Source organism: Canis lupus, chromosome 2 (assembly GCF_011100685.1).
Source record: "Canis lupus familiaris isolate Mischka breed German Shepherd chromosome 2, alternate assembly UU_Cfam_GSD_1.0, whole genome shotgun sequence".
In the NCBI taxonomy this organism is placed as follows: Eukaryota; Metazoa; Chordata; class Mammalia; order Carnivora; family Canidae; genus Canis; species Canis lupus.
The window spans coordinates 75814477-76085355 of NC_049223.1; the positions used below are offsets into that span (position 1 = coordinate 75814477).

The window sequence follows — 270879 nt, forward strand, 5'->3', positions numbered from 1 at the left end:
AGGGCCCCTCGGAAGTATTATTTTCCTGTTTCTTCTCGCTATATCAGCTTTTCCGAGGCAGCCTTCATGCTGTGAAGCTAAACTCAAACTCCGGGTCTAGGGGGTCTTTCTAATTTTCCTGCAAGCTTAGCTCAGTCTGAACACATTCCTGAGGGTCAGCGCAGCCCCACTTCATGGGTCCTAATCCATGTCTGAGTTCGGGCATCTTGTCGGACCATGCCTTGCTGTTTTGCTAATCCCTGTCTACGCCTGACCCTCCCTCCCTGCAGGACACAGGTTGTCGTGGGAGATGTAAAGAGATGTCTGGAGGAATCTCCTGGAGGAAGTGGTTAAAAGTAGATACCCCTGGGCCTGGCCTCGGGGATTCTGATTTAGGGGGGTCACGACGCAGCCCAGGAATCTGCAAGGTGAGTGGCCCAGGAGATTCTAATCCAGGTGGGCCTTGGCAGACGCGTTGAGAAACCCCATGAGACGGGGAGGAGGGAGCATTAAAGGAGGATGGGTTGGTAGGAACGCTCTGGGAATCACTTCTGGGAATCTGTTTCCTCACTAGTAGAGAGGGGATGAGAACACCAGTAAAAGTCCCAGACGTGGGGCCTGGCGTAGGGACCAGCAATTACTGCAGTGTCTCTGGCATCAGGCTCCTGAGGCGAGCCTCCCACGGCGGCGTCCCTGCGCCTTCCTGTGTCACAGAGCAAAGGCCAAGTCACTGTCTTTGGTTTCCCTGAAGGGGAAACTGGCCAGTTTCAAGGCCACTCCTCATGCCGAGTGTTACGGCAGGAGCCATTTCATGGGAGGCTGGGGCAAGGCCAGCAAGTGGTATAGGCATGCTCAGTGTGGCTCCTGACTTCCCTCCAGGTGTCCCCAACATAACACACAATGGAAAACAGCAGGACCCCAGACCGACCCTCCTGACATGGCCGGGTAATCTCAGCAGGCCCAGGCCTCCCAGAGTAGGGACGGGCTTCTTGAGCAGGGCCCGTGCCACCCACCCAACCCCTCGCCTCTGCTTGCCCCTGCACTCCGCTCTGTTCCCCCAGGGCTCCGCCCTGATCCCCAACCTGCCTTCTCATGCCACCCCCGCCACCCACATCCACTCAACTCTGGTCATGACTGGCGGCTGTCTCGGTGCCTGGCACCTCTCAGTGAGGCCTGGCGGAAGTGGAGGTGAGCGTCAATTGAATGCAGCTGAATTAGGGATCAGGTAGCAGAAATCTAACCCTGCTGTTTTAAGCAGCTGAAATGACTCTTTGGATTATCTGCCTCAGTGAGTGAGGGTGGAAAATGAAGTGGCAGGGCTTGGATTCTCCTGGAAGGAACGAGGGCTTTTCCAGGGGGCTCTTCCTCCAGGAGGAGAAAGGGAGCGGTGAGGCATCTTGCCCCCCATCTGATGGCTGAACTGACTCTTCCACCCAGAACCCCATGCTCCTTCTGCTGCTCTTCTGCTCAAGAACCGGCTGTGGCTGGACTGGGCATCACGTTCATGCTACCTTCCCCTCCTCTTAGATCAGCCCCCACCTCCCACCACTCCTTTGGCTCATCCAGACGCGACTCTTGATGGTTGGACCATTCTGGCCTCTGTATCTTTGGTTACACTGTACCTCCCACCTGGAATGACCTTTTCAGCTCCTGTCATTTTCAAGACGGCCTCCTCCATGAGGCCCTTCCCTGACAACCCCAGCCCATTTGAGCTTTCCCTTCTCTTACCAGCCAGCATCAAACACTGCGTGCTTTATGTCATCTGACTGAGTGTGGTGGGGTGGGCATTGGGAACAGATGAACACAGCCCTGCTTGGCCCCTTCCTGGCTGTGTAATCCTGAGCAAGCTTCTTCCCTTCTCTGAGCCTCAGTTTCCCTGGTACCCATGGGAGGAAATAGTCCCTCCTCGCAGGACTGTGATGTATAAAGTGTTTTGCATGCCTGGCTCACCCAGTCCAAACTTCTCATTTTACAGATGGGAGATTGAGGCACAGGGAGGCCAAATGGCTTGCCCAGAGCCATGTGTCAACTTTAGTGCCAGGAGCTAGACTGCCACTCTGGGGTCAGGATGCATCTTCCCTAAGCATCAAGGGGCCTCCTATACTTTGAATGCGTTTACGTTATTTCCTGTGGCCAGAATCTACTAGGCTTTAGTCCGGTCTGGGATCCACAGGAGCCCAGGAGAGAGCCAGGAGCGCCTGAGGGCCTAGCCCCAGGGTGGGTGGTGGCCTGGATCCTGGGTCCCTCCTGTGCTTCAGCCAGGCTGTGGGGAGGGCTGGCGGGACATGAGCAGGGGCTCCGGGACATCTGGGAGGAGCCCCTGATCTGAGACGGTGCAATGCTAGCGACTGCACACAAGGGGGTGCTGGCAGAGAGCTCCCTGAGAGGTGGCGGCATGAGGACCAACCAGAAAGGACGGGGCAAAGGCCAGCTGATGCCACCTGAGCCGGAGGAAGCACGCTGCTTAGTGAACAGCACTGCCCGAGTCCCTAAGTGTCCCCGACTGCCCTCGCCACCCTAGCCCCTACTCCGAGGCCTTTCGGTCAAGCACTGAGACCATCGTCTATTCTGATTGATGGGCCCCCATCTTCCAGTTGACAGAGATTTTGAGGATCATCCCCCAGGAAGAGGCCCGCTGATCAACAATAACCCATTTTGGGGGCTTCTGGGGCAGTAGGGATACCAGCCTGGCCCTCCACAAATCTGCTTGTCACCCCCTCTGAGAGCAGCTGGTCCCCATTTCCATGGTGCCCTGGCCTGTGTTTACAAGGCAGCTTTCTTTCATCGGGACCAACTGTGGGCGCAGCAGCCGGAAACTCCTCTGACACTGCTGGGCAGGTGGGGGCTGGCACTTGGGGAGGTTGAGCCAGGAAAGGATTAGTAACCAGGCAGCGGGAGGCTCAGAGCTGTGTGCCCAGGCGAGTGGGCAGCGGCAGGGGAAGGCGCTTGGCAGCATGGCCTGCCACTCCCCGCCGAGAAGCGAGCGAGAGGTGGTGGTGGGGGGAGCTGCCCCAGCAGCAGGGAGAGGTGGGCATCCGCCCGAACCCCAGACAGTCACAGTGATATCCGATACCCTGAAGTGGGGGACACAGAGGGTCTGGGTTAGCACCCTCACTCTGAGAAGCAGGCACCTGGGGGCCCAGGACCCACTGAGGACTCAGCCCTCAAGGGGGGGTGGGCAAACGCGCTGGCTAGCAGACACCAGCCTAGCAGCTTAGGACAGGAAACCATCTGACAGGAAGCACCGAGTGCCAGCCCCCTGTGGGGCCCCGGAGTAGTGGGGGGTGGGCCGGGGAGATGGAGTTAATCTTTAGAGCATCAGGGCGGCTCCTTCCAGAAGGTGACCTTGTGTGCTAGGACAGCTGCCACCCGTGCGGGGCGGCTTTGGGGCACAAAGGGCGGCTGGCTGGGCCAAGGCTGGCCAGTTCGTAGGCAACCAGCCAGTGCCTTCCCTGTGGCTCACTCTGCTGTTCCCCCCAGGGGCCCGTGCTCCCCTCTTAATCCCTTCCTTCCCTTTGCATCTTGGGTTCTGGAAAACAGGTGAGTGACAGACGACAGGCTGGTTCAGGCTGCCCCCCTGGGGCCACCTGCAGCCGGGCTCCTTCCCACTGGTCAGTCTCCCATGGACAAGGGGGAAGGTCCTGGGATGGGCCATCTCTGCCTCTCCCTCCCCAGCTAGACCCGATAGCCACGGCACATCCGCCTCCCTGCCTCCATCCGCACAGAGATTTCGGATTACGTGTGAGTAGGAGAGCATTTACGCGGAGATTAGCGTTGACCGGGGTAAGGCGATCTTACCTGTGGCTTGGACTGGGGTCCCGTGGGTACTCCAGAACCCTTACACTACCACTGTCACAGCTCACACAACACCCTGACCCCCTTCCTCTGGCCCAGGAGAGCTGAGTGCACCCCTGTGGCCTCCCTGCTCCTGATGCCTCCCGTAGTGGCTCGCCCTGATTTGCAGGGGCTGGAACACTGAATTCGGAGCCACTTTCAACTCGCTTCTTTGGCTGCCTGTGCTTTCGACAAGCCAGAGCCAGAAAGGCCATATGGACCTTTGGTGTCCTCCATGTGTTTTCTCAGCCCTGGGCCTTCTGAACCCTGAGGAAGGAAGGGTCCCTTAGAAGAGCATCATGGGACACTTGACATGTCCCAGGGTGCCAGGGTCTCTCTTGGAACTTACAGAGGACAGGGGTCATTTTATAACTAAAGTGTTTATTTCCATTCAATTCACTAACCGATTGTTCTGCTCAGCTGCCTGCATTTGCTCACAGGAGGGAGTTTGTGGCCAGACCCCCTGGCTGATGGTCTTCCCCTCTGGCTAAGACCTTCAGACCTGGGCAAAGGTGGGGGGGGAGTGGTGTGGGAGAGAACACACTTTCTCCTGAGTGGAGGAAAGAGCGCCTGCACATGTCTCTAAGGGTGACACTCCGGAGGGCTGGGATATCACAGTGAATGATCCGGGGCCCGGCTTAGGCTCCCAGAGGCGAAACTGGGTTCTGGCCATCTGAGGGCACTCAGGAACCTCGAAGGGGCCTATTTGCTTGGGAAGCACTGGACAGATTGGGGCAAGGGGGTGGAGAAGTGGACGAAGGTGTGTGGTCCTGCAGCCTTAGGGCCCGCTTCCTTCTCAATCTGGTGCTTTCAAAAGCAGTCCTGGGTGGGGGCTCCTCCACCCGGCCCCTCATCCTCCCAAACCTCACTCAGTCTCTGAAAGGCCCAGATGGCCCCGTGGCAGTTGGCTTTGGTGAGGCCTGGCAGCAGGGAGGGGGGGAATCTCTCTGCAGGGGGAGGAGGGAGGAGCGTCAATAGAGACCATATAAAAAAATCCAGAAATGTGCATATAAAATCTCGCCCTTGGTGTATTGCCTAAGTCAGTAAGCAGAAAGCACCTTCTTGGAGAAGGATCAAGTCCTCAAAAGGTAGGAAATGTCAAAGTGTCACTTCATTGTCATAAAAAAAAACCCGACAAACAAACCCCCCAAACCAAATCCACCCCTTGACCAAAATACCCCCGAGTCCACGAATTGCTGTAAACAAACCCAAATGCAGGAGCAATCCTCAGTGGCAGTCGTAGCTGATGGCGGACACCGCAGCGACAGGCCTCCGGGCAGGGGCTGCTGGGCACCGCGTGCGAGATAGGGACGCGGAGCTGCAGTCTTGGGGGGCGGTCATCCTCAGGAAGGCTGACCCTTCCAGTGTCCCCATGGTCTCCCTGACTGAGGAGGACAAAAGCCTCCTTTCAGCCCCATGAGCCGACAGGAGAAAGAAGTCTTTTTTTTCATTGGAGTTTCTAAAAGATTCTCCAAAGACAGATAAATTCTTCTGTGTGCCCAGTGGCAGCGGGAATGGATTATTTCCCCCGTGTGGTTCCTGTGGCGGCTGCCCATCCGCCCGCCTGCCCCGTCTGCCTGGCGTGTGGCTGTTGCCCGAGGCCTGGAAGAGCAGCCCAGGGACGGGAGAGAAGGGTGGCCCCCGTCTCTCCCTTCACATTGGTTTTCCTGAAAGTGTTTCTTGGCTCTGGCCAGGTCGCCTTCCCAGAGGGAGTTGGAGAGAAACTGCTTTTGGTCTCCGATTGGGACAAACCGCGTGGATCTCCCAAGCCCTTTTGTTTTGTTTTGTCTTGTTTCCCTAAGAACAATGATCGCTTTCCTTATGAGAATCCTCTTTAAAAAATATTCCTTGTATTTCCCGCCCCCTCCCAGGATCTGTTTTCTTTTGTCCCCGTTCCCTTTTTTCCATCATTTGAGTTGCACATATTCTTGGTGACGTCTCATGGCTGGAGCGCTGCTCGGTTCTTCCTGCTGCCCGTGGCCTCCTGGCAGGTGGCTGACCCTGCGGTGGACGTGGACAGAGAACCAGGGGGCCGGCAAGTGGGGCGGTGGGGCGGGGGGGTCTGGAGGAAGAGGTGAGCCGAGGCAGGTGAACGTCAAACCTCCACAGACTGGATCTGGTTCATCTGTGCCCGCATCACCTGGATACTGTTCAGGATTTTTTTCTGGTGGCCAGCCAAGGTGACCCCAACCCGGAGAATGTCCCTTTGGGAGAGAAGCATGTGTGTTAGGGAAATGTGGGAGTGGGGACTCTGGGCCAGGTGGAGAGCTGTCTGGACTTCTCCAGGGGGTTCCTGCTGAAGAGAGCAAGTGGGGGGGGTGGTGAGGGGGTGGATTCCCGGTGTCAGAGTGACTAGTGGGGGAGTCAGGACACTCGGGTACACAGGTCTCCTTGGTTATAGGAAAGGGGAAGAGAACTTGCATTTATGAAGTACCGGTCACTTTACATCCCTTTGGTCTTCCTTACAACCTCCAGTTTACAGAAGAAAACTGGGTCTCGGGGAGGTTCTGATTTGCTCACAGTCACAGGCAGACCTGGGTGTTGATCTGAATGCGACTCCGAAGTTGGCCATCTGGCCCCTTGGTCCCACACATCCCTGCTGGGACACTATCTATTCCTCACCCTCTAGAGCCCCCTGCTTGGTGGGACGGGGGGTGGTGGGGAGCAGTATTGATAATGGTGGGTGGAGGCAGCCAGGCACTTACTCCATCATCATCTGTGATACGACATCGAAGGAGGTGAAGCCTGCGTTGGCGAAGCTCTCCTTGTACTGCCCCATCTTAATAGCCTCCAGCCACTCATCCACGGTGTTAAAGCTGGTGTAGTCGGGGATCGTGCGGTCCAGCAGCGGCAGGTTGATTCTGGGGGCGGGGGCGGGGGTGGACAACAGAGATAGTTAGGGCAGGTGCTGGGACAGGGGCGAGGGTAACCATGGGTGGGGGCACATCTGCAGGCTTTGTACCTGCCTGTGTGTATCCATCTGCAGGGTCAAAGGTGAGTGTAAATGTATGCATTTCTGTGTGAGAGTGGGGGTGAATTTGCACCTATGTACATGAGCCCACATATGTGTGTGAGTATGTGAGAGCGAGTGTGTGTGCAGAACTCAACGCTGAGGCCACCTGGAAAGTCCAGGGATGCCTCTGAAGGGACTGCTGGGGGGCGGGACCACAGTAGTGAGGAGAGAGATCCTTCTTCAAGCCTCTGACTTTCAGGAGGAGGGAGTTTGGCTGGACTAAGTGTGTTCCTGTTCGCTGTTCCAACCTTCTCCAGCCTGGGTGTGCTGTAGGAAGCTGTGAGTTGCACCTCCAAAGTCTAGACAAGGCTGGCGGTGCTCATGGGAGCTGGCCAGGAGGGAAATGGCCCTCATGGGGCTCAAAGCTCAGAGTCAGGAGTGGCTGACGCAGGGTCATGGTGGGGAACGACAGGAGAGGCAAGTGCAAACTGTCGGCCACAAAAACTTGGCAGGTGAAGGACTTGAGTCCAAAGAGTCTTGGGACAAAGCCAGCCCTGGACCCGGAGGACACCTGGCTGGATGTCCCCCAGAAACTCTGCGTGATAGGGTTCCGGAGATAAAGAGTGTGCATGGCCAGAAGAGACGGGGGTCTGGGACAGCTACTCAAGTGAGGCAGTGGTGGTCTCAGCTCTGATGGGAGCATGCCCGGGGACCACTGGGAAAAGGCAAGCCTCAGGGTCACTGGAGCTAACACTTGTCCAGCGGAGCCAGTCTTTGTGATTTGGGGGATGATGACCAAGCATGGGCCTGTGTGTGTGGTCCGTATTTCTGGACGTGGGTGCTGTGGGTGCCAAGGGAGTGTAGGCTCGAGGGCCGGAGAATGGGTGTGTATCCATGTGTGTGGGAGCATAAGCATGAGCTTTTGTGCCTAATGGTGTATAGGATTGTATTTGTGTAAGCGTGTGTGCATGCAGGTGCGCGGCTGTACTGAGGAGGACGCAAATATAAGTTAGAGAGGGTCCAGGCTGGAGTGTGAAGGTAGCTAAGAAGGAAACCTGGTGACCAGTATATCTGTTTGCCAACCAAGACGTCTGGCAATTTTTCTTAAATGCTCTCCTCTCTGGCCATGCTTTAAAAAGTCCTTTCTTTACCACCACTACCATGTTCTTCTCCTCTTCTCTGTCCTGGGCTCCTCGTACCCCAAGGCAGGGCAAATGCCCAGTGAACTCTAGCGCTGGCCTTCCCTGAGCACAAGCTGCACTGCACAGCATCTGCCTGAAGCAGGGGGAGCCTGGGGTGGGTGGGGGTGTGCAGGGTGGATCTGGAGAGAGGAAGGGCTGGCTGGGGATTGGGTAGTGGGAGACGTACTGGGAGGAGGGGGCAGGGCCAGACCAGAGCCATACCCAGAGGAAAGGGGTGCCATGGCTTTGAGGCTGTTGGGGTTTCGGATCATCTTGTCCAGCGTGTTGACAATCTGGCCGAACTTGGGCCGGTGGTTGCGGTCCTTCTGCCAGCAGTCTAGCATGAGCTGGTGCAGGGCGCTTGGGCAATCCATGGGTGGCGGCAGCCGATAGTCCTGCTCTATGGCGTTAATTACCTGGGAACAACACGGGGCAGAGTGGCGTTGGGTGGGTACAACCTCATATGCGCCCCCACTCCGCCGCCCTCTGTAGCGCAGGACCCTCCAGTGGGCCACGTTTTCCTTCTCCTTTCTGAGGCTCCTCCTTGGCTTTGGTGGCCCTGAGGACTGCTCTCTCTGGCCCTTCACCCCAGGGTGACAATCATTGCCATTTATCGCTCCAGGTGAGAGATGTCTCCCAGGCCAGGCCCCACGGCATGGCTCACACTGCCCCCCCTGGACCCTCTGATCCGTCCTGCCACTCGGCCCAATTCACCTTCCTCAGCTGGACTTTGGTCCCCCCCGCTACTTAAGAAGCTCCTTCAAGTCCTCCCTCTTCTGTGGTGTTGCAAATCAAAATGCATAGGGTTGGCTTTCAAACACTTTGTTATTGAACCTTATCGACCTTTCTGATCATCTTTCCTCTCTACTGCTCCCCAGCAGGATCCCTCAGCATCCCGCCTTCGGGCCTTTGCACAGGCTATTCTTCGCATTCAAAGTCCTCATGTCTCCAAGTCCTACTGCTGTGGGTCCCACCTGTTCTATGAAGACTTCCTGACTGATCTTGCCTCAACACCTACAGGACTTGACACCTGTCCTCTCCGATTTAACATCTGATTGTAAAATTCCTGAAATAATCGTGTCATCTCCTCCCCTCCCTGCCCATTACATGGAAAACATCTCAGGGCAGATACGGTCTCATTTGGGGTTGGCCACAAGGTGAACGCATCTTGAAGATTTGCTGAATTGTGGATGTGTAGGCCTTTCCTACTCTTGACCCCTGGAGAGTCCAGGATCCTATGCAGACATTTGAATTGGGCTGGGCCTGGCCACCTTGGATACTTACGTCCTGGTTGGTCATGTCCCAGTAGGGTCGTTCCCCATAGGACATCACCTCCCACATGACGATACCATAGCTCCACACATCACTGGCTGAGGTGAACTTCCGGTACTGGATGGCTTCTGGGGCCGTCCAGCGGATGGGGATCTTCCCACCCTGGGGAACAGAATGAGGAGGGTTAATGGGAGGGAGGCTGCCCTGTCTGGCCTCTGCTCTCAACACTGCGCTTCACCCTATGCCCTGTGCTGTACTAATCACATGAAGTGCCACATTCTTTCTCAAACGCACCATGTTGCTTCAGGCCTCGGGAATTTGCACAGGCTGTTCCCCTCGCACAAAATGCCTTTTCTCACTCTGCCATCTGGAAACCTCTTCTCATCCTTTGAGTATCTCTGAAAACCTTTCCCTAAGTCCCAAAGAGTTGCTTGCTCTTTTTAATCTTACAACTGTGTCCCATATCTCCCCATCCAGGAGGTGCCTCCCATACAGAGCAGTCCTCAAATCAGTCGCCTGTGTGCTTGGCTCTTCTTGTATTTATCTCTGAGCTCTTCGGGCAGGAGCTGTGTGTTATTCCTTTCTGTTTAAAACTCTTCAGCAGGAGAGAGTCCTGAGCTTAGGCATCAAGGGCCTCCACGACCAGCCCTGCCTGCCTCTCCCACGTTATTGTCACCACCTTCCCTCTGATAGACTGTGTTCCAGTCACATCTTGCCTCAGGAACATGGCATCTGACAACCTTTCACTGGCCTTTCAGCCGTCGGCTCAGATGTCACCTCTTAGCAAGCCTTCCTCGGCCTCCCAAGACTGATGTCCTGACTTATAGCTCTGTTCCTCCATGTTTCTCTGCACATCTGTGTCCCCCGCCAGCCTGTGAGCTCCAAGGAGGCAGAAACTGTGGTTTCTGTCTCTATGTCCTTAGGGCCCAGCACCATGCTTGGCATGAACAGTTTTCGGTGAAAATATATTTTAGGGATAGATGGACATCTACATCTTCTTGCCTGGCACCATGACCCCACCGTTCTCTGCCTTTATCTTACCAGGGCGCTGGTGTAGGTGGGGTCCGAGGTATCATCCTCCAGAAAGCGTGAAAGCCCAAAGTCAGACACCTTGCAGACCAGGTTGCTGTTGACGAGGATGTTGCGAGCAGCTAGGTCACGGTGGACGTAGTTCATGTCTGCCAGGTACTTCATGCCGGCCGCGATGCCCCGTAGCATGCCCACTAGCTGGATGACTGTGAACTGCCCGTCATTTTGCTTTGGGAGAAGTGGAGAAAGCATAGTCAACAGAAGGGCATGAATCAGAGCTCTGAATCATCCACACAAAGGGAAACCAGAGCAGGACGCTGCCACCCTGGCCTGATGCTCCCTGTGGGAAGGATTCAGATGCTGGGGGTGGGGTGAGGGTGCTCAGAGAGGCCTGCGAGAGGCCAATTTCAGGGTGGAGGAAAGAACATGGGCTTCAGAGTAGACCTAGCTGGTCTGACTCTGGCTCTGCCCTTTGCCCGCTGAGCAACCTTGGACAAGTGACATCTCTGTGTTAAATGGGGATAAGCTATACCCACCTCCCAGGGCTGTCTGGGTTAAATAAGAAGGTGCATGGAAGGTGCCTGGCACTTACTAGATGCTCAATAAATATTTGTTAAATGGCAACTGGTCTAGCAGCATGCTTCTGTGTTCTTTTGTCCAGCTGGTGGACTGTGATCTCCTGGTGGGGGGAGTCTAGAAACTTTCCTCTCTTGACTTTGTGCTCCAGATTCCTTTCCCCAGCCCATATAGCTTTGGAGAAATCCAAAATCTGGTGAAAACCTGGACCAGGGTTCCAGAAACCAGGTTCCAGTCCTGGCTTTCACCTTGACCCTCCAGGCAAACTCTGTCTTTGGGCCTCACTGTTCTCTTGTGCATAATGTGAAGGCTGGCTAAGAGCACAGGTGGTAATAGATTTCAGGTTGCACGCCAACTCTGATGGACTGCTTGTGGTTTCCTAGATTGAAAAGGATTCTGAGATTGCTTCCTGGTTTAGTGGGGCAGACTTCTGGGATTGATTAGCAATGCCTGCCACGGGTAAGGGAAGAGCAAGAGGCAGCATGCAAGCCATTCCTGACTTAGATCTTTCCCCAAGACCCCATCAGGCTTTGGCACCATGGAGTTATGTCCACCACTCCTTTTCCACCCTATCTGTGGGCCCCTGGCCCTCCTGGGTTCCCCTACCCGGAGGAAGGAATCCAGAGAGCCGTTCTCCATGAACTCAGTGATGATCATCACAGGTGTGCTCTTTGTGACAACACCCTCCAGGTGGATGACGTTGGGATGGTCGAATTGGCCCATGATGGAGGCCTCGCTCAGGAAGTCCCGGCGCTGCTTCTCAGTATAGCCTGACTTGAGTGTCTTGATGGCTACAAAGATCTCTCTCTTGCCCGGCAGTTTTAGGTGGCCACTGCAAACCTCGCCAAACTCCCCTGGGACAAACACACACACACACACACACACACACACACACACACACACACACACACCAAGAGAGGCAGGATGTCATTTGCTGGGTGGAAGTGCCACCTCCCACTGCTTGTAACCTCCACTCTTGGGTCCTGAAGGAAACTTTTTCTCCCCAGTGGTCAACACATCCTCTTAGACAAAGAACCCCTTTGTAGAAGGGGGAGCCCAAAAAAGTCCTAGCCACCACTAGGACGAAGAGTAAACTCTTCAGAGCTGTCCCACTGCATGTCCAGCTGGTATTTGGCTGACGGGGTGAGGCTCTAGGGGAGCCTAGGGAGAGGGAGAGAGGGATCTGGATGAGTTGCAGGGAGGACAGAGCACTAGACTGTGTCCAGAGAATGGGGTTCTAGAACTAGCCCAATCTCTGACATGATATGCAAGCTCCTTCCCAGCCCCGTGCCTCAGTTTCCTCATAGGTCGGTGAGGTGGTTTTACTGGATGACTTTTGAGGACTTTTCTACCTTGGGTGTTCTGAACATTCAGGCCTTGGAGGAGTCTCTGAAGTGCCTGCCCCCCATCCCACCCTCTGCCCCAAGGGTACTCCCCACTCATGGCTGAGGCCATGGAACCTGGGAGAGCATCAGCCACCTACCTGCTCCAATCACCTGCTCAATTTTGACACAGGAGATGTCAATTTCCTTGGCAAACTCCCGCACTGCCTCATTGGGGTCCTCATAGGTGAAAGGGTCGATGTAGATCTTCATGCCTGGGGTCACTGGGGGATAAGACCAGGCTTGGTCACATGCACAGACTCAAGATGTGGACAAATGGAAAGGCTAGAGCTAGTCCCTTGTGGAGGGAAATACACTCCCATGTGAACCCATAGAACTGGACAATCCTTTGCAGGTCACTTGACCTCTCTGGGCCTCGGTGAGCACTGGGCTGAGTAGAAAGGTGAGGAGATCACAGAGCTCAGCAGAGAGAACAAATAGGTCGTAGCTCTTGTTACAACTCTGATTCGTAATGTCTTCCTAAGGGAGCTAAGGGACTATCAGGATTGATAAGCAATGTCTGTTATGGGTATGGGCACAAAAGGATAGATTGTGTAGGGGAATCAGGGGGTGCAAAGTAAAGGGAGGGAGTAAAGGGAGAGGGAGTCAAGAAGGAAGAGAGATTTGGGATAAAAATACAGAAAGAGTAGGCAATAGCTCATGTTCTTGGGTGTCTGCTAAGGAGATCTCCCTGTCTTTGAGGGCCTAATTTAAGCATCCTCTCCCTTTAGGAAACTTCTTGGCTATCTCAGCTCTCTCAGGCAGGCCCCAGGGACTGGAGGGGCTGCCCACTCACCAGGGTCTGAGGACCCATGGCTTCTGGGTCCACTTCCCAGGTCTCCCATTAGCTAAGTCTTTAACCTTTCTAGATCTCAAATTCCCTGGTGATCAACGTGAGGCTGGACATGGAGCATATTAATTGGATTCTTGATTTGATTGTACATTTTTTATTTGATGTAGAAATTAAGGATGTAACTTGGATGCCAAAAACCTAATTCTGACCCTAGCACTGAGCCAGCAAAATACTTGGAAGGAAAGGATGATCTATCCCACATTCTCCCTCCCAGATAACTGGTCTTCTGCTGCCCAGGCCTCCTCCTTGCTTCCCCAGCTCCTTGCCCACATTGTCCCATTGCTCTAGGAGCCGTGACTTTGGAGGCAGTAGCTCTAGGAGTAGGGAGCTGGAGTCCCTGGGCCATAGGAAGGCTTGACTGGGGAGTGGGGCCATCAGCCCTACTTGCCTGTGTGGCCTTGGCCATGTTAGTTGACCACTCTCAGTTTCTGTTTCAGACATTCCGAGAACCTAAAGTCGGAACCTCTAACACATGAGTTGGCAAACTGGCCCACTGACCATTTTGTAAATAAAGTTTTATTAGAGCACAGCTGCCTGTATTCCTTTGCCTGTGGCTGCTTTCATGTTTCAGCAGCTGAGTTGAGTAGTTACAATAGAGATCATATGGCTATTGAAGCCTAAAATATTTACTCTCTGGTCCTTTTCAGAAAAGCAGCCAACTGCTGCTCTCATACATTAGGATTATTTTGGTCTAGCCCTTTATTTGATTAATTTATTATTAAAAAAGATTTTATTTTTAATTAATCTCTACTCCCAACGTGGGGCTTGAACAAAGCTCTGCACACAACATGCACCCCATGTCTGTAGAGCCAAGCAGAATCCAGGTGACAGAGATAAAAGAAGAATGACTGCAGCTACCCCTGACTGTGTCCTTTGTGCACCACACTGGGCAGGCTGCACCCAACAACTCGTGGAGGAAGGGATCATTATTTTCATTTCATGCATGAGGGAGCTGCAGCTCAGAGAGGCTGAGCAATCTGCCCAAGGCCACACAGCTGGCAAATGGCACAGCCAGGACTTGAAGCCAGGCCTGTCGGACTTGAGCCAAGGACCAATACTCTTAATCATGCTCATGGCCTCCTGCATGCAGTGCAACCAGATCTGGTCCATGCCTCCTCCTCCTGGACTGTTCAGCCACGACTCCTTCCCAAGTCAGCACTCCTCAGAGCAGGGACATTAGCTCCTGGGAGATGCTCCTGTGGTTCTTGGTGACTGGCTTATAGCCTCCCTCCAACAGAATTGGAGGAAACCCTTTCAGTCAGGCCAGCTGCAGAGGGGCGACGGGAACAGGTCAGCTCAGGGAGCTAAGGAGAAGCAGAGCAGGAGCTCAATGCTGAGTTGGGCACTGCCAGCCGATCAGATGCCACCTGCAAGCCTTGGCCGGGAGGGCTCTCTGCTGCTTGCAGGACTAAGGCGAGTGCCTTCACCTCGCATTCCACGCCTTCCATGTTGGGCCCCAACGACAGCTCCCTGCCCCTCTACATGCCAGCAAAAAGAATTATTCACCCAGACACACCTTAAAATTTCTTGCCTTTGTGCTTTTGTTCATGTGGTTCCCTCCACCTAGAATACCCTTCTCTTCCTTTTTGTGTCCAGATCAAATGCCACCTCCTCTCTGAAGCCTGCCTGGATCCTTCCAGTGGAGATCCATGCTTTCCCTTTAGGCTCCTGAAGCCCTGTCTCTGTCTGCACTCACTCCTATGGCCCTGACATCTGTATGGCTCTCCTGTCTTGTATTGAGTCTCCCAGATACGCATGCCCACAGCCTCCTGCCACCCCTTTCTGGAACACTCTGCTGCCTGTAAGGGCTTGCTTCACACTCTCTCTCAGGGGGACAGAGGCTGTGTCTGTCTAGTTCACGCTAAATCCCAGAACCTGGCACATCGAGGATGCTCACAAGATGCTTGTTGAAAGAATAATAGCATTACCTATTGAAATGTCCTCTTTTTCTCTTTCTGCCTGTTTGGGGTCATGAATACTTTTGAGAATCTGACAGAAGCTATGAATCTGCTCCTTAAAAAAATTATTCACGTGTGTGTCACACTTCCAGACTCAGTATATAATTTTGGAATGTTCTCTGGCCCTTGAAGCTCTCAGGGTCTGTGAACCCCAAGTTAGGAGCCCTTGCTCTAGAATGTTTTCTCTGTAAGTATGTGGAGGTGGTATTCAGTAGGTGCTTAATGTCCATGCTTCTGTGACCTCACTATTAATAACACAATCTACTTACAGTTCATTGTCAATCTACCAGGTGCCAGGCCCTGGTCTAGGTACTTTATAGATATCAGTGCGATTAGCCCTCCTGACAATGCTACCTGGTAAATGCTATCATTAGGCTGAGCCTTATGAAATTGTTAGTATTTGACTGTTTCTGACCTACAAAAATGGCAATATCATTTCGCCCAACCTAATATTACCCTCATTGTTTGGATGAGGACACTGTGGCATAAGAAAGCTTAGATGACCTGCTCCAGGGGACGTGGGCAGAGCTGATAAGTGGCAGACATGGGGTCTGAATCCAGGTCGTGTGGCTGTGAGTCTACACTTTTAACTGCCAAACTTTCAACTGGGTGTGTCCCCATCCTATTTCCTGGGATGGAAGGGGAGCTCCTTGCAGCTGAGACTCGCTCAAGGTCCAGCTCCCAGGATGGATATTTGCTGTCTGGAGGCTGGATAAGGATCTCTATAGTCAGAGTCTTCAGAAAATACTGGGCTGTTGTTTGGATGGCTTACCATTGTCAGGGCTACTACCTATTGTCCTGAACCCAAATGGGAAATTCAGGATGAAGGAGGGAAGAGGAATCAGATATTCAGACACCTGGTCTGAGTTCTGGATCTGCCAGTAATAACAGTCACAAATAAGCTGCTTTATGAGTTTGAATTGAGGATCAACCACGGTATTGATACAGCTGTGTGTCCTTGGGTAAGTTACTTAAGGTCTCTGTGCTTCAGTTTTTTCATATATATATAATATATATATAATCTCCATTGTGTGTGTGTGTGTGTGTGTGTGTGTGTGTGTGTATACACATAATGGAGATAATTAACAGCAGCCACCTCATAAAGGGACTGCAAGGATTAAGTAAGAATCTTTTTAAAGGGCTTAATATAATAGTTGGCGAATCAAAAACTGAATAATTGTTACCTGTTATAGAGAAGAGTTGGCTATTATTAAATATTATCAGGAAGCACTTTCATGTCCATTACATTAATTCATTTAATCCTCACAATTCTGTGAAAGAAGCCTCATTCTGGCTACTTCTCATGTAAAGATGCCAAGGTTCAGAGGGGTTCAACAACTCCCCCCAGGTCACATAGCTGGCCAGAAACCAGGTTGGTCCCTCTGGGCCACATCCAAGTACCATAGACCTTGGTCCTCACTCAGCACCTGCTGAGTGATGGGACAGGTGAGCTGGTGAGGGTGACTTCAAGCCAGTCACACACATCTCTGGGCCTCGGTTTCCTCCTCTGTCCTGGCCACACAGGGTACCACAGGGCTGGCAGTGGGACCAGAGGGCTGGTGGGTGGGGGACCAGAGGGCTGGCAGTGCTTTGAAAACAAAAAACAAAAAAACACCAAAGCCCTTTTTAGATGCAGGGAGTAGGAGCTTGACCTTGAGAACGTGTAGGTCCACGAACAAATCCTGGGCTCTATTTTAAAAATAAATCCCTGCTGGACGCCTGGGTGGCTCAGCAGTTGAGCATCTGCCTTTGGCTCAGGTTGTGATCCCCAAGTCCCGGGATCGAGTCCTACGTCGGGCTCCCTGCATGGAGCCTGCTTCTCCCTCTGCCTGTGTCTCTGCCTCTCTCTCTCTCTCTCTCTGTCTCTCATAATTAATAAATAAAATCTTAAAAAATAATAAATCCCTGCTGTCACTTATTTCCCTGTTCTCGATGGACAAGCTAAATAGTGATGCTCTCACATGGCTCCAGGTGGCAGAGTCCGTGAGCCCACCTTATCCCAGCTTAGTGAGGTGTGGACAGCACGGTGTGGCGAGGAGTGTGGACCTCAGCTCCGGCCCTGAGCTGCTGTGTGACCTCTCTGGGCCTCGGTTCCCTCATCCTCAAAGTTGACAAGTATAAGGATTGAATGAACCAATGCGTGTAAAGCATGAAAACAATTCTGGGCATACAGAACACACTCAATCCACCTGGCTCAATCTACAACCACGATTTCGCTACTTGGGGAAGAGGAGGGGGGCGGCACGTAATTTGTGATTTTTACTTTTGACGTACTGGTGATTTTTAATTAACAGGTGATTTTTAATTTCCATGTAAAGTGTTTCACCTCTTTCTCAGGAGCCTTCCATCGCTTTTATGCTTAGAATATCAGTTAAATAGTTGCCTAAATTGTCTTCTGGAAATTTTAATGGTTTCATTATTTTTTTTTTTACATTTATGTCTTCCCTGGATTGTTCTGACAGCCACCTCACAGGTCTCCCTGCTGTCCTGCCTGGCACTCTCCAGCCCCTTCACTCCATTTTCCACACAGTGGCCAGAGAAGTTCTGTAAAAACTGGAACTCAGAGCCTTTCAGTCTTTGGTTCAGATCCTTCTAGAGGTTCTCTGTCTCACTTGGAAAGAAAAACCGAGGCCCCTGGCTGACAGGGATCTGCATGCTGTGGCCCCTCATACCTGCCCCTCCTGCCTCCTGAATCTGCTCTCTAGTCACACTAGCCTCTGGCTGTTCCTGAAAAGCCTCAGGGCCTTTGCACTGGCTGTCCCTTCTATGAGGGAGGCTGTTCCCTCAGATCTGTCCATGCAACTCCCTCCACCAGCTCATTTGTCTTTGCTCAACTGAAACTCTCTCAGTGAGGCCAACCCCAGCTGCCCTACCTGAACAGACAGCCCTGACCCTGTAATTCTCAACCTATCACCCCATTCTACTTTGCCTTTTACTGCAGTGCTTTCATCTTCTAGCACGCCAGATGCTTTTCTCATTTACTACCTGTATTTCTTTTGTCCCTCCCAGTAGAATAGAAGTTCTGCAAGGGTGAGGATATGTAGTTTGTTTACCTGTGTATCCCCAGCTACCTAAAACAGTGCCTGGCATACACAGCAGGTCACAAAGACCGTGTGACAAGTGAAGGGCTAGGCCGATGGCCTCTCTTACCCAGTGGCATCCAAGAAGTCCTAGGATATCCCACGGAGGACAGCTTGAGAAGCCATATCGGACCCATGTGGAATTTGTTTGCTGAGTGAGTGGGTGTGAGGGTGAAGGTTGCCCAGCCACCCCCTACCCGCCCTCCGCCCCGCCTGCCCCATGTCGGTCTGCGAGGGTAAAATCAAGAGGAATCTATGCTCTGCTTTGGTCTCTGCTGGGCCCCTTGAGAGAGGACATCTGCTCTGGGTGTGTGGCACACGTGTCTCAGCCGTAGTCTGAGATAGGATGGGACAGTGGGGGAAACAGAGGCACTGGGTGGGGGGGAGTGGCTACCAGAGGAGTCACCAGGGAGGAGTGACAGGGCCTGCCACCTCCTGGGCTAGAGCCTGGAGTCCTCACCATCTCATTCAACTCATGGATTTATTGTGTGAGTACGTATCTAGTGTCCACTAAGTGCTGGGCAGCATGCTGGTGTTCGGGGGAAAGGGTGAGAGTCAGACATACTTTCAGGCCTTCAGGTGCTCCCACTATAATGTTGGGGAGACAAGGAAACGGCCACCAGCATGCAGCCTGGTAAGGGGGTGCTGTGCAAGCATAGACGGGGCCCTAAAGCCAGGTTGGGGTGGGGTGCTCAGAGCGGTCTGTATACGCTGTGCCTGATGGAGAGGGAGAGTCACACAGGTAAAGAGAGGGCCAGGGATGCTCCAGGGAGAGGGGACGGCAGGTGCAGAGGCCAAGAGGGGAGAGGGAGCTTGGCCTACTCAGGGAACAGCCTGACATTCACTCTGGCTTCAGCAAGGTGAGAGGTAGTAAGAGGGAGGATGGAGAGGTCGCCGGGGAACTGACAAGAGAGAGGTCCATGGATGCCGGCCCTGCTGGGGGGTACATACTGTGGCCACTGGTGTAGTGCTGCAGCTTGTCCGTGTACTCCGAGTCAGCACGCTCAAACCCCCGTCTTCTGGAACAAGAGCAAAGGGCTGGAGCCACCTGGAAGCCCCCGGGGAGCTGGGAGCCACAGTAGGTGATAGGGAGAGGGAGGGCAGGCCCTCAAAACCACACCCCTGCCAGAGGGCTCCCTGTCTGCCCCTGGCCTAGCAGCCTGACCTTTCCTAGCCACCTGCCCCCCAATCCTTCCCCACCTCTCCCACCTCAAATCCAGGCTCCCCATTGCCCCATTCTCTCTCTGGTCAAGCCCCTTTCAAAGTCATCTCCCATGGCCCCAGAAAGCCCAGGGGCTTCTGTCCATCTGACTTTATGGCCCAGTCTGTTCTAAAGTGGGGATCTAAGGAAGAAGAGAGTCTCTGCATTATGCCCAGCAGAAGTCAGGGAACAGGTCCCACCTCCTGTCTCCTGTGCCAGCCACTTGGGATGCCCCTTCCCCCACTTTCTCCTATCCACATTATTTATTTCTCCTGCCACCAAAGCCAGGGAGGCTTATCTGAGCTCATCAACCTCCCCTCGGACCCTCCACTTGTAGCCCTAGTCATGCAGGGGCCTCAACTAGTGCAGAGAGTGGGGCGATCTGGACTTCCTTTCCATCATCCCTTTAGTCCCTGCATCCTGCTGACTGTTCTGAGACATTCCTTCATGCGGAAGTATTAGTGTCTCTAAGGGCCACCTCCATGAAGAGCGGACTTGTCAAGGCAGCCCTAATCCAAAGGGATGGACTGTAGCTGATGGTGACCATTTAGGCAGGTGGGAGAGTATCCAGGCTTGCTTGCCTGGGCCTCTCTCTGGTCTGGGGTATGATGGGAATATCTTTTGGGGCTCACAGACTGTTCAGGAATGGTTGAAGAGACGGAGAGCCAGGCCTGGACAGGGCTGGGGATACCCACCCACCTGTTACACACGATGGCAATGACGACCACAGCAATGAGGAAGACCAGGCCAGCCGCCGAGGAGCCGATGATGAGTGGCAGCTTCTCCTGGATGCTTGTCTGGTACTCAGCTGGGGCAGAAAGCACGTGGAGTGTTGTCAGTCTGGCTCTGGGAGTCCTAATGCACCACCCCCCAACCGCCGGGTCTCGGGATCCCCAGAGACTCTGCTCCTGCTCCTGAGAGAGCACTGGAGAACTAGCTGGTACTCACTCATGGGTAACCTTGGACAAGTCCATGGACTGCTCCAACCCTTAGTTTCTCATCTATAAAATGGGCATAATACCTTAATGTTGACATGAAAATCAACAATAATAAGAAGCTGACATACAGAGAGGCAGTTTTTACCACGGACTCTGAGGCCAGCTCCCCGAGTTTGAGTCCTGACAGTGCCACTTCCTGTCCGTGATCTCTGGCAAAGTGCCTTACGTCTCTGTGGCTTAGTTTCCTTATCCGTAAAGTGGGGACAATAGTCTCCATCTCATAGGGTTGATGTGTAAAGCACTTAGAAGGACATGTGGCAGGAGAGTAATCACTCCGGAAATATGACCTATTATTGTTACTGAGTGTTTTATTTTTTGGTCACTGTGCTAAGTTTGTTATGGATCTTGTTTGATTCTCAGAATAATCCTATGATTCAGTGCCCATGACGCCCCCTCTCCCCATTTACAGATGAGGGCACGGAGGCTTAGCAATGCCATGACTTTCTTGCGGTCACACAGTTAGAAAGTGGCTAACGCCAGCATTTCAACCCAGGTCCGTGTATGGGCTTAAATGAAATAATGCATAAAATGCACTCATCATTGGTCTGGCTTTTGGAAACCACTCAGCACATTTTCAATGCCATCAACAGCATCATTGTTTTTAATTTTATTATTATTACTTCTCATTTGCTTCCATGACCAGACAAGAGCTTGTTGAAGTCAGGGACCAGGTAAGTGCTGGGTCCTTAGCACCATCATGCATTTGCCGAGGTGATAAAGAAGGATCTTGGGACAGTCCCTCAGGCCCCAGGTTAATGAAACCCATTCAACATGCAAGAGGGCCCAGAAGGGTGAAAATGCTGGCCACAAGGAGGTGGGGTTTTACAGAGGAGGTGCTGTTAGCACCCTGGAAGGATGGGGGAGCCATTAGGGAGGAGTATTGTGATAAGACAAGAATTCATGGGTCTAGGAGCCTCTGGGATGTTCTGCAAGGCAAAGACCAAGGTCATGACCAGAGATTAAAGCAGGTCTAGAGGGGACGCCATAGTCTGGTCATAATTAAAGCTGCCCTGGAGCTTGGCAGGTTGGTGAAAGGGCTGCCAGACTCACAGCAATAACTATGACCTTTAACTACACTTGGTGAGCGCTAACTATGTGTGCGACCTAGTGCCAACCCTGGGCCAGGCTATATGCGTTTAGCCCCCATCTTTACACAATTTGGATAAAGATGATGATGATAATGAGATAGTTATCATCCCCATTTATAGATGAGAAAACTGAGACTCAGAGCTGCTCAGGGCCACACAGTTAGGGCTGAATCAGCACTGTAATTTCCATCAGAGCCCATACTCTTAACTCTGCTGGTCTTCAAAGATTATTAGAGCAGGAAGGGCACTTAGAGACCATGTGGTCCCAGACTGGGAGACACACAGCATGTGGGCTGCAGCCTCCCACTCTCGCCCAGGGCAGACGTCACTAATCCACGCCAGCACTTCTTCCTGTTGAACTTCAGCATTCTTCTCAAGCCAACTGCAAGTCAATGCAGTAGTGAACAGACAAAATAGGTGTGCGCCCAAAGATTGAATATGATGCTTTCATTTTGTAGATGAGAAAAATTTGGACCATGGAAGGGAAGTGACTTGCTCAGGGTCTCTCTGCAAGTTAGGGCCGAGCTCCTGACAGTCCTGCGACATGATGGTGACAGAGGAGTCCACGTGCTTTCCAGCCACAGAAACAGTGCCTCTCTGTACGGCCTGTTCCTGCCCACCAGGGAGGGTTGACATCTACAAGAGGGGGAGCCTTTTCTTTTCTTTCTTTCTTTTTTTTTAAATTGGAGTTCAATTTGCCAACATATAGCATAACACCCAGTGCTCATCCCATCAAGTGCCCCCCTCAGTGCCCGTCACCCAGTCACCCCCACCCCCCGGGCGCCTTTTCTAATTTGTACCAAGGCACTTTGGAGGAATGGTGTCCCTTAAGTTTATTCTGTTTGTGGAGTCAGTGCCCTCCTCTTGCTCACCTTCTGTCATGGTCTGGAAGTACATCTTGCCGCTGTAGCGCCCGTAGCCCGCCACGGTGCGTGCCCGCACCTGGAAGACATAGATGGCGCCGGCTTTGAGGCCCTGCACAGTGACCGTGTTGGTGGGGCTTTTTATGGCTGTGGCGTTGTACTCACTGAGCTCCTGCCAAGGAACAGAGAAGACTGTTAGCAAGGCTGTTGCCCACAGAGGGCCCAGAGCCCACTCCTGCCACTTGGGGTGGGTTAGGCCACTGGATAACCATCTGTGGTTCTCAATTCTTCACTCCCTCCCTGTAAGAGAATTACACACCCATACTTTTTGCATGTGACTTCCCAGTACTTCCCACAAAAGAAGACAGAGTATATTTCTCTGCCTGGTGAGATGCCGAATTTGTCCATGTGGCTTGCTTTGGTCCTTGGAACACTCTAGAGGACATGATGCAAGTGGAGGCTTTAATGTGCTTGTGGAGTTGGCTTGGCCTCTTGTGCTCCTGCCTCTGGCCATCATGGGGCTGAACCTGGGGAACAGCTGGTTCCAGAATGAGAAATGTGTAGGGAAGACCTTGACCTAACTCCTAGGCTGAAATAGGGCCACTTCAGTTGACCCACAGACTCTAGCCAATGAGCAAGAAAAATAGGCACTTGGAAGCCACCTGTATTCTGGAGACTGTTTATTTTGCAGCAGCATCCTCAGTGATAGCTGACTAACGCACAGATGCTGAGTGGCCATCGTGTGCAGACCCTGAGGTCTGGGCTGTGAGTTCTTGGAGACAGCCAAGAAGAAGGCCTACCTTACCCACTCCTGCATCCTCATCCCTGCTCCATGCCTTGATACGTTGTGTGGAAGGGCCCCCCGTTCAGCTATAGCACACTTGAGAGAGGCAAGAATTAAGGCCCAGATGGGGAAAATGATGCTCAAGTTCATGTATTAGCTGGTGGCTTCCTTGGGACTCAAAACCAGGCACCTACAGGGACCTACCTCTAATGCCCAAGGCTTGAGTACCCAGGAACTAATGTTCCCTGCAGAGAGCTGCAGAATGCCACTTATGACCGGAGTACTGCCCAGGGTGACCCAAGGAGTACGGGACAAGATGGGAACGGAGATGCAGTTGAACTGGATGCAGGTGCCTGCCAGTCTAGATGAAGCCTGTTCCGGCATCTGTCAGCTACCCCACAAACCTTCTCCAAACACCCTCTGTGCACTAGGCCCTGGGGACTCCAAGGGACGAAGGCACGGGCGCTGGATTCAGAGAGCTCAGTTCAGAAAAACAAACAGTGTGGAGACTTCAACCCCTCAGAGAAGCTGATGAAAGCTAAGAACGTTTGTGCAGAAACAGGCACACCTGATGGTACATGCCAGTCACGTGCACGCACGGTCCACAGAGCCTTTGAAAACTCTCTTGAGACAATTAAATTCAGTGCGTGCAATGTCATTACGGGCGTCGTAGCATAGAGGTTAACATCACAAACTGGAGCCAGACTTTCTGGGTTCAAGTCCGGACTCTCCTACTTATTACCTCTGTGACCTTGGGCAGGTTTCCTTTCCTTTTCCCTCTTCTTCTTCTTTTTTTTTTTTTTTTTTTAAAGATTTTATTTATTTATTCATGGGAGACACACAGAGAGAGGCAGAGACACAGGAAGAGGGAGAAGCAGGCTCCCTGCCGGGAGCCCGATTGGGACTCGATCCCAGAACCCCAGGATCATGAACTGAGCCGAAGGCAGACGCTCAACCACTGAGTCACCCAGGTTCCCCCTTGGGCTGGTTTCTTGACTTCTCTTTGCCTCCTTTTCATCATCTGTAAAATGGGGATCATAGTCCCTACCACCTCAAGGGTTTGTTGGGAGGGGAAAATGAACTAATATGAAAAAAGCGCTGATACCAGTAGGATATGCACAGTGTGCTGGGGGCACATGACCGCGCCTGGGTAGGAAGGGGCCATCCAGTGAAGTCAAGCAAAGCTCTCTGCAGAGTGGCGTGATGCAATGGGGTTTTGAAGAACAAACCGAAGTCACCCGGGTCAAAAAGGGCATGCTTGGTAAGGAGCACCAGGTGCAAAGGCAAGGAGGTGAGAAAGAACATGGGATATGGGGGCTGACCCGTGAGGGCCTCCTCCCCCCCGACCCCTCACATCTCCCAGGGGGCAGCAGCACAAAGAAAGTCTCTTTTCCTGAGCGAGCCAGCTCATCTGTCCCCTCCTCCAGGTAGCCAGCTTGACTTCTTAGCCAGAAGTGCCTCCCCTCCTCTGAGCCCCAGAGCACATGCTGTGGATGCCCTAGGAGGGTTTCTTCCATGTTCCCTCATCCTGGGCACAGGATGATCCCACAGCCTTGACTGTTAACTCCTGAAGGAAGCGGCTGGGTTTTGCTCCCCTGTACCAAGCACAGAGGTGTGCACACGGAGACCTGCCCTGATTCCCACAGGGTAAAGGCTGTACTCCTTAGCTTGGCATTCCAGACCCTTCCTGACTTGTCCTTTGCCAGTCTTGCCTGTCACATCCCCAGGTCCTCCAAATGCTTCCCCTTCCTTTCTTGGTAGGGCTGCCAGACTTCGCAAATAAAAATACAGGATGCTCAGTTAAATCTGAATTTCAGATAAACAACGAATACTTTTTTTTGTATAAGTTTTCCCCATGCAATATTTAAACCATAATTATACTAAAAATTATTTAAAAAAATTTAAATGTAACTGGTGTCCTATATTTTATTTGGCAACCCTACCTTCCCCGGACACTCTGAGGCTTTACAAGTTGCTGCTTCCCCTATCTGAAATACCCTTTATCCATCTGCCTGGCAGTTCCTTATTCATCAAGACTCAGAACAAGTACCACTTTTGCTGGGGAGACTTCTCAGATGTCCCAGGAAGAGTTGCAGGTTCATTGTCTCCTCTCCCATCTGTTGTTCTGATATGCATGTGTGTTCTCCGAGGACTGTGGGTTTCCCGAGGGCAGAGACCTTGTCTTATTCACCTCGGGGACCCCCAGGATCAGCACACAGTGGTGCTCACTAACTACTGCCACTAACAAATGAAGGAACGTTGTAGACAAATTAAAAAATAATAATAATACGGGACGCCTGGGTGGCTCAGCAGTTTAGCGCTTGCCTTCCTTCCAGGGCGTGATCCTGGAGTCCCAGGGATCAAGTCCCGCGTCGGGCTCCCCGCATGGAGCCTACTTCTCCCTCTGCCTAGGTCTCTGCCTCTCTCTCTCTGTCTCTCATGAATAAATAAATAAAATCTTAAAAATAATAATAATAAAATAAATCCACGAACGTGGGTTGCAGTGCCAAGATTGTCCACTAGGTGCCCCCAGGCAACATGGAATCTGCTCTGGTTGATTCCACTTACAGAGGGTGAAAGTTTTCAGTTCCTGATTATAGGATGGAGATGGGGGTAACCGCCAGGGGCATAGGTGCCTCAGGAGAATGAGGAATCACTTCTCTAAAACAGGGAAGAGAACAGAGCGGGGGATTGGAAGCAGCTGGATGGCTCAGTGGTTGAGTGTCTGCCTTTGGCTCAGGTTGGGGTCCTGGGATCGAGTCCCGCATTGGGCTCCCCGCGGGGAGCCTGCTTCTCCCTCTGCCTGTGTCTCTGCCTCTCAATATGTGTCTCTCATGAATAAATACAATAAAATCTTTTTTTTTTTTTAAAGGAAGTCATGTCAATGCCCATTCTTCCCCTAACCTGCACTGGGACCTTGGGAAACACCCTTCTCTCTCCTGGGCCCCTGTTTTCTACTCCAGAAAAGGAACAGTTAAATGCCAGCCTCTCACAGTTGTTGTGATCAGGTAATGTCTGGCACAAAGGGGCTGCTCTAGAGTCATCAGTTCCCCTCCTTTTTCTCCCGTGGCTGGAGTACTTTTATCTGAATAAGGACTAAGCATCGACAGGTCAGGGAAAGAAATTTAGTGTGAAATCCACTAGTCCTGGGGCGCCTGGGTGACTCGGTCAGTTAAGCGTCGGGCTCTTGATTTTGGCTCAGGTGGTGGTCTCAGGGTCGTGAGGTCAAGCCCCACATCAGATTCTGCTGGAGATTCATTCTCTCTCCCTCTGCCCCTCCCACCTCCCCCACTTCATGCGCCCTCTCTAAATAAATAAATAAATGCAAAAGTAAATAAAATCTTTTTTTTTTTTTAAAAAGGAAAAAATCCACTAGTCCTTGGTTTGGATCCTTTTCCCAGAGACCAATGAGCCAGTGAGGCACTGGGTGCATTTCTTAAGCCCTATGCGCCTCGATCTTCTCATCTGTAAAGTGGGATAACACCACCATATGCCACATAGAGTGAGTGTGGAGATTCAATAGGAAAAAAATAGGTATGGCTTTTAGCATAGTCTCCAGGACACATAAGGACTTAATAAATACTGGTTATCGCCGTCATTGTTATCAACACCGTGACAGGGTAAGCCTTGATCGACATTCATGAAGTGGATGAGTGAGTATAAAAGGGAATGAGGGAGAGAACGACGCTCTCCACGTCCGCACTGGACAACCATCCACACTGCTCCACGTGCCCAGGACAACAACAACCTACGCAGCCCGGACTTTTGCAGCTCATCTCCCACGCCCCCAGCCCTCCTTCCCCTCCACTCTGCCAAGTAGAAATTCCTGTTGCATAAACACAAATCGATGAGGCCTACAGGGGCCCATCTGCCATAGGTGGCCCCACAAATAAATCTTCTCCTGGAGCGCTGGGGGAGCCAAAGGCAGCACGAACCTGCGTGCTTTGGGGCAGCTGCCAAAGGAGGCCACCTCCCCCAGGACGCTGGAGCCGATGGAAAGAGCCAGCGTGGGTCTGGCCAACACCATTCGTCAGCGGCATCCAGAAGCCTTCCAGCAAAGTGGTTTTTAGCTCCGGGCTCCGGGCAGGCTGGGAAATCCCCAGTGGAGCTGGGGAAAGGCCAAGCGGAGAGCTCGCTCCAAAAAGAGCCCTTTCTAAAGAAGGAAAGGAGGAGTGGGAAAGACAGTGGGGGCAGGGCCCACTCGGGACTGCAGGGCTGGCTGCCTAACTTCCCCACCTGGGAGGATGTGCAGCGTTCATTAAAGAAATCCATGGCAGGCCCCGGGAGGGTTCCGAGGTGTTGGGGAAGAGCCCGTGTCAGAAATCCAGCTCGCGCTCTGGTCGTCCCTCCCCGATGGGTTGGCCAGGCTGACCTGGAAGCCTGAGAGGTCGGGGACCGAGACTGCCCTGACCCCTGCGCTGGCGTCTCCTCCGACCCTTGCCATCAACTCCTTTTTCTTTCTCCCCTTAGGTCTGCCGTCCTCCTGATTCAGTCCATCCGTGTCCCTTTTATCTCTGCACATCCTCCTTTCTGTTCTTGGCCCTACCTTTCCACCCCTGGCAAGCACCGCACCTGTGTCTCCATATCACCAACCCACACTGGCCCCAGGAAAAGGTATCACCATCCACTGGGAGTTGTCCTTCATGCTTCCCTGGTCCCCTGAGTTTCAAAATGCTGTCTGAGTCTGTCGGCTTCTCACCATCTCTGCTGCCAGCCCCTACTCCATGCCACCGTCGTTTCTCACTTGGGGTCCCTGTGAGAGCCCTCTGAAGGGTCTGTGCCCCCAGGTCCCTCTATAGTCTATTCTCCACACAGCAAGCTTCAGGGATCTTTAACATAATCCGAGTCAGATCACATCATTCCAGAACCTTCCAATGATTTCCCGTAGTACTTTAAATTGAATCCAGACTCCAAAGGCATAGAAGGCCCACCACATCCCAGCCCTGCCTCCCTCTCTAACTCTTTCTCTACTAGTCTCGCTCTTGTTCATATTGCTCCTCCACACTTGCCTTCTTCCTGCCCCAGGACCTTTGCATGTGCCGTTCCTGCTGTCTGGGATGATTGCTCTCATCATTTGTCTGGTGAACTCCTAGCATCTTTCAAGGCTCAGCTCAAATGTCACTGGAATGAAGACTTCCCTTCACTTATATGCAGATCATGGGTCCCTCCTCGGTGCCCCTAAGGATCTTTGCTGGCCTTTCTGTGACCAGGTCACAACTTGTCTCATGGTAATTTGTGTCTGGATCTGTCTTTTGCCCTGGCCTGTGAAGGCCGTGAGGCCTGGGGATGTCTGGCTAATCTCAGCACTCCCAGTGCCTATCCCAGGGCCCAGCCCGGAGTTGGTGACAGTGGATATTGAATGAAACAGTGTCCATCTTCCACCGGCAGATGCCAAGCTGCCCCTCATGGCACCCCAGGACCTGGGAGGAGGGGCAGAGAGAGTAGGGCCATGTCTCATCACATCACCTCAGGCCTGTCCCTCTCTTGCCATGTGCACCTAAGATCCTTCTTCAGAGCCTCCCTTGGTCCACCTGTTAACAGTCATCCCAGAAGCATCCCTGAGAGAAAGCCAGTAGCCGCAGAGCCAGGTGAAGAGAGAGAGCACAGGCCCAGATCCTTGCTCTGCCACTTAGCAGCTGGGTGCTCTTGGACAAGCCACACAACCTCTCTGTGCCTCACTTCCCCCTCCCATCCAACCGGGTGAAAGGCACCGCCGTGAGTCGGAATGAGATGATGGAGGCAGTGCCCTTGGCACACGGTGTGCGCTCATGGAACATGCACAGGTGGCGGCCGCGGCCGCTGCAGGGGTGCTGGTCCTGCCACCTCGCCGGGGGCCCGGGGATGCCGGGCAGCAGCTGAAAGTAGGGCAGAGCTGCCTTCCCGGTTCACACCTCCATCAGCCTCCCTGGCTCCTCCCAGCTTGGTAGGAAATGGGTCGTAGGCAGGACCCGCGCCGGGATTCCTCATTTCCGCTCTAGTCTTCGAGGACAAACATGTTCAGTTTCATTTAATCATAAAGCTGCTTAATTAGTTTTTTTTTTTTTTTTTTGTCTTTTTTGAATTCTGAGTCACTAAGCTGTCCCCGCTAGAGGGGGTGGAGATGCTGGCTCCTGCAGGGCCTGGGGCCTCCTGGGGCTGGGAACAGCTGGTCTGGCTCAGGCTACGGGACGCCTAGGCTCCGTTAAGGCCCTCGAGGGCCCAGGAGGGGTGGAGCTGCTTCCCTCATGCCAGCCTCGGCTCAGGCCATCCAACAGCACCTCTTGAGCACCTACTGTGTGCCAGGCTGGGGAAAGAGCAGAGGTAAGGCAAGGTCTCCACCCTGGACAGGCCACAGGAAGGGATCAATTCCTTTATTCATTCAACCAGGGTGCTGGGGAGAAGATGGTGGATGGCCCTGGCCTCTCAGACAGCACTGCCTACAGCAAGGGATGAGCAAGGAAACAAGCAATAATAAGCCCACTGGGTGAGGCTGGATAGGAGTTGACGGCCCCCTGAGACTCACCAGAGTTGGGTTGAGCCGGCAGTTCAGAGAGTGGAAGGGAGGGGCTGGCTCAGAAGGCAGGGCTCCAGCAGGGGTGGCTGGAACTGCTTCCATCTCTCCTCCTCGCAGCCGTGAGGGAGAGCTTTTCCTATCCATTTCCAGTTCTCAACCCTCAACCAAAGCACTTCTTACAGTCATTCACACCTTAGTCTAAATGAGATTCCCCATGACACCTTTCCCAGGGGCCATTACAGCCTCTTTGGCTGTTTGGTGCCTCGAGACATAGGTAAGAAAAGTCTTCAGTCAAAAAGAGGGAGTTTCCTGGGCCTCTGATGTCCAGCTCCTCTATCCACCCCCTAGTTCCTACCCCAGGCAGGGCCCATGTTCAGATGTGCTGGCCTCACCTGGCCTCATATCGTGTAGCTCTTGCCCACCATGCAGCAGGCAGGGCGGAAGGGAGGATGGGAAAGCATACTCTGTTAGGACCGGGAGTGATGCTGGGCACCGTCCCTGCCTTTTCTCCTTGACCTGCGCAGCCCCCAGTCAGGAGAGGCAATCTCCTTTGGACCTGACACAGGAGGAAACTGAGGCTCCGAGAGGTAAGATGCCTGTCCAAGGTCACATGGCTGGGTACGGATGGAGCTGGGATCTGAACCTACAGTCTCTCACTCCTAGCCCAGTGCTTCTCTACGACTTCAGTGGCTTCCAAGCCCGGGTACCTAGGTCCTTGAGGGCCCCAAGGGAGTAACAAGGGTCTGATCTAAAAGCTCAAAGAGAAACCACTCTGCAAACAAACGGCGCCCAGGCAAATGAAAACAAGTATTTTAGCTGGAATCAGAGCGACACCGGGAAGGAAGGAGCTCTCCGCTCACCCTGTACAGAAGCCCTCTTGAGTGCCTTTACCTCTCTGCTTCAGAATGGGTGAAACTTTTTGGGAAACCAGTTCTTTCAGAACATCGGGCCCACTGAAGTCAAGAGGAATGGTGTTGGGGAGGAAAGGACCGTGACCGTCACCTTTTCCTGAGATTGCTGGCCTGATGCCCCAGACCCAGAGAGGTCAAGGCACCTGCTTGAGTCTCACAGCCAGGGAGGACCGGAGTCAGAGCTGAGCCTGGCAGCCTGACTCTGAGGCCAGTGCTCTCTCTCTGCTGCACCAGGGGGTTGGGTCTCATGGGATGATGGAACCCCAGGCCCCAGGGAGGTGCAGGGGGGGAGGGCACCCAGGAGCAGGGGTACCTTCTCATAGTACTGCAGCTCATAGTCCAGGATGACGCCGTTGGGCTGGTCAGGCTGGGACCACGACAGGGTGATGCTGTCCACTGTGCGGCTCACCTGGTGCATGATGGACACGGCCGACGGAGCTGGAAGAGAGGTCAGAGGTCAGGGGTCAGGGCAGGAGAGGGTGCAGCCTCTGGCCTCAACTTTAGAGGTACCCAGACGGACAGAGTGTAGGATCAGAGAGGAGAAGGCATCTGGCTGAGGCCACACAGCCTGCCCAAGGGGCTGCCAGAGGCGGGGCAGAGGGTCTTGTGCAGGACCATGGGCGCTGCTTTCATGAAGCACCTTCAGATTTTATTTTATTTTATACTATTATTATTTTTTAAATATTTTATTTATTTATTTATGAGAGACACACAGAGAGAGGCAGAGACACAGGCAGAGGGAGAAGCAGGCCTAATGCAGGGAGCCTGATGTGGGACTCGATCCTGGGTCTCCAGGATCATGCCCTGGGCTGAAGGCAGGTGCCAAACCGCTGAGCCACCGGGCTGCCCGCACCTTCAGATTTTAGAAACAGACAACTCTGGCCATCCCTGGGGAGCTCAAGTCACACCAGGGGAGAGACAGATGCACTGGACCCTTCTCCAGACTCCCTGCCCCAAGCAGCTAGATGAAAGTGGTCTATTCTCTCTCGGAGCTCACAGCCTCCCAGACTAAGGAACCTCCAGACCCAAGACATGATGCCAGATGGGGCTCTGGGAGAGGGGCGCGATGGGGCTCTGGGAGAGGGGTGTGGGAGGCGGGGAGATTCACTTGTCACTTCAGCAAATATGCATCCAATGCCTACTGTGCGCCAGGGGTATAGCACTGAATAAACACGACCACCAGAAATAAATTCCTAAAAATAAACCCATAGCTCCCTGTGGGAAAACAGCTTGGCAGTTCCTTAAAGAGTTAAACATAGAGTTACCACATGACACAGAACTCGCACTCCTGATTTCATAACCCAAAGAACTGAAACCAGGTACCCAAGCAAATACTCGTACACAAACGTTTCTAGCAGCACTCTTCACCAGGCCCAAAAGGCGGGAACCACTAAGGTGTCCATCAACGGATGAATGGAAACACACATTATGGTATACACGTTCCATCCCATATTATTCAGCCATAAAAGTAAATCAAGGGCTCACACAGGCTACAACGTAGATGAATTTGAAAAACATGCAAAGTGAAAGACAGGCACAGAGGTCATATATTTTATGAGTCCATTTATATGAAATATTCAGAATAGGTGAATCCACAGACAGCAAGCAGTTGGTGGTTGCCAGGGCTGAGGGCAGGGAGGGAGAATGTTCTGGGTCTAGACAGGGGTGTGGTCGCACCGCACAGTGAATGTACTAAATGCCACTGAATTGTTGTTACACATTAAAATGGTTAATCGTATCTGAATTCCACCTCAATAAAATCCCACCCTCCATCCCTCCCCCTTCTGCCGCTAGTGCCCTCACAGAGGGTAAATGAAGGAGACAGGAAGGCAGGGGCAGCTTGTTCAGTGCTAGGAGGACTCGGAAATAATTTAGTCCCATCCCTTCGTCTTACGGATGTGGAAGCTGAGGTCTGGGGAGGGGCTGGGAGCTGCCCTTTCCTGGATCCCTTATTTCATAATTCACCCGGGCCTGTGTTTCTCGCCTCCTCCTCAAATAGAATAAACCTATGCAAAGCACCTACTATGTGTCACCCACAGCCCTGGGCCCTCCGCATCTGTTTCCTGAGCTGACCGTTGGTGAGGGGGCAGTACTGGCTCCGCCGACGGGTGAAGACGCCGAAGCTCAGAGTGGCCAGGGGCTTCCTGACATCACACAGCCCCCACGTCCCCCGTAGGGGAGCTGGGATTTGAACCTGGGTCTGCCGTGGCAGTGCTCGCCCCGTGAGCGGGATGGGGCGGGGTGGACTCCTGATGTGGTCCCTCCCTACTGTGTGACTGGAGTGAGCCTCCTTGCCTCTCTGGGCCTGAGGTTTTCCTGGTCTCAGGAGGGGCTGAGGACTCCCCAGGGGGAAGGGAGCACCTATTATGGTCTCTCTTGTCTCCTGGGCAAGTCTGTGACAAGCAGATGCCCCATCTCGGCTCACACTGGGGTGTCTGGAGCCTGAGACTGACCCTCCTCCTCCTCATCCAAATCTTGCTTCCCAGGTGCTCTGTATGAATGGGAGCATGGAGCAGGGACCGGTAGGAGCTCATCGGGGCTTGAAGCTTGGCAATGGCTCACCTGTTCCCTGCTGTTCCTGTCCCTTCAGCCCCAGGGTGGAGGGGACATTGTGTTGCTTCGAAGACCCAGGCTCTGTGCTCTGGCCTGCTGCTCACTGAGCGAGTGACCTTAGGCAAGCTGTCCCCCACCCCTGGACCTGCTTCCTCCTCTGTACCACGGGCAGGCTGGAAGGTCCCTGAGGTCTTCAGCTCGAATGCCCCCTGCTTGTCCTTCCCGGGCAGCCCCTCGCCTGGAGTTGGATTGGCCCAGAGGCCAGCATGAGCCTAAGCAGGTCCATGGGAACTGACCCGAGATACCCGAGACAGGCTGGCGGCGCCTGCAAGAAGGACTTAGACCGTGGTCCTATCATCCCTGACAACCTCTGCTTCTTCTGCACCCAAGGGGGTGCTGCTTGGCTCTTGGCTTGGCTCCCAGCCCTGCCTCTTGGGAAGATCAGGTCCCTGCGCCCTGCAGGTTCCTCCTCAGTCCAACACGGGGACTCTGTCTTCCTTATTGCCTCCCAGAGAGTCAAGAGACCCCAACGTGAGCGAAGGGGCCCCACTAACCATCGTTTATTGGGCACCAACTACATGCTGGGCACTGTGCTAGGCCCTGGTCATGGGTTAACCCATTGAATCCCCACCACAGCCTCGGAAGCAGACCTCCTCCGGCCCATCTTGCAGATGGGGAAGCTGAGTATCAAGCAGTATCTTCCCTGAAGCTATACAGAGAGTAAGTGGCAGCACAAAGCAACACACTCTCACCAGATGCCTGGATGGGAAGTGATGTTTCTCAGGCTTCAGGAAGTCACTTGAAGGACTTTTAGGGCAGTGCATACATTTATAATGCTAGCAATGATAAAGCCATGAACCTAATACCTACTGAGCCCTTAACTTTGTGCGCAGCACTGTTCTAGGCTCTTTACGCCTGTTAACATAGGTGTAACAGAGAATTCTCACAATTGCTCCATGAGCTGGCGGCTATTCACATCCCCAGCTTATCATGGGGAAACTGAGGCTTGCAGCTGTTCTGTAACCTGCTCAAGGGTCACACAGCAAGGCAGTGCTGAGTTGGACTTGAACTCGGCAGCTTGGGCTCTTTACTAGCACAGTGCTGGCGACTGTGCCGTCAGCTCGGCTCCAGGAAGATGCTCACCGGAGATGAACTAGGTTGACTGCTAGAGTCCAGTGGAGGGACAGTCTGAGTGCTCGGTGACTCAGTTTCCTCATCCGTAAAATGAGCCTGAGGGTAACATGCCCCTGAGGGCTGTTGGGAGGAGCAGATGTGTGAAATCATGTCCAGTGCTCAGTGCAGCACCTGGCATATGGTCAGCGCTGGGGGCATTCACTAGTGTCACTGGGTATTTGCCACTGTGCCCTGAGCGGCTGACCCGCGTCACCTTTCGGTCCTCTCAACAACAATGTGGGATGGGGGTTTGCACAATTTGCAGAGGAAGAGATTGAGGCTCAGAGAAGCATGGTGACTTTCCCAAGGTCACACAGCTAGTGAGGCGCTTGAGCTGGGGCTGGAGCCGAGTTATGCTGCCCCACTATGCTCCCCTGCTGCCCCTCAGAGCAGTCCCTGCCACAGTCCCCTCATTCTCTGACCCCTTCTCCAGCCCAGACCCATCTCTCCCTCCGGAGCTGCCTTTGTGCAGAGCTGAGCCCTCTGTTCTGCACTGCTGAGGCCCTGGCTCCTCTGTGAGGCCCGGCTGGCCACCCTTCTCTCCCGCCTGCTGTAGGCCGCTTCCCCTGACAGTGCGCGCTATCGTCACGGGTCTGGCGTATCTGTGGAGCATCGGACACACGCTGCACCCACAAGCATGGGGAGCGGTATTGCCATCAAGCCACAACCATGTGAACCCAGTCACCTGGTGCTTTCTGCAGAGAACTGAACCCTCAGGGGAGAAGATTTCAACCAGCCCCAGAAAGGCAGTCCTGCTTAGTGGTCAGCGGCCAGAGGGTGGAATCAGACTTGCATGCAAACCTGCCCCCCACGCCCCAGTGCTGTGGCTTTCAGCAAGTTCTCTCAAACTCTCTGAGCCTCCGTTCCCCACTTGTCAAATGCAGACCCTTCCTGGCCAGGATGTCATGAGCACGAAAGGAGAAATGTGTGCAGATGTTTGACCATGGGGCAGCCCAGGTGGCTCAGCGGTTTACTGCCGCCTTCAGCCCAGGGTGTGATGCTGGAGACCCAGGATCGAGTCCCATGTTGGGCTTCCTGCATGGAGCCTGCTTCTCCCTCTGCCTGTGTCTCTGCCTCTCTCTCTCTCTCTCTCTGTGTGTCTCTCATGAATAAATAAATAAAATCTTAAAAAAAAAAAAAGAAGTTTGAGCATGGTGCCAGCTACCATCAGGAGGGAGATCTTATTAAAAACATTTAAGGGGTGCCTGGCTGACTCAGTTGGCGGAGCATGCAAGTCTTGATCCTGGAGTTGTGTGTTTGAGTCCCACATTGGGTGTAGAATTTACTTAAAAAAAAAAAAAAAGGCAAAACCAAAACAAAGCAACATTTCAAGAGGCAGGGGGCGGACGCCTGGATTGCTCAGTCGTTTGAGCATCTGAATCTTAGTTTCAGCTCAAGTCATGATCTCAGGGTTGTGGCATTGGGCCCGGCATCCAGCTCCACGCTGGAGTCTGCTTGAGACTCTCTCCCTCTCCCTCTGCCCTTCCTCCCACTCTTGCATTCTCTCTAGAATAAATAAATAAATCTTTTTCTTTTTTTTAAAGGACATTTCAAGAGAGTAGAATGGTGTCAGGGGCTGTGGGCTGGGGGAAAGGAGGAGATGTTGGTCTAAGGATACAAACTTCTAGCTATAAGAGGAATAGGTTCTAGGAGCTAATGTACAGCATGGTGACTATAAGAAACAATGCCATATCGTATAATTGTAAGTTGTTTAAGAGACTAGATCTTAAATGTTATAACCACACGACATAGAGTCGTAATTATATGAGCGGATGGAGGTGTGAACTAACCTTACTGTGGTGATCATTTTGCAATGTATACTTTTATTAAGACACCAACTCATATACCTTAAACTTTCATGTTATAAGTCAATAATACCTCAACAAAGCTGAAAAATATTTCAATTCACAGAGTTGCTATAAGGTCAGCATGATGCTGGGTTCTGGGGCTCAAGAGAGGAACCTCTCAGGTCCCTCTATCTTCCAGGGGCTTGGGGTTAATGGGAAAAAGCATATTTGCTTCACACAACAAGTGTCTGCTCCAGGCTGGAGCTCCTGAGTCAGGACTCAGCCACGGCGATCCAGGCCTAAGAAGGGCCGACGCCTTTCCCTTTACTTCTCTCCTGGTGATTTCACCTCCCAACAGTGAAGAAAAGTGGTAGAAAGTGCCCCTAAAGATTACTGCCCTTTTCAAACTTGAAGGGGCATAAGGAAATAAATCAGGAGACTTTATTAAAACTCATGGTGCTGGGCACTGCCCCTCCCCCCCAACCTTTCCTAAGATTCTGATTCAACAGATCTGGGGTAGGGCCTGAGGATCTGCTGGTTTTTTTTTTTTTTTTTTTTGAAGATTTTATATATCTATTCATGAGAGACACACAGAGAGAGGCAGAGACACAGGCAGAGGGAGAAGCAGGCTCCCTGCGGGGAGCCCGACATGGGACTCGATCCCAGGACCCTGGGGTCATGCCCTGAGCCGAAGGCAGATGCTCAACCACTGAGCCACCCAGGCACCCGAGGATTGGCAGTTCTAACAACCTCCCAGGTCATGTTGATGTTGCTGGTTTGTGGACCACACTTTGAGGAGGAGTGGATTCGGGACCAGCGAAGGAAGGTGACTTGTTCCAGGTCACACAGCAGGTAGGGGTGGGCCTAAGAGCCTAGACCAGCTGGATCTTAGTCGAATGTATTTTCCACCCATCACACTGCGTGTCACAGCCTGGCTTCTGCAGACACCACCCCTCTCATCTTCTGGAGCCTTGAAGCAGGGGTACAAGGGATGGGAGGGGAGGTGCAGGGCTGAGGCCACCCAGGAGTGGCAACTTGCTCCTCAAATAAAAAGCTTGTCATCTTGACAGCGCCTATATGCCACACGATGCCCAGTGGGAAAACAAAAGGAAGGTGAACATCTAACACTTACTCGTTCACTCTGAGCCAGGCGCTTTTCCAGATGCTTTACGTAGTGAACTCCTTTGACACTCATCTGAACCCTATGAGGCTGGTATTATTATTATTATCATACCCATTTTATAGACGAGGAAATGGAGGCACTCAGGTATGAAGTAACTCGCCCAGAGCCACACAGTTAGCAGGCAGTGGAGCTGGGATTTGAACCCTGGGCCCATTCAAGTCCAACGCATCCTTCCCTTGGCTGCGGCCGATGCAGGCTGAGCAGGGAGGTCTGGAAACCCGCGGACATCACAGGGCCTCTGAGGACACCCTGGGCCGGCTCCCATCCTATTGCTGCAAAGCGAACTCCACCCGGCTCCCACTGACTCACCTCACCCACCGCCGCCCGGCCCGCCTCGGCTCGGGGAGCTCAGCTGTTAGTGGGGGCAGGTCCCCCACGGCCGTGGGGGTCTGGGCTTGCTGGGCTTAGCTGGCAGGCTTGGGTTACAGGCAGCTAACCCGGGCCTGATCCCATAAGCCCCGTAACCCTGGGCGTGGCAAGGAGGCGGCATTTGCTGGGAAGCTGATCAAGGCGGCCGTGGGGGCCGAGAGGGCTGGCCTTTCTCCTGGAATCCGGGGGATTAATGGGAGAAAGGGGAACAGCTGGATGCTCTCCCATCCTGCCGTCCACCGCCCACCGCCCACCCTGGGGTTTCAGGTTTCCCTGTAAGTTGGTCTTCAGGGAATTCTGGTATTTTCAATTACCAGGCGGGCACGCCGGCAGGGGGCTGGGGTCAGTGGTGCCCCGTGACCCCTGCAAGGAGATGGAGCCCCGGGGAGCAAGCACAAAAGAAGCCTGTGGCCGAGAGGGGAAGGGGGAGGCCGGCCAGGCAGGGCCCGCTTGGCTGGAGCAGGTGGTCAGGGGCCCTGCTGCCCCCGCCCGCCCTGGGGGGAGTGTCCAGTCCCGTTGTTCGCCGAGACTTGGGGAAGCAGCCTTGGCCTGTGCCTCTGTTTCCCCCTCAGGGCATGAAGGGGTTGAGTGGGGACGTGTCTCAGGGCCTTCGGGGACAGGCAGGAAGACAGGAGGCCCGGGCACCCTGGCTGCTTCCAGAGGGCGTGGGTTTGGGCCTGGCCAGCTTCATCTCCGCAGCCCTGAGCTCCTGAGGCAGGAAGGAGACCCTGAGTGTGCTCGGCCTTTGCCCTTTCATGGGGCAGAAGACCCCAGGAGCTTGGAGGAGTAGGGAGGGACAGGTCGCTGGGCTTCAGCACTGTGGGACCCCACGCCAAGGCCCAGTCTCAGCTCCCGCTGCCTCTGTGACCTCTTCACTGCTGTCGATGGCCCGCTGTGACTTCCCAATGCCCCCCGAATGACGCCCAGATGCTCCACACGGCTTCTGGGCCCACCTGCCTGGCACCCACCACCTCTGAGCACCTGCCACCTCCACTCCCAAGTGCCGTCCACACCGGCCAGTCACACCAAGGTCATCATTCCTTTCTCAGGGCCTTGGCCTCGCGTGCGTGGTGTTTCTGCCTTGGACACCTCATCCCCCAGATCTCCCTGGCCTCCTCGGGAGCCCTCCCTGACCACCCACCCCATCCTGCCATCCCACAGCGGCTTTCTTTACTGGCACCATCCGAGGGACAGGGACCTTGTCTGTCTTGTTCTATCCTTTATCTCCAGTGCCCGGGACAGCGTGTGGCTCAGAGTCAGCACGTATCCACATTATTAGAGGAAGGAAGGAGAGGAAGGGCAGGCCCTCACCTTTTCTAGCACCTTCAGGAACCTGAGTCGCTGACCTTATGCAGTGTGCTTGTATGATGGGCACTAACCATTCACTCTCCCTCACACCCGGGGCTCTCGGAGATGGGACCTGCTGCTGTGGCTGGAGCCTCCCGCTGACCAACAGGCCTAGAGCCCCACAACAGTCCGTGACAACTGCGCCCGCATTCTCCAGGACCTGTAGCAGGAGCACTTTCCCCATGACAAGACTCCTGGAATTTCCGGTTGATAATGGGGGTCCCTGTTTTGACTGTAGCGATACAGTAAACTTCCAGAAAAATGGGCCTTGTTTCTTTCTGATTGGAGCAGACATTGGTGCTGTGGGCAGAAGAAAAGGAGAAGTTGAGAACTGGTGTCAAGGTGGCACTTTGCTATGAAAAAAAAAGGAGTTCTGTGGCCAAGAAACGTAGAGAAACACAGAGTTCTCTAGAACCCTGCTTGGAAGACTCACAGTGCACACTCCTTTGTTCAAGGCTCTGAGAAGTCCTGCAGGGGAGAGACCCAGTTAACCTGGCAGTTAAGGTCTCATTTGGCTTCAGAACCCCCTTTTCGCATAATAGTTAAATGTTGTTTGGAAGTAGCAATTTGTGGACATATTTTTTGGGGAAAAATCTTCCCAAAACAACAAAAATTGTTTCTAGGAGATACTATACACTTTTTCCTTGAACCCAAGAAAAGATTGTGTCTAGGGTGGCCGTTCATCCGCTCCTTCATGCTTCCTTTGATTCAGCTCAGATTTAACAGCACCTTCTAGGTGCTACACAATCATATGGAGTGGGGTTAATCACGTCTGTTTCACAGATAAGGAAAGGGAGAGTCAGGTCAAGTCTCCTGCCTTAGGTACCTCCGCTCACAGGTGAGATCGGGACCCAGGCCTGCCTGACTCTACGGCCCGGGTTGGTTTATCCCCCCCCCCCCCCCCCCCCCCGTTACGTGGCCTGAGCCCTGTGCATGGTCGGAGCAGATTAAGGCCAGGCCCTGGGCTTGGTACTATGGAAACACCCAATGGTCCACCTGCCAGACAAGGATGCTGAACACCTTTGATCTTACCTGTGGCTGCTGAATGGGACCCAGTTCTAACCCAGGATCTGGACCAGGAAGGTGGCAAGATCTGGATCAGGTAGCCCAGGCTGCATATCTCACCCCTCAGTGCCTCAGTTTCTCCTCTCTAGGTTACATGAAAACCTGCATATAAAGTGCTTAGCACAGGACCAGGCAGAGTCAGGGTCCGGGGACATCTGCCATAGGTAGCTGTCCAGGCTGCTCAGAATCTTTTGAATCTTTTTAAGAGAAATTATTTATTTACTTTATGTAAACTCTCCACCCAATGTGGACTCGAACTCACAACTCCCGGATCAAGAGTCGCATGCCCTCCGACTGAGCCAGCTGGGCGTCCCTGGGGTGCTCAGACCCATAAGCAGCACCGTGAGTAGCTAAGGGCTACTACTTTGCTCAGCAAAGGCCCTTGAACGGTGGTGGTGATAGTGGTGGTGGAAGGGAAAAGATGTAGCACTCAGGGTTCAGATCCCAGCTCTCATGCCCTGGCGACCCTGTGACCTCAGGTGAGTTACTTTGTCTCTGGGCCCTGTTTCCTCACATGTAAAATGGGATGTTGCAGACACGACTTACTGCCTGCCCAAGTATCCATTCTTTCTTTCTCAAATTAACAAAATCTTGGTTCTTAGCTAGGCACATTATGCCCAAATAAAATACTACATTTTCCCAAACTCTCCGGTAGCTACCAGTGGCCATGCGACAGCACGATTGCCAATGAGGTATAAAGCCAATGTAATATCTGGGACTTCTAGGAAGTCTCTCTTAAAGGGAAGGGCCTTTTCACTCTCCTTCTTCCATCCTGCTGCCTGGGACATGGATGTCATGGCTGTAGCTCTCATAGCCACGTTGGCCCATAGGACCAGAAGCTGTGTGCCGGGGAGCCCGGATCCCTGACGATTCCACAGAGTTGCCTAAACTCCTATCTTCTGACATCCTTTACCTATTGGAAAAATAAGCTTTCATTTTGTCTAAGCCACTATGGTAGACTGGTTGTATTATTAATCACCTCCTTGTATCTACATTCTTTGCCCTAGAACTTGTGTAATACCACCCCCACCCCACTTTCGGGTTAGCCATGTGACTTGCTTCGGCCAATGGAATATTAGCAAACATGGCATCAGCAGAGGCATGAACAAGCCCTTGCACATATCCGTTGCTGTCTTGCTTCCCTGTGATTGCCACAGAACCTGCCCAGGCTGACCTGCTGGGGAAGAGATACGCAGAACAGAGCTGTCGCCCTACTGGTCCCAGCCCGGGACCATCTTGACAATCTGACATCTGTCAACTCCAAACATGCAATAGAGCCCCGAAAATATCCAAAGATCTACTGAGGGCAAACACATGCGTGTGTAACCCGCCCCAACCCCCCCAGGATCTACCCGGCCAATCTGGGGACTCGTGGGCTAGATCAATGCTTCTTACTTTAATGCTGCAGGTATTGTGGTCGATTGTCAAACAGCATTACTGTGGCAGCAGCTATCTGCTATTTTTCTTCCTGTTATATGCAGCCAAACTCAATCCTAACTGACACTCCAGGCCGGCAGTGCCTCCCCTGCAGAAAGCTTGGAGTGATCAAAGAGGCCGATACGTGCAGAGGGCTTGGGCTGGGGAGGGAAGTGCCCTCTCCCTCTCCCTCTGCCTTCCTTTCTCCAGGTCTGGGCCTCACCAGAGGCTCTCTCGGCCCATCTCCTTCTGATCCTCTTGGCCCCCAGGGAGAGAAGTAGGTGAGTACATGCTCATGCCAGTTCTAGAGACTGAGCCACTGTATGCCTGCCCCCCAGGAGGGCGGGAGGATCAGAGGAGAACACAACAGCAGAAGGGGCTTTGGAAAGTTGAAAGTCTTTGCATGAGAAAGCCATATGGAGCGGTGTCATGGACGGAGGCCGTGATACCTAGCCAGGGTGTTGGAGACTGGCTGGGCCACGACCTGCTGCATCATCTTGGACGGCAGCTCGGGAACCTCTCCGGGCCTCCTTTTTCCTTTCTATAAGAAAAGAGGTTTGCATTCCAGGGCCCCTGAGAATGCTGATGTGCTTTAATTTGGCTTACATCACCTTCTGCAATAGGCAGGATAATGGCCCCCAAAGATGTCCACATCCTAATCCCAGAATCTGTGAATATGTGACCTTACACGGCCAAAGGGGCTTTGCAGACGCGATTAAAGTTATGGTCCTTGAGATGGGGAGATTATCCTGGATTATCCAGGTAGACCCAATGTAATCTAGTGAGTCCTTAAAGGAGGAGAAGCTTTTCCAGCCAAAGAGTCAGAGAACCAGAGGGCTGGAGCGTGAGGAGGGCTTGACGCCCCATTGCAGCTTCTGAGATGCAGGAGCCACATGCAAGGACTGGAAAGAGGGCTCCACAGGCGAAAGGCAGCTGCCAGCTGCTAAGGACAGGGGTACCTCACTCCTATCATCTCATGGCACTAGTTCTGCCGACACCTGAACGAGCTAGGAAACGGATCATTCCTCGGAGCCATCAGAAAGGAACGCAGCCCTGCCAACAGCTTGATTTGGGCCTGCTGAGATCCAGACTAGTCCTCTGCCCTACAGAGCTGAGAGACAGGAGCTGTGGCTCGTTTGTGCCATTTTGTTATAGCAGCAATAGGAAACTAAGACACCTTCTGATCTCGTTTGAAGCCTCGCTGCCATAGCTTATCCACTCACTATGTGCTGGGTGCTCTGTCTACGTGATAGCTAATCCAGCCACCATCCAGCAAAGCTGGAGTGAGAGATCAATGCCCATCCTCGAGGCGAGGACCCTGAAGCTGGGAGGAGTGAAGCCTCCCATGCAGCCTGGTGCTGGATGAGGGCTGAGCCTTTTTGCCCACACGACCCACTAGGACATGACAACAGGGGAACTTCCTAACATGTCAATCTCCTGTTCAGGACGGGTGATGCCAAAGACTGCCTCTGCCAGCCGGGCCGTGGTGCACATGGGCCCAGGCACACAGCTCGCCCCACCTCTGCGGAAGGCTTGAGTCCGGCCAGTGCTGGGTCCCGAGCACGCAGTGATAGAACTATTCACGCTCTGCCACTGCCTGCCTGCTGATTGCAGACAAGTCGCTTGACCCTCAAAGCCTTACTTTCCTTACCTGTGAGACAGGATAATAACAGGACCCACCTCATTCCGTGTTGTGAAGACTCATCATCAAGGACTCGAGATGGTGTCTGGCACACAGTAAACACTTGATAAATGGGAGCCATTATTATGATTAGGGGCAACGTAGGACGATCCCCGCGTTTTGAATGCCTGGATGTACCGGGCGGCCTGGGAGGCACCTTGAGACATGAGCTCAAAGCCTCCCAGCGGTCCCGCGAGGAGGGGTGGTGACGCTCACGAGGAGATGCATTCAGACGTGGGGTTAGTGACTTGCCTAAGGCTATGTGCCAGTGAGCAGCCAGGCTTGATTCCAAGCCAGGTTCGTTTGCCAGATTCCCAAACCCAGACCCTTCCCACCCCCTTCTGGAACTGGGCAGAGGTGCGGCTGCCTGGAGCTTGCTCCGGGTGAGATCGTGTCCGGCGCGGCCCTGGAGGGTGGCCAAGAGGACTGGACGCAGCGCTGAGGTTGAGCCCCACGTTACTGAAATGCGGCACACGCCCCAGGTCTGCACGGCTGTCTCTGCCTCGAGGTCTCGATCGCAGCTTCAACACCACCTCCCAGGAGAAGCTCTCTCCTGACGCCCGCCCCGAGGCTCGCCCTCCTTCCTCCCGTCCCCTATGCTGTCCTGTTTGTTTGTGTCGAGGACCACAGACTCCGGACAGCAGATCGAATCCTGGGTCTGCCCCTTGCCAGCTGAGTGAGCCTGGGCGTGTGCTTGAGCTCTTCCCACGCCTGTTTCCTCCTTCCTCAAGAGGGGATCTGCGGCCCAGCCTGGCCTCCCTTCTCCAGGGGGCCCTGGGAGGAGCATGAACACGGAGTGGAAAGGCGTTCTGGAATGGCGGAGTGTGGTTCGAAGGTGGCATGACGGCTTTATGAAGTCAGAAGACAGCTCTGGCCCCGATGAATGCCAAGGGAGTGTGAGCAAGGCCCAGTCACTTGCACAAAAGGAACATTTTTTCCTTTTAAGGCAACGAGCTAGATATTTATATATTGAATTTTAGGGTCTGATTAAAACCGACCACTGAATGCATTTGTCTGGAAATCAAGTCCCCAGCCTTGCTTTCCAGCCTATCATACTTCTCTACACCCCACCTCACTCCATGCTTCTCTGAGCCCTTCTGCAAATGTTCACCGAGCATTCGCTGTGGCGTGCCCCGCGCCAGGTGCCAGGAAAACCGCGGTAAGGAAAAGCAGACCTATTGTGTCCCACCACATGCTCATGGTGGGGCAGACAGACAGGGATGACATGATCGAAGACGTAAGGCTAAAACCTCAACCAGGGAGGCCTGCGAGGGCCATGGTGCTGAGGGGGTGTGACCAAGTCAGGAAGGTCAATAACGATGAGCAAAGGTCTGCAAGAAGGGTGAGGAGAAAAGCAACCCAGGTCAAGGGAACATGTGTGGAGACACCTCATGCTCAGGAGGAACAGAAAGAACTCTCCCTCCAGCCTGCCTCCTGCACTTCCTTCCCCTGGGACACCTTCCTCCCCGCAGGATTCCATCTGTGCTTCTTACAAGCTTCTCCATTCTCCAAAGCCAAGCTCAAGTGCCTCTTTTTCCAGGAAGCCTTCCATGATTTTCCCTTCTCCCATTCCCCAGGAGGAAATGATCTCTCCTACTGTGATCTCTCTCCCCTCCCCTACACCTCCTTGGGCCCTCATTCATGCCACCTTGTATGCAGATGACTGTCTGTGTCCATGTCGCTTTTTCCCAACCGGGGCATGAATCCTCAAGGGGAGGAACTCCAGTGTAGACTTGGCAATCCCATAGTTCTGGGTTTATTTAAATCCTAGTTGAGGCCACTTAGTCGTGGGGCTTTGCATAACTGGCTCCACCTCTCTGGGCCTGTGTTTCTTTATCTGGCAAAGGGGGATAATGTGGTGAGGGTGTGGGGTGGCTGCATGGTTCCCAGCTGGGCCCTGACCACCTGGGGAAGAGTCGGCTTATCAAGGGGCTTGAAACAAAGAAGGGAGGGAGAAAGAGTATTCATGATCCAGAAAGCCTCAGGGCTTTGAGGGTATACAGGGGCTTAGGCCTGAGTTTCCCAAATTTGCCCGGTGAGAAGAAACACTCGAGCCACTTGTTGAACATGCAGATTCCCAGGGCCTGCTCCTGGAATCCTGATTCCACAGGTCAGGGGTGGGGGCCCGGGAACCTGTGTTTTGGAGAACCTCTCATATAGTTCTGATGCACAATTTGGTGGAAAAATCGAGGCCCTGAGGGAGGCAGTGACTTTCATGAGTGTGATGGGTTGGATCGGTTTTCTCAGTTTTGCCTCCTGGAACAGGATTATGAACCCACACCCTTTGCCAAGTAGCTCTGCGGGGCTCATTTGCTGTGGGTGACTACGCCACAAGCAGAGGCATGTGTTTGTGTGGCATGGCTTGGCTCGGCCGCTTGTGCTCCCAGCATTCACCATGACATTAACAAGCCTGGGTGGCTGCTGGTCCAAGGGGAATGGGAGACATATGGAACAGACTGAATCCAACCCACATTCTGGAGTCCTGCCCAGCCCAGAGAGCCCTGCTGATGATTAGCTAAACCCTAGCTGCCCCACAGACTAGTGAGTGAGAAAATAAATAGTTACGGTTGCAAACTACTAAGTTCTGGGGTGGTTTTGTTATGCAGCATTATCGTAGCAATAGCTGACTGATACACGGAGGTCACACAGCAAATGAATGGCAACGTTGGGATTCAGACTTGGTCTGAATGCAAGCTTCTCACTGCTTCTGTCTTATGATCCTGAGGGCTCTCCCTGCATCTTCCTCTTTGGAAGCCCCTCACTTCCACTCTGTCCTATTTCTATTCTCTGGGAACTTCCAGCTCCAGACAGGAAGAATCCAGCTCAAGCAGCCTGACTCTACCCCTTGCTGCTAATAAGCTGAGGCTTCTTGAGTAGGCAGTTCCACCCTCAGGGCTCTCGAATGGGTGCAGAGGAGGTTCCTACAGCTGGGGGAAAGAAGGGGGAAAGAACTCCCATCGCTCCACCCCATGGAGCCTGGGCGGGGCAGAGGGAGGAGTAGGGAGCCCAGGCTCCCCCACCCCAGGGCCTTGTCAAGTTGGAGGCCTCGTAATCTGTTAGGTGTCTCTGCCAACCGCTGTTGGCTTTTGAGAGTTCTCTCAGATTGCTTGCCTTGATTCAACTCCATCCAGACCCCAATCTGAGTGGGGCTGAAATGCACCCATGACCCTGTAAGAACTGCAGACACATGCTCACAAATATGCCCTCTCAACCGCAGCAATACCACAAACATTCACAAACAAAACCACACTCTTTCTCATGCACGAACACACAGATAGGCAGGGCCACATTCAGACATACATACTCGTGCTCAAACACACCCTGTTCCAAGCCCCTCAGATTCAGACACACCCATGCTCATGAATGCATGTATAAATAAGAAGCCACATGGCCACAGAACATGCGATCACAATCATAAACACATGGTCACCCAAGCACATACAGTGAGTGACACACCCACACCACACATCCTCACAAATACACTCGCTCACACGCACCGTCAGACCCTTAGTCAAACTCAAGTTTCCTTGGCCATACCCTGGATTGTGCCCAAGCACAAGAATCTTTTAGACCTAGTAGATTCCTTCCCTTTCCTGCTCTGTGACTCGACTTCTCTGAGCATCATCGGTAAAATGGGGACATGGATGCCTTCTACTCCAGGTGGCCCGGGGCATGCAGTGAGGTCATATATAGACAGTACCCCTCAACTGGGTGGAGCTGGCTGACCCTTCTCCTTCCATGTCCTCGTTCATGCTCTTCCTCATTCTCAAAAGAGATCTCTTTGTATCGCTCCTTTAAACGTCTTATTAGTCCTTTAAGCTGCAGGTCAAATCCTGCGTCCTACAGGAAGCCTTCCCGGACTTCCATCTCTGGATCCCCTGAGAAGTTATTGTGTGGACCCCGCTGGACATCTGAAATATAAGGTGGGTAGCCCATTCACCTTCTCTCCTGGAGCCTGGCCTCCCTTGTCTCTTCCTTGGACAGGGCCCAGACCCCGCTTGCAGCAGAGCTTGGCAAGAGTTGTTGAGTGAATAACTGAGGGGCACACTCAGAATTTTCAATCCACAGGTACCATGAGGTCCTGGAAATCTCACATGGCCCTTGGTTGGGGGGATGAGGCTGGGAAATGTCTCTTGGACCTGGCCATATGGAAGTCACCTGGTGACCCAGGGCACAGTGGTCTTGGTGGAGAGATGGGGCCAGAACCTCAGTGGAGTGGATTGAAGAGGAAATGGTGGTAGTAGTGAGACTTCACTGTTTGGCAACATTTTTGCCATGAAGGAAGCAAGGCAGGAGATGGAGGGTGACATGGGGGTCCCAGAAAGGATTATGAAAGGTGAGCTGAGGGAGAAAAGTTTGCTGGAGCTGGACTGGAGTGGGCTGAAGGTGCCTGTGGAAACTGCTAGATATCTACTGGCTGTCTCCTCACCGCCTGCTGTGAGAGGTTTTGGTTAGGCTGGGAGGGATCACATCTGCCAGCCTCCTTTGTGGCTTGGCAAGGCCACATGACCAGGTTTTCTTCCAGGGGAGTGTGCACAGAAGTGATGAGTGCCAGTCCAGCTTCCCTGGGTCCTCTCTCTCCCACCATCCCTGCAGATGGACATCCCTGTGCCTCAGCTCCCACCACGCACGCAGGCGGGGAGCACGGGGCGGGGTGGGGGGGCGTTGACACAAACGTAAGAACCTGGACCTCCGCATCTCTAAGTGGATCCGCTCTACCCACGAATCTGCATTGCTGACCCCTGGACTCTTCCATGAGACAGGCCTGAAATTCTGTGTTCTTTTAACCACCGAACACTGAGCCTTTTTGTTCCAGCAGCTTCACGCTTACCTTCAACAACACACGTTCACCACGCGACAGCAATTGTTATGAACACCACAGCACCGGAGAGGGAGCGCTTACTCTCCCGGGTGAGTTCAGGCTTGGGAAGGTGGGAGCCAGTCCACGGGGGGTGTGTGTGTGTCTCCGACCAGGGCTGGCAGGATACCCTGCCTGCCCCCCACCCCTCCTGCCCCGACCTGGAGCATGCATTCGAAGTGCTCACCTGCCTGGTTGGTGGTGATGTTCACGGAGGCGAACTGAGGCGAGAAGGGGCTCTGGTCGGTGACGCCATTGACGGCCTGGATCTCGAAGGTGTACTGGGTGTGAGCCAGCAGGTCGCTGATGTAAATGCGCGGCTCAGTCAGGCCCAGCTGGCGGGGCGCGTACTGCACGTTGTCCCCACAGCGGGTGCAGGCGCCCCGGCCCGAGCCGCAGCTCTTGCAGATGATGTTGTAGACCAGGTCCTCGCGGCCCCCTGAATCGCGGGGCGGGGTCCACTCCAGCATGAGGGATGTCTCGTTGACACTGGAGATCACCGCCTGGGGCGCGGAGGGGATGGCTGAGGGTGGGGAGAGGTGTCGGTCAGAGGGGGCTGCGGAGGTTCATTCCCAAGAGACGGCTCTCTGCCCACTGCCCTGGCGCCAGCCCAGGCCCCCAAAGGCTTCCTTCAACTCCTTTCTCCCCTCCATCCACCTGAGAGATGCTTCTAGAATAGAACTCTCATATTGCCGCATATCGGTTTAGCCCTTTCTCCCTGGACTCCAGCCTCCTCGGTGTGTGTTACTAGGGCGAGTCTTTGTGTGTTGGAGACTATAGCCACCCGATTTCTCTTTTCCCTTCCTCTTTCTAAAAGAAACCAATTTTATTCAGGGTGGCAATATGTCCAGCTAGGAGACTAATTTCCCAGCCTCCTGTGCTGAAGGGCTGGCCACTGATATGCTGTAGAAGTTGCTGGCCAACACTTTTTCTTTAAAGGAGACAGCTGGGGGTGCCTGGGTGGCTCAGTGGTTGAGCGTCTGCCTTTGGCTCAGATTGTGATCCCAGAGTCCTGGAATCGAGTCCCACATGAGGCTTCCCACGGGGAGCCTGCTTCCTCCTCTGCCTGTGTCTCTGTCTCTGTGTCTCTCGTGAGTATATAAATAAACTCTTAAAAAAAAAAGAGGAGACAGCTGTAAAATGTCCTTCTGTCCCTTCCCTTCTCCTCTGCCTAGAATGTGTGTGATGGCTGGAGCTTCAGCAGCAATGCTGGACTGTGAAGTGACCCGAAGGCTAGGAACTGCACGCTGAGAATGGCAGAGCAGAGTGAGCCAGCCAGGTCCCAGAGAACTTCCTGGGTTTGCCTATCTTTGGGGTTCTGCTGTGTGAGAGAGTCCATCAGTCCTGTGGTGTAAGCCCCTGGGGTCAGCTCTCTGTTGCTGGCAGCTGGATTCCGTTCTTGCCTGATACAGGGGTTGTAAGATGGCCCTCCCAGCCACTGCTTTCTTAGAGAACCTTGGCCTGAGATTCAGGCGGCCGCTGCCAGGTTAGAACACTGGGCATCGTTGCTGTCACAGACACCACCTGTGTTGGTTCTGTTTCTGCCAAGCCTCCCATTCACCGTCCCTTTGTGAATCGAGACCTTCACTTTATCCTCCATGTGACTAGCGGGAGGAGGTAAGGAGCCAGATGCCAGCTCCACGGTAGCTGCCTGCTGGCAGCACAACTACCCCAGGATGGTTCTTTTCCAACCAGTTTTTCATTTCCCCTCCCACCAGGTAATTGGCTGCTCCCCACTCAGGAAGGGCTGGCTGGAGCCAGGCCGCTGCCCAACCCTTGCTCTGAGCTTTCTGCAGGGGGCCTGGGGACCCGGTGAGGCATCGCTCTGCAGGGGCCCCAAGCGTACTTGTACAGGGCATGTCCAGGGGGTCCAGGTCTGCTCTGTAGTAGCCGTTGCGGCAGACACAGTTGGTCGCCCCTTCTGAGGTGGTCCGGCTGTTGATGGGGCAGTGCGTGCAGGCCTCGTCCCCTTGGTTGGCCTTGAAGGTTCCAGACGGGCACCCTGGTACAGGAGACAAAGAGAGTCGCTGGGGAAACCGGATGAGGTTACAGAGGTTTCAGAGGCCACAAAGCATGGGAAGACCTTGTAGTCTCCTGGAGAGGCCACACAGCATCACGCAGGGGCCATGGAGAGCCACTGTTGGGAAACCCATCTCCTAAGGCTCTTGGGGATCTCTAGGTTCCAACATGGCAGTCCTCTCTGCCCAGAAGGGTCCAGGCTACCTGGTTTCTCATCTCTGAAGCTATCTATGGGCTCACCTGGGGCCCCTAGCAATCCCGCTTCACCGTTTCCAGGTTGGCTGTGCCACAGCTTCTAGGCTCAATCCTGACTTGTTTTGCAAACTCCGAAGGGGTCTGGGGCCAGACCTATATGGCCCAGTCTCACTCACTAATGGCTGGCCGAGCCCTGATTCTTATAACTAGGTTCCTGGCTTCCAGATGATTGAGATGATGACAGTAGACAAGTCCTAGCACAGTGCAGGCCATGCAGAAAGGCAATGTAGTAGAGCAGAAAAGAACACTGTCTTTGGAAGTAGTTAGACCTGGGTTTGAGTCCCAGCTTGGCCTTTTACTGGCTGTATGGCCATAGAAAAATGGCTTAATCATTCCTGAGACTCAGTTTCCCTATTTGTAAAATTATGATTCTGAGACTCATTTCTGAAGGCCACCGGGGGAATTTGGTATAGTGTGTAAGGCACGGGGCAGGAGGCGTGCACAGCACAGGTGCTCGATGAATTGAGCTGTTATTGTAGTAGGTGCTGGATCATTTTATTTCACCAAAGGGAGCCTGCAGTACCAGGGACAGCCTGAGCAGGGAAATGCTTGCACTTGATGGGCAATCAGCAACCTGGCATCTTCCAAGGGTATTGGCCTTCTTCCCTGTGCTGGGGTGGGGGGGACGCTCAGGATTCGGGTTCAGGCCCTGCAGCTCAGGGCTTAGGTTCTACAAGCAATGACCCTCCTGTGTGGACCTGCGTGCAAATCCACCCTACCCTAGGCCTGGGCTGGGCATCGGAAGGCCTGGGGTCCAGGCCCTGCCCCTTTCCTGCCTCCCTTTCTTCTTCTGCTTACTGGGGTTCATAATCCCAGCTCTGCTGTGGAGCCTGGGGAGGGGGAGATCATGCCAGGGGTAAGTGAGAAGGTGGACCGGGAAGAGCTTTGCAACAGGTAGGTTCCCCCCTGGGGTAAAAGGTGGCTAAACAGGACAGGGGAGCTCACCTGGATCACATCCCATGCCTGTGTGTCGTGGGACCGTCGGCAAGCAACCCCACCCCTCAGAGCATCCTTCTCCTCACATGTAAATGGCCAACATACATTTCCCAAAATCATTTTTCTAGCCCCAGTCTTCAAATTTATCCTCCAAGTTAAAATCTTAGGCAACTGCCCTCCCCTAAACCCCTCAACCAGCTCGAGCCTCAGAGATCCCATCCTCCTTGATGCTTACATTACTGGAGTTCAGAAAGATCTGCTCCCTGGTCATAATTATTCATCAAGGGGACCCCTGTCATGCTCTTGGCTCCCTCAGGGTGGGAGCCGTGTCTGATTCACAGCTCCGTCCCCTGTGCCTAGCACAGAACCCAGCACCCAGCACATGCTCCATTCATACTTCTTGAAGTTGCCTTCCAAAGTGGGAAGAGCTTAGGCTTTGGGGATCATGGGATTAGAAGGGCAGGGAAGAATGGTGGTTAGTGTGCAGGCTGCTTGGCAAATCCCCGCTCTACCTCGGGCCGGTCACTAAAGCTATTTCCTTATCTGCAAAATGGGGACAATTGTATCTACCTCCTATAATTATGGTGAGGATGACATTGATTAAATTTAGGTAAAAATGCCTGGAATAATTCCTGGCATTATTGAACTGTATCTGGTTTAAATACCAATCTGCTGGGTGACCTCAGACAAGTAGTTCAACCTCTCTGAGCTCAAGTTTTCTCATTGGTATGAGAGCATCTACCCCAAAAAGTGGCCACGAGGACTCCATGCGATGGACAGTGTCTGGCATAGGGGAGGCGGGGGGTTGTCATTACAGTCTCGGGGCTTGCTGGATAAAACAAGTACTCGGTATATACACCATGGACAATTCCCCCTGGGTTGCTAGAAGGCAGCGCCCTCCCCCTGGGGCCCGAGTTTGCCTGTCTTTTGGAGAGGGCTTTCAGGAGGTGGCAGCCAGCTAACAAACAAGCGGGCTGATGCCACCCTGACCAGGCCCTGCAGGGACCTCAAAGAGCCAGTTCCAGCCTAGTCCTTAAAGAACTGATCAGGCAAGAGCAAAGTCAGGACTTTGATATCACCACCCAGGTCATCGTGACACCACTCGTGTCATCCAAGGAGGATGACAATGAGTGCTCTGGGGAGTTATTAGCACTTCCACTGTACAGATGGGGAAACCAGGACTTCAGAGGGTGAATATGAAACAGCCAACATTTATGGAGTTCTTATGAAATGCTGGCAGCGTGCTAAGGACTTAACCCATAGCAAGTCATCCAGCCCCTACCCAGCCCTCTGATGGAGGGAGTGTTATGACTCCCATTTTCAGATGGGGGCAGGAAGGCACAGAGTCGAAGTAATTTGCCAGGATGTGAGCTTACAGTGGCAGAGCCGAGACTCCATCTCAGGTGGTCTGACTCTAGGGGCTCCCCTAACCACACATGACAGTGCTCCGTGAGTGCTGGACAGGGATTGGCAGCTCCTGTTCTGGGCACCTGCCCAGGGCTCTCGCCACTTTGCTGCACTGGTTTCGGGGTCGCTCTTGCCCTCTCTCTTCTCATTTTCCTCTCAGGCACCAAACTTTTGCTGCAGGCTGGATGAAGAGACAGCCCTGCCATGTTGAGACACTCAGGCTGCAGCTCTGGCTCTAGTTAAGCAGATGACCTCTCTGAGCCTCGGTTTGCTCCCTTGTAGAATGGGGGCACCGGGCTCCTGTGGGGATCTAGGATCATCCTTACAGATGCTGAAAGGCTTTGGTCCCAAGATCAGGACCCTCCCGGCTCCCATTCAGGAAAGAGCCTGCCCTGCTTAGCACACCCCTTCCATCTGCTGGCAATTCCCTGGGTCGGGCTGGTGGGTCCCCCTCCATCTGGGCCACCTTCCTGGCTGCATTCTCTTGTCACTGTGTCCTAGCCCCATCTCAGACTCCCCAGGCTGCCTCCTCCAGAAGCCTTCCCTCATTCGGTGTGCTGCCCGGCCACCCCTCCCTCCTCCCACTGGGCATCTGGGGCTGCTGTATCTATCAGAACCATGCTTCACAAAACCTGCTCTTTTGTCTTCGAAGGTGACATCACCCTCCACCCAGTCACTGGGAACCCTGGATGCCTCCTCCCTACCCTCTTCCCCCGCAGCCAATCACCAGGTCTTCCCCACCCCAGCAGTGCCCCATCCTGGCTCTTCTCTGCTGCCGTCCTTCCCCTGCGAGCATCCAGAAAGCTCTTCCTACCTACACCTTAGCCTTTCATGGCCGCCTGGCCTCCTCCTGCCCATCCTCCACGGCCAGCTTTCTAAAGTCCAAACCTTTCTGTGTCACTTAAAAACCCACAATGGCACACAATGGAATATTATTCAGCCATAAAAAGGAATAAAGTGCAGATATATGCTACAGCATGGATGAACCTTGACAACATTATGTTTATAAAAGAAGCCTGACACAAAAGGCTATATAGCATACGCTTCCATTTATAGAAAAGTGTCCAGAATAGCCATCTATAGAGACACAAGTAGATTAGTGGTTGCCAAGGACTGGAGAGCGCAGAGAACGGGGAGTGACTGCTAATGGGTAATAGGATTTCTTTCTGAGGTGATGGACATGTTCTAGAATTGACTGCGGTGATGGTCGCACAATGCTGTGCATACACTAAAAATCACTGAATTGTACAACATAAATAGCTGAATTCTATGGTATGCGAATTATGTCACCATAAAATTGCTGTGAAAAATATCCACAATAGCTCCCCAAACTCCTCAGGGCCCCCAGAACCGCAGGGCTGGCACCTGCCCATCTCTCCGTGCCTGCCACCCCAAGCCTCGTGCCTGCTGCTCCGCATGGTCAACCACATATGGTGCCTGCCCCAGGCCCACCTCCACATCTCTGGCCTCTGTCCACCCCGCCCTCACTCCCTGCCACTGCCTCCCATTGTCATCAAACTCCTCTTAAAGAGACTTGGTGCAGGTACCACCTCTTCCAGGAAGCCTTCCCTAAGCCACCATTCGGAGTCGAGGTGCCCATTTTAATTACTCACTCAGGAATCTGTAAGCGCCTGGCTGGACTGGAAATTCCCAGCAAGATTCCCGGGTACCCAGTGGGTGGTGGAGGGATGAAGTGATTAGCTGGAAGAGTACCCAGATCAACCACCTTATCTGACATTTGAGGAAACGGAGGCCCGGAGAGGAGCTGACACACATGGCTCTTTGGCAGCAGAGGCAGATTCTGATCGCAGGCGTAGTGTGTGACTGTGGGGTGTGAGGGGCCTCAGCTCCGGTCAGCCCCTCTTCGCCCACAGAGAGATCTGGAACAGCTGCCTGCCCCCAGTACCCTGTGCCCTGGGGACCACGCTACTCTTAGTTTCTCAGCTGGGAAAACATCCAGTCCTGCCAACGTCCAGATTTCATGCACAGAACTGGGAAATGAAGAGATTTGGCAGCTGTCCCTCTGATAGGCGCCCTCTCTGAGCCTCAGTCCCCTCCTCTGGAAAAGGGGCTGATGACACCTGTAAGGTGTGGGTACACTCAGAGTCTCTGAGTGGGTCTCCCTGCCCCACTTTGGCCCCCCTCAATCCCCTCTAGTCCTGGAGAGACCATTAGAATGAATGAGACCCACCACACCCCGTTTATTTTAAGCTCACCCGTGGCTCCCCATGGCCCTGAGAGCCACCCTACACCCAGTCCTGGCCCGGAAGCCCGCCAGGCTGGCTCTGTGGTCTTCCTGACGCTTCTGGAAGACATTGGCAAGAGCGCTGTCCCTGCCTCCCGTGGCTGATCTTCTTCCTCCTTCAGGCCTCCGCTTAAATTCACTTCCTGGAGAGGCTTCCCTGACCACCCCGGCCAGAGGGATCCTCTCACGACACTGTCTCCTCTCCGTGTCCCTCACTGGCCCTTGTCATAAGTGGTAATTATATTAGAAGCCAGCCTATAAACTTGCATGTTGTTTTTTCCCTGCCTTGGAAGTGCCTGCAAAGGGGAAGAGGAACGAGGTTTGTGGCTCTCAATGGGTCTCTAACTCCTGGCAGAGTGGTGGGAGCAGAGCAGATGCTCAGGGCACATATCTGTCCCATGAACGAATATGCCCCTTACAAGGTGTCCTGAGAAAACACGCGGCCAGGGAATGCCACCTTCGTGCCACCATTACCTGCGTGGCTGCTCAGATCCCGCTCCACTTCTCGGCTTCTCTCCCCGTGGGTCATCCCAGGGGCCCGTCCACTACTGTGACAACCCATCCTGCTGTTTTCAGACTGGAAGTCCCAAGTCCCAGGAATGCCCTCAGTCTCTGGTAACCCTATGGCACACTTCTCTGGCCCCACCTGTCACCTCTTTCACCTGCTTGCAGTTCCCTAGATGCCCTGGCTACACACACACACACACACACACACACACAGGTCCCTTTGCCTGAATGCCCCTCTCCCCTTCAACCTTTCCCCTGGGACGGGGGTCTGACGCCTCTGGGAGGCCCATCTCCACTTTCTACAGCAGACACCTTAGACCTCCACTCAGGACACCAGACACACGCTCTGAGCAGTGACGTGCTAACATGGCTGTCTGGGGCGGGGAGGGGGACAGCCCTGATTTGTTGTATTTGCCGACTTCTGTGGCGTAAAGGCTCCCACGAGGGCAAATTTCAAGGTACCAATCTCACATAACTGAACATTGAGTAGGGAAGAAATGTGCATCGTTGGCTCTTATAAGCCAAGCAGACACCTGCTCCATCCTACTATGGACCTAACCCACTGGTTGGTGAACCCTGGTTGGGGTAGGGGCTGGGTCTTTAGTCTCTACATCCCTAGCACCTAATGCAAGGTGTGGTGCATAGTAGGTGCAGAATGAAGGCAGGTCTATCTCCCCGAGCGGACAGTGAGGGGCTCAAGGGTCGGATCGGCTGATAGGCACCCAGAATACACAGCAAGTACCATATAAATGTCAGCTATTATTACTCATCCAGTATGCAAGGACAATCATAATTCCTTTATGATTTTCCATTTATCATGTGCTTTCCGGGTGCCGAGCTCAGTGCAGGTGATTCTCATGGATTCTGTCCTGAAATCTATGTGACTACCCATGGAGGTGGTACCATTATCACCGCACCCCCCCCCCCCCCATTTTACAGATGAGGAAGCTGAGGCCTGGAGGGGGCAAGATGCTGTGTCAAGGTCACACAGCTACTAAATGACAGAGCTGAGGCTTGACTCCAGGTCTTTGTGATTCCAAAGACCTCTTGCCCAGGTATTCCTGGATGTAGAGATTATCAGGTGGCTTGAATGTCAGTACTGGAGACCATTTGTCAGGCCTAAGAGGGGACAGGGCTTGCTGGGCCACTCAGCAAGACAGAGGCAATGCCTGACCCCCAAACACAGGACTGGAGACCAAAGCAGCCAGCCAGGACCCGCCTTCTGCCGATGCCCAGAGCCCTTGGCCAGGCAACTAGAGGCAGGGATGGCAGCAGGCTGGGAGAGGGAGGGAGGATTATGGGGAAACAGATTTTCTCCCCACCTGCCCCCTGGGCTCCGGGGATAGGTGATAATTGACCGAGTGAGCCCTGAGTCAGGCCGAGGCAGGGCTCCATCTGGACCTGGCACGGCGGGGCCGCTAATTGGCACTGGGTGATCCTCGCAGCCTCCCTGGCAGCCCTGCTGCTCTGCTCCTCACTCTCTTCCCAGAGACTCTGGTTTAATCCCCAGACCACTGATGGCACAGCGGGGTCAAATGCTCAGTCAGGCCCAGTGTGCCAAGCCTTGGGGGTGAGGAAGGAGCTTCTCTGCCTTCCTGGGGGTCCTGTGGAGCAGAGGGCTCTGTCTGGACAGAGGCGGGCTCACCGTCTAGCTCCTGGGAACCTGGGCAGGAGGTCTGATGAAAGTAGAGCGTGGAGCTGGCTGCCAGGGCTGAATCCCAGGCCTGCCTCTTGGTAACAGCATGACCAGGGGCAAGGTCCCTGGCTCTCCGTTCCCTTGGCTGTGTAATGGGGACAGTACATTTGTACTGTCTATTTGGTGGGAAGATCACATGAGTTAATCTAGAGAAAACACGTACAGCAGTGCCTGCCTGGTTCACACTGAGCAGGACACAGGTGTCTGCTGTCCTATTTCCATTCATTCTTGGACCACCACCTCGCTATGTGCTAAGCCCTGTGGATACGGAGACAAAGATGTGGACCCTGCCCTCAGGAGCGTGGGTCCAGCTGGAGAGATGTTGAGTTATGAGTTTACTCAATAGGCATGTGGGAAGGCCCTATCCCGTGTCAGGCACTGTGACATTAGACAAAGGCCCAGGCCCCGCCATGACTGAGCAGGGGGCTGGGACCATGACTGAGCAGGGGGCTGGGACATCTTCCTGCAACCGGGCCTGACTGCTGGCCACTGTGAGCAGAGAGGGAGTGGGCTCCAGGCTCAGCAGTGCCAGGTTCAACGGCAGCTGGCTCACTTTCCTGCCCTGGGATCTCCAGGATGTTTTGGCTTTGGGCTGGGGGGAGGAGTTTGGGCGGATGGAGAGTCCGGGGCCCAGGGAGGGAGGCTGGGCTTGGCTGCCCCGGTAGCTCCCTGCCCTCCTTGCTCCGTGAGCCCGGGGCCACTTCCTGCCCACTCCGGCCATGGCTGGGACCATCGCTATGGCCTCTGTCACCTGTGGGACTCTGGCCACGGACAGGCTCGGGCACTCAACCCTGGGTCCCACATTCTCCTTAAATTGTGGATAAACTGATTTGCATATTTTCAGGGCCTTGTGCCTTGAGGATGTCTGAGCTGGGCCTGTGGTACTCCTGTGGTGCAGCGAGAGGAGTCTGGGAGTCTTCCTCACGCAAAGTGGCTTTTGCAATTTTGCATGCCTCCCGCTTTTGCTGCTGAGGTTAAACCAGTGGAGTCAGTGGCCCTGGTCAGAGCTGGGAAGGGTGCCTGGTCCCCTGGGCCATGGGCACAGCCACGCTGGAAGCAGGTGGCAAGCTTCTGGGCTAGAAGGAGCTTCGGAACACTGTGTACCTGCCATGAGCCTGCGGGGTGCTGGGCCAGCAGCTTCCCTCGCTCATAACCTCATTCAGTTCTCACCGTCTCCCTGTGTAGTAGGTGGTGGTGTCTCCATTTTAGGGACGAGGAAACCGGCTCATAGAGCAGAATGCCGTGTCCAAAGTCACTCAGAGCCTGTGCGCCCACAGTCCATGTTCCTTCTAGCTCCTGCCTCCGAGGCCCTCAGTGTTCTAGCTTGACAAAGAGTGTCCCACCCTGCCTTTCTACCTCTTTCCCTCTCCTTCCCTGAGAAGGCCTCCCCTGCCCACCCAGCCTGGCCAGGTCAAGTCCAAGGAGTGCCTCAGGCTCATTCCCCTGCTGTGGTAGCTCCTCCTGGGACCACCCAGGGGATGTCAGTCATCCCGACACCCCCCCTCACCTCCCCCACATGCCCAGGCTACCCCTGCCCGCCCCTGCCGGGTCCCACGCTCTATGGATCCTCGCCAGCAGCTGGCAGGACTACAGAAGTCAGAAGGCAGCAGCAGGAACTGTGTTAACACGTCTCCTCTTTGCCTGAGGGGGGATCCCAGGGCCTCCCAAAGCCGGTCTCCACGCTGGCCATCTGTGGCATCCCTCCTCTGCTCAAGACAAGACCCTTCAATGGCTCCCTTGTGCCTGTGGCAAGCCCAGCCTGCTCTGGCCCTCCCCTCTACGGCCCACCTTGCCAGCACCTCTTAAGCACCTGCCAGCTCTTAGCACCTCCCAGCTGCACCCTGGGCCCCGGTCTCAGTAGACTGCATCCAGCTCCCCCACCAGCTGTGTTCCATCTCCCCACTCCGGGCCTTTGCTCGGCAGTTCCCTCTGCCCTGGTCAGCGCCAGCCTGGCTAACTCCTCTAGATCCTTCCAACCTTGGCTCCACCCAAATCACCTTCTGACCTTCCCCTAGGATGCCACCCCCTACCTGGTTTGGGGCCTCTTGCCTGTGCTCCCGAAGCATCGGCACTTTGCCTCTATTGCTGCATGATTATGTGGCTCTAAGTGTCTACCTCCTGCACTTGGCTGTAAGCCTGGTGCCAGCAGGAACCGTAATGTCTGGAACCTCCCAGACCCAGGGGCTGAGATGTGATGGCCAGGAGGCCTCAGGAAGTGTGTGTGTGTGTGTTGACTGACTGCTTGAGGCTCAGAAATACGGAATCTTATGCTGAAGGTCACTCAGCTAGTGTATGGACTGGAGACTTTGTTCTAGGCCTCTGAGTCCCCCAGACCACGTCGGAGCCCCCAGAGCTCCTCCCTGTGCCCCCAGTAATGGGGTCTCAAGCCATCCCACCTTCATCCTTCTTGGTACCTGGCTTATACCTGTCTCCACCTCCCACCTTTCCACTTGCTCAAGTATGAGCACCATGAGGCAGCTACCATGCCTGTCCTGCTCACTGCCTGCCACAGAGCCTAAATGATGGGCTACAAGGGGGCTGTAGGTGCCTCAGCCCCCAGGCCAGAGTAACCAGAACTTTCATAACCATTGGGTCTTTTGAGGTCTACCCTCTAGTTGTATATGTGTGTGTGTGTGTGTGTAGCAGGGGTGGAACTCACAGTATCTTGTGGATCCAGACCCTGAACCCCACAACCTGCGAAGGCAGGTTTCAGGCCCGGTGCGTCCAGCCTCTGGATCCTATGCTAGGCCCTGGTCCCGCTCTGGCCTGCCTCCCTTCGTGCCATCCCCACGCAGGGGCTGAGAGCTCCCGCACGCCCCGCAGGCAGCCCCATTCCTCCAATTTCCTCCCAATTAATCAAGCTCTGAACTTTTTAATTATCTGCCTGCAGGGTGACTCCCCACTCTGGTGAAGCAATTAAGGACATTTTCAAGTGCTGAGTGGCTGCCGGCAGGCAGCTTTGACCAGGCCCTGATGGAGGAGGTGAGTGGAGGAGCGGCTGGTGACAGGAGGGGTGGACAGGAATGCCCTTGGGCCATGGGGCTGCTGGGAGGCTGTCCCAGGGTCCTGGCCAGGGCCATTCCGGGAATCTGGGCTCACACTGTCCAGGGCCACCCCCCATGTTCGTTCAACGGCCGGGTCTCCGTAGCTAGACTCTGGTTTCACGGATCCCAGACAGTGACTACGTGCCAGGCACTGGGTCAGATGCTTTACAATCTCACTGAATCCTCACCTTGACCCCAGGAGTAGCAAATAGAATTATCTCTGTTTTCCAGGGGAGGAAACAGAGGTTCAATAACATTAGGCCGTTTCAGAGATGCAGCTGGGATTTGAAGGCAGCTCTGAGTTCACAACCACTTCATCTACTGTCTCTGGGAGATTGGCGTGGCCTGTCGGAGTGCCCCGGGTCCCTGAGGAAGGGGACTGGGTCAGGGGAAGACTCTGGAGATGCACGTGAGCTTGAGATATGCTGAAGAACACGGGCTCTCCATGTGCGGGGTGGCTGGTGGCGAAGGGTGCCGCAGGCGGAGGGGACAGCCTGCGCACAGGCGCATGGTGTGTGTGTGTGGGAGCTACAGATAGTTCAGGGTCACTGAGGCATGAAGTTCAAGGCTGGCAGAGGTGGGAGATGAGGCTGGGGAGGCCCGCGGGGTCGGGTCACTGGAAGTCAGGAGAACCTTCACCATCTTCTGGTCCAAGCTCCTCATTTTCTGACCAGAGAATACACAACCCAGAGAGCAACGGTGGCTTGCCTAAAGTCACACAGCCAGTTAGTGGCTGATGGAGACTGGGCTCCAGCCCAGGAATCCCGATACCAGACCGGGGAAGCTCGAGAGGCCGAGGTGTGGTGGCTGTCAAATCACTGCGGTAGCCTCCCGACTGGTTTCCTGGCTCTCACCCTTGCCCTCTTACCTCCCGACTTGCCTCTAGCTGCAATCTGTTCTCAACAAATCAGCCAGAGAGGGATCCTGCGGAACAGGAATCAGCTGTGTGTCGCTCTTCTGCTCAAAGGTCTTCAACAGTTCCCACCTCAAAGTAAAACCCAATAGCCTATAAAGCCCCCTTTACCTCCCTGGTTAAATTTATCCATGATATTTTATCTTTTGTGGTGTAACTGTATCCCCCTCACCTCTCTGAACTCACCTCCTACTGCTTTCCCTCTCGTCTACTGCACTCCAGCTACCCGGACCCCCTGGCTCTCCTGGAGCACATTAGGCCTCCTCTCACCTCAGGGCCTTTGCACGTGCTACTTCTGCTGCTTGGTTCAAGTCCTAGCTCGGCTACTTCTTCATTATGTCCCTCTCTGAGCCTCACATCCCTCTTCTATAATTGGGTTAATGCTGTACACCCCACCTCCCTCTCCAGGCTAACAGGATCCCGATGACAAAGCAGGCAACAGACGAAGCCCTCCCTCCAGCTCTAGGCGATCCCTGCAAGAGGGCTCGTAAAGGTCCTCACTGCGTCCTTGAGAAAACAGGCCCTTTGATGAGCAGTGGGCTCTGGGCCCCCAGACCTTAAGCTGGATCGACACGCTGGAGCCTCCCAGCCTGCAAATCCTTGGGACTTACAGATGCTGGAAAAGCAAGTGTTAAATAATAATCACGATGTGTCGGAGGGGAAGCCGGATGTGTTGGAAAGCTTGACACATCTGGCAGGGCCAGGCCCAAGTCCCCCGGCACATCTGGCTGCTGTATTGACAGGTGGTGCAGTGGGTCACTGAGGAAGGGCCTGGCGGGCCCAGTCCTGGTGCCACAAGCTGGGGGAGGGATTTGGGGGATGATGGCCGGATGTAGCCCGGGAGCATCTCCAACGCTGCCCATGGGCCATAGCCCTCCTGCGGGTCACCTCTGGGCCGTCCACTGTCCCTTGGTGTCTGTGCTCTAAGAGGCCACCTTGGGACCCAGAACCTGGTCTGCCAGATTCCCAAACCCCTGCAACATTGTGTCGGCGCCAGCCACCCCTGCGGGGGCTTGGAGAGTCAGGAAAGCCTCCCTCCCTTCTCCAGCTGGGGGGTGGGGTGGGATGGATTTTCGGGGTCACTTCATGTCGCACTTCCCTTTCTATGAGATCCAGAAATGTGGTCATAGCTCCACCTGAGGGAGCCCCCTGGGCTGAGGCTGGCCTCCCCCCTCCTCCCACCTGCCCTAAGAAAGCCATGGTCATTAATAAAGGACACAATTAGCTGTCAGCGGAGAACATGTCTGGAATTTCTTACCTGCTCTGTGTGCTCGGTTAAGGCAACAAAGCCCGGGACCCCCCAGGGAAGCAGCTACCACACACCTTTCAGGGGCCCCTGCGCCTGGGCCCGGGGCAGGAGGAGCCTGTGACTTTTGCAGCGTGGGCTCCGCAGGCCTGGGCCTGTGCGGGGCAGTTTTTTTTTTTTTTCCTAGGCTAGTGGAGAAAGTGACACAGTGAGAGAGATTTCCTGGCAGAAGTGGTTTTCTTCAACCCAATAGGGCTATACGATTCAATACGGTCCTTTCCCCCTTTCCGTGCCCCCTAGGAGTCTTCAGGGCTAGGAGGACTTTAGAGAAAAGCTAGCTCAGCCTCTCATTTCACACCTCATTTTACAGCTGGGGAAACAGAGGCCCAGGCAGGGGAAGTGACCCTGTTTGCGGTGCAGGGAAATAAATACGCTTCTCTTTCACGCAATTTGGATTTGTAGCCAAAGTCCGAAGGAATGTTTCCAAAGATCCTTCCAGTTGCTCCGCACACGCTGCCCCGTCTGGCTGTGCTGAGGCCGGGGAGGAAGGGCGGTGAATGAGGAAGGCTAGGGCCCTGTTCATGGAGCCGAGGGTCTAGGACAGCGACCGAGGGACACCGACACCATCCACGGTTTGTGATGGGCGTGGAGGTGACCACCAGGGGCTGAGGCAGGTGTACGGGGAGGGGGTCACTTTAGGGAGTGTGGCCTTTCTGAACAGTGGCATTTAAAAAGGCAATCTCGGGGATCCCTAGGTGGCTCAGCGGTTTAGTGCCTGCCTTTGGTCCAGGGTGTGATCCTGGAGTCCCGGGATCAAGTCCCATGTCGGGCTCCCTGCATGGAGCCTGCTTCTCCCTCTGCCTGTGTCTCTGCCTCTCTCTCAGTCTGTGTCTCTCATGAATAAATAAATAAAATATTAAAAAAAAAATAAAAATAAAAAGGCAATCCCTGGGGAGAAGCCCATTTGGCTGAGCAGGAGCAGTATCTACAAAGGTGGTATAAGCTCAGTGCCTCAGTTTCTCATTCAGTGTAATGGAGTAAGAGCTGGGCATTACTGGGCCCTTGGGGCCCGCTTGGGCCCCCTGTCTATGACCCCTACACAGACACTACTATGCCTGGAAGACACTCCCTGCATGGGCACCTCTGTGCTAACAACGCCATGAGATCAGGATTTGTCACCCCATTCTGCAGACGAGAAATGGAGGCTCAGAGTTATACAGGGCCTTTTCCAGGACATTTGGACATTGGGATCCTGGGCCTCCAATACTTGCCTCTCTCTCCGTGACCTTCTGGGTCTTTCCAGAACCACTGCTTTCCCCAGGAACCCACAGTTGGTCTGCTTGAGCTCTGGTGGCCTGTGACTTTAATGCTAATGAATTTCTCACTCAAGAGGTCCTGGCACTTGGTGCCTCAAGTGTAAGGGCTTAGAAACACAAACCAGGGGAGGGGGAGCTTACCCACATTTGCACAGAGGCTCTTGGGCTGGGGGCCTGCAATGGCTCTTTATCCTAGGGGTATGGACACCATCGCCTCCTCCTGCTGGCTTCTGGGGAGCAGGAGTGGGCCTTAGCTAACCCAAGCCATAAATCAAATACACAAGATGTGGCTTGGCAGCCATCCCAGTGAAAAAGATCTGGGGGTTTGAGTTGACCACAAGCCAAAAGCTGCTGAAAAAGCCAATGTGGTCTTAGACCGTAAGAGTAGGAGACTGACAGCCCAGCATCCTCCCTGCAGGGTCAGTCTTGAGTTCCACATTTTACAGAGGTCCAATGAGTGAGAGGGGACAGGCTTCCAGCTTGTTTGGCATCTGCAGCCTTCTCTGGGTTGTGCCTAGAGGTGCTTGGAGTAGGGTCCCAGGTATGAACTGTCTCAGGCAGCATTTTCTAGGCATCTCTCACAGAGTTCCAGAGCCCCATTGACCTGGATCCCTGGGAAGGATGAGTTCTCTCCTAGTCTTACTCAGCCCTTGCCTCCGTGTTCTAGCTCTCCTAGACACCAGAGATGTATGTGTGTGGTTTCACTAGGGCCTGCCCTTGATTTAAGGATGGATTTACTCAATAAAGAAATAAAAATAAAAAAAGAAAGCCCAACAAGTTTTTCCTAAGTAATGACTTTGTGTCCAGTTCTGGGTTGGGCACTCGGCCCAGAGTGGAGTAAGACACAGTCCCTAGCCTTGAAGTCCACTCCGGAAAGGGGAAGAATGAATATGATCGGCTACGGGTATCAAAAAAGGTTTCCCAGAGGAGGGGCTATTTGAAGTGGGTATCAAGGGATGGGTAGGAGTCCATCAGGGCTGGAAGAAATGAAGGACATTTGAGGCAAATGAACAGTGTGTGCAAACGTATAGAGGGGTGAAGGACAAGGTAGGGTGGCTGGAGCACAGGATGTGTGTGGTGGGGGAGAGGTGGGATACAGGGCAAGAATGGTGATCTGGGGTTATACCACTGTGGGCTTTGTGTGCTCAGTGATGGAGTTTGGGGTTTCTTTTTTTTTTTTTTTTTTAAGATTTTATTTATTTATTCATGAGAGACACAGAGAGAGAGGAAGAGACACAGGCAGAGGGAGAAGAAGGTTCCCTGTAGGGAGCCTGATGCAGGGCTCGATTCCAGGACCGGGATCAACCGCTGAGCCACCAGGGCATCCCAGAGTTTGGGGTTTCACTTTCTAAGAGCGAGGAAGCCAGTGGTGGTCTTGTGCTCAGATGGCCAACCTGGTGCAGCGCTTTCCCCCAGCAGCCTCCCAGGCCCCCGCCAACTCACGTCCCAGCCCTGCTGCTCTGGCCTCTGCCCGCCTACCCCCAGTCTCAACTCTTTCCCTGTTTCCTCTCCTTGTTTTCCCCTATTCTTCCCTTCTCCAGCTCTCAAGTCCTTCTTCTCGTGTTGTGACCAGTCTCATTTCTTCCATCTAAAAACGGACTACAAAAATGAATGGAGCTATCAACAACTGTCGACAATGGCAGCCACTGTCCATATGGAGAACCTACTGTGTGCCAGGTGGAGGGCTCCATGTACGTTGTTAGGGCTCCATGCATGATAGTGGTCAGGGGCACAGGCTCTAGAATCAGGGCCCATCTGGCCTTGAGCCCTGGTTCTCCCTACTGACCTCAGGCAAGTTACTCAACATCTCTTTGTGACTCAGCTTCCTCATCTGGAGAATGGGTTCTGCCAATAGGACTTACTTGTGAAGATTTGGAGTTAATACCATAGAGCCTGTTAGTGTCCACCAATAATTCTTTTTCTTATAGTTTAATTTTTAAAAGTAATCTCTGTGCTTAATGTGGGGCTTGAATTCATGACCCCCAAATCAAAGAGTCCCATGCTCCACTGACTGAGCCAGCCAAGCATCCCGAACAACTCTTAGATTAAGTCTATAAGGTAGGTACTACTGATAGTCCATTTATAGAAATAAGTAAGGTTCAGAAAGGATACGTAGCCCAACCCCAGGCAGGGTCAGGGCTGGGAGAGCAGTGGAGCACTACATTTGAGGCCAAAGTTAAGCCCTACTCTATCCCAGGGCCTCACGTCTTCCAGGCTCGTGCCTGGACCGGGCCTAGGAACCCAAAGCTCAACGGGCTCCTGGCCTGGTGGGGAAGATGCCCAAGTAAACAGGCAGTTTCCCCACAGTGTGATTAGTGCCAAGGGATACACAGGGGGAGGAGATGCTGGGCTTGGGAGCCCAGAGGAGGGGACCTTCCCATTGTTTCCTGGAGGTGATAATGCTAGAATTTTCGACGAAGGAGGACAAGACAAAAGAATGAAAGGAGGAGCGTGCTGGGCAGAGGAACAGTCTGCGCAAAAGCTTGAAGATGAGAAACTGTACAGGAAGACTAAGGACCTGCCGCTGGCACCCTGAGTCTGTGCGTGCAGGGGTGCAGGGTGTGAGGCTGGACAGACGAGCAGGGGTGGGCCGCAACAAGCCCCCCGCCCAGCACTGGGGGGTGTATCCATGTCTCCATGACCACCTGCAGGCCAGGTAGCTCTGGGCATGGCATGGGGATTTGTCAACCTGCAGAGAATCGGGAAGAAGCTTGCCCAGTCCTTGGACTGGAACACTCTTGGATCATAAAGAATGGGGCAGGGATCTACGGATCCTAGCCCCCTCTGCAGGGCTCCTTCCAACTTCCCTGGGGGTAGATGGCTTCTTAAAAAGTTATTTTAAAAACATCCTGTCCCCAAAGCTTATGGAAATCCTACATCTCAGTTTTAAAGGGTCAAAAGTTGAAAATTATGAGCCAACATCAAGATTTACAGAAAAAAATGATCTCTGGCAACAGCTAGAAATACTTCATGACAAATTGCCCAGACACGGTTGTTTTAGAGTGATCACCTTTAAATGATGCTTCCACCTTCTCCTAAATGTGTCATTTATTTGAACAGCGTGTTTATAGGACCGGGGGCTGCTCTTCCCAGCTTGCACTTTGGATTTTTAAAGAGGAGGAAACTGGGAGGGAGAGAGACAGAGGAAGAGAGAGAGAGACAGAGAGACAGAGAGAGAGAGAGAGAGAGAGAACACAAGAGAGACATCAAGGCGGAGGATGATGACAAACCTCTAATCTTATAAACTATTCTTATCTCAGTCTTTATAAAAATGGGGAGGCCTGGTTGTCTCTGAAAGCTCATAAACTTGACAAACACTTAGCTCTAGCACCCATAGGGAAGGACTCCAATCCTTGAAAAAAACCAGAGACATAAAGCGGAGAGGCAACTTCTGGTGAAGGGCAGCCTGCAGAGATAGCCCACGCTGTCACCAAGTGAGGGCTTGAGAGCACAGCTTCCCGGCTTACTTTCTCTGACCTCACAGCAGCCCTGTTGGACCGAGTCTCCCTGGTTACAAGAGAGGCCAGAACGACTATTTTAACATTTGTAATCTTCTGATAAATAACAGCTCACACGTAGAGCTTACTCTGGGCCAGGCACTGTTTTAAGTGCCTTATATGGATTAATTCATACGATCTTAAATTATAGTATAATTATCCTCATTTACAGGGGATATAGGCACAGGGCGGTAAGTCACTTGCTCAACATCACCGATTCACTGAGTGGTGACGCAGAGATTTAAGCTGAGGTGGGAGCCCTGTGGCCCCCCCTTACCTGCTGCTTGCTCACCACTTGAGAGGCTGGGTTCCAGGCTGGGTGGGGGCTTTACTCAGCTCTGTGTTCTCTTCTCGCCTCTCGAGACAACATCCTGATGAACTTCTGGCCCTGATTTACAGCCGAGGAATCCACGGATCCAGGCTGCAGGCTTTGTTTACTTGCCTGGGCTTGGGGTCCTTTTCTCAACCTGAGGGATCTGGAGCCCTGCCCGGCTTTGTCTCCTCAGGCAGGACAGTGCAGTGGTTAGGGCCCGGGTTTGACTCAGCTTCAACACTTCCAGGCTGGGTGACCTTGGTGAGTCCCATAAGCTCTCTGTGCCTTAGCTTTCTCACCTGCAAAATGGGGACAAGAAAGCTATCTCCCTCCTAAGGTTGTCGAGAAGATGTTAGCACATGAGGCATTTAGAGTGTTGCCACACATGCAGTAAGTGCTCAGTAAATGTTAGGTGTTGTTTTCCTGTCCTCTTCTCCCTGAGGGTGTGCTCTGTGCCCTGGACCCTGCTGTCGAACCACATAGCCTCCGCCCTGTCCTAAAGCCCCTTACATTACAGACGGCTACCTGGCTGGGTCCTGCCATCCCTGTCGCTATCAAGAAGGCCGCATGTGTGGGATCCCTGGGTGGTGCAGCGGTTTGGCGCCTGCCTTTGGCCCAGGGCGCAATCCTGGAGACCCGGGATCGAATCCCACGTCGGGCTCCCAGTGCATGGAGCCTGCTTCTCCCTCTGCCTGTGTCTCTGCCTCTCTCTCTCTCTCTCTGTGACTATCATAAATAAATAAAAATTAAAAAAAAAAAAAAAAAAGAAGGCCGCATGTGAGTTCAAATCCCAGCCCCACCTCTTCCTGGCCAAGGCCCTTAGGCACCTGGGCACATCTCTCTGAATCTCTGCTATCTGTAAAACAGAGGTAATAACACCTGTTTTAATAACACAGCAGTAAGAGTAGAGAGTTAGACTCAGACAGATCCAGGTCTCTGCTTCTTACTATCTGCATATGACCTTGGGACAGTTGCTTGAACTCCCGGGGCCTCAGTTTCCTCAGCTGCAAAGTGGGGACATGCCCCTGCAGGGTTTTAAGTGTGCGGACAAAATGAAGTTACAGCTGGATGAGGCCATGGGCCTGGCAGGGTTTCTCAAGTGGCTGATGGTGTTAACCATGCAGGTCTCCTGCACGGATCATTCATTCGACAGACCCGAAGCCCTACTATGTGCTACAGCCACTGCTCTGGCTGCTGGGAACAGAGCAGCAAACAAGACAAGCTAGTTCCCTCCTCGTAGAGCTTCTAATCAAGTGAGGAAGAGGGACAATCGACAGCAAATCAATACAGAGTGACACGCTAGAGAGTCTCTCTAGAGTCCCCTAGGGGGGACTCTTCTTGCTGGGGTGGTACGGGAGGGCTTCTCTCAGGAGGGGACACATGAGCGGAGGCGCCAAGACTGAGATCTGGTGGTGGGGAGCGCACAGGGAAGAGGATTCCAGGCAGAGGGAACAGCACGTGCAAAGGCCCTTCTTCAAGGGGGACTTAAAAAGGCCTTTGTGTGAAGAGCCTCCAGGATGCCTGTGTGGCTGGAAGGGGTGAGCAAGGGGCAGAGTGGGAGGAGGAAGCCGAGCCACGGGAGCTGGAGCTTGACTCTAAGTCCACGGGAAGCCCCTGGAGGGTTCTGGGCAGGGCTGTGAGGTGACCTGGGATTTGAACAGGTCCCCGTCTGCTGTGTGGAGAGGGGGCCACGCGGAGAGCCCCGGTGGGAAGGCTGTGCCACGGTCCGAGCAGAGGGGACGGTGGGTGGACAGGGTGATGACAGTGAGTGTGGAGAAGTGGTCGGGTTTAATGAGGACCTGTGACCACCTCTCCTGCCCACGGTCACACCCCATGTGGACAAGAGGGGTGCGGGGTGAGATGCTGCGCTCCGCTTCGCCATGTGAGCAGGGCCTCCTCCCCAAGGACTCAGTCAGCGGGCTGGCTGCCCAGCGAGGGCCAGTAATGAGGCTTCTGGGACAGGCGCCCGGGGGGCTGGCGGCGCCTCTCCTCTCCAGGCCGCGGGGCGCCCATGGCCATGCTGCTCCTTGGCAGACAGTTGAAAGGGAAGAAAGCTGCTCCCGGCAGTTCCTTGGCCCATTTTAAGGGTCCTCCTGTTGCCTCTCACTCAACCCCAGGCATGTGGCTCCCCAGGCTGCCCCGAAGTCACACAGGACCCCTGCTCCAGGTCCTTAGATCTCGCCCACCTCCCAGCGCCTGCCCTCTGCCCCCTGCTGCGCCTTGTTCCCTTCAACTCAGCTCACACTGAGAGGCCAAGGACGCCTCTTTGCCAGGGAATCAAAATGTTACACTGGCTGTACCCTGTGTGCATTCAAACAGGACCCCTCCTGGAGGCAGCAGGCCTCCATCCCAGGAGTTCATCAAACGGTGGACATTTCAGGCATGGTGACAGGTAGGGGAGGGGTGACCTTGCGTCTGAAGGTTCCCAAGGGGACCTATGGTTCCCTGCTGCTCCCACCTTCAAGACTGACCCACCTGCTCCTGAAACCAGCCTGTGAATCACAGCTTTCCAGAACAACCCCACCTCCTCCTTCTGTGTTTCCTGAGCGAGGCCACGGGTGAGCCCCTGGTGCCGAGGAGGAACACAAGACTCAGAGGGGGAAGTGACTGTCCGAGGTCACACGGATGGTGGTGGCAGGAGTGGGCCAAGACCTCCCCCTCCGGCTCTGAATCGAGTCTGGTCTCCGTGGCACGAGGCCCTCTGCCAGTCAGGTTCCCTCCTGCTCTCCAAAGACTGACGTGACAGGAGGAGGCCCTGGTTAGGATCAGAGGAGTAAGTGACAAGGCCACTCACGGGTGATGACAGACAGGAATGGGTAGCAGAGCTTTAAGTGAGCTTTAAAACTGATGATGACATTCACTTCGCTGTGACATGGCCATCCTAGATGATTTGGGCTCTAACCCACTGCCCTTTGTCTACCAATTAACAGCATGACGAGAGCCTGCCGCAGCGCTCTAACGGCGGGTGGTGTGCAGATTCATTCATTCAGCTGTTCATTCATTCACTCCATAGTGATTGAGAACCTGCCATGTGGCGGGCACCTCGATGGATAGAAAGATGCCGGACATAATCCCGGCTCTTGAGTGCTCCTACCTAGTACAACAGCTTGCTCTTTCCTTTCCTTTTTTTTTTTTTTTTTTAAGATTTTATTTATTTATTCATAAGAGACACAGAGAAAGAGGCAGAGACACAGGCAGAGGGAGTAGCAGGTTCCATGCAGGGAGACCAACGTGGGACTCGAACCCAGGGTCTCTAGGATCACACCCCGGGCCTAAGGCAGATGCTAAACTGCTGAGCCACCCAGGGATCTCTTCCCTTTCCCTTTCCCTTTCCCTTCCCTTCCTTTCCTTTCCCTCTTTCCCCCTCTTCCTTCCTTCTTTTTTCTTTCTTTCTTTTCTTCCTTCCTTCCTTCTTTCTTAGATTTTATTTATTTGAGAGAGTGAGAGAATGAATGAATGCACAAATGGTGGAGGGGAGGGCAGAGGGAGAGGAAGAAGCAGATTCCCCTTTAAGCAGGGAACCTGATGCAAGGCTCCATCCCAGGACCCCAGGTTCATGACCTGAACCGAAGACAGACACCTAACCAACTGAGCCACCCAGGCTCCCCCACAGCTCTGATTCTTCCACTGGGCTGGGAGCTTCCCAAATGGTTAAGAATGTGGCCTTAGGAGTCAGAACATGCCCTGGCTGTGTGACCTTGGGCAACCTGCTTTATCTTTCTGTGTCTCAGTTCACCCATATGAGAAATGGAGATGGTAACAAGGCCTACCACATAAGGCCGTTGTGGGGGTTAAATGAGTAAAGTGCTTAGAACAATGTGTCTGCACAAAGTGCTTAGCTCTGTCCTTCCATGTTCTCAAGGGCTTGTAGGGTTTCCCGACCAAGGTCTTACTGTCCTGATGGGAATCACTGAATTCTATTTCTAACAATGGTTACAAATAACAATTTCAGGCATCCTCCTTTTTTTTTTTTTTTTTTTTTTTTTAAGGATCCTAACAGAAAGCATGCAAAATTCATTTGTCAGGATCTATCTGCTGAGAGTACCTTTGCACCTGAGTTTAAACAGTCATCATTATCCCTTCAATAAATATATTTTTAAAATACCAAGCAATATTCTAAGGGCTTAGCAGCATCATCTTATTGAGTCCTAACGATATCCCTGTGAGGTTGGCACTATCTCCCCCATTTTGCAAAGGAGAAAACAGGCTTAGAGAGGCTCCATGACCATCCATCCATCCATCCATCCATCCATCCATCCATCCATCCACCTACCCAGACACCCAGCCATCCACCCATCCAACCATCCATTCAAGATTTATTGAGTACCCATAATGAACCAGGTAAGCACTGTGCCAGTGCTAGTCTCAAGTCCCAACTAGTAAGAAATGAGACACATCTCTTTCCTATCAGGACTTCCGGTCTAGCCTGGGAAGACCTACCTTTGTTAAATAATGAGCAGTATGATGAGGGCTGCAAGTACAGGAGCGCATGGGTGAGTTGAATAGGGCCTGATGGTATATGTTGTTAGGTTTCAGCCTAACTAGGAAAGCAACCTAGGAAATTCCCCTTCTCCCCCTAAGTCACTCCTCCTAAGCCCCATCTTTGCCCCATCAACATTGCAACATTTATCAACATTGCAAACTCCTATTCACCGGGGTCGGTGGCTCCTCCTGTAACACCTTCTTGTCACCTCCTCGGCCACAGATGTCATTGATCCCCAAGGAAGACCAATGTATCTGGACTCTCTACTGGACCTCATGTTTGTCATGTGTTTGGGCTGAGTGCTGACTGCAATGTCCCCACTTTTGGAAGTCTTCCTCAATCACCACCCAGTCCCCCAACCCTGGCCCTGAGCCATCAGGTTGCTCTCTTCTCTCCGTTCCCACAGAAACGTGTGTGTAGCTCCAGCTGTCCCCCTATAATTATTTCCCTTCGACTTTCTTCTGCACCAGACTATGAGCCTGTAAGCAGGCCCTGCTCGTCTTTGAGTCTGGCACAAAGCTCAGTATGTGGTGGGGACTCGATACCAGCTGGTTTCAGGAATAAATGGAATGGCAGAGTGGGTGAGAAAATCTAGGTCGGAGTCCCTACGTGGATGATTCTAGTCAAAGGCCTCACTAGTGAGAGATGAGGATTCAGGATTTGTATGCAAATGGTTTCGTTTTATGCTCCAACTTCAACCCCTTGCTCGGGAGCTGCCTAATATTGTGTTGAGAAGGATCCTAAAGTAGTGCTGGAATTAGCGGGTCTTCCCGAGTACAATGCCTGATCCTCAACGTCTGGCTTGGAATCAGGGAGAAATGGCAACGGGCGCTTCTCATTTCTGATATCCTGGGAAAGCAGTTTTCCTTTGTAAGGCTTTGTTTTTTCCCATCTGTGAAACACAGAGACTAGACTCAATTACATCTTATACTGTAGGATCTGAGCCCTGCATCTCTTCTAGTGTCATCTTTCTTCAGGGACAGGAGCCACATGCCAGCCTAGCCCAGGGCCTGGTATGCAGCAGGTGCTCAGCGAATGCTGGTGGGATGCATGGTCCTCCTTGGTCATTGTGAGACTGGAGGGAGAACAGCCTTTCCACCCAGACTGATATGAGGAAGGTGGGGCCAACAGAAGCGAAGTGTAGGTTCACGTGCAGAGCCAGCTAGAGCCTTCTCAAGTGCCTGGGTCTTCTGACTTCTAGGCCTGTGGCTCCTGCCCCTGGTTGGTTGCACGTACCCATCTGAACAGGTATTTCCCCTGACGCCAATCAAATAATGGTCCCAGCCATGACCTGTTGCGCTTTGACTCCACAGAGCATTTTCAGCATCATTACTGCACTTAAGCTTCACAAGGACCCTGGCAAAAGAGAGCATTTACCCTCACCCTCAAGTCGACAGATTGGGACACCGATGCTCAGAGAGGGCATGTGATTTGCTAGGTGGGTCTCGAGCTCAGGTCTTCCGCTCTAAACCTCATGCTCTGATACTTGCCCCTTACCAACCAGCTCCTCTGTCCCACTAGTACTTCCTCTCCTCATGGCCACCTCCGCATTTTCAGTAAAAATAAAAGAGCAGAGACACAAAGGAGGTGTAACAGGAGCTAAGCTCTCCTCTCCCATGAGGCCAAGCCCTACTTTGGGCCGCATCTCTGAGGGGGAGGCCTTGGAGGGGAAAGAAGGGGTCACAGACCCGAGCAGTGGGGTGCCAGCTGGACGACAGGCCTCCCAGGTCCTCCCTGTGACCCTGGCCTGAGCTCACACCAGCTGGGTAAACAGGAGCCAGCCCGTCCAGGGGTGGGGGGCATTCCTGCCCCTCTCAGACTGCCTGTCTGTTGCTAAGGATTCTGGGAAGGAGGCGGGGAAGGCTTAAGGTGAAGAGCTGACCCAGAGCAGCCACACAGAAGGAATGGTCTGGAACTGTCCTCAGGAAGACAGGGATGACCCGGGAACAGGTGGGAAAAAGGCTGGACCTGGTCTGGCATCCACCCTCTCCCCTCTCTCCTGCTCCATACAAGCCTGGTTTTATCTCACACTAAATACTCTACAACTCTGGGTACTTGGTCTCCTGTGACTCAACTTTCCATCTGTAAATGGGCCTAGGGAGAAATCCTTCAGAGACGCTCTCTTTCCTCCCACCGCCACCCTCTTTTTAGAGACCCAGACCCTCCAGGTGGAGCAGCACCTATGAACTTATGAGTCTGTAAACATCACACCCCCTATAGCAGCCTGCGGACCAGGGAAAGCAGAGGTCTCTGTGTGTCTCCTCCTACCTGTTGCAACGCTTTAGGACTTTATCTGTATCTCTGGGAACATGAAAAGCTTTCTGCCTTTCTTATCACTGCCCTGCCCTGCCCACCTGCTGGGACTGGTGGCTTTTAAAGGTGGGGCTCTGTGCTCTAGTGACTCTAGTGTTCAGCCCAGGGCCTACCCCCATAACAGGTACCCATTATGGGGTTGTTTGCTGGACAGATGAAATGGGAAAGCGGGCAGATCACAGGCCCTCCCTGGCCCTGGGTCTAAGTTCCACGGTGGCCCCGCAGCCCAAATCCCCTCCTTTTCTTGAAACATACAGAAATGGTGAGACAAAATGTGAGCCCAGGCAGAGAGGGCTGGGGTTTTGAACGATCTGGTGGGATCCAAGGTCCCAGAGCACAGGAAGGCTCCAGACGGTCAAGTTCAGTTAACGGGCGGCTCTCAGGCCTTAGCTGGTCCATCCCACGACGCACTTCCTCCTGCCTGCAGGATAGAGACGGGAGGAGGCCAGCCGTACACGGAGGCACCTGTCACCAAACCACGATGGTGGTCTTCCCCGCACCGTGCTCTCAAAGGATGGCAAAACGGGGACGTGCAGGGCGGCCCTGACTCCTTGTCGGGTTCATCTTGTGCCTCGAGTGCCTGGTGCAGAGCAGGACTCGGCCGGGCCCGGCGATGAGCGGCTGACCCCGCACTGCTGAGCGCTCAGCACGCCTCCCCTCGGACAACACAGGCTCTGTGAGTGCAGACGATCAGAAGGCTTGGGGGAATCCAAAGCAGCCACTCAGGAAAGGCCGGGGCCCCCGCCCGAGAGGCCGCTCTGCGGGGCTGCTGGGCCCCCGGGCCGGTGATTCATGTCTCGCTCGCTCGGGGTGGGAGCACAGGCCGAGTATGAGCTGAATTCATAAGACCTTCTCTGTTTTATCTCACAGATGTTTCTGGGATGGATGTGTCAAGGAAAAAAAAAGGCTGAAGTTGAAAAATCCCAACTCAGCACATGTCCTCCAGCCCCTGGAGACGTGACAAGGGATTAAAACGCCTTTCTCCTCATTTGCCCAACATCTCAGGAGAAAGCTAAATTGCATGCCCGTCAGGGCCGTTCTGGGCACCTGCTGGCTGCGGAGGCGACCTCCTCATTAGCGCAGCTTCCCTCTGGAAGCAAGCTCACAAAAACCGTGTTATGGGTGCGCGTGTGAATGTGTGGGAGCGGGCGTGGTGTCATGCACCCCTCGCTGTTTCTCCAGAACCCGTTCCCACACGCGGACACTCGAGCTTCTGGGTTCCTACTATGCCAGGCAGTGCATCAAGCATCCTGTCATTTTATCCTCACTGCCCAGCGAGGTCTATGTTCTTATTTTCCCATTTTCCAAAAGATTTGCCTCCAGGCAAAGATACATGCTCCTACACATACGTGTCTACCTGTGTGCACACAATGTGCTCATATGTACACCTGTCTTTCTCCATACATCCATGTGCAAACAGATCTACGCACATGCATGTGCCTTTGTGCGTACATGTATAACATGTGTGTGTGTACACATCCTTGCGGGATGACCTTATTCACAAGAGGGGCTGTCCACTGAGCTCATTCCGTATAAGTCACTTTGCTTCTATTACTATTCCTTACGTCATCCCTAATCCTGGCAAGGCAAATGGTGTTATCTGCATCGGGGGTTGACAAACTATGGCCCACCGGCCAGATTCGGCCTGCCACCTGTTTTTGAAAATAAAATTTATTGGAACCCAGCCATGCCCGTTTGGTTATGTATTGTCTGTGGATGCTTTTATGCTACAATGGCAGCGTTCAGTTATATATTAACTCTCTGGATCTTTACAATTTGCTGAGGGCTAATCTGCATTTTTCACATGAGAAAACTAAGACTCAGCTAGGGTATTTAACTGTCCAAGGTCATGGACCAGGTAAGTGTTTAGTTAGCTGAATACCTGCCAGACCCCAGGCCCCCTCCCTCCGCCTTCTGGGTGTCTTTGTTGGTGTGACACTGCAGTTGTGCCTACATACTTGTCACTCTCTGCCCCTGCGTGCTTATGCAGCTTATGCTTAAGGGCCGTGGGTCTGTGTGGCCCTCTCTGTGTGAGTGTGTCAGGAATAATTGCACAGTGTTTTTTTTTTTTTTTTTATGTTGGGTTCAAGGTTCTTATATGCAGGTCATTCGAGTCTAATAATTTGTGTCTACTTAGTCACTTTCTGAGAAAGCGATGCTACAATATCTTACTAAGAATGTGAATTTGACAATTTCTTCTTGCAACTATATCATTTTGAGTGTTTTTTAAAAACTGTTTTGAGAGGCGCGTGGGTGGTTCAGTGTGTTAAGCAGCTGCCTTCGGCTCAGGTCATGATCTCGGGGTCCTGGGATCGAGCTCCCTGCTCAGCGGGGAGTCTGCTTCTCCCTCTCCCTCTGCCCCTCCCCCTACTCGAGTGCACATGTGCTCTCTCTCTCTCAAATAAATAAATAAAATCTTTAAAAAAAAAAGCTTTAAAAAATAAAAACTGTTTTGAAACTATGCTTGGGAGTGCATGCAAGTTCAGGATTATTACATTTTCCTGGTGAATTATTCATTTTTTTTTCATTAGTAATGACCCTCTCTGCCCCAATAATGCTTCTTGTCTTATTCCCTGATGTTTATCTTGTTACCAGTTTTATTACAGAGAATATGTTCTGATACATCATTTTATATTCCTTTACTTATACCCTTTGCGCATCATTATTTTTTAGGTGTGTCTCTTGTAAACAGAGAAGGAATTTTTTTCCACCGAAACTAACAATCTCTGTTTTTAAACAATTGAGTTTAATCCATTTGTATTTGTTGTGATTTCTAATATACAGCTGACCCTTGAAAAACACAGGTTTGAACTGTGGGGGGGGGGGCACTTATACATGGATTTTTTTTTTTTAAGATACAGTACAGTACTGTAAATATATTTTCTTTTTCTTACGATTTCCTTAATAATATTTTTTCTCTGGTTTACTTTATTGTAAGAATACAGTATAGAAGACATATAAAATACAAAATATGTGTTAATCGACTCTTTATGTTATTGGTGAGGCTTCTGGTCAACAGGAGGCTATTATTAGTAGTTAAGTTAGGGAGGATCAACAGCTATGTGCAGATTTTTGATTGTGTGTGTTCGGGAACAGGGTTGGTGCTCTTAACCCTGGGGTTGTTCAGACATCAACTGTTTTTTTTTCTAAACAATTGTATTTATTTATTCATGAGACACACAGAGAAAGAGGCAGAAACATAAGCAGAGGGAGAAGCAGGATCCCAGTGGGGAGCCCAATGTAGGACTCGATCCCAGAACCCCGGGGATCATGACCTGAACCAAAGGCAGACGCTCAACCACTGAGCCACCAGATGCCCCTGACATCAACTGTATTTGACCTTATTTATACTCTTATGTGTTTTTACCTGTCATCAATTTAAAACTTTTTTCTCCTTTCTTGCCTTCTGTGGCACTGGTTGCATTTTCTTTATGTCTTTTAATTTTCTCTGCTGGTTCAGAAGTTATATATGTTAGTCTTTGATGGCTACCCTTACATTTTAACATGCGCATTTATTTCAACCAAGTCAAAAGTTACTTGATGTCTCCATCTGCTTCCCAACCAGCCTAGCACGCTTCAATTCCAGTCTTATTCCTTCTATATCTCCTTGTATGGCTGTATTTTTGTTCCACCTACTACTTCACAAAATCTCCTAAATTAAAAAAAAAAAGTAACCCAAGGATTTTCCTTTCTTCCAAGCTTTTGTCAATATCATCTCTCGTGTTGTGTGTTTGTATGCGTGTCGGGAGATGGGCTCATCCGTGTCAGCTCAATCTACCATATTCCAGAAAGTTCATCCTTTATCTGTACACATGTGTACTCGCCAACCCACATGTGCCTAACTGTGTCTATGCAGGACTAAATACCTATATGTGACAATATGTAGACCTGCATGCCCCTCTGTGTGGAAGCAGCTGCAGTTTTAATAAAATATTTATTGTGGCCCCTCTCCTTCCATAAAAAGCATGTGCTGGGCCCTCAGAGTCTTAGGTGGGGGTACCTAACAATGGTGACAATGTCTGATAAATGCTTTAACAGAAGTCTCGGGGCACCTGGGTAGCTCAGCGGCTGGGCATCTGCCTTTGGCTCAGGACGTGATCCCGGGGTCCTGGGACTGAGTCCCACATCAGGCTCCCTGCAGGGAGCCTGTTTCTCTTCTGCCTGTGTCTCTCCCTCTTTTTGTGTGTCTCATGAATAAATAAATAAAATCTTAAAAAAAATAGAAGAAGTCTGGAAGGCTGTAAGAGAGGAGGAGTACTTAACCAGGCTGTGTGGTCAAGGAAGGCTTCCTGGAGGAAGAGGTGCCTGACCTCACACTTGAGAGGAACAGACTGGAAAGGAGAGGGCTGGTGGGGGTGGCCCACTCTGTGACCATCACTAGGCTGCATCCCAGCCCAAGGGTTAGAAACTATGTGACCCTGGGGTGCCTGGGAGGCTCAGTCAGTTCAGCGTCTGACTCTGGATTTCGGCTCAGGTCATGATCTCAGGGTCCTGGGATCGAGCCCTGCATAAGACCTCCTGCTCAGGGAGGAGTCTGCTTGTCTCCCTCTTGCTCTGCCCCTCCCCCAGCACTCCTCATAAATAAATAAAACAATATTAAAAACAAAAAACAAAACTAAGTAATTCTGAGCAAGTCCCTGAACCTCTCTGATAAGAATCCTTGTACGGCTTGAAGAAATATTATGATGCCAATGAGAAGATGGATGTGAATGTGCCAGATAAGTTGAGAAGGGCTATCCTGGGGTCGTGATGTTAAAATCACAGCAATGGTAACAGCCACCACTTCTTGAGTACCTAACAGGTGTCTGGCATGGTATTGCCTCTGCCCAGCACCAAGAGGTGACACTGGTTTGTCTTTCCTACCAAGGGAGTACCTAAAGAGCAGAGAGTGATGTGACTTAGCCATGGCCTTCTGGGAGACGGGATAGGCACAGTGACTCAGGGCTCAGTGCTCTCATGGCCTGTACGCTGCCCTGCTGCTGCACCCTAGCCTGGTTTCTCTTATCCCTAATTTCTGGCTCTCCAGTCCTCTCCCCACTCTCTGCTCAAAGAGCCAGAGGCCTCAAAGGTCCTCCTGGACTACAAGAGAAGAAACTGATGCCATTCATTGGCTGCTTCATTCAGGGCCTGGGGAAGCCCAATTCTTCCCCTCCCCAGCTCCCCTCCCTCCCGGGGCTCCCTCTGCAGGTTTATGTGGGGCAGAGAATCAGGTTAATGGAATCCTGGCTGCCTCTGGCTAGGGGGGGGGACGGTGCAGATAGCCCCCCTCTGGAACCCATCATGGTCAGCCCAGACTAATACAACTCCTCCTGAGCCCTTGAAGAGCCCAGGGGATGGTGTCAACATTTCACACCTACCGGAGGAAGCCCAGATCAGCCTCTCCCACCAAGAGCTACCATGGGGATTTGATTTCAGTGTTCATTTTGGACATTCCCTTGAAACATCTCAGTCAGCAATTCTTGATATCTATGCCAGCACAGCATGGCGTGGGTTAAGGCTCTGGATTCGGAAAGCCCCAGATTCCTGTCTTGCTCCATGTGACCTCAGGCAAAACCCTCCCTGAACCTCAGTTTCTTCATCTGTAGAGTGGAAATAATAGTGGACTTATTCGTAAGAGTTATTGAGTTTAAATATGATTATTCATGCCAAGGCCAAGCAGGTTGCCAGGCACATAGAAGAAACTCAATAACTATGTGTTGAATAGATAATGTTATTATTCTAAAGAGTGTGCAAAGTGCTTGCAGCTGAATTTTTGTGCAAAATGCTGTCATGGGGGGGAGGTCAGCAGGGGGTAGTCAGTCCCATCTCAGTTTTGTGTTTGTAACTAGTGCTCACTTACCTGAGCATAATCCCTCCCAGGGCCTGCAAGACCCTCTGTGTGAGGTGCTTTACAAAAATTGCCTCAGTTAATGTCCATCACCCGCCCTGCGGCTCACCTTCCCCACTCGTGGCCCATGGAACAGCTGGACAGAGTGGAGAAGCTGCCAATCTGGACCTGCAAAGGCCGGATCAGTGCCTGCTGAGCTCATCTTGGGAGCCCTGGTGTTTATTGCTCATCTTGTCACCCCAGGTTCAGATTTTGGGCTTCACTCTACCTCTTTGCTTACCCAGCTCCCCCACTCTGGGCAACCAAATGATGGGCCACTCTGCCTCTGAGATATCTGCTACCGTTTTCCGGTCTCTGTTTGCCAACCTGTAAAATGGGGTTGAGTCCAACCATTTAGGTTGGACTAAATGCTTGCTGTCGATTCTAGGACTGCTGGCGTAAAGGGAACACACATGAACTGCAAGCCTGCTGGGGGCCAGGCATCCATTCCCTCCTGGCAACCCTGTGGGGGAGGTTGGGTCATCAACCCTGTGTTACAGCCGGGGAAACTGAGGCTTGAGAAGGTAACGTCACTTGCTCAACTAACTCAGCAATGTGCGGCCAGTCTGGAATTTGAGTGCAGAGCTGTCTGGCTCTTTTCCTGGTGTGCATGGCCTCCTGCTCTGAGAAAACAACCACAGAGACTGCCAAGAGCTGGAAGAAATTGCACGGTCCCCAAGCGGGACCTGTTCCATGCCTGGGGCCTGCCCCTGCCGCTTAGAGCACGGTGGCTGCTGCTGGCCTCCATGGACAAAAGCTACACAGCCAGCACCCCTTAGCACAGCCCTGGAATTCCCGCGGAAGCCCTTTCTCTGTGTTTTTGGAGCCCGGCCCGGGGTTAGCCCACCAGTCCTGGGAAGGAATTTGTAGTTTCTCATTTCTAAAGAAAGGAAAAGCAAACACTAAGTTCTCATCCTCCTTCCCGCCGGTCACACTCAAGCACTATCATGAACCTGCGTAGCCTTTTACCATTTACGAATCCCAACCTCCTTCGCCTGGCACTCAAAGCCTCCACCCAGTGCTCAACCTACTTCTCTTGCCCCATTTTCCATCACTTGGCACCTTTCACACAGCCTGAGCGAAAGCTCCCTGATGATTCTTGAACACATCCCACACACAGCTGTCTCTGGGCCTTTGCTCCTTCTGTTTTCCCTGCTTGGAATGCCCTCATCACTGTCTCTATATATCCAGATTATGCCTACTTCTAAGACCCAGCCCGGCCTCCAGGAAAGCCTCCATGATGCCCTGGCCATTTCTCCCACCTCTGACCCCATAGCCCATTCTCTGTGTTCCCAAACAGCCCCCACACATTATGCCGTTTCTGTGGGGGCTACTTCTGTGATTCATGTTCATCTCCCCGGCGCCCAGAACAGGGCTTGGCCCTTAGAGGGTTATCTGAAAACAGTGAATGAATGAACGGCTGAATGAATGAGGGAGGGAAGGGTGTTGGATGAAGATCAACGTGGTCATCAGTACACCAGACAAGAAGGTGAGGGTCAGGGCAGGTGGGGAAGGCCTTTGGGAATCAGGCACCCATGGCCCCGCACACCCTGGCTAGGAATCTGGGTGGGGCCTGCAGAGCCGACCCCACGAGGCCTCAGGCTTCCTGCCCACACACTGGAAGCTGACCCAGCAGGCCCTAAGACTCAAGTTAACAAAAGAAGAAACACCGTCCCATGCTTCCCTGCTCTGGGTATGTGCTGAGGGTTGTGAGGGGCCAAGCACAGGCCCAGGCAAAGGCTCCCACCTTCCCGGCCAAGACTCAGCGCCTGGGCGCCTTGCCCGTGGCTCCTGCCTCCCGGCCCCACCCTGCCCGTCCCGGAGCTGTGGCTTCGTGGTTGCTGGCAGGGGTCATGAGTTAGTGGGTGTCAGGACCCATGTAAGGGGTCCTGGGATCGAGTCCCGCATCGGGCTCCCCGCATGGAGCCTGCTTCTCCCTCTCCCTCTGCCTGTGTCTCTGCCTCTTTCTGTGTCTCTCATGAATAAATAAGTAATATCTTTACAAAAAAATAGACATTCTCCTAGTTCTCACATTCCTCTAATTCTTGAGTGTGACATAACACCTGAGGATTGAAGTATTCTGTGCTTCTCGACTGTGACATTCTACGGCGACAGCATTTTATGATTCCTGAGACGGCAAGGGGATGTACACGTATGTGTGTGTTTACTGGAACAGGCCACAGTTCCATGACTGTAACGTTATAAAATTCCTGCTTGTAAAGCTAAATTTTTAATATTCTATAGTTGTAAAGTCTGTAATTCTATGATTATGACCTTTTTATGCCTGCAACGTTCCAAAACTCTTGCTTCTTAATCTTTTATGTACTTAATTAGTCTTCTTAGCGCCTCTATGATTACATGATTGTAACATTCTATAATGCCGTGATTATAACCTTTCCAGGCCTGTAACATTCTAAAATTCTTGCTTGCCTGTGATTTTAACACTGCACAATGCTGTGGCCATGATGGGCAGTGACTGTGACATCCTGGGGGCTTGCAATCCTGGGGTGCCTGACCTCTGACATTCCGGACCTCCAGCCCCTGGCCGTTCGCAGTTCTGGCAGGACTCACGGTCCCTCTGAAAGGTCTCCTGCTTTCTTCCAGAGCCTGGGCCTGGGGGCCTGAAGGCCTCTTCCTGCCAGAACGAGGATCAGGTGAACTCAATGTTCGCCAGTGCAGATGTGAAAGCTCCTGGGGTGGGATGGGCAGGGCTTTGGGGCTTCTGGAGGAGGCCTGGATGCCTTGGCTGGCTTCCTGCCTCGCTTGTTGGGTCTTGGAGCAGCACAGGCCCTGCTGGTACGTCCCACCAGGGTCCATGAACAGGTGTGTGTGCCTTCTGAAGCCTTAAGTCAGAAGAAGTCAAACTACCATGCAGTCCCCCAAATGCCCGTGGAGCTGAGGTCAGGGTGGCATCTCTATTCCTGGTGCTGGCATGAGCAGGAAACAGCCCTGACCCCCTGGGGACTGGCTCAGCCTAGCTAGAACTGACCAGGTGTGGCTGAAACCCACCCAGGAAGCCTGGGGAAGCAGCGCAATGGAGTTCTCTGCCCCACGGCTCCTGCTTTGAAAGGTTTGCCTTTGCCTGGCAGCCATCAAAAGTGGCCTCTTTCTCCTTATCCTGAGTGTGTGTATGTGTGTCTGTAGACACACAGGATGGTGGGTACTCATGTCTGTAGCTCTGTCCATCTCTGTGGGTATCTCTGTGCATGTCCCCGGTATATAGGTCTCATGCTTACACCCCCTGGGACAAGGCCAAGGTCAAAGGTCTGGTCACCTTTAGGCTGGTTATCCCTACAGTAGCCTGAGTGAGGGTTACTCATTCATTCCCGGTGAGTGAGAGAGGGAAAAACAGGTCTCACACAGGGCCAGACCCTAAAGAGAGAACAAAGCTTCTTTGAACTCCCCCCTGGGTCTGTGTGGACCACTCTGCCACCAGATATGGGGGTGCCAGGGATCTGGCTTGGGGCTCACGGCCATCATTGTCATTGGCTGCTTCCACTGAGCACTTAGGACGTCCCAGGCACTTTACATGGGTTTCCTCAGTTAAGGCCTCACAGACACCCCAGGAGGCAATAAGTGCAATCATCACCCATTTTCCGGATGAGAAAACAGAGACTTCAAAAGATGTGGCCCAAAGTTGCCAGTGAACTGGCAGGAGAACTGCAGTTGAAACCCAGGTCTGCTGGGCAGCAGAGCCACCGCCGTGACTGCCATGCCATCGGCCAGGCTGGTGGCCACCGGCCCCTCTGCTGAGAACACAGCTCACGGAGCATGTCTGCCTGCCAGGCTGGGTGTGAGGCTCTCTTCGCTTGCTCTGCAGGCTCCCTGCTGTGAGCCAGACACTGGGTGGGTTGGGGTGGGGGGGGGGGGCATTGGGAGGGAGTAAGGGACACAGAACAGGAGCGATTCAGTTCCTGGACATGACTACCGACAGCACGAGGCAAGACCAGACCCGGAGTCCAGGGAGCAGCACATGTTCCAGGGTCTCCAAGATCTGACTGACACGCGTGTCTGGGGCAACCAGGGAGGGCTCTCTGGAGGCGGCGTGATCTGAACTGCGCCTGGGGAAATGTGCAGGGGTAAAGAAAGACGAATTTTTTTTCCTCCTTCCTTCCATAGGAGTTTTGTGCACCAGTGTGTATGTGGGGGTGGTGCAGGAGCTCTGAATTCCACACTAATTTACTGAGGATTTCAGGAAAAACTGGTTTGGCTCCACCGGACTGAAAACAAAGATCAACTGGAGGTCAAAGGCGGGGGTGGGGAGGGGGGCCTGTGGGGCATCCAGAGAGAGAATTCACCTCAATTCACAAACCCTCCTTGGGTTCAGACCTGTGTCAGGCCGCGGGGACGCCGAGACGGGCCAGAAATAGACTCGGTGTTGGAAGAGCTCGCTGTCCTGGGGGAAGGCGGGTCTGACAGCATTTCTCAGAGCTGGACAAGACTCAGGCCCTTCGGAAAGGGAAATGTTCTCTTGTGGACCTTGGAGACTCTCTCTCCAGACCTCAGGTGCCTGGCTGGGGAACGAGGATGTGCGAGGCCACTGTGAAATCAGCGCTGCTTTACAAGTGGTCAAAACAAAACAAAACTTTCCGGATCAGCATTAACATCTAAACATCTTAAATTCTCTCGCAGTTCCTAGAACCCCTGAGCATACATCTGGGCTCCCCCTCATCCTGGACTCTGCAGACCCAGTCTGCAAAAGCATGAGATACAACCTTGGAGCTGAGGCCACAGGGAAACTCGGAACATATTTGTGGAGCCCAAGGCCGCAGAGGGGGGCAGGGAGGAGAGGGAGGTGCATCCCACCTTTTCTACAGGGCACACACTTTACATATATTAGCTCCCTGCTTCTGGAAGTCTTGCTGAGCCGGCTTGACCTCTGCAAGACCTCACTGCCTTGAGTGAGACAGCAGCCTCATTGCAGCCCTCTCTGCCTCCCATCTCTTCATTCCACTTCACTCACCCCCTTGCCAGGGGCCAGTCTCCTGATCGTGCCACACTCCCACTCAAAACCCTGCCGTGGCTCCCCAGTACCCTCAGGGTTACAGCTAAACTCCTTAGCCGGCATACCTGCCTCAGAGAGGGCCTCCTCACTCCTCGAGCCTCGGTCCCCACTCCCTGCCCTGCACTCATAGCTCCCAACCAGGACAATGTGGACCAGGGGCCCTGACTCAGCTTCTCACTCCTCTCCACATCTTCTGCCTCCTGCCAGCCTCCCCTCAGATGATCCTCATTTGTCTAACTACCTTGGCAGGTGCTTCTCTGGCTCCCATCACGGGGGAAGGCGCGTTGATTTGTTTCCCACCTGCAGCAGGACCTTGTAACCTAGGCGGCCACACCCTCTCCGGTGGCGCCGACTTTGCAAGGCAAAGTTCCGAGGCCTCACCTGCCCCCCAGGCTGGCCCTAGCACCCAGTTCCCACCTGGACCCACCTGGACCTCCTGCTTCAGATTCGGGTTCTCTGAGCCAGCTGCACAGCAATTCTCCAACCCTGGTCAGAGCATGAGGTGGCTCAGAGCATCTGATTTCCCTCCCCTGCCTCTTCCAACTATGGTTGGGAGCCGGGGAGAAGCCCAGAGAGGCTGAGACATTTGGAGTTGTGGCAGAGCTGGGACTGGGACCCGGGCATCCTGACTCCTGCTCCAGTGCTCCCCTCACCCGATATAGGCTCCTTCTAAGTCCTCTCCATTCCTGCTGAAGGGTGGATCTGCCTGGACTGTGAGGGACCTGGGCGTGTAGCTCTCCCCCAAAAAACTGCATCCTTGGTGGGAACAGGGTGCAACACCTGGAGGATCGGCTCAGTTTCACAGGCACTCAGAGAGGTCAGGTGCTTTTCTTAAGGCCACACAGCTAAAAATTACCAGAACTAAGACATGAATCCAGGTCTTTCTAAACACAGAGCCCATGTCCAGGAAGTGTGGCCAGTCTGTGGAGCTGGATTGAGACCAAGACACGGTCACAGGCTGTGCTCCTGACCTATGAATGTTCTGGGAGCAACTGGTAGCCTGAGAACACTCCCTCGAGATGGGGAGGAGAGTGTCCAGTCCCCAAGTTCTCTGCCCGCGGGGCCGAGGAGGGGCCAGGCTCTCTGTGACCAGCTTAGCTCAACCCTGGGCTGCCTGGCAATGCTCCCCACGCCCCCCAGAACCTGGCTTTGGTCAGCCCACCCTGCCCTGGCCAGAGGAGCCCTGGGACAGAATGCTCACCGGGCTGCCATCCTGGGCAGGAGCTGAAAATTAAATTAAAACCACGACAGGGACAGTTAATTAAAGCAGATTAGCGCGAGACTAATTAGGGACACTGACACTGGAACTATCGCACTCCAAGATGTTAATTAGCTGTTCATTAATGTCAGCTCCCCGTTCAAGAGAGAAATATGAACAGCCCTTCTCCGGGGCTTCATTCTGGAGCTGAGTAAACGGGCGGCTGCCCATTGGCAGCCCGAGCCCCAACCATGTTCCCTCCCTCCCTCTGGCGCTAGTGTCTGCTCACTCCCTTTGTCTCCCTCCTACATCAGCTTGAGCACTGGCGCTGCCAGAGACCATGGACTCATGGGAAGGAAGAGCTCAGCTGGAGCCCAACACATGGAGGCTTTTGAAGAAAGGTGGCTTATCTGTTTTGCAAGCCAGCCTTGAGCACAGGGAACCCTCTGTCCCTGCCTTATCGCTCTCCGGTCTGGGTCAGGAGGAGGCCACTCCCTGTCCTTCCTCCCACCTTCCCTCCGTTCCTTCTTCTATACACCCATCCATCCACCTTTAGTCCCTCCACCCAGACGGTCTTTACCTCCCACACACACAAATGCACACACACATTCTGTGTACAATGCCCATCCATCTGTCCAGCAGCTCATCTAATCTTCAGTCTGTCCATCCAACCATCCATCAGTTCATCTATTCAAATATCCCATAATCCCCTATATGCACACATCAAAATTTGGTTCCAATTTCCATCCACCCATCTGCCCATTCATCTACCATCTATCCACCCTTCCTTCCTTCAAGCATCCAGCTATCCTTCTACCCATCCCTGCACGAATCCGTCTGTAAGCCACCGAGTCACGTATTCATCCTTTCCACCCATCCACTGATTCTTTCATTGAAAACCTACCTACTTATCCACCCACCCCCAAATATCTATCCTTTTCTCTCTGCTATCCATTCATCTAGACAGTCACCCATCTGCTCCTCTGCTAACCCATCCACCAGCCAACCTTGCAACCACTGGTCCAACCATCCATCCATGAACTTACCAGTCCATCTGCTGAGTGTTCACAGATAGCAGCCACTCCCCCACTCACTCATCTACACATGGATGCCGCCTACCAAATCACCCACCCATCCACTCCTCTCATACACGTCCACCTACTGTGCGCCAGGCACCATGCCACGTACTAAGGCAAGAAAAGGAATGCAGAAATGAGGAATACAGATACTCTCACTTCCACTTTACAGATGAGGAAACCAAGACAGAAAGAGGCCATCCACCAAATTATTCATGCAACTGGCAATTACTGCCTATTACATTCCACTTGAGGATACAGTGACAGACATGCTTCCTGTTAAGATCACACAGTCTAGAGCAGTGATTCTCCAGAGAACATGGTGAAAGCTGTCACTGTTGCTCCCCCAAATGCACATAAGCACACGCAGGAAACATTCTGTGGACAAATCTAGTGAGTCTATCAACCTCCTGAAAGCCCAACCACACTGCTCAAGTCAAGATCCATGGTGCTGGTTTGGGAGACACACAAGTAGAGATGATGTCAAATCCCAAGTTCTACACTTTATAGGGCTGACCCTTGAACAACACAGGGGGATTAGGGTTCTGACCCCCTGCACAGTTGAAAGTCCATGTATAATTTTTGACTCCTCCAAAACTATTAATAGCCCACTGTTGACTAGAAGCCTTACTAATAACAAACAGTTGAATAACATGTATCTTATATGTTGTATGTATCACAGACTCTATTCTTAATATGAAGTAAGCTAGAGAAAAGAAAACACTCTTAAGAAGATCATAAGGAAGGGGTGTCGGGGTGGCTCAGTCAGTTAGGCGTCTGACTCTTGATTACAGCTCAGGTCATGATCTCAGGGTTGTGAGATCGAGCCCCGTGTCAGGCTCCATGCTCTGAGTGGAATCTGGTTGAGATTGTTTTGTTTCCCTCAGCCCCTCCCCGCTGCTTACATGCTCTATCTCAATCAATAAGTAAAATCTAAAAAAAAAAAAAAAAAAAAAGGAGAGGAAAAGAAAATCATAAGGAAGAGAAAATACACATATTGTACTGTATAAAAAAAAATCTGCATATATGTGGACCCAAGCAGTTCAAACCCATGTTGTTTAAGGATCAACTGTAATATAGAAGTGAGGGGGGGGGTTGCTGAAGGCTTCCTGGAGGAGGTGAGCCCACATTAAGCTGGGCAAGATAGGCAGAGTTAGCTGAGTGAAGGCTAGCCCAGCTCTGTTCACGTGTTGTGTGTGCATGCCAAGCATGGAGAGGTGAGGCAGTGGAGGGTGCTGTCTGGGACCTGTGCGGGTGCTGGCTGCGATGTGACCACACCCTGCTGTGTGCGGGGATGTGGCAAAGTGAAGACTTGAACCCAGGTTCCCTGCCCAGTTCTTCCCAGGAAACAATGAGGACCCTCCTCTGGCCCCACTTTTACTGTTGCTCTGGGACTGGCTGGAGTTCAGGGGCTTTCAGCTTGGGGATGAGCCCTGACTGCTGCCAGACTGTGTCTGAGAGACCTCCAGGGCCTGCTGCCCTCTGCCAGGCAGGGGGACCTCCGCTCCAGGCATGAACCTCATCCCTGAGGCTCTGGGGGGCACATCTGCCCTCATCCCCAGCCTCTGCCTGAGGGCAGGAATTGGGAAGCGGGGGTGGGAGTCTCTGTGGGCACGGCCTGGAACAGTGCTGGGACCAGCTAAGGGCGGGCCTGAGTGGAGCACAGCAGGCACTCCGGGAGTCAGTCCAAGCTCTGGCCTGCAGGCTAGCACATGTTCTACCCAGGGCTGGTCCCTCCAGGGCCAATTCAGCCTTCCCTCCACTCTTGCCTACTCCAGCCTTGCTCTCTGATGGCAGGCACCTGGATCCAGATAGGTAGCCCATCAGGTCAAGGTCACGACACTGGTCGACTTCATTGGAGGCAGCTAGATATTCCCAAAGAAGTAGGAGTTTAGGAGAGAGAAAGACCCAGGTTCAAATCACACCTCTGCCAGTTGGGGCAGACATGACTTCAAGTGAGTCAACTTACCGTTCAGAGCCTCAGCCGTGAAAGAGGGATGATAAGGATATTGCCACTCCTGTATTCTTTTCCTGACTGGTTTTTAATTTGTTTGTAGCATTTGTTTTTGCTTGGTAGGCCTTTTCCCATCCCTTCACTTTTGATCTTTCACCATTTTGCTTTAGGTGCGTCTTTCAAAAAGAACATGGAGCTGTATTTATTCTATTTTTAGCTCTATGTAAGAGTCACTGTCAATTATTGGGAGATATAACCTATTCACATTTATTGCAGTACTGTGTTGGTGCCTAGCAAGTGCCTGACAAAGATTACTCTTTCCTCCGAGCATCATCCAAGGGCCTCATCCATTAGCCCGCATCCCTTACCCACTGCCCTTTCCATAGGAGCCCTCCCTCCCCTCTAGTACTGCCCCTGGAGCCTCCTATGCTGAGGAATGTGCAGCTCTCCTGGCCCTAGGGATATATTTATTAAACAAAAGCTACCATTAGCTTCTGAGTATCTCATAGGCTGACTGTCATAGCAGGAAAGATCTTCAAGATCCTCAGACCAGAATACCAACGGCCAAGGTCAGCCATCTTTAATATAGATGTTGGGAACAGAATAAAGTTCTTTGTTACTCAATCTTAAAAGAAGCCCCAAAGTGTCAATGACCAAAGGCCCCAGAAAGGGAGAGGGGGAAAACGGGAAAATGAGAGGAACAACCCAAGAACCAGAAGAAAGGTCCCAGAAAGTTGGAGAGACGAGGGTGTTGTGCCAAGAGCTTGGGTTTTGTTACTAAGACAGTCTTCTAAATTTTTTTTAAAGATTTTATTTATTTATTCATGAGGGATACACACACACACACACAGAGGCAGAGACACAGGTAGAGGGAGAAGCAGGCTCCATGCAGGGAGCCCGACGCGGGACTCGATCCCAGGTCTCCAGGATCATGCCCTGGGCTGAAGGTGGCGCTAAACCCCTGAGCCACCCGGACTGCCCTTAAGACAGGCTTGTAAATTTGGCTCTGCCTCAATTTTCTGCTCAGTCCTGGGCAAGTCACATCCCCTCTCTGGGGTTAGACTCCTCTTCTGGGCTACCAGGAAGTGGGGGTTTAGTGACTTTCCAGACTGTACTATAGAATTCTGCTTATACATCTAGAGGGGCAATTAGAGTGATACTAATGGATGTCACTAATAATTGTACCAAATCTGATCTCCTCTCTTTCCTTAATACACTTGATTTATAGCTGGGCACATGGTCTTCTGGAACCAAGTTTACATTTCCTGCCTATGTTACACCTGAGCACGGTCATATGATTTCGTGCTGGCCAATGAGATGTTACAAAAACAGGAGGTGCAATTCCCGGGAAGTGTCCCTGAAAGAAACATGCATGTCTGTCATTACCCTGTCTTCCTTCTTGCTGGCTGGGATATGGATGTGATGGCTGGAGCTCTAGCAGCCAACTCAGACTATGAGACCCAGAGAGAGCAGGGACCTTCCTGATGGTGGAGCTGCCATTCCAACGGTTAACTACTTACCTAGGACTTCACTTAGTTGAGAGAGGAATAAACATCTATCTTGTTTAAGTCACTGTTATTTGGCTTTCTGTCATTCACAATCCAAACTGAAACATTCACCATCCAAACTTGGTTAAAAGCAGATGTGGATTCAAACAGACCTAGTTGGAATTCTAGTTTTAACACCAGCAATCTGAATGATAGGATGTAAGTCACTTAACCTTGGAGCCTGTTTCCCTGTCTGAAATGGTTAAAACAATGCATATTTCTCAGGAGGATGCGAACTACAAATATAAAACTACTGGCATAATCTTTGTTTCATAATTAAGGGCTCGGCAGGTAATGGTTGCTATTGTAGTTGTCAGTATTAATCTCATCAGCCAATCTCTTCCCTAGGAGCTCTTGAAAGCTGTGACTTCTGCAGCTCTCTGGCTTTTAGGGGGATCCTCATCACTGTATATGTGACGTGATGAGAAGGTACAGGTAAGAATGGGAAGATGAAGGCTTTGATTCCAGGAAGAGCTGAGTTCAAATCTCAACTTTACCATTATTAACTGTGGGATCTTAGCCGAGTCTCCTCTTTTCCTGGGGATGGTGATGCAAATCACAGTAGCACCGTGGTGAGCTGCCAAGCTGGCCGCCTCAGGGAGGGCCTATGGCAGGGTCACTGCCGGAGGAAGTGGGATCCCCGGCTGTGCCTTCAGGAAGTGCTGAATGGACAAGACACGGGTAGTGTGGGTATGACCAGCCCTGCTCTCAGCTTTTCTGGAGAGTAAAGTCATGCCATCACTCATCTTTTGGCCTAACTAGCCCTGAGGGGGTGGTTAGGATGCAGGGAGAAAAACCAAAGCTCCATTAAAAAAAACCAATCAATTTGCAGCAATCCAAATAAAAGCCATTAGATGTGGCTTCCCCACTGGAGACACCCAGGGGCCTCTTCCCCACCAGGATCCCAGGAAATTGATTGGCAATTACTGACACTAATGGGGGCCAGAGAGGCCTGGTGACTTCCCCATCACTCTCTGGGGACAGTGATGACACGTGAAGATCTGTCAGGCTGAGCCCTTCCTGGGGTAGTCGGGACCCCAGATCTGGCCAGAGACAGGGCAGCCAGCTGGGCTCGAGCCCCCTGGGGACCCTCACCCCTTTACTTATTTATGGCTTCGTTTGACTCATAGTGAGTTAATGGCTCTACTGGGGCTGTGCAGATGGCAGATCCCGTGACAGGAGGCCGGTAGAGGGACCAGGGAGGCTTCTAGGCCTGCCCTTCGACCTGGATCTGGGGTTGCATAAAGGAGGCTGCAGTCCTTACAGGAAGTCTAGGGCAGAAAGGGAGAGAAAGGGTCACCAGACAGCCCGAAACAGAAGTTGTGAGAGGAAACGGCTGGAGATGGACTGAACAGGCACACAGAGCAGCAGAGGGAGAAGCATCACAGGAGACCCCTCTGTGGAACTGTGGGGCAGGCAGGGCCCTGAGCGGTCATCTAGTTCAGCCTCATGTCTTTGCAGACCCTTGGCAGCGAAGGCACAGAGAGGTGAAGGCACTGGCCCCAGGTCTCACAGCACAGCCCTGGAGATGCTGGGACTAGAGCCTGACCAGCCGTGCAGAGAGCAGGGAAGCGAGACTGGCCCTGGGACATTCACACTCACCTACTAGGGCCTTCTCTGAGCCTGGGGGTGGGGGGGTCCCGTCCAGTGGGCAGGGAGACGTGTAAATAGGCAATGACAATAATGAGGGATGGCAGCTAAGATGGGGGTGTGGGAGCTCAGGATGGCCCAGCCTTGGGGAGTGGTGGTTAAGGAAGGTTCCTGGAGGAGGTGATGTCAAAACTACCCCCTGAAGGATCAGTGGGCATTAAACAATTGGGGAGGACGAGGGAGAGGAAAGAAGGGAATTCTAGGCCAAGAGCACAGCATGTGTGTGCAAAGGCTCAGGGGTAGGTCCAAGCAAATCCAGCTGCCCAGTGGGGCTGGAGGCAGAGGGGCGCCAAGGGAAGAGGTGGGTGAGAGGGGGCTGGGACCAGATGGTGACAGGCCTTCCCTGTGGCATGGAAAGGAGTGTGAGCTTTCCTCTGTGTGCAATCAGGATGTGTTAGGTAGACATGACCAGCTTTCCATTTTAGGAAGATGGTTCTGGAACTGCCAGAGGGGAGGTGGGGGGGGAGCAGGAAGCAGTTAGAAGGCTGCTGCACAAATCCGGGGGAAAGACAACCAGGTCTGGACCAGAGCAGGGACAAAGAGGGGCCTGGTGGGGAGGCAGCTAAGCTGATATTCAGGAGGGAAAGTGGACAGGACTTGGCACCTGACCGCATAGCAGGCACGTGGGGAGGGAGCGCTGGAGGAGGCTGAGAGGTGGGGGGCTGGCTGGGCGCACTGGGCACACTGAGGGAGACAAGGGATGGGCACAGTGACTCAGAATGAGGAGGAACCACATGGTCTGGGGAAAAGTGAAAGGGAGGTGATAGAGCCTCAGAGAGGTTAAGTGTCTAATCCAAGGCCACACAGCCAGGGCGCGCCCAGGCGGGTTTAACCCCAAAGCCTACAACGTTTCCTGCCACTTAGGGAGAAGACAGGGCCGGGCCCTTCCCTCTCAGCAGCGCCACATCTCATGCCCGGACTATCTGTCCCCACTCCAGCCTAATCCCAAGAAGCTCAGGGCTGTGGTTTCTCCTGCTTCACTTGTGAGGTGTGGGGCTGCAAAACCTCAAGTTGGCCCATCCTTGGCTACGGGGATGCCATCCTGCGGCAGAGGGGCAGAGAGGCTGAGCTCACTGTGGTTGAAAGGTTTAGGCCCCAGAGAATTCATGCCAGCCACAGGGTGTCTCATGTCCAGAGTGACCTTGGGGGCCAGGCCTACCTTTAACCTGCCTGCTGTGATCTCTGGCAGAATGAGGCTGAGGATGAGCACCTGCTGGGTAGGTGCCTCCCTCAACCTGCCAAGGAGAACCTGGCCAAAGCACATTCTAAGCCCAGAAAATGTAGCTCTGGAGCCTATGCCCCAGTGCCCAGAGTACAGACAAGGCTGGACATGGGGCCCCAAGTGGGCATTCTGAGCTAGTAGGGGCCTGCTGGGTGTGTGCGTGGCCACAGAGCGCTCTGTATGACTAAAAATGCAGAGTGTCTTCGCAGCAGCACGGGCTTTGAGCCCAGCAGGTGTGGGTTCTGGTCCTGACTAGGATACCGCCTAAGCTGTGTGACCCTGGATAAGTCACTACACCTTCTGTGTCACGTCGTATCTATAAAATAGGTTTGATAGCAGTACCTGCCTCAGAGGGTGGCTGTGAGGATCCAGTGAGGTAGCACATGCTAAAAACAAACAAACTGGGCACACTGGGTGGCACGGTAATGCTGCCTGGGTACGGTGATGATGATGCCACAGGTGGTCACGTCAAATCCATATCATTCTGGTCTGGCCTGGGCCGACCCCATGGAGGGAGCAGGCCTGGCTCTGTTTATTCCTGGCCCATTCTCACCCTTGGGGGATGGCTGTGGCATCGAACGAGGCTGCCCGCCCTCCGAGGTATCGATCTTCCTGTCTCCCAGGAAGGCACGATGCATTTAGCACATCAGTCAGCACCGGCGGATCGTCCCAGCTGGGAGCCAGCCTGTCTACTTGCAGCTCCGCAAGTGGGTCAGGGAGTTGGAGGAAGTAAAACTTCTCAGAGGGGCCCTGAGGATGGTCCAGGGCCTCAGGGGGTGGAAACCCTCATCCATGTCCTTGTAGGAGCTGTGGACTGTGGACCTGGCTTGGCGCCCAGCTCCCCGGGATGACCTTGGGCGAAGCACTCAGCCACCACTGGCCTGGTCACTTCTGAGTTTATAAACCTTATCCCTGTCCATCACCTCATTTGACCCTCACAACAACCCTGAGAGTTGAACAGAGCACGACTTATCATTTCCCCTTTATAGAAGGGGACACAGAGGCTCAGGAGGGCTCAGCCACTAGCCTGCCCAAGGTCACGCTGCAGGTAAGATGCCTAGTTAGGCCTGGGGTCTGTCTGACTCCACTCCCAAGCCTACCCCACATGGTGCAGTGGGGAGTCAGCAGGCAGTAACAATTTAGCTGAGGAGGTGATGGACCCAGATGGTGGACCGCACCACTCTGCTCATGACATGACAGAGCAGCGGGGGCAGTGGAGGCAGCACAGAAAGAGCTGAGGGGATCCAGGAGAGCCATAGGGTGTGTGTGCATGCGTGCATGTGTGTGTGTGTGTGTGCATGCATACGTGTGCAACATGTGTCAGGGTGGAAACAGGCATTCTGGGTCGAGGGAATGGCATGAGCAAAGGCCTGGAGGGAAGTGAAGGTGAATCTGAGACATTAGGTATAGATGGGTGGTAATGGGGTCCTTAGGCCCCTGGAAGGAGCAACACCAGGGATGGCAGTGCGGTATGGAGAGGCCGAAAAGCAAGACCAGAGAGAGCCTTGCATGGGGATGTGGGCAGGTGTGAGCGTTCTGGTCAACCAAGGCCTTCAGCCCAGCTTGCAGCCCCTCCCCCATGACAGGACACTGAAGGGCTGGACCTCGGGGTCAGGAAGGTCTGGCTTGAGGAGGGCTGGGAGTCCAGTCACTGCAGGTCAGGCTTCCAGCCTGCAAATCACATCCAGAGGCAAGTGCGTACCAGCCCTGGAGGAGGCTGTTCTCTGACTAATCCCACATATGCCTGAGATGAGATGGGAGGGGGAGAGTTGGGCCTGCAGAATAGAATGAGTGGGAGAAAGGGGGAGGGGGCAGAGAGGTTAAGCAATCAGCCCCAGGTCACACAGCCTGTGAGTGGCAAAGCTGGATTCTAAACTCTGTCCCCCTGCTGCCAACACCCACGCTCCTTCTGCTCCTCAGAACAGCAGATGCTCCAGTGGACTCAGTGGCTTCACAGGCTGGGTCTTGGGAGAGAAGGCTGGGGGCTCGTGCTGCCGGGAGCCCCACCTCCAGTGCCAACCAGGGCTCCCAGCATGCTTCCAGCCCCAGACCCCCGCACTGCCTCGGGGACCTCCGCCCAGGACCTCAAACCACTCTAGAAACCATGAACAACAGCCTTTGTAAACACAACAGATTCTGGAAACTTTAAATAGTTTTTGGAGCCTCCAAACAGCTTCCACGACTGACAAATTGCTTCCAAAATGTTCAAATGCCTTTGGAATCTTTGAGCAGCCCCGGAGACTCGGACCAAAATTGAGAGCCAAGAAGGGCCCGGGGCCAAGGCAGGACTCAGGCCGTCTTCCCAGCCAGCAAGCAAGCCCTCCTCCAAATGGGGGCTGGCTGCACCCTGGCCGTGGCCTGCAGCGGGGCCCAGCCTCATCTCAGGCCTGACTGAGCAGCTTCATGGTGGCCCAGAACGAGCGCTGGGCTCCGAGGAGGAGGCGACGACGCTTCCTCCGGCCTCTGCCTTGCTGGGGGACCTCAATCAAATCACTTCTCTCTGGGCCTTGGCTTCCCCCGCGCACAGAACGGGGTGGCTGTGTGAGAGTTTCAGGGTGTACAGATGTGCGGCCCATCTCTGGGATCCACACCCGGTCCCCACCCCCACGGCTTCAGCCTGTCCAGAGTGCAGGGCAGTGGGCCGGGGAGAAGGCACCGCTTCTCCGGGCGGAGCAGGCCCGCGGGCCCGCGAGGGGCGCCCCAGCCCACGGGGCTCTGCAGCCAGCGGGGTGGGCTCGACCTTTCTGCTTTCCGTGGGAGCTGGATGCACACCCCCACCCCCGGCCCTCAACAAGTGCGTCTCAGGAAAGGCCTGTGCGGGTGCCCCACCCGGCGTGGCGCCGACCCCAGCACCTGGCAGCCTTTCCGCGTGGCCACAGAGGGCGGCCGGTTCCAGCCACCCAGAGCCGTCTCCATGGTGACGGGCGCCGAGCCGAGCTGGGCTTTTGAAGAAGGCTCATAAAGACGCAAACTTACCCCAGATGAGCCGTCGTGCGTTTGTGAGGCAAACATCTCGGGCCAGCCCTGTGCCTTGTAAACCCCGGCTGGCCAGTGGCCTCGGCGGCCTTGGCGAAGACGCAGCTGCTGGTGTGCCAGGCTTGGCGCTCCTGCCTCAGGCCCACCCACCCCATGTGGGGAGCTTCGGAGGTACATGCCGTCAGCTGGAGTCAGCTGCCTGTCTGTGGGACTCTGAGCGAGCGCCTCCACCTCTCGGAGCCTTGGCGTCCTCATCTGGAAAATGGGCAGGAGGCTAGACTGATGCAGATGGGTGGGATAGGGTCGGTGCTGGCTTCCCTCCGCCTCCTCCTCCTTTTCGGCATCACCCGAGCGCAGGTGCGTAGGGCCCCCTCCTCCTGGCAGTGTCGGCGGGCCCTCCTCCTGCTCCGGCACCCTGCACGTCCACCCGCGTCAGCACTCGGCGCACCGAACCGCAATAGTCTGTTCGCTCGTCTCCCAGACAGGCCCGAGTGACTGACAGCGGGGCCCTCCCCTCCCCGAGCCCGGCTCGACGGTGGCACTCGACAGGTCTTCAGTAAATGTCTAAGAGCAAATGAATCAGCATGGTGACCGTTGTTTGTGAGGCTCAGATCTAGGGCTGGGGCCTGGGGGTGGGGGCGGGCAGGGGGCATCCTGCAGGGTGGAAGGTGGAGGTGACGGTGGCCAGAATCAAATACTGGTACCTGACCGGGACACAGCCCGGTGCCCTGGGTGCTTCTGTGTGAAGGGCTCTGGATGCTGAGCTCTCCGACTTCTACTGTAGCTTCCGCTTCGCAGAGAAAGAAGCCAAGCTTCTGAGAGGTGAAGTCACCCGCGGTGGTCATGTGGCCGGTGGACAGTGATGTTGGCACCCACACACTTCATCCAGGAAAATCTGGGATGCCTGCCGGCCTCCTGAGGCCTGCGGTGTCTGCTGCTGGCTCTGCCACCACTCCTCATCCTTCCACCAACGCGCCCTCAAATGCCAGGCTTGAGGTCCACCTCCTGCGACACAGGCCCCCGTGGCCTCCACAGAGACAGACCACACTCTGGAACAGGCATTGAGCTGCCCCCACCCTCAGCCTCTGACCTGTGACCTCTCACCCAACCTCCCCTTTTCCTTGATCCTGCCCTCGGTGGCTCCCTTTCTCTCCTTTATTTCTTCATGGCAGGCTCCAAATTGCCTGGAATGTCCCACCCAGAATGATCTAGACAGTACACCGTGAACACAAAAGTCCCAAAGTTTGAATCCTGACCCTGCCGCTTGTGAGCTGTGTGACCTTTGACAAGTTACTGAACCTCTCTGAGCCTGGATCTCTCTCCTGGAAAACAGGAGGAGAAGAGGACCTGCCTGACAGGTTGTTGTGAGGGTGGAGTTGATGGGCGTGGACGTGTCTTATAACAGGGAGGTGACAGACTTTCATTAAAGAACTACAGTGACTTATTATATCAAACCAAAACATAAATACATAATATGCCTAATTCTAATTATTCACAAATAGTCATCGCAAAGGGTCGTGGCTGTCGGCAGCTGGCTGGGGGGTGGTGGGTGAAAGAAGAGAAACACACAACGCAGATTTAAGCTCCTGTGCCCAGTAAGCAGGGCTGCAGTCATTCATTCATCTCTTCTGTCCATCGGTCCGGCCGCCCCTCAGTCCACCCTGCAACCATCTGGCCGTCCACCAACACTCATCAAACCCCTGCTGGGTGCAGGGTGCTTGCAAGGCTCCAGACGGGGTTAGCAGTAGCACCGCTGCCACCCACCATGAAGACCAATACTGGCTACTCTTCATGGAGCCCCGGTGACACCAGACTTGTTCCCAGTCCCCCTTTAATCCTCATGCCCATTTTATAGACAAGGACACCGAGGCTCAGAGAGGCTGAGGCCAGGATCCAGTGATCGGGAAGCCCCTCCTCACCTCTGCGCCACATCCCTCTCCCCCACTGGCTGGCCCTGAAGTCCCCTCCTGTCTTCATCAGCTTAGGAGCACCTCACTCTCCAAGGCACCCACTCCCAACTCCTCTCATTCTGCCTGAAAGGCCTTCCTACTGTCCCCCCTCCCCACCAACATAGGTGGGTGGGTTTGGCACCTCTGGGTGCCAACCCCGCATCCCTTCTCCCCTGCTCCAGTTTCCAAGGCCTCACAATTTCCGCTTCCTTCTGTCCCTTATTAATTTTCTTTCAAAATGTGTTCTATGATTTCACTGCCATCACTGCTCTGACTGGAAGACCTGCAGAGAGTCCCCAGAAAGGCCTCAGAACGATCCCCTAGGGACACCTCCCTCAGCAGGGCTGCAGTTCCCCTGCTTCCTGCATGGCTGTTTGCCCCCCTCTGCCAGGCAGGGCATCTGGGGCCAGGCGGCACGGGCTGGTGGTGCCTAACTTTGCTGTTATTTCTTGCTCCTCCCAATACCAATACCCAGGCAGGTAGGTGCCACGTCTGCATTTTACAATGAGTGGTCAGGGGTGTGCAGATGGGAGCTGATCGGCCCAGAGCCACAGAGCTAAACCGGGCCCAACGCTGCAGGCTCATCCCCTTGGCCTGGGGTACCTGGTTTTTGCCCTCCCTCTCTCCCAGTGCCCTGGTGGGGTTATTTTTAGCTCCTTATCTTGGCCAGGCCACTCCTGAGGACAGACTGGCTGGGTGACCAGCCATGTTGAGCGGGGAAACTGAGGGAAAAGATGACCTTCTGGCCTGGATATCCTGAGTGTGGTGGGGCGATCGCTGACCTGCTCTGTGGTCCTGGTCATCACGGTGCGAGGGGTCAAATCTGGGTTAGATGGAGAAGCAGAGTTCACAAGTATTGGAACTGGACTGGGCCCTCGGGGATCTCCTAGGGCGGCAGTGCTCTGATGGCCGGGCCCTTCCTCAGATCAAGAGCATCGGAGATGAACCTGAGGCCTGGAAGATTCCCATATTCACTTGGGGCTTAAGGACCACTCATCTATCCGACCCCCGTTATCGTACAGATGAGAAAATGGAGGCTCAGAGAGGACAAGGAACTCACCCAGGGTCACACAGCAGTGAGCTATCAAGCTGAGGCCAGACCCTGTTTCTTCTGACTCCCCAGTAGGCCCTTGTCACCTCACCCCGAAGACAAGGAATAGGGCATTTTAATAACAGGCCACTCAGGGGCTGCCAGTGGGCTGGGTGGGGTGGGGAGGAGGACTTGGGCTGCCGGGCCCTTCTCTGGTGTGTCAGCATATCTGAAAGTCCTGTGTTTGAGCTTCTCCAGGCTTGGGGTGGGATGACAGGGGCTAAATGACACCTCAGGGGAGATTAGGTGACAAGGAAAGAGATGGGGTCCAGATGGGGTGGGTCAGGAAGGTAGAGAGGTTGGAGGACAAACTTCCTGCCTTGATAGCTCAGCTGGGGGCAGTTGTCAGGCGAAGGCCTTAAACTCCCTGCCCCCATCCCCACCCACCGGGCAACTCCCCAAAGGCAGAGCTTTGCACTCATTTTTCAGACAGCTCTGGGATGCAGAGGTGTAAGCACCTTTGGAGACCTCTGGTGTACTCCCTTCTTTGACTTTGGGGGAGACTATGGGCCAGAGTGAGGTGACTTGTGCCAGGTCACAGAGTGAGCTAGTAATGGCTTGATCTGGGGACTGAGGGAGGACAGATGGATTTGTAGCTCCTGGAGGACAGCAAGGAGGAAGTGGCTCAATGGCCAAGCAACCAGCTTGTTCTTCCTCTGGCCACCACGAGGCCCGGGGAACAGAAGAAAGGCCAGTGGGCCCTTTGTGCTGTAGGATGTGCCAGCAGCAGCCAGGCTCCTGCTCCCAGCCCGTGTCTCTCTTCTCTTTGGTTAGTGCCCAGTCCCACCTGCTTAGCCTTCAAGGCCCTTGACCATCTGTCTCCGCCTTCCCCACCCCAGTTATCTCACCAGACCCCAGACCACACTGGGCACCACTTCCCCGGCACACGGAACCCTGGAGTGTTTGTGCTGAACTCTGCGCCCTTAATGTCCTTTGGCACCTCTTCCCCTGGCAGGTTACTTACTACTCAACCTTCACGGTCAACACCATGGTTTGTTTCCTCAGTGAGGCCCTGGCTGCCTTCGGCTCCTATTCAAACTGCCCCGATCTTCCTGGGCTCGTGTATCGTACAACATATACCTCAACGACGGCATCTCCCGGGGCAGGGAAGGGGTCTCCTATTCATATCCTTCCCTGGGCCTGGTCGGAGTAGGTGCCCAGCACACACTGGGTCGTATCTTGCCAGTGGTCATCCTGGGTGCCTAACACAGGGCTACCTACGCTTAAAGACTGGGAAGGAGACCCACTGCATGGTAAGAAGCAGAGCCTTGGATTCAGATGGACCTGGGGCCGAGTTCCAGCTCCCCTCTGCGACCTGGGAGATGTCTCCTAATCATGCTGGGCCTCACTTTTCTTATCCGTAAAATGGGGATGACTATGTCTACCTTGCAGAAAAAAGGAGAGGATTCCACAAAGTAACCTGGGTAAGGAGCCTAGCACATAGAAAATGCTAAATGAATGGATGTGTGTATACACACACACACACAAACACACACACACAATATAGGTTATAGGTATTAATATATCATATACTAGTAAAAATGACTAAACACCCCGGTTCCCTGGAAACTTGTTCTCAGGCACTGATCCCTTGGAAAAACATCTTAGAAGGGTTTTCGTCTGATCTGTAGACATCTCTGCACCCCAGCCTAAGCTCCACTTAATTGTCTTGCTCTGAGGGTGCCGAGTAAATACTCCAGGCCAGCTGGTGCCTGGAAACCGCCAATTGTCGGGGAGCAGCTCGTTAATTTTCCAGTCTCTGCATACAGACCTCGCAGCTTCTGCAACTCATCTCGGGAGATTGAGTGAAGCGGGTCAGCCTGGGGCCAGGGGTCGCAGGAAGTGGGGCTGGGGGTGCCAGGGGACTTGAAAGGGCCTGCAGAGACACCACTGGGAAGCCGTCCAGGCTGGAGGAAGTGGGCCTGGAGCTGCCGAAAGGCAGATGGATCCCAGGCCCGGCCTGGCCCTGCCGGCTCTGACTGAGCTTTCTCGGGTCTCCGCTTGGAGGGGAGGAAGCCGGGGAGCTCGCAGTGACACTGGACGTGCATCGGCGCTCAGGGTGGTCAGCACTGGGGACCGGGAGGTCCCACGCCCATAGAGGAAGGCAGGGTGGTGTAGTGGTCCAGAGCGGGACTCCCTGCAAATTAGGGACCTGCGCTCTTGCATCAGGTATTGACTTTGTGGCTCAGCCTCTCCCTCTGTAAAATGAGGAGGAAGACGAGGAAGACGACTCACGTCAGACGGTGTTGTGGGAATCAAACACACATTAAGAGCTTTAGAACGGTGCCTTGCGTGTGGAAATCACTCCGTAAATGTGAAGCTATTAGTACTATTATTACCATCCCTTCCTCCCCATTGGGAAGCATCCTACTTGGAAATTCTCATCCACAGACTGTGGGCCTGGACTTGACTCTGCGGGCGCACTTGCGCGCGCGCACACACACACACACGTCCCCACTTGTGCCAGCTCCGAGGGGTCCGCCTGCATCCCCCTGGGTGGGGCGGAGGAATGCGACAATGGATCTGTGATGTCTGTCCTGCGCCTGAAAGGAAGAGTGGAAGCCCACGCGCCTATCCCACGCTGGCACTAGGAACATTTCATTTACTCAGCAGATATTTACTGAGCTCCTGCTCGGTGCCAGGACTGGGTGAGGCCCTGGCACACAAAGGTGAGCAAACACAGACATGGTTTTCCACTGGCAATCAAAAGTCCGGTGGAGAAGGCCCTCATTAGCTGGTCTCAAAAGGATGCATCAATTTAGATCAGTGGAAAGTGCCATAGAGCCTGGTGGCGGGGGACAGGCCCCCCTTCTGGCACTAGTTTTCCGTGTGACCTTAGCCCACTCACTCAGCCCGCCTGGGCCTCTGTCCCCTCATCCACAATGGGCACAGTGACTCCAGTCCTGCCTGGATGGCTCACCTTTCTTGAAATTTGCTTTTCTTTTATGCCCCAGCTCTCTGCCCAGAATGTTTTTGCCCATTGTCCTCTTTTTTTTGAGAATAACTATTAATCCCTGAGCATTAGCTCAAGTAGTCCCACCTTTCCCTGCAAACAGTCACTCTTCTCTCTGTGCTGCTAGAGGATCCTGAGGAGCCCTCTGCTACTGCAGGGCACTGCCACCACGCACAGGTCTCACTGGGGCATCTTCCCTTCGGTCGGGAGCTCCTGGAGGGTATAGCTATGTCTGTGCCCACTTCAATACCCAGAAAAACCAGAGATTGCCTGGCACATGGCGCAGACTCTGTCCCTGGGGGCTGAGGCAGGTGGGGAGTGGGACATGATGACCCCTTGACCCTAAGAGGTGGGGCCTCTAGTATGCCTCAATCCAACTGGTACACTCCAGTCAGGAGGCCTGGCCTTGCGTGCAGGTTCTGCTACTCCCTTATCATGCTCGGCTGAATTACCGAGCCATTCTGAGCCTCGGCATCTCTGCCTATAGAAAGGGGATACCTCGGAATTATGCTGTGCGGGCTCAGGGTCCTAGCATACAGCAGGTGCTCAAAAGAAGTCATGTCTCCCTTTCCTTCCTTCTTAAAGTGGCACTCAGGGCCACCACTGAGGCCAGCCCTCAGTGCCCAGATCGGACACAAGGTTCTGGAAGAAAACACATGGGTAGCTCGTATTCTAAGAAGCAGGGCCCAGAGGACCAAGGAAATGGAGGGGAGAAAGGAAAGCAGCAGGTCCCTCAGAGATGCCCAGCTGGAGCTGGCACTCACAGGCCGTCACAGAGTAGGACCTGTGGCCCACGGGTGACAGGCCACTCCGGGGTCCTCAGCAATTCCCACTGCCCAGCCTCTCTAGAAAGTGCTCCCATCCCTCCCTTGCGTGAGGCGCCCGTCTCTTGGTGCTGCAGCCTGAGTGCTGATAATAAAGGCACCTCTGTATGTCTCTGGGGAAGTGGGGCTAGGGGCGGTGGTGGGGGGGGCCCCACAAAGCTCCCGCAGCTGTGTGTTTGCAAACAGGGGAGCTGAGCTGTGCAGAGGGGCTGAAAGCACTGATTGTCTTTAATTAAAGGAGGTTGGAGGCAGCGCAGGCTTTGACAAAAGAGGTTTCCAGCCTGTTAGCGGCTTCAGCCTACGCGGAGGCTGGGCCGCCCAGGCGCGCCCCCGGCTTTGTCCCCAGGGGGCCTGGCCCCCGCAGAGGGCACAGCCGACACCTGCCCGGTGGGGGTGGGGCTTGGAGCCAAGCACACGCAGTAGGGCCGGGACGAGGGAGCTGGGCTCCAGGGCCTGGGAAGATGTCCTCGTGGCGAAGCCCCTGCTCACTCGCTCGCTTGCTCATCCACAAGCACTGCTGAGCACTTGCCATGTGCCGGGCCGCTGCTCAGAACTGGGGGCTCCGAGGTGGGCCAGTCCCCGCACTTCAAGGATGTCACTTTCTAAGAGGCCAAATGGTCCAGTGGCGGCAAGCACAGACTCCGGCACCGGCTGGCCTGGCCTTGAACCCTGGCTCTGCCGCCTATGAGGTGTATGGTCTTGAGCAAGTCCCTTCACCATCCTGTGCCTCAGTTTCCCCATATGTAAAAGGAAGATGATAAAAAACAGCACATGCTCTATGGGTTGCATGAGGATTACCGAGGTATCCTACAATGTCTGTCCCACCAGTGCACATCACAAACCTCCACCGTCATTGTTTTTCCTTCATTTATCCAACTCCATAGTTGGGAGTCCCCAGGAGTGGTCAAGTAACGAGAAGAACCCTGGTCTAGGAGGCCACCTGGACTCCGGTCCCAGCTATGTGGCTTCCCAGCCTCAGTTTCCCCACCTGTACCATTGCGGGCGGGCAGGTCGGTGTGTGAGGGAGGCTCTGCAGACGCAGACGTCTCAATGATCCCTCCAGTGCCCTGGGAATTGAGACTCCTCTGAAGAGCCCGCCTCGCGGGGCTCCTGCTCCTGCTCCTGCTGCATACAAATGGGCTCAGCTTCCCACCCCAGCGGCTTCTTCAGCTCACTCCATTCTTTTGTCTTCTCTCTCTTGCAGGCTTGCCTTCCCGGGTCCTCAGACACATCTGCAGGCCCCCTAGCAGGCACACGTGCACTGGCGATCTCCAGCTCTCTCGCGCGCACACACACATGCACACGCATGCACACGCACCTGCCGGATTCTCGCCCTCACTCCCGCCCCCCTCCCACCTGATAGAATCGCAGTCTCCATCCTCCTCCCACACTCCAAGGCTTGCTGATTCCCTGGGTCCAGGGTGGGTGGGAGTGGGGGAGGTGCCTCGCAGCCTCTGATGGCCTCGCGCCCAGCTGGCTGGGCTGGGTGGTCGCAGGGAAGAGGAGGGAGGGGGCGGAGGGCGCAGTGTCCAGGGGCCAGACTCCTCAGGCAGTAGGAGGGGAGGTCAGTTCCTGAAAGAGAGGGCCCACGTGGGGCCCCAGGGGGAGGGCAGGTCTGGAATCCGCCCACGGGAGGGGGCACTGCTGGAGGCTGGGGGTGTACCCAAAACCCACTCCAGCCCCACAGCCCTTTGTTTAATCAACTCGAAGGTCCTGATGAGGAAACTGAGGCTCAGCGAGGGTGATGTGGCTCAAGGACCACATATGGGGTCATGCCAAAGCCGGACACCACTCTGGCCCTTCAGAACCCATTTCCCGAAGTCCCTTCAGGAACAGGCCAGCCCCCTGCTGGAGACGCCAGGTGGATGATGTGGATTCTAGGGGCAGGTGACTCATCCCATACCTGCAGGGGATACCGTTCCAAAGCTGTGGGAATCCAGCCTTGGTGGGAAGGGTAGCAGACAGACAAACTCCCTGCTGGCCAGGCCCCAGTCTGCGTCCTCAGCAATGACTCCCACTGAGGCCTTCACCTCAGCATCACTCAGGACTGAGGCTGGCCTCTTCCCTATGACCCCTGACCCCCGCCCGGCCCCTCACCCTGCTCTCCTGTGTTGACCTCAGGGGCAAAGGGGGGCAAAGGGCTGCACCAGCCCCCCAGAGCCCAAAGGGGTGAATTCTCCCAGTTATCTGCCTTCCACTGGGCCGTGAGGCCCCTGAGGACACAGCCCAGAATTTCTCTCATCTTCCATGGCCACCCTGGAGCACCTGCTGTGTGTCAGGCAGAAACAAGGAGCACTCTGCCGGCTTTAGCTCATCTGCGCTCCACACGACCCTTTCAGGCTGACTCTCCTGTCCCCATTTTGCAGACAAGAAAGCTGAGACTCGGAGGTGGGGCTCCCGCTCAGGGCATGGAGGAAATCTGAACCAGGGCTATGTGAATCCTCAGTTCCTTGTTGCCTTCCTCCAGGGCCTCACCTGTGCTGGGCAGGGGCCCACATAGCTCAGTAAGTACGTACAACAAATAAACTGGTGAGTAGGGAGCGTGCCCAGCCTGGCCAGATGATTCCACCAGTTGGCAGGTGGGGAGACTGAGGCAGCCAGACCTCCTCCCCCACCAGTATGTGTGTACCACGCCCCTCCTGAAGGGGAAGGTGATGCCCGAGGGTCTGGGTAGAGGACACTCTCCAGCCTACAGCTCACTAGGTTCCTGGGGTCTGGGCAGGGGTACGTGGTCCCCTTAGGGCCTGAGGAGAGAAATGGGGGAGGGAAGGGGCAAGGCAGGGAGACAGGAGACGAGATGGAGAGGCTGAGGGCAGTCAGATGGTACAGCAGGAAGGGCAGACAGAGGACCAGGCCAGAGGGCGGATCAAGGCAGACACCAAGAGAGGAGAAGACAGGAGAACACAGAAGAGTAGGGAAGGAGGGACAAAAGGAGGGCGGGAAGGGGAGGAGTCAAGTTCAGAGGATGAGGAGGGGTGGGTGTGCCGCTATGCTGGGAAGGGCTGGCAGGCAGGGGCTGAGCCCAGAGAGGCCCACTCCGGAGCTGGGGGTGAGGGGCAGGGTGGGATGAGGTCCCCAGCAGGCCATCACTGGAGCTGCTGTCCTAGCCTGGGGCACCAGCTTGTGAGGCAGGGTGTGAGTGGGTCTGGGTGGCTGCATGTGTGTGTTGCAGGGTGTGCTTGTGCTTGTGCTTGTGCATGTGCAACCCAGGCCGCGGCAGGTGTGGGAAGCACACTGGGGTGTCTTTTCTTGCTCTCCTGAGTCCATGTGCCCTTCTCATTTTGCATTCACAAGAACTGAGCTGAAAGATTAATTCATTTAATACAGCCTTCACTGGCAGGATGCGGGTTGGCGTAGTTTATGATTTTTTTTTTTTTAAAAAAGGCACCAAGTAGGGGAGAATTGATCAACTGATTGATATGTTTTATCCATCCATCCACCCACCCACCCAGCCACCCACCACTTACTGAGCACCTACCATGTGACAGCCACCTCGCTGGGGCAAGAGTACGGAAACCATATACCCAGTGAACTCAAATCTGCACCGACTGCCATAGCCTGGAGGGGTGGGAGAGGTCCACAGGGTCCTGAGCTTAACTGTTGGTTCCATGAATTAACATGCTCTGTGAGACCAGGCAAGTCCCTTCGCCTGCCTGTCTGAGTCCACTTTCTCACGTGTAAAACTGGGTGGTGATTCCTGCTCCGTGGGGTTGGTGTGAGATGAGGAGATGGGGTGGGGAAGGCGCTTGGCTAGACAAATGTTGGTCCTCTAATACTGTGCTCTCAGGCACCGTGGCCTCCTAACTACTACCACCGGCCAGGGGCCGCCTGGGGACTCCCCTGGCTCTCCAGTCCCACCCTGTGGTGATTCTTACTGAAGATGCCGAGCATCCAGAAACTGCCAAGTGGGTCAGGGTGGGGAGGCGGCTACAGCTGTGCAGCCCCACTGGGGCGTTGGGGTGGGAGGGGGGGTCAGCCCTGCCCAGCCCAGGCAGCTGTGGAATGAGGATGGAGACAGGGGTGGGCAGGTTCCCCACCCTGGGAAGCCCCACACCTGCCCTGCCTCTCAGGCCCATAACAGCCAGGACTTCCTCAAGCCATTTCTGCTTGTCCTCTTAGCCCAGGTGTCCCTTCCTCCCGGAAGCCCTCTGGGGGCTCCCAGGCTGACTGCCGTCTTGTCCCTTGCCCTCTAGGCCCCCTTGTGGGTTCTCACAGTCCTCGGCTAACCCCTTCACATGATCCATCCTCTGGACATCAGGGTCTCATCTCTCCTGGTCTCTCCACTAAGAGTTCCTGGAGGCAGAGGCCGTGTCGGATCCCCCTGTGTTTGGACCCAGCACACTAGAGGTTCTGGCCACTTCCAGAGGCTCTGGAGCATTTGCTGGTCACGGGCAGAGGGTGAGACCATCCTCTGTCTGGTGCTCCTGGGGACAGGGATGGGGCTGCTGTTTTCCCAGAGGGCCTCAAATACACCTGCTCAGATACCACATGCCTGCCTGGGGAGGGGTCACAGGGACTCTCCTCACAATCAGGAGGTTGGGGTGGGGGCAGGGTGACATGGGGGTTAGGGATTCCAGCTCTGCCCGGACTGGCCTCATTATCCCTAGGTAAAGCAGGAGGGCAACTTGTGGTGGAAGGTGTAGAAGGGCAGGGTCTTGGTCTTTGCCTGGTGGCCATGCCCAGGGCTGGCTTGTGGTGGCCGTCTCTTTAGGTATCATGTCTCATTGGCTGGCCCCTCCCCTTTACATGGGCTCCCCCCTCACCCCATCATATGTAAAGTATTTAGACGGTGGCCCATCGTTGCGATCACATCGGCCCCAAAAGCCCCTCCGAGGTGGACACTCTGGTGGACACTCTTGTCCCCCACAGTAGGCAGACCCAAGCTGGGTGGCCAGCTCTACTTCAGTCGAGATTTGGGCCTTGTCCCTCCAACATGGACCGTCGCTTCCCCTAGCAGCCCCTCTAGGTCAGGGTGGCCACTCCTCACCCAGCCAGCCGGCCCCCTGCCTCCCTCCACCCTCCACTGGGACGTGACATTCGCCAGCGTCACTTCTGGTCCCATCTGCGGAGCACCCCCCACCCCCACCCCCACCCCGGCAGCTAATCCCCACAAAGCCCGGCGCAGGGCCCGGCATGACAAGCAGGCCCTGCGCGCCTGCAGCTCCAGCAGGCGTGCTCGGAGGGGCCGAGGCGGGATTCGGCGCGGCTGTCACTCTCTCTGTCCGCTCCTCTAATTGGATTCCCGACACGCAGAGGTCAGCAGAAATGCTGGAGAGAAGGGAATCAAAGGGAAGGGGCATTGGGGAGATAAAGAGAGGCATTCTTCTTGGGCCACAAAGACTAGGGCTCGAGGGGTGGGAGGGGACCCCATCTGGAGGGGGAAGGGGCAGGGAGAGCGGCAGACCCGGGGCTTGCCTTCCTCTGGCCTGGCCTGGCGGTGTGACTCCGGCCTGGCAGCGTGACTCCGGCCTGGTGATGTCCTCCGGCCTGGCACTTCCTCACCACATTCAAATAGTGTCCGGGGCTCCTGTACCATCCTGCCACCCCCCTGCCACTCCGTGGGGGTCTGGGCATCCTTCAAGGCCTGGCCTCTTCCTTCTGCCCACTCTAGGAAGTCTTCCTGGGATGTGGCAGGAAGACTCAGGAGGTGGGCAGACCTGGGTCCCAATTCTGACTTGCCACCAGCTGCGCCCCGTGGGGTGCAGGCAAGTCCTCACGATTTTCTGGCCTCAGTTTCCTCCTTTGTGGGATGAGGAGAGCACCAGCTGCCACAGAGGGCAGCGGCCAGTGACATTAGGGACACAGAAGTGACATGAGCAAAGTCCTTGGCGCACGGGGGCCAGTGCACAGTAGGGGTGCACAGTTCACGGGTGCCCTTCCTCCTCTCAGAGAAGAGCCGCGGCTCCTCCACTGGCCTGTCCAGGACCCGCCTGGCTTTGGGGTATTGTGTAGACACTGCTTCTCTCCCAGGAAGGAGAAAGTGCTGCGTAAACATAACACCCGAGACAGATGTGAGAGGAATGACAATCCCCGGCCTGGGCGGGGGCTCCGTCATCAGGCCTTTTCCACCCTCTTCTGCAGAGAGAAGCTCGAGGCTCCAGGAAGTGAAGGGAAGTGCCGAGGCCAGCCGATTGGAAAATCGTGGAGCCCGAGGACCCTGACCCCAGCCCAGCGCTCTCACCGAACACCCCCCGGGTCCCCGTGCTTTCCCGTGAATGCCAAGCACATTCTGCATGTACGTGTTGTCTGCGTGAGCGGCGGGGGAGGCGGGCAGGCCAGGCTCGCTACAAAACGGGTCCTATTTGCTTTATGAACATTGCTGACTTTGGTTCATGAAAGAGACATGAAGAGGACCTCAAAGGGAATTTCTAAGAGACAGAAAATCAATGGCCCTGACATCCTGGCCCCCGAAATGAGTGTGTGTGTGTGTGTGTATATTCCACACACATACACATACACACACGCACACATGTGCACGGTCTGCTAGTTGATCCAGTGCATGTACACACACACGTGCTCACAAATACCCATTTTCCAGAGCATGTACCCCTGGCTTGATACAGCATATATACGTACACATGAACATATGTGTTCTGGCTGGGTCTCCCGTGGGTGGGTGTGCACAAATGCACACAAAGCTATCTGACCCGGAGCACACACAGCCAGGGACACCGACAGGGACCCTCACATGCAAGGAGAGATGCACACACTTGTTTGATGTGGCACCCACATTCCTTTACACGCACTGGTCCAGCTGATCCAGCATACGCATGAGTGTGCTCCCCACTGCACACACATAGGCTGAGGCAGGTCAGAGAGACGGAGGAACACACAAATACCGGGAGTAGTGGGCTGTGGGGTGACCTGCTTGGATGAGAGTATGTACATGTCCCACCCCTGAAACGTATACATGTGCTTATATGTCCAGATATGTTCCAGCCACACAAGTGGATGCTGGGTCAGTGGGTGTACTTGTGCACATCCAGACACACAAACACACTCCCAGCAGGCCCAGCAAATGCTCTCACACACCTAATGGGGCCAGCGCACATGCACACACATGTGTGCATGCATGTATGCATGCAAGCGAGCCGGGGTGCTCTGTGCTGACCCAGCGCATGTGTGCATGCACAACCCTCCCAGGCCTCCAGGGAGCTCCCACAGACAGTTCTGACAGCAGGGTGTGGGGGGAGGGCAGCCCAGGGCTAGGGTTGCCAGGGATACGGTTGTGGGGCTCCTAAAGCTGCACGGCCGCCCAGGCAGCACAAAAAGGCCAGCGACCACTCTTAGGTCTTTAAAATGTTGCTAAACAGATGGCAACACCTTCAAGGGAAGAAACTCGAGGCTGGTTTCCTAGAAGAAGCCAGGGTACCAAGAGCCTCTGGGCGCGGAATTTGCTGAGGACATAGGGACAGAGGTGGGCAGAGCTCTGATAGCCCCCAGACCCCACCCGGCCCACGACCCATGCTCCACTGCAGAATAGGGTTATGGGGCCTTACGTGCTGTGTGGCCTGGAGCAAGTCACCTACGCTCTCTGAGCCTTACTTTCCTCCTCTGTAAAAGGGGATGGTAACAACCCTGAACATTTAGATAGCAAGTTCCAGGCTAGGATGGGCACCGACCACACGCCACCTGCTGGGTGCTGTGCCCCGTGCTCTACTTTCATTATCACTGAATCCTCACGGCTTCATCTATAATATTCCATTTATTATTATACCCACTTTATAGATGAGGTGATCAAGGCTTTGGGAAGTGAGTCACCTGTCCAGGGTCACATGGGGAGTAAATGTTGGAGCTGGTATTTGCACGTAGGCAGCTGGCACTTACCTATGTTACTAAACTTTCCTGGCAGGCAATGTGGGGTCATTGTCCTCAGGTCACAGACAGTCACAGCTGCCCTGCTGGCCTCACCAGGGGTGCCGTGAGGACCAGGCATCACAGAACCAGAGGCTGTTAGTGCAAGAGTCATTCTATAGGTGGTGATGCTGAGCCCCAGATGCAGGAGGGGAGGGGGCTGCTCTGCAAGAGCCCAGGGCAAGGGGGGTAGAGCCCAATTTGGACCCAGGCACTATGACTGTGAGCTGCTCCTGTGCTGCTCAATAAAAGCGCCCTGTCTGATTAATATGCTATTCCACAAGCATGTATTAGGCTCCTGCTGTTTGCCCAGACTTGCTTATAACCGAGAGAGGATTATCAACGAACCCCTGTCCCCCGAAGACATGTACAAACAGCTTGTTCTCCAAGAGCTCCGCCAGGGCACTGACTGGTGCCCGCCTGAGAAACATTCCTTCCTGGAGCAGAAGCACCCCCTGCCCCTCCCTATCGCTGTCCATAACTCCTCTGAGCCTCTCCCAAACCCAGTGAGGCTGGGGCTGCAGACCACATTTCACAATGAGGAAATTGTGGCTCTGACTCAGTGAATCAGGCAGCAGGGTCAGGGTCTAAACCCACGACCAGGAGACTTGGGGTGCTGGGTACATCCCCCCCATCTCCTCCAGCTCTCTGCACAGACCCGGGCACATAGTGGGCTCCCACAAGCTCCTAGAGAGAGAGATGGGCGCCTTGGCAGGCTCTGTGCAGGGAGTGCAAACACTATCAGGCCAGCTCAGGCAAGGGAGGAGGGGCTGGGATTACGTTTGGTAATGTAAGAACATGAGTAAGATGTAAAGATGCTCCCTGAGGCCCCCAGCTCCGAGAAGGATTTGGGATTTTATGAGAAATGCTGAGTATCAAGAATAAGGACCCCAGGGTGCCTGGGTGGCTCAGTCGGCTGAGCATGTGCCTTCAGCTCAGGTCATGATCCCAGGGTCCCAGGATTGAGCCTCGCATTGGGCTCTCTGCTCAGCGGTCTGCTTCTCCCTCTCCCTCTGCCTCTCCTCTGGCTTGGACTCTATTTATAAATAAATAAATAAAATCTTAAAAAAAAAAAAAAGAATAAGGACCCTCCATCCACACCTAGAAACATCTGTCCCAACAACAGACAGAGCTGCTAGGCATCTTGGCCACGTTGGTCTCCCCAGAGCCCACCGGAGGTGGTCGGAAGAAGCCCAGCCTCACCAAGGGCCTTTGTTTACGATCATCATGGGCATCAGGTGAACGGGCTCTGCAACAAACCTTTTCTGGGTAGCTCCTATGAGCTAACACTACTCTAGACACTGGAAACAGTGGTGGATAAGTCAGAAATGCCTGTCCTCAGGGAGTGCACACTCCAGCTGGGACAGACAAGTAGTAAAGGAACAAACACGTGAACGCACAGTATGTCAGAAGGTGGTTAGACTCACAGAGAGAAATAAGGGAGGGAAGGGGCAGGATGTACATAGGCCTGTGTGTACACACGTGCGCTCTTCAACACTAGGGCCGTGGGGGGCCTTGGTGAGAAGGTGACATTTGGGCAGAGACCTGAAGATGGTGAGAGGCATATCTGACAAAAGAACATTCCAGGCAGAAGAAACACCAAGGAGACCAGTGTGCCTGGAGTGGAGGGGGCAAGGACAAAGCTTGGTCAGAGGTACAGAACGGAGGGACAGCCTATAGGGCCTTGTGGGCTATTTTTAGGAACTTGGCTTTTGCTCAGTATAAGCTGAGGGGCCTCCGGGGGTTCTGAGCAGAGAAGAGGTATGATCCTCCTAATTTTTAGAGCTCTGGCTGCAGGGTGAAGAGGATATTATAGGGAGCAGGGGGGAAGCAGGGTGGAGATGTCCAGGAGGTAGTTGGGTATGTGAGTCTGGACTTGAGAGAAGGGGTCCAGGCTGGAGATAAGCCCAGGGAGGGCATTTGAAGCCATGGGGCTGGAGAGAAACATCCAGAGAGAGAAGAGAGAAGGGGAGGCCACTCAGCACTGGGCCCTTGAGGTGACGATGAGCTGGAACTGGCTATGGAGCACCCAGAGAAGCCACAGGGACACCAGGAGACAGCGTGGACCCAGAAGATGCAGCAGGCTCTTTGTCAAAGGCTGCTGACAGGTCAGGGAAGATGAGGCCTAGGAACTGACCATGGATTGGTGACATGATTTCACTGGTGGACCTGATTTTGAGCAGTTTAAAAAAAATTATTTATTTTAAAGAGAGAATGCAAGCGGGGGGAGGGGCAGAGGGAAAGGGAGAGGCAGAGAATCCCATGCAGACTCTGTGCTGAATGTGGAACCTGATGAGGAGCTCGATCTCACAACCATGAGATCATGACCTGAGCAGAAACCAAGAGTTTGACGCTTAACCGACTGAGCCACCCAGGCGCTCCAATTTTGAGCAGTTTCCATGGAATGATGGGGCAGAGGTGTGACGTGAGTGGGTTCAGGAGAGGCCCTGGAAGAGACTGAGCTGCAGGATGGGGGCTGGGAGGGCCAGTGCCTGGGCACCAGGGCCGAATGGGCATGGCAACAGTCTATGGTCCCACCTCTGTCCCTTCCCAGCCATGAGCCTTGGGCAGTTCACTCCACTTCACTGAGCCCTAATTTCCTCATCTGAAGAGTGGGGGTAATACCCTCTTATTTCCCAGGTTGTCGAGAATCAAATGAAATAAGAATTGTGAGGGCAGCCCAGGTGGCTCAGCAGTTTAGCGCTGCCTTTAGCCCAGGGCATGATCCTGGAGACCTGGGGTCAAGTCCCACGTCGGGCTCCCTGCTTGGAGCCTGCTTCTCCCTCTGCCTGTGTCTCTGCCTCTCTCTCTCTCTCTCTCTCTCATGAATAAATAAATAACATCTTTAAAAAAAAAAGAAATAAGAATTGTGAGAAAATCTTGCTCACAATGAAACACTGTACATATATTCCAGGGGGAAGAGGACCAGTTTTGGATTTCATTTCTGGCTCACCATCTATTCACTAGCTGTGAGATCCTGAGCTGGTTTTTTAACCTCTCTGAGCCTCCACTTCCCTCTCTCTAAAAACAAGAATATCAACCATAGCCAGCTCCTGGGGCCTGTAAGGATTTAGTAAAGGATTACACCCCAAGCTAGGACATGAGGCCTACTGACAACAGGTGCTCGACCCACCTATGTGTGTCCCTTCCTCCTTGGGCTTTTGTCTCTGTTACTGACAACTGGGGTCTGACAGGAGGTACAGGGAACGAGGGTAGGACCTGACTGGATGCTGGGCCCCTGGGCAGGCCATTGCATCTGACATCTTTGGGCCTCAGTTTTCACAACCATGAGGTTGGCGATCAGTTGCCGCGGGCCCTTCGCTTGAGGGAGCAGAGAGGACAGGAGGCAATGCGAGTGTGCTATTTGGGTGCTGGTGCAATGGGAGTGTGCATTTGTGGGCCTGCTGGTTGGCTGGGCAGACAGGTTACCAGGACTGGGAAACAAATCCATGTGATTAAAACAATAGCATCACGCAACCTCTGTGGGGCTCTGTGGGAAAAGACTGTTTCTCCCCAGGGGGAAAAACAAAGGGCCAGACATACCAGCCAGGGTAGGAGTCCCAAGGCCAGCCCACCCTCAGGGGGACCCTGGTTGGTCCTCCCGGCCCTGGATTGGTTTATCTGCAGGGTTGTCGGGAGCAGGTTGTCGTATCTCACCAAACCCACCCCCACATCCCTCTGCACACAAACCTTGCATTCTCCGAGCTGCAAGGGACTCTTCCCTGGGGCGGACCACCCCTTCCCACCTGGGATGGACACTGGGGTCCCCTGCGGTGTTTTGGGGGGGCCTTGGGGTCTCATCCCTGCAGAGACAGAGGTTAAGGATGGAAGCTGTCTCTCTGAACATCTCAGAGACGACAAGGGGCTCCACAGGGAGCCCCGGAGCACTGGGCTCTAGTCCTGGTTCTGCCCCAGAGTGCAATGTGACTCTGGGAAAGTCAGGTCTTCTCTTGACTTCAGTTATCCTTGTCTCTAAAATGGTGATAGTAACCTTCACCTTGCTTCTCTCATGTGGGTATCATGCAGATCAAAGTATCTCATAGGGTGAGACCAAATGCTATACAAAAGCAGCCTCTAATCTTTTCTGGAACAAGGCAGGGTGTAAGTAAATAAATACCGTACATATGTAAGACATTATAATTACAAATGGCATTTCCCCCCCAAGCTATGGAAAAAAACCCCACCAGTTTGGTAGAGTGCGAAGAATTCTCATTAGGGCTTCAGGAGGCCTGGGTTCTGATTGGAGCTCTATACCTGACAAGGTGAGTGAACGTGGGCCGTCACCCCACCCGCTCCCTGCCCAAAGCCTTGGTAGGGATGGATCCCATGTCAATCATCGAGGAGCTCCATTAGTTCTGCAGGTTCATGTCCCCCACCTGCCCAGGGAAAGCAGGCTGGGGTGGGGAAAGGGGCTCAGGCTTTGCCAAGCAGGTCACTTCAAGCCTCTTACCTGCTGTGTGGCCCCGGCCAACTCCTGGAATTCCCCTCTCTGGGCCTGTTCCTCCTCCGAGGCCGAAGTTCACACCTAAAGGTTCCCAGTAGGGGGAACAGGGCAAAGCAGCGGGATGGGGGCTGAGGACAAAGGGCCCCAGGAGGGGGTGCCCCGGCAGGGCGGGGGCGGAGGCCAGAGTGGGGCCTGTGGGGCCTGAGCCAGCTGCCGCAGAGCAATGAAAATCTCTTAACCACACAGAATTGTTAACGGCTCCCAAATCCTGTTGTACCACAGGCTTAGAAAGGCTTAAACTGTTAAATGCATAAACTTCCTCAATAAACGGGCCTCTCTCGCCAGATCCTGAAGCCCCGCCAGATGTAAAGGCAGCGGCTGGAGGGCGGGGAGCTTCCCCAGCTGTTTATGGTCTTGTTGGAGTGCCGTGGAGGCAGCCTGCCACCAACCCGTCACCCTGGTGCCTTCAGGGTCCCACGCCAGTCTGGGGCCCAGACAGGAGAGCACAGGGGCTCCAGGGGCGGTCGGTCTGGGTTCAAGTCCCGTCCCTTCCTAACCGAGTCACCTCAGACGAGCTGCTTACTCTCTCTGGGCCTCAGTGTCCTCTTCTGCAAAACAGAAATGATGATCTCCAGCCCTAAGGGGGCCTGAGAGTCAGGGAGACCCTGGGTGACCGCTGCCTGGGCCACAGGAAGCTCCAAATGAACGTGAGCCCCGGGTGCCTGCCACAGGGCCTTCCAGGCACCTTCAAGAAGCGGGAGAAATCAGAAGTGGGGGGCACGAGAGGGCACACCTGCCTCTGCCACCTCCAAGGAGCGTGACTGTTGGCCCCAGTCTGCTTCCCACTCGGACAGGGGCAACCAATAAGGTGAGTGCGCAGTGAGACACACAAGGTGAGCATTCGGTAAATGCGGTGTGGGGCGCACGGGACGGGCTCTTCCGTGTGGCCAGAGCTTCGCCGGGGTGCATGGGTCTCCCTCCTGGGGCCTTCTCCCCCTGAGCAGGAGAAGAGACCCATAGGGGCTCCTCCACCCCGAGCCTCCACCCTGGGACAGCATTCCACAGTGCTCAGCATCTCCAAACGAAAGCAGCTCGTCCTCCCGAGGCCCCAGCCACGAGCCTCCCTCTTCTCCTGTCACCTGGAAGCCCTTCTGGTTGCCCCACCAGGGCGGCCCCACAGTCCTGAGTGTGAGTCCCTTCACCAGTTGCGTGTCAATCCTTTCACTTCCCCCATTTCAGGGGCCCCCTAGTAACCTGGGAGGTGAGCAGGACAGAGTACATTCAGGCCTCGCCCCGTTCTGGTTAATCAGTTGTCCCAGCAGGTGGAGAAAGCCAGGTTCACATTCCGCTGTTTACTGGCCGTGTGGTCTTGGGCTGACCCTCCCTGGACCTCAGTCTCACCATGTGTAAGATGGAGCTAATCACATCAACAGGAGATCCGAAAGGGTGACAGAGCACAGCATGGAACGCAGCAGCACTGGGCACACAGCGGGGACTGCCCAGCCCCGGCCCGCAGGACTCCTTGCAGCCTCTGCCTCATTCAGCGCTTCGACAGCATGGAACTAAAAAGCCTGGCAGCCCCTCTACCTGTCTTATCTCCCTTAGCCAACGTTTCTCTCACCCCATCCTCCACCCCTCAGTTGGCTGCATCTTGTGTGTCAGCAAGAGGTCAGAGCTAAAAGTATCATTTCTGATCATCTCTATCTTGGACTAATTCCTGCCGTTGGTTTCTTCCATTCTCCAAAGTCCTGGGAAAATGGCTCCTCCTCCAGGCAGCCTTTCCAGCTTTCCCTTGACTCCCTCCTAAGTGCTCCAAGACAATAGTTACAGATAGAGCCATTTCCCTCACCCTAGATTGGAAGCTCTAGGAGGGCAAGAAGTGTCTTCATCATCTCTGCAGTTCTCACTTCTGGCCAAGGGTCTGGTGCATAGAAGGTGCCTAGGGAAGGGGGTTTTAGGGACTAAAGTTGTTCAATATTTCCTGCCCGGAGCCCTGAGGGAATATGAAGACCATGTCATCTCATGCCCTGATATCAAGATCCTTCCATTTGGTTGACTCAGAGAAGAAACTGGGTTGATGTGGCTCTCCTTCCCTTTCTAAGAACACCCAGTCTGCCTGCCTCTGGAGCTTTGCACCTCCTCCTCCTCTTCACCTGGCTAATTCCTGCTCCTCACTTGGCTTCCATTTAAACAGCTCCTCTTCCCGGAAGTCTTCTGACCATGGTGGGTTGGGTGCCTTTTACTCTTCCACCTCCACTATCTGCAGATACATCTGTCAACATCTCTAGACTGGGTGTTCCTTAAAGGCAAGGGCCATGACTGATCTTTCCCCAAACCCCAATACCTGGCACATGATAGGCACTCACTATGTGTTAGCCTCCTGGACCTCTATGATGAAAGACATCACTGACCCCTCCAAGAACCAAAAAAAAAAAAAAAAAATAGAAGCTGGTGTTTAGTGAATCTCTGATGGCTAGCTGGCGGGACAGGTGGACCAATGTACGGATAGAGAGATGGACAGTTGTAAATAAAGATGCCTTGAGAGCATATAGGAAGGGGAAGCGGGGGAAGGGGCACTTCAATTTTTAATAACTAAGAACTGAATAATCTGAGTGTGTTGGCCAGGCTCCCTATCCAATTCCCTTCTCAAAAGGCTGGTCTGTGTGGTCTCAGTCCTGGTCTGAGCCTGGAGGCCTGGAGGGGGTGTCTGTTAGCACCCCCCAACTCCCCTAGCTGGGCGTCTCCATCCCACCCTTGAAGACATGCAGCAGAACTTCTGTGTGGGGGCCTGGACCTCTCCTCCCACCCACCCAGCATTCCAACCCTCACACCCTTTCCCTAGCCAGCATAGGCCCTGCCAGCTGGCGGCCTCCCTCCTCCTCACCCCAAGACTGACCGCACCCTACCCCATGGATTTGCCAGACACATCTGGGCCACTGGTCCAGCCTCTATGGGTAGGGCTGGGACTAAGAGCAGGGTAGGAAGGAGGCCACCCCGAGCATGGCCCAGGCCCCAACCCTGAAGGCCCAGAGACATCCCTGGGGCCTCTCCCTACCTTGGCTGAGGGAGCACAGGATTCTGGGAGAAAAGCGAAAAATAAAGCGACAGATAGAACATCTCCTGCTGGTGAGCATACGGGGAAACAGGTACTCTGGATGTCTACTACCTGGAGGGTACCTGGGCCGTGCCTTTCTGGGGGGTAACTTGGCAGTATGTGTCAAAGCTCTAAAATACACACATGCCCCCCCCCCACAATTCCACATCTGGAAACATATCTACTCAAATACCAGTAATAGTGCACAAGAATACAGGGGCAGTGATGTGCATCCCGGCATTCGTGAAGACAGTGAAAAATGGCCAGCAATCTACATGTCGATCAACAGAGGACTGGCGAATGAATTATGACACATCGTTCCTCTGGAATTCCAGGAGCCTTCCACAATGACACTGGCGATCTAACATGACACGGAAAAGTGTCCACAAAATGTTAATCAGTCAAAAACCTTTGTGTGTTTCCTTAGTGGGAAGCCCCCTTTTTCTTTACATGTAATCAATACGCATAAATCCCAGAAGGATCTCCAGCAGCCTGTTGACAGTGGCTATCTCTGGATGATTTTAACTTTCTCCTTTTTGTTTCCTAGTACGTTTCTAAAGAGTCTACAAATAACCCACACTGCTTTTGTGATAAGAAATTTTTTTCCCCTCAAAATAAAAAGCTCATCAGAGACAAAAAAAAAAAAACAAAACAAAACAAAAAAAAAACCAACCCAAAAAACAAACCAAAAAAACCCCACAAAACCAAACCAAAACAAAACAAAAAAACCATTCACGGTAGAAGACAGTGTTGATAGAAATCCCTGTTCTTGTTTTTATAACAGTTTTCTAGGTATTTTCTCATTTATTCTGCACAGCAGCCTTTGTGTTTATCCTGTTTTGCAGATGGGAAGAGAAAGGCTGGGAGAGGGTCAGTTGCTTGCCCAAGGTCGCACTGTGAGGAAGAGCTGGGATTTGAAACCAGGTCTCCGAGGCCAAGGTCAAGGGGAGAGCAGGGCTGGGGGCTGTCAGGCAGGGCAGGGTGGAGGAGAGGGAGAGGCTATGAGAAGCCCAGCAGCTGGGAACTGGGAGTCTAAGCTAGAGCCAGAGGATCAACATGTGCGTGCAACCCCGCCCCCCATTCCCCTCCCCACTGGCTCGCAGCCCCTCTCCCTGTCCAAGCTAAATATTAAAAATCCCATTACGCCTCAACAGTACGCAGCAAACACGATCACTGTGGACCTGCCTCCAGATCTGTTATAGATGCCGGTGGGCCGTTAACAGAGAGGAGGGCAGGGGCCCCAACAGTGGTTTGGATGGGAATCTGATGGGCAGGGGCACAGTTGGGGCTGTGCTAGGGAAGGAGAGACCAAGAGGAATCGGGCTACAGAGACAAACTTGGGGAAACTGAGGCAGGGGCACATTCACAATCCAGTTCACGAACCTCTGGAAAGAGGGAAACAGATTTGGGCACTTGCGGCGAGCAGCTGCTGCAGGGAAGGAATTCCAGAGCCACCCTCCTGCCACCTCCAGCAGATCTGCTGGCGGCAAACCCCACTGGGGACTGTGATGCTGAGATTGGGGATTTGGGAAGGAGAAGGGGACAGAGTTCTTCTGGAGAAAGTCCCTGGAGTCCCTAACCTGGCAGCCGTACGGCCTGTGCGGGTCCTGTCAGGCATCCAACAAAGAGTGAAGAGACGAATAAATAGGGAGAAGTCATAGCCTAACACCCACACCCAATCAGGCCCTGGACACCCACCAAACACACCTCGGGGCCTTTAGTCATGCAGTTGGGTCCTCCCTCCTTTCACTCCTCCAAATCCTACTCACTCTTCAGGGCCTAACTCAAATGCCACCTCCTCCTTGAAGCCTTCCTAGACCTCCAGTCAGAAAAGATGCCTTCTTTCTCGTATTCTCAAAGTGCTTTGACGGGATAGACTTCATTTCTGGAAGGACCATTCCATGCCTTATTCTCTATGTGTCTGAGTCCCCTGCTCAGCCAGGAGCCAGTGAGACAAACTCTGCGTCTCAGGCGCTCTCCCGTCCAGCCTTCCCAGGGCGGCCGCTGTCAGCTCAAATGACACCTCTTCCAAGAAGCCTTCCCTGGCCCACCTGGCTAAAGCGAGTCTTCCTTTGTTCCCTCTTGCTGCATGCCTTTCCCCCTTGCATTCATCACAGCCTGTAACTATTTTATTTATCTGCTCACTGACTTTTTCCCTCCATCTTCTTCTGTCCACTGACCCAGACCAAAAACTCTGGAAGGGCAACGAACGTATCCCTCTCGTTCACCTCTGTGTTCCCTGGCACCGGTATGTGCTTGGCTCATAGACGGTACTCAATACCACAGATCTGCCTCGACGTGAGGTTACGTCCTGATAAATCCACCGTAAGTTGCAAATATTCTAAGTGGAAAACTCACTTAATACCCCTAACCTATCAGACATTAGTGCTTAGGCTCGCTTACCGTAAGCGTGCTCAGTTGAGCAACACTGTCTAACGCAAAGCCTGTTACATCTCACGCACTTGATTGAACCCAATACTGAAAGTGGAGAAAAGACTGGTTGCGTGGGTGCAGAATGGTTGCACGTGTATCGGTTGTTTACCCTCATGCTCTCGTGGCTCACGGCCCAGGCTAAGGAGGGAGTATCATCAGACCACCTGTCACCAGCCCAGGAAAAGATCAAAATTAAAAATCTGCTGTGTATGTATCACCACTGCACCATCGTTACGTTGAAAAATTATGAGTCTGACCATTGTAAGTTGAACCATCATAAATGGGGGACTGCCTGTATTTGCTGGAGGACTAAATGGCACACAGAGGGTGCTCAATACATGCTTGAGTGGTTGACTGGCTTCTGTACGCCCCTCCTTCTCCCACTATGCCCTGCATACGGTTGGCACTGGAGGGAGTTGGTCAGATTGAGTTTAGGCTACGGTTCTGTGAAACGCTCCGGGCACTGGGAACTCCCAGGCCTTCATTAGCCACCCTGCCCACCCCTGGGATGGCCGCGCCACTCCCATGAGGACTCACCTACTCGCCATCTGTCAAGTAGATTTTATCCAGCCTTATCTTCTCAAAATTGTATTAACAAAGCAATGGATTTTTTTCCCTATCAAATTATACTTCAGTATTCAATAGATCTTTCCAAACCACGCTCCTGGAGATTCTGCTGATGACCCCTCGCATTCCTAGGGGTGGATGCTCCCTGGGGTTGTGTGTGTGGTGGGGGCTGGGCCCGTGGTCATCCATCCGGCTTTGAGTCCTGTTTGTCTGACCAAAGGTATGTTACCACATCACGAGTCGGAGCTAATGGTCCTGCTACAGAAGCATCAAGGCTGCTTGTTTAAAAATGCTGATTCTTGGCCCCACCTCAGAGCCAAAGAACCAGACCTGGGGGATAGGTTTGCACCAGACCCAGGAATCTGCATTTTAATGAACTTCCCAGCAGATTCTGAGACAGAGTCAAGGCTGAGAATCCCTGAGCTGGAGACCAAGGAAGTACTGTGCCAACCACTCAGATGTGAGCTGTAACCACCATTCCCACATGTCCCAGGCAGGCGGGAACAGAGGCTGTGGGACTTGGGCTGGAACAGCCCCACATCTGGGTGGCTACAGCACAGGACACAGCATCAGCTGGTGTCCTTCTGGATTCCCTGAGCTCATTAATCACACCCGGACTGGCCTCCACTCACACCCCATGACTGACTGGGCTAGGCTGGGCTGCGCCTGTGCCTGGAGTGGGCGGGCTGTAGGTCTGGGGAAATGAGTTGGAGGCGGCCAGGGCCTCCTTGCAAGAAGCCCAGACTTGGAGAACCTGCCTGTGCCAGGCAACCTCTGTGATGGCCCCAGTGACCCCTACTTCCTGGGCACTCACAGCTCATGTAATTCACGCTCCTGGAATGGGGGCTGAGCTGAAGGACCGGCTTTTAACAAAGAGAATTAGCAGAAGCAATGAGATGAGGTCACAAAAAGATGGTTTCTGTTGTGGGTGCTCTCTTGAACTCTGGGGTCAGTTGCTCTGGGGGACACCACTGCCCACGTGGGTCCCTGTGGCCAGGGGCCGAAGTCTATAAACAACCATGTGGGTGCACGTGGACTCAGACCCTACCCCGGCACTGCCATCAGATGACACTGCAGCCCCCAGCCAACAGCTGGACCGCAGCCCCAGGAGAGCCCTTACACCCGAGGCACCCACCTGAGCCCCACCTGGATCCCCGACCCTCGGAAACTGTGTGATTACAGATGCTTGTTGTTTTCAGCTGTGACATTTCGGGATGACTTGCTGGGCAACAATGGGTAACTAATGTACCTCTTCATCTGGGCACCTTCCAGGGACAGTTCTTCCTCCCTCCCTCCCTCCCTTAGCCACGGCCATGCCAGGCACCGTACCAGACCCCACAATGGGACTGCTGCACACTGCTGCACGTCCCTGGATCCTTGCAAATCACTCATCCGGAAGGCCTGGGCCACCTATTTAACACATGGGTCTCCCAGGACTCAGCCCCAGTGGCACCTCCCCTGTTTCACCTCCTTTTCTTTCTGGGCCTACCACAGCCCAGGTGGTTCCAGCCAAAGCCAGCCAAAAGCATCCCCTCCCTTGTCCACTTACAGTCTGTCTCCCCTGCTAGACTGTGGCTCCTAGAAGGCAGGGCCGCGGTTGTGTTCTTCTGTCTTTACCTGACGCTAGGCACGAGGTCTGACACAGAGCAGGTGCGGGTGAGGTTTGACAAGTGAACAAATAATGCACGACAAGTGACTGTTCCTGCCCCCCATGGCCCACCACCTCCCAAGGCTGTGCAGTTTACACTCAGGTACAGAAAACTAGCTCTGTTATCTTCCCCTAGAAACCAGCCCTTTCTCCCAACTTTCCTGATTCTTTTCTAGGACCATCACCTCCCCACAAGCTGGAATCCCCCTGTTTCCTCCTTTCCAGCCTGTCTGCACACACCATCCTTCTCATTTATCCTCCTCATGTCCCTTGATCTTGGCACTGCGGCTGCTGCGTCCAGACAGCCACCATCTCTCGAGCGTGGCTGCAGCTTCCCCATGGGCCGCTGCTCCTGTCCCTCGTGCTCCCATTTATCCTCCCAGGAACCCCTCAAATGCTGCCTCAGAGCATGGAGGAGGGAACTGTGGGATGGTGGGCATGGCAGCATTTTATAAAGGGGAGGATCACGCAGCCACCTCAGGCCACGCTTTTATCGGCACTTCAGGAACCCTGGAATCAGGTCCAAACTCTTAGCCTGGCACCTGGAGGACCCCCAGGATCTGATTCCAACGAGGAAGGCAAGAGGAGGTGGTACAAGCAGGCTTTAAATCACCATCAGGCTCACACTGGGGAGTACCTGCCCCAGGCTGGGCTTCCTAGACATCACATATCATTTAGTTAATATTTATTAAGCTCTTACATTTATTAAGCTCTGCCCTCTGTGTACTACAAGCCATCCTAAGAGCTCAACGGTCTTGAATTGTTGAGTCTTCACAAGTACCCTGAGAAAGAGGGTTTCATGAGCAGCCCAGGACAGATAGCCAATAACAGGCAGGGCTTGATTGAACCCAGGTCTGCCTACCTTCACAGCCTTCTGACCACCATGCAGTCCCTCTTACCACCCACCTATGTGGTTGTTTGCCATAATCAAACATCACCTGTACCACCGCTTACTTAGGACTTCTTAAAAATCAACCCAAGTGGCTAAGGGGTGGGCTTGGAATCACACTACCTGGGTAAGACTCCTGGCTGCCCCACGTACTCTCTGAGCCTTGATTTCTTCATGGAAAATGGGCACCTTGCCTCACAGGCTTCTCATGAGGAGTAAGCAAGCTAGACATATAAAGTGCTCAGCACACAGTACAAGTGGCGGTCAGGAGGCCTGGCTCACGGTGGCCTCCCCTACCCCCTTGAATCAGAAGGAAGCATGTGACACCTCTGCCACTGAAGTGGCATGTGGGCCCCACCGCACGTACACTCGAGAGCCAGCACGCAATCCACCCCGCACTGCTTCTCTCCGTCCTCATGATCCCCACAATCCAAATGCAGGCTCCTCCATCCGCTTGGCTCCCCAAGGGAGGAATCCCGAGCCGACCCCCGATGGACAGGTAGCATTGCACGAGAAATAAATTGTGATTGTCTGGTCACTTCGGTCTAGCCTGGCCCTGTAGTCCCCCTGTGGGGACTGATGCAGCAAAGGTCCAACAAACGCTCACTTATAAGTGTTATTTACTAGGACTTATTTCCTTACCAATGAAACGACAACACTTTTGCCAATGACGACACACAGCACCGCTTGCTGTTGTTCATATTCAAGTAACAATTGAAATGAGAGACATTAATCCTCGCACCCACTAAAATCACCTGCACTCCCCGTAGGACATACACATACCGCCGTTCGAGACGTGATCTCCAAACGTCTCGCTCTGAGACACTGAACACCGGCTGCAGATTTGGAAAGCCTGGTCGGCTCCAGGCCACTGCCCTTGCCAGCCTGAGTGCCCGGGCCCACTTCTGCCCCCAGGCCCAGCTCCACAGCCCCCCGGGTGCAGGGGCACCTGCCCCGCTGCAGCCCTTACCTCTGCACACGGTGCCATTCTCCACGGCCTCGAAGCCCGCTTTGCACATGCAACGTCCGATGGGCACCAGCCACTCGCCGTCCCCGTTACAGTACAGCTTGATGGGCACGTCCACCTCCTCGGCATTGGGGATGCAGCTGCCCCGGGCAGCCACCAGCGAGGTGCTCTCGGCCCCCGACAGGGTCTCCTGGAAGACGGCGCCATTCTGGATGATGCGCGGGCACTTGCGGTAGAAGACGCGCACGGCGATCAGGGACATGCAGCCACCATAGTCCTGGAAGGCCAGATAGAAGCCGCTGCGGGACACGGGCCCAAAGCTCCGCACCTCGGTGTTGATCTTCATGACCCGGCCCCCCAGGTCCACCTGAGAGAAGCTCTCGTCCGCCGCGATGGTGTCCACCTTCACCCACGGATTCTCCATCCAGTTGGGGAAGGTCTTGGTGGCCGAGTCGAAGTCGGCCTCATAGTAATAGAGGTTGAAGGTCTCCTTGCAGGAGCCGGGCACACTGGGGATGCTGCTGCAGTCACGCACCGAGAATTTCATTTCCACATGGATGCGGTGGGCGCCGCGGCGCCGGATGAACTTGGTCCGTAGCCAGTTGTTCTGGCTCGACTCAAACACATTGCACACCTGGTACGTGCGGATCGTGTTCATGTTCTCATCGTAGCCACTCACCTCTTCCCACTGTGGGTGAAATGCTAGTCAGGTGGGGGAGATGGGGCTCAGCCCCAGGGGTCATCTCTCTATAGGGGAGACACAGACCCTGTCTCAGAGAAGCTTTCAGTCCAATGGGGGGTAAACAGGGCTCTTACCACTGGGGGCCTCCTAGTCTAAAGGGGGAGGCACAGACTCTACCTTAGGCACCTTCTAGTCTGATGAGTAAGACATGATTCGTATCATCAGAGAACTCCTGAACCGAGGGAGAGACGTGGCCTTGGCCCCTGAGGAATTCCCCCGTCTGTGAGGGAGACATGCCAGTCTGATGGGAAGGGCATGCACCCTGCTCTTGGTTTTCCCCTGATGAATACGGGAGATGTGACCCTCATCCCCAGGGTGATAAAGGACACAGGGCCCCTGCTCCTAGGAAGCTCCCACCTGGAAGGGAAAATGGGGTGAGGCCCACACTGAGGGAATTCCCTTTGCTGAGAACAGACATAGCTTTGTGCCTGGGGAGTACTAGTCTGATGGGGGAGTCAGGACTTCTGCCTACTGGGAGCTCCTAGTCTGACCAGGGAGACACAGTCCTTGCCCTAGGGGATTCCCAGTCTGAGGGAACAAGAGTCCTTACCCCCATGATGAGGAAGTCAGGCAATCCTGTTCTGGGGCCTTAAGTGGTTAAGATACCACTAATATAGTTAAGGTACTTGGACAGAGACTTCCCATCCTTCCTGCCTGGGGTAGGTGCTTCGGCATCCTCCCTGGGCCCCAGCCTGGCTCTCTCACACCCAGCTGAGAGTTCCCGAGCCCCACTGCTGGCTGGGGCTGCGCAGGGCCATGGGAGGCTGGGGATGAAAGGCACAGGCCCCATGGTGTCTCCTCACAGACCCTCATAAGCCAAGCTCACTCACATGCTGAGCCTTTGTTCATAATTTTGTGCCCTCCTTGAGTACCCTCTCGTCTTCTCTATCCATCCTTCTGGAATCTCTTGCAACAGGCTCTCTCCAGCTGCAGTGTTTGCATTCGCTTACTCTCCCATGGGCCTTTGGGGATTACTGGCCTGGACGAGGGCTGGGCATGCTTGGCCCTCTTGGCCTGGTCTCCCCAGTGGGGCTGAGAGCTTGCTGAGAGTAGCTACCCATCCCCTCCCTCCTTCTCCTGAGTCGTCCCCTTTGGTATTGAGCTAGCTTTTCCTAGGCTAGACCTAAAAGAGCCAAAACAGCAGAGCACCCCCTCCCACCCATGCTGGTCTGGGGTGGGTGCTATAGCAGGACCTCATTTCTTTGTTATGATTATCACACATTATCATCACCATTTTACAGATGAGCAAATAGAGACCAGGGAAATGAGGCCATTTGGCCCAGGTCACATTGACCCAGACCCATTCCCATGCTTGTGCACGCTGCCATGAAACACAATGACCCACAGGTACTCCAGGAGTCCTGGGTTTTGTCCCAGCTATGCTTAACTTGATGCATGGCCTTGGGCAAGTCACCTCCCTTCACCGGGCCTCTATTTCCCCAACTGCCCAATGGGACTGTGGGTTTGGGGTGGGGGGGAGGCAAGTGGTATTAGAGGTGTCACCCTCGCATGGGTGTTCTTTGTCCTTTTCCCTCTTCAGATATCTGGGCCGAGTCTATGCAGGGTGGTGTAGTGGCTGCTGGCCTGGGGTGGGTCGATGTTGTGAAAGGCCAGTGCCCGTGAGGAAGGCCAAAGTGGAGCCTGCTGGCCCAGCCTCTACGTCAATGGCGGCTCCGAAGCTCCCTACACTGCATTTTTTTTTTTTTTTTTTTGGTGGCACCATGTGACAAAGTCAGCCCCTTGTTACAACCACTGCTCTTCTTCAGAACTTAATTAGAGCACTTAATTAGAGCACTCTGCCTTTCTCCCCTCTCTCTAATTAACATGCGGAGGCCCTGCAGCCTAAACACCCCAAATAATTGCGTCCGGGGGCCCCACAGCCCAGCCTGGCCTCATTCCTGCTGGGGTGGGGCTGCGGGCCCAGCCGCCTTCGCAGATGGAAAACTGGTGACAAGAAAGAGCCACAGAGAGAGGCCTGACCCTAGGGCCCTGCCTATTGAGAGCACAGGCCTGGGGTGGGGGGTGGGGGGGATGCAGCTCCTTGGGGCAGCGGCCGAGTCCCAGGGGGAGGACCTGGGAGAGGGGGAGGGAAGGGACAGGCTGGGGGAGCCCAGAGCCCTCTCTGGAGCCCAGGGGGATGAGAAAGGAATGATATAAAAATTGATGACCGTGACAATGATGATGGTAGTGCAACTATAGCTACTCATCATGGGGGAGGGGGTTCCCCACTCTCTGCCAACACCATGCTAGGCGCGGTGCAGGAAAACCTCACAACAATCCGGTGCACAGGATGTGACCACCATCATTTTATAGGTGAGGAAACTAAAGCTCAGACAGGTTCAGGAACTGGCCCCAAATCACACAGCTGGTGAGGGGCAGAACTGGGACAGAATTTCAGGCGCATCTGACCCAATAGCCTGTATGTAAGTGCTGGGCCGGTTGGTGCTGGAAGAAAGAGGAACCTTAAATTGTGCCTGCACTTGCTCTTGAGCGACTCATAGCCTATATGGGCTCAAACCACCGGCCCCAGGGAAGTATGGGACTCATCGGAAGTGTGATGATAAGGGCTCAGGGAGGGGGATTCTTGTTATGGGGACCCAGGAGGGGGGCCCAGAGGACTCCATCAGAGCCCTGGATACAAACCTGAGCCCCATCATTAACAAGGTGTAACATCCGTGGCAGGCGGCTACAACTGTCTGAGCCTCAGTTTCCTTATCTGTAAAATGGAGGTGTTTCCTCCCCATATGATTGGAGATGATGTGTATAAAGGTGCTTCCGTGATACAGATATGCAATAGAATAGGTGCTCAGAAAATGACGGTTCACTTTCCTCATCTGCAAAATGGGGATAGAGCCAGTTCCTACTCCCAGCCTCGCCCTGAGGACACTGGGATAAAGGCTGAAAGCCTCTAGCATGTTGTCATGGTAACCAGCACTCCATCAGTAGTAGGGGACCAGGAGGGTGGGGGCCATGAGAGGCCAGCTCTGGGCCCTCGAAGCAGGGAAAGGGGCTGGAATTTAGGGGGCATCCAGGCCCTGCGGCAGAACCCGAGGTACTCTGAGGGTCCTCGCAGGGTTTGGGGACCACCGACTCACCCCTGATGGAGGATGCACGATCCAGCCCAGCTCCGCCGTCGCTGTGGTCGAGTCCATCAGCGTTTCTGTGAGGAAAGCAAAGAGTCACTGCAGCCCACCTACAGAGTGCTGCCCATCACCCCAAGACCCTCATCCCTTTGGGCCCATCAGCCATCGGGCTGCACTCCTGCAGACTGCCCTCCCTCGAGGTTTCCCACTCTATAATCCCACCCACTCCCACCTTCCGGGCCAGTCGTCTGATTCTCCCCAGTCAGGCTCCATCCCTCAAAGCCCAGACCCCAACCCTTCTATGCGTGGTCAGGCCTCTTCTCAGCCCACCATGTCCCACCAAACCTGGCTCCTGCCACTTCCCTCCCTTGCAGGTGGAGAAAAGTCTTAGCCCGGAGTCTCCTGGGTGGGCAACCCTGCAAATTTTACGTCAAACTCAGGGTGTCCGTTTGCTTTTTAGCTTGTGTCAAATTCTCAAAAACTGGAATGTGGCCCTTAGAAAGGCCTCCCTGTAGTCCCAGCTGAATCCTATGAGTTACCCCACCTTGGCTCTCTGGCCCAAACTTCCTATCAGCGACACCCTACCCCCTTCTCCTCCACAGTGTCCCCACACTGGGGCTCCGTCAACTGTCCTAGGATAGGGCCCCAGGAGGGGAGGGGGTGTTGAGGGTGAGCACTGTGCCAAGTGGGTCTAGTCTGTCATCTGCCCTCTGGGGGTTGAGGACATTCAAATGAGCTTCTGAACCAGCCAGCGCCCCACCTGCCCCTCACCCCACCCCACTCCAGTAGCTGGAAGGAAAGAGCCACACAACCTATGACAAAGGAGACCCCTAGGGCCAGAGGGAGCCCCGGTCATCCCCAGGTAAGGCCCAGGACCCCTTCCCACTACCCCTTCCCTGCCACAGGGAATTCAAAACACTTCTTGAGCTGAACTGCATTGAACAGATTGACATGGGTCCCTTTCAAGCATTCATTCAACAAATCTATCCTGATGCTCCTTCTGTGCCAGGCACCGGGTACCCTGAGAGAGAAAAGGGCGAAGAGCAAGGCCCTCCTGTGGAGTTGTTCACAGTCTGTAGTGGTGATAAGGCGTGAATACAAACAGCCATGACAGAGGAGACAGAGAGACCTAGAAGGTCACAGCTGGCGCTTCCACACCACCTAGCTCTGCTTGCTGCTATGCTCCACTGCGGTGCCCGAGCAGACCTCACTAATCGATCCCCACACCCTGTGGCTGCACGGTGGGTGCTCCTCGCCGCTGTGTGCCAGGAAACTAACACCCACCATCTGAGACGTCATCCCTGGCCCTGTCGTTTTGGAGACAGGGCAGCTGAGGCACAGAGAGGGGAAGTGACTTCTAAAGATCACACAGGAGTTGGTGGCAGAGTGGGAAGTGCCAATCTCCTGCCTCCGACCCTATCAACTCCTAGATCCTTACTTGGGTGGCTTGGGCTGGACTTGGGTGAGGATAACGGGAGCAAGGGACATGGCATCCAAGCCACCATGAAGGTTGAAACGGGGGCAGCAAGGTCTTGAACTAGGGCAGGAGCGGCATGGACGGGAGGAAGCACGCAGCCAGAGGTGACCCGGTCAGACCCGCGAGCTGATGACAGAGGATCCAGCAGTGTCCCCATGACCCCCCGTGGCTTCTGTCCATGGTCACTGTGTCCCTTTGCACGGGAGGGGGGCTGGGGAAGGGGGGAGGAGAGGTGCCAGGGACGGTGGAGTCCAGTGCCAAGGGCGTCCTTTTGATGGCAAATTGGAGGGAAGTTCTATTGTGCTGCTTTGGAGCTGAAAAAAAGGGTTCCTTTTCACACTCCGAATGCTACAGATTTTTCTTCCTGGAGAGAACAAGGGCTGAACTTTTAACCTGTTTTCTCTCATCGGCCTCAGCCAGAGACGCGCCAAGCCGGGCTCTCTGCCTGGGCCTGCGGAACAGCTGCTGGGAGCCGTGTGGAACAAGGGAGAGGAGACTCTGCTCAGGACTAGAAACGGGTCGGGTGGGGGAGGCAAGCCTGCCAAGCAGGTGGCCCCACCCCTTGGCTGGATTCTTGGGCTGACCCAGAGGCCAAGCACTAGAGGATTCCACGGCCCAGAGGAGGGGCTGCGAGCTGACATCCTCATTGTATGGGTGGAAGCTCAGGCCCAGAGAGGGCAAATGACTTGCCAAAAGTCACGGACTGAAGGCTGGTGCTCAAACTTGAGGCTCCCGGGAGCTCCGTCCGGGGGTGTGTGTGTGTGTTCCACGGCCCCCGCTCGGCCTCCCACCACACCTGGAACCAGCAAGCGGAGGCTTTCAGGAGGCTGGAAGTCAAGGGGCGAGTTGGTTCACAGTCAGGAAGGGACAAAGGAGTGGTGCAGTTTGCAGATCCCTCGGGAGGGATGCAGGAGGCTCCCTTCTCCCTGTGACAGTCCTGGCTTCGCCCGGAAGCCTGACTCGGGGAGAGCTGTCACCCCTCGGGGCTGCAGCAGGAGGACACCCATGGGGCCTTGGCTTTTGGCTTTTCAGTGTTGACCTCCCTTCACCCTCCACACACATGCGCAGAGCAGATAAGAGCAGGGGTCGGGAGGTCAGAGGGACTTTGATTCCAACACCTGCTCCGCCATCTATTGCCTTGTAACCTTGGACCTGTAACCTTCCTAAGCCTCAGTTTCTCCCCCTGGAAAATGGCCATAGTGCCTTCTGAGTGGAGCCAGGAGACTGAAGCACAGGGAAGCGTGCTAACTTGGAGCCCAGCACAAAGCAGAGCCTCGCTGAGTGGCAGATATTCTTTTTTTAGACGGAGCGTGGTGCTTTTTGGCTGACCCAGTGCCTGCATACACACACCATTTCCTTTGGGCTCATTAGGTGGCCCCTGAAAGTAAAGGCGGGTCCAAGAGGCTCCCACTACCCCCAACTCCAGACAGTGCTTGCCAACATCTGACAAACATCAGCCTCTTGCTCCAGCGCCGTAGCCTCTGGGGAGCCCTTCTTGGTCCGTCTGGTGCTGCTTCCCAGGGATGCTCTGAGTTTCCTCTGTTCCTCTCAAAACAAGTACAAAAGTCACATCCAGTTCCCTGGGGAATCTGGAGTTAGTAGTTCTTGCCTCAGGAACCCGGGTGGGTTCAGGAAGCCAGGCCTCTTTCTACCACCAGCATTTCCTTCCTTCTTCCCAGAACTCCCCAGACATCTCCCCTCCAGCCCCAAAAATCTGCAAAAGGGAGAGAATGCATGTTCCCTGAGATGGAGACCTGTCTACTAGGAGCCAGAGACCCTCACCAACGAAGACACAATTGATACCACCCCATTTCACAGATGGGGAAAACTGAAGCTTATAGAGGCTTAGGAACTTGCCCAGGGTCACACATCTTGCATTCACTGGCCGTGCTCCCGGTGCACAGACTGTGTGGTGTTCTCTCTCACCCCCATGCCCCACCCGGACGATTCTTTCTGACCGTCTCCCCCTCTGCACCTCCTCTGCCTACACCCGAGATCCAGCACGGGGCCTGGCACCTAGTAGGTCTACAGTCAGAGGCTGAAATCACAGCCCACCCCCAGGCTTGCGTTCTGCTCCAGCAGAACAACATTCCTGACTTCAGTCATTGCCACCTACAACTGTGCTATGTTTAGCTACTATTTTTATTCCAGTGGACTCTTTTTCTAAAGTGCATTTTAAAGAGGAAAAAGTGATCATTATTATAAATGGAAAACCAATATCACTTGCCATAAAGAGAAGGAAAATAAACACGCGACTATTACAATTAAAAATGTTCGTCTGCAAAGTACCTAACATCATTTCACTTCCCACACTTTGGGGACCGCGAGACTGCACCGAGCTGCTTCTGAAGCACTAGAAACGTCCCCATCCCATCCCCACTGTGACAATGACAGTCCCTCACGCAGGGGAAGCTGTTTTTGCTGTACACAGATAATTAATCACCACACGAGGTGACGGAGACTGCAACAGGGATGCGCGTGGGGTGCTGTGGGTATGGGAACTGGGTGGGTGTGGAAGGAGGAGAAAATGCTCAGTGTAGGGATGGCTTCCTGCGGGAAGGGACACGTGGATGGAGGCTCGAAGAATGAGTTCGAAGTCAGGAGAGGCTGAGCGGGAAGGGCCTGTGAGCCACAGGGCACCGCAGCGGCAAAGGCAAGGAGGTGAGCAATAGGACGGCCCGTGGGAAGAAGTCGAGGTTGGCAACGCTCAGCAGCTCTCTGAGGCCCCCTGGCTGGACCATGTCTGCCTGCCCACACCCCTGCCAGCTTCTCGGGTGCCCCCCGCCACCCCCCGGCCAACACCACCCGCTTCCTCGCCCCTGCACACTCCCACCCCAGCCAGCCCTGCGGAAACGGAGTGAGTCCCAAATGCGCTCAGTGACTGTCTTTGAAAATCCCAATGGCTAGATGGGGAGACTGAGGCTGGGCGGACAGAGATTCTCAGCACCCTGGACGAAGCTGCAACCAGGGCCTCCAGCCGCTGACTCGGACGGCCCTCCTCGGTGGGGAAACAGGGTTCGTGCCTCGGCAGAGGCTTTGGCCGTCACCCCACTGCGCCCGCGCCCCCTCTCCTTCCTGGAGACTGCACAGAAGAAAGCAATCAGGAGGCCCTGATTGCACGGGCTAGGGAGGCCCGCAGGCCCCTCTGGCTATGTGTGAACGAGCAGTGTGCATTTCAGAAATATTTGAACTCAAAGGGGAGACACACTGAAGTCGTTAGTGTGGAGCCGACAGCAGGGTGGCTGCATGAGGAGGCCCCGGCGGACGCTACCACCACCCCCTGTTTCAGGCCGGCGGACGCGGCCACCCTCTGCTCCCCGGTCCACCCCCGGTCAGCTCTGTCTGACCCCCACTGGGGCCGCAGACACTGTCTGTCCTAATGGCAGTGTGTGTGTGAGAGAGAGATTTCCAAAGAGACGAGCAGGAACTTTCACGAAGCGCCTCCTGTGTACCGGCACCGAGAAGGGCACCCTAAATGCAGCTTCAGGCTCATGACAACCGTTTTACAGATGCAGAAACTGAGGTCCGAGAGGTGAAACAACCTTCAGGGGCACACAGGCGAGGCTGGCATTTGAAACCACATCTGTCTCATTTTACATCTGTATGACTTTTTTTTTAAGAGAGAGAGAGAGAGAGAGAGTGCAAGCAGGGTGAGCAGGGGAGCCAAGAGAGAGAGCATCTTAAGCAGGTTTCGCACTCAGTGCAGAGCCTGATGAGGGACTTGATCTCATCACGACCCTGAGATCATGACCTGAGCCGAAATCAAGAGTCAGATGCTCAACTCACTGAGCCACCCAGGCGCTCCCATCTGCATGAGTTTTAAGATGTTGCAGCTGTGGCCTTAAAAAACAGACCACACACACACACACACACACTCACCGGGGCTCTCTCTGGGGCTCTCTCTACGTGCTAATTTTCTCCCTCTGTTTAGGCCTGAGTGAGGATGGGAGGGGAAAAAGGGGAGTGTAGCAGGGGACTGGGGCTCAGCCTGTCCAGGCTAGAACCCTGGCTCTGGTACTCTCCAGGGTGTGGCTATAGGCAAGCCTGTGCTCCTCTCTGGCCCTCAGTTTCTCCATCTGTAAAACGGGTTGTATGAGCATTAGGTGACATCAAGTAGGTGAGTCCTGCTGACCTGCCCTCCCCCAGGGTCCTCGTTCTGGGGGAGCTCTGTGTCTGCCTCCTTCACCGCTGGATCCCTAGCCCTGAGAACTGGTTCTGACCTGCAGGAGATGTGTTTGACCTCCGCATGGCAGCTGGATGATGTTTCTAAAGTCCGTGTCTGATCATGTCTTAACTGAGCCTAATGCCTGTCAGAGCTCCTGCTGATGGCAAGAGAAAGTTCTAGCTCTTAGCTCCTTGCCCCAAGGCCCCTGCTGACCAGGCCAGTTAGTTCTCTCCTAGCCATGCTTTCCTATGTATCCCAGTCTCCAGCCGTCCTGAAGTTCCTTCTGCTTGCAGAAGGCACCATGTTTCCATGGCCCTGGTCACTTGACCATTCCAGGTTTTTCTGCCTAGAATGCCTGGCCCTTCCAGCTTTGTTAACCTGGCTAACTTCTCTTCCAAAACTTCATTCATGGGCTCTTTCTTCCTGGCAGCTGTTCCTGAATTCTCCTAGGTTAAGTAACAAGATCACAGTCATTCCAAGAGCATTGAATCTACCTACTGTGTGCCAGGCCCTGCACTGGGCATTGGGGACGTCAAAATAGATCAACAAATCCTTCCCTCAAGGAGGTTCTAGATTAGTGCCTGACATGTGGGCTTTCTACAGAAAGTGGCAGGGGGAGAATGCTGGTCCAGGTCAGGGGCCAGGAAATCCAGGGGCAGAAGGCGTTAGCTTCGACCAGGAAATTCGCAAAGGCGGAGGTGGCATTTGAGCTGAGAGAAGATGACAAGAGCACGCCAGGTACAGGGCACAGCAGCGTCAAAGGCACAGAGGCATGACACTGCAGGGGCGCTTTGGACAACAGTAAAGCCTGAGGACTGGTCCGCAGTGGTGAGCTCTGGGCTGAGGGTTTAGCATTCATGATCTCATTTGGTCGCACTGATTCATAAAGTAGGTACTTTATTATCTCCCTTTGCAGATGGGAAAACTAAAGTCAGGAGAGATGGTTTGAGGTTTGCAGGGCCAGGAAGTGGTGCCATCTGTGTGTGCCTCCCATCAGAGCGCATGTCCTTAACCCTGCACCGTGCTGGAGTTTCTGTCCCATGTGGTAGGAGCAAACTGCTTCACGGAAGGATATGGGAGCTTAGGATGGGGCCAGAACTTATAGGGTCTTGAATGTGGGGCTAAGGAGTCTGGATCTTGTGCCCTAGGCAATGGGGAGTTATGGAGGATTCCTGAGAAGGGTAGTGACGTGGTCTGTACTGAGAATATGGATGTAAGAACATCGTCTCTCTTGAAAATGGACACCTAGTAGTTGTTCCCCCGAGGTCTTTGTTCCAGACTGGCCAGCAGCCCACAGCCCAGGTAGCAAACCAGCCTGGTACATGACCCAAGCAGCAGATGCTGCTCTGGATCCTTTCCAGAAGCTCCAGCTGTTCCCTGTCAGGGCTGTGGTGACTTGAACTCAGGCCTGTCTACCCTACCATGGGCCATGCCCACGAGGTCACTGGCTGGGAGTTGGAGCATTCTTTCCACAGTCCACATCCACATTAGAAATTCCAAGAGGAGGCAACAGGCAGGAACCAGGAGAAAAAGCTCAAGGCCATTGACAAGCTGGGTGACTTGAAAAAGTCACTTTGCCTCTCTGAGCCTCAGTCTCCTCATCTGTAAAATGGGGATCACAAAATCTTTGCTCTGTGTACTTCATGGGGTTGCTTTGTAGATCCAAGGAGACATTGGGTACAAACTTTTTAAAAAGATTTATTTATTTATTTGAGAGAGAGAGAGAGAGCATGAGTAGGGGTGGGGCAGAGGGAGAAGGAGAGAGAATCTCAAGCAGACTCCCCACTAAGCACAGAGCCTGACATAGGGCTCAATCGAACAATCCTGAGATCGAGACCTGAGCCAAAATCAGGAGTTGGATGCTTAATCGACTAAGCCACTCGGGCACCCTGCAAGGAGTTTTATAACATGCAAAGGTCACGTCATACAAAAGCAGCAGTGAAAATCGCTAATACTCATGGAGGCTGATGTTGGGCAGGTGCTTCATCAACACTGTCACCCCAGAGCAAGCCTGCAGGGAAACTGAGGCTCGGAGAGATCAAGAACTCCTCCAGGACCACGTGGCTGGTAAAGGGATGAGGCAGGATCTGACCCCTTTGGTCTGACCCTGAAAACCCCAGGCTATGCTGCCTCACAAAAGGGAGGGACAAATCACACTTTCACGTCCCATGCCCCGGGTGCCAGACCCTGAGGCACTCTGCACACCCTGCAAAGCCGGCAGTACTGTCCCCATCATGTGGATCAGGAAATCGAGTTCAGAAAGGCTAAGCAGCTGGCCCAAAGTCCCATGGCCAGAAAGCAGCAGAGCTGGATTTGAACCCAGATCAGCCCGACTGGCTTCCCCAAGGCCCCTCCTCTGAAAACCAATGAAGCTCGGTGGCGAAGCAAGTTGGCCCAAAGCAAGGTGAGTGGGGGGTGATGCCAGAGAAGGGCTGAGCGGGCTCTGGGAAGATCCAGGCTCCAGGAAGACCGTGGACTTTCTAAGGCGAAGCCTGCCAACAGGCAGCACGTTGTTTTTGCAGCTTGGCCCCCTGCTCCGCCCTCGGGCTCCCGGAAAGGGGACGCGGCTAATGTAAAATCCTTCTGCCCCAGGACTCTGGCCCCCACGCCCCTCCTGGTCCTCCTGCCGCTCGGAGGCCCTCCTCTGCCTCGGTTGCCTGCCTGGAGCGGCTCTTGTTTGCTCAGGCTCGGGCGGAGGGGTCCCCGCGACGCCGGCTCCTCCGCTCGGTCCCCCGCCTGCCCGCTGCTGGCCTGGGCATCCGCCAGCGCCCGCCGCCCTGCTGAAACCCAATCCTCCGGGCCAGCCGGGTTGCTCGCTAACAGCGGGCCGCATTGTGCGGCGGGGGCTGCGGGAGAGTTTGGATTCGCTGCTTGGGGACCCACTTAACCTCTGCAAAGGACAGGATGATGGATGGAGGTCTGGGAAGGGGTTGCTGGGGGTGGGGCGGGCGGGAAATGAACACCAGGACCTGACTGGGGAAGGGGAAGCGGGGAAGAAGGGACGGGAACAGGTCTGCACACAGAAGAGCTTCATCAGCCCTCAGGACGACTCTGGGGGATGCCCGTTACCGGCCCCACTTTACCCATAAGGAAACTGAAGCTCTGAGAAGTTAGATGACTTGGCCAAGACCACACAGCAGATCAGTTGAACCCAAGCCCATTGCCCTTGAGCCTTCCTGACACACCAAGCTGCCTCTCGCAGGCAGCATCTGCTCTGTGATTTTTTAATCTTTAAAGCCTCTTTCCTTAAGTGAATCCCCAGACCCTTCCCACCTACTGAGTAGGTAATAAAGATATAGTGATAGCAGTTGGCATCACTGAGCACCAACCGTGTGCCTGGTGCGGTGCAGAGAGCTCTTTGACTTCGTTTCATGAGATCCTAACAGTGACCATTAATGGAGAACAACTGTCATGGCCATTTTAAAAGGAGAGGAGAGAATGTCAACTATACTTCCATAACAAAAATTGAGAAAATAAATAAGAGGAGAGGAAATTTGTCACCCTGTCTTGCGACCTTGACTCATCAGCCCAACTGGATTGTGAGCACCTTGTGGGCCAGGCCGAGTCTGGCTTGCTGCTCAATCCATCTAACCCCCCACCTCATCTCCACCCCCAGCCTACCCAGACATCAAACGTTCTTTCCTGCTTACACCATCAGTCTGGGTGTCTGGATTTTTCCTCCAGGAAATATGGCCTCCGGTATCAAGATGACTCCATCTACTATATCATCCTAAGTGCCTACTGACTACAACCACTGTGCTGTCACTCCTCGGATGCTCACAACACCCCATTCGCTCATCCCCCCATCATCCATCTACCCATTCACCCACTCGCCCTCACTTACCCTCTCCATCTGTCTTCTATTCCACTGGCCCAATCACCCACCACCCGTTCACCCACCCACCTGTACATCTAGCATCCCACTTAGGTAATCCATTCATCACTACATTTCTCCATTAAACCAATTTCCCTTCCTTCATCTTTTCCTCCCTAGCTTCCTACAGATGTGGGAAAATGAGCTTCAGAGAGGTGAAGCAACCTGCCTGAGGTCACATAGCTGGCGAGCAGCAGATCCAGGACTTGAACGCAGGCAGGTATGCTTTTAACCACTCTGCTCTGTAGCCTCTCACTTTCTCACTTTATTTTGAACTGTCCTGTTGCATGCAGGTTTTAATATTATGTCACCTCAAATCCTTTTGGATGTGTGTGGAGTGTAAATTACAAATCAATAAGACACAGGTCACTGTAAGTCCAAGCCAGGGTCTGTCAGGTTGGAGTCAATTAGCAAGCCTGCTGCAGGACCTGCTGGGACTGGATCTATTTGCCTAATTGGCACTGGTTTCTCCCAGTGAAGGACAATTAACTCAAATCCCAGAATCCAGACCACCCCTCAGCTTCTGGGCAAGATGTCAGGCATTTAACCACATGAAATTTTACTGTTCATTCATCTACCCACTGACCTACACCCCCACTCATCCATCTTTCCAACCATTCAATCCTTGCAATCATCCATAAACTATTTTGCTATCTACTCACCCATCCACCTACCTATTTACCCACCTGCACACTCTTATCCTTCCATCCATCCATCCATCCATCCATCAATTTAGCCTCTCACTTACCCAACAGTCCACCCGCCATTTATCTATCTACCCATTCTCATACCCATCCATCCACTGAAACATCAAATCCAAAGAAATATTTATGAAATCATTCTGCCTTCTTGCCATTTGCCCATCCATCCATCCATCCATCCATCCATCCATCCATCCATCCATCCTTTCACCCTCTCACTCACCCCATCCATCAGTCTACAATTCCTTTCCCCAATAATCCACCATCCATTTGCTGCCCCATACATCTAGCATCCCTCTCAGGTATCCACCCAGCCGTCTTCCCTTCCTCCTTGCCTTTTTTTTCATTTGTCTATCCACCTGACCGTTCATTTACCTGTCCTTCTATTCATACCACTTATATATCTGAAATCTGCTACCCATCTATCCACTCCTCCTACCCAGCTAGGCTGCATTTATTGAATACCTACTATGTGTTAGGCCCATGCTAAGTACTAGGGGTTCAAAACTAGACATTGTCACTGACCTCAAGAGATGTTCTGATTTGGGACAGTCTCAGAGACTGAGAAGGAGAAGGAAGGCCTAGGAGAAAGAACTCAGGACACCACAAAGAGCCTCGAATGTCAGGTCAAATGGCTAAGATCATCCTGAGGGCAGCAGGGAGCCACTGAAGCGGGGGTGGGGTGGCCTGATTCAGCTGTCACTGCATTCTCTTGAGTAATTGATCCATTTTATAGATGAGGAAATTGCAGCCCAGGGGTCAGAGAGGTGCAGAGGACTGTCCCAAGCTACACAGCTGGTTAGGGACAGAGTAAAAATTCCACCCCAGTTTTGACATCTCCAAAGCCCTCGCTTATTCTGAGAGCAGCTGCTGCCTCAGAGGAGCTGTTTCCAGAATGCCTGCATCCCTCCTATGTTAACACTCCCACCTAGCTCCGCTTCCATGGCCCTCGGCAGCATGGGTGCAGACCCCCCAGGGCACCATCTCTGCTCAGTGTGACTCTACCTGTTCCCTCTTGGTCCCTGGGCTCGCTTGTCAACTGTGCCTGGCATCTCGGGCACGTAAGCAAACATGGCCCTGCTGGGGCATCCTCTCATGTGTTTCACAGGGGAGACATCCAGCAAGTTCCTGCCATCGTCTTCGTAATCAGAGCCTCCATGTCTTTGTCATCAGTTACTGTTCATTCCCCACGGCCCCTGACACCCTAAGAGATGATGCCAGACAAAGAGCCAGGCCTGGGAGCTTCTGGCATGAGCTACTTGTGACATGGCTGTGCACAAAAAGGTTGATGACAGAGAAAGACCTGGAAAGGTATGGGACTTGAAACAATGGGGCTCTTGGGGCGGAGAAGACTCTGGGGGAGGGGAGCTCCAAGCCAGATACAGGGAAAAGACAGGCCGAACGGGGAGGGAATACCACCCCCACCACCAACATCCCCATCATCTCAGAGGGACCATTCACTGAGCACCCATGCTATGCCAGGCACTGTGCCACACAGTGGACATCCAGGATCGCACCTGAGTTCGTCCAAGCTTCCCCCAAACCTCCAAGGGATGGATATATCACTGTCCCCACTTTGCGGATAAGCAAACTGAGGCCCAGTGAGGTCAGGCGAGTGGGCCTAGATCTCCTGCAAGTCAGTGGCGAATTCTGAGCTGTATGAGCCAAACTCCTTTTGTGACTTCAAGAGAAGTCTGGGGAGTCTGCGGTCTCGGGTGAGGGCTGAAGCAGGTGGTGGGGTCAGGAAGTGGGAGCTCCCAGGCCTGAGGGTGGCAGCATGGACTCAGGGAGTAGGCATGGGCTGATCTGGAGGTGGGAGGCTGCTGCCAGGGAGGGTGAGTGGGCAGGGGACAAGGCCACCTGACCCCGAGTCCTGAGCTCTTCCTACAATAACCTCTGGGTGCCTCTGCAGCCTGATGTGTGAGGAGCAGGGCGCTGGCTGTTCCAGGAGGTACACAAGGTGTGTTGTGACAGTCACATCACCTGCAATGGGCTTTCCTGGGTCTCTGACAGTGGATGGCGGCAGAGGAGACTTCTTGCCTGCATGAGATCGCTTCGTGTCATGAGCCTTCCCATGGAAGGCTTCCAAGGGGGAGTCGGCCACAAAGCTGGGAGGACAGGGCCCCTCTTCCCTACCTATGATTTTACAGGCCTCCGGGCTGGCGCTGCCCTGTGACCCTGACCAGGTACCGACTTGCCATCGGCTGCCCTCGGGATGCTCCAAACCAGTCTGACATCCAAGGCCTTCTATGCGCTGGCCCTGGCCTCTGACCCCAATGGCACCTCCCTCTACCCCACAGGGCCAGGCTGCTCACTGTGGGGAGGCCACACCTGCAGCTCCTCCACTGCTAAGTTTTTGCTCTTGGTCATACCCCTGCTGGGAACACCCTCTCTGAAAAGATGGGAGCGTGGCAGGCAGGCAGGCAGGCAGACAGCCAGACAGCAGGGGTGAGGCCCAGGGCAGGAAAGAGGAGTTCCTTAAATGTGCTAGACACTTCTTTTGTGCCCATTGCCTGCCTAAGCTGCTTTCCCCTTTCCCCCTCCCTTCTTCACCTGGAAAACTCCTCTTTACCCTTTAAGACTTAACTCAGGCATCTCTTCTTCCAGGAAGCCTTCCCTGACCACCCTTGACCCCTTCCCTATCCCTTTCTCTGGACCACAACTCACCAGAGTTTGTCTGACGCCCTTTCCTAGCTGGTATTTGGATGGGGCAGGGGTCCTGCAATGCTGGCTGCTGAGTGGAACATGGTGTCCCCGGTGTCCAGTGCAACCAGAAGCCAGCTCCCCACAGGCACTAGGAGAGGCTATGTCAGACGGTGAGCAGATGGCCTCAAGCTCACAAACACGGCCGGCCAGGCCTGCTGCAGAGCTGAGCCAAGGAGTAGACTTCCCAAGCTGCTGGCTGTGCCACTTGGCTTGTCCATCTGGGAGCAGGAGACCACAGGACCGCTGGCCACAGTCAGGCCGTCTCCCTGTCCTGTTCAGCTCTCCAGCCCCCAGCCCCACACAGGCCTCCTCCTCACTGGGAATTCCGTGGTGGTGGTAGTGGCATGGGGCAGCCAGGCAGACGTGTTGGATGCTGGGAGCAGGCCTAGGAATTCCTGTGCTAACTGAGAAAGCAGATCTGGAACCTCATGCATCTCAGCCGCCAGGTGTATACCCTGCTAGGATGGGGATGCTTCTCTGACATGGGTAAGGTGTGTAGTGGGCGGTCCTGTGCCCTCATGCTGACCGCAGCTCCTGACCCCTTCCCTGCCAGCCCTCTCCTTCCCCACACATGCCCCAGGTCTGTAGCCTCAGTGACTTCATCTGGGAAATGGGAGCAGTAAACAAGATGTACCTCTAGGTATGGTTGGAAAGCTCTGACCTTCACACAAGGCCTGGTACAGTCACCCTGGCTCGGGAGAAGTTAGTACCAGTTTTTATTACCCTCCTTGCCAGGAGGCTAATAGGACTGAGACCAGGTCCCAGAGAAACCTCTGGGTAGGGTGGGGTAGGCGTCTGGATTCGACCAGGAATAATCATCATAATCCGGATGCCCAGCTATCGAGTACCTACTATGTGTCAGGCACCACGCTAGCTCCTCTCTGGAGGTGATGCCCATTGGTCCTCACTTGACAGATGAGATAACTGAGGCTTTGAGAAGGGCAGTGACTTGCCTGCGGCCACTAGGGAGTTGGTGGCAGCCCAGGAAGCTGAGCGCGGTCCCCGACTTCCCACCGCCTCCCATCAACACTCAGGAAGTCCCCCGTGCTGGGCCTGGCAGGGAGCGTTAACTTGGCCTTATTTAAAGTTGCAATTATCTGCCCCATTTCCCGCTGGTGATAGCTGAGCTCTCTGGGGAGATGGGAAGACCCTGATGGAAGATGCCACGAACAGGGAGTTTCTCAGAGAGCCTCCCTTGAGCCTGAGACTAAGTGCGCCTGGAGGACGTGTGTTCCCTTCCCGTTCCTGAATCTCTCCCCCTCTGCTTCTGCCCCACGGCGCTGACCAGGCCGGCACGGGGACTGCGAAGATGGCTGGACAGGTGCCTTGTCCGTCCTGCAGAGGCTGCAGGGGCTCACGCTGTGGGCCGAGGCCCAAGACAGCACCCAATGTAGAGATGGGAAGACTGAGGCTGCAGTGTGTGTGGGATACAGACCCAGGGAAGGGCCCCAGAGAGGCCGCTGAGAGATAGAAAGATAGGGCCTGGGAAGGGCCCTGAGGACTGCAGTCAGAGTAACAGGCTCACAGAATAGATTTGGGCTTCTCAATGGGCCGGTGTCTCCTGCAGACCATACAGGGGACAGAAAGGCCACAGGAGCCTGGAACCACAGGTGAAAAGCCTCAGTGAGGAAGGGCTGGGCCAAGGCTGCATGTTGGCCCCTCGCTGGTATGGCCAGAGTCAAGCTCAGGGAAGACAAGTCAGTGGGCCAAGACCCTGTGCAAGTTGGTGAGGACGGGAGATTTTGGTTTCTGGGCTGTGTGACCCAAACTCCCTTCCTAACCCCAAGCCCAGAGAGTCTGGCTCCCAGTCCCCCTCTTCCCACTCAGACACAATTATTCAGGCACACACCCACTCCCCTTTCCTGCGTGCAGTCTCAATCCCACCCACCTTCCCTCCTGGCCCTCCCTGAGCACCTGCTGTGCAGCCGGGGCCCCTGCCTGGAGGCGCTTGGGCTGGCTAGAGGGAGACCCAAGCAAGCAGTCGTGGTGCTTGCCATCAGGGTGGGGAGCACGCGCCAGGCTGCGGGACGAGAGGGGCAGGAGAGCAGGAGCCCAGCGGTGGAATCCAGGTGTTGGATCCAAACACAGGGAAGCAGCATATCCTGCCTAGCCCAGGGAGCTGACGGTGTGGGCTCAGCAGCGAAATCTACATCTGAACCCTTCTTCCTACCCCAGTGACCTCAGGCAAGCCACTTCCTTCCCTCTCTGGGCTGCGCAATGGGAATAACATTAGCACCTTGCAGGTGGCAGTGGCAGTTAGTGAGATCATGCATGGAAGAAGGTGTAGCCCAGTGCCTGGCTGTAGTACATGCTCAGTAAAATATTGGCTGTCATTACTAAAACTCTGATTTCCACACCACTTGGCACAGTCGCTCAGGAAAGGAGTTTTGGTACCGTGACCATCACCAACATTAGCGAGGCCCCTCTAGAGCAGACTCTAGCTTTCCTGTCTGTGGTGGAGAAAACCACAGCCCCCCTAAAAGTGTCCATTAGTGTCCTAATCCTCAGAACCAGTGACTGTTAGCCTTACAGAGCAGAAAGGACTTGGCAAAAATGCAATTGAGGGTTTTGAGATGGAGAGTTCCCTGGACTGTCCAGGTGGGTCCAGTGTAATCACAAGGATCCCTGTGGGAGAGGCAGGAGGGTCACAGTTGGAGAGTTGGGGGTACACGAGCAGAGGGCACAGGGGTTACTCTAAAGATGCAAGGAGAGGCTACAAGCCAGAAATAGAAGCTGGAAGAGCCAACGAAACGGATTCCTCCTCTGATCCCCTGGGGAGATGCAGCCCTGTTGACACCTTGATGTCAGCCCAGTGAGACCCAGTGCAGACTTCTGACCTCCAGTATTGTAAGATAGGAAACTGTGCTGTTTTAAGCCACTAAGAGGGGGTCATTTGTTAAGCAGTGGTAGGAACCTACGATACCATCCTCAACAGATCAAGTGCTCTTTTCCCGCACACTGGCATCTGTTCCATCCTTAAGAACCCATCGAGGAAGGGCCTAGCCCCTCTGCTGAGAGAGGTGGGGCCTGGGGGCCCCACGGCTGTGGTGAGGACAGTCCTCCCCTCCAGTATTCCCAGTCCTGCCTGTCTGCCAGCAGCACGCGTGTCCAAGAGAGGCCCATGGCTGCAGCAGGCCACATGCTGGTCCCATGTAACTGGGCACCGGTGGGCCCAGTGGGTCTCTGTTCTGGACTCAAGAGCGAGCTGGTAGGGATGGGCTATTCTAGGGGCCACTGTCTATCTAGTAGGTATTTACCTTGCACCAAGCCCTGCCCAGGATCCAATCTTCCTAAAGCTTGGGAACCTATTTTACAGAGGAAGAAACTAAGGCCCAGAGCAGGAAGCAACGTGCAAGGTGGTCTGGCTTCCACGTGCACAGGCACAGGCATGGGCAGCCCAGCTCTGTCTGGATTCCCTGTCTGCACCCAGGCCATGCGGACCTGACACAGTCCTCCCAGGCAGCGGCCCTGTTACAGGCCGGGCTGTGGAACCTGGGGCTACTCCCTGCCCAGGCTCCCTTGGGGCCTCGGGGGGCGGGAGGGGGAGTAACTGTGCTTCCTTGTCTGCCCCATAGAGGTCGGCACGGTAGCCGAGGTCACAGCGGCAGGAGGCCCCCCAGAGAGCTGAGCCCCATGGGAGGAAGAGGCGCTGAGAGTCACGGAACCAGCGCTCCTGGAGGGGTGCCAGGCCTTCCTCATGGTGAGCGGCTGGAGCTTTGTGCAAAGCCCTCTCCCATATGACCTCACTCAGGCTGCCTACAGCTCGCCAGCACATTCCCATTTCACAGAAGACAGTAAGAATGAGAATGATGGTAGTAATGGCCATTTAGGAGCCCCTATCCACGCCAGGCGCCGAGCTAAGAGCTGGCCGATGTCCTCTCAGTCCGTCCTGTGACACAGCCCCTAGGAGGACACTCCTAAATCACGCTCGTTTGCATCTAGCCCCCTGGGGTTCAGAAGCCCATCCCTGCACCACTTCGGGGCCTCCGTTAATGTCCTTGCTGTGCAGAGGAGGGAGCAGGCCCAGAGAGGTTCCTGCCTGCTCTGTGCCCAGCACGTGAGCACAGGGGTGTGCAGCGAACCCAGCTCTCCAGGCCCCAGATGGGTCCGCTTTCCTTTGGGCCACAGGGCATCCCTCATGTGACATCCTTCGGGGGCAGGGCCTCCAGCTGAATGCCCTGGGGACCTGAAGGGGGGACGGATGGATCCAGAGTCTGCCCAGTGGGGTGGCATATGCCTCTACATGCATCTTCTGCCTCCAGCAGGACCCCATGACCCTGGACACAAACAGCTAGGAGCTGGGAAGCTGGAACTGAGGGGGGGGTCCCCAATGGCCCCTGGCACTAATGGGGACACTGCCTATACCCTGGCCCCTCCTAGGAGCAGTTCGCCTCAAATGACTTCCTGGTGCTGTCGGTGCCAGGCTGGGAGGAGGGAGGAGGCAGGCTGCGCATCTCTGCCACAGCAGGCCTCAGAGCCCCGCTCGGAATCCCAATTGAGCTATTTTTAATGTGCTTCAATTTTCATTTTCTTTTATTGGAAAACACAGATGGTGACTTGCTGCCCCTCACACACTGAGCAAGGCGCCGGCAGGGAGAGAGATGTGCAGCGAACACATGCACACCCCTCCCGTGGCTGGGGAACCGGAGCCAGCAGCCAGGGTCTGCAGCTGCTCCAGGCCTCAGTTTCCCCGGCTGCAAAGTGGGGATGGCTGAGGCAGCCCCCAAAGCCCCTCCCGGCTGCACAGCCTATGAGGGTCTGGGCTAGAGCAGGGGAGGAGGCTCCAACCGGACACTGGTGACAAAGGGTGTCCAACGCACAGGGCAGCGTAGCCAGGGAAAGAGGCAAAACAGACACTGGCAGGAAGGACAATCGCCGGCCGTGGGGAATGATCCTGTTTAACACTTTCAGCCGCGCTTTGAGGATTTCCTACTCCCATTTTACAGATGGGGAAGCAGAGGCCCTGCCCGAGAGCCCAGTAGCTGGGGAGGAGCAGAGCTGGCCACTCATGGACCCAGGTCTGGTGGGCACAGCTCCGGTTCTCACTCTCGCCCCTCTCCAAACTGCTCCTGTCCGCTGTTATTTATTTCTCCCATTAAAAAAGGCAATATATGCTCGTTACAGACTATTTGGAAAATGTAGTAAAGTCAGAAGGAAATGGGAAGTACAAGATCATAATCTTCCTCGTATTGGCCCTCCCCCGCTACATGACCTCCTGCTCACATTTTGGTACGTTCTTTCCACTCTGTTTTTTAATTCACATAATTTGTGATGCTTTTAACATCATCTGGTGGCGGCACAGGGCAGCAGCTGGCCATGCAACACAATGGACTCAGGTGCCTTTTAAAAACACCAATCCTAGCTGTCCCTTACCCTGTAAGACAGAATGAATTAGGATCTTGGGAGAGGCTGGCAGTTGGTGGCTGGGAATCTGTATTTTCAACCAGCTGCCCAGGTAATGCTGGAAGCAGCTGGCCTGGGTCTAGGCTGCAGACCTGCACTTACCAGGGCCATGGGCTCCGGAGACAGCTGGAGCCCACCTGGCTGGACCGTAGTCGGAGCTGTGTGGCCTTGGATGAGTGAATTCACCTCTCTGAGGTGCAGTTTCCTTGACTGGAAAAATGGGAACCTCCTCTGCAGGGTGGTGGCAAGGAGGAGAGAGAAGGGCCCAACAGGATCTTACACCCACTGGAGACACTGCTACCTTCCCAAGGCTGTCATCGTAACTGTCCCAAAGCCACCATCATAAGGGTCCTAGGGCGATTTTCCTGGGGTACAGCAGGTATGGTGGAGAGGCCCCCAGAGGAGAGAGGAATGGGTACAGCAGAGGAAGCAACCACCACAGTATTTGGGGTATGATCTGGTGTCTCACATCCCCAGGCTCATCAGCCCTCCCGGACTCAGGAGCATGTGGGACCCACAGGTCAGAGCCGTCCCTCCTGCAGCCAGGGAAGACAGGATGTGGATTCTTGGGGCCCAGGCTTTGGGAAGCATGAGAAGCCACTCCCTGAAGCCAGGGGTAAAGCCACCTGGAACCAGGGAAGAGCGGCACAGGTGGGGTAGGGCTAACTTTGAGAAGGAAAACCATAATACACGTTGATCAACACTCTGCCTCTGCCTCCCCAGAGCCTCCTTTTCCACGACACAACTCGGACCCTGTCACCCAAGGATGATCGGTGGGTCTCCATTACCACAGGGGAAGGTCCAAATGAAACTGGTAGTCAGAACCATTCACTTACCGAGAACCTACCATGTGCCATGCTTCCAGAATGAAGCTCCTGCCATTCCCTCCCCTGCTCCTCCCTGCCCCTCCTACTCCACGCACCAACCACTCTCATCCTTAAAAAACCAGGCTCCCACTGCCATGCATGGAATCGACCTTAGCCCAGCCCACCCTACTTCCCAAATTCTGTTCATCCTTCAGGGCCTGGCTCAAAGTTCACCTCCTGGGCTCCCTCAGCCCCCTTTCTGTGTGTCTCTGCTCCTGCACTCATGCTGGGACAGAAGGGTTTCTGGGCGCCCCGCACCCACCAAACTGAGGTTTAGGAGGGTTCGGTTGGATCAGATTCCATTCTATCTGAATAAACCAAGAGTGAGCTTCTCTGAGTCTGTTTTCCTAGCTGTAAAATGGGTGAATCATGTTATTTCTCTCACCTACCTCAGAGGCTTGTCATCTATAGCAAATTAGAGGGTGTGGATGCATTTTGGAAACTGTAAAGTACATAAGCCTTAAGCTGATGGGCAGAGAGAATGTTGCATGGGTGGGATTTAGAACAGGTCCCCGAGGTCGCCCTGCCACACACACACACCCGGGTCTGCTGTCAGCTGGGCCCAAAGTCTGGTGTTGCGAGCCAGGGGCTGCAGGAGCCATCAGGCAAATGTGGTTGTGTGTGTGGGGGGTGTGGCCCTCTGGAGGGTGCTACTGTCATCAGGGAGGTGAGCTGCTAATTGCTCCATGTGAGAACAACATTCCCCACACCTCCTCTACAGTGTGTCACAGAACACAGTGGGGGTGGTGGTGGAAAATACTTGGAATTCTCTGTCCAAAGGCTCAGAGACACCGAGAAGGGTAGCCCTGGAGGCAGAGCCATGGAGGGGGTGTGGTTGGTGCAGCCAGGGGCCAAGACAAGACTCCTTAGAGATGATGGCACAGTGCTCCACAGTTTACAAGGCACTTGCCCCTTCATCGTCTCGTGTTTGTCCTACAACCATTCTGCAACAGGGACATTCATTCATTCATCAGACCTTCCCTGAGCATCTACTATCTGCCTGCCTCGTGCTGGAGGAACGGGTTCCAGCCTCTGGGTCAGTGCAGATTACGAGGAGGTGGGGACAAGAAGAGCATGGGACAGGCCGACCAGCCTTACATGTAATAAAGGTTAATAGGTACCACAACGAGGAACACACGAGGGCACACAGGAAACAGGTCTCAGTGGCCTCATCTTACAAGTGAGGCCAAGGGTTTTGCACAAGGCCCATGGCGATCAGTGGCTATGCTACACTCTTTTCGAGATTCCTTGTGGAGGTGAGGGAGTGAACCAGGAAAACAACAGGAAAAAATATTCTAAGCGGAAGAAAGAGGAAGTGCAACGACCCTGAGAGGGAGTATGCATTATTTGATTCTAGTGTGTTCTTTGGCTACCTGGTGGTTGGGCACCATGGTGTCCTACTTATGGATGTCACGTACCCCCATTCGGGAGGCAGCGCCCATGCAAATGAATGCCAGCTGCCACTGGAAACCTGGACCTGCGGGGCTTGGATCCAAGAACTGACTGCCTGGTGCTCTGGTGAGGTGTGGCCAAACTCCCTGCCCTTGACCCGCTGCCTTAGGCAGGAAGCCCTTCCAGGAGGAACTGCCTCCTCTTCGCATTGCTTCACATAATCCTCCCTGACCCACTGCCCTTTCAGGTTGAGGTGCTGGACATCTGGCAGGGTGCTTTCAAGGTCTGCAAGGTCATCCCCAGGTTTGGGGGCCCCCATACCTAAAAATAATAGTTTACACATAGTGAGCACAGTCTTATTTTTAGTAACATTTAGGATGCCCATTATATAGATGAGAAAACCGAGGCTCAGAGACAGGACAAAATTTACTCAGGGTCCCATATCTGGTAAATAAAAGAGCAAGAATTTGCATTCACACTGACCCCAGACTCTGGTGTACTCCAGTCCTTCTAGAACATCCTCACTCTCTTTCCCATCTAGCCAAATCTTACCATACTTCAAGGGCCACTGCCTTTAGGAGACCCTCCTTGACTGGCCCAACTCATCTCAATGCTCCCTACAGCCTGTCTGCATGTGGATCAGTAGCATCTCCCGGAGTGGGGGTTCTCAGCAGAGACAGAATGACCCAAACCCTGAGCACCGTCGGGGCCTGACAACAGCAGCCCGCCCATCACCCAGAGCACGGAGAAGGTTCTCCCTTCTCTCTCTGACATCACACCCTGCCATTACTCTGAATTTTAAAAACATAGTTTTTAAGTGACAGACGTATATGCTTATTATAAGACATTGAAACATTACTGAAGAGTATAAAATGGAAAGTCAAAGCTCTTTCTCCAGAGGGAGTCACAATTAGGTATCATTTAGACATTTCCTGTGCATAAAATGTATAGAGGGAGAGGCATAAATGCATATTTATCCCTTTGAAAATCATAAGTGAAATCATACTCAACATACTGTTTGTAACCAGCTCTCAACATTTTATAGACATCTTCTGACCCTGGTACAGAAGGTTCCAGCACATTCTTTCTCCTGGCGACTGGTAATCTAGTGTGGGACAGCTTCTTTGTATCTAAAGATTGGAGTATGCAGCTCCTCTCTGCTCACCCCTTAGGGAGTCTGTGAGGAGAAACTGAGGCAACAGGTGCAGGGCCCTCAGGAACGGTGGGTGGAATGGGGCATGGGGTCATACCCTCTGCTGGGCCAGCTGGGGTCCAAGGTGGAAGTGGGGTCAGAGCAGGTCCATGGGCTGGAGAACATCCTCCCACTCTCCCCTCTTCCAACAGCTTGTCTCACGCGCCCACTACCCCCGCCTGCCCCGGCCCACTTCCCCCACACCTCATAAATCTGCAGACAGCCAGGCCTGCTCAACCCAGCCGGGACACCCTCCAGAGACTCCCAGATAAAGCGGCAAACTGGCAAAGGGTTGGGTCTCCAGGGCCCATTTGGCACCTCAGGCCCGGGCCCTGACCCAGCTGGGCCTCGACCCGGGGGCACCAGGGGTCAGTGTGAGTGAAGGTGGCCTGTGCCTGTCTCAGGGGACCTTTCCAGTCCAGCTGCCCCGCTAAGCTTCAGCCTCCCCTCTGGACCTTTCCACTGCCCATCCATCCTGAAACCGCAGCCACGCAGACCTGTCCTGAACACCCCTTTTATCATGTCACTCCCTGCTCGTAGCCTGCTGGTGGCTCCCCAGTGCCTGTGGGAGAAAGTGCAAACTTCTTCCCCCGGAATTCCATCCTGATGTCTCCCTACCCCCACCCCAGGGGCCCTCGCCTGGGCTGGCCTGGGCTGCTTCGGCTCCTCTTGCCGCTTGTTCCCGTCTCCCCACTCTGCCTAAGTCCACGTAGTGAATGTCCACGTGAACAGAGACAGATGTGGGCTGCACCCCCACAATGATGTGACCCTGGGCTCCTCACTCATGCTGTTGGAGCCCCACCTTCTTAGGGGACAAAGAGCTGCCCTTCTAGAGTTGTTGTGTGGATTGCAAAGAAGGAGCTATGCAGGGGCACCTGGGTGGCTCAGTCAGTTAGGTGTCTGCCTTCGGCTCAGGTCATGATCTCGGGGTCCTGGGATCGAGCCCCCCCATGGGGCTCCCTCCTCAGCAGGGAGCCTGCTTCTCCTTTTCCTTCTGCCCCTCCCCCTCAGTGTGCTCTCAGTCTCCCAAATAAATAAATAAAATCTAAAAATAAATAAAGAAAGAAAGAATCAGCTATGCAGATTAGAGGCAAGCACTTGGCCTGTGGAAGGACTAAATAAATGTTAGCCTCATCATCCTGCGCATCCTATCAGGATGGATAGAGCTTGTGCCAGGACAGATGGAAACATGTATCACTTTATGTAATCTTACTACTCCTCTAAGACAGGCACTGTATCATCCCCACTTTACAGATGAGTAAACTGAGGCACGGCACAGTGACGTAATTATCCAAGGCCATGTGACCAATCAGGAGCAGAATAAAAACTTGAACCCAGGGCCCCTAGCTCCCCCAGGAAGCCTCTGGAAGCCTAGCGAGATGGTCCCTGCTTTGTCTTACGTCATTTCTCAAATGGCAAGAATTCAGAGTCACCCTGGGGGCACTAAGCCTGGGTGGGGGCGAAGGGTGGGGAGGAGGGGGGAGGGCTGGGACACATGAGCCTTTCTTTCTGAGGCTCTGTCCTTTGCACACAACACAGCCTGGCTGAAGGCAGCCTCTTGCCTATTCAGTTTTGGGGATCCCCTGTCCTGCATCCATCTAAAAATTATTTTCTGGTCTTTATTTTTCACAACGCTGGCAAAGTGAGTGAAAATGAGTCTGGGGCCGGCAGGTCAGTGTAGTGAAAGGAGGAGTGAGCCTTCCAGCTTCCACGTGACTCGGACAAGGCCCTTTGCTTCCCGGACCCACTTCTCATGGGGGGTGAGTGGGGGGCCCCGTCTGCAAGAGGTGTAGCGGGACCTAACAGCGCTTCCTGGACCCCTGCCCAGTGAGACCGTTCCCTGCAGTGCCCTGACCTCAGAGGGAGAGCCTCCCCTGGGGGCTGCTGAGACTTTAACACCTTGCAGGAACCTTGGTCTTTTTAACAGTGAGCAGCAAGCAGCCTCAGGTGTGGGGCCTGTGAGGCGCAGCCCTGTGCTCTCGCTCTCCACATCACTGCACCTGCTCTTGCCTTACCTGCTGACCTCTCCTTCCCGCCCCAGAGCCTGAGGGGCCTCTACCCTGTCTGGCAAACAGGGAAGTGCTCGGGAAGCAGCTGCCCCGGAGCAGCCTTGGCCAGGGAGGGGGGCAGGCTGAGGCTTGGCCTGACATCCTGGGATGCAGAACCCCAGGTGCCCGCAGCTGCCTCCAGCCTCAGGACAGGCCCTTGCCTGGCCTTTGCTTGCTTCCTCGTGCCCCTCTGGTCCCCTAAACCCCACCGCACCCCCGCCTCGGACTCCCCTCCTTTCTGCCAGGGCCCAGCTAGGAGAGAGAGCGTCAGGCTGGAGCTAGACCACAACCATCCTATCCTATTGCTGTTTTATTTATCGCGGGGCTATGGACTTTCCTTCTAATAAGTTTCCTCCAGTAAACAGAAAAGTGAGTCATTTCAAGAACAGCGGTGAGAACGTGGTTCCAGCAGGTGGAAGTTGAGACGGGCGATGGGGACCCGTCGTGGGACAACAAAGGGTTTCTGAGGCCCTCGAAGCCCTACCGCTCCGGCTTGGCCTGGGGACACGCCTGATATTTTTGTGGGGTGAAAGAGCTTCCTGGCTGCCCCGTCTCTCCCCTGGGGTGGCCACAGCGGGCCCGTCATCTCTGGGGTGCCCTGGAGGGGCCCACCGACACCCCGGCATGCAGAGTGCTCGGGCCCAGGCCGCAGGGTCCCGCAGCAGCCTGGGGTCCCCATCCTGACCCAAGTGTCCTAGGCCCATGTGAAGATGAAGCCGAGGTCAGGGAGCAGACGAAGCCCTTCCAGTGTCCCCCAATCCCAGCACCCTCTGGGCTCGAGGCAGAGGTTCTGGGAAGGCCTCCTCACCACATCTGGAGCTCATTATACCGAGAAGCTGGAGAGTCTGAGGATATAAATGGGTCCAGCAAGGGTTTAGATAAATACGGGGATGATAGATCCGCACCAGGTTATTGAGGGGAAGTGAAAGGATGTTCGAAGAAGATCCTTAACCTTGTCAAGCTCCTCGACAAACTGTCCCCGGGGGGGCCGTCTACTCAGCAGCCTCATCTCCTGCCTCTCCCCCACACGCAGCCCAAGTGCGGCCAAAGGCAGAAACGGCTCCCCCCTCAAGACGCCAAGTGCCGGTCCCTCCGCCTGGCGTATGCTCTTCCCTTCCCTTCCCTTCCACTGGGCTCCGGGACGCCTTCGCTGGCCACCCAGGCTGGGTGTGGCGCCTGGCTTCCTCCCCCAGCGCCGGGACTGATTGACTTGTACGTTTGCCCAACTACTCGACTCGGCCACAAGAGTCTGGTGGAGGGCCCAGAGTGTAGTAACAGGACAACAGGGACCGCCACCACTTGGCGGGTGTCCACCACGGGCCAAGATGTACACCACGCGTTCCACATGCATCGACTCATCGAATCCCCACGACGACCTGGTGAGGCAGGTCCTCTGATCATCCCCATTGTACAGACAAGGAACCCGAAGCTCAGAGAGGTGAAGCAACCTGCCCAGGGTCACACAGCCAGAAACGGGGAGCAGCTGGCATGCAAACCCAGGGCAGCCGGACTTTGGAGCTCAGGCTCTTTATTCCACACTGCAAAGCTTCACCAGGGTTGTCAGTGAACAAAGACCATGGACTGGAAAGACGAATGGGAAACCAAGTATCTGCTCAGATTCAACTCCACGGGGTCTTTTTCAGAGCCTCTTACCGAAAAGAGGGTTTTAATTTCCTCGTAGGTCCTGTCTACGCGGTAGGAGTGCGGCACAGTGATTTTTCTGTCACACAAGGCATGCAGACGGTCATAAATAACATCTGTAGAGTGCCTTGGATATTATAGAGAACATTCATCACATAAGTCTCAAAATAACCCTGTGTGGTAGGCTTCATATGACAGACGAGGAGACGGAGACCAAGGAGGAGAATCGACCCACCCAAGGCCACAGGTGCTAGTGCTCACCCAGGGTCCAATGCCTGTGAGTGGGGCCCCTGCCCACCGGTGGCATCCAGACCACTGCCTGACTTTGGGAGAAGCTGCCCCCCATCCTTGGGGCCTAGCTCTGCTCGTCTCTATGATGGGGACAGTGACCCTCATTCATTCTTCTCTTCAATGGAGCCTTATGCCCCTTGTGGCTCAGTGACTCTGAAAGAAGCTGAGCAGTGACACCCACTCCTGTGCCCTCCCAGCTAACTGTCCCTGATCTTGTTCATCCTCATTTCATTTATTTTAAAAAATATTTTATTTATTTATTTGATGAGAGAGAGCACACAAGCAGGGGAAGAGGCAGAGGGAGAGGGAAAAGCAGGCTCACTGTGGAGCAGGGAACCCGATGTGGGGCTCGATCCCAGGACCCCAGGATCATGACCTGAGCTGAAGGCACTCAACCAACTGAGCCACCCAGGCACCCCTCATCCTCACTTTATATATGAGGACAGCAAAGCCCAGAGGGACTAAGCATCTGGGTCCATGGCGAGACCACAATGTGAACCCTGGTCAGCCACGTCCTTGTGAGGCAGAGGCTGTGGAACCTTCTGGAAATGTATCAAGGTGTAAACGTGAGCACTGACATGCAGCTGAGGACAGAGCTCCGCACTTGGGCTGTAACGAGTCCTGGGAGAGAAGGTAGAGAATGTGACGAAAGTCAGCTCAGAGGTGGCCAAGACGCCGTTGGGGCGATGGCCTGTCTGTGCCGGGAACAGCAGACACGGGAATTGTGTTACCAAGACACTTCCAGGCAGGGGAGCACAGCTCGGCACTCCCCCCTCCCGGCGCCCCATCAGCCCCCCACGTGCTTGCAGGAAGCAGACAGGTGTGAGCTGCAGGTGAGAGTTCAACCCTCCGTGCCCTGGTGGCTTACAGGCTCACCTGCTGTGTAACCTTGTCCTGTCCCCTCTCTGGGCCATCTGGCATAGGAGGGGCTTGGACTAGAATGGAGTTTCTCAAACCTGTCATTCTGGAATTATTTTTAGGACTTTGGCCACATCCATGTAACCACTTGACCTCGGCTTTACCTTTAAATTAACTCACCTATTTTTACTGAAATACGCTCATCAGCAGAGGAAAAAATCAGGTTGCTACTATAACTAGAAGCCAGCACTGATTCCTATAACCAGAAGTAGTTTGGCGAGGTGGTTGAGAACATGGCCTCAGCCTATTCATCTGTAAGACGCAGATAATAATAATGCTGATCTCATAAAGTTGTTATGAGGATAAAAGGAGTTTATATTTGCAAAGCACTGGCACTTAGTAAGTGCTGTCTATGTGTCTGTTAAATAAAAATAAGTAAACAAGCTATGCACCCTGGAAGCAAGACGACACCCTGGCATTCCAGCTCCCTAGTAGGGTCTGAGCCTGAGGCCTGCTTTTCCCTATTGAAAAGAGAGATTAGCGGCTGTCAGAGAGGTGTTAGAGACACGTTGGCAGGAAACAGAGACTTTCTCCGTGAGTAATCAACAGGCGTGCAAGAGAGAGGAAGGGGAACTTTCTTACTGGGTGATTCAGTGTTATTTAATGCCATTTCCATGTCCCCCCGCCCCCACCCAGAGTCTGCGCTGTTGGACACCCCGGTGAACACAAGGCACATCCATCCGAAGCCTGGCTCTGATGCCCTGGGGCTCCAGAAGGAGAGGAGAGCAAAGCTCTGACGGCACGCAAGGGTCCGGGCTGGGGCACCCTTCCACCCCATGCCCCTCTCTGTCCTGCCCTGCCCACTGAAGACGCTGCCACCACCTGCCCTGGATTTTCTTGGTCGGCCCCATTCAAACTGTTCCACTCCGCTTCCTTTCACCGGGAGGTGGTGCCCGGTAGGAGTTGAGAATATAAAGCTTCTGGACTTTAAATTTCATCTCTGACTTGCCTCGGGCAAGTCACATCCCTGGCTCTGCTGCATTTCTTCACCTGCCAAATAAGGATGAAAGTGCCTACCTGAGAAGGTTGGTGCAGGCGTCAAGGCGATGATGCAGCGAAGGGCTTAGCATAGCTCTGGGCACACACTGGCCGCTGCTGTTTCAAATAAATGCAAAATCTGGGAACGAAGTCCCTTGTCCAACTATGTGTGTTGATTATGGTCATCACTTCATGCTCCATGAGAAGCAGGGACCAGCTGGCTCAGGTCAGTACCCTCAGCCCCCAGCGCAGGGCTGGACCCCAGCAGAAGCCCAGCTGCCTAAGTGTTTGTTGAGCGAATGAATGTTGTAATGGCTCAGGTGGACTTAAGACACCCTGAGGATAGGGAGAGGTAGTGTCTACCCTTCTCCATCCTGGGCCCCATGCCTTCAGCTTCTTTTCCCCTCCCCTGAACAGAGAACAGGAAGGACAACTCTCCTCGGTGGGAGCTGATGTCACACCAGGATCTGTGATGTCAGACAACCCAAAACACCTTCTGTTGTCACCCACGAAATTGAACACCTTAATCTGAAGGCCTTGATTCACACCCACCTCTCTGCTGGAGGTCTAGGACGTGCCCAGCCCTGGGCTAGGAAGTGTGCGGGGAAGAGAATTCCAAAGGAAATGCATGTCCCAGGCCCTGCCCTCCGTTCCTCTCTTCTCCCAGGGCACCAATATCTGCTGGTAACCAGCAGTCACAAAGTACAAAAGAATGGGACAGGCCCTGATGATAAGGAGCTCACAGATAAGAGGCTCCATGGCATGGGTAGCCTACCCTGTTGGCTTTCATAAAATACTACATACTCAGTTGTTTCTAGAATTTGAAGGGAATTTATCATTTAAAAAAAATCTATACACGACAGCTAAATTACATTTATGTTAAAAAAAAAAAAAAAAGCATCCAAAACCCCATGGAGGTAAGGGAAAAGAACCGTTTCATGAATCTGGGATGAGATCGTGATTGTAATCAGGAAACCATGTTTTGCCCTGAGCTTCCTGGCAGCCAAAGTGAGAAAGGAAACAGGTTGAGAGCGGAAGAGGAAGGAAAATCAGAACAATAGTCAAAATTTAGGGAGTGTTCACTCTGTGCCAGGCATTAAGAGCTTTACGTGCGGAAACAAATATAACAATATAACAAAGTAACCCAATGAAAGAGATCTGCCTCATTTTACAGATGGAGAAAGTGAGGAAGAAAGGACTGAGTCACTTGCTCAAGCGGCTAGCAGACAGGGGAGCCAGGACATGAACCAGGAAATCTAGCTCTAGCAGCAGGCAGCAGTTCGCCCCCGTGCTGTTCCACCAGGCCCTGTACCCATGCTTGTCCGCTGGCTTCGCTCAAGCCTGCCGGGCAGCGTGATTATCTTCATCTGCCAAGTGATGTAACTGAAGCACAGAGAGGTAAAGTGCCCTGCCCAAAGTTACACAGCGTGCCAATGGCACAGTGGGTCCTGGCCAACCTCCCCGCCTTTCCCCTCTCAGCTCCACAGCACGACAGCTTTTAGGGTTCGTGCCACTGACAGTGGGAAGCAAAGGAGTTAATTCCAGGTGATGAGACAGGTCACCCCGAGTCCCCAAATGGCAGTGGAATCCTGGAAGCTCACAGGCCGCCCCTGCTGGCATGGGTCCGTGATGACTGGGGGTCTGGCAAGGCCAGTTCACAGGCCACAAGCCACCCTGAAGTGTCTGCTTTGCTCCCCTGGGCAGGTGAGGAGTCTCAGAGCCCCTGCCCCTTGCCTGTGGCCATGGGGTAGGGGTGGGCGGGTGTCCACAGAAGGGATCTGGACTCCAAGCCTCGCTTGATTTGCCCTACCAGGATCACAGAGCCCCTGGCATAGCCTGGTTGGTCCAGAATCCACAGTCCTTGACGCAGTGTGACCTTGGGTAAGTCTAACTTCATTACTAGGGGGTAACATCGAGGACCGACTACAATAATTCAGGGAAAGAAGTGAGCACCATGTTTGGCACACAGAAAGCGCTTAGTCCATCTTCGCTATTATTAACCTGGGCCGGGCCTATCTGGTGTCCGCAGCTGCTCCGACCGGGTTGGATAGACACAAGCCTGCCTCACTGGGACCCCAGCACAGCGACGGAGGTCAGAGCAAGAGGCAGTCCTGCCCTGTCTACTGCTCTGCCTGGGTTTCTGGTATAAAGCAGCTGGTATGGAAACCAGAGTTTCAATCCCAGCCAGCCCTGCTCCTAGTGGGCTGTGAGATCTGGGGTCAGCCCATCCTCCTCTCTGGCCTTCAGCTTCCCAACTCCTATAAAGTAGGCTTGGACCGAGGGGCTCACCCACCCTGATCGCTTGTCACTTCATCTGTTACTTCATCTGACTGCCTGACACCTCCCAGGAGGGAAGCAGCGTTGGTCCTGACCCCTCTCCAGAGAGGAGGAAAGCAAGGCCAAGTGAACAGTGAAGGGATTTAAACCCCGAGGCTGTTGCGGAAAGAAGGGCGCAGTGGGGAGCGTGTGGACACAGCCTCGGACGGAGCCGGGTTTGCAGCCCAGCCCCTCCACTCCCTAGCTGGAAGGTCATGAAGGAAATACTTCACACCCTCCTGACCCGACTTCCCCACCTTAAAGGGTGGGAGCGAGAACCCCCCACCCCTTGCAGGAGAGGGTCAGGAATAGGAGTGGGGCCAGAGGGTCCAGCACGGAACACAGCCCACACTCAGTGGTCAATGAGGAGGCTTTGTTATTCTTCTCAAAAGACCAATTTCACCATCTCCTCTCTCTCCTGCAGGCAAGTCTGGAATGGCTTCCTGTTGCTCCAAGTAGGAGGACACACAGGGTGGGGCTTGACCAAGAGCTGGAGGCCTCTCTCCTCTTCTCCCTCTCCAACCCCCAGGTCCTCTCAGCCACCCATAATCCACACTCCTGCTGGGTCTTTGCCCAAGCTCTGGCCCCCGCTTGGTGCACCCCCCCTCCCTCTGAGCCAGGTCAGTTCCCACTCATCTTTCAGGCCACACTTGTATGTCCCTTCCTCCAGGAAGCCTTCCTTGGCTTTCCTATCAGATCCAATCCTCCCTTACAACCTTTTCTGAAGCAGCGAATATCTGTTTGTCCCATGTCTGTGAGGTTCTTTGATGACCATCTGCTCTGCCAGCAGCTCTAAGTTCCTTGAGGGGCGGGCATCTCGCGTGGTCTTCCCATTGCTGTATCCCAGCCCCTGGCTCGGGGCCCGGCCCACAGCACATGCACAGTCATTACTGGATCTTGATCAGTGCAGAGCCAATCACTATATGGCTGGAGGTCCTGTTCACCAAGCCTTAGTGGCCTACTGAGGGGTCACACCGATCCCACTGTGTCCCCACTTTGCAGGCTGATTGCAGGGGTGTGGAAACGCATGGGGCGGGGAGCGGGGGAGAGACGTGCTCTGAAAGATAAGCTGCAGATCATCATAGAAACCAGAGGAGTGCCAGCTAGCCACTCCAGTCACATCTGTGGGCAGACACCAGACCCCTCCTGGGCTCAAGGCTGCCGGGCCGTCTTGGCCCAGCCTGGGCCCCACTGGACCCCATCAATAAAGGCCCCACTGCTGAGCACCCGCCGTTTGTCAGGGCCCTGCATGGGTCATAATTCTCTGCACCGTTTGGATCGTTTATCTTTTAATCGAGGTATAATATGCATACAGTAAAGTGCACAGATTCTACAGATACAGTTGATGAATTTCTCAGATGTCTATACCCACATTAACTACCACTCAGAACGCTCCTCATGTCCCCTTCCCCGGACCGGCCACCGCAGGCACTCGCTATCCTGACTTCTACCACCATTGATTAATTCTTTTTTTTTTTTTTAATTTTTATTTATTCATGATAGTCACAGAGAGAGAGAGAGAGGCAGAGACATAGGCAGAGGGAGAAGCAGGCTCCATGCACCGGGAGCCCGATGTGGGATTCGATCCCGGGTCTCCAGGATCGCGCCCTGGGCCAAAGGCAGGCGCCAAACCGCTGCGCCACCCAGGGATCCCGATTAATTCTGTTTGTTTGTGAAGTTGCCATAAATGAATCACTCAGATCAGATTCTTCAGTGTCTGGCCCTTTTTGCTCAGCATAGGGATTTTAAGATTTATCCACAACGCCGTGTTACCAGCAATTTGTCCTTTTTTATTGCTGTGTGGTATTCTCTTGTGTGGCTACACCATGATTTATCGACCCAGTCTTTGTGGATGGACATTTGGGTCTTTTCCAGTTTGGGGGCTATTATGAGCACAGCTGCTACGAACATTCTAGCCCAATACCTGCCTTGGCGAACACGTGCACTCATTTCCTTTAGGTACAGGCTGGACAGGGGAGTGGGACTGCTGAGCCACGGGAAGGCATACATCTAGATTTATCAGAAACTACAAAGCTATTTTTCCAAAAGGTTTATGTGCCTGTCTTCACATCATTGCCCCAATCTGTTTCTGAGGGGAATCGTGGTGTGGGGTGATTTTGTTATTTTGGATAAAGGTGCTCTATTGTGTTAATAATCACACGTTAATTGGACTCTTTGCAACACTACTGGTGATTTCTGTTAGAAATAAACTCATGAATCAATTATCAGCCCTTTATCAGACTTCTTATGTGCAATTTAGGGGTTCAGATAAATGGGGCTCCCTTGATAGCTGCCCCAAACATCAGGTCAGGCTCTTGGACTCAGAGCTGGGAGAGGGGCCTCCAGTCCAGAAGCAGATGAAGGGGCTTAGGGGTGTAGGAAGAGGCCAGGCACTGTACGCCAGGCTTTTAATCATTTCCTCTAATCCTGCCAAATGTATTTTAAAGAGCAGTCACGACTATCCCGTTTTACAGAGGAGGAAACTGAGGCTCAGAGAGGGAAGTGCCTCAGCCCGGGTCTCACAGGAAATAAGCGTATGGAAAGGGTGGCTTCCTGGGGTTGTAGGTCAGAAGCCTATGAGGACATTAGGGACAGCCCAACCGTCATCGAGCCCTGGGTTAATGCAACCATGAACAGCCACTGCATCCTAAGCCAACGACGCCTAGCAGTGAATCTGTGCTCAGTAAAGGCTTGCTGGTAACCAAATGACCAAACGAGTGTGGCTAATGTCAAGATAGAAACAGAACAAGGACCCTTCGGCAAAGTTGGAGGTTAACTTCTCTGCCTACAGACAATATCAAACCACTTGGAAAAAACAGTTAATAAACTGGATCCTCTTTTGTGCCGGGGGAGGCCCTTCCAGCTCTGAGAGCTATTCCCAGCTCCTGGTGTCGTTCCCACCCCAACCCTTGCCACAGACATGCCATCCATTACTCCTGACCGGTCCCCTAGGCCTGTCCTGACTGCAGAAATGGTCGTCTGTCTCCAACCTGTCTTCTTCTAGGTGGCCTCCTCGAGTGGCCTGGCAGCCTCGACGCCAGCGACTCTGGGACATGACCACACCACATGCCCAGAGCTGTGCAGGCCCAGGAAGGTGATACGCTTGGACCCTGGGAGCTGGGGCCCTGGGTCTGGCCCTGGCTCGACCCCCCACCCCCGACCCATCCACACACCCAGGGGCTTTAGGTTAGTCCTCCTCTCTGAGCCTGCTTTCCCATCTGTAACAGGAGGAGTCTGCAAGGAAACTAAAACAGTGCAGAGGGGATGTGGGGCAGTGATGATGTGCGTGGGCCCTGGAGGCTCTCACGCTGGGTTCAAATCCCCACTCTCCCACTTCCCTTCTGGGGCAGGTGCCTTACCCACACTGAGCTTCAACTTTCTTACCTCTGAAGCCGGGAGAAAACCAGAGCCCGCGTGGCAGATGGGCAAGAAAGGCAATCAGGCCAGCGCACGGCACGTTTTAAGCGCTCGTGCAGGTTAACTATTCCTGTTGCTCTCGTCATGACTGTTCTCCGCTCCGGCTGGAGCTGACATGAGAAACTGATCGAGTTTTTTACTGGGAAGAAAACCAGGCTGTCAGAGTGAATACATCCCGCCTTCCCTGAGGCTTTTAGATTTCATTCCAAATCTCTAAACAGGAGGAACAGATGGGCCACACGGTCCACTCACTCACTCAACAAGTATTTAAGTGCCTACTATGTGCCAGAAGTTATTCTGAGTGTCAGGCAGTGAGCGAGTGTCTGACATGTGACTGTGGTGTTGGGGGGCGGGGGGTGCAGGGAGAGGGAATCCCCTTATCTCTCCAGGAGAGACAAGATGGCTTGGGATTTAGATAAGAGGGAGCCTGGGGGACGTGGGCTGGGGGGGAGAGCGGCCAGGTGTCAGATGGGAGGGAAAACAGACGGCTCTAGGAACTTGGTTTTAAGGAGTTTTTACTTAGAAGGAGGATAACATGGAGGGGACAGACTCTCGAGGTATCAGTTTGGGGAGACAAGTCCCAGCAGCCCCGGGGTGAGTGAGGAGACATCTCCCAAGGCTGCCGCTGGATGGGTGATTGGATAGAAGAAGAAGATAAGAGGGTGGGGGGCTCTGAAGCCAGCGCCAGCCCCACTGACCACCGTTAGCCCACGCCCGCCGGTGCACACAGCACCCTATGCAGTCAGGCCGCTGTTGCTGGGTAGGAGCCTCTGGAGGGTATGACTGCCCCCCTCCACTGCTGCAGGGCTGGAGGGGGGTGCAGGCAGGCAGCAGTGAGCAGGGTGCACAAGCTGGGGTGCCAGTCCCTGCCTTCAGCGAGGGAAGGCATGGCCATGGCAGGGGCAGCTCACCTTTACCCGGTGCTTACTTGACCAGGCACCAAATTAAGAGCTCTGCACAAACCCTGCTCCACACCTGAGGAAGGAAAGTTCTATTCTGCTCCTCATCTTACTGCTGAGAAAAATGAGGCTCAGGGAGCTGAAGAAGAAGTCCAGGGCCACCCATCAGGAACGGTGGAGAAGCCACCATGCTGCCGACTGCTCTAAGCAGGGGCTTCTGGGGCTAAGGGGGTACGGGACTCTGGAAGAGAATGCAGAGGGTGGGGAAGGGCATTCCAGGGGAGGGAACAGCAGGAGCCTGGGCTGCAAGGCAGCGTGAAAAAGGGTGAGTAAAAGGACTAGCAAGACATGGAGGGTGGCAGGACACAAGGGCAGTAGGTCTCGACTGGGCACCTTCCCCCTGGTTGGCATTTGGAAATGTGTAGAGGCAGTTTGGATTGCTGTGTGGACAACAGAGGTGTACGGTGCCGTTGGCAACCTGCTAGCTCGCAGGGCCCCAGGGTCGTTGTGGGTCCCCCATTTTAGGAACTGTGGAGGCCCAATGGGGGCTGCTATTGGCATTTGCGGGGTGGAGGCTGGGGTGCAAAATATTCTGCAATGGGCAGAAAAGTCCCACAAGAGGAAGAAATGTCCTGACCAAAATACAAACAACAACCTTGTTTAAAAAATCAAAGTACATTAGGCTAATCATGACACCCGCCCCCCAAAGGGAGGACCATACCCCAGTGACCCTCTTTGAAGAGAATTACAGTGAGGCCAAATGATGGGGACATTACCCAGATGGAAAGGACCGGGCTGTGTTGGTACCACTGAAAGAGATCTCAGGGTCACTGGGGACCTCAGGCTGAGTACAAGGAAGCAACAAAAGGCTCAGGCAAATCGTTTGGGCCTGAAGCTTCAAAAACGGGGTTTATTTAGATAATCCCTCCCCAGGCCTCCCTGCCTCAGCGCCTGGTTTCTCTAAGGATTTATTTTGTGAAAATGTCTCTCTCAACAAGTAAGTTATCCTACCCTGAGCCGATGAGGGAATTCTTCTCTACGTTCAAAACCACAAACCCTGGGCAGCCCTTCTGCAGCCCAGCAAACTTTCTGCAGCGTCAGGTTATGAATCACTCATCAAATCCGAGTCTGATTCCAAGCCAGGCAGGGTGTGGGGGCAGGGAGCCTGCACCGCACTCCCCGCTCCGGGGCTGGGCCAGGGCCGGGATGCTGCGTGGGGCGGGTTCACACCAGTCTCTTCTGATTCTGACTCCCCAGGGGCCACCAGAATATCCCCAGACTGGCTTGGGTTTGACCCCTGGTACCAGGCCCTCCACACAGATGAGCTCTTTGGGGTCTTGGAATGGCCAGGTGAGCGGGGCAGGTTAGACCATTTCAGAACTGAGGCTCGGGGAAGGGGGGATGTAGTAAACAGGAAAAGGTGACAGCTAAGCCTAGAAGCTCTAGGGTCCAACTCCATAACCGCGAGGGTGCCTCCGTCTGCCAACCCAGACTCCTCCGCACGCTCTCTCACTGCTGATGTGCTAGGGACACCATCCCTAACCTGCCAGGTTGCAGGGATAGCCTGGCCCTAAGGATTTCTCCATCATGGCTTGAAAGCACCTCTTCTCTCTACCAATCTCTAAGGCCCTGCTCTTGCCTCCTTGCCCCCGGAAGCCTCTGCAGCAGAGCCCCGGCACATAGTAGGTCCTCAGTAGACATCTGCTGAACACAGGCGTGAATACATGATCAGAATGAACGACAATGGCACAATGACCTCTTGACAGTGAATGAATGAATAAATGAACAGATCCATAGCTGCAGTGTGGTCCCCGAGCAGAAAAGTAGAAGGAACGCATATGGACATTTGAATCCTGGCTCTGCCACTTACTAGCTGGGTGACTTCAGGGCAGTGACTTTGCTTCTGGGAGCCTTGGTCTTCTCATCTGCAATATGGGGAGAATGGTAGCACCTACCCCAAGCAGCTATTCTGAAGATGCCAAGGGAGAAGGGACCAGAAGAGCTCAGCACAGCACCTGGCACCCAGGCACGTTCAGAGATGGAAACTATTACTCTACTGACCATCATCCTTATTTACCACTGATGCTTGAAGGGTTTGAGACCAAGAACATTTAAGGTTTCCTGGCTTCAGAAAGATCATCAACACAGCCATGGATAGAGCCAGGCATATTTAGGAACAAGAAAATGATAACGGGAAGAGAGGAAGGGAAAGCTAAGACCAGACTCTCAAGTGAATAAAGCCATCTGTGCTTCTGTGAAAATCATCCCCAAAGAGGAGGCTGGGCCGGGGTGGGCCCCCAAGAATCCCTCCAGCCCCAAAGTGGAGATTTCTTATCTCTGAGATGAGTTGGTGTTTTTCACCTGTAAATAGCTTCACTAGGGACCTGCTCAAGGCAGGGCATGAACTCAATGGGCTTCTGAAGCCTGGACTGATAAAAGAGCCACCTTGTTCTGGCCCGAGACCCAGCTCCAGTCTCCTTCTAGGAGATGCCTAGTTTTCGATGCATTGGGAACAGCCTGTGCATTATGATCACTTCCTCCCACTTCCAAGGTCTTGAGAGGGCGTCACGCTGAGTTGTAAACGCTTCTAGGATAGAGGAGGAAGTTATTTTTATGGGCAGACAGTGTCTTCATTCATTCCCTCATTCATAAAGCATCAGTTTAAGAGCCTGCTGGTAACAGACCCTGGGCTGGGCATTGGCAGCCCAATGATGAATCAGATGAAAGTCTCTATATTCTGGTCTAACAGGGGAGGCCAACATGGTCAAAATTAGCTACACTTTGTTGTTATAAAGAGTTGCGAATAAAGGGCCGAGGGTGGGTGCAGAGCAAGATATACTAAGGTGGGAGGGGGCATTTGAGTTGGGCTTTGAAGGATGACTAGGAGTTTGCTGGACAGTCAAGAAGGGCATTCATTCTTTTCAGCTAGAGCCTGAACAGAGGTCTGGCAGGCACAGGAGTTTATGACATACATGTATGAAACCTAAAGCTTATGGATGAGAATGACAAGGACAGGCAGGGAGGTCAGCAGGGGCTGGGTCACCCAGCAGCTGGGTTATTAACACCAGGAGGAGACGTTTGACTTTGATTTTTTAGAACAAAGAACCCAAGGTCTGAGCGGGGGAGTATTGTGGTCTGAGCTGTAGTTCTGAAGACTCAGTGGGGTCCATCACTGAGATGGTCCAGGAGAAGAAGGGTACGGTGTTGAGCTCGGGTGATGGCTGTAGGGATGGACAGTCAGCAAGCAGCTGGAACGGCCAGGGAGAAAGGGAAGCACAGATGAAGAGGACTGTGCTCGCTCTGACTCGGAGACTCTCCCAAGAGCCGTAAGCTAGTCAAATTAGGAAACTGAGGCATGGGAGGACTGGCCCAAGATTCCCAGTCAGCCCAATGGCTGCAGATACCCGGAGGCCTCTAGGGGGAGTCTCCCTTCAGAAAGAGCCATTGCCAAGGTGGCAGCTGACATTTCTAAGCCAACCAGCCGCCCCCAGCCCCCACCCCCCCCACCGCCCCCCAGCTCTGATGAGGGGCAGTGAGGGGGCAGGCTGGGTCCTGTGTCTCCATCAACGAAGTTCCATTATGCTCCGAGGCTGGGTGACCCCCTGCCGCCACCCCACAGTGTGCTGGGAAGAAAAGCTCCTCTCTGACAAGAAAGCCCCATTCCAGGCTGGGCCCGGGGTCTGGGCAGCGCCTTTATCCACAGTGACCCTGCCACAGTGTCATCGGCACAAACGTGTCGGGCTGCAGAGGCTGCCCCCACCCCCAAAGGGCCTTGCGCTGAAGCTGTGAAGGGGCCTCCTATGGGAACCAGACTGCGGCCTGCAGGCCCCACTGTCACTCCCAGGCCCTGTCCCCACCCCCCCCAACCCCGGGGAATCATGCTCTGGCCGGCCTGGTGACCAAGGCGGGCTGGTGCAGTTGGGGGGGGCGGAGGCTAAACAGAGCCCCTGCTTATGTGCTGGGGGGGCGGCCGAGGGACTCTTTGTCTAGCCTCCAGAATTATTTGGGAGGGAAGCTGAAGGGGAGAGTCTTTTGTGCCTCTGGGCCCAGCCCCTGGGCCTCACTCCCCACACCAACCAGGCAAGAGGGGCCTCCTTGTCCCCAATCCCCCGCCCTCCCCACTGGCCTGCTCACTCCTCGCTCACCCCCTCCAGGTATAGTCTTGCCAGGGAAGAAAGGGAGCCCAGCCTCCTGCAGACACCCATCCGGACACCCATCCGGCCGACGTGATGCCTTATACACCCACACCCCCTCTGCTGTCGGCAACAGTAATGATGACCCCCTCATCGCCTTTATCCAGCACTTCCTCTGTGCCAGGCATGGTGCCATGTGCCTCTCTGGGCTATATTATCATCCTCAATTTACTGATGGGGGACTGGGGCTCAGAGAGGGAAAGAGGCCTATCTGAGATAACAGAGCATGCAAGTGGCTGAGTCCATCGGACTCCGGAGCCCACGCTCTTAACCATGATGCAAGACTCCAGTAGCTGCTCAGCTAACGAGGGGTGAACCGGCAGGGGCTCTGCTCTAAGGAGGGTGACCTTACCACCTCCCCGGCCGGGGGGCAGACTCATTTCTGAAGAGCTCCGAGCACCCTGGACAAATGAAGAGGTTATCCTGGGGTGGGAGAGGCAGTTTTGGGGAAGACAGGCTCCCCAAATTAGAGAAAGAAGCATTTGGATAAGTCCACAGGAGTCCAGAGGAAACTGCAGATTTTCTAGTCGTGTAGAACCGAGAGGAGCTGTCCCCAAATCAGACCCCTTGGAAGTGGATGAAGAGTCACCACGTGCTGGGAGTTCCCAGGGAGTTAGGGAACCAGGTGCTCAATCGGGCTCCCTGCTCTGGGGCCCCGGGGCTTCGGGAAGCCAGTGCTCCTCTTGCAAAGGCCCGAGAAGCTAACTATGGACTTTGAACTTCCTCAGAGCCTCTGCTTCTCCACAAGAGCCTCAGGAGGATGCTGCAGCACTGTGCCCCCCACCCCCCAACCCCAGGCCTGAGAGAATGGAGTACCACCTGTGGACCGGGGCTGAGCGGCCTTAAATCCCTGCTCTGCAGGCTTACTGAGGGCTATCCTCTCTGAGCCTCAGTTTCCCCACCTGGTAGGGCTGTTATGAGGATTAAATGAAAAAAAAAAATGTGTATACAGGGCATCAAACTCTCTGCCTTCCACGAAGGTGGCGCTCAATTAAAGGATACTGTCATCACGATCATGGGCACCATAGAGCAATACAGCAGGAGCTTTGAGTCCCCTACAATTGTACACAAAAGCATGTGTGCATGTGTCTCCAATTTTCTCGGAGGCGGGAGGTTCATAGCTTCTTGACGTTCTTAGTGACCCCAAGGAAGCTAAGAACTGTAATTAAAGACGTTGATGTTTCTGTAGCACTCTCCTGGGGTATACATATCTCCAGGGCCTCAGTTTCTCTAAGACTGGGGAACCCCGCCCGGCTGGTTGCAAGAGGATGTTTGGAATCTCAATGGAGAGTGGAGGTAAAAGGACCCTGAAAACTGTGGGGACTGCTCCAGAGCCCCTCAAAAAGGGGCCCGGGAGAGATACCAGCTCCCTGCCCACCCTAGGCTGGCCTCTAGCCGGGGGGGGGGGGGGGGGGGGGGGATATCCAGGGCACAGCTCTATCTTTCCTACTCAGGAGCTCCTGATGGGTGGAAGGGGAGCTCCTGAGTATTGTTTTATTTCTGGACGCCAGGAGGCCAAGAGTCCGGAGTCCTGAGTTCAACTCCTGGCTCTCGCCCCAAGGCCCACAGACCTGATATAGTCGTTTTGAGAATAGGCTGTGGACTCAGAAGATCATGGGCTCCAAACCCAGCTCTGCCACTTACTGGCCACATAGCCTCAGGCAAGGCACCACAGCTCTCAGAGATTCAGTTTTCTTTATCTTGAAGGCAAAGATAATAATAGGCTCAGCAGTTGTCTGAGTCTGCCTTTGGCCCAGGGCGTGATCCTGGGGTCCCAGGTTTGAGTCCCACATCAGGCTCCCTGCATGGAGCCTGCTTCTGTCTCTGCCTGTGTCTCTGCCTCTCTCGCTCTGTCTCTCATGAATAAATAAATTTCTTTAAAAAAAAAAAAAAAGACTATTATGTGAACCTACTTGATAGAGTCAATACCATTTTAATCCTTTGTGCCATTCCCATCATTACTCATCTCCGTGGGACCTTGCATAAGCCCTTTGTCCTGGGTCCTGTCTCACTGGGTCTTGCTCTCCCCATCTGAAATGAAAGGGCAGCGAGGATGGGACACACAGAGAAGGTGGACAATCCTGGGCTTGAATTGGAGCAAAAATCCACGTGGGCAAGGGCTATCTCCTCTCTGAGCCTCGGTTTCCCCATCTGTACGTGGGCTTCATGCTTCACCTGTATTCAACAGACACTGACTGAGTTTGAGTGTGGAGTGTGCAGAGGCTGGGGGGGGGGGGGCTACTGGCAAAAAAGATGACGGTGGCATGGTGCTCCCTCCGGGTGGCGGAGCACGGCGACACTCGCTCCCTGGATGAACAACCCAGACAGGACCTGTGAACACACCTTGAATACTGCAGAGAACTGCAGTGTCAGCCTTGTTAGAGGTCCCTCAAGGGCCTCTGATTGCAAATCAGAAAAAGAGGGGAGGTCCCCTAAATACTCACCTGCTAGGGAAAAAACAACAAAAAACCCAAAACAGAAAAACCCTCTAGCAGAGGCACAGAAGGCAGCATTAACTTCTAGTCTTTGTGTGTGTGTGTGTGTGTGTGTGTGCGTGTGCGTGCGCGTTGGGGGGCGTGGAATGAAATGAGGTCATATGGAAATGGACTATTTTTGTTTCAACACAGCATTTTAAAAATACTCTTAATTATATGAAGATGGGGGAAAGGTTTTCTCAAAAATTAAAGAGAACTGTTAGAGCCTCCCTCTGGCCGCCCCCGAGCCCTCCCCCGGTCCTCCTGACTCCCATCTCCAGGCATCTGCCCACCCCCTGCCCTGTGCCCCCCTCACTTTTCCCAGGGCCCTGCAGCTCTCAGCTCCCACCCCTGGGAGGCAACTGGCCCACACATCTGGGCAGAAGGGAGCCAGAGTTCCCTGAACCCCACCCTCTGAGCCCTTTCCAAACTGTCCTCACAGCAGCCCTGGGAGGCAGCTCTTCTTATCCCCACCCACAGATGGGGCCCGCTCATCACCCCTGGCGCCCAGAGAGGCTGGGTCCCCAGCCTGACACGATCTTGCAGATGGTCTCTGGTGCTCTGAAGCCAAGTCCTTTCTCTAGAGGGCGCTGGCTCCCAGGGCCACAGCAGCCGGGCTCTGCAAGGTCTGAGACCCAAGGGTGAACCCTAGGACTGTGGTCACTGAGGAGCACGCAAATTCTCCTTGGATGTAGGCTGGGTCAGGGCACACCGCCTGGACAGACGCAATCCCACCTCTGGCTTCGGTGCCCTGCCCTCTACACAGTGATGATGACCATTTATTGAGCACTTACTATGTGACACAATCGAATAAGGGAGATACCGACTATCATTATCCCCCATCTACAGGTCCAAAAGGCACTGTGCAGTCACCCTGTGGGTCCTGACCAAGGCGGGGCCAGGACGCAGGCCAGGCCTGTCCCCTGCCCACTGCCCTCCGGTCCCCCAGCACAGCTGCCAGGAGGTTGAGTTGTATTATTGTATAATAATAACAATAAATTATTAATGTACGTTAGAAACAAGAAGACAGGGACGCCTGGGTGGCTCAGCAGTTAAGCATCTGCCTTCAGCTCAGGTCATGATCCTGGAGTCCCGGGATCGAGTCCCACGTCAGGCTCCCTGCATGGAGCATGGAGCCTGCTTCTCTCTCTGCCTGTGTCTCTACCTCTTTCTCTCTCTGTGTCTCTCATGAATAAATACATAAAATCTTAAAAAAAAAAAAAAAGAAAAGAAAAGAAGAAAAAAGAAAAGAAAAGAAAAGAAAAGAAGAAAAGAAAAGAAAAGAAAAGAAAAGAAAAGAAAAGAAAAGAAAAGAAAAGAAAAGAAAAGAAAAGGAAGAAACAAGAAGGCAGATACTTCCGATAGAGCCTCCTGGAGCGGGTGGAGGGGTGAAGTCAGGACCAGGACAAATGCATTACGCTTCCTCCCCTCCCCATCCTCACCCCAAACCGAATGAAGCAGCTCAGAGAGCAAAAGGAGGGCAGTCTATCGACAGGTTCCCACCGCCCCCCTACCACAGTCCCCTGCCTGGACCCAGCCTCCAGGTGTCTCCAGGTCTGTACCCTTCACAGCAGTCAGGGCAGCGCCTTGTGAACACAGGTCAGATCCTGCCACTCCCTCAAAACCCTCCATTGCTCCTCTCTCACTCAAGGTGGAAGCCACGTCCTGACGGTGGTCCCTGTCTCCTCTGATGTCATCTCTTCCCACTTGCCGCCTGCCACCCCTGGTCCTCTTGCCCCAGTGCACTGGCCTCATTGCATGTTCCTGCCTCAGGGCCTTTGCACTGGCTGTCTCTCTGCCTAGAACACCCTCCTCCAGGTCTCCACCGTGCTCCTTCCCTCCCTCACTTCCTTCAGGCCTCTGCTCAAACATTGCCTCCTCTGAAAGGCCTCTCCTGACTCTTCTCCTCTGCCTAGTTCTCTTCTTAGCACCCTTACCACCCACCCTGCTCACTGGATACCATTTCCAGTCTTTCCCATTTAGAAGGAAAGCTCCTTGGGACAAGACAGTCCGTAATGCCTACAGTCATGCTGGTAAGAGGCTTGGATGTCAAGGCACCAGGATGCAGACCCCCAGAGGCCACGGACCTGCTGGCAGCACCTTTCTGAGTGCCAGAGAGAAGCAGGGGAAGGCTCTACAAGCTTGATGTCCACCATATCTGAGTGTACATCTGTCCCTACTTACCCACTATGTGGCCCCACCAAGCTACTTCCCCTCTCCGCATATCCAAAGCCTCCTCCATCCATCTAGGAGACTAGTCCCAGTGGGCTCCTCCTCCCAGGGGGCTGTGCACATCCAGCATGTGAGCTCCTGAAGGCAAGGCCCATGACGCCTGATTCACTGTCAATCCCCCCACCCCCACCCTGGGGCCTGGCCCTGTGCCAAGCCCCTGCAGACTTCAATACCAGTCTGTTCAATTAAAGAGAGATGACGGATGTCACAGCACTCTGCCAACTGTCACCCAAAAGAACAAACAGAAGCGTATCCTCCTTTCGTTTATCCCGAGAACTGTTCGTTCGTTCATTCATTCATTCATTCATTCATTCATTCATTCATTCTTCCCCCTCAGTACATATTTACTGAGCACTTACTATGGGCCAGGCACTGTGCTAGGCCTGGGGAATCTAGTGATAAAGCAATTCAACAACGGTCCCTACTCTTACGGAATTGACAGGCTGGTGGGAGAGACAGATGAGCAAAGAAGCACGCTAATGATTTTAAAATAATGACTTTGACAAATGCTACAAAAGATTGGCCTCTGGGGCTGTCAGGAAACTCAAGGAACCTTCCCTGGAAAAGTGGAGGATGAGTGAGAATTATCCAGGTGACAAGTGAAGGGAACAGCATTCCAGGGAGAGGGACCAGCCAGTGCAAAGGAAGTGCTGGAAGGGAGTGTAAGGGATGAAAGGTCACCTCTTAGATGAGGTGGGTGATGGAGACCAGCCAGAGAAAGGGCAGCAGCCAGACCGAGCAGGGCCTCTGGGCCATCGCAATGGCGAGTCTTTACCTTAAAGGAATAGGAAGTCATGGGAGTGTTTTAGAGAGACATGATGGGATCCAAAATCCAATTCCAGGTGATGTTCTCTTAACATAGGTCCATATGTGTCTGTGTCCCTGTGTAGCCAGGGTTGGTGGGGGGGTGGGGAGGTCAGGCTCAAATCCCCTAATTTGGAGGCTTCAAGGCAAAAGATCTTCTCCTCTCAGCATCTCAGGCAAAGGTGAGAACACCTGCCAGGACTGAGCGTTCCAAAGATGTCTAGGTGTCTGCCGCCTGAGGTCTACTCGCTGACTGAGGTCTGCCCAACAGAACAGTTGTCACAGAGAATTAAAATCTGCCCAGAAACTCAGGAAACTCTACGCGGCTCCCCCTGTGATCCTAACTGGGAGGCATTACCCCGAGTGAGCAGATTATCAGGATGTGTAATTTCTGGAATAAACACAGCTGTGTTTGTTTCTCTGAGCAGTGCTCCAGACAGAGCGGCAGCCCGGCCGCCGCGTGCAGCTGGAGCCTCGCACCTTGGGACAGACGCCATCGGGGAGAAAACACCCCTCCCGAAGGCCACCGGGTGCTGCCATCCAGGTGGATCTGTCTGGAGGCCAACTTGGGGCCCCTCAGGAAGCTAGCAGAGAGACCACGCTGGTGCCAGATCCCCAGGAGAGGAGCTGAGGGTCGAACAACCTCCAGAGGCCTTTTCTCTTTGGAATGGGAACTGGTCACCATCGGCGGGACAGCTGGCCATCAAGCTGTCAGCTGGGATGGTGGAGGGAAGGGGAAGGTCCCCCTTAGTGGGAGAAGTCCAGGTGGAAGGACCCTGAGAAGGCCACAGTCCAGCCCCGGAGCTTTCCAGATGGGAAAAACTGAGGTCTGGGGAAGGGGAATGGGGGAGAACAGACTACGAGACACCATATCCAGCTCTGCGTGGTGCCAGGCCCGGAGATAGGTCCCAGAAACACCAGGGGCTCACTCAGCTCTGGAGCAGCTGAGGCCCTGCAGCCTGCAGGGTCACACAGAGCAGGGTTGCAAGCCCAGCAACATCGCCCAGGAGCCCTGTGCCCACGGGCAAGTCATACAGACGCTCTGAGCCTCAGCTTCCTCACCTGTGAAGTGGAGATAATCATACCCACTCCGTGGGGCAGTGCTGAGATTAAGCAGAAGTCTGCACGTGAAAGCCTTTGTGCAGCATCTGGCACATTCGAAGGTGCCCTTAGTCATTCGTTCATTTGCTGATGATTGACACGTATTATGTCGCAGGCACCATGCTGGATGCTTACAAACGAGATACAAAAATCCCTGCCTTTACGAAGCTTATAGTCTTACTGGGAGAAAAGCAATGACTAACTGATGTATTGGGTCTCCCCCCGCCCCCCGTTATTATAATTCTCATTTTACAGAAGGGTAAACTGTAGGCCAAAATGGTTAAGTCATTTAAAAAAAAAAAAAGTCCATTATTTATTTATTTATTATTTATTTATTTTTTCATTATTTATTTTTATTTGACCTCGTTCTCAAAAGGGCTAGAGGCAGATGTTAAATGATTAATCCAAGTCTCTACGGCCCCCGGAAAGGGAGCCACGGATTTGCATGGTCTTATCTCCCTTGGGGAGAGTTTCAGTGGCTACGGACCCAGCCCCTAGGTCCAGGCCTGTGGCTGGCGTTGTGTGACCTCAGGCAGGTTGCTGTCCCTTTCTGGGCTTCAGTTCCCCCACATGTCCAGCTCTGGTATTTTGAATGTTGGGATGGTTCCCTGTACGCCGCTCAGCTTGTCTAGGCTGGGTCTGTGGAGGAGCTGAGCCCCAGCAGAGTGCTCACAACCCTTCCCCGGGCACAGAGGGATGAGGTGGGTGGTGGGAAGGGGCAGGATGGGATCCCAAAGAGCACTCTAGGAGCTAGAGGGCTCCGGTGAGGGAAGAAGGGGCCAGGCAGCTGTCCTCTCCTGACAGGTTCACTGTGTCTGGGTCCCCACCATCCTGGCCCACTTCCCCATTATATTTGCTACATCCTGGCCCCTCCTACAGCCAGAGTAGCTGGGCAGGTAGGACTGCCCTACACCCAAGGTCTGGCTTATTGGAGACCAGACCTGGGAGGCCCCTCCTAGCCTTGCTTCCCTGGATGCCAGCCTCTGCGGCCACCTTCCCGAACCCTTCCCTGCTTTTGCTTTCTTTCAGCGGCTCCCTACTGCCTCCATCACCAAGTCCAAACACTCTAGCTTGTACTCAAGGCCTCTCTTCCCTGGCTCAAACCTGCTCTCCAGCCTCACCTCCCATTTCTCTCACAGGCTTTTGTTCCCCGTGGCTTTGGAGAACCTGCCCTCTTCCAGCCTCCAGGTCTTTGCTCAGGCTGTTCCCATCGCTAAGAATGTCCTTCATTCCATTCCTTGTGTATCAAAAATCCTAGGTAGACAAATATGCCTCCCCCAGCAGCCCAGGCTGGAAGACATTTCCCCTTTGCACTCAATACATTCCATCATCTCCGAACCTGCTTTTTCATCTGTAAAGCAAGTGTTAATACTATTACACACAGTTGTTGAAGGGATTCAGTGAGAACATGTCTGAAAAGCAGCCAGTATGGTGCCTAGCATATAATAGGGACTTGGTGGTGGGAAGCGGTTATGATGATGTTGATGAAGGAAGAGGAGGAAGAGAACGAAAAGGGGAAAGGAATAAGAGATGGAACAGAAAGAAGAGGAAGCAGACCTGTCCAAGCCTCCACTTGGATATAACTCGTTGACATCAGAATGTCAATTGTATTTAATTCCTGTGTCCTTTAGCATCCTACAGGGTTTCATAAATGACTATTGACTCAATAGACAATGGATGGACGGATGGATGGATGGATGGATGGATGGATGGGTGATAGATGGATGGAGGAATGGATAGATGGACAGAAGGAAGGTGGAATATGAAAAGGAAGGAAGGATGTATGGACAGATGAACATAAGCATATAGGTCTGGAGGAGACTGAGTGTGCTATCCCAGAAGCCTAGCAGCATAGCATCCCACTGGCAGATGAGGATTCTGGGACCAGATGCCAAATCTGTTCCCCCTGGCTCCAAGCTCCTGTGCTCCTGGCCAGCATCAGTCTGCTCTCAAGGTTGAACGAGTGGAAGCTCAGGGCAGCTGATGCCCAGGGGAGTTTCAGCTCTTCCTCCACCTGTCACCAGCCTCTGAGAGCACCAGCCCCTGACAGCAGGAACATATCTCCAAAAGTACGAGCCAAGTCAATGGGAAAATAGGATTTACTTTACAGAAATTCACTTTGGGGGCCAACTTCTCCGGAACTCCTCAGTGCAGAAAGTTTGGCAAATCCACCGTCAATGGCTCAGAAGATTTTTCCAAACCTGGGGAGTATGCTGTTTGTCAGCTCTTTCCAGGGCCAGAAGCTGGAGAATAAGGAAATATCACAGTCTAGAGACCAAAGGGCATCTAGAGAGGTGGAGAACTGAACTCTGGTTTTGGCGTTTGTTAACTTTTCCATCCATCTATCTGCTCAACTATCTAAAATGTACAACTATGCTGCCATTATCCAGCCAGCCAGCCAACCATCCAACCATCCATCCAACCATCCATCCATCCATCCATCCATCCAATCACCCAACCAACCTTCAAGTTGTTCATCATTCATCCCACCATCTAATCCATGCAAATATCCATTCATTCATTGTCTATCCATCCAGCCACCCACCATCCAACCGCTAATCACTCAAGCACCCATCCAACTGTCAGCTGCTTTCCACTTATCCAACTGTATATTATCCAATCAGTATGGCTGATACAGTATGGTTCCAGGGAAGGCAAATATGTTGACACAGTACACATATGATCTAAACTACACATTATTAGACAGGTATGTACAAGGTGCCACCAAGGATAGTAGACTCAACACTGCATATAGATGCAGGAAGGACCAGAGAGAGAGGTCAGAGCAAGCTTCAAACAGGAGGAAATACTCAAGCGTGGTCTTGATAAGCAGCAGAAATTAGCCAGAGAGAGGAAACCCAGGCAAGGGAGTAACATGAAATAGCATGATGGATTCTAGAAGTCCAAAGGCCTGACTCTTCATAACCAACTGGTTAACTGTGGACCATGGGCCAGTCCCGTTTTCCCAAGTCCACTGGACTCTGTAATTTCCCCTTGATTCCTAGAAAGAAAGAGCCACCTCCTACTGCAGCTGGAAGCCAAGCTGCCACCTGCTGACCTGAGCTGTGTTCTGATGGTTACAATAGGGGTGCATCTGGGAGAAAAGTGGGTCCCCCAAAGTTGTGTGGAACAGGCTTTGCTGTCAAGCAGACACAGGTATAAATCGCAACCTCATATTTTGCTCCAACTTACTTAATCTCAGTCTTTCTTCCTTCCTCTGAAAATGAAAAAGCCACGACTTAGCTCCCCACTTGGTCATGGTGGAAAGTGAACAAGGCAATCCAGGGGAAGTACGTGGTTGCCCTATTTACTCTTCCCAGTGGCTGCCAATGTTCAATGTGTGATCTAAAATATTGGTTAAGGGGGTGCCTGGGTGGTTCAGTGGGTTAAGCGTCTGCCTTCAGCTCAGGTCATGATCCTGGGGGCCTTGGGATTGACCCCTGCATCGGGCTCCATGTTCGACAGGGAGCCCGCTTCTCCTCCCTCTGCCCGGTGTCTGCCTACCTGTGTGCTCTCTGTCAAATAAAAATATTTAAAAATTAATTAATTAATTAAGATAAAGCAAAATTAAATTAAATTAACATAAAATAGTGGTCAAGAATGTGGGCTTTTGACATACACGGATCCATTCCCGGTAAACACTACTTCTTTGTCCACGTCTGCCACTTCTGGTCAAATACACATATAAATGCACACATATCTGTACACATAGGGATGCAGATGGGGCGAAAACGTTCACAACTACTGAATCTAGGTGAAGGACACATGGGTGTTCATCCTACTACACTTTCAACATTCCTGTGTGTTTGAAATACTAAAGAGAAGAAGACAAGAAACCAGCTCTTTGTTGATCTGTCTTGAAGTCAGGGTCCCTGAGTACGGATTCTAACTCCATGATTTTCTGTAGGCAAAGTATTTAACGTCTGTAAGCCTTAACTCTTTCGTCTCTAGGATGCAGGTAACCGTTAACACCTAAACACCTTGCCTGGCCTCTAGCAAGCCCTCGATAAATGTCAGTTGAGAAGCCGAGGCTGGGAGAGGTTCAGTAAACACTTGCCTTTCATACATTATCTCTTTTAATTCCCCCCAAATGACACCACAGGGCAGGTGAGGTCATCTTATTTTACAGATGAGAAACTGAGGCTGGGAAGGATGAAGCGACTCAGCCACGGTGATACAGCTGGCGTGGGGAGGAGCCAGGATCGGAACGGTCTGCCTACCTCCAAAGTCTGGGATCTTCCTCCGCTGTCTCCTGCCTCTGCTACGTCCCTGGACCCAGGCCAACGAGCCATCAGAACCCTTTCAACTCCAGAAGGGAGTCCCAAGCTCTGCTGGCAGGGCTGGGCTTCCGGGCCGGCTCGGGGACACCCAGCGTCAGGGCCTCCTTGGCAGCTCGGGGGCCCTTTCGGCTGTTCTCCCGAGAGCCCCAGGAGCTGCCATCCGAGGCCGTGGGGAATGACAGCTGACGCTGACGGGGGACGGGCGAGAGGATGGACCGGCCCGGGCCCTGACTCGCGCAGACTCCCTGGGCCACGGCCTTTCGTGGGTTCTAGAAAGGCCCCGCGGGCTCTGGCCGACGCTGTTCCCAGGCTCTGCCTCCCTGTGAGAGGCGGAGAAGCCCCATTCAGGCGGGACGCATCCCACTGTGCGCTAAGCCGCTTTCTCCCCACTTACACGTTTCAGATGCTTTTTGTCCTTCCGGCTTCCCATGGACTCAGGCCAAGTGACAAGTTGGTGCTGTGGACATATGTCGTCGCCATAATGGGAATGTTGACCTCACGCTCTCTCCCCGCTGCGGCCAGGCAGCTCGCACCCCGCCCTGGGCCTTGGCGTGCCCCGTTCTCAGCCACACAGGACTCGGGCTCCCCGCGCCGCACGCTCAGAGGCCGCCCATCCGGACCCTTGCACATGCTGCCCCGCGGCCTGCAACGCCTGCCTTGCCGCTTCTTCCTGGCCCCATTTCACAGGGGAGGAAACGGAGGCTCAAGGAGGGAAGTTAGAAGGGCCAACGTCACGCCATAGGAGCCGGAGCCAAAGGTCCAACCTGGCCTGGAAGGTTCCATCGCAAGAGCGCGTGCTTTCCATTCCAACAACTCTGCCCCGAAGAAGAAACCCAAAGGAAGACATGCCCTCTGCCTCCAAACGCGGCCCACACCTGCAGGAAGGGGCTTATGCTTCTGGGTTGTTCCAGAAGGCAGGAAAAGGAACCGGGGAGGGAAGTTACGGGCAAAGAAATTCCCCCAATTCAAGGTTAAGAGGCATTTCCAGCAACTTCACTACCTACCATCTGCGTGACCGTGGGTGATTCACTGCGGCTCCTAGAGCCCCAGTTTCTCCATCTGTAAAATGGAGATAACGATGCTCTTGTTATTTCGCTCCCACCCCGACACACCTGAGCTACAGCTTGTTAACCGCCAGCCGGTGAGCCAGATCAAGCCAGCAAACACGGTTTTGTTTGATCAGGACAGTGTTTTAGAAGAAATTGAGCAAACATTTAAAAGCTCAGCTTTCCCATAAACACCAAAACTCTGAAAATCAGAAGATGTGGCAAAATTGAATCCCAATTCCAGCACGGCGACCTGGTCAGGAGAGGGTTGCACCTGGCTTCCTTGGAGGACACGCACGGGCTCCGGGGCACTGCTGTCTGTCTAACACGCGGCTCACACTCAGAGCTCAGGGTCTCCCACCCACCCAACTCACCACTGGCACAACATCTCTATGTGCTCTGGAACAACCTGGGGTCCAGACTTCGATCTGACAGCAACAGGCCAATGCCTCTAGACTTCTTCACTTCCACCACTGCTTCTCTACTCCTACGGTGGCCCTTGACCAAGGTGGGAGTGACAAACTGCAGTCACATCATTACAGGTTCTTTTACAGTTGAACGGAGAACACAGTTGCTCCTTGCCATCACCTTCTGAGGTGGGTGAAATCATGATTCTCCATTCACAGATAAGGAAACTGAGGCTCCGAGGGGTGATGTGTCCTGCCCCCAGGCCACAGGGGCACCTTGGTCCCATTCTGCAAATCTGGTCCCACCAGACCAGGGCCGCCTTGTCTGGCCTCTAGCCTCATGCTAGATCTTGACTTTCTATGATTCTGGCTGCCGTTTTTAATCATTCGTAATTTACTGCATAAATATCTATTTCGTGCCTATCATGAGCTTTGTGCTGAGCATGGGATAAGGTGAAGTGTGGAGAGCCCCTTGCCCCCTTAGGGGAGACAGATAACACTGGAAGCCAGTGCAGGGAGACAGTGCTGGAGGTGGAGTGGGAGGGAACAGAAGGTAGGGAATGAGGCTTCTGGCTTCCTGTTACCCGCACCCCTGCACCAGACTATAAACTCCCCGTGGCAGATTGTCTCCAAATATGGCCACCAACAATGCCTCCCATTGCTAAACACAAAACCACTCTCCCATTAAGGGGGGAGTAGTCTAAGACTAAGTTTGGACCATAGGTTGGCTCGCAGCACATGGAGATGTGTGCCCATGGTGAAGCGGGTGGGTGGGGGATACCGAGCTCTAAGCATCCCCTCCAGAGACGTGTTGAAGACTCTGGGCAATGAAGTGTCAATTTTTATAGGTTAAACCATTGAGCAAGAAATGGGGCTTTCCTGGGAGCACGTGGCTGGCTTAGTTGGCAGAAGGTGTGACTTTTGATCTCAGAGTTGTGAGTTTGAGCCCCACGTGGGGCGTAAAGCTTAAAAAAGAGAGAAAGACAGACAGAAAGAAAGAACAAACTGACTTTCCTTTAACAATTGAGCAGAAAATCAAGCCCACTCTATTTCCCCCCACCTGGAACCTGATGAAGAAGCCTGGGATGACCCTGAGATGGCTTTGTGACCTTTTTTTGGCAGCAGGGGTGATGTTTTGTGATGTTTGAGCCTGGGTCTTCAGAGGTCTGGGCAGTTTCTGCTTCACCGTCCTGGGAGCCAGCCACCATGGAAAGCCAAGTCAGTCTGGCCTGACGGGAAGAGATCCTGAGGAATGCGATGGCGGGCCCAGCCCTGCCAGCCCCATCAGGGTCTCAGAGAGGTACGGGAGGCCACCATGGACTTTCCGGCACAACCTAGCTGAGTATGGGCTCATGAGTGACCCCAGCTGACACCGCACGCAACAGACTGAACACCCAGGGGAACCCAGCCCATCTACTGAATCAGAAGTAATAAATCATCGTTTTAAGCCAGTACATTTTTGGGGTGACTTGTTATGCAGCAAAAGATAGCTGATACACTTTCTGGGAGCAGAGTCCTGCACTTTCTATAGCTCTCCCCTCCCCTGCCTGGAGCCTGGCACTAAGCATTGAATCTCAGAGCTGGAAAGGGCCACCCAGACCCCTGAGTCCCACTGCTTCACTTCATGGAAGAGGCAGGCCCAGAGTGACAGGCCTGAGAGCAGGGAAGCAGTTTACTCCAGATCACACGGAGAGATGGGGGCAGATCTAGGAGGAAAGCTTGAACCCACACAAATGTGGAATGCGAGTTGGTAGCAAGTTACCCCTAGCACTCCTGCCGTCTGCAGAGGCAGCCACTCTTCGGCTCCAGCCAACTGTGGCCGTGTGGGACGTGGGCCCAGCGAAGCCAGATTGTCTGACTTTTCACAGAAGCCAGAAAGAGGATTTCTCTCTAAAAATCTCTTGATTTTTAAATGTTGGCTAAGAATTCAAGTTGGATTGATGATCTCTGGGCCATTGAGACTGGCCCTGGGCTTCAAGCTTGATCTGGCTGCAAGCAGCATTGGCACCACCCCCACCGGCCTCAGTTTCCTCATCTCTAAAATGGGCCCCATGGCTCCTGCCCACTCACTGGGTTGCTGCGAAAACCCGATGAGCTAATGGATTTGGAAGTACAAGCTACAAATGGCCCTGCCGCTCAGTTCTCTGTGGAAGCGCCCCTTACGATGTAACGAGTTAACACCCGATTTGTCTAAGTTAGAACAACATTATTCTGGCCATTATGACAGAGATTGTATTTTTATGGCAGGTTTGTGAGTTCCAGAACCCTCTCGCTTGCATTATCTCAGGATGTTGATGGAGTCGGAGGCTGGACGACTGCCCTGGAGACCCTCACCAGAGCCAAGCCCTTCCACTGAGCTGGGAGGCACATTCCAGAAATGGCTGGAGTGGCAGTGAAGAACAAGGGCTCTGGAGTCACCCGGACCTGGGTTTGAATCCCTGACTCCCACCGCCTCATTTTATGTCCTTGGGCTAAACCCCTGAGCTTCCGTTTTCTCATCTGTAGAATGGGCATCGTAATAATACCACCTGGAGGGGCTCTTGGGGTGACTGCAGCAGATGACACACACACAGCGGTAGAGTGTCTGGCACAAGAATCGATGGCCCTGATCATTATCATGGCACAGAAGTTGGTGCCTGGCAGGCATAGGGCCAAAAAGGAAAGCATGGCTCTAGAGGATCCTACTACTTTCCTGAGATTAGGGAGGCAGACCTGGGGGAGGGATGGGTCCCAGAGACAGAGTCTGGGGGGGCCTCTCAACCATCCAGGAAGAGTCAGAGCCTTGCCCCATAAGGCTCAGGACTTACTACTGCATCTCCAGTCTTTCCCCACAGTTGAGTGAAGAGGGGTTGAGAGAGACATGGAGACGGAGTCCCCCTAGTCAAACAGCACCCACATTCCCCTCCACTGTGAAGCCAATCTCCTGTCGGTGTCCAGCAATAACAACCAGTTAAGATTTGCTGCACGCTCATCACACTTGAGGCCACACTCAGCTTTATCTTTTATGGATTAACACACTCATTCTTCACAACCACTTCCAGAGCTGGAAACTACCGTTCTCCCTGTTGTACAGAGGAGGGGGGAGGTGCTGGGACTCAGACAGGACACCCAGCAAAGGATGGTCTGACTCTGGAGGCCCTTCCTGTAGCCCCCAGGCTATGCTGTTTATGGAACAAGAGAAAAGCGGTCAGGGCTAAGCTAAAGGGCTATGGGATTTCGGAGAAAGGAGCAAGTACTCTGGCAAGGAGTGACATTCGTAGGACGTTTCGTAGGAAAGGACAACCAGTGAACATGGGCCGCGGCCACCGGGCAGGCTGCACTGCTGAGCATCTCATTTAATCCTCGCCAGGATGTGTTTCCATCTCCATTTACAGACGACGACGAAGCCGAGGCTCAGCACATCCCTTGTTCAAGGCCACAGAGCGGGCGAGGTCTCCTCCCTGAGGACACCCCCACCCCCAGGGGGCTGCAGCAGGGCAACAGGTGGTTCCAGGAAGCTCACCTGGCGTGGCCCGGCTAAGGTGGCCTGGGCAAGCTCTCCAGGTGACACAGGGGCGCCAAAGAGACAGGTGTCCCTTCTCCCACCCTCCAGAAGGCAGCTGCCTTAAGAGGCCCTTTAGGGCTTTCAAGCAGCCTTATCAGACTGAGCTGATCCCAATCAGGAAGCTTCCAGGTGCTGTCACATCAACGGCCCACCCCGCCCCTGGGAGCTGTGCAAACATCCTTCCCCGCCCTCCCCCAGCCCAGCCTCTGTCCACCAGCAGGCAGGCAGCCCGGGCAGGTGGTGCTAACTCTGATTGATTTCGCTTTATTTCAGTCTTTTCCAGTTTCCCGCTGCGGCGTCTCTTCCTCTTTCCCAGGAGTCCTGTGTTTTATCCTCTGGGGAACAAATCTGCCTGCCCAATGGACAAGCCTAGGGGAACGTGTTAAAGATACAGACTCCCAGGCCGTATTCTTGATCTACCAAACCTCCAGCAAAGTCAGGCAAGCAGGCCAGGCCCACCTCTGCCAGGAGGCCGCCCTGATCTCCCCCCTCCACCCAGGGAGGGAGCACAGCTCCCCTGCCTTACCCGGTCCAGGCCACCTGTCACCACCAGCTCCATCCGCACCTTCCGCAGGGGTCTCTCTGTGTGCGGGGTCCGACCTGTAGCCTTAACTCATAGGTGAGCTCTGGGTGGTACAGCTGCCCAGCTGCTACCCTGGGCTTCGCGGAGTGCCCAGCACGGCTGCCCGGAGACCCTCCCTCCCCCCCTGCTCTGAAGCTGATGCAAACCTTCATGAAGTTGGGGGGGGGCAGCAAAAGCACCAGGAAGGACAACCTCGTGGGAGGGATGGGGGGTGGGGGCACAGCAGAGCAGAAGGGCTGGCTGGCAGGGGTGGGAGCGAACCTGGGATTCCAGAATTAGGGGAAGCAAGCCCCCCACCGTGCGCCCTGGCATAGGCTGGTGTTTTCACAATGACTGAGAAATTTCTGAAACTAAGGACCTTCTTCCTGGAAAAATCTGTATTAATATCCCATGTTCAATGATCATTTCGGGCTGATCACAGATCCCCAGAACTAAGGAGGTCTGCGGAACCCTGTTGAGAGTCCGTCTGGTATAAGAACCCAAGTACCTGCTCCCAAGAAGGCCCTGGAGGAGGAGGCAGAGACGGAGCTCTGGGCCCACCCACACTTGTGGGGTTGCCATCCCGAGACTGGGGGATGCTGGGAGCCTGAGCGATGAGTTGAGAGAGACACTAGGGTTGATGTGTTGCCTGGACAACCCAAATGCCAAAAGGGGGCCCAAATTAGGACACGGCCATCACTGACTATGCCTACACTCCAAGGAGGGGGACCTCACAAGGGCCAAGAAGAGCATCTAATGTTCACGGCCGTGTGCCGGGGTGCCTGACGCTTCATGTGGGTGTCCACAGAAACCCCTGGGGGAACGGAGGTCCGGGGAATCTGAGTTCCTCGCCCAGGACACAGCACGCTGGCATTTAAACCCAGGTCCGACTGCCCTCGAACGCCGTGTTTCTTCTCTACCCAACCCTGTCTGTGAAGCCGAGCGGGCCCCGTTCCCCACCGGAGCTGGAATGCCTTCCCCCTCCCCGGCACCTGACACGAGCTAGGTGCCCACGGATGGATGGGAGAATAAATGAATGAATAAAGTCAACTTGCCTCTGAATTCTACAGCATTTGGGTTTTAAATCTAAGCCCGGATTTCCTGGCTAAGACGGATACATGAAAGGAGCCTCCTTTAAAAATGAAAAGCAGAAGAAACAAACATAAAAGGAAAACCAATTCCAAATTAATCCCACTGAAGGTCGCTGGGTCTTAGGGAATGCCCAAGAGGTGGACCCAGTAGAGAGCCGGGGTGGGGGTAGGAGAGACAAGAAGTGTGTTGGGGGGCTGGAGGGCGGGCTCCCTCAGCCCTCACAAGAAGGGGACCTGTCTAGCACATAGCCGCTGCTCACCCATTTGACTCCTCAGCCCTGGATGAACCGTGACCTGTGACCATGTCCAAGCCAGCCCCTTGGCTTCTCCCTCCAGGAAGACTTCCTTGGTCTCCTTCATCTCTGTATCATTCCCCTGATTCTTCACATAATACAATGCGATAGATCCGTTCACGCATTCACTCAACATACATTCAGTCAACGTTCCTTAGCTGACTGTGTCATTCAGTTCCTGGGGCCCCATGGGACTCGGCACAGCTCTAGGCACTGAGGATGATGCCATAGCAGACGTGACTGATAAAAGCCGCTTCCCTCCCCGAGTTTATCGTCTAGTGGGCAAGGTGGACTCCAGACCAGGAAACTAATGAAACTCTGAAACCGCTTCGGATGGCCATGGGTGTCAGGAAGCTAAACAAAGCAGGTGGGTTAGAAAGCGGCCGAACTAAGTCTGTTTTAGATGAGGTACTCGGGGAGGGCCTCTGGGGAGGTGGCATCGGAATTGAGCTCCTCTTCCCACAACTGTGGACATAAAAATAAGCCAGGGGAGCTCTCTCAGGGAGCTTACACTCTAGCAGGGAACAGACAAGCTGACCTTTTCTCAACTGTGCGGGGCCGGGTGTGGCTCATCTGAACATCCCACACACTGGATGTCAGAGATCTTTCCAGAGCAAATCTGGCCAGGTCCCTCAATGGCTCAAGAACCTTCAACGGCTCCCCACGGCCCTCACCATCAAGTCCAAATTCCTCAGCCTACCGTCCTAGCCTTTTAGGACTTGCCCTGCCCTCCATTTCCAGGCTCATCCCCCATTGCTGCCCTCGACACCCGGTCCCCTCAGATGCACCCAAGCAAGTCCCCAGTCCGAGCCTCCATGTCCCTGCACAGGCTGCTTCTCTTTCCAGGTAAAAGTCTCCTCATCCGCTAAGTCTTAAAGGCAATCTCCTTAACTTTTGAGAACACAGTTCTTTAGCGTGACAGGTGGCTGGGGAAGTCTCATTGCAGGGAGAATGAAGTAGTCAGAGGACGAGGCACAGAATAAAGCCATAAAAGAGGAAATAGCCCTCTTCCATCCTAAACCGCCTCTGCCACCCCAGTGGCACACAACTTCCTCCTGGCAGCACTCTGGGACACATGTATCACATTATATGTGCCAATGTTTTCCCTATCAGCTTGTCCCCTATCTCCCTGCTCAGCCCCACACCGGCCAGAGGAAGCTCCTTAAATATTTGGAGACCAAAGGAGCAAATGCACGGAGACCGATTTTCCCTAGACTTCAACCTTTGGATTCCATCTAGTGGCTGGTCTGTCACTGGCCTCTTCTCCTGTTGGATGTGTCCCCAGGGCGCTTCCATCCATCACTAAGCCCCCACTCCAGATGCTGCAGACTTGTGTTTCCCTGGAGCAGGGGGGGTGTCTCATGGTTCAGGGGAGACATTAGGTTCACCGTACCAACCCAGGAGTCCCCCATCCCCCAATACACATATACCTTCTCTCCCCTCTCTTGTTCTGGGGGTTTCCTAGGATCTCAGTGCTCGGGACAGCCTTGTTGCTACAGAGTCTGAGGAGCGGGGAGGGAATGGGGTGCTGGCCATGTGACTCAGGGGATTGGGAGCTTCAGGGGAAGCCCTTCCAACACCCCAAGCTTCAGACGTGAAGCCATACACTCTGCTGTTCCCAGTTGAACCCAGTCTTTTCTGGGATGTGCTACAAGCATCCCTGCCCAACCTCATCCTCCACCCCCCACCCCAAGGCCACACACAGTTCTTCAGGGTGGGCTTTTCTCATTCGTTATGTGGTCTGAATCTCACAAACACCCCCGTGAGATAAGGTGGGAAGAGAATGATCATTACGCCTTCATCTGACAAGAAAGAAACAGGCTCAGAGAGAGGAAGTGGGTGCATATATCATGGGATCCCAAGAGATCACCCAGACCATTTTACACACAGGGAAACGGAGGCCCCCGTAAGGGAGGGTGCTGGCCCAGAGTCCCAAGTATATTAGAAGCAGGGCCCTTGACCTCCACCTCACACCATGTCCCCATCCATCTGGCCAGCTCCTTGTTAACCCCTGACAGATTAGAATCCTTGGTGTCTTGGGGCTTGGGGGGCAAAGGAAGAGCCTAAAGCAAGGTCTGGGGTGCCCTCCCCCACCTGCCCCCAAGCAGCCACCTCCTCCTGTGATGTCAGGGGCCCATCGACCGGGTGTCCAGGGCCCACAGTCCAGCCAGGCCACAGCCCACCAGATCCCAACCATCCCCAGCCAGGGCCACGGCCGGACAGGCACGGGCCTTCCATCTACCCCACGGTAATTAAAAACACACCAGGCCTCTTCCAACGCGAGAGGGGCCAATTTTCTTCCCCTCCAGCACCGCTGACTGCAACCTAAATAGCAATATTTATGCCAAGCGCCCCATAATACTGTAAACATCCCAATGTATAGCGGGCCAACACATGAGTCATTTCCCCAAAGCCATAGTTAATAAGTGGTACCTCAGCCATATTCCTAGGGAGCTCCAGCCAGCATCCAGGCCTCAGGGCTGCCCTCCACACCCAGGGCCCCGGGGCACCCTCAGTGCCCCAGTGGCCCCACTCTGGGAAACCACAGGCAACCGCCAGATCCTCCAGGAGCCAGAAGACAGCTGCCTGCATTCGAGAAACTGCCATCTAGGGATACCCCTGCACCCCCAAAGTGTGGTCACTAAAGCACTCCTTTACCAAGAGAAGAACTAAAGTTATAGCACAGGGTCCCCCCAGACCGTTTACAGAGGCCACAGCCCCACGCCTGGTCTGATCAGGTTTTTGTTCTGGGGCTTGTTTGTTTGTTTTGAGTTGCAAGAGGGGAAGGGGCTCTCCACCATCCCAAAGTGGCCTGAGAGGAGGGCACATATGCTTCACTCCTCAGCCCGTGGGGGCAGATCCTGGAAGGGGTCGCCCTGCCGTAGGGGCCAGAAAAGCCAGCAGTATGAACAGAGCCCAGGCTTCAGAGACCTCAGACCTGGGTTCTGTTTTTACCACCCAAAGGCCATGGGTGAGCCACTGAGTTCTCTGAGCCTCGGTTTCCCTTCCGCTTAAAAGGGAGTAACAGTCATACCCACCTGGCTTCTGTGCAAGACTTATTTGGGAGAATCCAACAAAATTGTGGGTGGGAAAGCACTTTGCAAAGCTTAGAGTACCCTTGTCAACCGTACAGCACGTTGTAAACCACAGAGAGCTGCATATAGTGCGAAGTACTTCATAAACTGTAAAGCGGTTTGGAAACTGTAAAGTGCAGTCCACATGAGAACCATTATTCACATTCATTCCTTGCCCTACAAGCTTGGCCATTTCTGGTGGACACACCCAGATCCCACTAACTTTCCCTCCAGAGCGAGCTGGCTCGGGGAGACCCGGCTGCCACCGCGACGCCTTGGGGCCCGGGCGGTACCGACGCACGAAGCCACGGGGAGAGGGTGGCAGCGACCCCGGCCAAGCCCGACGCGGGGCAAGAGCATCTGGTCCGGCCCTGGCGGCAGCTGGAGAGTTCCCGGGGCTCCCGCGGCCACGCCGAGCTGTGCCGCCGGCGGGGCGGTGGCCGGCAGGGGTGCCCGGAGACCCGGCGCGGCGGAGGGATGCCCACGGACCCATCCCCCCGCGCCCCCCCGCGGTCCTCCCGGGGAGGGGACCCCATTGTACGCCGCGGGCGATGGGCAGGCGGCGGCGCGGGGGCTGGCGCGCGTTCGCTTCCCCTCCGCGGCTCCCCGCTCGTCCTGGGGGCGCCGGGCGCGTCCCGGGGGCGCAGACCGCGGGGCCCCCACCCCGGCCGGCCGCGGGGCCTCCCTGCCTCCGCTCGCTGCCAAACTTTCCAGCCCCGACCGCGCGCCGGGCCCGGGGGCGGGCGCCCCTCCACGCCGTGGCGAGCCAGGCCAGGCCCGCGCGGCGCGGGTGCGGGGCGGGGCGGGCGGGGCGGGTGCCCGGGCCGGGGCGGCGGGCGCGCGTGGGCAGCCCCCGGCCCTGGGCGGCGCTCCCCGGCTGGCTACAAAGCCTCGGCAAGATGGTCCCTTCGCCTCCTCCTGGCACAGTCAATCAGCGCCCGCCGCTCCCCGGGCGCCCGCGGGGCCCGCGCTCCCCGCGCGGCCGGACACACCTCCCCGCGGCCACCTGCGCCCGGCGCGAGCCCCCGGGCAAACTTCGCGGCCGCGGGCGGAGGTGGGCGCCGGCGGCCCCGTGCCCGGCCGCTCCCCGCCCCCATCGCCCGCCCGCCCGCCCGCGCGCTCACCTTCCACCGCGGCGAGCAGCGGCAGCAGCAGCAGCGCGGCCCCCAGCCTCCGCAGGGCCATGGCTGCGCCTCCCGGGGCCTCGGGCCGCCGCGCCGCGGGACCCGGGCGGCAGCGCGCGCCCCGGGCTCGGGGGGCCGGGGGGGGCGGCGAGGCGCGGCGCACACACAGCCGCCGCCACCGCGCAGCCAGCAGAATGAGCCATCCAGCCCGGGCAGAACGGGGACCCGGGCTCCGCCAGCGCCGGGCACGGCCCACCTGAGCCGCGGGCGCGGGGGGAGCCCGGCCCGGCCGCCGCCCCCCGCGCGCGCCCGGGACCCCGGCCGGCCGCGCGCGCCCCCCGAGCCCCGGCCCCCCGCGCGCCCGCGGAGCCCCCGGGGGCCACGGCGCGGGCGCGGGGGCGCAGAGACCTCGCGCGCCCGGGCGCCGGAGACCCCGAGCTCCCCCCGCGCAGCAGTGGTCTCTCCCGGCGCTGTGGCTCCTCCAGATAAAGCAGCGATTTCAGCCCAAATGTTTCTGAATTTTTATTGAATGCTGCAAAGCCGGAGAGCGTCTGGCGCGGCTGACAGGGGCAGGGAGAGGGGACCCCGGGGGGGGGGGGGGGGGAGGGCGGGGAAGGGGCTGCCCAAAGCGAGGGCTGGCCCTACCTGTCAGGGCCGGGAGTGCCACCCCCTTGCCTCAGCCCTGCCACCCGGGTCCCTGCGGCTCCGAAAGGGACCGAACTGCAATGAATGAAAAAAAAAAAAAAAAAAAGAGAGAGAGAGAGAGAAAGAGAGAGAGAGAGAGAGAAGGGGGGGTGGAGATGGGAACAAAACAGGCGGCTTTCCCAGGCGCTGGGGCTGGGCTGGGGCCTCCGCCTGGGAGAGAGGGCCTTGGCGCTAACACGAGGGCCTTGGGTGGGGGGGTCACTCCAGCGGGGGTGGGCCGGGCCTGGCAGACAGACCCCAGGCCTACCTCCCCGCCTTGTTCCGAGCCAGCCCGTGAGCCTCTCCCCGCAGACCCTTCTATCTGTACCTCAGGTTTCTCTCTCCGTTCGTCTTGTTCCTAATGCAGTTTTGGGGTGAAAAAGGCAGATGGGGGGCGGTATCTGGGGAAGCCTCATTCTCCCCATGGAATGGACCTCTCTCTGTGCAGCCATGGTTTTGTGCATGGCAGTCCCTTCAGGGAGGACACAACCCCTTTTCCATCCCTGTGGGCCCGGCCCTGCTCTGACAGCCTTCATCACCATCATCATTAACAGGCTTTGCGGAGGCCGGATGGTGGGCAGGCTGCAGGGGGCCTGCGGGAATCACCCAGGCAGGGCCCCTGGCCTTTGCGAGCTGCCTCCTGACAAACAAGACTTAACCAGGAGCTTCCTGCTCTGTGGAGTGGGTGTAAGAGCCCAGTAGAGGTACAGATGGTTTAAATTCGCTCTACACCATCCAGACCTCTCCTGTCCCTTTGTCCTGCAAACTATCAAAATGTCCCCGCAATCCTGCTCCCTTCGGAGCCCACCCTACAGTCCATACCAACGAAAGGGCCCCCCAGACTCTGAGACTCCATCTAAGGTTGGGAAAATTGGGTCGTCTTTTGAAGCCTTGGGAGCCCAACTCCTGGAAGGTCACCAGGAGGAAGTGGGCCCTGCCAGCTGGGAAAGACTGCTTGGAGAGGAAGAAGAAATTGGGAGGTGGGGGATGTCCCCCTCTCAAGCCTATAGATTCCTCCTTGACCAGGGTCAAGATCCTCTAGGGTAGGGATGGCCTTTATTTTCAGTTCTTGCTTGTCATACTTTCCAGGGGACCCAGGTTTTGAGAGACGCTGAGCTTGGCCCATCCTGGGGCAAGGAGTCCCTCTCCTGGGCAGAACGACCCCGAGCTAGCGCACATGCTGGAGCCAACATCCAGGTGCCCCGTCTCGTCTCTTCCCAATTCAACAGATGTTTCCTGAGCACCTGTTACTATGTGCTAGGTGGATCCAGCTCTTCTGCTCTGTTTCTCTCCACGGGGGCCCTTGTCACCCTCTACCCACTGCAAAGAGGTACCTCCCTCTTTGACCCAAAATGGGAACAGCAGTGGCATTGATTGCGGGTCTGGTACCAGGCACTAGGCTAAGCTTTGTGTATACATTGTGCCCTGAATCTTTTAACCCCGTGAGGCAGGTGCTGACCTTTTCAGATAAGGAAACGGAGGACCAGATAACTCGTCCAAGATCATATGGCAAGTCGGAGCTAGGGTTCAACCCTAGGCTTGTCTGATCCCGGTTCTATCCCCTCTCCGTACTTTCACGGTTGCATCAAACTCCGGGAGTCATTTATCAACTTCCCACATCCCCTCCGCCCAGATAAGGAAACTGAGGCCTATAGACGGGAGTGACTTACTCAACATTATATAACTGAATACAGAGCAGTCCAGGGGCTTTAACTGGCTAAAAAGAAAAATAGTGATAATAATCTTTGTCTCCCTAAACAATATCTTAGTCCCTATTTGGGATCCGACAGGGAGGCTGGGTTCTGCAGTCTGGCCGGGCCTCTCCTCACTGGTCTCTGGCAACTGCCTTCAGCCGGCCTTTGTCCCAGCTGCTCCCTCTGCCAGGGCGCCCCCTCCACTCTAAGAGCTTAGGTTTGGCCCCACCCCACCCCCCACCAAGAGCTTTAATTGACCTTGGCCTCACCCCCTCTCTGAGCTTTTGCACTTTTCTATTTCCTGAAAGATGGTCAGCCTCCTACCGCCCTTTGCGGGTGTCTCAGATTGTTTGTTTCTGATTTGCATCTTATCTCTGCAACCCCTGCAGACTGTGAGCCGCCTGCAGGCAGTGCCCGGACTCAGAACAATACACTGGCAGGACCGGAGGCCCCCAGAGAGCACCTGACCCAATCCCCTCAGCTGCGAGGACCAGGCGGCTTAACTTCATTTGTCTAATGACAACAGCTACTCACATTTGCAATCACGCTTTAACAGTTTACAAAGCAGTGTTCACACCCATCAGCTCGACTGATGCTAATTCAACCAGCCTATCCTGCCAGCCAGCCTGGCAGCAGTGGAAGCTCCATTTCTCAGAAGGGGAAAAAAGTTTCCAGGGAGAGGAAAAAAGTACTTACCCAAGGACACACAGCAGATTTGGGGGTAGAGGTACAGCTGGAACCAGCCTGCAGTGACCGGATTTGTCCAGATCTCTTTCAATCAAATTTGATTAATAAACACTAATTTGGGGGGCACCTGAGTGGCTCAGTCGGTTAAGCATCTGCCTTCGGCTCAGGTCATGATCCCTGGATCTTGGGATCAAGACCCGCATCGGGCTCCCTGCTCAGTGGAGAGCCTGCTTCTCCTTCTCCCTCTGTCTCTCCCCCTACTGGTGTCCTCTTCCCCTCCACTCCCGCCTTCTCTCTGTCAAAAAAATCCAAAAAACAAAAAAACATTAATTGGGCATTTCCTACATGCTAGACACTGGGGAGGCAAGGCCAGCTGTGAGAAGACGCTGCTCTTCTAGAACCCACCTTCTGTCGTATAAGACCTACGTGGACGCGAGAATTAAGATAGTGATAAATGCCAAGAAGACACTAAAGCAGGGTGATAAGACCTTGGGTAACTGGGGAAAGGGTTTCTCTAGCTGGGGGGGGATCAGAGAAATCCTCTGTGAAGACTGAAACAAACATGACAGCCAACACCTGGATGATGAGGGGCCCACCATGTAAAAGTATAGAAAAAGAGGGCTTTCTGAAAAGGAAATGTGTTATGCTGAGTGACATAGGGGTCACCTCACAGTGTAACTAGGTCTCAGGCTCCCATCCTAATGCCCCTTTTCTGCCCACAGGTAGGAACTGCAAATGCAAAGACCCTGAGGTGAGAATATCCTGAGCACCTTCTAGGAATAGTAGCTGGAGCATGGCAAGCAACTGGAGTGTGGAGAAGATTAGGTCAGGGAGAAAGAATATGGATTGTATTTTAAGCACAATGGGGAACCATCGAGAATTATTATTTTTTAAAGATTTTATTTATTCATGAGAGACACACAGAGGCAGACACACAGGCAGAGGGAGAATCAGGCTCCCTGCCGGGAGCCCGATGCAGAGCTCAATCCCAGGACCCCCAGGATCACACCCTGAACCAAAGGCAGACGCTCAACTACTGAGCGACCCAGGCGCTCCACCATCGAGGATTATAAGGAGAGAATAACCTGTGTGACCTCGGGCAGTGCACTCACCCTCTCTGGGCCCCACTTGCCACAAATGCAGAATGAGGGCATTGACCGAGATGGTTTTTCTGAGGCTGCTTTGGAGACAGCAAAACCTGTATCCTCATCCCCCCCACACCAGGGATGCCAGTTTCTGGGCCCCCTCCACTCCCCCTGAGGCCTTCTTCCTGAGGGCCTTCTGAAAAGGAAATGTGTTCTGCTGAGTGACAGACACAGGGGTCACCTCACAGCATAACTAGGTCTCGGACTCCCATCCTAAGGCCCCTTCTCTGCCCACAGGCAGGACCCATGGCGGGGGAACAGCCAGTTGTGGGTGAGACCACAGCTGGAGCTAGTGCGAGGCCTGGGGAAGTTCAAGTCCTAGTTCTGACACTAGTTTGCTGTGAGGCCTTGGACAGGGCCCTTTCCCTCTCTGGGCCTGCCCTGGCAAGGGCAGATCTTTCCTCATGAAACTCACAGACCAGCACTGTCCGGCAGCGTATAATACAAGCCCCGTATGTAACTTTTTAATTTTCTATTAGCCACCTCAAAAAAAGAAAAAGAAACAGGTGAAGTTTGCTTTAATGTATTTATCTACCCCAGTATGTCCAAAATAACAACCATTTCAACATGCAAATAATGAAATATTTTATACTTTTTTTCATACTAGGTCTTTGAAATCTGGTGTACATTTTATATTTTAGCATCTCTCAATTTACACCAGCCACATTTCACGTGCTCTGCTCTTGGCGACATGTGGCTAGTGGCTCGTGGTCACCATATTGAATAGCATAGATTTAGACACTGACGTCAGTAATTACCCTATGGAGCAAAACGTGCTCCTTAATACAGGCTGTCCAAACACTCGAAGGGCACAGAGGAGGAAGTCGCTACCTCCCTCCGGAGAAGGAAGGACTTCCTGGAGGAGGTGACCATTGAAAGACCAAAAAATCTTATTGACGGCTAGTATCTTTCCCCTCTCTTTTAAGAAAACTTTTTCTACCTCGTGATAAAAGTGGAACACATCCGCTGGTAAAAATAAAGAAGATATAAAGGAGTTCGGAAGGAAAACAAAAACCACCCATAATTTCCCCAGCCTGAGAGCCACTGTGCATGTTGTTTTGATCCATTTCCCTTCAGGCATTTTTCTAGACTCAAGTATTTTGCACATAATTAGAATCTTACCAAATGCACGACGCCGTGTCCTATTTTTTCTCCACCTAGCACTGTGGAGTGAGCATTTCCCTCGGTTGTTACAAACTCTCATGCAGCAGTATTGCTATCAGCTGCGTACTATTCCGGGGACAGGATGGCCATAAACCTGGCAACCTTTTGTGCCTTCTTCCTGCTTCACCTGAAGGTACCTGCAAACCCAGCTCCACTCTGGGTGCCCCTCTAGGGCAGAGGCGGGCCAGGAGCAAGCAGGAGGGGAGGATCCCCTGAAAGTCTCGCTGTGCTTCACTGCTCGCCACCGCCAGGCCCTGGGTCTTTGTGACTTGGAGCTGGAGGCTGGGCTGGGCCGAGGCTCCGAGCGGCCAGTCTCCCCACTGCCACCTGGCGGCCTCGGAAGTTAATGCACCCTCCGGAGCACGAGCGGAGGATAGAGACCCAGGCGGGAGGGGCAGGGCCCACTTGACCTCTGGGTCTCCACCAGACTCTGACCAGCCTTCTGCAGTGGAGGTCATCTGAGGGTCTATTCTGAAGAAGAGCTTCCCTCTTGCTCTCATTCTGAAGGGCCATGGGTTTGGGAGAGGAACGGTGAGTTCAAACCCAGCCCCACCTTTTATGAGCCCTGTGATCTTGGGCGAGCCACTTCACTTTTCTGTGCCCCAGTCTCCCCATCTGCAACCGAAGCTAACAACAGTGTCTATCTCCTAGAGTTGTGACATGGGACATTGCACGAGATGCTTACCACGGAGCCTGGACCACAGAAAGTGTGTTCGGTGTTTTTGAATGATTTGACGACAGAGGGAAACTGGATGCCAAATATAGGGGGTGGATCTTAATTAGCCTCATCTTCTTTTTCCAGGACCCTGCTCACGACCCTCCATCTCCTGGAAGGTTTTCCCGAAACTCTAAATCTTCGAGGGAGCCACGTTCCTGCTCAACAGTCCTCCATGGCTCCCCGTGGCTCCCTATTCAAGGTCCTTTAGAAACAGGACCTAGCCCATCTTCCTAGCCTTGCCCCCCATGGTTCACCTCTAGGTCCCCTCTGGTTCAGCCAGGGTGTTGCCCTCCGTACCCCAGGAGCCCCCTCATCCCTTGTTCCCCACATCCAGGCTCTTCTCACACACAGCTTCACCCTGGACCACAATCTCTCCATCCTGTCTTCAGAATAATCTGCGACTTCCAAAGTCCTGCTCACATGCCATCTCCTCCAGGGACCCTTCCAGGGATCAACTCTCCCTCTCTCAAGGTCCCCAGTGTGCTGACGACACACACCCCAATTTCCTTCATCTTAGGTTCTTACAGCCTCACAGAGTAGTAGAAAGAGTCTGGGCTTTGGAGTTAGGGAGGTACGTGTTCGAATACTGTGTGATCTTAACCTCTTTGAGCCTCAGTTTCTTTCTTTGCAAAATGGGTCTAATCCTTACAGGTTTGCTACGAGTGCAGAACGAGAGGGCGTGATGCACAATGCCTGCCCCGAGCAGATGTCTGTAGAATGTTACTTTCCTTTTCCTGCAAATTTATGCTCTCTCTAAACAGGAAGCCCATTTGGGGCGGACTGTGTTCTGTTCACCTCTAAACCCCCGAGGGCCAGGCACAGGGGTACTGAGTAATTGCTTGCTCTAACTGAATTGAAATTTCTCTCCAGGCAGCAGAAGGAACCTGCTTGGTATTGGAAACAGGTGGTAAAATGCTACTCAGTATCCATGAGCCAGAGTCAGTCCCTCCTGGGAGCCCTTCATAGGTCCTGGTAGGGGACGGTGGGTATGGCTTCCCATGAGCAGCCCGGCTCCACAGCCTGTTTCCACCCATCATCTGTTTTGATCCTCCCAACAATCTCATGAGCATGACGGCCTTCCCCACTTTACGGTGAAGGAAACAGCAGCCGGGAGAGGAAGTGACTTAGCTAAGGTCACTCAAGAGACTCGTGAATGCTGGGCTGGGAGCCAGGTGTCCTGACCACATCCCCCTACCCCCAGATGAAGGCCCTTTAGAAAAGGCATCAGATTAAATGTGAGGAGACCTGAGTTCAAATCCTGGTGCCGCCGTTTACTTTCTGCGTGGCTTTGGGTGGTTGTGTCATATCCTGCGTCTCAGTGTCCTTGCGGCGGGGCCCCTTCTGGGAGATGAAAGGCGCCAGGAGATGGGAACCGCCTCTGTAAACCGTGGGATGCTGTATCCAGGTAAAAGGTGGTTAGGGTTACCCATCTAGCCTGATATAGGATGCTTTGATCTTTGCGCCACCCGGGAGTACACAGGGTTTTTATGGCTGCTCACCAGGCCAGCCGTTTCCCGGTTTACCTATCTCTTGGGTTTTGAAAGAGCTGTTTGGGTGAGTGCCTGGCAATAGAGGTGCAGCAGGGAGGGGTTGCTGGCCCGGTGAGCTGGGCGCTGGGTGTGGAGGCATTGAAGACCGGGAGAGCTGCCCTCTTCCAGGCACACTCAGAAAAGACCCAGACTGGGCTGGGCACTGGGGTGGCAGGAGCACAGGGAAGGGTCAGGCAGTCTTTAAGGACTATTGCACATGACCAGAAAAAGTTATAGAACCAGGTGTAGCTCAACTGTCTGGAAAGATTTCGGGGAAAGAGTAGACCTGCAGCAGGGCAAAGATTATGGCTGGTTCACACTGAAACAAGACCAAGCACAAGGAGGTGTTCTAGAAGTATTTACCAACCAGGAGAGTGGATGGATGGATGGATGGATGGATGGATGGATGGATGGAGAGGAGGGAAGATGATGACAAGCAGGTATATTTCCAGGAGGTGATGACATAGGAGTTGTGACAATTCTCTTGATCATAAGAAATGGACTCAGGACACATCTGGCAATCGAAACCCAGGAAGCTCTACTCTGTGATCAGGACTTAATAGAATCCAGCAAAGGGAGGCCTGAATATGACTTGTGATAATTCAGAATCGAAGGCATCTCTAACCACTGAGATCATGAGAGTAATCACAAGAGTTGCCAAGGCCTGTGCTGAGCCTTTCACAAATGTTATCCCATTTACCGCCCAGAAAATTCTCCCAGGGTGCCTGCCTGAGGCTTCTGGGCCCTTCCTTCTCTCTGCAGATAGCTCTCCCCTGTGCTGTCCCTGACTGCCTGGCTTCGCTTCTTGGGAGAGTCTGGGGTTGGCCTCGCCAGCACATCCGTGTGGCATGGACAGAGTGTCACGGGCCCCTGGCCAGTCCAGAGTCTGGCTGTCCTTGGATGTTGTGCTGTCCAGGGTCTCAGGCAGGTCGGAGCAGTGTCAGGACTAGAACTCAGATCTCCTGGGAGCAGGCATCTGGGGTCTAGGACAGGTTCTGAGAAGAGGAAAAAGAGAGGGGGCTTTGAGGCTGTGAGCCCAAACTTCCCAGCCTTCTCCGACTTGCCTTGGATAGACTCCTTCTGAAAAGTGCGCTCAACACAAGCGATGGGGAGTATAGAACCAGAGAATTTCTAAATTCGGAAGAGCCCGGCATCAGCTTCTCCACCCCTCTCATTCTATAAATGAAGGAACTGAATCTCAGAGAAGGAAAGTGATTAGCTCAAGGTCACACAGCAAGTTAGTGGTAGGATGTTCCCCAGGTTATGGGGTGGAATTAGCAATTGGCTTCAGACTATGGGGCTGGGACAAGGAGCTCGAGGGGAGTCCAAGGAGACCAGGCAGGTGGCTCTCATCTTTCTAGGACCATCGCAAAGGCTGAGTAAGGTTCAGTGCCGTAACCGCCTGAGATGGCATTGGAAAGCAGCCAGCTTGTCAATTCTACCTATTAACTAATAGTCTATTATTTTCCTCTGGGATTAATTTTTAAATGCAAACGGTGTGTTTTATCACACATTTGAACACTTAATATCCACCAATTGCTGATCTTTGAGCGGGGGCCAGGCCTTCCTTCCTCCAGTGGTTCCCAGGGGCCTGAGCGGCCCCAAGGGAATCAGGAACGAAGGGACACACGGCTGCAGGTTCAAGCCTCTGGTTCCTGAATCTTGACTCTGCATCATACCCATGACATATTTGGGAGGGGCGAGCAGTAGGGATAGTGCGAGGGGACAATGGTTGGAAATCAGAAGCCAGTCTTCCCTGCCCAGGACATTTTCCTCCACATAATTAATATCACAAAGAGAAGCTGAGTCTGCATTGGATTGTGGGGATTATGCAAATGAGGCCACAGAAAGGGAGATTTCTGAGCTCATGGTTATTCTGGTTGCAGTAAAGGCCTGTCCAGAAAGCAACCAACACGGCCACCGCCAGGACTGGGGCCATGGGGAATGGGGAGGCAGTTGGAAGGACCCTGACCTAACCGGGATCCAGCCAAGGGCCAGAAATTCTAGAGGCAGGTTTTCCTGGCAGAGAGGAGCTTGGGCAGATCATCCTTGCAGGAGCCAGCCAGGCGACCCAGAGCTTGCTTCTTCTCCAAGCAGTCGGAGGCAGGGGAGAAAGGGTGAAGTCCTTGGAGCCACAATTGGGGCCAAGAATCCCTGCTCTGCTACTCGCTGGCTGTGCGGCCCTGGCCGAGCCACCTCACTCCCGGGAGCCTCGTGTCATCTATGCCGTGGGGGCAGGGAGCGTGCCCTCATGGGGTTGATGTGAGCACCAAATGAGATAAAGTCCATTAAATAGACCCAGTTATGCCCCCTCTTCCACCTGCTTCATGTGGAGTGAATACAACCATGATTCACATAATATAATAATAGCAGGATTGTAAATAATATAACATGTCAAACTGTACATATAGACGTACACACGTATGATATAACAGTGAACACTGGAAGAGTACCTGCAGGAGCTGGAGACGGTTCTGAGCTCCTTACATATGCTAGCTCACGTAAGGTTATAGCAGCCCTACGAGGCAAGTACTAATGCACCCATTTTATGGATAAGGAAACTGAGGCAAGTTAAGAAGCTTGCTGAAAGTCACACAGCTGGGGAGTTGCCGAGCTGGGATGGCTAGTTGGTTCCTGAGGATGAGCCATGCAATCACGTTTCTCTCACCCTCCTCAGCCAAGGGAGGGGGTGACAGATACCTTGAGGTCAGGAGACCTAGGGTCTCCTCCCTCAGAGTGTGGGGCCTGGGTGTCCTCATCCATCATCCCTGGGAGTGTGTACTAAGGAGGGGACACATCTGTTGTGCTGTCACCTCTGAGCAGAGCCTGGCTGGTCGGGGACCCTCATTACTAGCTGTTTAGATGCCACAGATAGGCCTTAACATTCTTTGGGTTTGACCTGCCCATTTTTATAATGGGGAAACTGAGGCCTGGGGAGAGAATAATCCAACCAAGGTAGTCGCTGGAGTTACCAGCAGGTCTCCCGTCTGCCAGCCCAGGGTTTTCTTCCCTTCCTGCCCCCTCTCACACAGGCGGACAGATTTCTGAGCCACAACTGCCTCACGGGCTGAGAATGTTTGCTGAGCTTGAGTCATGAGCCACGAGCGAGACCCTGGGGTGGGGACAGGCACGAAAGCTGAACAGCCTTCACACTTGTCTGACCACAGAGAGAGGCCCAGACAGAGCGGAGCTCTGGGTCAGGTGCCGGGCCAGGGGGGAGGCAGTGTGTGGCGGGGTGGGGGCAGGTGAACAGACCCAGGGGCCTGTCCTCCAGGACTGCTCGGCCTGGTGGGAGTGTCAGACCCGTGACAGTAACCCCCGCCACCACCGCAAGGGGCATCCGCTGAGAGCTTACCCTGTGGTGTACACTGCGCTCCAGGCGTTACACTCATCCCCTTCATTAGTCCTTACCACAGCCGTTGCTGGCATAGTCATAATATACCAGATAATGGCATAATAGTAATAATAATAATAATAATATCACATCTAGGATGTAATGGTACCACCTTTATCATCATATTGCATACAGAATATCATAGACATTTTACAGATAAAGGCTTTGAGGCTCAGAGAGACAGAGTTACTCACCCCAGGCCACACGGCACTGCAGCCCGTGGAGGAGGTGATACTCCCACTCTCTGCAGGTCCCCAGGGCCTGTGTCCTACTACTCCGTCTGACGTGCTATGGAGCAACTGAACTGGGGCTAGTACGAATTGAGATATGCCATAAATGTAAACATACACTGAATCTCAAAGACTTAGTAAGGAAAAAAAAAAGAAAGGTATCTCATTAATAGCTTTTTTTTTTTTTTTTTAAATATTGGTGACATGTTGGGCAGCCTGGGTGGCTCAGCGGTTTAGCGCCACCTTCAGCCTAGGGCCTGATCCTGGAGACCCGGGATCAAGTCCCACGTCGGGTTCCCTGCATGGAGCCTGCTTCTCCCTCTCCCTGTATCTCTGCCTCTCTCTGTGTGTGCCTCTCATGGATAAATAAATAAAATACTAAAAAAAAAATTGGTGACATGTTGAAATAGTATTCAAGATATACTGGATTAAATAAAATGTGATTAGAGTTAGCTTTACCTGTTTGACATTTTCTTTTTTTCTTAAAAAGATTTTAAGGGGGATTTGATCCCGGGACTCCGGGCTCACACCCTGAGCCAAAGGCAGATGCTCAACTGCTGAGCCACCCAGACATCCCAATATCTTCTTTTTTAATGCGGCTACCAGAAAATGTAAAATTACACACGTGGCGTGCGCTTTATCCTTCCGGACAGTGCTGCTCTGAACCTATGCTGATGGGACTTGCTGCGACGGTAAAATGTGCCATTCTGCACCGTCCACTATGGCATTACTAAGTCACATATGGCCACCGAGAGCTTGAAAGAGGACGACTGTGACTGAGAAAGTGAATTTTTAATTTTATTTCATTTAATTAATTTATATTTGAATGTAAGTAGCCGCAAGTGGCTAGTCGCTACCTACAGACAGCACAGCTCCAGACCATTATGCTTTTCTGCCTCGTGAAGACGAATGAGCGCCCAGCGTGTTAGAGGATCCCTGATGGATGTGTCTATGCTGGGGCTGGGGGCTCAGTGGATGTCACTGTCTCCACGTAATTGTGGAACCGAGGCTCAGGGAGGTGTAGAGGTTGCCCCGGGACACACAGCTCAGGGGTGATAGAGTCAAGAGAGCTTCCCTCCAAGCTCCAGGCTTGTCCCCTCCTTCGCTGGGGGTAGGGGGAACTGTCTCCAAGGACATTGGCCTGGACCACCCCATCCCGGAGCCCACTCAACCTCCGGTGACCTTGCTGGAAACCCTCAGATGTGATCACCTGCATCCGCTTGCTCTCAGGTACTGCTGACACCTGCCATCACCTCCCTGCCCTCATCCCTCAGCACTTCATGCTCCAACGGCAGCTTCTCTGCATCAGCCACGCCCTGTCTGGTCCCATTCCTCCCCACGCTCACCAGGCCCTTTCCACCCTGTGCCATCCTCTTCTCCCGGAGGAGTCGCTGCCTTGCTCATCACCTGCTGGATTTCCATGACTTCTCACGCATCCCCATGTACTTTAGAATGCAGACCCTGAGCTCCCATCTCGTGGGGAAGCGGTAACAGAAGCAGCTGCTGCCGTCCTGCCAGGCTGACCCTGGGCTGGGTTCCAACCCCAGCTCGAGCCACCAAAGTCTGGGTGACTCTAGGCAAATCACATCACTCTGAGCCTCAGTGGCCTCATCTGTAAAATGGAAATAGTGACACTAAAGGGTTCTTTGAACATGGGATGTAGGAAGGGGTGCAAAGAATCCTGTTGATTGTAAAATGAAACACAAACATGGCAAAGGATTGTGACACTCACGGATCCTCCACTAAGCTTTTCATGCTGCTGTGGTTTGAAATATGTCCCCACATTTTAGGTCCTCCTCCCTTTAGGAGGTAGAGGCTAATTCCCTCCCTGGAGGATGGTCTGGACTTAATGATGTGCTTCTAACTAATAGAACAAAGCAGAAGTGTTGCTGTGTGACCCTAGAGACTAGGTCATTAGAAGGCATTTGACTTTCTCCTCTTGCTTGGATCTCTCATTCTGGGGGAAGTTAGCTGCCATGTCTGAGGACACTCAGGCCCATAGCCCCGGGCCCAAGTTGAGAGGAGCTGGGGGTCCCGCCATTGGCCGCATGAGGAAGGCACCTGGCAAGTGAACCCTCCACCCAAGGCCAGTTCCTCGCGTGACTGAAATCCACCATGACCTGGTGAGGCCCTGAGCCAGAACCACCCAGTGAAGCCAGTCCTGAATTCCTGACCCACAGAAACCACCAGAGCCATACAATAACTGTTTGTTATTTTAGGCCAAGAAGTTTGGGAGGAAATTCGTTACACAGTAATAATGAAAACACACATAGAATCTTTTTTTTTAAGGTTTTATCTATTTATTCATGAGAGATACACACAGAGAGGCAGAGACACAGGCAGAGGGAGAAGCAGTCTCCCTGTGGGGAACCCAGTGTGGAACTCGATCCCAGGACCCTGGGATCATGACCTGAGCCAAAAGCAGGTGCTCAACCGCTGAGCCACCCAGGCACCCCCCACACATAGAATCTTATTTAACTTTTGTAACATTATGACGTAGGTGTTATTATTCCCATTTTACAGATGAGAACACAGAAGCTCATAGAGGAGGAGACACCTGCCATGGCCACTCAGTAAGGATGTGGAATCAAGACCTCAGCCCTGGACCATTTGAATTAAGAGCTGCTGCGACTGGAAGCATGTGCCATACACCTCCTAGAGACGCTCCGATGATGGACTACAGGTCTTCCTAGGCTGGGTTCCACTATAGGCCAGTGTCCTCCCAAGAACAGCGGCTGTAAACTCCACCTTGGCCCCATCCCCATACCTAGCAACCAGTAGGTGCTCATTAAACGCGTGTTTGAATGCGATACAAGGCATTTGGATCGCGTGTGGCCCTGGGCAGTTCCCTTGGCTAAACTCACACAGATGTTTGTGGGGCCCCGGGGGCAAGATACAGATAGAGTTCCTCATACCATATATCTGAACATTTAAAATTTAGAAATTAAACCAGTCAACAGTAAATGAGTTATGACAAATACATATAACAAAATACAAAATATGTGTAAAGCTATGGTTTCTATGTAACTGAAAGTCAGCAAAATATCAAAGATTACTGGATTGAATTATTACCGCACGTCTGGGTTGTCTCTTGAGGGGCTGATGATGTTTGCATGAGTGATAAAATTTAAAAAAAAAAGTGATTCATAAATTGTATATTTACTCTATCGATTTTGGTTTTTCTTGCCTTTATTTCAGCAAAATCAGTAATTGTGTTGTTATAATCAAGATTTTCACATAATTTCTGTTCTGCTGATAGATGAAATTAGACAACCTTTCTCAAGTTATTGTATTCCTTAGATGGGTTTTAATTTCAGTCAAAAAACACTTGCTCTGTTGAGAAGGTGGCAACAAATTGTCAATAATATTCTTAAAGCAATATTTAGATTAGGAAATGAGCCATGACTTTTCACATGACAAGCTTAAACGTTGAAATGGGGTTGCATACGTTATGATTATCGTGGAAAATATCACAAACAGTTGCAGTTCTTCGTGTCAATCCTATCTTGTGTATCTTGATTTTGGCCGTCTGTCGAAGCAATCTCTAGACCCAACAGTCAGAGAAGCCACTGGCTTCATGCTTTAAGCATGTTATGTCTGGACCTACATATATGCACAATTAAGGGTACTATGGATTATTTAATATTGTGATATTGTGAAATGGTCATTGGCTGCGCTGTGCACCTCTGGCAGACATAGGGCCTCATTTGAGTACCTCCGAAACCACAGCCTGGAACACGGAGAGAAGCAGGGAAATGCATGCTTGGTCCTACTGAGAACTGCCTGTGTTTGGGCCCAGAGAAAGGACTTCACGAGTGAATTATTTTCTCTTTTCTTTGACCTCAGAGCAAGGGCTTTCCGCACCCGGCTGAAAGCCTCCCTGCACTCCAAGGCAGCGTCCCCCTGCAGTGTCAGCCACCCACAACCCACAAGCGTCGGTGGCATCTGCACGCAGCCATCCTTTGTGTCGAGGATGCAGAGCAAGGGATGAGCAGAAAGCGTTTCCCTCGCCTCCCAGGGGCCTGAGCAGCGTCAGTCAGTCACGAGAGCGGATGTTGACAGTGAGGGGCTGTGCTGTGGGCTGAGGGGCCCAGGCTCCACGTGTTCCTTAAGCAATCGCTTGCATTTGTGACCTGGGGGTCTCCTGTGTGGCCTGGTAGGCAGGAGCTGGCCAAAACCCAGAGGACTTCGGAACTGTCATAGCAACAAGGTAGCTCACGGTCAGAGTTCTAGTAACTCTTCTTTTTACAATTATTTGATTTTTTAAAAAGATTTTATTTATTTATTCATGAGCGACAGAGAGAGAGAGAGAGAGAGAGAGGCAGAGACACAGGCAGAGGGAGAAAAGCAGGCTCCCTGCGGGGAGCCTGATGTGGGACTCGATCCCAGGACCCCGGGATCATGACCGGAGCCAAAAGGCAGACACTCAACCGCTGAGCCACCCAGGTGCCCCAAAACTTAATTTTTTTATTGTGGTAGAAAATGCATAACATACAATTGACCATCTTAACCATTTTTAAGTTTAGTAGTTCAGGGTGTTTATGGGCTTGTGAAACAGGTCCCAAGATTGGTTTCATCTTTCCAAATGGAAAGTCTATACCCTTCCAAAGACTCCCCCTGCCCCTGCCCCCTGCCTCTGGTAACCACTGCTCTCTGCTCTCTGTTTCTATGGATTTGGCCACTTTAGGTATCTTTCTAGTAGTTCACTTTTATTGTCTTTTATAAAAGTATCAGCCTATGACAGATTGCAAATTTAAAAAGCAAAATGGTCCTTTGCCATGGAAGTTTGAGAAGCACTGCTCCAAAGGGCAGGGCCCAGAACAGGGTCCCTCTGGCCCGGATGGGTCTGAAGACATTTCAGAGTTACTTTGCTGGATCTCAGTTTCCCCGGTGTAAAATGGGGTGATAGAGCAGCAGTGCTCTGAAGCCAAGTCATCCCAGGATGCTCTGGTCATTGGAATTCCCCCAGTCAGGACTGGCTGATGGGCTGGGCAGCCACCCTCCATCCCCTCCCAGTGGGCCCTGCTCCAAGTCCCATTTCACGCGCTGAGGACTCTTTTGTCTCCACCGACACCTGGTTTCCTGCCTCTGCAGTCACAGGAGGGCCTTCCCATGGATGACACACACGGGCAACTTCCACTGCTCATGTCTTGGCCAAAGGTTCACAGCACTCCCCCCTCCAAATGCACATTCCTCTTCGGTTGACTATCTGTTCGCCATGATTCACCCAAGGAATGAACCAAAGTTAATGAGGGTGCAGCCAAGGAGGGGGCCTCCCATGCTGGCATTGCAGAGCTGAAAGGGGCTTGATTCTATTTTTTTTTCTTATTCCACAAGTAATACACAATCACTACAAAACAAAGCCAAAAGACGATATATGTGTATTTTTCTTTAAGTTTTTATTTATTTATTTATTTATTTGAGAGAGAGAGAAAGAGAGAGAAGAGCGAGAGAGCACAAGCAAGGGGAGCAACAGAGAGAGAGGGAGATTCAGACTCCCCGCTGAGCAGAGAGCCCATTGTGGGGCTCGATCCCAGGACCTGAGATCATGACCTCAGCCAAGAGCAGACACTTAACCAACTGAGCCACCCAGGACCCCTTGTATACATATATTTTTAAAGGCCACCCAGACTCCCAGAATCCAATGATAATTACCTTTAACATTTTTAGTGAATGTTTTGCCTGTTTTTTGAAACATACATTTTAAACCAACAACATTAACAGGAATGTGTTACCCGTGTTGTTTATAATCTTCTTTTTTCATTCAACATTTTTTCTACATCTATACATGTACTGCTACATCATCAGTGTGAGTCGCTGCAGAGTATTCCATTATGTATACGTTCGGTAATTGACAGGACCAATGTCCTTCTTCTTTTTTTTTTTTTAAGATTTTATTTATTTATTCATGAGAGACAGAGAGAGAGAGAGAGAAGCAGAGACACAGGCAGAGGGAGAAGCAGGTTCCCTGTGGGGAGCCTGATGTGGGGCTCAATCCCAAGATCCTGGGATCACAACCTGAGCCAAAGGCAGATGCTCAACCACTGAGGCACCACCCAGGTGCCCCAAGGACCAATGTCCTTTGGTTGGACACCTACTCTCTCTCTCACTTGCTTTCTCACTGTGTTAAGCAATAAGCAACATTCCCGAAGACAATTTTTTTCATTATTTCCTTAGAATGAAATTCTAGAAGTGGAGTCTCTAGGCCAAAGGATATGCATTCTGTATTTGAAAGACTCTGGGGAGGCGCCTGGGTGGTGCAGTCGGTTTCTTGCCTGACTCTTGGTTTCGGCTTAGGTCATGATCTCAGGGTTGTGAGATCGAGCCAAGCATTGGGCTCTGTGCTAAGTGCAGAGTCTGCTTGAGTTTCCCTCTCCTCTACCCACACCCCTATCTGCAGCACTCCCTTCTCTCTCTAAAAGAAAATAAATCTTAAAAGATTTTGGCTATAGGATTTGACAGTATTGATGAATATTGCCTTCAAAAGTGTGCCAATTTCAGCTCTTGCCTGCCAGCATTGGGTATTATCGCTTTTTGTTTCATTCTTGTTTTAATTTGTATTTCTTTGTAGGGAGTTGTATGTGTTATTATGGTTGTTGGTCAGTTATACTGAAAAATATCTTGGAGCTTATCTATCCAGCCCTTTATTTTGACAGCTTTGAAAGCAGGCACAGAGGTGAGGCCCTTCTTCCCCAAGCAAGTTAGGGACAGCCCAAAGTGGAAATTGAGTTTTCCAATGCTTGAGAGAGGAGGTTTTCCCATGATCCTGGGGTCCCTTGAGCTGACAGAAGGAGGTGCAGTGCCATGAGTTACAGCACCTCTCTTTATTAGGCTACAAAATTCACTGAGCACCCACTGAGTGCCAGGCTCAGTGTCAGTGGAGTGGGTACAGAGATGAGCAAGGAACTTGGATTCTGGGGAGGGAGACACACCAAAATAGACCCTTTCAATAGAGGGTGATAAGTACTTTGAAAGAGGGCAGTGCGAGGTGGAAGCCCACCAGGGGAGGTGAGATGTCTGGCGGGCTTCCTGGAGGAAGTGATGTCTGACTCTTAAAGAGGGAGTAGTGATAGAGAGATGGAGGACAAAGAAGGCATCGGGGGCAGAGAGAATAATGTGGGCAGAGATCTAGAGGTGAAAAAGGGAACAGCACCTTCGGAGAATTCTAAAAAGGTCACGGGGATTGGATTCCATCCAGTGACCGAGCAAACTTAGAAATATTTATTTATTAATTCATTTCAAAGTAGCAATAAGAAACCCATTACACGTTAAAATAAATAATAGATTTTTATTAAAGATAACTGTACTTTCTAATATAAAAGTGTTTAGTGGGCAGGGTGGCATTGATTTACATGCTTGCGGATCTCTTTTATGTCTGGCTTATTATCATGAAAAACTTTTGATCTCACAGATTCCCCGAAGGGGTCTTGGGGATCCACGCTCTGAGGCGGATGAATGGGTGAGGGGATCCTGGAGACAGAGGGGCCAGTGAAGAGGCGGCTTTTGTATCTCATCCCTTCCTGGGAGCTGAGGGCAGGGCGATGACTGAGGGCCAGGGGAGGAGGAGGCAGGGCTGATGGGTGTTCATGGGGGTAGGATGCAGAGTCTGGGCGCCTGGCTTAGGTGCTGGGGTGCTGGGGCTCTGGCGGAGGAGCATGCTTGGGGAGGAGATGATAAATCGTGTTTGGAACTTTTGAGGATCAAAGCGTCCGTGGTTCCCCAAGGACTGACGCCTGGGCCTTGGCGGGGATGGGTTTGTGTGGGAGAGAAAGTGCCACTGAGGACAAGAGGAGTGGCCCCCAATCTGCTGTTGTGGGACTAAGGAGAGAGGGTGGCAAGGGGTGTGTGGCCTGGATCCTGCTCACCAGACAGCAGGGGCCATGGCAGGGTGGCTGCAGGGGTTCTGTGTCCCCTCAGCCAAGCCAAGCCGTGCTGAGCAAACAATGCATAATCCAAGCCAGCTCCAGGGAGGGGTAGCCAAGGAGAGGCTTAGTGAGGGCTTCCCCCCACCCCGGGGGGAAGTGGGGACACAGTGAGGGATGAGCTGGGGGCCCAGAAGCTGGGTAGTGGTTCTGGGGAGGCGGTGCACGATGTGTCCAGAGGTAGGAGAAACTCAGGAGAGATGAAGAGGCCAGAGAGGGCCTCATCTTTGAATCTCTGCTGCATTTTAAGAATTTGGACACCTTGCCAGGTGGAGACAGAGGTCCCCAGCGTGGGCCCTTCCAGCCTCCAGCCTTGGGCCTGACCTCAGCTCTCTGGCCTGCCCCTGGTCTATGGGGTCTCTTATGGTTGAGTTGGGTTGTAGGAATGCCAACCCCAGGCTGCCCTGGTCCTTCCTCAGGCAGCTGGGTGAGCTCTGCGCATGCGCTAGCCCCACGCTGGCACAGCTGGCTCCAGGCCCTCGCATGATGTCAGCAGTCACCTTGCCCTAATTTTCCTCCTCAAGGGCTTTGTCCTCAAGCGTTCTCTCCCCATGTGTCAGCAAGATGGCTTCCTCCATCGTAAGCCAAGTAAAAAGAGGACTCCCTTTTCTCAATGTTTGTCCACAATGTTCCTGGACTGATTGTCGTTGCCTTGATGTGAGTCACGTGCCCATGTGAACAGGTTACTACCTTCTGAGAATAATGGACTCTATTGACTGGCCAGGCCTGGGACGTGTGCCCACTCCTGGCCCGGGAGGTGGGATGGGTGAGGGCAGCAGTGTCAGCCCCTCCGAAATGACATAGGCTGCCAGTAAGGACAGGAGTTCCCCAGAGGAAATCCAGGAGGCTGCCGGGAGGAGGGGCAAGCCATTCCCTGAGGCTGAAGCCCCCAGAGCTGAGGGCCATGCCTTGGCCAGGAGTAGACAAGCCTCCAGCACCCCCTTACCTGTAGCGTAGACCCGGGGTCCCCACATAGCCCTTGAAGATTGGTCAGACGCGGCTTCCATCTTGGCTGCCCAACCCCTGGCTGTGTGACCTGGGGTGAGTCATTTCTGTCTGAGTCTCAGTTTCCTCCTCTGTGAAAGGGAATGAGTCTTTGTAAGAAGAGGAGCGGATACAGAGAAGAGGCCGTGTGAAGACAGGCGAGACTGGAGAGACGCTGTCATAAGCCAAGAAATGCCAGGAGCCGCCACAAGCCGGAAGAGGCAAGGAGAGCCTCTCCCTTCATCTTCAGAGGTTGCGTGGCCCCGTCACACTTCGGTTCCAGACGCCGGGCCTCGGGAACTGTGAGATGCCATGCTTCGGTTGTTTCAAGTCACCCGGTCTGTGGCAGTTTGTTCCAGCAGCCCCAGGACACCAAAATACTGAAATGATTTTATTTATTTATGTGTTCATTCCCCATGCTTCTCCCCAAGGGATCAGCTCCATGAGGCCAGGGGCCATCTGTTTTTGTCACTGCTGTGTCCCTAGTGTCTGGAACAGTACCTGTTGCAGGGTAGATGCTCACAAAGCAGTTGGCCAAATCAAAGAGTGGGTGACTGCATGAACCCCCCCACCTGGCGCTCTCGAAGGACATTTCCTCAGTCTGGCATCAACCTGCCATTTCACTCAGGCCCTCCCTGGCCCCCTGGCTCCTGCTTTCCAGGCGTTTTGCTTTGACAAATTACAGTGGTGATAGGCCATGTTCCCATCCCCTTCGCACCCCCGCCAGACACACCCACTATTCCTACAAGGGCAGTGCAGTCTAGGGGTGACAAGCTCAGAGGTGTGGGAACCCCGGACCCGGCTTAAATTCTGGCCCTGGCTTGCCCAATGACATCACTCAGGTTGGTCTCTTAGTTCTCAGATTTTTCCTCTGGAAATGGAGATACGATCCCCACCCTTTCAGGGCCTGGAACACAGCAGGTGCTCAATAAGTGGTAGCTAACGTCAACTCTCCTTGGACATCCTCTCTTCCCCACGAGGCTGGCCTGAGTCTTTTCCTCCTGCAGGAAGTCCTCCCAGACCACTCCCGCCCTGACCCCAGCTGGGCACAGCTGACCCTCTGAATGGCTCCCTTGCCGCTCAGCACGGTCTGCCTGGGATCATTAATTCTCCTTTTGTGCATACGTGGCTCGTCTCCCTGGTTGCCTCAGCCGTTGGCCATGTTTTAATGAGGATTTCTCTTTGTGAATAAAGAAGTAGGCCTTTGATCCCCCTTCTGGAATGGGCTGTCTTTGATAGTCCGCACTGAGTAACTGCTGAGAGCCGGGCCAGAATTCAGGTCTGGGCTCTGCTGCTGCTCACTGTTGGACCCTTGGCGGGTGGCCTCCCTGCTCCCAGCCTCAGTTTCTCCTTGAGGATAAAGGGCTTGTGCTGAGCAGACATTCTGTTGTAGGTAAATTAGCTGATTCATGAATTCGGCGAAATGTCACCTTAGCCTTCATTTCTTTTGTAAGATCCGCTTCTTAAAATTTCAACTACAAATCAGAAATTATCCCCAGCTTACTGATGAGGAACAGTGAGGCCAAGAGACGTAAAGTAACTTGTCCGATCACCTCAGCCAGGTATGGGGTAGAGGTAGGATCCCTCCTTTGGTTGTCTGAGAATTCCCGGTCTCACTTATTCCTGTGACTGCCCCCGGCCGAGGCCCAGGTTACCGGGGAATGCCACCGTCAGCTTGGGGCGAATTGGGATCAGGGCCCATAGGCTCACTGTGCTCTGCGAAGGGGAAGTCCGAGAGATGTGGGCAGGAGGTCAGGTTGGGTGATTGAGATGGGGGTCCTCGGGGGGCACAGGGCAGGGAGGCTTGTCCAGGGAGGCTGGAAGAGACACCAGGATTCGGAGGAAGAACCTTTCCCAAAGGTGAATAAAGTTCTTATGTAACTTCTCAATCCCTTCTCAAATCTCAAATCGCTGGATCTTGGGGCCGGAATGTCTGTGAGGCCATGTACCCCAAGCTGGGTGTGCAGAGGAAGAGGCCCTATGAGAGGAGCCAAGAGTTGCCTGGGGCAGCTGACAGGGCCCTACACCATGACCCAGAGGGACACAACCAGTCTGGGAAGCTCCCAGGATTGCTGCTGGTTCAGAGAGAGGGACACAGAGCCCACTCTGGGCAGAGCCCACTTCCAGAGCCAGGGAAGGGAGGGGCTGGGACAGCTTACTCAGCCAGTTTCAACCGGAGCATGAAGACTCTGGCCACCTTGTCCCTGGGCGGCTCCTCAGTGGGCATGGCAGGGAGGGAGGCCTGTGGGAGCCAGGGCCAGACCTCCCCTGGGAGGGGAGAGGCCGATGGAGGCCTGGGCTGCGCTCAGGGGCTGGGTGATCTTCTGAGAGGCATGGCCTCTTTCCTGAGCCTCGGTTTCAGCATCTGTGAAATGGTCGGAGTGGGGCCAGTGGTGTGTGTTTGTGTAGAGGACAGCGTCTGGCCTCTGATATCCTGGATTCTGGCACTCCCAGGCTCAGGGCCTCACAGGGTGGGGAGGTAGGGGTGGAAGCAGCTGGTCCACAGCCCCCTCCCTGGAAGGGATTCAGCTTGGGCCTCAGCTGCTACCTCCCCTTCCTTGTCCCAGCGCCTCGCCCCCCTCGATTGGCTCCTTCTTCACTCCACTGGGCAAACCCCAACCACAGAGGGGGAGAAATGAATGTTGGGGGCAGCCATCGACGGGCAGAAACTCAGTGATTCCTTCTCTTTGGGTTCTGGGATCCATCCCACTATGGGCCATTATTGAGCACCTACTGTGTACCAGGCCTGGAACTAAAGTCTCAAATGCATCATCTCGTCAAACCCTCAGAATGACCCTCTCTGCAGGTGCCCACTTCACAGTGAGGAGAGGGAGGCTAGGGGAGCACAGTGACCAGCCTGAGAATGTGAGCCAGAGACGGCTGAGCTGGGCCTGGGGCCTGCGTCAGGCAGAGTCTGAAGCCAGGGCTCCCCACCCCTATCCACCACCCCAACCCCAGGACTACAAGGGTGCTGGAGGAGCAGCCAGAGAGGTGACTTCAGGTCCCCGTTCTGCTCCTGCCCTCAGGTCCATCACCCTCCTGCTCTGATCCCCTGTGTCTTCACCAACAAGACGGTACCAAGGACGTCATCTGTCCACTCCTCAAAACTGTTGTGAATAGTTCTACAACCAATAACAGCTAACCCTGTGGGACACTTACACGTGAACAAGGCACCATTCTAGTGACTATAATTAATGATTTAATTAATTTAGTGCTCAAAACACCCCAATGAGGTGGTTAGTCCTATCCCCATTTTACAGCTGCAGGTCTTGAGGCCTGTAGATGCTGACTCACCCAAGGTTGCACATGGAGTAACGGGGGCTGGGACCCAGGGACAGGATAGAGATGGGACTTTTTAAAAATGTATTGATTCAGGAGAGACACAGAGAAAGGCAGAGACATGGGCAGAGGGAGAAGCAGGCTCCACGCAGGGAGCCTGATGTGGGACTCGATCCCAGGACTCTAGGATCATGACCTGAGCCAAAGGCTGATGCTCAACCACTGAGCCACCCAGGTGCCCCCTGGAGCCGGGACTTTATCGGTCGGTGACCTTGGACAATTCACCTTCTGCCCCTGGGCCTCAGTTTCCCCATCTGTCCAAAGGTTGCCGTAAGAAAGGGAGGGGGTTGGAGAGCCCTGGCTGCATGAGCTGCAGTTACATGAGTGAACGAATGCAGATTCAGCCCCGAGCTGAGATCCCAGCTCTGCCATGGAGCAGCTGGGTGACTGGGCAAGCGCAGCCTTGTAAAACTGGGTGCTGCGAGCTTCCTATAAGGACCCCACTGGGGGCCTGGCCCTTGAGGGAGGACCTTGGATCCCGGCCCCTCCGCTCCTCCCCTGTCCCTTGCCCCAGCCTGGCTCTCGGGTGTGGGAAGGGAAGGCACAGGGCAGGCAGGGATTAGCCCGGGGTCCCCCTCCTGGGGCGGTGCTTTTAACCATGTTCTCCTCCTGGCTCAGCCCTGCCCCCTCCCAGGCCCCGGGCCAGGCCTGTGTTTGCCGTGGGGATCTGGGATCTGGGCCGGCCAGGCCCGTCTTTCATTCCCGGGCAGCTTTTGCTTGCTTTCAGCCGTGGGGCCGGCCGCTGTGCCCGGCTCCCCGGGAGCAGATGGGCCGCAGTGGGAAAGCGCGTTGGCCCTAAGAGGATTGGCGTCTTTCTTCCCACCCTTTGTGCCGCTCCCTGAGGCCGCCTGAGCCCCGACCACAAAGGCCGCTTGTTTGACTGCCTCCGGGGGCGCAGGGGTCACAGCTGACAGCGGCGCCCTTGGAGACAGCGGCACCCCGTGTGCGCTGGCGCGCCCAGGCTCTGGGAAGGACCAGGAGTCCCGGGCTGCACCCCGGGGTGAGCACGCAGCGAGTCGGTCGGGGTGATGCCTAGGACAGGTTCGGAGAGGGTCTGTGTCCCCTCCCATCGCCTCACTGAAAGCCCGAGACCCAGAGGGGTGAGGACTTGGCGGGGTCACACAGCAAGTTGGTGCCCTACCCGTTCTTGCTCCCAGGGGCCCTGACACCCAGCATTTCCCTTCCATCGTGGAAATGAGGTCTCCCTCCTCTGTGGGCTCATTCCTCAGGAGCCCGGGGATCGGGAACACCTGAGAAAAGGAAGGCTGGGGCCAGCAGGACTGGTGGGACGTGGCAAGCTGGAGCCTTGAGACCAGGGAATCACCCCAGAAGGGGCATCCGACAGCAGCGTTTGAGACCAGGCTCTAGGTGAGAGATGGTGGCAGCTGGGGAGAGGAAAAGGACAGGAATTATCTCACCAGTGAGAGAATTTCTTTAAGATGTTGATTTAAACAAACTGTTGAGGGGCGCCTGGGTGGCCCAGTCGGTTAGGCACCCGCCTTCAGCTCAGGTCGTGATCCAGGGTTCCTGGGATGGAGCCCCATGTCGGGCTCCCTGCTCAATGGGGAGCCTGCTTCTCCCTCTCCTTCTGCTCCTCCCCCTGCTTGTGCTCTCTTGCTCTCTCTCTAATAAATAAATAAAATCTTAAAAAAAAAAAAAAAAAGATTGAGTGCCTGTTTCCGGTGGGTGCAGAGGAAACAGAGAACTAAGATCAGATCCCACCCTTGAGGGCCCACTGTGTGCAAGGGAGACAGATTGGAATGTAACCAGCTCTAGACCAGGGGTCCTCCAGCTTGGCACTACTGACATTTTGGGACAGGTAATTCTTGGTCGTGAGCGCTAGTTCTGTCAGACTAGTTCTGAGTAGCAAATCTGCCCCCCTCCCAACCGTGTGACAATGTCTCCAGACATTGCCAAATGTCACCTGGGGAGCAAAATCACTTTGGTTGAAAAACCATTGGTCTAGGGGCTCCTAGGTGGCTCAGTCGTTAGGCGTCTGCCTTCAGCTCAGGACGTGGTCCCAGGGTCCTGGGATCGAGCCCCTCATCAGGCTCCCTGCTGAGCAGGGAGCCTGCTTCCCCCTCTCTTGCCCCTCCTCCTGCTTGTGTGCTCTCTCTCTCTCTCTTAAATAAATAAATAAATAAATAAATAAATAAATAAATAAAATCTTTAAAATAAAAAATCCCATTGGTCTGGACTATAATTCTGTCCTTGGTCTGTTCATGCACTCGGTGTGTTTCTCAAACTCTGAGTGTGTGCCGGGCCCTCTTCTAGGGCCTGTGACTTCAGCTGGGGGTGGGGGGAGGGTCCAGGTATTGATTTTGTGCCTGTTGCATTTGTCTGCTGGGGGAGGGAGTGAACTATGTCATGCAGGGATAAGACTGGGGGCCAGGGTGACCAAAAGGCTCTGAGAAAGTGACATTTAGCCAGGCCTGGAAGGTTGACTAGAACGTACTGGGGACACAGAAGATGGGAAAGAGGGCACTTTAGGCTGAACGGGATGGAATGGCCAGCCTGGATCTGCTCCCCAGAGGTTCACGGAGGGCCTGCTGTGTGCGGGGCATCTCCTTGGGTATGGATGGATGAGGGCAGGCCCTTTCTGGCACGCAGACAGGTCAGGGCACGCAAAGAAGGGTCTTTACCCTATCTGGAAGCTGCAGAGGGATCAGAAAAGACTTTCCAGTGAAAGGATACAGGAACCAAATCTTGAAGCTGAGCAGACAGGGGAGAGAAGAGGAGATGGGGGAAGAGGGAACAGCCCCCCTGCGTAGGCCTAGAGCCTAAGAGAGCCTGAGGCTTTGGGGGACCTGCAAGGAGTCTTCTGGGGCAAGAGCACGGCGTTCTCACAGCAAAGGGAGGCAGATGAAGCTGCAGAGGGAAGTGGGGTGGAGTGGGACTCAGCTACAGAGCCTGGACTTTTGTCCTGGAGGTGCTGGGGAGCCATGCAGGATATTTGAGCAGGGGAAAAGTCACTGGGGCTACCGTGAAGAGATGGGGTCTGTGGGGAGCTGGTCAAGAGACAGGAGACAATGGCAGAGGTTCAGGAGTGAGATTAGGCTGTCAGTTGAGTCTGGAGTGGAGCGAGCAGATCCCACAGACACTTAGGAGGTGTAAGCATTTGGATATAGGCTTGAATGTGGGGCTCAGCAAGCTGGAGGCAGCATCTGGGCAGATTGTGGGTGCCTGGCAGTGCAGCCCTGAAACGAATCACCAGATTAGAAACACCAGATTAAAGACCAAATAGAGAACAATAAGCCTGTGGATCCCAAATTACAAATTATTTTTGAAACTTTGCTCTCATGCATCATCTTTAAATATTAATAACCAACATCTTTTGAGAGCTTAATGCTGTTCCAGACGCTGCTAAGCACCGCATGTGCATGAACTCGGTAAGTCCTCACAACAGCCCTATACGGGAGGTACCTTCTATCCTCTCCATTTTGCGGAGAAGGACATTGAGGCACAGAGGGAGCAAATAACTCGCCCGAGTACACAGCTAGCAAGTGGCTGCGCCAGGATTTGAAGTCAGGCAGTCTGGTCCCTGAGTCTGTGCTATCTGCTGTTGTACTGCCAAAATGCAGTTTGTTTAAAGTCTGCTTAACTTCAGCTATTTATAATCCTATATCCTTAATATAAAAGTAAAAAAAGCAATGGCGTTATATTTTATAGGTTGCGGTGGAGAAATATAAACTGGAGAACCACCTTCTGGAATCTCAGGGAAACCCTACACCTTCGCGGTGGCTACTGCCACCTGGTGGCAGTGTACCCCCAATAGAGGAGCCATGATAAAGGCCAAGACCCAGTTTCTTTGGGTGCTGAATTTATGAACCCCCAAGCCAGGGTGATGAGAACTTGCTAATACAGGTACTACTACTGTAAAAATGTGTCTTCTCGTGGCCAGAAAAAAGGGGTGAGGTTCTTGATGCCCAGACTGCAGGGTGTGGGTTCTAAGGGACTACGATTGTGGTACTTGGGATTGGGGTTGCCAGGCCCCGATCCACACCCCTTCATCAGTTCCCTAGACAACCGGCACCAGGCATTTCTGAAACAGCTGGTGGGAGCTAGGGGTGGGATGGGGTGTTGCTCTGCAAACATGGGCTGTACCCGTGACCCCGACCTTCTAATCCCAGGGCTTAACTGACTTCATTAACTCCAGGGGGCTCAAAAGAGACCCCCCAAATCATTCTCTGTCAAACCACATTCATAAAAGTCCCGTTCCTGAGGGTGGTGCAGGAAAACCTCCTGCCTGAAGGCAGGGGCTGGAGGTGGTGACCCTTGGATGTGAACCGTCCATCCATCCGTAGGCTGGTGACAGGGCAGGATCGACCCCACCCCCCTGCCTGCCCAAGGGCAGCGAGGGAGAAAACTGGGTGAAAGCAGAGCATGCTGGGTAGCCTGGCCAGGAGCTGAGCGGTCCAGCCTCCCACCCCCCACTGTGGTTACCATGACAACCGAGTGGGGGAGGGAGGAGGAGAGGCGAGACCACTGGCCCCTCAGACAATGGGAACCTAGTCCAGATCACCCTTGGCCTTGTCTTAAGGGACATGGGGTAGTCAGGGGTTCTGGGTGCTTCATACCCTGCGGTTATCAGGATTTGGGGGAGCAGCCTCAGCTCGGGCCAGGCCTGGCAAACCCAGAGTGAGGGTCACAGGCAGGATCCCTGCCCCTGAAAAATCCCAACCCTACCAGAGTCTCTTCCCTCGAGGGCTCCCGGATGAACTCACATAGGCTAATGCCGGATGAAGTTAGGTTCATATTCCGAGCCTCCCCGCAACACTGAAGAACTTGACCTGGTAGTGGGGGGTGAGCAGCAGGCGCAGGCAGGAGGCAGCAGCCACTTTGGGGACAGGCCAAATATTTTATGAGTAATTTAATATCTGGAGCGCGAACCACTGAGCAGAGAACCCATCAGCTGCCGGGAGCAAGGAGCCGCCGGTCTGGTCCTCATAATGCGGGGGAGAGGATGGGTCTGACAGGCTGGTTAACCCCCTGAGGGCCCTGGGAGGGAGCCGGGAGGGGGCAGGGCGGCCCTCCACGTACGACGTACCCGCCTGGCACTAGAAACCATGCGCTTTTGATGGGTTGAACCCTTGAACTCAGGAGGGAAGATTTGCCCTGTTGAAAGGCACTGCCTTTGAGACGCAAGGACCCGAGCTTGCCTCCTGCTACGTGTGTGACCCTGGACTGATGGCTCCACCTGCCTGAGCCTCAGCTTCCTTATCCAGAAAATGAGGGTGACAATAATGGCACCTACATCACAGGTAAGAACTCGCTTACCTAAAGACAAAGAATTTAGTCTGATGCCTTGGACACAGCAGGCACTCAATAAGGACACCTGCACTCAGGACTCTGATGCTGCGTGACCTTCACGGCAGCTCTTCAGAGTTCCCAGACTTCCTTGGTGGGGCTCTCCCCACCACCTCGCTCTGTCCTGGGCCCCTCCTCTCTGGCTCTGGGGTAGGGCCTAAAGGGCTTTCATCACGTTTTACACAGCCGTGGTTGTGTCACTCTTGATGCCAGTGTTAGCACCCCTTCAGAGTTTCTGGGGAGGGGTCCTGTCCAGCCTGGTGGCGTCGAAGGAGCACAGGCCCCGGACACAGGCAGGTCTGACTCAGAATCCCAGGTTAGCCACATTCTGGCTGTGTGATTAGGGGCAGGCTCTGCACCTCTCTGGGCCTTCATTTCCTTCTCTGCAAAATATGATTAACATGTTGTATGATGCTGGTACCATTACAGCTAACAGCGATCACCCTCGGGGCGCCTGGGTGGCTCAGTCAGTTAAGCGTCTGCCTTCGGCCCAGGTCATGGTCCTGGGGACCTGGGATTGAGCCCCACAGGACTGACCCTTGCCTTGGGCTCCCTGCTCAGGGGGGAGCCTGCTTCTCCCTCTCCCTCTGCCCCTCCCACTCCCCCTGCTCATGCTCTCTCTTTCTCTCTTAAATACATAAATAAAATCTTTAAAAAAAATAGAGATCACTCTATAAAGATGAATACTTAGAACCTGTTAAACAGTAGGTGCTCATTAAATGTTTCATCATCAATACTCGAAGAGAGCAGCTTAGGGACCACACTGTTTTAGTTCGCGTCCAAGCTCTGCCGTGTACGAGCTGTGAGGTCTTGGCCAAGTTACATGGCCTCCCTGGACCTCAGTTTCCATCTCTGCGAAATGGGTATGAGAACATCAGTGATTGCCTCATGGGAATTAAACAAGTTGAGATACAGAAAGTGTTGAAAACAGAGCCTGGAACAAAGGAGGAGCCTAGTCAATGCTAGCTGCTCTTATTCTCTGCTTCTGAGGTTAAGAAGCGGTTAGGAAAGGGGTCTCCCCCACCCCATCCCACGATTCCTGAGTCCGGGGATGCTGGCTTCCTCATGTCGCCTCTGTCTGGGGCTTGGGGTTGTAGCTCGATGAACTCACCCCAGCTCTGGGCTTATGTGTCACTCTGCCGGGGAACTCGGGGACTCCACCAGCATCCAGGGGCTTCTCCCACCATATGACTCTGCCCTTCGGTTCATCATTACTCTGCCTTTTCCCGTAGCCCAGTCCCAACCGTGATGTCACTTCCTGGAAGAAATTCGATGTGCCTGAATTTTGTTTTTAAGATTTTTATTTATTTGTTCATGAGAGACACAGAGAGAGGCAGAGACACAGGCACAGGGAGAAGCAGGCTCCATGCAGGGAGCCCGATGTGGGACTCGATCCTGGGACCCCAGGATCGCACCCTGGGCTGAAGGCAGATGTTCAATTGCTGAGCCACTCCAGCGTCCTGACGTGCCCGAATTGAAGTGACCCAGAGATCATGCGGTCTCGCTTCTTTGTGTTACAGATGGGGAAACTGAGGCCCGTGAAGGGAAAGGTGGTTCACAAAGCCACATGGCAAGGAGATGCTCAGGCCAGAACTTGAACCCAGATCTCTGGCTGCCAGTCTGGTGTTGTTTCTCTCCCCTACGCTGCCCCTGGGGGCTTGGTCATAACTGATGCCCAATCCTACTGAGCATATGGAGGCCCAAGCTGTGAGGGGACGGGCTCATAGTCCCACAGCCCATGGCGGGGCAGGGGTGGAGGGGTGGGGGTGGGAGTCAAACCCAGACTTGCCGGACACCGAAACCTGAGCATGTTCTCTGCCCTGTGCATCAGGGCCGGCAGGGACCTGGCAGGCCAGTCTTCGACTTAATCACATTGTCCAGAAGGAAGGGCCTGGCAGGCCAGGGATCAGCGCCCCCATTATACAGATGAGGCAACCAAGTCCCAGAGGGTAGAATCACTTAACAGAGGTCACACAGTGGGTCGGTGACTCTGGGACCAGTGCTCTCGAACCTTACTCAGTCCCTATTACCTATTTTCGGTATCATTTCATGAGAATCTCAAAGTCCCTACCAGCCTGGATCCAGTTAAAGGGATATTCACTGAGCACCTTTGTATACAAGGCGTGCAGCTTGATTTCCCAGAGTCTGTTTCGTTTTCCTGATTGCGGCGAGCGCTTCCTCTGTGCCAGGCACTGCCCCGGGTACCTTACAAATGTTATTTTTATCTTTGCAAAAGCCCATGGCACATCGATTATTGTCCCTATTTTATTTGATTTTAATTGTCCTCATTTTATAGGTGAGGAAGCCGGCTCTAAGGGGACAGGTGACTCCGGGTCACCCTATTATCCTCCTGGTTGAAAGCAGACTGTCCTGCTCGCCGCTCCTCGCAGGCTCTGCCCAGACGTCCAGCCCTGCGAACCGCTCTGTACAGGCCGTCGATGGCCTGGGCCGTGGCACAGAAGCCATGAAGACAGATCTCTCAGGTCTTCTTCCCCCCCGGAAACCAGCTGGGGTGGGTCCCGGCAAAGCTGACATTTATGTAACTGTCGTTAATCCCATTAGCCGACGTGTTCCGAACAAGGTGTTCAGACGCCTTTTTAACGAGGGCCCAGCTGTCTCTCTCGTGGCTTCCTGGGCCGGTAGGCAGGGCTGCCCCAGAGGGGCTGCGTCAGGAACGGAGACTGCAGACAGGCCCGCACCGTCCTCCCCAGCTACCAGCCCACGCTGGAGGACAAGGGGACATTTGTCCCATGGTGAGCACAGGACCTTTGCATTTGCAAAGCTTTTACCCCGGTAGCCCATCCGAAGGAACGTCACAACAACCAGTGGTCTCACTTTATAGATGACAAGGCTAGTATTAGTTGAGGACCTACTATGTGCTGGGTGTGGCGCATGGTTCTTTCTGACAGGCACGCGTGGCTGTGTGCCTACCGGGTGTCAGGCAGGCACTTCACACACACGTAGTGCTCATACCACTACGAGCCAACGCAGCTCCCTTTGACGGAGCAGGGGTGCCTTCCTTGCCCAGCAAAGTCGGATTTGAGGCCGAGGGGGACCCTTGTGAGAAGCCAGGAGGGAACGTGCAGCGGATCCCGGGCCACACAGGGATCTGTGACGCACAGCAGGTGCTCGTGCTCCACAATCTGCTTCTCTTCCCCTCGTTCTGCTGTGGCCTCGTTTATGTCGTCCCCGCTCCCCAGATGCTGTAAGAGCTCATGGGGACAACACATGACCAGAGGGCCAGGTGAGAAGATGCTGTGACAGGCTGCAGGAAGCCTGGGTGGGGGAGGCTGGAAGATCTAGAACGGAAGGGAGGAAGGAGGCTCTCAAGAAACTCTGTTCCACGCGGACCTGCACGCTCGTGGCTGGCGCGTCTCTCTGGAGCGCCCGCGAGCCTCACTTCTTTGCTGCGTCATCGGGGCGTAAGCCGTAGCCTCTGTGCACCTGAGTGGGGGCGACAGCGCCCGTGTCGGGTGGGGGGTGGTTGCGAGAATTAAATGACTTCCATGACCTCAGTTATATTTCTCCCTGCCTGCCTTTGTTTACCGTGCAAATGCCAAACCTTCACATCGAAATTGCCCCAAGGGCCTAGGAAATATTATTACACGGCCTCTCCTTCTAGGCAGGACATCATGTTTGTTTGTTTGTTTGTTTATTTATTTATTTATTTATTTATATATTGGGAGAGACGGGGGTAGGGGCAGAGGGAGAGAGAGAATCTTAAGCAGGTACCACGCTCAGTGCAGAGCCTGATGCAGGGATCCATCTCACGACCCCGAGATCATGACTTGAGCTGAGACTAAGAGTCAGATGCTTATCCGACTGAGCCACCCAGGTGCCCCAGGAGGGACGTGATTTTGGCATTCCTTCCATTTTGCCTTTCTTCCTTCCATTGAACTATTTCCTTAGCATACATTATGCATATCTGTCTGTAGGCACTGCACCCTCTGGAGTAAGAAAGATTCAATCAATAAACAAATCCACGGGATGCCTGGGTGGCTCAGTGGTTGGGCGTCTGCCTTTGGCCCAGGGCGTGATCCCAGGAGGTTGGATCGAGTCCAGCATCGGGCTTCCCATGGGGACCCTGCTTCTCCCTCTGCCTGTGTCTCTGCCTTTCTCTCTGTGTCTCTCATGAATAAATAAATAAAATCTTAAAAAAAAAAAATGAATCCGTCCACCCATGCTTTCCTTCATTCATCTGATAAACATGAATCTTCTGGGCTCCCTGGACTGTGGCATGTCCCTGTCTGGCCTCCTTTGTTCCCATCTGGGTCCTCGCTGTGTTCTGTGTAGGTGGGGCTGCTGGGTATAGGTGAGGTATGATGGGGCACTTGGCCACAGCTTCCTCCCCCATCCTGACCCTGTCAGAGCTCTTCTCCCTTGTGACATCCTTAGGTGTCCCCTAGGTTTCTGGTCAGTAGGTGTGGGGTGGGCCTGAGAATCTGTGTCTGTCCCAAGCAAGTCCGATGCTGCTGATCTAGTTCACCCCCCTCTTTCTAGGGGGAACTCTGAGCCTCAGAGAAGGGTAGCGACTCATCTCAGGCCACACAGCAAGTCAGGTTCTTAGCCAGCCTAGAACTGGGAGCTCTTGACTTGCCATCCAGGGGATTGCATCTGCCAGGTCCCCTCGCTGTGGGTGTCCCTCCCTGGGTGGGCCCTGCTGGATTTCTTGAACAAACACCCGCTTTTCTCCTGCATCTGGCCAACAGGGTTGTCTATGAGAATGCCTCCTGGCTACGTGCAAAAATAAACGCAGCTTGCAGCTTGCTCTATGAGGAGGGCATGGGTTTGTGTGTGTGTTGGGTGGGGGCAGTTGAAGGCAGGGCACCTGGTGTCCTGTCGTCAGCAGGAGACTAGAGAGGCGTGGATGTGGAGGAGAAATGGGGTGAGGCCGCAGTGCCCAGAGCAAGGGGTGCTCGGGGGCAGGAAACTGACTGCCTATCCTTCTTCCTTTCCTTTGTCTGCTCCCTGGCCCAGCCCTAGCTACCTCCAGAGTGCTCCCTGGCTCAGCCCCAGCCACCTCAGTGTGCTCCCTGGCGTAGCCCTGGCCACCTCCATAGTGCTCCCTGGCTCAGTGGCATCGACACGTCCCCTCTCCCAGCTTGTTAGAAAAGCGAATTCTCAGGCCCCACCCTAGGCCTCCTGAATCAGAATACGCATTTTACCAAGACTCCAGGTGCATATTGAAGTGTGAGGAGCCCTGCCCCTCCAGCACCTCAATTCTAATTACAACCCACCAGTGGCTGTGGTGGATTCTTGTGGAGGACTTCCCGTGTGCCATGGGCTTTGCACATAGAATCTCACTTAACTCTCTTCAGCTTTTTGGGGTGGATATGATTATCACCCTCATGTTACAGATGAGGAAACTATAACCCAGAGAGGTTAAGTGATTAGCTGGAGAACACAGAGCCTATCCTATAAGTGCAGAGGTGGGATTTAAATACAGCTTCTCGGGGCAGCCCGGGTAGCTCAGCGGTTTAGTGCCGCCTTCAGTCCAGGGTGTGATCCTGGAGTCCCTGGATGGAGTCCCATGTCGGGCTCCCTGTGTGGAGCCTGCTTCTCCCTCTACCTGTGTCTCTGTCTCTCTGTGTCTTTCATGAATAAATAAAATCTTTAAATAAAATAAAATAAAGCTTTAAAAAATGAAAAAAAAATACAGCTTCTCTGTCCTTCCAATTCCCGAGCCCCCAGGCTTTCCTTCTTTGCTGCATTCCTCATCTTGTATGTGTTCCAATGGATAAGAAGTCTGTCCCCCCTTCCTCCCTCAGCCCCATATAGCCCACGGGCTTCTGTGGACAGACATGAGGTTACTCGTGGTCACACTTTCGGAATCATTAGCTCAGCCTTTACATGCGGGGGGGTGGGATGGGGTGGAGAGAGCCCCCTGCGTTGGAGTCTCAAACACGAAGTGCAGATTCCCAGGTTCCTCCAGATTCTACAGAATCAGAACCTCTGTGATGGGGCCTAGACACCAGCAAGCCTCCAGGGGATTTCATTTTCCTACAATTGGAGATCCAGGGCCTCAGATCACTCAGGGCAGGGATGGCAATGCCCGTTTTATAGTCGAGAGCAACGAGAGACTTTCCGTCCATGCCCCAAGATTGGAGCTCTGCAGACCAGCCTAATGGAAGGAGCTCGTGGGTTCAAGTTTCCCCTCCTCTTCTTCTGCATCCAGAACCATACCCAGGTCTGCAGCAGGTTGGCAAATCTAGCCCACAGATTGTGTGCAGCTTGCTACCTAAGAATGGCTTTTACAGCTCCAAATGGATGAAGAGAAATCAAAAGAAAAAATGTTTGTGACACGTGAAAGGAGTGTAAGACTCTCATGCCAATGTCCATAAAGATTGATTGGAACATAGCCATTCTCGTTTATTTATATATTGTCTCTGGTTATTTCCAGGCATCGAGCAGGCCTGAGTAGCTGCAGCACAGACTGGATGGCCCCACAAAGCCTGAAACTGTTCCTGTGTGCCTCTTTACAGAAAAAGTTTGGCAACCCCTGATCTACAGCAGTAATTCTCACACTTTCGCTCTCTCAAAATCACCTGTGGGGCTGGAGAAACGCAGACTGCAGGGCCTCATCCCTGGAGTCTGAGTCGCCCAGCCCGGGGTTCGAGAATCTGCATTTCTGATACGTTCCCCACTGATAACCGAGGCTGGAACCACGCTTTGAGGTCACCAGGTCTTCAAAGCTGACCCTCAGACCCACCTCGGAAGCTCATAGCCCAGGCTGGTAGTGGGGTGGGCTTGCGGAGTAGAGAGAGAGAGGAAGGTGGAGCTCCCACCATCCAGGCCCCACCTCACCCACCCATCCAGCGGACCCCTCTTTCAGGCTGTCCTTCTTGTGGTGTCTGCTCCCCCCTGGCGGCAGCGAGCCTGGAGCTGGCCTAAGCGCCCACCCCTGCATTTGGAAACACACTTCAAAGCTTTCAACGTTTGCACATCCTTGCCCTTAGGGAGTCCACTTCGAGGAATTTAATCTGAGAGAAAATCAAGGATGCATGTCAGGATGCTCATGGCTATCTTGTTTGTAAGAGAGGAAAATGGGGGCAGTCCCTTGACATGGTCACACATCTGGTAAGAAGCCCAGGCAGAACTTGAACTTGGGTCTGCCTGATTCAAGAGCTCGTGCCCTTAACTGCTACCCCGCACAGCCCCTCGGGATGCTTCCCGCCTGCTGTGGCAGAGCAGTGACCAGGAGCATGACCTCTGGAGCTCAGTTGTCTCGCGTTGAATCCTGTTTCTATTACTAACTGTGCGATGTTGGGCAAGTCACTTAACTGCTCTGTGCCTCGGTGTTCCCATCTGTGAAAGGGGAACATAACTGTAAAGGTTACAAGAGTTAACATGAGTGCTCAGAGCTGTGCACCGTGTGAGCTATTATTATTGTCATTCAGCCCCCACCTGCCGTTTTCTTTGCCCTTTACCCTCCTTTCCTCTTCTTTTTTTTTTTCTTTAAAGATTTTATTTATTTATTCATGAGACACACACAGAGAGAGAGGCAGAGACACAGACAGAGGGAGAAGCAGGCTCCATGCAGGGAGCCCGACGTGGGACTTGATCCCAGGTCTCCAGGATCACACCCCGGTCCGAAGGCGGGGCTAAACTGCTGAGCCACCGGGGCTGCCCCTCCTTTCCTCTTCTTACCTGGCTCAAAGCATCATGGGCCACCAGGAGGGGCACACTGGTCAGGATCAACTGGGGCAGAAGTGGCACCGGAGCCAGGAGGAGGCAGACATTCAGCAGAGCCTGCCCATGCTGCTCTGAGATCTGCCTCCACCTGCAGGCCCAGGCCTCGGGTCTGGCCAACAGGGGACAGAGCTGAACACGGGGACCGCTGGGTTACATAGGATCTAAATCCTAGACCTTCCCCTCCCTGAGCCTCAGTGTTCTTATCTAGGGAATGGGAGCAAGAAGATTAAAGCAGTGGTTTGTGAAGTGTGGTCCTGAGCGGCAACAGGACAGGGCAGCTGGGAAGAAATACTAATTCTGGGAAGCACTCCTGGGGGACTCTGATGCTCCTGCAGCTTGAGAGCCGCTCCCTAGGCCCGTTGTGACTAGTACAGGAGAAACGCTTGCAGAAGGTGAGCACGGGCCTTATGAGCTGCTGTCATTGCTACAGGCTTGCTCCTTCCTGTCCTGTGTCCTTGGCCAGTTAGGTGCCTGTGTCCTTACGGAGCGGCTACTGTGCATATCAGGCGCTGTGGGTGTGGGGGTGGGCAGGGTAAGGAGCTCGCCGCCTAGCTGGGCAGATGGACTGGGCACGAGTGAGAAGCAGATGCAGGTTGTGTGTGCTCAGCCCCACACAGGTGAGGAATGGGGTGGGGAGGTCAGAGGAGCGAGAAGAGTGAGGGCAGGGAGGGCTCCGCCGCAGGGAGGTGATGTGGCCTGAGTGGGGCTGTGTAGGACGGTAAGGAGAGGCGGAGCAGAAGGGAACTGTGAGCATAAGGGCACGGAGCTGGGAACCCTCTGGGGGGTTCAACGGTTGGGCATCTGCCTTCAGCTCAGGGTGTGATCCTGGAGACCCGGGACTGAATCCCACATCGGGCTCCCTGCGGGGGGGCTGCTTCTCCCTCTGCCTGTGTCCCTGCCTCTCTGTGCGTCTCTCATGAATAAATAAATAAAATCTTTAAAAAGGGGGTAGGGGGCACCAAGCTGGGGCAGCACGGGGTTGGCCTGACAGGTAGAGGGCCTGGTGGTCCCCAGTGGAGATAGTCTTTGTCCAGGAGGGGTAGGGGTGGGACTGGACGGCCAGACTCACAGGCTGGGACTCTACCCAGTTGTCAGGGGAACCACGGAAGGTTATTGAGCAAGGGAGTGACATTTTTGTTCTAACTGGATGGCCGAGCATGTGCAGGCCAGGAAGGTTTTGGGGTGGGGGGAGTGTGAGGAGAATCAGGAGGGGTAGGGTCTTTGTTTCAGGGTCAGTTAGGTCATTGCGGGAGGACCCTTTGATCCCTTGGGTGGGGGTATGTGACGTTATAAGCAGAAAACCTCTGTAAGTGGGGTGCCTGGGTGACTCAGTCAGTGAAGTGTCCGACTCTTGATTTCGGCTCAGGTCATGATCTCAGGGTTGTGGGATCGAGCCCTGCGTCAGGCTTTGCGCTCAGCGTGGAGTCTGCGGGAGATTCTCTCTCTCTCCTCTCTCTCTCTCTCTCTTTCACTCTGCCTCTGCCCCTCCCCTGCTTGCATGCTTGCTCTCGCTCTCTCTTTCTTTTCTTTTTTTTTCTCTCTCTCTCAATTAAATAAATGAATCTTAAAAAAAAGAAGATGAGAAAACCTCTGTAGTGGCTGGCCTCAATAGTGCTGCCTTGAAAGAGATCTTGGGTCATCAGTGGGTAGACCCAGTTCTGCTTGTGGGGTGGAGGATGATCCCTTCCTCCCTCCCTCTGATCCTCAGTTTTCTCCTCTGTAAACTGGGCGCAGGGCAACCTATCTCCCAGGATGACTGTGAGGCTTAATGAGAGAATAGAAGGGTCTAGTCCAGTGCTCCGGGCATAGGAGGTGCTCGATAGATGGTGCTCCCTTCCCATCTCCCACTGTGTGGCAGGCACAGAGCTGGGCACAGAGCCTGACTCTCCAGTCGCCTCCCATCAGATAGACTTTCTGTTTTCAGAGGTCATTCATTCATTCATTCATTCAACCAGCATTCAAGCAGCATTTCTGAGCACCTACCGTGTGCCAGGTGTTGGGACACAGAGTTGGATTAGACCGCTGTCCTTGGGCCTTGAAGAGTTTATTTACTCATTCACTCAGCAACATCTGTGGAGCCCTACTGTGTGCTTTGGCCGGGTGTGGGTGGTGTTGGGGGTAAAGTGAGCATTGCTGGGGGTTGGGCGGGGGAGGAAGGGATTCAGCCCCACAGCTCAGGCCTCTGCATCTGGGAAGAGCAGGAAGCCGGAGAAGATGCTATTGGCACCTTCCATGCCCAGCAGGGAGTTCTTGTCTGTGGCCTGCAGGTAGACGTTCTCCCCCTGGCTCAGCTTGAGGACCACACTGCCCGTGGTGACCTGGAAGGTGTTCTGGACGTAGTCGCAGAAGGTGACCACCTTCTGCATGCGCTCCCGGCCCCGCATGACGTTCACGCACAGGTTCCCTCTGGAGCTGGCGTGGTAGGCGAAGTAGTAAATGCCGGGCACATTGCAGGTGAACTTGCCGCTGCGGGGTTCGTAGTTGCGGTTCTCGTTGGTGACCATGTGGTCGAAGCGGATGGTCTGGTCCCGCCGCAGGGGGATGTTGATGGTCCTCATGGCGGAGAAGGCGATCTTCTGGGTGGCCTTATAGTCTCCCGATTCACCCTTGGCACCGCGGGCTCCGGGGGGACCTGGGGAACCTTTAGGGCCCACGGGGCCCTTGGGGCCTACTTTGCCTGGTGTCCCAGGAATCCCTGGGTCTCCCTTCTCCCCAAACTCGCCGTGGTCTCCAGCCAGCCCTGGCAGCCCTGGAAAAGGGGAGACAAGAGAAATGACGGGTCAGAGATTCCTGAAAGCCAAAGGAAAGAGCCCTGGGCTGGGAGGCCGGGAGCCTGGCCGTGTGACCTCTGACACGTCCCTGCTCCTGTCTGGGCCTCAGGGAAAAGGAGGTGGGGGGGTCTCCTTCCAGCCCCACTTTCTGAGTCTGTGATGTGCCTGGCTGCAATTGGATGTGCACGGACTGACGCCCGGGCGTGGACAGCAGCGTCTCCCTAGGAAAGGTGCTGGGCCTGCCCTCCTCACCAGCTCACAGAGGCTCCCTGGTTCCGGCCTGGAGCTCGATACTGAATCCTTGGCACTCGTGTCATCCCTCTACTCCCCGGCCCAGGGCAGACAGCTCTAATCAATCCCGGCATCCTTTCCTGCGGAGCCTGCAGGTGGGCCCTGGAACCTTCTCACGGCCACTCCCGGCAGCCACTCCCCCTCTGTTGGGCACAGTGTGGGAACAGACGTCTTCTCCAGTGAGGTAGCGGAGTATGGGGCTGGGAGCGTGGGCCCAGGGGACAGAGACGTACTTCTCCTGCCGCACCTGCCATGGTTAGTCCTGCCTACCTCGACGGAGTCACATTCTCCGGGGCTCAGCTTCCTCCTCTGGAAAATGGGGATGAGGCTATTTTGCAGGATCGTGACGATTACATGTGATTTAAGTGAGGACAGGGCTTGGTTTGGGTTAAATGAACATTTTACAGGGAGGTGTCTCTGTGGGAAGTCTCATTTGAACCCTGTGACAACCCCACAAAGTATCTGCCTGCATTTTATAGGTGAGGAGACCCCATTTCAGAGAGGGGAAGCCACCCCCAGCCGGGGGGTGCAGTCTGGGGCTGCATGCCTGCAGTTGTGCTCTCTCTCTACCTGGAGTTGGGGGTGAGAGAGCCATGGTCTGGTCTCGGCCTCAACATTTACTGGGCTTCCTTGGGCTAGCCAGTAGCTTTTCTGGACATCAGTGTTCCTGGCTGTAAAATGGGAATCAGAATTCTCTCTGTGTAAAGCCATCGTGGGGTGGAGGGGGCTTGGCAGGCGGAAGGATTTGCTAGTGCTCTTGCCATCTCTCTATCTCTCGGGTAGGCAGCGATGACCAGGAGGTAGGAGGTAGTGCCTCGCTCAAAGGCACAAGCGAATCCCCAAAGCCTGCAGTACCTTTCTCTCCCTTTGTCCCCGGGGTCCCGGGTATGCCATCAGTGCCTGGTGCCCCGGGGATGCCCGGGATGCCAGGGATGGCGGGGTGTCCGGTACAGCTCTGGGCCCAGGAGACCTCGAGCAGACCCAGGAGCAGCGGCAGCAGCAGTGCCAGAATGCCGCCCCTCGGGGTCTTCATCACCGCCCTGTCTCAGCCACCTCCTGCGGGAGGACAAGAAGACAGAACAGGTTACTACCATGGAGACTCCTAGCATTTGTTCAGTCATTCATTCTCCCATTCATATGTTCACTGAGCGTGTCCTAGCCACCAGACCAGGCCCTGCGCTGGGTCCTGCGTCCACGGAGCTGGCGGTCCAGGGGCAGGGGGACATACAAGTCATAAACAGGTCAACCTACAAGTAAGTGGAGGTACTTAGAGATTGTGCAGAGTGCTCTGTAGGAAACGCAGGGGTGCCTGGAGCGAGAGGGAGAGTAACGGGGGGTTCAGGGGGTGGTGGATGGTTTTTCTGGGGTGGAGTGGGGTGGACAGCATCTCTGAGAAGTGCTGTTAAGGCTGAGACTTGTAGGTACAGACCTGGAGCAAGAATATTTGGAGAGGAAAGGAAATGGGGGCAAAGGCCCAGAGGCAGGACTGCCTGGAGGACCCGGTGTCAAGGACCTGGTGGGGGTCCAGTGTAGCCAGAGGGGAGTGAGAGGTCAGAGGAATGGGAGGTCAATGCTGTGGTTCTCGGGCTTTGGGTTTTCTTGCAAGTGTTCTCATTCCTGAGAGTGTCTGAATTCGGGGTGCTTGTGCTCTTCCCACAGCGGGCCACTTTACATCCTCACAGCAGCCCTGCTCCACTGTTGTAAAAAATTGAGGCGACAGGAGTGCCTGGTGGCGCAGTCCGTGAGGCGCCTGACTCTTGGTTTCAGCTCAGGTCATGATCTCGGGGTCGTGAGATCGAGCCTGGTGTCTACGTGTCAGCACGTAGAGTCTGTTTGGGATCCTCTCTCCTTCTCCCTCTGTCTCTCCCACTCATGCTCACCCTCTCTCTGTCTTTCTAAAATAAAATAAATAAATCTTTTTAAAAAATTGAGGTGACATTCACATAATATAAATTTAACCTAAAGCATTTATCTTTGCATGAGTCTCAGTTTCCCCTCTTCCTGGAGGTTTTACAGGATGGTGGATTGGACAACTTCAATAATCCATATGCGTTGGGCACTCAGCCAGGCTCTGGGACACACCTACATGTGCCACTATCTCATTTAATGTGGTCCTTACCATAGCCCCCCAGTCAAGCACCCTGCTCTATCCTTCTACAGGTGGGGAAGCGGGGTATTTGAGAGGGCGGGGCTCCCATCAAGGTCACATGGCCGCCTTGTGGCTGGGATGCCAACCCACGTCCACTGGATCTTGTAACTCGCAGGATGTTCTGTTAAGAGGCTGCTGAGCCTGGTGGTTCAAACGTGGGCTTTGGGGCCAGACAGCCTGACAGGGGCTAAGGTAGCGCTGGGTGCAGGCCAGTGCTCAGGGGAGGGGGCTGCCATCTGAACTGCTCCTGCTGCTGTCGCTGCCTAGCAGACGGTGTGTCAGAGGCAGTGGTGAGAGGACCCCCTCCCCTGCCCCGGTGTCAGAAGGATGGCAACATAGCCAAGGCCCAGATCAGGCCTCTGCCCATTCCCGGTGAGGGCCTCAGGCAAGTCACTCCTGTCTGGCACATTTCCCCTTCCAGGAAATGGGGATCATACTCATCTCTGCCATGTAGGCTCAGGGGGAGGATGGAGGAGTGAGGGCCTGGCGTATTGGAAGTGCTAAATGAATATTAGCTATTTTTGTATTGTCCCCATCATCCAAGAATCCCCAAGCTTTGGGATATGACAGAGGATGGTCGGAAAAGTAGAGCAGGATCGAGCCTCTTTGGGAGACGGGGCTCAAGAGAGAGGAGGTCTCAGGCGGGTGCAGCCGGGGGGTGGGAGAGCTGTAACCAAGGGGGTGGGGCTGGGTGGGAGCAGAGGGTCCAGACCAACAATGAGATTCGGGCTTCCTAGGGAAGCAGGAAGTGGGGTGGGGGAGTGGGAAGGTCCAGGTTCTGGCCCATCTCAGGGGCCACTGAGTCTCAGATTTGGGCAAGGACCTAGGACTCATCTGGTCTGACCCCTGCCCTCGCCACCCGTCACCACCGCTGGCCTCGCTCCTCACATCTCTCCCGGGTGACCAGCCCTCCCATCTCCTTCCAGCCCTGTCAGTCCCTTCCCACCCCCACCGCCCAACTTGGAGTCAGGCCAACCGGACTTCCAACATCCCCTCAGCCACCACCTCGCTGCATGACCTCAGGCAAGTGCCTTAACCTCTCTGAGCCTCTTCAGCAAAAGGTCACTTCCACCTGTCGCGGCTGCCAGAGGATTAGAGGAGACGGAGTCTCAGAGGAATAAGGTTTCTTGTGTGGTGTCTCTGATCTCACCCCCTCTGGTACGAACATGATCGGGTTCACTCAGGGCTAACTCATGACCGATCACAACTCCACCTACAAGTCAAATTAGTTGCTTGAAAGAGCCAGGCTGGGCTTTCTCAGCAGCCCGAGAGGAAATGAGAGAAGGCAGGTGTTGGAGAAATGCTGGGCTGGGTGGAGGGGGACCTGCCTCTGCCAAATCTTGAACTAGGTGGTTTGCTAGGCACCGGGAGAGCCTGATCCCCTTCGGGGCTCCCTAGTGACCCTAAGAGCTTCTGTTATCTCCAGAGAGGGTGTAGGTGGAGGGGGGTTATGTGACTTGCCCCAGGTCACCAGCATCTAAGAGACTCAGGCAGCACTCAGCTTGGGTCTTGGTGACTCCAAAGCCCTTATGTTGGTGGCTCCCATCTTAGGCTGCCTCCCATCACCTGGGGCCCTGGAGAGCAGTGGACTCCCCAAGCGTACCCCCAGGGGGTTTGGTTCCCCAGGTCTAGGAGTGGGCCCTGGGGATCCGCACTGTCAATCGCCCCAGCTGGCTCTGAGGCAGGGGACACAAGGGCTACCCTTCAGAAATCATCACCCTTGGCCATATTGGTCCTGCAGGCCCGTCCCCCCGGGGGCCGAGCCCCATCCTCACCTGGGAACCTGGCGTCCGGTGATGCCGCTGGGCTGGGCAGCAGTGGGACCAGGAGCCAGGAGCCTGCTGCTCTCAGCTCAAAGCGGAAGTTCCATTCCCCAGAGACAGGAAGGGCCTTCCTCTGACGGCCCCCTCCCCTGGGCCCAGCGGGATGGCCACCCCCTCCGCTCTTAGCCCATCCAGACAGTTTCAGGTCCCATTTTTGCAATTGGAGGGGTTTACTGTAAGTGAGGAGGGTAGGTGGCCAGTTTGGTTTCGCCAGCTCAGCAGCCGTTGGGGGAACAGGCTGTCCTGGGAGCCTGCCCACAGCTGGTGGCTTGCATGCCAAGGCCCCTGGCCGTGTGACCCCCTTACAGCAGACATGGGTGTTCCTCACTGAGATGAGAACATGGCTGGCCTGTTGCCTGAGCACTGGATTTGGAGTCAGAAATTGTGATTCATGTTCTGGCCCTGCCGCTCGTCAGAGGTTGATTCCTGAGGTCTCGAAGGGGGATCTAAATTTTCTCAGCCAAGAGGGCCCAAGGGAGCCCCAATTTCCCCTGCTAGATGATGGGACTGTAATCACCCTTGCTCTATAGATGGCACAGAGCACTGGGGGGCTCATTTGGGATCGTGGAGGAGAAAGTGGAAGGTAAACCATAAAGTATATTGCACACGATACTCGTTACTATCACGCCATGTCCAAGGCTTCCCTTTTCTGGGCTCATCTTTTCTGCCTTCTTCCCATTCTATACTTCTGCTCTGGCCTTGTTCTCAAAAAATTATCTAATAATGAATTTTAAATGTGGTCATTATTTATTTATAGCCCTTCCTCTGCTTGCAGCAGGGCTCAAAGCCGGTGACAATAATGGGCATAGGCAGGGGCTTATTGCTTGTTGATCCTGGAATCACACCAAGTCAGGGCTGGAGAGGGCCTTGGAGGTCACCCTGCTTATTCCCCTCACCTTACATATGGGAAACTGAGGCACAGAGGGAGAAAGTCATCACTGAGCAAATATTTATCATGCGCCTCGCTGTGCTAGGTGCTGGAGACAGAGCCACAAGCAAATCACGGCTCCTGTCCCCATGGAGAGCTCCTTCTACTGGGGGAGACTGGTGTTAAACACTGAATGATACACTGGTTTCATGGCTTCTATGATAAATGTCAGAAAAGAGAGGGGATTAGGGACCCCCGGGTGGCTCAGTCGGTTGAGCATCGGACTCTTGGTTTCGGCTCAGGTTGTGATGTCACAGAGAGTGGAGTCGAGCCCCACCTCGGGCTCCGTGCTCAGCGGGGAGTCTGCTTCTCCCCTCCTCTCTCTCCCTCTGCCCCTCCACGCTCTCTCATGCTCTCTCTCTCTAAAATGAATAAATAAATTTTAAAAAAGAAGAAAAAAGAGGGGACTGTGGGAGCCCACACCTCATACAAGTGGCACTGTGGGACTGAGGGCCAGGCGTCCCTGGCACCAGGCTATCAGGCGGCCTGCTGAGGCTGCATCCAAGGTGATGTGATGGCCCTCGCAGGGATGCTGGCCCAGCCAGTGCCAGGAGCTGCCAGGAAGGCCCTGCTTGACATCTGTGCTTGGAGACAGAAAATCTTTGGGCTTGTGGATGCTGATTGTTGGAAAAAAGGGTTACCTGCAGCAGGTATTAGGGAAAGAAGAGACCAGTTTGGTAAAACCCAAGGGTCTCTGGGCTCTGTCAATTTTACAGTCCCTCAGCCTGGATGTAGAGGGGAAGGCAATGGATTCTGAGCCAGGAGAAGGATGGAGCTCTGTACCACTTAGTCTCTGTACCTATAAAATTGTAAATTTGGGGGCACCTCAGTGGCTCAGTGGTTGAGAGTCTGCCTTCGGCTCAGGTCGTGATCCCGGGGTCCAGGGATCGAGTCCTGCATCGGGCTCCCTACATGGAGCCTGCTTCTCCCTCTGCCTACATCTCTGACTTTCTGTGTCTCTCATAAATACATGCATAAATAAATACATAAATAAATACATACATAAATAAAACCTTTAAAAAAATTGTAAATTCATATGTTGCAGGTCCAGTGTTCTTCTGAGGGTTCCCAAGGGCCACCTGGGCCCGGGCTTCTAATTCTTTGGTGGCTGATGGCAATGAGAAAAGGTGAGCTTGAATTTGAGGTTCAAGGAGACAGCTTGAGACTAAGAGCAGGAAGCAGCCGGGAGGGGAGGATGGACATGGGCTTGGGAATCAGCCTCTCCCAAGTTTGAACCCCAGCCTTGCCTTTGTCTGGCTATGTGGCCTTAGGCACATTTACTGGCCTATTTCCCCATATATGAATGGAGGTCATGGGTTGGGAGGGGAGCCAGTGAGGTAGTAACCTGGTACGTCCAGGGCCCAGCCTCTGGCAGACTCCCATGCAAACCTGGGGACAGTGTTACATAAAGGAGGTGAAGACTGAGTTCTTGGATCCCGGATGCACGGGAACCATGCCTGGATCAGGGACCAGGAGCAGAGGGAGTCTCTGGGCCTCGGCCCCTGAGTAGGAGCCAGCTGGTCTCCATGCCTTGCCTCCCTGATACAGAGGGGATGATCCCTACCAAGGGAGGGAGAAAGAACACAAAGATTTTGTGGTCCGAAAGGGACTCCTTGAGGCTTGGGATGTCTTCTTCTTCTTCTTCTTTTTTTTTTTTTTTTTAAGATTTTATTCACTTATTTTATTCGAGGTGGGGAGCAGCAGAGGGAGAGAGAATCTCAGGCAGACTCAAGCCACCCCTTGGGATGTCTTATTCTTGTTCCTGTCCCACCCCCACTCCTCCTCACCTGTCCGTCCCCCCTTAGAAGCCCTCACCGGCATCCCCTCAGCCCAGCAGACAAGCTGGCATTTCAAAGGCCCGTCTCTCCCAACAAAGAGGACAACAAGGAAACAATTATGGAAAATAAAAATGGCACAAAAATTGTCGTTTCCAAAGTACAGGTTTCTGATCTGACACTGTGGCCTACATAAACGGTGTATTGATTTTTTAAACAAAAGAGAAATGAGAAGAAAGATGTATCACTTGAGGCACTGCTGGGCGGACTGCTAAGTGGTTGGTGGGGGACAGCCGTGAAGGGAGTGGCCCCGTGACCTGGCCCTGGCCCTGCCAGAGGTGCCCCGGGGAACCAGGCTGGGTTCCCAGGCCCTTGCCTCTGCTCCCACTGTGTGTGTGTGTGTGTGTGTGTGTGTCTAGCCCTCCTTCCTCCCTCCCCGGCCCACCTCCCACATCCCTACTATGTGCCAGGTATGTATCAAAGTGGCCCCGGCCTCAGGGATGCTCACCCAGCGGGGCAGACGTGTCAGCCAGTTAGAGCAGGAAAGCCAACTGGAGGACCACGTACTTTGACTTCACCAGGCAAACCTCCCACCCACCCACAGCCCTGTCCTCCCCAAACTTCTGTGAAAACAGCTTTGGTTCCAGAAAGCTGTTTTTTGTTTGCTTGCTTTGTACATAAATCTGCAGATGATTTTGTTTTACGGCCAGATTTGGCAACCTAGGCTCTCAAGAGACACTGGTTTGTGATCCAAGGCTCTGGAGGGCGCTGTGGAAACATGGAAACACAAATGGGAAAATCGAGGAAGGCTTCATGGGGGAGGTGATCTTTGTGTTGAACCCTGATAGATGAGTGTGTGCTATCCAGGTGGAGGGAGGATTAGTGGGGGGGGGGGGCGCTCTGCAGGACGAAGAAAGCACATGGCAAAGGCAGGAGGGGGTGGAATGGCCCTTTTCACGAACAAAGGAGCCAAGGTGGAGGTGGTCGTGGAATTGGGCCGCGGCCGCTGCTCTGGAATTGGGTCGGGGCCTCTGTGAGCTCTGGGAGGCTTGTGGAAGCAACCTGAGATCCCAGCCAGGCCAGGGCACATTCTCCTTGGGTGTCAGTGGGCTCCGAGGCCAGGCTGGTGGTCTGCACAGGGAAGTTATACTTTTTTATCCTTTTTGAACTTGAACTGTCAACCCTTCTCGTGGTCACCCCCGTGAAAGTGCTGTGGCCAGTGTCGGGCCTCCCGGTGCTCCCACAAGGATCGTAGCAGCTGGGCCCGCGAGTCAGGAACCTGGCAGTGGAAGCCTGATGGTTTGTGGGCAGCCGTGGTTTTCGTTGAGCTCCTGGGGGCTCCCAGAGTTTGTCAGTTATTTGGGGGGCATCAGGCACCTGGGGGACAGATTCTTACTCTCTCACTGGCTCATGCCCATCTCATTCATTGGCTTACTCTGCTTTTCATCACTCATTGACCCACTACCCATTTATTCATTCGTTCACCCAAACTAACTCATTAATATTCGGCACAAATTCATTGCACGTCTGTTCTTGGTCTTCATGGCGCTTACCTGAGCCCAAACCCCTCCTGTGACAGGTGCTTCCAAAATTCAACATAGGTCAACATGAATCTGGGAATTCAAACACTCCCGTTTACCTGTGAGCCTGGATGACTTTAATGATGGCAGCACCTCTCACCCAAACAAATGACAGCGGGTGGCCTAATGGGGACCCGTTGCAGCTTTTAATCGTACTCTCCCAAATGGCCACAGGACACCGAGCATCTCACCATTGGCACCAGACTTTACTGAGCACCACCTAGATGCTCTGTCTAAATCTAGAGCCTGCAGATGGCTGTGGCAGGTGCACAACTGAGGATGAAGGGGCCCGTTTTTTTGAGAACTTGGCAATGAGAAGCCTGAGCCGTGCATATTTATCAGTTTATTTATTTATTTATTTATGTATCTCCTTGCCTTTCCCAAGACTTGGGGGAAAAAAAAACATTGACAGTATTGGTGTTGGTTAAGGTCTCAAAGCAGTGACTCCTGAAGGAGCTCAGAGGAGGGAGAGAACTTGGTGCAGGGTGTCAGGGCGGGCTTCCTGGAGGAGAGTGGATCAGGTGGAGAGAACCGCCTGAGCACAGCGGGTCTTGCAGGGAAGCTGAGGAGGGGCAGGGCGGCCCCGGGGCTGGAGAGTGGGCCTGACTGCCCTAGTCAGGAAAGAGCAGGAAGCCAGAGAAGACGCTGTCGGAGCCTTCGGTGCCCACCATGCCGTTGTAGTCATTGACCGCCAGCCACACCTGCTCACCCATCTGCAGCCGCAGCAGCACACCGCCCGAGCTGACCTGCTTGCTGTTGGACATGTGGTCACAGAAGGTGGTCACCCTGGTACCACTTCGGTACAGATGCACGCACAGGTTGGATGTCAGCGACGTGTGGTACACAAAGTAGTAGAGACCCGGGACTTTGCAGGTGAACTTGCCAGTGCTGGTGTCATAATCCCCCTGCGGGTTGGTGATGACTGTGTTGAACTTGACCAGGTTGTTGGCCAGGGGGTACTGGGCTGTCTGCCGTGTGACAGTGAACACAGACTGGTGCTTCTGCTTGTATCTGCCCTCCTCGCCCGGCTCCCCAGGGGGTCCCACAGGGCCGGGAACCCCTGGGATCCCAGGGGTTCCCATGGGGCCGTTTTTCCCAGGATAGCCAGGTGTGCCGGGTTCTCCCTTCTGACCCTTGGGTCCTCGTGTTCCAGGGATGGCTGGGATTCCTGGGGAGAGAGCAGGTGGGAAGGAAATAATGGGGCAGGGGACAGGGACCCTGGGGGTGTCCTCCAGGGGACATCACAGCAGAGTTTAGCCTCTGGAACTTCCTTCCCCAGATGGACCAACACCCCCGGGGGCAGTGTGCAGGGAGTTAGAGGGGAGGGAGGCCCTGGTTGGAGTCCTGCCTCCCCGTGGACTTGCCCTCTCACCGTGACTGAGGTCTGTTGGCCTCAGTCTCACATTTATGATGGAGAGGGGAGGCCTGGCCAGCATCAGGAGGTGTCTCAGAGGGCTTGTCAGAGGCCAAGACTATCAGCCCACGGACAGCACGTGGCCTCAGAGAGCTTCCATTTGGTCTGCACAGTGGGTTTCAAACTTTTATGTCGAGCCCAACATTAACCAATTCAAACCTCACCTGAAAGGTCTGCTTCTTTATTGCTTGTCGACAAGAATCAGAAGACTGGTCAGAGGCCCATTTCCAGGAGAGCTGCCGAAACTTATACCTTAGGCCCCATTAACTGGCATTGGCCCCTTCAAGAACCTTTGTCTAATTTGATACTTATAATTTTTTCAACTTCTTATGCCGAAATAATTATAGATTCATAGGAAGTTGCAAAAAAAAAAAAAGGGACAAGAAGACCCCATGTACCCTTTACTTGGTCTTCCCGGGTGGTACATCTCACATAACTACAGTGCGATATCCAAACTGGAAAATTGACCTTTGGATAATCCACAGAACTCCTCTCTTATGCGCCACCCATTTGTGGATGCGTATTGTTCAAACACAATTCCATAGCACGTGTGGATTTGTGTAACCACAAAGGCGCCCTGGACTCCAGCGCTTACCCCCTTCCCTGCAATCACATATGTACCTATAATTTTGTATTATGTTTTTAAAGAGGGCTCTCAACACTTCATGAGCTTCAGAGCCCCACAAAACTCGTGTCTGTCCCGGGGATGGAACCAGCCCAGACCAGCTTAGCCACGGGAGCCACTGATGGAGCCAAACAGAAATGCCCCAGTAAGGGGGTGGCTCTCTCCAGCGCCCCTGGCCCCATTCAGCCCACTGGAGCCCCTTATGACATCTGGGCTGGTTCAACTTCTCTCATGGTACAGATGAGGAAACTGAGGCCAGAGACTCACTCAAGGCCAAGCAGCCAGTAGGAAATGGAGTCAGGATTGAAAGTCAAGTCTGGCTGAGTCCCAGTCAGAGAGTGGGATTCTTGTGACAGCCCCGATTATGTGAGACTCTGTGAGGTTTTCCTCCCCTCATCCAAACTGTACTCATCTTTTAGGGTCTGGCTCTAGTCTCCTCTTCCCGGAGGTCCTCTCTGGGTGACCCTGCCAGCCCCCAGGGCCCCTTCCGCCTCTGACTTCCTTAGGTCTGAGTGTCTGTGCAGACCTCTTTGTGACAGATCCTCTGTGGCTTTGTGAGCCCTTTAGGTCCTGGGGTTAGGACACAGGGATCAGGATCCAACAGACCTAGGCTAGAGCTTTGTGACTCCGGGCAGGTGACCTCCCCTCCCCTCCCTGAACCTCTGCTTGCCTGATTGAGGAAAGGATGTAATAGAACAGATCCCAGAGAGTTCCTGGGAGCTTGGAGTGGGGAGTGCATGTGCGGAGCACCTCGCAGGAAGTGCTCCATACGGTCAGCTCCTGGTGATGCTGTCAGTGGTGCAGGGTCATGTCTCATCCTTTGGGTCATCTTCCAGCAACTGACTGGGAGGGGGAGGACCTGCCATGGGGAGGGGCCTCAGAGGCACTGGAAGGTAGTGGCCAAAGGCATGGCCTTTGGAGATGGACAGGAGTCCACTGGACTTTGGGCAAGTTGTTCAATCTCTCTGAACCTCTGCTGTGACATTTATAAAATGGCAGTAAGGCATTTTTTGAGAGGATTTTGGCCTCAGTTTTCTCACTTGTAAAACAGAGTTAACAATTTTATCTACTCCATAAGGTAAACACATGCTGAGCGTTTGAAACCATGCCTGGCATATAGTAGGAGCTCAATAATTGATGGCCATCAGCCACCCTGGGCCGGGAGATGGCCAGAGGCAGCTTTGTAGTCTGAATTCTTGAAGGGGCCTCATTTGGCTCACTCTGAATTAGAGAATTCCTTCTGGAATGTTGACAACATTCCATTTTATTGCCGGGAGAGAAGAGGACAGTGGGGAAATTCCTAAGGACATTCCTCACCACTGGCCTGCCCCCCCTGCACCCCACCCCCACCCCTGTCGCCCCCCCATCACCTCTGCCCAGCCTCACCCCTCTCACACCACCCCCCTGCATGCACCTGCATCCCAGATATGCACCTTCTGATGGAAAAGGCTCCCCGGACTCCAGCGCTTGCCCAGCTCCCGCGCCCCCTCACGTCCTCGGCCCCCTTTGCTCATGCTAGGGCTTGCCTATCAATCTGCAATCCTGACTCCTCACACCCCATGCCCCCAGCTACCCAGCATCCTAGGGAGGGAGGTGGGCACAGATAGGATTTTTTAAAAATGATGATAACAACTATAATATACGCATAGCCCCACCCACCCGAGACCTACCACGCGCCTGGTGCCGTCTTACATTTCAGCTTGGTTAGCCATCCCAGCACCCCTGGGCGGCAGGGAGTACCATCTCCCATTCTACAGATGAGGAGACTGAGGCGCTCCACACAGGGAAGTGGTAGGGCTGCGATTCGAACCCCGGCCATCTGTGCAATGTGGACATTCACTGCGGGGGGCCCCCTCCCCCCCAGGGGTCCATGTTGCACAGCGAGTGGTGCAGGGGCTGTAACAGGAGAGCACAGCGCTTTAGAGTTTGTCAAAGGTCTGCAGGGTCATCTCCTGCGATCCTCCCTGCCACCTCCTGGGACAGGCGTTCTTGTTTTCTCCCTTTGGTCAGAATGGGAAACTGAGGCACAAAATTGGGGAACAGGGAGGACCGAGTCCTGGGCTCGGAGAAGAGATGGGCTCTACCTGCCAGGAAAGCTGGACTCTGCTCTGGGAGCAGGTGCGACATGAGGGAGTGTGTCTTGGCCACAAATAACTGTACCCTCCCCGCAGGTTAGCCCCAGGCAGGCAGACCCTTTGCCCGTTGCCCCCAGGCAGGCCTTCGGTGACCCCCACCCCCAGCAGGCTGGCAGACTCACCTGGCTCACCCTTGGGCCCCGGCAGCCCATCGTGCCCATCCTTCCCCGGGGCCCCTGGCAGGCCCGGCATCCCGGGGATCCCGTAGCAGCCTGTGCTGGCCTGGCCCCCCAGTGGCAGTGCCAGCAGGAGCAGCAGCAGGTTCAGGCCAAGGTGGGGCCAGGAGCTGGGCCCCGTGTCCATCCTGGGGAAGGATCTGGGCAGGGAGAGAGCTGAGTTGGCCCCCCCAGCCGCTCACCCACCCTCCCCATCCTTGCTCCCAGCCCTCAGGAGCCCACCTCCCCTCCCTGGGCACCTCGGCTCTTGGGGGCTGCTAGCAGGACGGATGGAGGATGGGGCCTCTAGCGATGCAGACCCAGCTTCCTCTTGCAAACCAACTCACCCCCATGGGCGAACTTGGGGGCAGTGCCATTTGCCCTCGCCGGAGCGGGGGGCCTGGCCTCACCTGGGGTGGCAGGATTCTGGTCTGGTCACAGAGGTGTCCTGGAATCTGCTTCCCCTCTCTCGGGCAGGAGGACACCGTGTCAGAGTAGACCCAGCAAGGAGGGCCCGGAGCAGGCTGGGTGGCCTCCTCCCCTCGGCTCCCCCTGCCCCCAATCCTACATCCCCTTTCCCATAACTTTTCCTGACTCAATACTTTCTTTTTGGGTCCTGAGCCAGGCTGACCGCAGCGATGCCCCTGTGTTCCCCAGCCCGGCGTCATGAGTGTCTGAAATGAGGAAATGTCCACTGCCCCGGATCCGCTGAAGGGAGCGTGTGTGTCCAGGTCAGCGCGTCCTCATCGCTGGCCTTTACTATGCCTGAGACTCAGCTGTTTTACAATGTCCCCAGGAGGAAGTTACAAGCCCCCCTTTACAGATGAGGAAACAAGCTCAGCAAGGGAAAGTCCTTACCAAAAGTCACATAGCAAATGGTTTCTTGGAGTCCAAAGCCTTGCTCTGACCTCCCTTGTTTTTTTTTTTTTCCTCAGAGAACTGATGTTTGTTTTTTATTATTTTATTTTATTTTATTTTATTTTATTTTATTTATTTTTTATTGGTGTTCAATTTGCCAACATGTAGATCTGACCTCCCTTGTTTAGTAGTCCCCAGAAACAAGCCCCACGTGCACGTGTCAAGTGGCAGCCCTTATTCTAGAATCTTCCATCTGTGCCTCCCATTTGTTACACTTGGGGGTGGACACCCAGGATGGGCAAGCCTTGACGGCAGGCAGCCTGCTGTGGTGGACAGACTCTGGCCATGGAGTCAGTGGTCTCGGATCTCCTTCCAGCCCTGCCTCTTGCTTGCTCAGAGGCCCTTAGCAAACCCATGGGCTTCTCTGGGCCTCAGTCTTCCCATCTGCATCCTGGGCGGTGAGGGAGGCCCAGGGGTTGCATGCCGGTGCCTCTTCCTTTGCTGGATGATCCCAGCTTCCCTGCCGGCACTACCTCCCTCGCCCCCATCTCCGGCGCCCCTGCATCTGGCCTTGGAGTCTGTAGTGGCTGGTGCCGGGTTGCCGGTTGGGACCAGGCTGGCAGAGCTGAGAGAGACAGCTCTCCTCTCTTCCTCTCCTCCTCTGATATTGAGGGTTCCAGCCCTGACCCCACACCTGCCACCTGTGTCACTCAGGGAGAGGCCTCCGACCTTTCTGAGCATCAGTTCCTCCTCTGTAAGTGTGGGATTCTAAGAGCTCCCATGCAGGGCAGCGGCGAGGACCCAGTGTGTGGTGCAGGCTCAGTGCTTGGCTGGGTGCCAGGCATGAGCAGGAGTTCACAGCTCTGTTCTTGCCCCACGAAGTGACTCTTGGGACCTCAGTCTCCCCATCTGTCCCTCCACCCCACAGCTCAGAGCTGTAGAATGTGGGATGAGAGCAAGGACGTGACTGTACTTGGCTCAGGGAGTCCCCAGCAAGTGGAGGGCTGGGAGAAGCAGAACCAGTAGGCACAGCATCGGTGGGGGGCCCCAGCGAGATGGCACCTGGGGTCCCCATCTTCCGTTCTCACCTTCTTTGCGCCTTGGTCTGTCTTGTCCAGCAGGTGGCAGCCTCGGCCCATGCTCAGCCCACCCTGCCCTAGCAGCCAGGCCCAGGCGGCCGGTCCCCTCTTCCTCTGAGCCGGGCCAGTGACTTGCCACAGGGAGGGGGGTGCTGTGGGTGCCCATGGGTAGAATTTAGGATAAGGAACAGCCCTGCACTCACGTTTCTCCAGCCTGGTCTCTCCCACCACTTATGGGACCTGCACACCTGACACCTCTGAGTCCCATTGCAATGAAAGGAGCTCTTCTCCACATTGGGTTCAGCCAGAGCTGGTTCAAATCTAGGTCCTGCCACTTTCTGACCATGTGACTTTGGGTAGGGAGCTCCTTTCTCTGGGCCTCAGTTCCGAGGGATTGCTGCGATTCATGCATTAATGGCCAGGAAATGTCCAGCACGTCGTGGGTGCTCAAAGATCTGTTTCTCTTCCTGGTCCACGGGAGTGTGTGTTCTGGGCGGGGAGGCAGAGAGCTGGGGCAGAGGGGAGGCCCAAAGGAGGCCGAGGGGCCCGAGGAGAGGTTACTCTCTTCTTCCCGATCCCCAGAGGCTGTTGGTGGGGCTGGGCAGGGCAGCCCCAGGAGAGGGGCTTGGGTGTATGTGCGAGGCCTGGGTGGGGAGGTATGGGCTTATGAGGACTCCCAGGCTGCTCGCGTGTCAGTTCGTGGGTAAGAGAGACAGTTCCTGTGGCTCGGAGGATGGCCCAGTGGGAGCAGGGACGTGGGAGCGTCCGCATGTGAGAGAACCGGGGCACATCTAAGGCACACGCAGGTTGGAGGGTGAGGAAGACGTACACCTGTGTGTCAGGGGTGGGACACATGTCTCAAGGTGGGTGTCTGTGAATGTGCTTCTGCCTGTTTATGAGGGGCCCTTGGGTATCTGAGGCAGGGCGTGCATGGGTATGACTGCATGTATAACCTAAGAACGTCTGTGGGTTTGGAGGTGTAAGCAGTGTGCGTGTCCAGGGGTGTGCACAGTGTGTCTAAGGGAGTGGGTTGGGTGTGTGCTCAGGGAGGGCATCACTGTGCCCGTGTTTCAGTGGGGAGCGGGCAGGTCTGAGTCCGGGGATGTGGGTCCACGTGCATCTCGAGGGAGACGGGTGTGCGGCGTGGTGTGCAGGTGTGTGGTGTGTGCACGGCACCGAGCACACATGGCTTCCTTTGGGAGAAGGCACGGGCATTAGACGTCCTCAGGACTGAACTCCCGGCCTCCTTATCGTCGTCATATTCGGAGGGCATGGCAGGGCTTCTTGCTTCTGAGCAGCTCTGCACAGGCTCAGTGGGACGCCGGGGATGCACCATGAGCACCCCAGACCTGAGTCCCAGCTGGGGAGGGATGCCCAGCCCAGGAGGGATGCCCTCCACGCCTGCCCGGGTGGAAGCGCAGGGCTGGACTTGGGAAACCTAGCTTTGCGGAGGTCTGCTGGCTGCCCTTGGGCCAACTGCTCCCCGTCTCTGAGGCTTGCCCATGTCTCTCTGGTTCAGGGTGGGAAAGCAGGTGTCAGGTGTCAGGCACGTGGCTGTGGAGGCTGGCGAGGGTCGCAGTTAAACACACAGGCTTGGGTACCTGTAAGATCTGGGTTCGAATCCCAGCTCCTCCTCTTAAACGCTGACCTTGGGCTCTTTATGTCCACCCCCATGCTCCGGCCTGCTTCGTTGTCCGTAAAACAGGGTCACGCTACCCACCTCACCCCCCAGCTGTGCAGCTTACACGAAATACAATAATAGCTCAAACTTACACAGCCCTTACCATGAATCAGGCACTGCTCTGAGTTTTCATGTATTAAATCACTCGATCCTCCCCACAACCCTCTGAAGTAAGTGCTGTTGTTATTCCCACTTTACAGATGAGGAAACTGAGTTCACTGAAGTTACACGATACACACACGGTTGGACAACTGGTAAGTGCTGGTCCTAGGGCTTGAACCCAGGCCGATGAGGTTCCCAGGACCTGCCAAGTACATGTGGCAAAACACAAAATACAGGCCTGCCCCGCAAGCACTCAGTAACTGTCATTCTTAAGCTCCCTCCCAGTGCCCAGCGTAGCAACAGAACCTCAGGCTCGGCAGACGTGGATTCGGGTATTTATTCTAAGAAATCCATCTTCTTACATGAGCGGTGGGCAGCAGGCTCTAGGGCTCCGGTAGCCAGCCCCCTCCCTTCAGGCAGCTAAAGCGACAGCACCCCCAGAGCGGACCATAGAAACCAGAGAGGTGGCGTGAGTGGGCCAGAGTCACACAGCAGGAAGCACGAGAGGCCGGGCCGGGCGGGGTCCTTCGCTGGCTCAGAGGGATGGGAAGATGAGGAAGCCACTGAAGATGCTATCGGCCTCAGGACCCTGGTAAATGCGGCCCTTGATGGGGTCTTTCTCAATCCAGACCTGGTCTCCCTGCTGTAGCTGGAGAGCCATGCCCCCGGACACCACCTGGAAGATGCCCTTGCTGTTGGTGTCGCAGAAGCCCAGGGAGCGCCGGATCTGGGCCCTCCCGGAGGACACGATGGACAGGCAGATGTCCCACTTGGACACCACCTGGAAAGTGAAGTAGTAGTAGCCGGGCACAGCGCAGATGAACCGGCCCGAGTGGTTCTGGTACGGGCCCTCCTGGTTGGTGATGACCGTGTCGAAGATGACCACGTTGCCACCCGTGGGTGGGTTGCGCCTTATGGCTGAGAAGGCCGGTCGCGGCTGGTCCCTGATGTTTCCGGGGTTGCCCTTGGGGCCTCTCCGTCCTGGTATGCCAGGGAGCCCCATGAGGCCGCTGGGCCCAGGGAAGCCCATGTTGCCAGGGTTTCCAGGGGGCCCAGGATCCCCCTGGTCCCCTTTAAGGCCCCGGATGCCCGTCCGCATGCCAGGAGCCCCTGTGGGGAGAGAGGCCAGATCTGGAGGGGGAGTCCAGCGTCCACCAGTCCCAGGGAGATGGTGGGACCCTCGGCTGCTGTGGGCGAGGGGATGGGGGGGTGTCTGGCCTTTCGAGGTTGACCGTGGGACCTCGGGCAAGTGCTTCAACCTCTGAGCCTCAGCTTCCTTATCTCCAAAGTGGAGCCAGGTGGGAAGAGGTACTTGGGAAGCTGCCAGGTTCTGGCAAAGGCAGGACACTGGCTCCTCCGTTGTGTCCCTGCCCATAGCCGTGCACTCCACGCCCCACCAGGCCACTGCCCTTGACTTCCTCAGGCTCGGGACTCCATGGCGGGTGTCTGGATGCCAACTATGGCAAACATCCATGTGGATCCTTCTGGTCCGCCACGGGCTAGGGGGCCCACGGGGACTGACACTTTCCTTTTCCACTCTGAGCATGTCCTCCTTCCTCTTCTTTCACCCCCAACTTTTTTTTTTCTAGAATGTGAGTTTCTGAAGCTGAAAGGGGTTGGGAATGGGGAAGCAGGGACAGGGGCGGGTGGGGGAGCTGGAGGGAAGCAAAGAGGACGGTTGCCATGAATTGATCCTTTCTATGTGCCAGGTGGGTTATTTTTTTTATTTTACAGATGATGGAACCGAGGCTCAGAAAGGGCCGCTAACTTGCTCGAGGTCACGCAGCAGGCTAAGGCGCCTGGGTCTAGGGGCTAGCACCCGTATTCATTCTGGTGACTGAACAACGGCCCAGGACTGTGCGCTACTCCAAGACCTTTCACCTTGGTCGCTTACAGTGGCCGGTGCTCCAGAGCAGGAAGGCGAGGCCAAAGAAAGAGGACTCAGGCAGGAAGGAGGAGACGGAGAGGCCTGGCAGTCCAGGGAGGTGCCCAGCCAGGAGCCTGGGTTCCCCTCAGCCCCTGGGACCGAGTGCAGAGCGTAGGGGCTTCCCTCGGGGGCCCAGGTGGATTCTTGCTCCTTGGCACCAGCTGCCCCAAGCCTCCACCCTGAGCCCAGGCCCTGCCAGGGGATGAGGGGCTGGGGTCCGGAGGGAGGTGCTTACCTGGCTCCCCTTGCTCCCCCTTGAGGCCTGGCCGTCCGGGTCGGCCGGGTGTCCCTGCAGCCCCATCCCTCCCGTCTAGGGCTCGGCACACGTCCTGGGTCACAGCAGATGCGAGGGAGGTGGCCAGCACGCAGAGCGCCAGCCAGCCCCAGGGGGCCTCCATGATGCCACTGCGGAGACACGGGTCAGGGCCAGACCTCACACACGCACACACGCCCATCTCGGACGACGATGCACGTACACACACCCTCGAGGGCCTCAGACCCAGCTCCAGCGACCCCACACGTAGATGAAGAACGGGGAATTTGCCCAGATAGATACCCACACCCCACTGAGCACACCCGTGTAGCTACACACTTAGGCACACACAAACTTAGCCTCTGATCCCACACCTACGCTATGCAATGAGCAAACTCAAAATCCACTAGACACTCCCTGATGCACAAACTGACACCCAAATAGACTCCCTCTCTCACTCACCCAGACACACATTCATAGACTCCTACAGATGATCAATTCCATTGAACAAATATTTATCGAGCGCCTACTCCTTATTTAATTAACACTCCCTTGCCCAGATGGCAGAGCTGTGCGTACACGGAGGAATTCACGGCCCCCTGACACAACACATGTGCTCACTCCCCTACACACTCTGCCCCTTTCAGCTCCCACTGGACCCGCTATGGGACCCCTCTGCTGGCTCTGACACTCCCAGCCTCTCCCCAGCTTCTCGGTTTGGGGGGCGGGCACAAAGCCCAGGAGCTCTGGTTAGAGCTGATGGCTCTATGTCACCACCTCCCACCATCTCCCAAACCCGAGGAGTGAAGAAGGTGCCCCCACTCACTTATCCTGAGTCCTGGATCAGCACCCCCCCCCACCTCCCCGCGCCCCCCCTCCCCGCCTTGGCCCAGGACCAGCTGGTGGTGGTCTCTCTCCCCTGCCTTCCTTGTCCAGCCCCCCAGGCCGGCTCCCCTGGCCCCCTCCCCGTCAGGCGCGGGCCTCACCTGCCTCAGCTGGCCGTCAATTCAATGGACCGCTTCTGTCCTCCACCCAGGGACCCCTGTGGGACGCCCCAGCAGGGGTGGTGCCTGCCTGGCCGTGGCCAAGTTTCACATCCCTTCCTACTTCCTCTTCTCCTTCCCTGGGCCTGCCCCCGGCATTACCCCAGGGGCCAGAGGCGACCGGGGACATTTTGAGCAGACATCAGCAAGACTGGGACACCGGAGTGCTACCGGTCACCGGTCAGCCGGCCAGGCCAGCGGCACGCAGCTCGCACGCAGCTGGTGTGGGGGCAAGGAGAGTGAGGCAGGAGTCTGTGGGGACAGAGGCGGCAGGAGATGGGGGTACGGGTTGGGACGTGAGAACCAGAGAAGCACAGAGCATCAAGGCAGAAGGAATCTTTCTAAAAGTTGGTAACTTGTAAGCATTTTTCATGATTGTGAAAGCAACCTGCATTCATCGTCCAAAGCTTGGAAAATTCAGAGAAATACAAAGGACAGTGCAGTAGGGATGAGAAGCTTAGTAATTAGCTTTCCAGACCTGCCACTTCCTAGCTGCCCTTGGGGAGTTACTTAACCTCCTGGAGCCTCAGTTTTCTTATTCACAAATTGGGAACAACAGAGTCTACCTCATGGGATTATTACAAAGTTTCAATGACATACATACAAAACCCTTGGCACATGATGAGCACTTAATAATTAGCTTTTATCATCTGACATTTGAAAAACAGCAACAAAAAATATTAAAAAAAAAAAAAAAAAGAAAACAGCAACAGAAGCTGGTGAATGCTACCGTCTAGAGAGTTGCTGTTACCCTCTGGCCGGATCATCGAGCCTTACTTACTCTTGCTGACAGGGTGCTCACTACCTGTCAGCCCACCTCACTTCACCAGCTTGGACCATGAGCACATTTTAGATTGAGCTACTCTGTCTCTCCCAGGCTGGAAACCAGTATGTTCAGGCCTGGGCTGACCAGGTTTTTCTGCTTCTTCCCATGACCATGTTTAGTCCCCCTGAGTATTTCACCAAAGGGAAGAGGAAGAGGAGAAAACGGAAGGCTATGGACATGGGCAGATGAAGGTTGTCTGGGGTCAGGGTCTTCAGGCCTCTGGGACTCTTTTTTCATTGGCAATCTTGTGTGGCACCCAGTATGTAATCTGACAGATACAAATGGGGAATCTCTGGACAAGAGTGGGGTGTCAGAGCAACTCCTGCCAGCCCCTCTCTAGCTCCTGGAGATTCGGGAGGTTAGGAGAACTGGAGTCTCAGGGGGCTGTGCTCACATGAACTCACTGTGTGACCTTGGGCAAGCTACATCATTTCTCTGGACCTCAGTTTCTTTCTTTCTTTCTTTCTTTCTTTCTTTCTTTCTTTCTTTCTTTCTTTCTTTCTTTCTTTCTTTTTTTTAAGGATTTTATTTATTTATTCATGAGAGACACAGAGAGAGGCAGAGACACAGGCAGAGGGAGAAGCAGTCTCCGTGCAGGGAGCCTGATGTGGGACTCGATCCCGGGACTCCAGGATCACACCCTGGGCCAAAGGCAGGCACCAAACCGCTGAGCCACCCAGGTGCCCCTGGACCTCAGTTTCTTTATCTGTCAGATGGGATGATACAGGCTCCTCATTGGGTGCTGAGGGATTCTATGAGGAAGTTGATACTGTCAAACGCCACATTAAAATAAGTCATCATTATGAACAATATCTGTGTGACCTTGGCCAAGTCACCTAACCAGACTGAGCCTCACCTTCTCCATCTCTTGAGGCGAGGGGGTGGTGGGAGGCAGGAAGTTTGTACCAGGTGGTCCAGCACCCCTTCCAGCACCCATCTTCTTTGACTGCAGCGTGTCAGTGTTGCTTCCCTGCAAGAAGAGTTAGAAATACCACATGTCGGAGCCAGGAAGGCCAGCCTGATGGCACTCACCCCATTTCACAGATGAGGAAACCAAAGACCAGAGACAGAAACACTTGCCCATGATTACAAAGAAAGGGGCAGAGTTGGCATGAGGAAAAACCCAATACTGGGAAAGGCTTCTCAAAGTATAGTTTTCAAAATGTTATTTTATTTGTAAAGGTTTTATTTATTTGAGAGAGAGCACCTGCACGTGAGGGGGGAGAGGCAGAGGGAGAGGAGGAGCAGACTACCCCCAGAGCAGGGAGCCTGATGCAGGGGCTCCATCCCAGGACCCCAGGATCATGACCTGAGCTGAAGGCAGACCCTCAAGCAACCGAGGCACCCAGGTGCCCCTAGTTTCCAAAATTTTAAATACATCATTCTTTTAGAAATATATAGTGAGTGCATGTGAATGGTTTGTTTTTTTGTGTGTGGGGGGGTTTTTTTGTAGCTTAGTAATGAAGGAACCAGCAGGATGACAAAGCTAGCTCAATGAAGAATATGAGAAGAAAGCATTTATATGCACCTCTACATGAAGAGAGGGAGGGGAGAGAGATTTATAAAAACAAAGACAATAATAACCCAAAAACTAGAATTCTGGAATATTCATAAGGTTGCCAAGTTAGATGCAAAACTGGTTAACATTATTACAGGGCAATAAAATCATAATGTCGGGGGTTATCGTCTCTATTGGAAAGAAATCATTTGCATGATTTCTCCACCAGACAAAAATAATTTGTAACTTATCAGTTTTCTACCAGCTAACAGCGATCTTTGCAGAGCCTGGGACCCTGATCAATAGCAAATAAGTCAAGCAAAGTGACATTCCCCTAGAGTGTCAGATGACCCTTAGGAGGGCTTGTTAGACAATGTTTTAATTTGACTTTGAAAGGACACCGGTTATCTATTTGCCTTATTTCCAAGTGTTGGATGATTTTACTTATCAGGCTGTTGCAAGAGTATAAACACTTCCAAAGAAATAAAAGCCATCGATAGTGATGAACATATCATCAGTATGAAAGTAAATGGGTCAGCGATAGCCGGCGAATGTCACCACAGAGACACTTTTCAATCAGAGGGGTTGGATGGTAGTCTTCCTTTTTCTCCAGAGCTCAGACTCCTGCAGGGGAGAGGTGGAGGGGAGCAGGGGCTGGGAGGGGAAGGGGGAGGGATGAGAGGAAACGCCCTGTAATGCCTGTGGAGTCAGGATCCAGGAAGCCCAGGTGTAGTTAGGAGTCTAAGAAATAACCAAAAAAACAATTTTTAGATTTTTTTTAATTTATTTTTTCACGAGAGACACACACACACACAGAGAAAGGGGGGTGGGGGGGTAGAGGGAGAAGCAGGCTCCATTCCATGCAGGGAGCCTGATGTGGGACTCAATCCTGAATCTCCAGGATCACACCCTGGAAAAACAATCTTTAAATTAAATTCTTTTTTTTTTAAGATTTATTTATTTATTTATTCATGATAGAGAGAGAGAGAGAGAGAGAGAGAGGCAGAGACACAGGCAGAAGGAGAAGCAGGCTCCACGCCGGGAACCCGATGCAGGACTCAATCCCGGGACCCCAGGACGGCACCCTGGGCCAAAGGCAGGCGCCAAACCGCTGAGCCACCCAGGGATCCCCTTAAATTGAATTCTTAATGGTGCCGTTACATCTCATCCAAGGGTGGGCTTCCAAAAATCAACACATGAGGCAAAAATTGTAAATAGTCAATACTACCAATGGGGGAAAAATCTTAGGAAAGCACCAGGTTGGAAACCATATTATCGCTCTGCTACAGTCCTGCACCATCAGTTTGGCTTTGACGTTGGAACAGAGTTCTCTCCCCTCAGTCGGGTACCAGTTGGGTACTGTCTACCCACATCGCCCCCCCAAACAGGAATGGAACCTTCGAAGGCTGGAATCATGCAGTGCCGAGGTGTTTAGACCATGAGGGGCTTGTGGGATCTGAGGCCGACTTGGGGGAGGCAGGTCCGTTCAGCTCCCCCTGTCCACGCTCACTCCACAAATAGGCTCCTGGAGGGTCTGGAATGATGACAGCATCCCGGTACCTTATTTCAATTGGTATTTGTGACTCTGTCTCTCTGGATCTTATTAGGCAAAATGCAGATTGCCAACTGTTACATAATGTGGCTCTGATGTTCTTGTATTTTTTTTATTAAAAAAAATTGAGGTATAATTTACATACAGTAAAATGCAGAAATCTTTTTCTTTTATTAGAGATGGAGAGAGAGGGGGGCTGAAGGAGAGAGAGAGAGAGGGAGAGAGGATCCCAAGCAGGCTCCCTGCCCCCTTGTGGAGCCAGACACGGGGCTTGATCTCACACCCCTGAGATCATGACCGGGCCCGAAATCGAGTCAGATGCTCAACCCACTGAGCCTCCCAGGCGTCCCCAGACCCAGCAATCCTAAGCGCCCTGCTCTGTGGCTTTTCACCTGCCTGAAGCCACCCTTCTTCACCCAGATCGAGATAGGGAACATTTCGCCACCCCCGCAAGTTGCCTAGCGCTCCCCCTCCCGCCAAAGTGACTGGCAGGCTGACTGCTGCCACCATAGGCCACTTCTGCTTCTTCTGGAAACTCAGTGTAAATTCGAATCGTTCAGGACGTGTCCTTGGGTGCCTGGCTTCTTTCGCGTCCGTGCTCGTGGGACTCACCCATGTGGCTGTGTGTGTGTGTGTGTGTGTGTGTGTGTCTGGTCGTTTCTCAAAGCTGAGTCGTATTCCATTGTGTGCACATCTCACACCTTGTCAAGCCCCTTCTCCATTGGTGGGTATTTTTGGTGACGATGAATAAAGCTGCTGAGAATCTTCCTGTACAAGCCCCTTTGCCCGTGCAGCCCCGTGGATACAGGCTCTCAATCCTCCGCTGTGCTGTTTGAACACCGTGAAGGAGGCAGGGTTTACACCTGTACCCGTCCTCCCCGGCCACTGCCACACGCCTGTCTCTTCAACACCTCCGCCCTCAAAAGAACTCAAACATCCAGGATCCTCCGCCCCGAACCCCCCTCTGCTCCCCCCCCCCTGCTCTTTATTATGGAGATTGTCTTAATCACAACGTTCTTTCCTCTTTGGGGCTAAATCCTTCCCCTCCTCCTGGGCCTTCGGGTTCTCTCCTTGTCTTCTCCTTCTTCACCACCCAATAAGATCAGGGTTCTCCTTGGCAAGGTTGGTGGGGGGGGGCGGGCTGGGAATTGGGGAGGGAGTTGTCAGAGCCTGCCACGCGTCTTCAGTGCACATTCTTTATTCTCTGCCTCTCTCGGCAGATAAAAGCGCTTTGGGGGATTGTTTTATGAAAAACGGAGGGGATTGTAAACAGCAAATAATGTGTTGGGGGATGAGAGGCAGCATGGGTTCAAATTCAGCGCCTGCCTTCTGTTTGCTATGTGCTCTTGCACCAGAGAACGCCTGGGTTTGGCTGTGGGGTGGGGGCGGGGGGGGGCAAGTGGTCCCTCAAACTGTGACGAGGCTTCAGATCAGTGTGGCTGGTCCCTGGCGCCGTGAAGGCACTTAGCAAGAGTCTCGTCTCCTGCTTCTTCCCCTACCTGCCAGTCAGGGAGCCTGGTCACCCAGGGTTCTGGTTGAAAAGTTTGGGAAAGAAAATGTAAAGGGAAAAGAAAACAAGGGAGAAGCGATTTCACCGGGGGAGGGTGACGAACAAGAGGGAGAAGCTGTACAAGCCCCCCTCTAACCGCGGGTGCCAGCGGGAGCCCAGCACCCCGGACACCCCCCGGAGGGAAGCAGCCACACCTTCCTCCCTGCCTTCCAGGGGCCCCGGAGCAGTTGCCCACAGGCAGATCCAGAGGGAGAGGCGCTAAAGGAAGCCACCAGGCCAGGTAGGGGAGATTAAGAGGATTAAGAGAGTTAGGGACACAACCAGAAGCACGTGATGGGAGAGTGCAAGGGCACATTGTCTCTGCCTTGTGGTGGCCCGGCCCTGGGTTCCCAGGGCTACCAGGACATCACAGCTGGGAAATGTGACACCTCGAAGGCCAAAGTGATGCCCACTTCCCAGGAACTCACACAGATGCAAGGGTTGCAAGAGACTGGCTGGGGAAAGCCCCCGCCACCCTGCAGACACCCTGCAGTCTCCCTTGTCTCCCTTGCCTGCCCATCGCCGGGCCTGAAATTCCACCTCTACTCATCCTTTCCCTGGGGTAAGCATTGCCGTCTTGGGGTGTTTTAAAAACGGAGCTGTGTCTGGGTGCACTGGCAAGATGCTAACCGTCGCCCTCGGCAAGCCCAACCGCTAGGCTTGCTCCCAGTGCTTAACACGAGGCAACCGAGGCTCAGAGAGGCTGCGTGACTCTCATGAGCTCACACAGCTGGCGGTGGTAAGAGATATTTCTCCCACGTCCTGAAACCTTTCTGAAGATGTTCCCCTGGGGTCTAAAACAGGGACTCTGAAAGGGACAGGAGCATGGAGGGGGAAATGCATTGGCCACGGGGACTCTGAAGGCAACCTCCCATTTAATTTACCCAGTATCCTTACAGGGTAACAGGGTTCCTTTTTTTTTTTTTAATTTTTATTTATTTATGATAGTTACAGAGAGAGAGAGAGAGGCAGAGACACAGGCAGAGGGAGAAGCAGGCTCCATGCACCTGGAGCCTGATGTGGGATTCGATCCCGGGTCTCCAGGATCGCGCCCTGGGCCAAAGGCAGGCGCCAAACCGCTGCGCCACCCAGGGATCCCCGGTAACAGGGTTCCTTTTCAAAGGTAAAGAAACTGGGGTTCCGAGAGGCAAAGTGGTTTGCCCACGGGTCTAGGGTTGCCAGATTTAACAAATAAAAATACAGGGTGTTCGGTTAAACTTGAAATCAGATAAACATCAGCCTGTATGGGATATATTTGTACTAAAAAATTTATTTGTCCTATATTTTCTCTGACAACCTACAGAGGTCACACAGCCCGGTGGCTGTTGTCCTGCACCCGCCTGACTCACTGGGAAGCCTCTCTTGGGAGGGAAGGGTGGCCTGAAGGGATTGTTCTTCTCTGCCTCCAGGTGAATATGGGTCTTCATCTTCACCTAGGGTTCCCCGTACTGTTCTTGTGGGTGAGCCAAGGACCCAGCCAGGTTTCCCCACCGTGACCCCTACGTCACGGTCATGGCAGGCGGTCCACTGGGGGAATCTCTCCCTGCCCCAGACTTTCATCAGGAGCAGCAACTGGGGTCTGGAGACAGGGGAGTTGGGTTCTGTTTCCAGCTCTGCTGGGTGTGGTCCAACAAATCACCCTTCTGGGCTTCAGTCTGCGAAAAAGAGGGTGGAGTTGAACCAAAGCAGTGGCTCCCTTGAGTCAGAGTCACCTGGGGGAGCTGGTTAAGGACACCAGTGTCGCAGCTGCACCCCGCCCTACTGCTTTAGAACCCCTGGCTTCTGAGTTTATCATGGGTGCCCTGGGTGACCTCACGCAGCCAGCTCAGCACCTTTCTGGAGCTCTGACGGCAACTGAGGATCTTTCCAACCTTGACACATTGATTGGGGCCACCCTGGACCTTTGGACATGACCATTCTGCATCTTACAAGTAGAGACCAGGGGCGGAAGGGTCTAGAAACATCTTGATCGAGTAGGAGAGGGAGGCAAGTCCAGATACGTTGGGTGGGAGTAGGAGGGAGGGAGGGAGGGAGGGAGGGTAGTCACTAAATCTCCCCTGGGGCTGCGACTGTTTCCAACCTGGGAATCCAGAAATATGTCTTATATTTGAGTAGAGATTTATGTTTTTCACAGTCCCTGCCTGGCTCCCATGATTCCCCACCAGGTTGTTAGCCCCAGTGATGGGAAGACCAAGGTTCAGAGAGGGCAGTGGGTCCTGGTGTCACACAGCAGAGCTGGGCCACTCTCCAGTCTCTGGGGCAGGACTCCACCCACCAGCCCCCCCCCCACACACACACACACAATGTCCTGTCCCAGTCTGTTCCTTCCCCAGGCTCCTGGGTTTGGGGTCCTGATTTCTTCGTTGTGATGTTCCGAGCCCTGTCTCTGTCCCACCAACAGCTCACTGTGGGCAATGGTCCCACACCCGCCCCTGAGCTCAGGCCCAATCAGCAATCACCCCCCTCCTCCTTTCTCCCAGCGGGAGTGGGGGGCGGGTGGGGGGGCTTGCCCAGGGTCACATGGCAAGCCCCAACGTGGACTGGGGTGCTCCAGCTCAGCTCACTCTTCCACCTGCAGCGCTGCTCCAGGATTTAGGCTAAGGACAGCTGCTTCGGCCCGCTCCCCCCTCTTCCAGCCCTCTGCTGATTACAAATAAACACCCGGTCTACGCGGGAGAGTAATTAACTCTCCAATGTGGGGAGAACTAATCAGCCTGGAGTTTGCTGCAGGTGGGAAGAGTGAAGGCTTTTCCTAAGTAGTATGCAAATGACGCCCGTAGTATGCAAACCAGCCCCGCCAGGGCTCCTGGGAAAGGCTGCCAGAGCCTCAAGCTCTGGCTGCGGAGCAGGGACGGGCTCTGGGAACAGGGGCTCCCGGCTGGCGGGGACCTCATCGCTCGGGTTGAGGGGGACTGGAGGGGTCAGAGTAGGGGCCGGGGTTCACCTGCTGGGCTCCCAGCACCCCTGCATCCAGAGCACCGTGAGGACGCTGAGGGGGGAAATAGGCTTGGAGCTCAGGGAGGACTGGCTTTGAGTCTGAGCCCCACTGGTCCTCACCTATGTGACTTGGGCAAATCACTTCTGTGCTCCCGAGCCTCCGTTTGTTGAAATGTGGGGATACAAATACATATTTTTTAGGCTTGTTCCGAGAGCTGGACACCATACAAGGTGCCTCACATGATCTGGTGCTTAGTAGGTGTCCTGCAAATAGGAACTCTCTGCGGAAAGTATCAAGATCTGCCCATAGCATCCCTATGGCCACATGATGTCTTGTCGAGGCCCGGTACTCCCGGGGGCTCGTCACCGCCCGGTCTGCCTTTCAGGGGGACGGTTGGCCTTGTGAGATATGATTTGAAAGGCTTCGGGAACGGCCCTCTGGCTCGCAGGCACGTATGTCTCCTGTCCTGCCTGAAATTCTGCACTGGGCCTGGGGTAAGAGAGTGAAGCTCCCCGGGAGCAGCATTTCCGGAGCGTTCCCTCAGAAGTCATGCAAGTGCAGAACCGACCCCAGGAGTGAGCACCTGCTCCAACTGCCCTGCCGCAGGCAGGCGTCTCGCTCACCTCCCCTTGTCCAGGTCCTGCTGGCGCTGCACTTCTGTTGAGTCAACCTCCCTTAGCACCAAGCATTGCGCCCTAATGCTGCAGGGATGGGGGCACGAGCACACTTCCTGGGTCATAGAAATATTTTATATCTTAACTGCAGCGTCAGTTAAGGATGTACCCCTTGGTCGCAATTCATCACATGGTACATTTAAGTTATATGCATTTCACCGAATATACCTTTTGCCTCAATAAAACATAATTTGCAAGTAAATAAAGTGTAGGTACCTCCTGGGAGCTATCACACATTAATTAATGTACGATGATGATGATGATGACCAAAGCGGTCATCCAGCTTCCGTTTGTATGCCTCTTGTGATGGGGAGCTCACCACCTACAGAGCCAGGACATCACTTGTTTGGCAGTGGGACTGGGCTTTGAACCCAGATCTCCCTCCAGGGTCCAAGACCTTGGTCTCTTCTCTACTGACTCTCTCAGGATTGGGTGTGCTCAGGAATTGTCACAGGTGTGATACGTGAAAGGTCTGTCACTTGTGGAAAGGTGATAAGAGCTGCTGCACTTCCCAGCCCATGCTAGCAGCTAGGTGGAGTCTGGGCTAGTTCCGTGCAATGACGCTGAGCAGAGCGAAGCCGATGGTACACATCCGCCAGCACGCCCTCGCCTTGCTGCTGTTGTAGAGAACTCGTGTTGCGATGCAGGAGCCCCGGGCCCCAAGTGGCCTGGCTTGCTGTCTTCGTGGAGGACAACTGTCCCAGAGAGTCATCGGGGCCACAACAGGCTTTGCGGGAGTGATGAGTACACCTGGGTGGCATCGAGCCACTGAGGTGTGGGCTGTCACTACGCACAGCTTACTTATCCTGGCCGACGGGCCCACCATGGTTCTGGTTGCCTGACCTCACAGTCTTAGTCGCCACCCTCCTCCCCTCCGGTTCCAGGTTTCCAGGGCTGTCATTGTCATGACGATGCCCTCACAGATTGCTTCAGGTGGCTCATCTCCGCTGAGCTGTCCAGGGACCCTGTCCTCAGACTGAGCCTCCACCCCTGTTCAGACTTTCATTAGTTCTGTGCCATCCAGGCTGGGCACCCAGAATTCCTACAATGAAAAAATACCCAGACCCACCTTTGGAGAGCTTACGTTCTGCTGGGGGAGGCAGACACGAATAACTCCCAAAGTGAGCAGATCATGGGGTGCCAGAGACACCTAGAAACCAGAGGTGGGAGCTCCCAGTGGGTAAGACAAGAGTCATCCCAGTGCAGGAATCTTGGGGGACTCCTTGGAGAAGGAGGAGGGGTTGGAGGAAGGAGGTGGCAGTGGTGACTCCCCTCCAGGGTATTCGTAGGCTCTCCTCATGACTCTGGTGTGAGTCCCAACTCTTGCACTTCCCATCGGATAATGTTGAGCAGGCATTTTCCCTCCTACAGCCTTGGTTTTCTCATCTGTGCACTGGGCACAATAAAAAGTCCATCTTCAGAGAGCGGTTGTGGGAACTGAACAAGTTAATAGATGTAGAGTGCCTTACTCAGTGCCTGGCGGAGAGCAAGTGCTCAAAGGACAGTTGTCATTACCACCTTGTTTGGCCCTTGCAGCAGTCCTGCAAGAGACTAGAAATGACTAGGATCATCTCTGCTTTACAGATGAGATAAAGGAGGCACAGAGACGGCAAGCGACTTGCCTAAAGCACCCAGCTAGGAAGTGCCTGAGCCTGGACCATATGCTGGGCCTGCCTTCAACCAGAGCCTGTCCAGGGTTAGGATTTGTAGCCTCAAGCCTGGAGCCTCCCTACTCCCTCTGGTTTGACTGCATCTCCCACTTTTTCGATGCCTGACCTTTGAGATCCCACGATTTTTTTTCTCATTGTGGCAAAATATACAGAGAAATGTTTATTTAAACCATTTTTAAGGATACAGTGTGGTAACATTAGTTGCATTCACCTTACTGTGTGACCGTCACCACCATCCATCGGCAGCACCATTACCATCCTCCCAAACTAAAACTCTGTCCTCATTAAGCACCAAGTCCACCATCTGCTCCCCACCCTAGCCCCTGGCACCCACTAGTCTACTTCCTGTCTCTAGGAGTCTGACCACTCTAGGGACCTCATATACCTGGAATCATACAACATTTGTCCTTTTTGCCTGGCTCATTTCATTTAGCGTAAAGTCCTCAGGTTTCCTGCATGTTGTAGCAGGTGTCAGGATTTTCTTCCTTTTTAATGGTGAGTAATATTCCTTTGTGTGTATATTCCACATTTTATTTATTTTATTCATTCATTCATTGATGGATACTTGGATTACTTCCACCTTTTGGCTATTGAATAATGCTGCCACGAAGGTGGATCTACCAATAGCTGATAGAACATTTGCTCCACTACTGTCACCACCTCCGGGGCCACTCCAAGGGCTTTGCCAGGATCCACACAGCTCCCAGTGATCCAGGAACCAGACCCCACCCAGGCCACAGCGCCCTGGCCACCTTGCTGTCCCGTCAGCTCCATGACCTTGTTGTCAGGGTCCTCTCCTCCCGCCTGCCCTTCTAAACCATCTCCATGGTCCAGATCCACCCATTCCCCAAGGCTCATCTCGAATTAACTAGTCCTCCAGGAAGTGTGCTCTACCCTCCATGGCCTTCTCCTACTCTCATAGCACCCAACCCTCCATCTACGCCATACTCAAGTCTCTGATTACTTTAAAGCTTAGATTACTGCTCTCTGTGCCTGGTCTCACCTATACCCTCCCTTCCAAAATTGGAAGTTTCCTTTAAATACTGTGGAGATAATTTCCCCTTGAAGAAAAGCAAAAATGAGAGTTTCCTTCCAAAATATGTCCAGCTTACACGACCAAAGAACCTTAGGGTTTTAATGCATCAGTGTGACAAATTATAAGCAATGTGGCTTGCTGGGTCTTGCCACACTGTCTTTTCAAGCTAGAAAAGGCAGCAGAGCCAAGAGTTAAGTACTCGCCTCTTCTGAGTGGGCCTTAGAACTGAACAAGCCCTGGGGAGGTAAAGGCAGGAGGGCGCTGGGAGCCAGCCAGCCCCGAAGGCCACAGTGCAAGGAGGTGGGCAGGGAGGAAATGGTGGGTGAGAGCTCCAGGGCCTCGTCTTGCTTTATTGATGGGGATCTGAGGCCTGGCTCCACCCCAGGAGCTTGTCCATGAGAACACAGGATTAAAAACCAAGTTCCCATCAAGAGAGCCTGTGAGCTATGTCGTTCCCAGAGAAAATGGGGGGAAGACAGGTAGGGGAACAGGGACACAGATTCCCCTTATCTCTGGCATAGCCCCCAATCCCCAGGTAAAAGACATCTTATTTTAGGGGGAGAGGATGCCTCAAGTGGAGGGTCCTTGTGACTGGACCCCATGATGGGTCGGGAAGGGTCGTAATGGATGTTGAATTCCTTGAACCACATAGAAACCCCAGCAGACTGTGCATCCTGGAGGGCAGGCAGGGCAGGGCAGAGTCACCTTCTCCCAGCTTGATGCAGTGCGTGGCATTTACGTGGCTCCTCCCTCACCCCTTCCTCCCACTCACTTTCCTCACTCCCACTCACTTGCCAGAGAAGCAGCCTAGACACCTGGGTTCACATCCTGTCCCTGACCCTCCCTAGCTGTGTGATACCGAGCACGTTCCTTTATTCCTCACTCCTCCGCGCCTCAGTGACTCCATCTATAAAATGGGGGTAGTAATAGAAGCCACCTCACATGATTGTGGGGAGGAGGAATGAAGTCAACATGGTAATGTCTCCAGAAGAGTGCCAAGCATCTAGCAAGTGCTTACAAAATACCAGATACTTTTGATTCAAGAAATACACAGTGGTTGCTCAGGGAACCGTGGCCAGATTAATGGGAAGCCTGAGCCTGCAGAGGAGCTTGCGTTCGAAGTCAGCAGGTGCCCAGGTTGCCCTGAGAGAGCTGCTTCGCCCCCGGGAGGCTCCTCGTCTCCTCCAGCACACGAGCAACCAATTCCTGTTGCCCTCACTGCAAGGCTGTCGTGGGCATTACCGGGGGCTTGAGGTGCAGGCATGGGGGGCTGCAGGGCCCTGGCCCTTAGCTCAGCCATTGCCTCCTCTGCAGAAGGGGCTTCTGAGAGCCTTCTCTGGGCTCCCCACTGCTCCATTTCTCCAGCCCCAGGCTCCAGGCAGACAGGCAGTTGCTGGGACACACTGAGGAAGGGGCTGGTGGGAAAAGCACCCTTTGCTTCGTTCCCACCAGCTCCCATGGGAACTGGGGCTGCAGGGGGCTTTCCAGAGGCTGGCCTGACCCTGTGGGGCGGAGGAAGCAAAGCCTGTGGGTTGGCCTGTGGCGCCAGCCTGGGCCTTGGGGTCTGCTGATTGAGCTAGGCCGGGGCACCAGCCGTGTCGAGAGAAAGCCCTGGCTTGGGAAGCTAGAGGCTGGGTGCTCGCCTGGGCCCTGTTCATGCTGCCTTGACCCTCACCCTGACCCCGTGGGGTGTTGGCATCTTCGTCTCTAACAGGCACTGTCCCGCCTGCCTCGTGGGGCTGTGGGCTGGCTCCAGGGAGGACACCCATCAGGGACCCTCCCAAAGCCAGGCACCCCTAGGGGCAACAGGGTCCCTCAAGGGGTAACTCGCTCAGGGTCCCCCACAGACATCAGCAAGAGGCAGAGTCAGGTCTGAACTTTGAGACATCTCTGGAGCAGAAGGCTCACTGGCTGGCAGTCCTCTGCTCCCTGCACAGCTTGCGTGCTGGCCTGGAGTCAGTGATGCTGTCTCAGCCTCACTGTCCCTGTCGCCGAGGGCACCAGCGATCCACCACGCTGCAGAGCTGCAGGGTTCTTGTTTGGTTGGCTTTCTTTTTTTTTTTTTTTTTTTTTGAGATTTTATTTATTTATTCATGAGAGACACCGAGAAAGAGGAAGAGACACAGGCAGAGGGAGAAGCAGGCTCCCTGCGGGGACCTCAATGTGGGACTCGATCCCAGGACCCCGGGATCACTCCCTGAGCCAAAGGCAGACACTCAAGCACTGAGCCACCCAGACGTCCCTGTTTGGTTTTCTAATATCTAAATGTCCACAACTCTTCCGCATGGTAGATATAACCATCCCCAGTTTAGAGACGAGGAAGCGGGGGCTCTGGGAGACGGTGTCGCTTGGCCCAGACCACCTGCTTAAAGGCTAGGACAGCAGAGCTTCCAGCTGGGCTTCAGCCCAGGCAGCTGTGTGGCTCGGGCAAGCATTTTGCCTCTCAGAGCTTCCGTTTCTACATCTGCAAAATGGGACTGGCAATCTCTCCTGGGCAGACACTACTGATAGGCAGCCCAAAATCCTAGGAGGCCCGGCTCAGGTTTGAACCAGGGGCTGCAGGCCCCCGTGGCCCTGCTTGAGGGTCAGCTCGGGGGCCCTGACCTCTGGCACCTGACAGATGGGGCCGGGTGGGCGCTGGGAACCTTCGCAGCTTGCCTTGGACGTTCCTGGGCCTCATCTAAGCCTCCAGATTCCTTGAAGGCCTCCGCCTGATTTCATCTGGCCCGCTGCCTGATGTTACTCTGCACTCAGGGCTGGTTTCGGTGACTCGGTGGCCCTTGTCGCCCACTGCTTCCCAGCGCCTGCCACGTGCGGGGTCTTCTGCCACAAGGAGGTGGTCTCGGCTCCTGGCACTTGCAACATCTGGGAAAGGCTAACTGGGGGTGCCCTGTCAGAGCATCCCCCTTTGCTTCTCAGCAGGAGGGGGCGGCTCAGTTATTTTTGTGATAAAAGTTTAATAAATTGAAAGGCACGGTTTTCATTCTGTGGGTAATTAGCTGCCGCCACTGTGCTCCCTCCTAATTGTCTCTCTCACTCCAGACGGGCGGAGATCAATAGGAAGCGGCCGCTGCACGGTGAAAGTCACAATTAATTAATTGTCGGGCGTGTGTGTGTCTCCATCTCTGTCACATCAAAGGCCCAGGGGCAGCAGCTGCCCACGTTTCTGGCTCTGCTGGGCTAGCCCAGCCCAGAGTCCCCAGACACACGTGACCACGAGCCACCGTGCACACTTCCTGTCTCTCCCTCAGGCAGCAGGAGGCTCCTGGTGAGGGGGTCCCCTGAGACCCCAGGCTCGGGGGCCTTCTCTGACAACCAGCATTTTCCTACCACCCCATCTCAAATGCAATCCCTGCTCTATCCCTGCCTGAGTACCTGTGCCCTGGTGCCCCCCACCCCACCACCCTTGCCTGTCCCATCCATCTCCTGCGTGCAGTCTAACCTGGTAGATTTTCTTTTTTTTTTTTTCCCCCGGCAGATTTTCTAGACTAAAATTTAGGCTGCATCCAGAACAATATTTAGGTCTGATGGTAGGGGGAGGTATTGACTGGGAGAGAACATTCTGGGCTTCTGGGGTTGCTCTACATTTTTATTTGAGTGGTGGGTTCATGGATGTATACTTATGTAATAAGTCCTTTTGTAGTACGCTTTAGATCAGTGTAAACCATTACACACACACACACAGAGTAATGCCCCTCTGCCATTCAGTGACAACTCACTTTTATTTTTATTTTTTTCTTATCTTATTTATGTATTCATGAGACACACAGAGAAAGGCAGAAACACAGGCAGAGGGAGAAGCAGGCTTCCTGTGGGGAGCCCGATGTGGGACTCGATCCCAGGACCCTGGGATCACACCCTGAGCTGAAGGCAGACGCTCAACCACTAAGCCACCCAGGTGTCCCAACAACTCACTTTTATGTGCCAGTGTTAAGACACGAGGGTGATGAGGAACACAGCCAGCAGGTGATGAAACCACAGACCCTGCTACCACATATCTTTCCTAATCTTTCCCAAGAGATTTGGAGATAAGTAGTGTCATCCCTGTTTTACAGATGGAGAAACAGAGGCACCAACAGGGCTTGGAAAGAACTAAGGAGAGAGGAGGGGAGAAGAGGTTGGAGATTGGCAGGTGGACACCCGGGGCCTGTGTGCACCAGGGCGAGCTCCGCGCTTCCCTTACCTCCCCTCCTCTGTGAAGGCGGAGCAGAGACGTGTCCCATTTCACAGACAGGAAGCTGAGGCTTGGGGGGCCGGTGCCCCTTGTCTGAGGTCACATGGCCTGGGAGTGATGGGCTGGGTCTGAAACATGGGATGTCTCTGAGGAGGGGGAGTGGGGACAGAGGGAAGTGAGGGTGAGGGGCCCTGACGGGGGATGAGCGGTCGGGGAACTCTAGCAAGGTGGGATATGAAAGATGTGGTGCTGAAGACCTGTGTGTGGGAGCATGTGCATGAACACACACCCACACACATTGCATGCACCTGTGCACCCCTCCAACTTTTCTTTTCTTTTTTTAAAGATTTTATTTATTTATTCATGAGAGACAGAGAGAGAGAGAGAGGCAGAGACACAGGCAGAGGGAGAAGCAGGCTCCAGGCAGGAGCCTGACGTGGGACTCGATCCCAGGTCTCCGGGATCACACCCTGGGCCAAAGGCGGACGCTAAACCGCTGAGCCACCCGGGCTGCCCCACCCTCCCCAACTTTTCTAGCTGGGCTTCCTGCTGCCTGTCTGCTGCCAGCGAGTCCAGCTTCCCCTGATCTGCAAAGGGAGAGAGGAACCGTGGGGCCTCAAGGTTTGCTGCGGCCGACTCGCTGCCCGGCACACACGGAGTGGGGCTTGGGGAGTGGGCCCGGCCCCCCTGCTCCTCCATCTCAGCCAGGCAGGGGCACCCCAGGCTCCCAGCCGCCCACCCTCTGCCGACACCCACAGCTCTGCAGCTGAAGCTGGGCTCTGGGAGGGGTCAGGTCCCCTGGTCCCAGACCCCGGGCCGCGCTCTGTTCCCCCCACCCTCCAAGAGGGCCCATCCACCCCCTGGATCTCAGGGGTTGACAAATATTGTAAGAGCTTCCTCGCTGGTGGGAAAAGGTGGTGCCTGCCCTTCTGTTGGCTGTTTCGCAGTGCCTCCCCTTCATGGCTGGTCGTCAGGGGAGGCCACCTCCATGCTCCTACCTCCGCTGCCGCCTGTCATTGAGCCTTTGAAGTGGCGCCTGATTTTCCAGTCTGTCTGAAGTTGCTAGCTGCTTATGCAGCAGCTGGTCCAGAAAGTCCCCCCGCCGGGCCTTTCCGCGATGGTGCCAGCCGCCAGGGACTCCAGGAGACAGCCGCCGGGTCTCGGGGGGAGGGGGGTGCCGAGGAAGCCCACATGCCATTTCTGTCATCAGGGTCTTCTAGACTGAGTTTGCTTATTTTTTGTTTAAAGGGATGGGGGGAAAAGAGTTTTCAAGAACCCCAATGTGTTATTCTCTTCAAAGAAAAAGGAATAAAGATTTTTAAAAAGAAAAAAACTGAGGGCCAAAGGTAAAGCTTTTAAATTTCTTTGAACATTTTTACTGCTGTGGCAGCCGTGTGGGGGAAGGTGCTGGCCCGGGAATCCTTTCCTGGATGCTAATGTGCAGTGTGACCTTGGGCGAGTCACTTCTCTCTGGTCATCAGACCCCTAATGAGGCTCTGACTGGTTCTGTCCCACTCTACCTTTGGGGACCTTCTCACAGACTGTGCTGTTTGTTTTCCCTGAGGCTGATTGCCACAGGCCACCTCCTCCTTCTCAAGATCAAAGTCTTCCTCGGCCCAGGAAATCAGAGAGACAGGTGGAGGGGCCTCTGGGGATCAGGTGAGCAGGAGACAGGTGCGCAAGTCTCCATTTGGAGGATGTCACAGCTGGAGATCAGAGAGGTTAAGTGGCTTGCCCAAGGTCACACAGTGGAGGGAGTCTGTGGTAGAGGCTGGATTGAATCTGTGTCTTTTAACTTCTGCTCCCCAGCCTCATTAAGCTGCAGAAGGAGGTCTCCAGAAACCAGGGGCCACGTTTATGTGACTTACATTTTTCCACTAGGCTTTTGAGAGTGGAGTTTAAGGGCGAGAGCTTAGGGTCAAACAGAGCGTGGTCTTGCATCTGCTGCTCTGTTTGCGTGACTTTAGGCAATCGATTTCGCATCCCGGAGTCTCAGTTTCCCTGACTGTAAAATGGGGCTATTCCCTAGGCCTTCTTTGTGTGTAGCTGTGAGGGCAAAGGAGAGGATGCGCATGATGTGCTCGGCTCTGCGCCTGGCAGGCACGAACCCCAAGTGCTGGCAGCTACTCTTGCGAGCCTTTAGTGTGGGGCTGGAGCTTTATCTGCTTTCTTCGTCAAGCACTTGGAGAGAGAGGGCACACTGGGCCGGTCTCCGGGGCCTGGCTGTCACGCCTGCCTTCCACGCCACACCCCCTCCCACCAGAGCCCCTTCCTGGGAGAGACAGGCAGCCCATGGCAGGCTGTGCAGGAAACGTCAACCTCATCTCATGGAGAGGCCTCTGTTGACACTGATGAGACCCCTGGCAGGAGGAGTGGGCAGAGAGCGGCCCAGGGCCTAGTCTCACTTCCCCTGGGCCTGGCCTTTCTTGGTCTCCCTGTCACAGCTGTGGCTTTAGCCCCAGGAAGCCACCCCGAACGCTGCCTGGGGCTGGGGAGCCGTCATTCCAGGAGCCAGTCTCAACTGGTGGGTAAGCAGCTGGGTGGGCTCAGTTTCAAGCAACGGGTGCTGAGGGCAGGTGGCCAGTGAATACAGGCTCAGGGCTCAGTTACAGAATGAACTGGGCTGGAATCCTGACCCCGACTCTATCACTCACTAGCTGTGCGAGTGGGGTGAGCCAAGTCACCTCTCTAAAATGAGGACAGGATTCATGCTGTCCCCACAGGACTGTTGGGAGACTGGAACACCGCCGGGCCTGACACACAGAGTAGGAGCATCATAAGTAGGAGGTGCTACGAGTGTTGTCATGCTCCTGCTCCCACGGGTGGGCACAGGCTCTTCACTCACTCATTATTCAACGAGGCTTTGTCACACACTTCCGTAATTTGCCTGCCCAGTTCCAAGCACTGGTGAGACATCAGTGAACACAGAAAAGATCCCTGCCCTCATGGAGTTGACATTCTAGTGGGAGAGGGTGTGGGAAACCAAAGGCCCAGAGAGGACAAGGGATGGGGCTGGGTAGCAGCAGGAGGGAGAGGAAAGAACACAGAAGACCTGTGTTCAAATTCCGACTCAGCCACTAACCTGCTGTACAGCTTTGGAAAAAGCATTTTCCCTCTCAGGGCTTTAGTTTCCACATTTGCAAAATGAGACAAATCACCCAGCCTTGCATCACCAAGAGATGAGTCTCCAGCAAGAGCAGTCTTGGGAAGGCACTAGGGAGCCAGTTTCTTCTCTCTGTGCAGCTTCCCCACCCCGAGAATCAGGGCTGGGTAACTCAGAGGACAGGTGGTGACAAGGCTGCAGCCCTTCTGCTCAGCCTGGATGCCCCAGCCCAGCAAAGCCTGAAGTTTTAAACCTGGAAGTGGCTGTTCCACTTCCAGGTTTCTAAAGTCTGGCCCTGGGGAGGGAGCAAGAGTCTGCACATCTCCAGCCCTAGACCCTCCATACTGGACCTGTCTTTGAAATCCTGTTTCTTCTAGTCACCCTCAGGGCAGGATTCTGGGGATAATGGCAGCCATGCTGCTGGAAAAAAACAGTGAGTCATTCATTCATTCATTCATTCATTCATTCATATCAATCAGTAGGTCAACAGACACTCATCCAGTATTTACCATGTGGCGACCCCATGTTAGGTACAAGAGATCAGGGATGTATTAATTCTTTAGCAAACATTAAGCATTTCCTTTGTTCCAGGCTCTGTGCCTAGCACTGAGGACAAAGTGATTAATTGATTTATTTAATATTTAGAGATGACTGCCATGTGCGCGAGGCTGAGTGCCAAACAGATATTGAGGACCTACTCTGTGCCAAGGACTCTGATGGGTACAGGGCACAGAGACCCACTTGCTCCCTGGACACCAGCTCAGAACCAGGCACCACACGCTTGGCAGAAAAGCGTTTTGTATGCGGACATGAAACCCAGCATCTCTCTGTGGCTAATGAATCATCAGGCTCACAAGAGAAGCGCGAACAGACCCCCTTGTCCATGAATTTGCTAATTGAGCTCCTCGAACTCAGACATTAACCCGCATTACCATAAATACTGTGAGAACAGCCATTCTCAGTTGATACTCGGTGGTAATGGAGAAAATCAGTAGAGGAATAAAGCCAAAATGGAATCATAAAACCTTATTTTCACCATTAATTTGAACCTAGTCTTCCCCAACTACCTTTCGATAAATCTTCCTGTAAGAATCCGGGTCTGGTGAGAGGAGGGTGGGGCTGAACAAAGGGAGAGGCTGGGGGGGTCAGTGGGGCTGGACGGCCGGGGAGGGGGTCCTGCTTCCCTGGGGACAGCCAGCCCCGGTTCCAGGCCCGCGATGTGGCTGTTGGTGGAGAGAACCCAGCTCCACACATGGAGAGAGGTGGGGATGGGGAATACGAAGGTGGATAGACAGGCAGACAGATAGGAAGGCAAGACAGACTGCCAGGTAGACAGAGGAAAACACACAAACTGAAAGGCAGATGGACAGCCAGGCTGCCCCACAAGGAGCCTGACAACCAACAGGCAGACCGACGGAATCACAGGCAGACAGACGGACAGGCGGAGTGATAGACAAGGAAGCAGATCAAAGGAGAGGCAGGCAGCCGGTCAGCCCGTTGAGAGGACAGATGGATGGATGGACTGACAGGGAGGAGAGGCAGCACTTGGGGCAGAGGCTGGGGTCACTGAGCTCCCCTCCGTGTGCTTAAGGGAGGGGGGAAGGTGAGGAAGAGGCCTGGTGGGACGCCTTCACATCGCGTGTCAAGGCCCTTGCGTGAGGGAGACTGGCGTGCGGGGTGCTCCCCTGGGCCCCAGGCTTCCCGGCTTCTTCCCCTCCTTCTGTTCCTCACAGCCACGTGCATTGTCAGGCACGCAATGCAGGGAGGCTCAGAGCCACTGCTGAGGGCTGCTCCATGTTTGGGGAGTGGGGGCAACTCCTAGACCTCACTGTGGGTCAACCCTGGGGGCTTCAGACCCAGGGAAAGGCCCTGAGAACATGGGGGTCAGGAAGCCTTGGAGGAGCCTCTGCCCTGCTGCTCCTCTGCCTCTTTTGTACGCTGTAACCCCGGCCACAGCTCGGTGTGGTAGGTTCTATTGTCCTCATTTCACAGGGCAGCCTACAGTGGCTCAGAGAGGGGCAGTGCTCAGGCCAAGGGCTCTCAGCATGAGGGTGGTGGGATCTTTCCTTCTGGGAGCCAGGCTGCCTACAGGGAGCCCACGTGCACCCTGCTCCCCTGTGGTTGGTCAGTGCCCTTGCAGCTGGGCAATGAGTCTGTGAGACCCAGGGATTCACCATAGGGAACCTACTGGTCCTCAGATGCAAGCCCCAATATCCAGCATCAGCTCTTCCGGTGATCGAGATGCCTTTGGTCTCCCACCTGTCTCAGCTGGGGAGTCAGGCCAGGCAAATTCCCAGTAATTGGGGCCTGGTCCAGCAGAATCTCTGTTGTTTGTCCCCCTCATCCCTGGTGACATGGCTAGTGGAGAGAAATTGAGGACTTCCCTAAGGCGTGCCCTGCTCCTCTAGGAATGAGCCTCAATTCCAACCACCTTGATTTTTACCCATGTCTTTCTTTGGTAATTAGCACTCAGGATGGGAAATGCTTCCATTCATCAATACAATGATAATAGTAGTAGTGCAATAGCAGCAGCATTACTACTAGTACTAGCAGCACCAGCAGCATTAGTACTAGCAGCAGTAGCAGTATTACTACTAGTACTAGCAGCACCAGCAGTATGACTATGACTAGTAGTAGTGGTGGCAGTGGTGTTACTACTACTACTACTCAGCAGCAGTAGTAATGACCATTTGTTGAGTGTTAACCAAGAGAAGATAAGCTATGTTGCAAGCCCTGGATGTACGAACTCACCTCACAATGACTCTGCGAGGTAGGCCTCTTTCTCATTTTACTGGAAAAGTCAAAGCTTACGTGGTTTCTCAAAGGTCTCAGGGAAAGAGCCAGGATTAGACTCTGGTCTGATCCAAAGTCTGGGCTTGTTTTGCTGCCCCAGGCTGTCTGGGAGATGCAGCTGGAGGTCGGTGGAGCTTCTGAGAGCTCTGGCTGGGCCATGGGGAGCACAGGAGGAGGGGTAGGTGATGGCAGATGGTGGGGCAGGGCAGGTCGGAGAACCTGCAGAGCCGGGAGGCCTTGGTGACTTGCAGGCAGCTTCCTCCACTGCCCTGGGCTGCCACGGGTGAGAAACGCTGTCCCATCCCTCATGAAAGAAACATCAGTGTTAATCGGATCAGGCCCCACACTCTGGGCTGGGTGCCTCATCCATTTTTAATTTATTTCTTCCTTA

General features: G+C 54.1%; 4 protein-coding genes and 3 long non-coding RNA genes across 9 annotated transcripts; 3 read left to right on the forward strand and 4 right to left on the reverse strand.

Moving 5' to 3' along the window:
* Window positions 1-4817: 4817 nt before the first annotated feature.
* On the reverse strand, window positions 4818-129234 carry EPHB2 (EPH receptor B2). Of its 3 annotated transcripts, none has more exons than XM_038531659.1 (15): window positions 129101-129234; window positions 125267-125951; window positions 49714-49869; window positions 48055-48390; window positions 30749-30873; window positions 22257-22326; window positions 19998-20106; window positions 19049-19116; window positions 12308-12430; window positions 11431-11678; window positions 10261-10476; window positions 9232-9381; window positions 8170-8363; window positions 6519-6674; window positions 4818-6017 (listed from the first exon to the last, which is right to left on the reverse strand). In XM_038531659.1, the coding sequence occupies exons 1-15, from the start codon at window positions 129155-129157 to the stop codon at window positions 5909-5911; spliced, it is 2802 nt and encodes a 933-aa protein (XP_038387587.1). In that variant the 5' UTR covers window positions 129158-129234; the 3' UTR covers window positions 4818-5908. The 3 variants fall into 3 exon arrangements, with proteins under 3 accessions (XP_038387587.1, XP_038387586.1, XP_038387585.1); XM_038531658.1 differs by having other exon boundaries at window positions 19049-19113; window positions 22257-22419; XM_038531657.1 differs by having other exon boundaries at window positions 22257-22419.
* Window positions 57365-62016, forward strand: LOC111093615. Its single transcript, XR_005356034.1, has 4 exons — window positions 57365-57464; window positions 59823-59914; window positions 60208-60385; window positions 60863-62016. It is a non-coding gene; the product is annotated as an uncharacterized LOC111093615 (long non-coding RNA).
* LOC119870432 lies at window positions 94498-97130 on the forward strand. The gene is made up of 2 exons (XR_005356033.1): window positions 94498-94623; window positions 95496-97130. It is a non-coding gene; the product is annotated as an uncharacterized LOC119870432 (long non-coding RNA).
* Window positions 129235-228111: 98877 nt separating the features above from the next.
* On the reverse strand, window positions 228112-233230 carry C1QB (complement C1q B chain). Its single transcript, XM_038531660.1, has 3 exons — window positions 233073-233230; window positions 230004-230204; window positions 228112-228835 (listed from the first exon to the last, which is right to left on the reverse strand). Exons 2-3 carry the CDS (start codon window positions 230179-230181, stop codon window positions 228261-228263), a joined length of 753 nt encoding a protein of 250 aa, XP_038387588.1. The 5' UTR covers window positions 230182-230204; window positions 233073-233230; the 3' UTR covers window positions 228112-228260.
* A 4505-nt stretch (window positions 233231-237735) lies between these two features.
* C1QC (complement C1q C chain) lies at window positions 237736-242304 on the reverse strand. Its single transcript, XM_038531661.1, has 3 exons — window positions 242143-242304; window positions 241700-241893; window positions 237736-238571 (listed from the first exon to the last, which is right to left on the reverse strand). Exons 2-3 carry the CDS (start codon window positions 241878-241880, stop codon window positions 238015-238017), a joined length of 738 nt encoding a protein of 245 aa, XP_038387589.1. The 5' UTR covers window positions 241881-241893; window positions 242143-242304; the 3' UTR covers window positions 237736-238014.
* LOC119870434 lies at window positions 240844-245906 on the forward strand. The gene is made up of 3 exons (XR_005356035.1): window positions 240844-241560; window positions 242358-242463; window positions 245551-245906. It is a non-coding gene; the product is annotated as an uncharacterized LOC119870434 (long non-coding RNA).
* Window positions 245771-248776, reverse strand: C1QA (complement C1q A chain). Its single transcript, XM_038531662.1, has 3 exons — window positions 248619-248776; window positions 247615-247784; window positions 245771-246562 (listed from the first exon to the last, which is right to left on the reverse strand). Exons 2-3 carry the CDS (start codon window positions 247775-247777, stop codon window positions 245988-245990), a joined length of 738 nt encoding a protein of 245 aa, XP_038387590.1. The 5' UTR covers window positions 247778-247784; window positions 248619-248776; the 3' UTR covers window positions 245771-245987.
* Window positions 248777-270879: the final 22103 nt, after the last annotated feature.

Coding starts and splice junctions, on each gene's coding strand:
- C1QB (XM_038531660.1), bottom strand. CDS start 230,181: ATGAAGACCCCGAGGGGCGGCATTCTGGCACTGCTGCTGCCGCTGCTC. Junction 228,836..230,003: donor GGGGACAAAGGGAGAGAAAG/GTACTGCAGGCT, acceptor CCCCTTTTCCAG/GGCTGCCAGGGCTGGCTGGA.
- EPHB2 (XM_038531657.1), bottom strand. CDS start 129,157: ATGGACTCGACCACAGCGACGGCGGAGCTGGGCTGGATCGTGCATCCT. Junction 125,952..129,100: donor TCGTGCATCCTCCATCAGGG/GTGAGTCGGTGG, acceptor TTTCACCCACAG/TGGGAAGAGGTGAGTGGCTA. Junction 10,477..11,430: donor CTCTGGATTCCTTCCTCCGG/GTAGGGGAACCC, acceptor CTTCTCCCAAAG/CAAAATGACGGGCAGTTCAC.
- C1QA (XM_038531662.1), bottom strand. CDS start 247,777: ATGGAGGCCCCCTGGGGCTGGCTGGCGCTCTGCGTGCTGGCCACCTCC. Junction 246,563..247,614: donor GGGGGAGCAAGGGGAGCCAG/GTAAGCACCTCC, acceptor CTCTCCCCACAG/GGGCTCCTGGCATGCGGACG.
- C1QC (XM_038531661.1), bottom strand. CDS start 241,880: ATGGACACGGGGCCCAGCTCCTGGCCCCACCTTGGCCTGAACCTGCTG. Junction 238,572..241,699: donor GGGGCCCAAGGGTGAGCCAG/GTGAGTCTGCCA, acceptor CTCTCTCCCCAG/GAATCCCAGCCATCCCTGGA.